At 46.7% G+C, this 230559-nt stretch overlaps 1 protein-coding gene and 1 long non-coding RNA gene across 5 annotated transcripts; both read left to right on the plus strand.

Moving 5' to 3' along the window:
- Window positions 1-1228: 1228 nt before the first annotated feature.
- KCNK10 (potassium two pore domain channel subfamily K member 10) lies at window positions 1229-119167 on the plus strand. 4 transcript variants are annotated; one of them, XM_060181238.1, is made up of 8 exons: window positions 40264-40394; window positions 42682-42797; window positions 43998-44332; window positions 70417-70534; window positions 84677-84837; window positions 111577-111763; window positions 115461-115603; window positions 118208-119167. In XM_060181238.1, exons 3-8 carry the CDS (start codon window positions 44108-44110, stop codon window positions 118808-118810), a joined length of 1437 nt encoding a protein of 478 aa, XP_060037221.1. In that variant the 5' UTR covers window positions 40264-40394; window positions 42682-42797; window positions 43998-44107; the 3' UTR covers window positions 118811-119167. The 4 variants fall into 4 exon arrangements, with proteins under 4 accessions (XP_007526880.1, XP_060037222.1, XP_060037221.1 ...); XM_007526818.3 differs by lacking the exons at window positions 40264-40394; window positions 42682-42797 and adding an exon at window positions 1229-1399; XM_060181239.1 differs by lacking the exon at window positions 42682-42797 and having other exon boundaries at window positions 40228-40291.
- A 52034-nt stretch (window positions 119168-171201) lies between these two features.
- LOC132535397 (uncharacterized) lies at window positions 171202-182274 on the plus strand. Its single transcript, XR_009547174.1, has 3 exons — window positions 171202-171293; window positions 171583-171733; window positions 181923-182274. It is a non-coding gene; the product is annotated as an uncharacterized LOC132535397 (long non-coding RNA).
- The last annotated feature ends 48285 nt before the right edge of the window (window positions 182275-230559 follow it).

Here is a 230559-nt window from a genome sequence, read left to right on the forward strand (position 1 = left end):
CCTTCCCCACGGTGCCCCTCGCAGCTCTGCCCTCACCCTCCACCTCCCGCCCCATGAGGATTTTCGTGAGCAGCTACTATGCTCAGGGCTGGGTTGCTGGGAACCGCATCATTCGTGATGGTACTTGGAGAGCATTTAAGTACCACCCCAGACACACAGGGTCGATGGCAGCCGGGGGTGGGGGATGGAGGGGGGCCGCCAGGCTGAGCCTCTTCCAGGAGCAAGTCTGGGGTCCCGTTGCACCTGCTACCTCCTCACCCCCACCCTCACCCCGTCAGGTCTTGGCTGTGCCCTGGCCTGGACGGCGTGTCCCGCAGGAACCAGGAGCCCGGCGGAGACCGGTTTGCGCCTGGGGAGCTCGCTGGGGCGGGCGGGCGGGCGGGCGGGGAGCTCGCAGGGGAGCGCGGCCCCAGAACAAAAGGCTCATGGCAGGCCCTGGCCTCCTCGGGGCGCGCCAGGGACGCGGGTTCGGGGCTCGGGAGGGGACTTGGGTGCAGCCATGAAGTGAGCAGTGCGGGCAGGGGGCGCGCCCAGCCCTCAGCCCCAGGCCCGGCCTCTTCCGGGCGGCTACAGGACCAGTAAGTAGCGGGGCTGAGGCTGCGGGGCTGGGGCTGCGGGTGTGCAGGGTGCGGGACTGGGCTGGGAGCTCCGGGTTTGCGGGTTGCGGGCCTGCAGGGCGCGAGGCTGCGGGCTGCCTTTCTGCGGGGCTGGGGGCTGCGGTTGCGGGGCGCGGGATTTCGGGCGGCGTCTGATGCGGGGAGGGTCTGCGGGGCCGCGCCACCCCTGCGGCCAATGGCTTTCTGGGGGTGGGCGCGGGGGGCGTCGCCGGAGCAGGGCGGGGGCTGCGAGCCGGCTAGAGTGCAGGGGGCGCCCGCGGGGCTGGAGCTGGGGCGCTGCAGAGGCTCCGCAGCCTCCCCGCCACCCTCCCGCGCCTCGACTCCTCCCTGCACCCCGGGCCGCGGCCGACCCCCCACCACACCACTGCCATCACCCAGCCGCCTCCAGTTCCCCCCTCCACCTCTCTCTCTGTTTCTCTCTCTCTCTGTCTTTATCTCTCCCCTCCCTCTGTCTTTCTCTCCTCTCCCTCTCTTCCCTTAGTCTCTTCTCTCTCTCTCTCTCTCTCTCTCTCTCTCTCTCTCTCTCTCTCCTCTCTCTCCTTCCTCTCTTCTGTCTTCTCTCTCTCTGGGCTCCCCCATCAGCCGCTTCCAGGCTTTCCCCATTCTTTTTTTTTTTTTCTGGGAAAATTTGTTCCCGTTGGACCGCGAGGCGTGAGAAGCTCCCAGACTTTTTTTCCCCCCTCTTTCTTTCCAATCTTTCTGTCTCCTTCCCTTCTTGGGCAACGGAGCAATGAAATTTCCAATCGAGACTCCCAGGAAACAGGTGAACTGGGACCCAAAAGGTGGGTATCCCTACTCTCCCAGGCCCTGGGTGGGCTCCCCCCAGCCCTGGGGCTGGGAGCAGGGAGCTGGAGCTGGGAGGAGGCGAGGAGGGCGGAGGAGGGCGGCCTCCAGAGCCGCTCGGTGTCTGTGGCGAGCGCAGAATCGCTTGTCCCCCCTCCCGGATGATTTCAAAAATCTATTTCAGGCGACAACAGGCTAGTCAACTGTCTGGCTTGAAATCGCACCAAGTGTCGGTATCTGCTTTTGACTGTGTGTGTGTGTGTGTGTGTGTGTGTGTGTGTCCTTTGTTTCTGGTGATCTTTGTCTCTCTGGCAGACGGGTGGGGTGCCTCCCCCTGGACCCAGAGCTCTGCCACCTGCCTCTGGGTGTCCCTCAGGAGGAAGGTTTCCTGGCAGCCAGGGGCCGTGGGTGCTGGCAGCAAAGGGCCCCTGGAGGTGGCCTGTGGAATAATGGAACCCATGGGGCTTCTAGGATCTTCACTCAGTCTTGTTACCACATCAGCCGGCTAGTTTGGTTCAGATGGAGTGGAAGGGGTTTGGGGAGGTGGGGACTGGCAGGGACCCGGAAGGGGCCATGCTGTGTGCCTGCCTGGCACTGGTGTCCTTTGCAAGCTCTCAGGCATGCAGGGCCCTGTCCCCTCATGGCAGAAGGGAGTGATTAGGGCAGATTTGTGTGTGCTGCCACCAGCCGTAGGGTCTGCGGTTAGCACATGGCTGTCAGCCTTCTGTTGATCGATCAGTGTGAGAGAAGAAAAGTGGAAACCAGGCATCCTGTTTTGCCCCTACATGAGCAAGCAGACAAATACATAAAACTGCCCCTCAGCCTTTCTCTTGGCTCACCTGGGGATTGGAGAGTGGCTGTGAGAAGCCTCTATGGACTGGGGTTGAACTGTGTTTATTTCCCGTGTCTGTGTGTGGTTGGTGTCCTTTCTGAATGCATTTCTTCTTTTCTCCAGCCCGGCAAAGAGATGCTGAATTTGCTGTGTGAAGGTCTTAGGGGCTGACTGGCTTTGAGCTGAGTGCAGAAGTAGTGTTTGTTTTCAGTGCTTCAAACCTACTTTGCCTCCAGATCTCTGGAAAATGTGCCTTGACTTAAAAAAATTTAAAAAAAAAAAAAATCTCTGTAAAACGTTTCATTGACTGTCTACTACACAGCAGACGCTGTCCTGGGCACTGGAGATATAATCAGAACAGCCCAGAACATGACTACCCTGCCTCCTCAAGTTCATTGTGAGGGAGGCAGGCATGGAGTAACCATTGCACGGACAGTGAGTAATTCTAAGTGTCCACGTGTTTGATGGAGAACATCAGGGTTTTAAGAAAGTGCTAGAAAAGACCCTGAGACCGGGTGGTGGTGCACCTGGTAGAGCACACCTGTCACAGTGCTCAAGGACCCCTCTTCAAGCCCACTGGTCCCCACCTGGAGGACAGTGAAACTATGTTGCAAGTATCTATCTCTCTTTCTCTCTGTCTTTCCCTTTTCTCTCAATTTCTCTGTGTCTTTTTCCAAGGATTTGTGGGCTGGTGGAGTAGGGAATTATTGCAGCATTGGGCACAGAAAAGCGTCAATGTCCCCAGGCAGTAGGACTAGGAAGAATCCAGATATGGAGTAGAAAGTGTGCAAGGGAGTTTATTAAGATGTGACCAGAGCCCCTGGAGGGGCAGACCCCGGCAACTTGCAGGGTGGGACCCTTGTCTCCATCTTAGGAAGGAGTTGAGGCCGAGCCTGGGCAAGTGGAGTCGGGAGCGGTGGGCAAGCCTTGGGCTTTGTGAGAATAAACAGTCGAGGTGGAGGAAGTACAGTGGCCGTGACGCCAGCGGGGGCTGATCCAGTCTTGAGGGGAAGCTCCTGAGTTCAGTCTAGGACTTGTTGAGTGGGAGTTGGCTGTGAGTCATCCAAGAAGTGGCGAGTGTGGGCCGGTGTCTCAGCATTCTCTGGGGATTCTCAGAGGGAGTGGGGTTGGCTGGGCTGATTTGGGGGAGCCTGCCCTATCTTTTGAAAGACTTTTCTGCGTGTTTATGTCACAGTGATAAGCATGTATAGAGGAGGTTGCAGCTGGCCTCAGCGACACATGCTTGCAGCGGTGCTCAGAAACAGACCCCACCCAAGCGAGACCTGAACACAAGTGACACCCTCAACAATCATTGCAGGTGTCGTGTGTGTGTGTGTGTGTGTGTGTGTCCTTATACATTTATGCTCACAGGAAAGAGCTATTTTACTTATTCATTTATTGGCTAGAAACAAAAATCAGAAAGGGCAAGGGGGAGGTAGAGAAATACCTGCAGCCTTGCTTTACCAATCACGATCACAAAGCTTCCCCTGTGGGAAGCCCTGTAACACGTGCACCACCACCTGACCCTGATTTTTTAAAATTTATTTTATGAGATGAGTGTTTTGATTCTGCTTGGCAATTGAGTGTTATCAGGGCACCACTGAGCTGCTCTCCAGTGAGGCGCTCTGACTTCAGGCATGATTCCTCCTGAAGGTGAGTGACAGCAGCCTTTCCTGGCTGGGGGTGGAGGATAGAAGAGAGAGGGAAGCAGGGTGCACTGCCAGCCACTGTTCAGGAGTGGTTTGCCTATGTTCAGTCACCATATTGAAAAATGGAGAAACAGAGGTTGAGAAGAGAGAGAGACAGAGACAGAGATAAAATATGAATTAGGGATGGAGCCCAGGGAGTTATAGATACATGTGTTTCACCAAATTCCTAATCAAAATATAAATTCTTAGAAATTTCGCTACTTTATCTCTTAAGTTAGTGGCATCTCTGGGATCTTGCCTTGTGTAGCTCTCAGAGCCCAGGCATTGGAGATGCTTTAAAAAAATTTTTTTTTAAAATATTTATTTATTTCCTTTTGTTGCCCTTGTTGTTTTATTGTTGTGTTCTTATTGTTGTTGATGTCATTGCTGGATAAAACAGAGAGAAACTGAGAGAGGAAGGGAAGACAGAGAGTGGGAGAGAAAGATAGACACCTGCAAACCTGCTTCACTGCCTGTGAAGCGACTCCCCTGCAGTTGGGGAGCTGGGGGCTCAAACCGGGATCCTTCACTGGTCCTTGTGCTTTGCGCCATGTGCGTTTAACCTGCTGCACTACTGCCTGACTTCTGATTGGAGATGCTTGTTGGGAGAAGGAAGCATGACCGGTGCAGGGGAGAGTGGAGAGGGAGAATGAGGGCAGGAGTCCAACTTTCCCATTGATCCTTGTCTTTGCTCAGACACCTGGTCAAGCACCTTATCCTCTTCCACATCTGGGGGGTCAGCCACTGGCCACAGGACAAACTTTGAGTGTGTTCACAGGAGGCTTGGGCTCAGCAGTAATTGACAGTCCACTTTTGATACACTGTAGGATTTGGCTATGAACAGACTTGAACTTTCAGGGTGGAGGGGGCTCCCCGGTTGTGGAAGGAGTTGTAATTATAATGTTTGACTTCCCAGCGCCATTACCTGACAGTTTAATAGCACAAAATGAAGGTGATTTGAGAACAGATTGGTTCTGATTGCACTTGGGTGAATTAAGCAAAGCGCTGTCAAGAGGCTGATGTGCCCAAATAAGATGGAAATGTAAGATGCTGATTCTCACCTCCGTTTGCAAAGCTAAGCCTTCATCCAGCAAACAGACTTGCTCTTTGTAGGGGACCAATGGCAGATATCGGTTGGCATGAGGCCTTGGCCTTCCTAGCAGAGCTTACGTCCTTTTAAAATCATTGGGGTCACTTGTTGATTTGTTTCTATTGACAATTGGATGTGGCTTGCTGTTTCCTCTGTATGGATTCAGGGCTTTTAAAAATCAGTAAATCTGGGGGGGTCAGGTGGTAGTGCAGCGGGTTAAGTGTACATGGTGCAAAGTACAAGGATCCGGGTTCGAGTCCCTGGATCCCCACCTGCAGGAGGGTTGCTTCACAAGCGGTGAAGCAGGTCTGCAGGTGTCTGTCATTCTCTCCTCCTCTCTGTCTTCCCCTCCTCTCTCCATTTCTCTCTGTCCTAGCCGGCAACAATGACATCAATAACAACAACAATAATAATAACCACAACAACGATAAAAACAAGGGCAACAAAAAGGAAAATAAATAAGTAAATAAATCAGTAGATTTGGTGTATTGCACCAAAGTCAAGGACTCTGGGGTAAGGGGCACGATTCAGGTCCCGGATCACGATGGCAGAGGAGGGCCTAGGTGGGGGTTAGAGTGTTATGTGGAAAACGGAGAAATGCTACACATGGACCAACCACTTCATTTTATTGTCAACTCTAAACCATTAATTCCCACAATTAAAAACAAAATCAACAGATCAATAGCACCAGGAGGTCAGGAGATACTTGATGTGGTAGAGCAGGTGTCTTGTCATGCACTGGGCCCTGGGTTCGATTCTCAGCACCGCATGGGGGCATCATGGATAGCAGCATAGGGGCTCAGTTCATACATGGTGGAGCAGTGCTGTGGTGTCTCTGCTCTCTGTCTGTCCCTCCTTCTCTGTCTCTCGTAGAAAGTGGGAAAATTGACCTGGGGTAGCTGCTTGGCTTGGTATAATTCAGTCTTGAGACCCTGGATTCATTTCTTGGTGGCCAATATAGCCACCAAGATCAGCTATCAGTGGCTCCTTTGTTTGAGGGAACCAGATCAATGTGGCTATTCTTCTTCTAGCGTTTGCCCTTCTTCCGTAGCCAGTCAGCAGCGTCAGGTTGAGCCTGATGTCAAGTTTCGAGACCTCCTTTGAATCTGGAGAGGTGGCAGTCGTTGACTATGTGGGTCATAGTCTGTCTGGAGCCGCAGGGGCAGTTCGGGTCGTCTCTGGCTCCCCAGCGATGGGTCACTGGCCATGGCCTGTTCGATAGCGATTGAGGAGGGCCCAATCATAACGTGCTAGGTCAAAGCCGGGTTGACGCTCGCAGGGGTGTGTGATGAGGTGTTTGTTCTTGACCTCAGCTGACTGCCAACTCTGTTTCCAAGAGTCTGGAACAGAGAAGTTCAGTGTAGGCGTAGGGGACCAGATTGGGTGACGAGACGTCAAGCGTTGGACAGGGTGGGTGAAGATATCCGCGTATATTGGCAGGTCCGGCCGAGCGTAGACGTGGGAAATGAACTTAGATGATGCCGCATCTAAAAATCTCTGAATTTGGGGCCAGCCAGTGACACACCTAGTTGAGGTCACACATTACCATGTACAAGGACCTGGATTCAAGCCCTCAGTCCCCATCTGCAGAGAGGAAGCTTCCTGAGTGGTGAAGGTATCTCTCTCTCCTGTCTCTCTACCTCTCCTTTCAGTTTTTCTCAGTCCTATCAAGTAAGATAATCAGATCTTTAAGCAGAGCCTTGCATTTGAGAGTGAACTGCGGCAGCAGTTAACTGTGTGACTTTGGGCCACTCATTTGGCCTCTCTGTGATCCCATGTAGGAAAAGGCCGTTTCATGTCACGGTCTCTTTGACCATAATCTCTTCAGCCACCCTTTGGTCTGACCTTTTCGTTGGTTGGCTTCCTCTGGTTCCTGCAGTACATCTCAGTCTTGTCTCGGGGCCTTTGCACCTGCTCTCTCCAGGGCCTGTACAGCACATCTGCACGGCTGACTCCTTTTTGTCGCTCGGACCTTCCTTGCTCACAAGGCCTCCTTGGCCTCCCCCGAAGACCTCACCTCTCTTGTCTAAGCCCTGCCACTTCCTTTCATGTCACCTGTGGCTCCTCAGAGTTTGAAATCATCACTCAGCTATTCTGTTGGCTGCCAGCCGCCTTCCCTCTCAGGCAAGTGAGCAGCTCAAGCGATGGTCCCTCTTGTCTGTCCTCTGTCCACCCTTAGTGCCCCAGGAAGTGCCTGGCATGTGCACCGAATTAATGAATGAATGAATGAATGAATGAATGAATGAGTGAATGGCTGGAAGGCAAAATGGCTCAGAGACTATCTTTCTTTTTTATTTTATTTTATTTAATTAAGAAAGGAGACATTAACAAAACCATCGGATAGGAGGGGTACAACGCCACACAATTTTCACCACCTGATCTCCATATCCTATCCCCTCCCCTGATAGCTTTCCCATTCTCTATCCCTCTGGGAGCATGGACCCAGGGTCATTGTGGGTTGCAGAAGGTGGAAGGTCTGGCTTCTGTAATTGCTTCCCTGCTGAACATGTGCGTTGACTGGTCGGTCCATACTCCCAGTCTGCCTCTCTCTTTCCCTAGTAGGGTGAGTCTCTGGGGAAGCGGAGCTCCAGGACACATTGGTGGGGTCTTCAGTCCAGCAGTCCAGGGGAGTCTGGTCGGCAACATGCTGGCATCTGGAACCTGGTGGCTGAAAAGAGAGTTAACATACAAAGCCAGACAAATTGTTGAACAATCAAGGACCTAAAGGCTGGAATAGTGCAGATGAAGTGTTGGGGGGGGTACTCTGTAGACTCCTGTGTACTTCTGCTTTCAGGTATATATTTTTCCCTGGCTTATGGACACGTGTGAACATAAGTTCTATCTCTAGGGACCTGGTCTATATCTAGGTTTGGGGACTTTATTGGGGAGTGGACCACCTGGGATGGAATTAGAGAATACTATGAAAGGAAAGGTCTCACCCGAGTGATGAAGCTGAAGGGTTGTCATTCCACACCTGAAGTCTCTGGACACAGTCTGAAGTGAAGCGTGCTGGGGTGGCACTTGTTGAATTGATTAGGTTGCGATCGGTGGATGCAGTATTATTTGATATGAATTGAGAGAAGCATGCAGGAAAGTGGGCCCCACCTTAAGGTTCCAGGACTGGGGGAAATATAGGCTCTATAGTGGAAATGTGAGGTTCCTGCTGTCTTAGGGTTCAAGAAGACAATGGATAGTTATTGTTACCATCACATTATTTGGTAATTGGGTTAACTTTGAAAAGTCCCTTTGTTAGGGTTTGCTGTGTAATACCAAGAGACTATCTTTCAAGCTTCATGCATGATGAAAATTGTAGGATTTCTCTAAGCTATCAGTGATGGAATAGTAATAAAAAAAAGAATATTCCTACATTATTCTCACTTCCTCGCAGGCTCCTGGCTCATTATTTGGCAGCAGACTGTTTCCTTCTGTTCTTCCTTCAGCCAGGAGCAGAAAGGCTGAATGGGGTTTTGGGGGGAGGGAGGGGAATGGGCTGGTAGAGCCTGACTGAGTGGAGGCTCAAGTCTGGTGGATAACCTGGCTGACCGTTTGTGTGTTTGAATTCACTTGAGAAGGCAGCCCAGCTGCAGGCACGGAAGCTGGGGTTTTAAAAGGCTGTGAATTCAGCGCACCACCCTGTCACAGCAGTTCCTAAAGAGACTAAACCTTGAAAGGTAGCACCTTTCAGTTTACAGAACACTTTTTCTCTTTCCCCAAATGATCTCAATTGCTCTCTAAACAGGGCTGTTTTTGTCAATACCGGAACCTTAGATTTACAAAGGGAATAGGGAGAGCATGAGGGTTGTTTTTTTTGGGGGGGGTCTAAGCTTGCCCAGGGGTAGTGTTTGTGTTGGGGAATCAGCCCACGCTTTTCGCTGCACATGTCTGGGAGATCTGCTCCTCGATCTCTGCTCTCTTCTTGGTCTCTGCCTATTTTATGTTCTCACATTCTCTTTTATTGTTTTAAATATTTAATTCTTACTTACCTGGATAGAGACAGGAAAGTTGAGAGGGAGACACACACACACACATGCACACACATGCACAAACACGCACACACACGCACACACACGCATACTTGCAGCACTGCTTCACTGCTCTTCCCCTGAAGGTGGGGACTGGAGGCTTGAACTCAGGTTCTTGCTCCCCTCCCCCTCCAACAACTCTCCTTTCTCTTCTTGTGTCTAAAAAAAAAAAAGAAGCGCCGTCAGTGCCTCGTGAATCTGAACGGGACTCTGTTATGGTGCCTAAGTACTGTCTTCATTAATGTGTCTCCAAACAGTCATTTGTCTAGCTGAGGTTTTCTGGAAAGAAAATCCTCTATTTTTGATTTAATATCCAAATTTCAGGAGATTCCCTATCCAAATGCAAAGAACAGCATGCCCGAATCACCACAATTATCCTAGAAAGGGAAGAGTAGAGATGTTCCAGCGATTGTCTGGGCCAAGATTTGCTTCTGCCTTTTTTCTAAGGGAGCTCCACGCCCTTCTTCCCAACCCCAGTGATCACTGGGTAGAACGAAGATGGGGCAGGCTGACTGGGCTGTCCCACCCCATCTGCCGCCACAACATCTGCGCTTTGCTTCTGTATAGAAACAGAGAAGTGAAATAACTTGCCTAAGGTCACACAGCCTGCCTGGTGGTGGGTTTGGACTAGACTATGTATTTTTTCCCATGCATGTGTGTGTGTGTGTGTGTGTGTGTGTGTGTGTGTGTGTGTGTGTGTGTGTGTATGGTATGGTATGTGTGAAACCACACTGAGGGCTAAAGGCTCAATATGTAGCTGGGTCTTATTTTCTTTCTTTCTTTTTTTTTTTTCAAATTAGTGATTTAATATTGGTTTAAAAAATTACAAGCTAACAGGGGTACAATTCCACACCATTCCTATCACCAGAGCTCTGTGTCACCTCATTCCCTCCACTGGAAATGGCAGTGACCTTCTCCCAAGGTCACAGATATGGGTTGACTACTATTTCTTTCTTTTTTTTTATTTTAAATATTTATGTATTCTCTTTTTTTGCCCTTGTTGTTTTCTTGTTGTTCTTATTGATATCGTTGTTGTTGGACAGGACAGAGAGAAATGGAGAGAGGAGGGGAAGACAGAGAGGAGGAGAGAAAGATAGATACCTGCAGACCTGCTTCTCCACCTGTGAAGCGATTCCCCTGCAGGAGGGGAGCCGGGGCTTGAACCAGGGTCCTTACGCCGGTCCTTGTGCTTTGCGCCACCTGTGCTTAACTGTCTGAATTAGGTTTCAGAGCCCTATAGTGATCTTCTGTCATTTCTCCCCCTCTGGGAGTATGGACCAAAATTCTTTATGGGGTGCAGAAGGTGGGAGTTCTGGCTTCTGTAATTGCTTCTCCACTGGACATGGGTATTGGCAGGTCAATCCACACCCCTGGCCTGTTTCTTTCTTCCTCTAGTGGGTAAGGGCTCTGGAGAGGTGAGGTTCCAGGACACATTGGTGAAGTCATCAGCCCAGGACGGAATTATAGTAGCATCTGCAACTTGGTGGCTGAAAGGTGGTAAGATATAAAGCAGGACACATTGTTAAATAAACAGGAACCAAAAAGTAGGAATAGAGCAGGCGAGAATAGGTGGAAAGAAGCTGGGAAGTCTATTTTAGGTCTGTTCCTAGACGTCCGTGACTTAAATAATTTTTGCCTGAGCTTGATAGTTAACATGGAGGTGGACTAAAAATATTGTCTGGGAAGATGGTGTCAGAGTTGAGAATAGAACTAGAAAGCTGGACTAGGGCAGAGAGTAGCTCCCAAACTTGGACAGGACATATAAATACAATTAGCTGTTTACCACATCAATCTGACCCAGGGCCCATGTATATTCCTATCTAGCACAGGAGCTGTGTGACCCTTGAGTCCCTGCCAGTCTGAGCTTGTAGTCTGGGTACTAAGTTGGATCTTTTATGTGTATTATCTGAAGTTAAGTTTGTTTGTTATTTATTTGCCACCATGGTTATCACTGGGTCTCAGTGCCTACACAACAAATCCACTGCTCTTAGCAGCCATTTTTTCCTTTTCTTAGTGACAGAGACAAAGAGAAATCAGAATAGAGAAGGAGAGAGGAAGAGAGATACTTGCACCACTGCACCACTGCTCGTGAAGCTTCCCTCCTGCAGGTGGGGAGCAGGGGCTTGGACTTGGGTCCTTGCATGTGCTAATCTCTGTGCTTCACCAGCTGTGCCACTTCCCAGTCCTCAAAGTCAGGTTCATTTAAAGAACTGTCATCTCCCTCTGGTCCTGAATTGGGACACGTCACCTGTAGTTGAGATGAGATGTGAGATGTGTCTGTCTACCTGGGGCACAGGACTCTCAGACCCCACTCACTGGTGAAGATTGGGTTTTTGTTTATTTTACATAAAGAGAAATTGAGGGGGGGGAAGGGAGACAGAGAGGGAGAAATAGACCTGCAGACCTGCTTCACACTTTGTAGAGATGGGGGCCAGGGACTTGAACCTGGGCCCTTGAGCATTGTAACTTGAGCTCACACTTGTGGGCCTTAAGAAAGCGTCTGTGAATCAATGGATTCTTTTGATTCTTGGTCCTTGGGGAACAGGTGGATTCAGTGGTGTAGCTTCATGAAGCCGTTTTGCTGGTCCCTGGGCTGGACAGAAACATGTCTGCTCCACTGCCCTCAGTGTCCCCCACTCTTCCTGGGTGGTGCCAGACAGAGTACAAACTGCTTGGGGGTAGTGGGGGTGTCCCGGCCCAGCTGCACCTGTACTATGTTGACTCTGTCCACTTGATACACTTCTTACACGGTCCCATGGACCATCCACTTTTTGAGGTTCTGGCCCTAGTGGTACTCTGAGTGAAGAATTTGCCTTTTACCAGGACCTAGTGGCAAAAACCAAATGCTATACTATACTTACTTCCCCCCAATTTTTATTGTGGCTTATAGACAGAGTTTGAACCCCCCCTTCCTTACAAGTGTCTGGAACTGATTATTCCAGATTGAAGATGCAGTGTGGGGACTGGCCCGTGGTGCACTGCGCCCCCCTTTTGCCTCCAGTTGCTGGGGTTGGTGCTGGCACTGCTCCTGGTGACCTGTTTCACCTTCATTCTATTTATTTATTTATTTTCCCTTTTGTTGCCCTTGTCTTATTGTTGTAGTTATTATTGTTGTTGGTGTCGTCGTTGTTGGATAGGACAGAGAGAAATGGAGAGAAGAGGGGAAGACAGAGAGGGGGAGAGACAGACAGACACCTGCAGACCTGCTTCACCACCTGTGAAGCGACTCCCCTGCAGGTGGGGAGCCAGGGGCTTGAACCAGGATCCTTATGCCGGTTCTTGCGCTTTGCGTCACCTGTGCTTAACCCGCTGCATTGCCGCCTGACTCCCTGTTTCCCCTTCATTTTACTGGATAAGACAGAGAGAAATTGAGAGAGGAGGGGGTGACAGGGAGAAAGAGAGACACCTGCAGACCTGCTTCATTGCCTGTGAAGCATCGCCCGTGCAGGCGGGGACTGGGGGCTTGAATGCAGGTCCTTGGGCGTTATAACCAGGTTCAGCAGCTGGAACCCGGATCTTTGCTCTTCATACTATGTGTGCTTAACCAGGTGTGCCACTGCCCACCCCCTCTCTCTCTTACTTCCATCTCCATTTCTCTCTCTCTATAAAAATAAATTAATTAGAAAACAAGAGAGATAATGTTACTGTGGCCCAGAGGATGGCCGGTCATTAAATGGATGCCTGGTCATTCTTAATTGGTCTGTGTGGAGAAGGTAACTTGAAAAGCACCTGAGGGGGAGTCGGGCGGTAGCGCAGCAGGTTGAGCACAGGTGGCGCAAAGCACAAGGACCGGCATAAGGATCCCGGTTTGAGCCCCCGGCTCCCCATCTGCAGGGGAGTCATTTCACAGGCGGTGAAGCAGGTCTGCAGGTGTCTGTCTTTCTCTCCCCCTCTCTGTCTTCCCCTCCTCTCTCCATTTCTCTCTGTCCTATCTAACAACGATGATGTCAATAACAACAATAATAATAACTACAACAACAATAAAAAACAAGGTCAACAAAAGGGAAAATAAATAAAATAATAAAAAAAGAATTTTCTAAAAAGAAAAGAGAAAAGCACCTGAGGATGGGGGGAGGGTTGCCTGTTGCTAATGGAACCAACCTGACTAGCAGGTGGGACTTTCAGTCCTGTCCTGTCTTTGGCAGTGGAGTTAATGGCCTATATGGTGAAGCCTCAAACCCCTCCCCCCCAAAAAAAGGAGGGGCTACAGACAGCTTGGGGGGGGAAATCAGAGCCCTTCCAGGCACCATCTTGCGGGACCTGCCCCAAGCTTCAGGAGGCTAGACCTGTCTTCACCAGGCTTTTGATCCTCTAGCCTCCCTTGGAGTTTGTTGCTGACCCAGTGAGTTAACAGGCTTGCTGCATCCTGAGAGCCTTTCTAGCAAACTGATTGCACCTGGGTGTTCTGGGAGCTGCCAGTCTGTGATTGGGTGACTAGAAGCACTCGCCTGGGCTGGAGAGACAGCACAATGGTTCTGCAAAAGACTTTCCTGTCTGAGGCTCTGAGATCCCAGGTTCAGTCCCCAGCACCACCATTAGCCAGAGCTGAGCAGTGCTCTGGCCTCTCTCTCTCTGTCTCTCCATGAAAATAACTAAAATGTATGTTAAACCTTTTAATTATTACTTATTATTATATTTATTGCCATCAGGGTTATAGCTGGGGCTCGGTGCTGCCTCTGTAAAGCCACCACTCCCTGTGGCTATTTTTTCCCCCTTTTATCCCTTTTTTTTCTTCTATTTTTATTTGACAGAACAGAGAGAGGGGAGAAGATGGTAGAAAGGGAGAGAAGACACAGAAACATCTGCAGATCTGCTTCACAGCTCATGAAGTGTTCACCCTGCAGGTGGGGAGCAGGAGGCTAGAGCCTTGGTCCTGCATGTGTGCTCAACTGCCTGGCCTATAAATAAAATATATAAAAAATACAGGCTTGTAGCTGGTGTTTTGAGTGGAGACTGGTTTGGGGAGACTGCACTCCTCATCTGTGGAGTCTGAGCCTCTCTCTGCGTTCCTAGTGGTGTAAATGAGTTGATATCTTGGAGCCCCAGAATTGTTTGTTGGTCTGGGGAAGCTGCTACCCACATTCCTTGAAACTGTGTCCCGGGAACCTAGAGGAACAGAGGTCAGGCTCCTTTGCAGGGTGACATGTGCTCATGGAGAGCTCTCTCTCACATCGGCAGGCGGTTTTTGTTGGCTAAGACTGTGTACCATACATCAGACCTGGCTGTGGCTTCAGGCAAGGGGACACCTGTTTATTGTCTTACTATAGGGGGGGGAGAGGGAGAGGGGGAGAAGGAGAGGGGAGTTGGAAAGAGAGGGAGAAGGGAGAGGGAGAAGGGAGGGGGAGAGGGGAGAGGGAGAGGGAAGAGGGAAAGAGAGGGGGGAGAGGGAGAGGAGAGAAAGGGGAGAGGGAGAGGGGAGAAGGGAGAGGGGAGAGGGAAACAGGGGGGAGAGGGAGAGGGGAGAAAGGGGAGAGGGAGAGGGGAGAGGGAAAGAGAGAGGGGAGAGGGGAGAGGGAAAGAGAGAGAGAGGGGAGAGGGAGAGGGGACAGGGAAAGAGAGAGAGAGGGGAGAGGGAGAAGCAGAGCATCACTCTGGCATGTGTGATGCCAGGGCTCAAACTCTCATGCTTGAGAGTCTAGTGCTCCCTCCCAGGCCTCCTGCACCTTCTTAGAGAGAAATTGATTTCCAGGGAGCTTGTCTCTGCATCCTGGTCCACCATATTCATTCCTGAGACAGTTTTTCTTTTTTTTTTTTTTTTGTTTCCTTTTTTTTTTTAATTTAAGAAAGGATTAATTAACAAAACCATAGGGTAGGAGGGGTACAACTCCACACAATTTCCACCACCCAATCTCCATATCCCACACCCTCCCCTGATAGCTTTCCCATTCTCTATCCCTCTGGGAGCATGGACCCAGGGTCATTGTGGGTTGCAGAAGGTAGAAGGTCTGGCTTCTGTAATTGCTTGCCCGCTGAACATGGGCGTTGACTGGTCGGTCCATACTCCCAGTCTGCCCCTGAGACAGTTTTTCTACTTGGACAAACAAGATGGGTCTCCTGTGTCCTGGGCAGGGGAGGGGGAAAGCAGATTCTTTTGAGTGTCACCGGGGCTTTGCTGATTGTAATTTCTTATGCACAAAATGACACAGAGGGGGCCCCCTCGACAGGGCAAGGTGCCCGTGGCCCCAGCCCAGTGCCAATTTCCTGGCATCGGTCACCATAGTAACCACAGCAGAAACATTTTCAGGATGCCAGCGAGTCCTTGCATTTGTCATCTGGTTCTGCTGGTCCCCATTCAGCTCTTTCATGCAGGACCCCCCCCCCCACTCTGCACACATGGCTGATGAATCTCAGGGCAATGATTTATGTATTTTTATTGACACCAGTGTTATTGCTGGGGCTCGGTGCCTGCACAACGACTCCATCACTACTGCTGACCGGTCCCCCTTCTTTCTCTTCTCTTCTTTTTATTGATTTATTTTTATCTTCACCAGGGTTATCCATAGGGCTCAGTGTCCACATCATGGAATCCGCCTCTCCTGGTGACACTTTTTTTTTCCTTTTAGTTATTTATTTCTTCATTCTTATCTGTATTTGATAGGACAGAGGGAAATTGAGAGGGAGAGAGGAGATAGAGAGGGAGAGAGAAAGACACATGCAGAAAGACACGTTTCATTATTCGTGAAGTATCCCCTCCTGCAGGTAGGAAGTGGGGACACAAACCTGAAGCCATTCAAATGTGCTTGGCTGGGTGCACCAAGTCCATCTCCCCTTCCCTTCCCTTCCCTTCCCTTCCCTTCCCTTCCCTTCCCTTCCCTTCCCTTCCCTTCCCTCCCCTCCCCTCCCCTCCCTTCCCTTCCCCTCCCTTCCCTTCCCTTCCCTTCCCTTCCCTTCCCTTCCCTTTTTTATTTGACATGACAGAGAGACATTCAGAGGACAGGGGGAGACAGAAAGAGAGAGATAGACACTTGTAGACCTGCTTCACCATGCATGAAGCTTTTCCTCGAAGGTGGGGAGTGGGGGCTTGAACCTGGCTCCTTAAGCTTTATAACATATGTGTTATGTACCCACTCCACCAGTATTTGGATGCTAGGATGGCAGCTTGTGTCATTCAAACAATACTCTTGTTCTCAGAGTCTTGGATTCTAGCTCAGCTCATAAAAAGTTCTGCTTTTTCTTTTCTTTTATTATCATTATTTTTTTTTTACCAGGGCACTGCTCATCTCTGGCCTATGGTGGTACAGGGGCTTGAACCTGGGACCTTGGAGCCTCAGGCTCCAAGTCTTTTCCTTAACCATTATGCTATCTCTCCTACGCAAGATCTGTGAATTTTTAATGGGAGGGAGGGAGGGAGAGAGAGAGAAAGAGAGAGAGAGTGGACTGGAGCATCACTGTAACATATGCAGGACTCAGGAGTTAAATTTGGGAAAATTTGGGACCTCACACTAGGGGACACTATCTCTTCTTTGTGGGAATTAGAGGAATTAAAGAAATCCAGGCAGGAAGAAGAACTTTTTCTCAGCAGTCTTGGCTCAGATCAGCCGATTCCAAATTGGCAATTGCATTTAGCAAGTGCCCCTGACAGCTTTGGCCACTGCAATTTCAGTTTCTGTTCATTAAAAGAATCTTTCCCTTGCTTTCCTCACGTGACCTTTGAGCCTGTGACAATTTACATAACAGGAGTCAACACACCATCAGGCCCCAACATGAAACACTGAGTTTTTGAATTTCAAAGGCCCTTTGCAAGCATTTGGCCAACCCACTGACAGGATGGGCCTCATACAGGTCATCTCACCCACTGTCACTTTGTTTCTGGAGAGGGAGGGGACACTGGGGTATTTCTCCTTCGATTATAATGGAACCCCCCTCCTGCCAGTTGAGTCCTCGTGACCTCAGCTCTGAATTAATGAGAGCTGATGAGGGCTTGGTGCCTGTCTGTGGCAGCTTCTATAGAAGCGTGAATGCCTGCTGTCAGGCTATAATCCTGTGTATTCATTCACTTCTAAAGATGGGTGGGGCCAGTTGGGGGCTGAAGGAGGGGTCTGAGAAGGCCCTGTCTGAAGTCTCTGCCATGTTCTATTCATGGGCAGACATGTGTTCAGGCCTGTTGTTAAAATTTGGCGGCTCTTGCCGGCCGGGCTAGCTTCATGGCGGGTAACAGAGACGCGGAGACAACGGCTGGGCAGGGAAGCTGTATTTCTTTATTCAGGAACAACGATTCATAAACTAAGACAAACTAATCACCAAACAGAACTCTGCTGTCTCTTTGCGGCGGCGCAAGCACTCTCTCTTACTATCGAACTCAGGAACTCAGAAACTCTTCAACTCTGGAACTCTGAAACTCTTCAACTCTGGAACTCTGAAACTCTTCAACTGTGGAACTCTCTCTTACTCTGCAACTCTCGAACTCTCCAACTCTAACTCTGGAACTCTGGCGGGGTCCCTAGGGGCGGGGCCAAGTGGGCCCGCGAAATTAGCTGAACTGATCTAATTCTCTTGGCGGGGGAGAACTAGAACCCAATGTAAAGCATACAACACAGGCCTGTGGTTGTGCCACTCATATTTATGGGGCGAGTGCCATTGGGCCTGGGAAGAGCAGGCTCCCTACCCCGCAGGCGGCTGTCTGGACAGGGATGTGAGGAAGGCCTGGAGGGAGATGTGGGTTTAGATGCCATCATGTGAAGATGCACGAATGGTTCCTCTGGATGGCGCCTGACCCCTCTGGGGTAGCCCAGCTCATCCGTGTCTGTGAGGGCTTGGGGCTCAGAGGGTTCTCAGGGCCCTCCTGCCTCTCCTTTCCCCACTGGACACACCAGCACCTCTCAGAACTAGGTCCTCCTCTGCCCCAGCCCTCAGAGTCATTCTCTGGCTCCAGATTCCACACTCTTAAACAGTGTCTCCTTTACAATGGGGCCATGAGAGGCAGGCTGGGAGTGTGGATAGAGCTGTCAACGTCCATGTTCAGCAGGGAAGCAATTACAGAAGCCAGACCTTTCACCTTCTGCATCCCACAATGACCCTGGGTCCATACTCCCAGAGGGGTAAAGAATAGGAAAACTATCAGGGGAGGGGATGGTATACAGAGGTCTGGTGGTAGGAATTGTGCGAAGCTGTACCCCTCTTATCCTATGGTTTTGTCAGTTTCCTTTTTCTAAATAAAAAAATTAAAAAAAATAACAATAGGGCTCTGAGCCTGACACTGCGTGTTTGAAATCTCTGACTGGACGTAGGTCTCCGTTTTACTGAAGAGACAAGTCGTCCAGAGTGAAGTGTGTCTTTCAGGTGAACTTAAGTGGAGATTTTGGTGAGATGAAACTGAACTTCAGTTTTCAGCATGACTCTCTATAAGGTGGCTTTTGGAAATGTGTTCATTTGTGTATGTCTTTACTTAACATATATTTACCTACTGTCTGTTGGGCTCTTTAGAATTAAAATAAGAAGAATAATGCTTTGTACATTTAGGCATTTTCCTAAGAAATGTTCGGTGGTGCTGAGTTAATTCTGAGTTGCGTTATTATTTAGTGTTTATATTGGGGGATTGATGGTTTACAGTCATCAGTAAGTGCAGTAGTTGGTACATGTGGAACAGTTCTCAGTTTTCTGCAAGGCACTGTAGCCCCCACCTAGGCCCTCCTCCAGCGTCATGCTCAGAACCTGAACCCCCCTCTTCAGAGTCCTTGACTTTGGTGCACATTATTATTTTTTAAAAAGATTTTTAATATTTATTTATTCCCTTTTCTGTTGCCCTTGTTTTTTTTTATTCTTGTAGTTATTGTTGTTATTAATGTTGTCATTGTTGGATAGGACAGAGAAATGGAGAGAGGAGGGGAAGACAGAGGGGGAGAGAAAGACAGACACCTGCAGACCTGCTTCACCACCTGTGAAGCGACCCCCCTGCAGGTGGGGAGCTGAGGGCTCGAACCGGGATCCTTAGGTTGGTCCTTGTGCTTTGTGCCATGTGCACTTAACCTGCTGTGCTACCGCCCGACTCCCTATTGTTATATTTTTCAATGGCTTATCTGAAATCAGAATGTCTGACTACCAATGATATGTGATCATTTACTTGACTACATTGTTTTTTTAGATACATGTACGATAATGATGCATGTTTTCCTTGAGGATGGACTTGGTTTCACAGGCGTTATCTGCACACTCTGGTTTGGTCACTATTATGATCCTATTTGGAGTTCAGTCTTTCTCTTCATTCATAATTATTATTGCTATTTTAAAAATATTTGAAGTGAAAAAGAGGTACAGGGTTAGAGATAGAAATAGATAGAGAAGGTGAGAGAACCAGAACACCGCTCATCTCTGGCTTATGTTCCTGCTGGGAATTAACCGGAGACCTTAGAGCCTCAGGGACAGAAGTCTTTTGCATAACCATTACACTGTCTCCCAGCCCTCTCTACCTTCATTGTTTTGTTTGTTTGTTTGTTTGTTTTTTGCCTCTAGGGTTATCACTGGGGCTTGCACTACGAACCCACTGCTTCAGGTGGCCATTTTATTCCATTGCTGTTGTTGGACAGGACAGAGAGAAATGGAGAGCAGAGGGGAAGACAGAGAGGGGGAGAGAAAGAGAGACACCTGCAGACCTGCTTCACAGGTGAGGAGCCAGGAGCTCGAACCGAGATCCTTATGCCGGTCCTTGTGCTTTGGTTCGTACTATGTACACTTAACCCAGTGTGTTACCACCCGGCTCCCTAAGAAATTCTTCTTTTTATGGATGTGTATCACATTTAAAAATATTTATTGGGTAGTCAGAGAGAAATCAAGAGGGTAGGGGGAGATAGACTCCCTTAGGGAGAAAGAAAGAGAAACACCCGGTCCTGCTTCCCCTTGCAGATGGGGACTGGGATTTGATCCCAGGTCATTGCGCATTTTTACATGGACATGCAGCTGGGTCTGCCACTGCCCCACATGTCACACACTCTGGATCCATTGTTGGACACTTAGGAGGTTTCCCGGTCTTTGCTGTCATGAGCAATGCTGGAGCGAACATGGAGATGGAGGGGAGTTAATCTTTTCAAGACAGTGATTTCATTTCCTTTGAATGTATACCCAGAAGCGAGAGTGCCATGTTATAGGCTATTTCTATGTTCAGTGCTTTGAAAACAACCTGATACTGCTTCCTCTGATGACTTTACCAGTGTACATCCCCACCAACTGTATACAACAGTCCCCTCTTCTGCACCCCGCAATACTGGTTCCTCGGTGTCTTTCTGAGAAATGTATTTGTTTTATTATCTAGATCATGTGAAAGAGAAGCCCGAGCATCCTTCTGGCAGCGTGGTATTAGGGCTTAAAGTTGGAGCTTTGGGTGTGTAATTCCTGTGCTCTCGACTGAGCTATTTTCCCACTACATTTCCTGTCTTTTTGATGATAATATTTGTGTTTTAATATTTTTGTTTTGCTAGTTAACGAGCATGTAGGCGCTCACTAGTTGCACCATCTCCCAGCACGAGTTCTAACAGTGTGAGGTGTTTTTCATTGTGGGTTTAAATCCAACTGAGAGCTATTTTTCAGATAACAATCCAGCAAGGCACCATTATTATCATTGTTGCTTGTGGAACTGGGGCTGAGAGAGGAGAGGTGACGTACCGGCAATCTGCAGTCGGAGTGGTGGTCCTAGGAGCTAGCATTTGCAGTACAGAGCATCTAAGTGCACTCTCTTCCCTGTGTGCCACCCCAAAGTCTGTGCACAGACAGCAAGCAAGACAAGTCTCTCTGGCAGGTGCGTGAAGACTTGTGGTGAGTAGTATGTGGATTCATATTTAGGGCTACTGAGCAGGGTTCTCCCCCGTCTTCAAAAGCTCCCCTCTTGGCAGTAGCCCAGCAGCAGGGATGGAGCCAGATGTCCAGCAGATGCAGGGTAGGCTAGAGAGGTAAGTGCTGAGTTTCAAGAATTTGTCACTTGGCTCTAATCAGATCCCCAAAGATCAGAAGTGCTGTTATAGCTAAGATTCTAGAAGTCCATGACGGGCATTTTAACATTCCCCTGATCGCTTATGAAGCTTACTATAAGGATGAACCTAGTCCACAGATGATAATTTTTAACTATGTTCCTAATATTTCTGCCATCAAAGATTCCTTTTAGATTTGTAAGGTTTATTATTTAATGAGAAAGCGAATGACCAGAGCACTACTCTGGCATCAAACTCAGGGTTTCCCATGAGCAAACAAGGCACTTAACCGGCTAACTCGCTTCCCCAGACACTAGATTTAGACTGCATGTAGATCTCAGGAAAATTAAAAGTGTTTAGGTTATTTAAACTTATTGTTGTTTTGCCTAGAGCTGTCGAATAGCCTAGAGGAATTTAGCAAATCTTGAGGAGTTCGCCAAGCTTTCAGATGCCAAGAGTAGCCATCCAAATCTGGGAACCAAGAGAAATTCTAAGCTCTTCACTTGACGGAGCGAGGTGTCACAGCCCAGCATGGCTGGCCAAGTCCCATGGGGTGACACAAGAGAGTGGAGGAGGTCTGGGGGCTGACTTGTTTCCAAGAAACAAGACTAGTTCCCAGTTCTTGCTCTGGGCATGATTGTTAGCAGGGAATTTAGCAGGACTAGTTCCACATCCATCCATCCATCCTTCCTTCCTCCCTTCCTTCCTTCCTTCCTTCCTTCCTTCCTTCCTTCCTTTCTTTCTTTCTTTTTTTTTTTTTTTTTGCCTCCAGGGTCATTGCTGGGGCTCGGTGTCTATACTATGAATCCACTGCTTCTGGCAGCCATCTTTTTTCCCCATTGTTCTTGTTGCTGTTGGATAGGACAGAGAGAAATTAAAAGAGGAGGGAAGACAGAGAAAGGGAGAGAAAGAGAGACCTGCAGACCTGCTTCACCTCTTTTGAATTGACGATCCCCCCCCCACCTTGCGGGTGGGGATCCGGAGGCTTGAACTGGAATCCTTGTGTTGGTCCTTCACTTCGCACTATGTAGGCTTAACCCAGTGCGCTACGATCTGGTGCCTAGTTCCACATTCTTGTCTTGTGTTGTATGGCTGTTAGTAAACCTTAAATGGGGGTGGGAGAGACCTGAGGTACCCTTTGATAGAAAAGACTACAGCTGTTGATTCTCACAATCCAAATGGCAGAGCTGCAGTGGGATTTGGCCTCTGAAGACTGACCGGAACCTCCATGGGTCTTTGTCCAGATGTTGGTAGGAGACCATTGTTAGGGTTACTCTTGATTAGTGGAGGCCCAAGCTTACTCCTCTTGCAGAGGGTAAGAGGACCCAGCCATGAAGGTCCCCTGCAGAAAGGGACTCCTGACTTCTGCAACTGAGGAGCCAGGCTCCTCAGTCCAGGGCTCTGATGGTGTATCCAGGACTGGCATAGCTTGGTTTATTTATTTATTTTTTACATTTTTAATTTATTAAAGTTATGTTACAGGGTTTTAAGGTTACAGTGTCTCGCACCACACCACACCCACCACCAAAGCTTTGTATCCCCAGCCTCCCACTTCCCAAAGATAACCGCCATAGTTCTCACAAGTATTACAGTTTGCTTGCTTCTGTTTCTTCCCCCTCCCCCTTCAGGTCCAATCTTCACATCTGAGTGAAGCCATCTGGTGATTGTCTTTCATCTCTACTAATTTCACTAAGCACCATCATCTTCACTTTCATCCATTTTTGTCCCAAAGGACATAGTATCATCTTTTTGACGGCAGAGTAGTACTCCATGGAATGAATATACCATAATTTCTTTAGTCATCTCTTGATGGGCGTTTAGGCTTTCCCACTCTTTGGCTATGGTGAAGAATGCCAGCTGTGGCTTTGGATTCATCTGTTCTGCATTTATTTGTTCTTAGGCAAATTCCTTGCTGTGGATTCTGTATAGCGCCCTGTGTCTCCAGGAGACACAGTGCAGCAGCTGGGGCCTGGAGCCTCAGCCTTGAGGTCCGGAGTTTGGTTCCAGCATCACATATGCCAGGGTGATGCTGTCAGTGTCTCTTTTCCTCTTGTCAATCAATCAATCAACCAACCAATCAGTCTTCCCTCTCCCTCTCCTCCTTCTCCTTCACCTCTTTCTTCTTCTCCTAGTTCTCTAAGGCCCAAACTAAAGTCTTTGCTTTTTTTTTTTTTTTTTTGTTCCTCCAGGGTTATTGCTGGGCTCGGTGCCTGCACCATGAATCCACCGCTCCTGGAGGCCATTTTTTTCCCCTTTTTGTTGCCCTAGTTGTTGCAGCCTCGTTGCGGTTATATTGCCATTGTTGACGTTGCTTTGTTGTTGGATAGGACAGAGAGAAATGGAGAGAGGAGGGGGAGACAGAGAGAGAGGGGGAGAGAAATATAGACACCTGCAGACCTGCTTCACCGCCCGTAAAGCGACTCCCCTGCAGGTGGGGGGCCGGGGGCTCGAACCGGGATCCTTACGCCGGTCCCTGCGCTTTGCGCCACGTGCGCTTAACCCACTGCGCCACCGCCCGACCCCCTGCTTTTTTTTTTTTTAATTTATCATTTTCTTTCTTTTAAATTTTCTTATTGGGGGATTAATGGTGTACAGTAAAATACAATAGTTTGTATATGCATAATATTTCCCAGTTTTTCACATAACAATTCAACCCCCATTAGGTCCTCTTCTGCCATCATGTTCCAGGACCTGAGCCCTCCTCCCCACCCCAGAGTCTATTTATTTATTTATTTATTTATTTATTTATTTATTTAATTTTTTACCAGAGCACTGCTCAGCTCGGGTTTATGGTGGTATGGGGGATTGAATCTGGGACTTTGGAGCCTCAGGCATGAGAGTCTCCTTGCATGACCATTATGTTATCTACCCCCACCTCCAAAGTCTTTTACTTTGGTGCAATACACTACCAAGCTAAAATCTTACAATGGACTTCTCTTTGTCCTGTTTGGCCTGGGGTAGCTAGGGTCAGATGATTGATTGTCTTCCGAGCAGTGGTGAGGGGTATTAGTCAGTGTGCTCACTGGCTGAGCTGGGGTCACTTGTTTCTCTCTTGGAGCCAGGACTAAAGTCGAGGGATGCCAGGACAGTGCTAGAAATGCTCGAATTGTCAAGATGGAAAGACACGCATGCGTGATCTGCAGTCATCAGGCAGACTTTTTACTTCTGCAGAAAGGTGTCTGACCCACCAGAAAATTCAGCAGGCCAGCACACTGGGTGGCAACCCACCAACCCCCAGTTTTTATCCCTGACGCAGCCTCAGAGCTGTACTTCATGGCCCTAGTGGATTGGAGGCAAGGTTTCACGATCTTAACTCTGTTGACTAAAGTTTCATGGGGGGGTGGTACAAGGGGAAAAAGTGGAAGAGTGTGGGGGTCAGACCAAATGCAGACGCACACAGACACAGACACACACACACACACACACACGGTTGTTACAACATATATATATATATTTTTGCATAGAAAAACATAGGAAAATATATCATGACTTTCCCAAACAACCCAAAATGTTCCTCAAAGACAAGCACCAAGAGTTGGGCTAAAAGGGTTTCCCAAACTCAATTCGTGTTACCGTACCCCAGTGTGACTGGTCCTGGATGTGGAGAGATGGATAAAGTGGGGAGACGGGGAGAGTGGGGCTAGAAGCAGTGATGCTAATTTGGAAGCTACTGGATTCCAGGCAAGGGGTCCACGTGGCAAGGAAAGCGACAGGTGAGTGGTAGTCAGAACATCTGGCTGTGCCAGTGGTGTGGGGCTGCAGTCAGTCCCCAGTTGGCCCCTTTAGGCTGCAGAGGGCTGGCCATTAGGCCACCAGGGAGGGATCCACAGGGCATGGTGCTACCAGGCCAGCACCTGCCTCCCTGCTCTCCAGCACTGGCCTAGAAAACTTTTGCATGATCTGTTTATTTACTGTTTTTTTTTTTTTTTCGTGACTGCAAATACCTGCCCTGGCTCTAAGATCTAAGACAGCAGCTGCACAGCCTGCAGAAATGACAGTGTCATTATCTCGTAGCCACGGAGCTCTGGGCTTTTTCTGCTTCTGGTAGGAAGATCAGCATGGGGTTTTCTTTATTTTTTAAATTAGATTTTAAAAAATATTTATTTATTTATTATTGGCTAGAGACAGAAATTGAGAGGGGAAGGGGTGATAGAGAAGGAAAGAGACAGAGATACACCTGCAGCCCTGCTTCACAACTTGTGAAGCTTCCCCTCTGCAGGTGGGGACCAGGGGCTTGAACCTGGGTCCTTGCCCACTGTAATAGGTGTGCTTAACCAGTACCTTTGGTCCTTCTTAATTTTTTTAAAGAGTATAATCATACTACTATTGTTATTTTTTATGTTTTGATTTAATTTAATTTGAACAATTACAGAAATGAGAAGGAAAGGGAGAGAAAGAGACAGGGAGGGGGAGAGAGAGAAAGAGAGAGGGAGGAGAAGAAGGAGGAGGTGGAGGAGGAAGAAGAGGAGAAAGGGAGAAAAAAACAGACACCATTCTGGTACATGTGCTGCTGGGGATTGAACTCAGGACTTCATGCAGTGCTTTATCCTCTGTGCTACCTCCTGGACCACAGATGCTGAACCTTAAGTACTTGCCCAGAAAGACAAATGTAAGCCCTGCTCTGCAGGCTCTGTCCTCCTGTAATGAATCGATGCATTGCGTTCTGATTCTGGGAGGAAGGGCCAGAGTCCCTCTGCTCTCTTGCTAAGTGTGTATGTGAGTGAAGTTTGGCAGGAATCTGGAGAGTAGGGCTTACGTGTGGCTGTGACTTGAGTCCAGGGAGCAGATCCATTCTTGCTGTGTTCCACAGCTGCAAGTTCAAGGCCGTGTGACGTCAGGGAATCTTAATAATGTGGGATAATAACCCTGCTGAGCTGGCCCAGGTTCAAGGCATTTATCATTTTGCTGGTGGGGGCCTGCTTCAACCTGCTGGGTCATGTGGGCAGAAGTGAGTTTCTCGTTTTACTCTTTGTATAGAAACCGCATGGAGGGGCCAGGCGGTGGTGCATCTAGTTAAGTGCACACACTACAGTGAGCAAGGACTAGGGTTCAAGCCCCTGGTCCCCACCTGCTTCAAGCCCCTGGTCCCCACTGTGCTTCAAGCCCCTGGTCCCCACTGTGCTTCATGAGTGGTGAAGTAGAGCTGTAGGTGTCTGTCTGTCTTTCTATCTCCCATTCTTTCTGTCTAGCCAATAATAAATCAATAAAATTAAATATATATATATATATTCCAAAAGGCAAAAGGGCTGGAGAAATAGCTTAGCTTGCCATGTAGACAGCTCACCTTGTAATGAAAGAGGCCCAGGCTCAAGCCCGGTCTCTCTCTGTCTCTCTCTGTCTCTCTCTCAGTGACAGTTGGCCCCAGAGTGTGTGGTCCACTGGACACACATGAGGTCCAGGCTTCGCAAAAGATGGAAAAGTAAAAGAAGGCACATCCAGGTGAGTCTGTGGAGAAAGGCAGCAATTGAGTCCCAAGGGACACATCATTCTCCATCATTGCTAGAATGTCTTCTACAGGAATGACAGTTTTACAAGACGGGCAGAGGGGTCCACTGCCCGGGCGTGCCATTAGATGTTTGTAGGACAGGAAGTGGGACGGGGTCACAGAGCCTCTCTCTGTTCACAGCCCGAGCTGGATGGGGGCTGGCATGCAGGACTGAAAGCAGAAAGCTCTCCCACTCTGCTGTCATTAGAGACGACTCTCTCCTGTGAACATTTCCCGTGTTCTTTCCTGCTGGTGGATGAGGCTGTTGGGGTATGGTTGGGGGTCCTTCTCTCCCCTTCCTCCTCTTTTTTTTTTTTTAATCCCTACTAAGGTTACTGCTGGAGCTTAGTGCTGGACACTACAAATCCACCACTTCTCGTGGCCATTTTTTTTTCTTACTATTTTTTTAATTGGATAGAACAGAGAGCAGTTGAGAGGGGAGATGGAGATAGATATAGAAACAGAGAGACACCTGCAACCCTCCTTCACCACTTGTGAAGTGTCTGCTGTGCAGGTGTGGAGTCTGGGTCCTTTTGCTTGGTAACGTGAGCAAAACTGACCAGATCTTATGGCTGAGATGGGAAGTTAGATCCTAACGGGAAAGACACCCAGAAACAAGCGAATCCAAAGTGCAGTTGCTGTTTGTGATGCAATTTACTCTGTGAAGAAAACATAGCTGGGTGCTGGGTGCAGCGAGGCTGAGGAGGGCATGGACAAGAGGCGAGGCAGCCTGGGGGGGGGGCTGTCTCTCTCTGAGAGACAGAAGGTTACTACAAGGTTTCGAGTCTCTCTCTTTTTGCCTCTGGGGTTATTGCTGAGGTTCAGTGCTTGCACTATGAATCCACTGCTCCTGGAGGCGATTTTTTCTCCTTTTGTTGCCCTTATTATTGTTGTTGTTACTATTATTGTTGTTATTGCTTTTATTGTTGTTGGATAGGACAGAGAGAAATGGAGAGAGGAGGGGAAGACAGAGAGGGGAGAGAAAGATAGATACCTGCAGACCTGCCTCTCTACTCATGAAGCAACCACCCCTGTGGGGAGCCGGGGGCTGGAACCAGGATCCTTACGCTGCTCCTTGCACTTTGCACCACGTGTACTTAACTTGCTGTGCTACCCCCCTTTACATATTTTATTTACTTATTATTGGATAGAGACAGAGAGAAATTGAAAGGGGGAAGAGGAGATAGAGAGGAAGACAGAGACACCTGTAGTCCTGCTTCACCACTCGTGAAGCCTTCCCTCTGCAGGTGGGGACCAGGGGCTTGACCCTGGATCCTTGCTCACTGTATTGTGGTGTGAGCGCTTAACCAGGTGTGCCACCGGCTGGCCCCTGGTCTCGAGTCTCTTATCCTCAGTTGCGTGAAACTCCAAAGGCAGATTCATTAGCACTGGAAAACACTCATTCACTTAGAAAACATTGATGGAACCCTAGTTCCCTGCTAGACCCCACGCTGATTACTGCCGGGACAAATCACTACCAGAAACCAACAAGCCAATAGGTGAAGACAAGTGCAGTTGATTTTCGATTAACTCGTCTCTAGAGAGGCAGGGGGAAGGAAGGCCAGAGCCAGTCCCTAGTGATGGAATAAAACTGGCCCCAAACAAGACCCCAGTGGAAGTTTAAGGCAGGCTAATTCCGGTAGCACTGTACACAGTGTTCAGAAGCGGTTTTCCACTCCGAAGACCTCATGTGTTATGCGATTATTATTACCACTAGCAATTACCTGCTCAGTTCCCTGTGAGCAGGGTAGCGTCTCCTTTCGATTGTGCCCGTTGAGGCAGATGGCTGCATGGCGTCTCTTCTCCAGATGAGGGAGTGAGGATCAGAGAGGTGGAGTGACACAGACAGGTATTTGTTGTTAATATTCGTAAGGCTCTAGCTGGCCGGGCTAGCTTCATGGGCGGGTAACAGAGACGACCAGAGACATATGGCTGGGCAGAGAAGCTGTATTTCTTTATTCAGGAACAACGATTCATATACTAAACCAAACTAATCACCAAACAGAACTCTGCTGCCTCTTTGCCATTCTCTTACTCTCGAACTCACGAACTCTGGAACTCTCTGGAACTCTGGCCTCTCTCCGGGTTCCTTGGGGCGGGGCCAAGCGGGCCCGCGAAACTAACTGGACTGATCCAATTCTCTTGTCGGGGGAGAACTAGAACCACCCAATGTAAAGCATACAACAGGTGTTTGTACCCAGGACTTCAACTGCCTCTAGGCACATTGAACGCGACAGGGCTCATGGGGGCCAAGCTGGCATGAGAGCCCAAGTTCAGGGTTTTTTCCCTTACTGTTCTGTTTATTAATTCACAGGATAAAGATAGAGAGAAATTGAGAGGGCAGGTTGAAGACAGAGAGACACCTGCAGCACTGTTTCACCATTTGGGAAGCTTCCCTCCCTGCTGGTGGGGACTAGGGGCTCGAATCTGGGTTGTTGTGCATGGTAGAACATATACATTACAGCTCAGTGTGCAAGCATCAGGGTTCAAGCCTCTCGCCCCCATCTGAGTCCAGGAGAGGAGAAGTTTCACAAGCAGTAAAACAGTGTTGCAGGTTGTAGGTCTTTCTCTCTGTCTCTGCAAAATAAACAAAATATGAAGAGAGAATCAGAGAAAGACACCAGAGCCTGGAAGATGTTGTTGTTGCTATTGTTACTGTTATTCCCCCTCCCCTCCCGGGACTGTCTCAGTGAAGCCAGTGGCACTTTTGGTGGCAGGTGCTTGAGGACCCAAGTCCTCACTCAGACCTGCTCTCTAGCCCTTGGCCGTGGAGCAAGTGCTTTGCTGAGTTCGGCAGCTTGGATGCGCCGACTTCCAAGGGAGCATGAAGCATCTACAAATGGCAGGGAGCTCTTAGAAATGCCTGCAGATCCCAAGACTGCTGGGCTGAGTCATCTGCTATCTTAATCGGCTTCCTTTCCGTGAGGTGGAGAAGGCCCGTCCAGAACGTTACATCACAAATAACCTCTTCTGAGGCAACTCTGAGGCAGCTGTGCAGGTCCGTATGAGGAATTAAGTATCAGCTGCATAAATCTTTTCCCCTCCCCCCTTTCATTTATTTGATAGGACAGAGAAAAATTGATGGGGTGGGGGAGAAAGACCGGGTGAGAGAAAGAGAGACACCAGTAGACCCGCTTCATTGCTCATGAAGCTTCAGCCCTGCAGGTGGGAGCTGGGGGCTCCAGCCCGGGTCTGTGTGTATAGTGACATGAGTGGTCAACTGAATATAGCACCGCCTAGCCCTCAAGCCACATAATTCTATTTAGACTTTGTTCCTTGGCAAAAATAATCCAAGAACTCAAAGGTTAGATGGCAGCATCCGTCAATGACAGGCTGTGTTCTCTGTGGTCTCCCCCCATAAGCTTTGCGATCTATGGGGTCTTGATCTGTAATCAGTGTTCACCGCGTACTGGCCAGGTTGGATGCAGCCCACTCTGTGCCATTTTCCTGAGTCCTACTAGGTGTCAGAACAGTGGGAGGTTTTTGAGTAGTGTTGTGAGAAGCTCGGTAGCTTCTCTAAAGGAAATAGGATGACTTATTTATCTATTTATTTATTGTTGGATAAAGATAGAGGAATTTGAAGAGGAGAGGGAGACAGAGAGGGAGAGAGACAGAGAGACACCTGCAGCCCTGCTTCACCACTCATGAAGCTTTCCCCCTGCCGGTGGGGACCAGGGTCTTAAACCTGGGTCCTTGCACACTGTAATGTGTGCACTTAACCAGGCGTGTCACCGCCCAGCCCCCACAACCTGCCTTTTGAGTGAGCAAATTGGGCAGTACTCCAGCTGGGCAGATTTCCAGGTGATTCATGCAAGATCTGTTGACTCTCTTGAGTTTTAGGGTACCTTGGAGACCCCAGAGTGCTGGTCCTTTTCTGTACATATGAGGGTGGAAGCAAAGGTACCCATCCCAACTCCAACTCACTCACCCTTTCACTCAGCTCCTGGACAGCAGGGTTCTGCTCCATTCCCATAAGCCCCCCCTTAATTCTGGAAGCACAAAAGATACGTGACAAACATTTGCTGACTCGATCCTGTAAGCATGAACAGAGCTCTTGTTGTATGCTATGCACTGGGAATTGGGACTATGGTGAAGGTAGACTTGAAAGGGTCCAAGTTCAGGTGCGTTCAGAGGCATTTGCCCTGTAGCTGGAGGAATCTGAATGAGAAAGGACTAGGAGTATTTTGGGGGCGGATGCCAGGTGTTGGAATGCATGCCCAAGTCTGGCCACTGGCGGTGGAGACCGCCCCGGCCCCCGGGGGTCCTAGGAGGGCTTTGGTGATGAGGGTGATGTGTGCGGAGAGAAAGGAAGGAAACTCACGGCCAGTCTGCTCCAGGAGAAGCCTCTTAGGATAACTCATTTACCGGAGGGCTACAAGCGGGCAGATATACCCAAAGTTCAGAGAGAAGGTAGAGGAAATCATTAAGTCATACACACAATGCAGGCTTAAATCTTGATCTGTCAGGTGTTTGATCTTAGCTGGGAAGTTACCGTATAGGATCCAGTCATGAGCTTACAATGTATAGGTAGGCCTTTTTCTCTAAGGGTGGATTACAAGCACCTCCGGGCAGAGGGCGGAAGGGGGTGGTTTGAGCAAAGCCAGGATATTTGCAATGGGTCGGCCATACACAGTAATTTATGGCCTTGTTCAAAAGGGTTGGGGGTCATGTACAGGAATGTTCCCAGTCTGAAAAAGACCATCCATCATAAGTTCACGAGGTCAGGAGGGACCAGCCTTCCGTCCCCCCTAGAGGGGGGGGAACTCGGGGTCAACTCACTCAGACTGACTCTCGTGGAAATAATGGTTTCGACTTCCCAGACAGTGGGCTTTTTCCCCACACAAGTCCAGATACTATTTGGTATGGAAAATGGCCCTGAGGAGCTGGTACGCAGCTGAATTATTGAATATCTCCCTGCCCTTGTAGATCTGTTCTGTCTGGTGTTTTTATTATTATTATTATTTTCTTCTTCAGTAAATCTGTTGATTCCTTGAGGACCTCATTAGGGTTATTAGTAACATTTCAAAATATTTCTCAGCCTTCAATGAAATGGATGAGAGGAGAGAGAGAGAGAGAGAGAGAGAGAGAGAATTTGTATGTCACACTGCTGTCTCCCCAGCCTCTGGAGGCAGAATGTGGATATTCCTTTGCTGCTGGCTTCCTCCTCCGCTCCCTGCTGATAGTGGCCTTGGCAGTTAATCTCAGCAGCGTTGGTTGCAGATGTCAGCAACACTGAGTCTGCATTAGAGGAGTCCCTCCAGAGGGAATTATCCAGAGAAGGAGGCTGCAGTGCAAAGCCACGGAATGGGCCAGTTTTAGAAACACCCCCCCCCCCATACACCTCTTTTAGCAGAGTTCACTCTTTTTTTTTTTTTTTTTTTTTAATTTTGCAACTTGGAAAATACAGGGGAGGGAAGAACCACTCTAATTTTTCTTTTCCTAGCTAATTTTTATTCCGTAGGTATTTTTGCTGACTGGAGATGGTGCCAGGAGCACTGAGCTGCAGATGATACAGGTTGAGGCTGTTTGCAGAGCTGAGTGCACCGGGCATTGAGTGCATCTCCCGGACCCCAGAGAAGGGTAAAGGGAAGGTCTGCCTCACTGTACACAATCCACTTGCCAGGTCAAAAATCAGTCTTCAAAATATATACCCACTAGGGGTCAGGCTGTGGTGCACCTGGCTGAAAACAAACATTACCTTGTGCAGGAACCTGGGATTGAGTCCCTGCTCCCCACCTGCAGGGCAGTGAAGCAGGTGTCTCTCTTTCTCTGTCCCTCTCTGTTTCTTACCTAATAAAAAAGAAAGAAAAAGAAAGAAAGAAAGAAAGAAAGAAAGAAAGAAAGAAAGAAAGAAAGAAACGGGAAAAATTGCTGCTGGGAGTGGTGGATTTATAGGGCAGACACCGAGTCCCAGTGATAAACCTGATGGTGAAAATAAATATAGATGTATATGTTAGGTATATACATATATATCTACACCTAACACTATTTTTTAAAATTCTTCCATGATACATTGATTCAGAAGATCATAAGATAATAGGGATATAGTTCTGCACCACTCCTGACACCAAAGCTCTGTGTCTCCAACCCTCAGTGATGATCACCAGGGTTCTCTCACACTCTTAGATATATGCATTGCCTGTTTTTCTCAAGTTCACGTGTTCAGTTCTCTATATTCCACATAGCAGTGGTGTAGTTGTCCTTCACCTCCTTGCTTCCTTCACTAAAGCATAACCTCCAGTTTCATCCATTGCTCCTGGAGGCCATTTTTCCCATTTTGTTGCCTTTGTTGTAATTGTTATTGTTGTCATAGCTGTTGTTGGACAGGACAAAGAGAAATCGAGAGGAGGGGAAGATGGGGGTGGGGGAAGAAAGATAGATACCTGCAGACCTGCTTCACTGCCCATGAAGCGACTCACCTGCAGGTGGGCAACTGGGGGCTCGAACCAGGATCCCTGCGCTTTGTACCACCTGTGCTTAACACTCTGCGTTACCTCCCAGCTCCATCTTTTTTTTTTTTAATTGCTGAGTGGTACTCCACTGAGTATGTGTCCCATAACTTCTTTATCCAGTCCTCTCTCCAAGGACATTTGAGTTGCTTTCATATTTTGGCTATTTTGAACAACCCAGCAATGAACATGGCAGTGTGTACACACTTCAAATGAGTGTTTCCATATCTTTTGGATAAATGCCTAGGAGTGGAATTTCTGGGTCACAAGGTATTTATTTTCATGTTTATTTGCTTAAGGACTCTCTATACGGTTTCTTGATAATGGCTACACCAGTTGGCCTTCCCACCAGCAGTGTAGTGGAGTTCCTCTCTCTCTCTACGTCCTCTCCAGCGCTTGTCCTCTCCTGCTGAAGCCCGTTTTAGATGCTCGCTGAGCTCGCTGCTTCAAAGCTGTTCTGCAAAACAAAGTGGTTCTTTTGTAAAGTCAGTATCTATCTCACAGAGGTGCAGGGGTGCCATTTCAGGTCTTTTTTTTTAATAGGAAAACACACCTTAATATCCTCACCATCTTCTTCCTAACTGCCCCCTCTGAGCAGGGAATAGGACTGGCTTTCTGGAGGCATAGTGGTGGGTGACTGAGGGAAGCTGGGACTGCTCAGTGGTAGCTGTGCCTGAAGCCCTATCCTGGGTGTCACTTCTGAGTAGGAGGAGAGTCATCTAGACAAACAGGGGTCAAGGCCATTGGCTGCAAGTACTGGAGAACGTAGACTTCCAGGCTGGCTGAGGAAGAAAGAAAATAAGCGAGGACAGGAGAGTCCCAGTAGTATGTGCTGTGGGAGTAATTAAAGAAGAGAGAGAGGGGGCTGGAGAAATAGCTCACTGGGTAGGGTGTGGCCCAGGCTCAAGCGCTGGTACCATATGGGGAATGTTTCAGTGTGTGTAGGGCGGGGGCAGGGGGTGACATGTGACATCTGACTGCTAGAGTCACATAAAAAAAAAAAAAAAGGAGAGACCAAACTTGGAAACAGCGTAGGTGTCCAACAACAGATGAGTGGTTGCGAAAGTTGTGGTCTATATTCACAACGGAATACTACTCGGCTATTAAGAATGATGACTTCACTTTCTTCACCTCATCTTGGAGGAGCTTGAAGGAATCCTGTCAAGTGAGATGGGCCAGAAAGAGAAGGATGAATATGGGATGATGATCTTGCTCAGGGATAGAACAGAAGAGAAAACACAAGTAGAACTTGGACTGGGTTTGGTGCATTGCACCAAAGTAAAAGTGGAAGTGTGTGTGTGTGTGTGTGTGTGTGTGTGTGTGTGTGTGTGTGTGTGTGTGTGTGTCTTGGGGGTGGGGAGGGTCTTTCAGGTCCTGGTGCACGATGGTGGAGGAGGGTCTAGGCTGGGAGTGAGTGTTTCTCAGATGCCTATCATGGTGAAATGAGAAATTTTACCTGTGTTAATGACTGTATTTACTGTAAACCATTAATCGAAAAATGAAAAGGAGAGAGAGAGAGGCTGGAAAGACAGGAAGTGGGATTTCTTAATGGAATGCTTCTGTGGTGGGGTTCAGGGTATGAAGACGGGGGAGAGAGAGCCAAAGTGGATGCCTTCAATGCTCCACTGGCCCCTCGTCCCTGCCAGATGTTTGGGTGGTCCTCACACACCCTGCCTCCAGTTCCCACCAGTCCCCTTCCCCCTTGGATGTGTGCTCAGAGTGATTTCCAGAGAGCTTTTCTTGGCCTCTTTGAGCTTCTTTCCAGGATTCTCCTGGGTGTTCACTTCCTCGAGGGGTTTCTGTAACCAGGAACAGACTGGTTTCTGGGGGACCATTAAAAAAATGTCTTTAAGTGGCGGGATTGGGCAAGCTCTCATGTCCCAAGGCAGCTGGGCTGAGCCAGCCTTCTTGATGTGGGGCAGAGAGGGTGGGGCCACAAGCCTGTTTTCAGAAGACCTGCCTTGTCAGAGACCATTTCAAAGCCACTAAGTACAGATCACATCAAGGGACATGGCGGATTAAATGCCAGCCAAGATATGTCCATGAGAATCTGTTCCTTTGGGGGCCAGGCTGTGGTTAAGCACATGTAGTACTAAGCACAGATGTGTGTAAGGATCCAGATTCAAGCCCCCAAGCCCCAGCTCCCTACCTACAAAGCAGATCTGCGGGTGTCTCTTTTTCTCTCTCCATCTCTGTGTATTTTATGATCTGACAAAGGTGGAATGTATTCAAGTGCCTCTAGTTGTTTCTGTTATCACTGAGTGGGGTGCTGCAGACACATTTTCTATTGTTATGGAATTAGGGCTGGTGGGATAGCACAGTGGTCTACACAACCGATGTTTTGTGTTTGAGGCTTAGAGGGCCCAGGTTCAATCCCCAGCAGCACCATAAGCCAGAACTGAGAAGTGCTTGGGAATTAGGATGTAGTGCCAGCTATGAAGATAAGTCTTAAGATCCTTCTTCTGGGCGAACACATTTTTTAAAAAATTTTTTATATTTATTTTATTTATTCCCCTTTGTTGCCCTTGTTGTTTTATTGTTGTAGTTATTATTGTTGTTGTTGTTGTTGGATAGGACAGAAAGAAATGGAGAGAGGAGGGGAAGAGAGAGGAGGAGAGAAAGACAGACACCTGCAGACCTGCTTCACCGCCTGTGAAGCGACTCCCCTGCAGGTGGGGAGCCGGGGTTCGAACCGGGAACCAGGATCCTTATGCCGGTCCTTGTGCTTTGCGCCACCTGCGCTTAACCCGCTGCGCTACAGCCCGACTCCCGCGAACACGTTTTTTTTTTTCCAGTTTTTCTCTTTTGATTGTGGCTTCATCACTCTAGTCTGACTTTTTCAGGTAGAATAGGAAGAAGAGAGAGAGAGGAATATAAAGAGAGGGGGAGAAAGAGGGGAGGGAGAAAGGGAGAAAAATAGAGAGAGGAAAGAGAGAGAGGGAGAGAGAGAGAGAGAGAGGACACACAAGTGCAAAAGAAAGACACCAGGGCACCACGCTTCTTGCAGGTGTGCATGGCAGTGCAGGTGTGCCTTATAGGTGAGCTCTCTTGCCAGCCTGTGTTTCTCCAGATTTGCTTCCTGCTGTGCAAACAGCATCGGCCTGGTCGGTGTCCCTGCTTAGCATCTATGTCCTGGGGGAGCTGGGCTGAAGGGGGCTGATTAGACTGCAGGTCAGTGTGTGGACGGGGCAGTTGGGCTGGAGCAGGGAGAAGGGACAGCGGAGGCTGTTTAAGGTGTCACGGGCCTCATGATGGGGCCTTACGTGGAAGAACAAATAGATCTTTGTTGTTAAAATTTCGTGGGCTCTTGCCGGGCTGGCTAGCTTCATGGGCGGGTAACAGAGACGCGGAGACAATGGCTGAGCAGGGAAGCTGTATTTCTTTATTTAGGAACAACGATTCATAAACTAAGACAAACTAATCACCAAACAGAACTCTGCTGTCTCTTTGCGGCGGCACAAGCACTCTCTCTCTTACTCTGGAACTCAGGAACCCAGGAACTCTGTCTCTCTGGCACTCTCTCTTACTCTCGAACTCAGACACTCTCGAACTCATGAACTCAGGAACCCTCCCTCAGGGTTCCTTGGGGCGGGGCCAAGCAGGCCCGCGAAATTAATTGGACTGATCCAATTCTCTTGGTTTGGGGAGGGCTAGAACAAACCAATGTAACGCATACGACAGATCTTGAAAATGTTTTATTGATTTATTATTTATTGGATAGAAGCAGAGAGAAAGCAATAGGGAAGGGAGAAATAGAGAGGATGAGAGACACCTGCAGCCCTGCTATATTACTCGTGAAGCTCCCCCTGCAGGGGGGGTCAGGTCCTTGCGCTGTAACATGTGCCCTCAGCCATGTGTGCCTCTGCCTGGCGCCAGCACAATTGGGGCTTTAGATGGCACACCTGCAGCCAGGCGGGGAGGGTCCTCTTCATGGGGAGGTAGCAACTGTGTTTGACAGACACCTGGGAAAGGCAGATCTGCCCTGAGAGAAGCAGGATCTGACAATAGCTTGCAAACACTCGGCCTCGGGGAAAGGAGATATTTTGGGAACCACAGCTGCTTATATTATTTTTAAATCCCATAGGGAGGGAAAAGAGAAACCTTTCCTTGAAGAAGTGGCTCTAGTTCATTTCAGTTTTGGAGGAAAGAAAAAAAGAAGAAATTGGTATTGGGAGACAACATCTCACAAAAAGCAGTTTGAGTGAGACCATAGTACCCTGGGGCTGAGCGCCTGTAGCCCTGGACCAGTGAGTCCGTCTTGCTAACGCAGCAGGACCTGGGGACTTTTGGGAGAACCACAGGGCAGGCAGCTGGGGTCCCCAGAGCTGGGAGACCCAGTGGGGAACACCAGCTTGTGACCAGCTTCCAGCATACCCAGGAATAGCCGTGGTCTGGGTGCTCCTTGTACCTGGAGGGTGGGTTGAGGGTTTATTTTGTCACTGTGACAAGGACATCCCACCTGCTGGGAGGGCAGAGTGGCCAGGAGTTTTGGAAAGGGGACTGGACTGAAAGGAGAGAACAAAGTCCATGAGAAGACCACTGGGGGGCCGGTGATGGCACACCCCTTTAAACACACTCAGTACTGAGTACAAGGACCCTCACCAGGACCCACACAAGGATCCACCTGCTGGGGGGAGGGCAGATCTCTTATATCCTCACTTGGCAGGATCTGGTAGAGAACCCCCCGCTTCATAAGCAATGAGGCAGATCTGCAGGTGTCTCTTTCTTTTTATTTTATTTTTATTATTTTTAAATTTTATTTATTTTCCCTTTTGTTGCCCTTGTTGCTTGTTGTTGTAGTTATTAATGTCATCATTGTTGGATAGGACAGAGAGAAATGGAGAGAGCAGGGGAAGACAGGGGATAGAGAAAGACAGACACCTGCAGACCTGCTTCACCGCCTGTGAAGCGACTCCCCTGCAGGTGGGGAGCCGAGGGCTCGAACCAGGATCCTTATAGCGGTGCTTGCGCTTTGCGCCATGTGTGCTGAATGCTTATAGCGGTGCTTGCGCTTTGCACCATGTGCGCTTAATGTGCTTAACTCTATCTATCGCCCGACTCCCAGGTGTCTCTCTTTCTCCCTCTCTATATCCCCCACCCCTCTCAATGTCTCTGTCCTATCCATTAAAATGGAAACAATGGCCTCCAGGAGCAGTGGAGCAATAACCCAGCAATAACCCAGGAGCAAGCCCCAGTGGAGCCCCCAGTGGAGCAAGCCCCGGCAATAACCCAGGAGGCAAAAAAAAAAAACAAAAACCAAACCCAAAAACAAAAACCAGAGTTGCAGATTAATGCTGTCTGACAGTGACTCATGCAAACACATAAGACCTTGCAGATCAGCTCCTGTGATGACGCTGGAGACACAGGAAGAGGCTCCACCGTCTTGGCTGTCCCAGAAGCCACCTGCCGGCTCCTCTGTGCTTTTGGCCTCCCGCTATCTGCAGTTGCTCCCTTGAGCACCGTCTTTCTCTTCTCTGGTGCTGAATCTCTCTCTGGACCATTTCACCCTGTCCTGTGGCTCCAGCACCACTTCCTGCAGAAGGCTCCAGCTAGATTTAGCTGCTGAGTCCCCTCCCTTCTGTGTGACATCTTCTGGATAGTTCCCACCTGGGAAATGAAGTCTTTCTTTCAAGAACACCTTGCTCTTATAAGACTGATGTGTGGGTGGCACCCCAGGCCCCTCCCCTCTTTGCTCTCAATCAGTAGGACCTGAGTGTTTATTTTATCTCATCTCATCTCATCTCATCTCATCTCATCTCATCTCATCTCATCTAATGCTGGCTTTGAAAGTGACTGGGATCCATGTGGATTCAGTCGGCTAGGAAGGATCGTCAATTTCCCCAATGAATGGGTACTCACGGGATGCACCACGAGAAGGTCGATCCAATGCATCTCAACGCTTGACATCTCGTCACCCAATCTGGTCCCCTATGTCTACACTGAACTTCTTTGTTCCAGTCTCTTGGAAACAGAGTTGGCAGTCAGCTGAGGTCAAGAACAAACACCTCATCACAGACCCCTGCGAGCGTCAACCCGGCTTTGACCTGGCACGTTATGATCGGGCCCTCCTCAATCGCTATCGAACAGGCCATGGCCGGTGCGCTGCTATGTTCCATCGCTGGGGTGCCAGAGACGACCCGAACTGCCCCTGCGGCTCCAGACAGACTATGACCCACATAGTCAACGACTGCCACCTCTCCAGATTCAAAGGAGGTCTTGAAACTTGACATCAGGCTCAACCTGACGCTGTTGACTGGCTACGGAAGAAGGGCAAACACTAGAAGAAGAATCTCATCTAATCTTTACCATAGTACTGCTCAGCTTTGGCTTATGGTGGTGCAAGGAATTGAACCTGGGACTTTGGAATGTCAGGCTTGAGAGTCTCATTGCATCATCATTATGCTATCTCCCCTGCCCCAGACCTAAGGATTTCATCCCACTAAAGCCCCTTGTCTCTGACCCCCTCATCTCATCTGTATTGATTCTGCTGCTGCTGTTAAAACCCTCTGACCCTCACCACATCTTGGTTTATACCTACACCCAGAAGTTCTGGGGACAATTGGGAGAAGCCCCCAGCGTGCCCTGTCATGTCTCACCCCCCCTGCAGACTTTCCCCCAGGCTGGGAGTGCACCCACTGGGGCAGGGCAGGAAGCACCCTGAGATCCTTCGGATCCTGAGACAGAAATTCACGTTATTTAGGCTGAGTCACGGGGACCCCAGGAGGCAGGCTGGAGAGGACTCTGCCCGCCTGGACCAGGGCAGTGACTCACTCAGGGTGACTCATGCCATTCTGTGGGCTGCTTTTAACCTCAGCAAGACTGAAAGCCATCCACAGGTTTACAAGGAACCCACCAGCCCGTGCACGGAGAGAAAGAACAGGGAGGGTCTTGAAATTGACGTGGACTGTTTTCTTTCTGAGAAACACTGACGCTGGGTGCTTCTGTGTGGGAAGAAGCACAGCAGGAGCAGGGCAGCTAGACGCTTCCAGATCCAGTCAGCTTGGCACTCAATTTCTTTTGGGCAGGTGTGTGAACTTGGTGTCACGAGGCACGCCAATGCAAGGGAGAATGAATGAACTGAGGAAGGGAGCAGGTTGTCCTCAGGAGCCGAGCCTCCACTTTGAGACACAGAGGATGCGGAGAACATGGAGAGGAAGGGTCTGTGCTTATACCGGGCAGTGGGAAGTCAGGGAGGGCTGCTTGCCGGCACCTGCAGTGAGCTTTGCGTTGGGAAGAGAAACCAATCTGGGACTGCAGACCCATGTCACTGGGCTCAGGTGAGGGCCCCCCGGGGCGCTGCTGGCTTTGGCTGGGGCGAAGGTTGAGTGTGGGGGCGTGGCAGCGTCGAGGCTGGAGAGACAGGCAGACGCCTGGTCTGGGGAGGGAGCCTCAGAGCCTCAGAGGGAGCCTGCTCAGCATGAAGCGGATGTGAGTAGATCCACAGCCCAGGCCGTCCCTGGCTGCTGTGATGTGGAGCATGGGCTCTGGGGAGGCAGGAGCGCGAGCTGTCATATCGATCCAGGTGATCCAGGTGTGAACCCCGGTGGGGGGGGCAGCTTGTGCTCAGCTGCCTTCTCCACCCTTTCATCTCCTCACACTCTACCTCTCAGGATGTCCCCAAACCTCAGGGTTCCTGAGGCTTTTCTTCCTGGGGACAAGCCTGAAGTTTGAAAGGGCAGTGCTTAGCCTCAGAGACCTCTTGCTTAGTGTGGAGACTCAGAGATCGGGTGGCATTTCCTCTCTCCCCCAACCCAGGACCCACCTGCCTACCTTTAAAGAGCAGGTGACACGGGGACAGGAAAAGCCCACTTTGTGTGCTGGGTACTGGGATGGGAGGACCACTCACAATCTCTGTTGGGGTGGAAGCCAGCTGCGGTGTCACTGGAATTGCTTCTTACCACCCCTTCCCACTCCCCCAGCACCGGCTCTGTGCCAGCCTGTCCAAGTCCGGGAAGCCTTCTGGGGATCCCAGGAGAAGATCTGACCTGGGCAGGGTGGGGCGGCGGGTTCCGGTGGCCCTGGCTAGCTTCCAGACCCCAGGGGGAGGGGATGGGGGCCAGGCGTCTGTTGCCTTCCAGCCACCCACGTGTTACAGTCACGATTGCACTCTGCCTGGGTTGATAGAGCCGGTTGCTGTGTGACCGTGGAGCCGAGATGGCTGTTGTCACGTTTCCACAGGAGCCTGGATCCTGGGGTTGTCTTTTGTGGGTGTGGGGGCAGGAGGCACAGGGGTGGGAGGCATCTGAATACAGATCCAAGGCCCCCCTGCTTACTAGCTTGTGATGGCCCAGTCAGTTTCCTCCAGCCCCTTCTGGGTGGGGGGCAGGTGGACAAGGGCCACTGCCCTCCATCCACAGAAGGTTTTGTGAGGATGTTAAGCACTGCACCTGGCAGACTCTGCATACCCCATGCTTGTTGAATGACTGACTGACTGAATGAATGATGCAGCAAAGTGTCCTCAGTAACAGGAACTCATAAGGTCTTACCTGACTAGGAAGACACACTTTCTCCTTTTCGATGGTGGAGGGCCAGTGAGGAAATGTCTTATTTATTTATTTATTTATTTATTTTTGCTTCCAGGGTTGTTGCTGGGGCTTGGTGCCTTAACTACAAACCCACTGCTCCTGGAGGCCATTTTTCCCTTTCTGTTGCCCTTGTTGTTGTTATTAATATTGTTGTTATTGCTGTCAATGTTGTTGGATAGGACAGAGAGAAATCAAGAGAGGACAGGAAGATAAGAGGGGGGAGAGAAAAGCAGACACCTGCAGACCTGCTTCACTGCTTGTGAAGCGACCCCCCTGTAGGTGGGGAACCGGGGGCTCGAACTGGGATCCTTATGCTGGTCCTTGCGCTTTGCCCCAGTGCACTTAACCCGCTGAGTTACTGCCTGGCCCCTGAAATGTGTTTTTTTTTTTTTATGGGACACTGCCTGAAGGGTGACCCCAGAATTCTGTACCTGTCCCTTCTTGGGCATTTTTTCATTCTCCTCTCTCTCTCTCCCCTACCCCCCCCCCCACTTCTCCACCAGAGCACTGCTCAGCTCTGGCTTCTGGTGATGCAAGGTATTGAACTTGAGACCCTGGACCCATAAACATGAAAGTCCTTTGCATAATAACCATGCAGGTGCTCCCAAGTGGTGGCCGGGGGCTCGAACCTGAGTCCTTCAGCATGGTAAAGCGTGTTCTCTACCGGGTGAGCTATCTCCTGGCCCCTGATTCTAATTCTCAAGGCTTTCAACCAGAGATTCCAGAGAATCTCATGTCCACGGGAGTCAGGGAAATGGAACACTCAGACCTTATTTTCTTTGACAGTAACACACGCTGAAAGACTGGCGTTCAGCTTGACTGCTAAAGAGAAAGCTGAGTTTGAGGTTCAGGGGTGTTTCAGGAGCTCTCTGGCCAGGTGTTTCCAGGCTCCTAGTGTTTTGAAAATGGAATAACATTCAAGCGCTTTAAAAAAAAATTTAACATTTATTTATTCTGGATAGAGACAAATAGGAGTTGAGAGGGAAGGAGGAAGTGGAGAGACACCTGACACCTGCAGCTCTGTTTCACAACTCATGAAAGTTCCCCCGCCCTGCAGGTGGGATGGGGGGGTTTGAACCCTGGTCCTTATGCACTGTAATGTGCGCACTTTACCAGCTGCGCCCCCACCCGCCCCCGCCCTCGCCCCCACCCCAATGTTCCTGTGGTTTTATTTGGCCTCCCATTTCCCGAGGCAGAGATTAAAGAGTCTGGGCTCAGGTGAAGGGGATTGTTGTCTCCTGTCAGGAAATATAGATCCTGGTCTCCTAAGATCCTATTGTATTTACACAACAGCGGGCAGCACCAGGACACAGCCCATAATAAGAATCGGAATCACAAAGGGACTGTTCTGAGGTGCCTGAGTCTCCTGCTTCAGTGGAAATCCCCAGCTTCAAATGTTCGCTTCTCAGGTAATGAAGCGAGCCCAGCCTCTAAGGCTGCGTCCTTAAAAGCCTGTGAAGTTTCCGTCCCAGCGGCTTCTTGTTAGAAGGAAGAGACAGAGAAAGGACGATTGTGTCTGAAGTCACCTCATTTTCTACTAAGAAACACACACCATCCTTGTTTTGGGCCAGAGACTGAAATTGGGACGCCCCTCATCACCGGCTCTTTGCCCTCTGGCTGCACCTTCTCCCTAGCCTGAGAAATACACTTGGGGTTCACTTCGTTCTTCTTCATTCATCGCTTTCATTTTTTCAGGAACGCAGACTAGTTGGCCTAAGCTCTCACTTGGTGCTTTCTTCCTTAAGCCCACCCTGCCTTGGTTCCCCTCTTAGTCATCCCCAGAAACCTCTCTTTCCCCCGTAGTGTCTGACTTTGATGTCTCCCTGACACCGTGCTCATTCTTGTTTTGTTTCTTGTCTTCAGTCCTGGTTAGAAGGGATCAGAGAGAGCTGGGCCATGGTGCACCTGGTTGAGTACACAAGGACCTGGGTTCAAGTCCCAGTCTCCACGGAAGTGAAACAGGGCTGCAGGAATCTCTTTCTCCCTCTCCTTATCCCCTTTTCTCTGTCTCTCTCTCCCTTTCCTTATCCCTTTTCCCCCCTCTTTCTCTCCCCCTTCCATCTCAATTTCTTTTGGTCTCTATCCAAAAAAGTAAATAAAATAAGAAGAGGTTAGAGAAGTTGCTGGATGCTGTTCAACTGTGCTCTGCTCTTGGTGTCACTTAACCCTCGGTACTTGGACTCAGTTGCTGAAAAACCTCTATTCATCCTTTTCCAAATCGAACAACACACTAGCTTTTCACAAGTGGCGGTTGGCCCAGGATCTTACATGTTACTTGAACAAAAAGCCGAGGGTGGGTGGGGTTGGGGGAGATGGAACCCCAAATAATGGAGACGCAGCTTCTGGATCTGGACCCTGGCAGAACCGCACCCCTGTTTTAAACCCTAGTAATGAATCTTCTTGGATGTGAGCCTCCAGGTGCTGATTTTTACAGAGTACAAAGCAAGCACCTAGCAACTGATCCGACTCCCCACTGGTGGCAGGCTGGTGGTACCGATGTCTAATCCCGGTGTGTGCCAGCCGCTGGAGCAAGACACCTGTGCTTTGTTTCCGACAAGTTTTGTGTGTTTGATATACCAACAAACTCTTTCTCTCTCTCTCTTCCCCAGTGGCTGTGCCAGCAGCTGCGCCCCCGGCGGGCCAGCCCAAGGGCAGCACTAACGGGCACTGCCCGACGCCACGCCTGTCCATCTCTTCCCGGGCCACGGTGGTTGCGAGGATGGAGGGTGCCTCCCAGGGGGGCCTGCAGACAGTCATGAAGTGGAAGACGGTGGTGGCCATCTTCGTGGTGGTGGTGGTCTACCTGGTCACGGGCGGCCTGGTCTTCCGGGCATTGGAACAACCCTTCGAGAGCAGTCAGAAGAACACCATCGCCCTGGAGAAGGCGGAGTTCCTGCGTGACCATGTCTGCGTGAGCCCGCAGGAGCTGGAGACCTTGATCCAGGTGAGCGGAGAGGCCCCAGCCCCAGGCCACCACATGAGTGGTTGACCTTTCCTGCTCTTCACCTTTGGATGAGAGACCCTCGATGGCCAGAGAGTCTTTCAGTGGGGAGGGGACATTTGGGTTGAGACCTCAAAGAAGCCACAGGGTGAAGCCTTTGATAAGGGGGAGATGGAGCTGGTGTCACCAGCTTTTGGAAGTGGCAGTGGGCATGTGGCCTTGGATTTCCAAGTTCAAGCTCATCTGGGTAGGCTGGTTCTTCCGTCTGTGTGGGGTGCTGGGAGCAAGGGGCGCCCTAGAATGTCAAAGAATGAAAACACTTTAAGAGGAAAATAGTCATCTGCCTGAGGTTAACAAGGCCAGAGATGAGGAAAGGCCACCAGAGGTGGGACGGGGAGACTGCTGGGGGCTTGGGAGGGCTGTTTTGATGTATGTGTAGGATAATATGACAAGACCTGGTATTGATAATAGTCACCAAGGTCGATGCTTTGTAACAGGTTATGAGCCAGTCACTGTGCTCAGCAGATAAAATAAAAATGATTTATGGGGGTTGGAGGCGGCGAACTTGGACAGTGAGTCAGAGAATCGAAGTGAGGAAGGCGGGTTTGAGGTGAACTTGGCAGGCTGGACTGTGGCTGGTTAAGAAAGAGTTAAGATGGCGTGATGAGGAAACAAGACAGATGTCTGCAGCTTGAGATGTCTGCAGAAGGCAGAGTACAGAATCCTCGAGAAGGGAGGGGAGCCGGTTAGGAACCAGGTAGAGGGAGGGTTCTGCCTGGTGCTGAGAAGGGGTGTGGGGGCCGCTGAGGCTGGAGTTCCGTTCTCTGGCTTAGACACGCACGCTTTGAACCATGAAGAGTGGGTTCTGCTGAAGGTGGCGGTTTTCCTGGAAGCAATGGAAAGTGCCTTCTCTCTGGGAGTTCCAAAGTTTGGAGTGCAGAGGGATGAAAAGATGGCTTCCACAGCTCCTTCTGTGGCTGGGGTTTGTCATATTCACTTCTTTATTTTTAATTTTTTATTATCTTTGTTTATTTATAGGATAGAAATAGCCAGAAATTGAGAGGAAGGCGGAGATAGAGAGGTGGGAACCGGGCGCTTGAACCTGGGTCCTCAAGTATTGTAATGTGTGACCAACCTGGTGCACCACAACCTGGCCCCATCATAATAACTTCTAGTGGCAGTTGCAATCTCTGAGTCTGTAGGATTCATTACCCAGGCTGGCTGGCTGGCCCATCTGCCTGTCTGTCTATATATCTATCCCTGTCCGTCCGTCCGTCCATCCATCCATCCATTCATCCATCCATCCGTCCGTCCACATATCAATTATCTATCTCCATTCATCCTTCTATCTTGGTGTCTGTTTACTATCTGTCTGTCTATCTGTCATCCCTCTCAGACTGTGCGTCTGTTTACCAGTCAGTTCATCCATCTGCCTCAAAATACATTGACAGGGGCGGGGACTCCTGAGGCTACTTAAGATCTGAGGTCCTTCTACAAGAAATGTCTTCTTTCAAGTCACTTTTTAAAAAATTAGTGACTTAATGCTGATTTACAAAATTATAAGGTAACAGGTGTACAACTCTACACCTCTCCCACCGCCAGAGTTCTGTGTCCCCATTCCCTACATTGTAAGCTACAGCAGCTCTAAGGTTGCAGATGTGGGTCAACTATTATTTCTACCACTGTCTGTCTATATTTGTGTATATCTGCCCATTTTTTCCCCTCCAGGGTTATTGCTGGGGATTGGTGTTTGCACTATGAATCCACTGCTCCTGGAAGCCATTTTTCCCTTTTTGTTGTCCTTGTTGTTTATCATTATTGTTGTTATTAATATTGTTGTTATTGCTGTCATTGTTGTTGGTTAGGACAGAGAGAAATGGAGAGAGGAGGGGAAGAGAGAGGGGGAGAGAAAGACAGACACCTACAGACCTGCTTCACTGCCCGTGAAGTGCCCCCCTGCAGGTGGGGAGCCGGGGGCTCAAACTGGGATCCTTATGCCGGTCCTTTGCACTTCACGCCACCTGCACTTAACCCGCTGCGCCACTGCCCGACTCCCCTGCCCATTTTCTTAAGGTCCCATCTTCTCTTCCTTTCAAGTCACACATGCAACTATTTATTAATTTATTAATTTATTTATTTTACCAGAGCACTGATCAGCTTTCACTGATGGTAGTGAGGGGGATTGAACCTGGGATTTTAGAGCCTCAGGTAGGAGAGTCTCTTTGCATAACCATTATGCCCACACATGCACCTATTACTACATCCAAATGTTCCTCCCTTTTTCTTCCTGTCTCTCTGGTTGCTGATGGGGTTAGAGTTCAGAACCCTCTAGTCGTTTTCTCCCTATCATTTTTTCCCCAACTGAGAGTATGGATCAAAATTACTTTGGGGGGTGCAGAAAGTGGGAGTTCTGGCTTCTGTAATTGCTTCTCTGCTGGGCATGGTGTTGGCAGGTCGATCCACACCCCCAGCCTGTTTTTATTTTTCCCTAGTGGGGAAGGGCTCTGAAGTGGTGAGGTTCCAAGACACACTGGTGAGGTCATCTGCCCAGGGAGGTCAGGATGGAATGAATCATGATACCGCATGCAACTTGGTACTCAACCAGGTGCGCCACCACCTGGTCCCTCCTGGTGATGGATGCTCAGTTACTTGTAGCTAAATTGTGGGGGTAGTGGGGTGGGAGAGTGTAGGATAGAAAGCGCGAGAGAAAGACACCTGTAAAAGCGTTCCCACTGCAGGTGGGGAGCAGGTGGGGAACCTGCGTCCTTGCGTGGTCCTTCAGCATAGTACTATGTGCACTTAACCAGGAACAACACCACTGGGCCTTCACTTGTGCCTATTACTGTTGTCACCACTGTTTGTTACTCAGGGAGAGAGGGAGAAGCCAGAAAGCCCCGGGGTTCTGCTCTTGGAAAAGGGAGGAAAGTTTCTGAAATGCCCTGTGGTGCTTCCAGTCCTAACATGTATAACTGTTATCTTCTCTGTCTGCTTCTACTGTGCAAAGTCCCTTCAGAGTTGGCTCTGGAGTCTTTGAGGCTTGAGCCCAGAGAAACAACTCAGCTGTTTTTAATTCCACTTTGATAACTCTCCCAGGTCACCTCTGTGACCGTCTTTATCCAGAGCATGACTGGGTCGATCTGCCTCCTATTTATCAAGTAGACTCTGTGGCAGCCCCAGTGGAGAACAGTGGAGTCACCTGTGATTTCACAGTGAGACCAGGGTGGGCCTGTGTCACCCCAGTGCATGCTGGTCCCTCCCACACTAAGGTCTTTTGCCCTGGGTTGAGCTGCTTAGCCAGGCTGGGTCCAGCTGTTCTGCCCATAGAGGACACGGTAGATCCATCCATCTTGGGATTCTTACCCCTGAGACTGTGTGTGGATGACGGTAATGGGGAGATTCCCTTCGAAGCTGTTGTTCAGGATAACAAACAGCTACTGTTCATTGTTTACGTTCCTCTAGGCACCATTCTGAAGGCTTTAATTCTTCAGCTCTGTTAACCCCTGCTAAACATGACCCGTGGCTTCTCACGCGTTATCACATCTCATAGACGAGCGAGCGTTCTGAGGACCTCCAGCCACAGCCCCAAGCCGAGCAGTGATGGAGAGTGAGGCTGGGGCCAGACTCCAGAGCTCCGTGCGCTGCACTGCTTTTTTCTAAGTTTTTGTTTTTCATATGGTGCTGAGGCATGAATAAGTAGCCTTGTGTGTGTGTGAGCAGCATACCAGCCCAGTGTTGTTGCTTTATACTTTCAGAGAGCAGAGATGCCAAAGCATTGCCTGCCATCTATAGAATCCTTGGTGCTCCCACATGGTGCTGGGACTCGAACCCAGGGCCTCATGTGTGGAGGTGTGTGCTTCATGCATTAAGCTTTCTGGGCCTTTCCTCTCCTCTCCTCCTTTCCTCCCCCCTCCTCTTTCCTCCCTTCTTCTTGCTGCTTCCTCCTCCCCCCATCTCCACATCCACCTTCTTTCTACCAGAGTTATCAGCTCTGGCTGATGGTGATGCTGGGGAGTGAACCTGGTACCTCAGAACCTCAGGCAACAAAGTCTTTTGAAGTACCATTATGCTGTCTCCCCAGCCCACCTGGGCTTCCTCTTGAAGCTGTTGCCACAAGAAAAAGACTGGAAGGGGTAGTAAAAATGATTTGGGAAGCCCTGAGTGTCCAGCATGGTATTATTGTACCTCCCAAATGGATGTTTATATTTCCATTTATTTATTTATTTTGAGTGAGAAAGATAATTAGAAAGGAGGGGGGGGGGGTCAGGTGGTGGCGCAGTGGGTTAAGCGCAGATGGCGCAAAGCACAAGGACCGGCGTAAGGATCCCGGTTCGAGCCCCCGGCTCCCCACCTGCAGGGGAGTCGCTTCCCAAAGGTGAAGCAGGTCTGCAGGTGTCTGTCTTTCTCTCCCCCTCTCTGTCTTCCCCTCCTCTCTCCATTTCTCTCTGTCCTATCCAACAAGGGCAATAATAATAACCACAACGAAGCTACAACAAGGGCAACAAAAGGGAAAAAAATGGCCTCCAGGAGCGGTGGATTCATGGTGCAGGCACTGAGCCCAGCAATAACCCTGGAGGAGGAAAGAAAAAAAAAATTAGAAAGGAGGGGGAAAGAGACTGGAACATTGCTCAGCTCTGGTAGAAGGTGGTGCCAGGGACTGAACCTGGGACCTTTGGGATCTCAGGCACATGAGTCTTGCTCTCTTCTTCACTGAGCTGTCTCCCTGGCCCTAGACTATTGTTCTTTCCAAATAGATTACAGCCTCTAAATCTAAACCAACTTCCTCCTCCTGCAGGTGGGGGTGCAGGGCATCATTTGGAGAACTGGGAGGAGTGAATGAGCACTCGTACGCTGGGTACTGAGTGAGCAGAGTGCCTGGCATGTGGGTGGCTTGTGGGTGGCATTTAGGAAGCAGTGTCTCTTCTCCCTTGTTCCCTCTTTGCCCTCTGAAGTGAGGTGCAGGGCCCAGGATGCAACAGCACAGCCGGGGTGTCTGCACACCTTTCTCAGTGCAGGAAAGTAAATCGAATGCACCTTGAAGTCACTGCTTCCATGGACTTTCACTTCACCCCAGTGTCTTCTTTCTGTCCCCCTCTCATGCACCACCATCGCTCATTTTCCCATCTCAGGAACTGTTGAGTCGTCTGGGAGAAAGTGTTCAAGTCTGTCGTCTGTTATCCTCAGAACACCGTCATGGGGGGCGGCTTCAGCAAGTCCCACATTGGCAACAGGTGCTTGGGCCTAGAGCTGGCAGCGCTGGGGTCCTGACTGGGTGGCTGTGAATATTTTCAGGCTGTCTGTTCTGTAGCTTGTGGGGGCCCGTGGCTTCGGCTTCTCTTGGTAGCAGCCACCTTGAAGGGAGCAGTGTTTCAGGGAGTGGGCTTCGTGTTGGACAGGATGCCCACCACGGGCCAGAGGGTAGGGGCGGGGAGGTGACTTGCCAGAGTAAAAGACTGGTCAGAAATGGTTGCTTGCTCTGGGGAGGTCAGACCATGCTGCCCCAGAAAGAGTTTCTACTGAGGAGGCTACTTCCATGTACTCACCCGCTGTCTGTGGAGTTCAGGTGCAGAGCATTCTCCCTCCCTGCCCTCCAAATCCTCCCTTCTTCCCAGCGAGCTGTGCACAGAGACCTTGAGCAGGGGGTGACCTTGGTGGGTGATGTAGGTTTGGGTCCTTTGTGCCCAAGGACGCAGCTCTGAGGACTTAAAGCAAGTCCTATGGCCTTGAAGTGATAGAGGCACTGTCCTTCTCCAACCAAGTGACACAGAGGAGACCTACTGCCCCCCCCCCCCCGGGCCATAGACATGGACTGGGGACTTGAACCTGGGTCCTTGTGCATGATCACATGTGTGCTCAACTGTGGGACTTTGCGAAAGCTTGGTAGAGCTTAGGGGAACTCCCCCCATCTATGGATGGAGGTCTGGAAAAGACACTCCCTTGTTAACCTCTGAGCAAAGGGGAAAAAAGTCTCCCAGACTCAGTTTCCCCTTATTAGACTCTCAAGCCCACAGAGATCTCACAGTTTCTCCCTGCTAGCAGCAGGCCACCTGGCTGCTTGCTTTAAGGTTCATTCAAAGTTCTCATAGTCACCCAGAGTTCACACATTCACCTCCCTTTTGATCACAAAGGAGAACATACTCTATCAAACACCTCCTCGACACCAGACAGTAACCTCAAAATGTATTTCTTTATGTTCTTTGATATCTATGATTTACATTAATCTTTGTTTATCTTCTCTCTCTCTCACCCTGCTGGTTTAATCCCTGTGCTTCTCTCAAATGCCTTTAGATAATTAACCTGTTTGCATCATGGAGAATAATTGTCTTGACCTTTATGTATCACATCAGTTCTTGTCATACCAGCCCCCTACCATAGGAGCAAGCTGACCTTTAAGAAACCTGTAATTTCTGATGTATTTGAAAAATGTTCTTTGTTTGAATCCCTATAAAAACCCAAGCTCACCTTCCAATAAATGAGAGTGTTCGAATTCTCCCTGGTGTCTCCTGTCCATATCGCTGAGCCCTCGAGCTAGCAAGGGAGAACTGGTATCTTACCTTCCTGGCTGAGAGTCACCCCACGTGAGTACCAGAACTCAACCAAGTGCACCAATGCCCAGCCCCACCAGACACTGCTGTCAGTGCTTCCAGTGTATGGGGTCATTTAGTCATTACAGCAAGCCCGTGAGCCAAGGACAAGCACCTGAGAAACAGAGAAATTCAATAACCTACTCATAGTTCTGTGCAAGGGAGAACTGGATCCCTGCACTCTGAGTCTAGAATCCAGGGCTTTTAACCACAGTCTCCAGAGACCAGCGTGGCTTGAACAGTTGGAGTGATGGATGCTAGAAGATAAAGGACTCAGACCTTTTTTTATGAGCACAACCTGTCTCTGACTCAGTCCTCTGTTCGTGGAACCTCTCACGCCCCAAGGAAACTTCATTCCCCTGTGAGAAGATTGGAGAGAATAATCATCACCTGTTGGGTGTGTCTAGAGTGAGGTGACCTTGTGTCTTCATGGAATCAAGAGGCTGAATCAGTGGGCACTATTTCAAACCAGTAGCCACAAGTTACCATGCAGACAATGCTAGTTCACGAGTCTCTACTGAGAAAGCACATCTCTGTCTCCTCAGCGGGTATGGATGGAAGGGAGGCGGAGCTTGCTAACACAGGCTAACTTCATCAACAGGGGAGTTTTCACCATTAGTTCTCTGAAAACACGGATCCCTGCCTCTCTAAGCTCTCTAGCTACAGGTGAAAAAGGTGACCGCAGATGAATTTCTGAGAAATGTTTTCAGGCTGCAAGAGAGAGAGAGAGAAATCTGTGGGAGATAAGAGGAGCTGACTTGAGGGGCGGGGAGATAGCTCATCTGGTAGAGCACACACTTTGCTCCTGTTTGAGCCCTAGGCCACCACAGAAGGGCCAGGAAAAGGGGGTGCTTCATGAGCAGTCAAGTGCTGTGTTCTTGGTCTCTCTCTGTCTCTTTCTCTCTCTTTCTGTCTCTATAAAATAAGTGTGCTGGAGTTAGAGGAGTTGTGCTCACATGAAGCTCTGTGAAGCCCTGGTAGCAAAGGAAAAAACGAATAAAAGTGGACGTTTTTTTAAAAAAATTATTTATTCTCTTTTGTTGCCCTTGTTTTATTGTTGTAGTGCTTACTGTTGTTGGATAACACAGAGAGAAATGGAGAGAGATGGGAAAGACAGAGAGGGGGAGAGAAAGACAGACACCTGCAGACTGTTTCACCGCTTGTGAAGCGACTCCCCTGCAGGTGGGGAGCTGGGGGCTTGAACCGGGATCCTTACGCTGGTCCTTGTGCTTTGCGCCACGTGTACTTAACCTGCTGCACTACCGTCAGACTCCCAAGAGTGGACTTTTAAGCAGGCCAGGATCTACCACTTATGAGTGAACATGGGCATGATACTTCTGTTTTCTGATTTATAAAATAATGATAGCATTTACTTACTCATTTACTTACTGCAGCACCAGGGTTATTGCTAAGGCTGCATGACTGTACCATACCCAGTGGCTCTTTTTGTCTTTTAATAGAGGACCAGATACAGAGGGATGAGACAGGGCTGAGCAAGGACTGGGATCTAACCTCTGGCGCCTCACCCCACCTGCAGGGGAGACACTTCACAAGAGGCAAAGCAGGTCTGCAGGTGTCTTTATCTTTCTCCCTCTCTATCTCCCCCTCCCCTCTCAATTTCTCTCCATCTTATCCGATAAAATGGAAAAAAAATGGCTGCCAGGAGCAGTGGATTCATAGTGTTGGCACTGAGCCCCAGCAATAACCCTGGAGGCAAAAGAGAAAAAGAAAAGAGGAGACACAGAAAGCTGCAGCACTGCTCCGCTGCTCATGAAACTTACCCCCTGCAGCTTGGGACTAGGATCTCGCACCTGGGCTGTTGCCCATGGTAACAGGTGTGCTCCATTGGCTAAGCCACCACCCAGTCCAGTGACAGGGCTTATCATTTCAGGGTTTTGGAGAGACCTGAATAAATTAAGGAGGCCGCATTTGGTGCGTCATTGTAAATGCTGACTGCTAAGATTCTTCTGTTGGTTAGCTCAGGATTCTCTTCCCTTTGTGGAATTGTCTCCACTTTCTTGCCTTTTGTTCATCCAACCGTGTTCAGCAGAAAGAGGTGCAGATAGTAGGTATGGATACAGTCTCTAAGGGAACACCAGAAATGAAACATTCATCTTTACTTTAACTCACTCTGTAGCAAGTCAGAATCCTTGCAGCTGCTCCTGTAGCCCTCATAAAAATCTTCCTTCCCAGAAACCAGACAGACTGATATTTGACAGGCGGGATCCCCAGCACAGAAAGAGCAAGGCACTCATCAGACATTCTCCTCAAGACCAGGAAGATTTTTTTTTTCTTTCCAGCATCACTCGGCAAATTTATTATTTAATCTGGAGAGGCTGAGTCCAGACGGGGACGAAAGGGGCACAGTTGGCTAGTCTGAATGTTTATCGATCATCTCTGAGTGATCGTGGGAGAAGGCACATGCTTTGCAGTGGGCATGCTGCTTTCCTCATTGTTTATCCAATATCTTATTTCAGTTTTTCTATGTGATCAGAGGAAGAGAGAAAACTGATTCTATCTGGAAGACCTGATTTGGAAGGTAGTACAAATGTCTCCCAATCATGGTTTGGTTCCACTTGACAGCATCTAGATAGATTAGTCAGTCATTCGTGTAGACCTAGATGTTAATGAGCTTAATTCTAGAATCTTCCCTCCTTCCTCCACCCAAGTATTAACCAGCTGTGGCTGCAAAAGCTCTTGTCTAAGACCGTGAGCTCTGAATGTGTGGCCCCACTCATCTTGGGCTTGTCTGGCTTTTTACAAACCCATTCTGCATGTGTCCTGTCCATTCTGCTGGTGGCCTTCACCTTCGATTTATAACCAGGCTGCAAAGTTCAGCTGTGAGCCTGCTGCCTGGCTCCTGGGGGGACCTGGGAAAGGTTAATATTTGCACATAGCTGGAGAACTGACAGCGGGAGAATAAACACCTTCAGAGTGTTACTTATGGTGCCTCTCTGCCTTCTCAGAGGTGCCTTCGCAAAGCACTGAGCTCTTTGGCCTCCTGTGCTCTGACCTGGTGCCCAGGTGCGTGTGTGCAACAGATTCGGAGGTGGAGTGGCTTCTGGATGACCAGTCCACTCTGGCTGGCATAGGCCTGGCTGCCTTGCTGACCACCTGCCTCAGAAGCTGAGTGCTCGTGTACTGTTTGTCCACCTGGAATCCTGAGGCATCCCAGCCCGGGTGGGAGTCGGCCAGCATTCTCCAGAGGAGGGGAGCTGGGCTGAGAGGCGCAGAGCCAGGGAAAAAGAGCCTGTGGGTGGGAACACACGGCTTCCCAGATTCAGTTCAGTGACCTTCCTGTTGACTTTAAAATAAATGCTATTAATTTATTTTTACTGGATAGAGGCAGAGAAATTGAGAGAGAGGAGGAGGGAGAGACAGAGAGAGAGAACTATAGCCCGGCTTCACCACTTGTGAAGCTTCTTTCCCCCTGCAGGTGAGGACTGGGGGCTTAAACCCAGGTCCTTGCACATTGTTGCATGTGTGCTCAGCCAGGTGTGCTACTGTCTTGCCCCATGATTTATTTCTTTCTTTCTTTATTTGACAGAGTGAGAGAGCAAGAGAGTGAGTGAGAACCAGAGCATCCTTCTGGCACATGTGATGCTGGGGATCAAACCCAGGACCTCATGCCTTGCTCACTGTGTCACCTGCTGGGCTATGAACCACTTGTCTTTTTAGTCTAGAATTTTCTCTGTCACAAGAGTGACATTTGAAGGCTTTGTGCTGTCCATCTCTCCACGCTGAAATAGACTTACTGGGATCAGAGAGGTGCCTTTCTGGGGGTGGGGACCCCAAATTTCCTCCTCTGCAGTGTAATGAAACCGGGGGGGCTCAGCCACTCACCTGCCAGTCCCAGCATGGTTACTTCTGCAGCCCTGGAAAACCTAAGTGTGACACACTTCTTAAGAGGGAGCAATAAAAAGCAACTGCGGCCAACAAGCTAACATCAGCCCTCCACTCACCTGAGGTCCCTCAGCCACAAGTGTACAAGGAAATGGGGGCACACCCACCCCACTGTCAGGGTTTGGGGTATTAGAGCTGCTTTCTTAATCCCTGATTGCCTTTCTCTGCCTCACAGGGCTTGTGGCTTGTGGCTGCTAGTGACCAAGTCGAGAGCTTGCTTTGAATACCTTAGGAAGCCTTTCCCACACTGCCCTCTCGCCCTGCCTAAGTGTGGAACTCACTGATCCCTCTGCTGACCGACCCCTCCAGAAACCCCAACACAGAGCCCCCTCTCCACCATCAGATGAAGGTCCCTGTTTTTGTCCCTCATGGTACAAGCATTTGGGAGGGTGCTTGTCTGTCAGTCTGTCTGTCCTGGATGATGCCTGCTCTGTGGTTCCAGGGTGGTGATTTCATTATAGTTTAGAGTTTTCTCTGGGGCTTTATAATAGTGTGATTCCACTGCTCCTGGTGGACCCTATTTTTTAAAATTAGTGATTTTTTTTTCAATTTGTTTTAAAGATCTTCATTGGGGGCAGGGTGGTGGTGGCACACCTGCTTGAGTGCACAAGAACCAAGGTTCAAGCCTCTGTTTGCCACCTGCAGGAGGGCAGCTTCATGAGTGGTGAAGTGGTACTGCAGGTGTCTGTCTCTCTCCTACTCTGTTTCCCCTCTCCTCTCAATTTCTCTCTGTCCTGTCAAATGAAAGAGCGAAAAAAAAATATGGCCATTGGAAGCTGTGGATTTGCTGTGCAGACATTGAGTCCCAGTAGTAATCCTGGTAGCAATTAAAAGAAACCTTCATATTTTTTTAATGAAAGAGAGTGAGCACTGTTCAACTCTGGCTTATAGTGGAGGCAGGGACTGAACCTGGGACTTTAGAGCAATAGGCACAGAAGTCGTTATTATTTTTTGCCTGCAGGGTTATCACTGGGTGCCTGCACCATGAATCCACTGCTCCTGGAGGCTACCTTTTCCCTTTTGTTGCACTTGTTGCCTATTGTTCTTGTGATTGTCATTGTTGTCATCACTGTCCCCGTTATTGTATAGGACAGACAGAAATGGAGAGAGGAGGGGAAGGCAGAGGAGGAGAGAAAGAGAGATGCCTACAGATCTGCTTCACCACTTTTGAAGCAACCCCCCTATGGGTGGGGAGCCGGGGGGCTCGAACTGGGATCTTTAAGCCGGTCCCTGTGCTTTCCGCCATGTGCGCTCAACCTGCTGCGCTACCCCCTCCCCCGCCCCCAGTACAAAAGACTTATTTATATAACACTGTCTTCTCAGCCTTTTTTTTTTTCTTTTTTAAATAGAGGGTCAGACAGAGGAGAGAAGACAGTAGAGAAGGAGAGACACTATAGCACTGCTCCACCACTCATGGAATTTCCTGAGACAGCTGTGCCCTTGTGGCGGTTGGGAACTCAAACCAACTCACACACAGCCAAGTTTTACCCTACTAGATTAGCTATCTCCCAACCCCAAGTGTGGTTAAAAAAAATTAGGGAGTCAGGCAGTAGTACAGCGGGTTAAGTGCATGTGGCACAAAACACAAGAACTGGCGTAAGGATCCCGGTTCAAGTCCCTGGCTCCCCACCTGCAGGGGAGTCGCTTCACAGGCGGTGAAGCAGGTCTGCAGGTGTCTATCTTTCTGTCCTCCTCTCTGTCTTCCCCTCCTCTCTCCATTTCTCTCTGTCTTATCTAACAACGATGACATCAATAACAGCAACAATAATAACTACAACAACAATAAAATAAAACAAGGCAACAAAAGGGAAAATAAATAAATCAAGTTTTTAAAAAAGGGGCCCTGGGCAGTGGTGCACCTGGTCAAGCACACATAGTACTAAGTGCAAAGATCCATGCAAGGGTTCAGGTTCCAGGGTCCAGGGGCCTCCAGCTCCCCACCTGCAGGGGGACACTTAACAAGGCGTGAAGCAGGTCTGCAGGTGTCTGTCTCTCTCTCTATCTTCTCCTCCCCTCTCAATTTCTCTGTTCTGTCCAATAAAATGAAAAAATGGCCACCAGGAGCCTCGGATTCGTTGTGCCAGCAGTGAGCCTCAGCAATAACCCAGGAGGCAAAATAAAAATAAAAATAAGTAAGACAAGAGTGAGAGGGCTCAAGAGGAGCAGAGAGACCAGAGCTCTCTTGTGGCCTCCGATTGTGGTACTGGAGATTAGAACTCAGGACCTCGGGAGTCGGGCTGTAGTGCAGTGGGTTAAGCGCAGGTGGCGCAAAGCACAAGGACCGGCATAAGGATCCCCGTTCGAACCCCGGCTCCCCACCTGCAGGGGAGTCGCTTCACAGGCGGTGAAGCAGGTCTGTAGGTGTCTATCTTTCTGTCCTCCTCTCTGTCTTCCCTTCCTCTCTCCATTTCTCTCTGTCCTATCCAACAACGACAACAACAATAATAACTACAACAATAAAACAACAAGGGCAACAAAAGGGAATAAATAATAAAATAAATATTAAAAAAAAAAGGAAAAAAAAAAGAACTCAGGACCTCATACCTTTGAATCCTGCCCTCTGCCAGTGTGGCTATCACTGGCTTCTTTTTGCTCTGTGTTGGAGGATAAATCACTCTGCTGCTTAGCTGTTAGCATCGGGGATGTGGCTGTAAGGAGGGGGCAGTCAGGCTGAGTGATTGCTGCTCCACCATTGTTGGCCTTTCTTTTTGGTGTCATCGAAGGAGACCGAGAAACAGATGACCTCACCGAGGATACAGATCATGGGAGAAAAGCCACAGACAGCTAGTGTTCCCCTGAGAGCCATCATTAACAGCTCGAGTGCTCATGATGGGTCATGCCTTCTGGGGAGCGATTTATATTGCCTGGCCATGCCCTGCGGGGTTCCAGCAGGGGAGGGGGATATGCTGGGGGGAGTGATGGGCTCTGAGGGCTCCTTACTACCGCCCTTCTCTCTTCCTTCAGGTCAACTTCAGATGCCTTCACTTTGTGAGAGGCTGCAGCTTCTCTGTTGAAATTTTCTTCTCTCTCTCTCTCTGTTTTAAGTAGACACAGGGAAGTTGAGAGTGGAGGGGGACATATAGAGGAAGAGAGACAGGCACCTGCAGACCTGTTTCACCATCTGTGAATCTTCCTCCCTGCAGGTGGAGAATATAACATATAAGATTTATAAAATATCCATTATATATATTATCCATGACTTTAACTCTGTGCCCCTTTTAAGATGGTATCACATCCTGATTTGATATTACAATAATAGCAACTGAAGCAAGGATTGATGCAGTTCACCCAATACTAGTTAGCTAAACAACACCTTCAGTCCAAGAAAAATAGCAACCAAAACCGAAAGAAAGAGAAAGAGAAAGGAAAAAAGAGAAAGCAAGAATAGATAATTATGCAAATCTACTGTCCACTATAAATTCTAGGGATAGTAAGAGGAGAAAGGGAAGTAGAAAGACACACACACACACACACACACACACACACACTCCACTCCGAGTCAGATTTCTTCCCTAAAATAATTCACAAACGAGTATCAGTGAATTCAGAAAGCAAAAGAAGGAAGAAAAACAAAGCAGTGAAAGAAGAGAGATTTTTTTTTTAATTAGCTAGGAGGAGGGAAAAAGGAGAGTGGAGGGAAGAGAGAGAGAGAAGCAAGTTCCTCTCACAATGGACAGGACACCCAGTCACCTATCAATGGAAAAAATAGTAACAGTTAATTTTGGTCAACCTGAAGAAGGAGGAGGGAAAAGGGACACGAGTATATAACAATAGTAATAATAAAAATAAAAAAGAATAAAAACCCTAACAGTCAGTCTGCTGTTTGGACCACTCTGGATTGGCTGCAGGCAGCCAGAGCAAATGACAGCCAGTCGTAAGAAGTATCCAAAAAAACAAAACAAAACAAAAAAGCCAAAAACAAAAACCCAAAACCCTCCAGGTAGTCTTTCCCAGGTAGGTCTGAGGCTCTGATTGGTCAGGTATTTTGTCACTCAAATAGAGCTCCAGCCACCTAAAAAAAAAAAAAAAAAAAAAGGAAAACAAAAAGAAAAAGGGTTGGAATGACACCCTTGGTGAGCCAGGAATCTTGGGAAAGAAAATAGCTCAGTGGGAAGCAGCCCCTGGGGGCTGGTTCTGGGGTAGGGGGAAGGGTGAGTTCAGAAATAATCAAACTAGAGATTTTCCTTTCTTTGTCCCCCTGGCCTCCATTTGCCAGCCCAAGAGTGGGTCAGAGGACTCCTTCTTGGTGTCACCCTGACCACCGGGCATTCACCCTCCCACTGCTGGCCTAGCAGCCACCCTGTCCAGAGAAGCCCAGGTTGCAGCTGCTGCTTTTTGGAGCTCATGCCAGTTTCTGCCTCCATGTTGCCATCTTGGCCCTGCCCCCTGATTTGATACACTTACATACTGAAACATAATTATCATCTGACTGTATCACTTCAAATTAGAACTAAACTTTTAAAAAAATATTTATTTATTATAAAAGGACAGAAATCAAGTGAAAGGGGAGGTAGAGGGGGAGAGAGAGATGCCTGCAGCCCTGCTTCCCTACTTATGAAGCTTCCCCTCGCCAGTATGTATGTGGGGCTAGAACCTGGGTCCCTGTGCACTGTAACATGTGCTTAGCTGGATGTGCCACCAACTGACCCTAAATGTGTGGCTTCACACAACTGTTTCATTTAAAAAAATTTTTAAAAACTTTTTTTATAATCTTTATTTATTGGATAGAGACAGCCAGAAATCAAGAGGGAAGGGGGAGATAGAGAGGGAGAGAGACAGAGACACCTGCAGCCCTGCTTCACCATTTGTGAAGTTTTCCCCCCTGCATGTGGGGACCAGGGGCTTGAACCTGGTTCCTTGCCCACTGACATGTGTGCTCAACCAGGTGCACCACTGCCTGGCCTCTAGACAACTGTTTCTTAATGCCAAGAACTATTGAGATCTATTGTCTTTACAAATTCCAAGTATATAATACACTATTATCATCTCTAAATATCACGCTGCCCCTGACCCTCCCTAGAACTTCCTGTGGGCTATCTTGAGAGCTCCATTTCTTGAACAGTGTCTCCCCACTTCTATACCCCCCCCTCAAAGCAGGAGTCTAAGTGTCTTTCTAGGAAACAGATTCATTCAAATCCTGCTCTCCCTCAGTCCCATCCACCGGCTTCCTTTCTTTGAATAAGAAATTCACTGCATTTCTCTCTGTCGGGTTCCTTTCTTGATGCTTCCATCTAGTCTGAATGACAGTCTAGCAGGATACTGTAGTCTTGGCTGAAAGCCTTTCTCATTGAGCACTCGACAGATATCTTGCCATTCTCTTCTGGCCTGTAGTGTTTGTATGGAGAAGTCTGCTGCTAATCTTATGGGTTTTCCTTTGTAGGTGACTCTTTGTTTTTCTCTTGCAGCCTTGAGGATCCTTTCTTGATCCTTATTCCTTTCCATTCTAAGTATGACATGTCTTGGTGTCTTTAGGTCTGGGTTAATTCTGTTTGGGACCCTCTGGGCTTCTTGAATCTTTATGTCTTTGGTGTTGTCTAGACTAGGGAAGTTTTCAGCTATTATGGCCGGGTTCCTTTCTTATGTTTGACTTTACAGACCAGTGAGTTTTCCTTTCACAGCTCTGGGAGGATCCTGTGCCTCCATGCATCAATTTCATTGTTTTCATTCATTCATTACTGATTTTGAGCAATTTGCTCATGAATTGTTCAGCTGGGGGGTGGTGGTGCTGGACATTCCAACTTAGAAGCTAGGAAGGAAGCTCAAGAAGGGATGGAATAAAAACAATGCCCTTTTTATTGATAGTACCCCTTCTCTAAGACTTATCATTCTTCCCTGGTTGAACATGTGAGTGGACACATACACGAAGTGCATGGCATCTAGTTTGTGGCCTTAAATAATTCTTCTTCTAGCGTTTGCCCTTCTTCTGTAGCCAGTCAACAGCGTCAGGTTGAGCCTGATGTAAAGTTTCGAGACTTCCTTTGAATCTGGAGAGGTGGCAGTCGTTGACTATGTGGGTCATAGTCTGTCTGTAGCCGCAGGGGCAGTTCGGGTCGTCTCTGGCTCCCCAGCGATGGAACATAGCGGCGCACCTGCCATGGCCTGTTCCATAGCGATTGAGGAGGGCCCAATCATAACGTGCTAGGTCAAAGCTGGGTTGACGCTTGCAGGGGTCTGTGATGAGGTGTTTGTTCTTTACCTCAGTTGACTGCCAACTCTGTTTCCAAGAGACTGGAACAGAGAAGTTCAGTGTAGGCGTAGGGGACCAGATTGGGTGACGAGACGTCAAGCGTTGGACAGGGTGGGCAAAGATATCCGCGTAGATTGGCAGGTCCGGTCGAGCGTAGACGTGGGAAATGAACTTAGATGATGCCGCTGATGGTGAATCGAGCAGCTTCATCGACTGCTATATGTGTTTCTTGTAGGCAGATAACATCTGCCTGATGCTGTATTGCCAATTGACCAATAAGAACGCGTTTGGCAAAGGACAGCCCCTCAACATTAAGTTGGAGGACTCGAAGAGCAGAACCAACAGCTTGAAAGCTGTCAGGAGCTGCTTGTTGCTGGCTTTGAAAGTGACTGGGATCCATGTGGATTCAGTCGGCTAGGAAGGATTGTCAGTTTCCCCAATGAATGGGTACTCACGGGATGCACCACGGGAAGGTCGATCCAATGCATCCCAAACGCCTTAAATAATAATATCTGCCAATTCATGGCCCTTCAACTGATTTTTCCTTTACAATTTGATTCCAGGGTCTCAGACATGCACGTTACCTCTGCTAAGCAGTTACTCTGGGCCAACTTCTTCATTCTCTCTCTCTGAGTGGGAGGAAAAGAGAGGAGAGACACCTGGTGTTGTCCATGGTGAAACCAGAGTCTCCTGCATGATCAGGTGGACACTGTACCTGGTGAGCTATCGCTTATTCTTGGCTCTTATAGCTCATCTATGAAGCCAACTTAAAAAAAATTATTAGTGATTCAATATTAATTTACAAAATTCCAAAATAACGGGTACAACTCTGCACCATTCTTACCACCAGAGTTCTGAGTCCCCACTTCCTCCATTGTAAGCTACAGCAGCTCTAAGGTTGCAGATGTGCGTCCACTATTATTTCTACAACTATCTGTCTACATTTGCCCATGTTTTTCCTATGGTCTCATCTTTTCTTCCTTTCCAAGTCACGCCTACACTTATTACTACATCCAAATGTCTCTCCCTGTATCCTTTTTTTTTTTTATTTAAGAAAGGATTAATTAACAAAACCATAGGGTAGGAGGGGTACAACTCCACACAATTCCCACCGCCCAATCTCCATATCCCACCCCCTTCCCCAATAGCTTTCCCATTCTCTATCCCTCTGGGAGCATGGACCCAGGGTCATTGTGGGTTGCAGAAGGTGGAAGGTCTGGCTTCCGTAATTGCTTCCCCGCTGAACATGGGCGTTGACTGGTTGGTCCATACTCCCATTCTGCCTCTCTCTTTCCCTAGTAGGGTGGGTCTCTGGGGAAACTGAGCTCCAGGGCATATTGGTGGGGTCTTCAATCCAGGGAAGTCTGGCCGGCATCCTGATGACACCTGGAACCTGGTGACTGAAAAGAGAGTTAACATACAAAGCCAAACAAATTGTTGAGCAGTCATGAACCCAAAGCTTGGAAAAGTGGAGAGGAAGTATTAGGGAGGTACTCACTGCAAACTCTAGTGTACTTCTGCTTTCTTACTTTGGTGCCATACTCCAAACTCAGTCAATTTCTGCTTTGCGTTTCTACTTTTTTTTACATGCATAACATTCCCCAGATTCCCATTTAACAATACAGGTACTGACGGAGTTGGAGTTCAGTGACTCAGTGACTCCTGGTCATCTTCCCCCTATCATTTTTCCCCCTCTGAGAGTATGGACCAAAATTCTTTTTGGGGTACAGAAAGTGGGAGTTCTGGTGAAGCCAAACTCTTTATGATTCAGTTGGGTCATTGTTTTATCTGTGTACTCAGACCGTTCCCCCTTCCTTCCTTCCTTGCTTCCATTCTTTCCTTCCTTCCTTCCTTCAAAATATGTATTTTAAATTTATTTTCGACAAGAATAGAGAAACTGAGGTGAGAGAGATAGGGTGCGAGAGAGAGCCCTGCAGCATTGTTCCACCTCTCCTGAGTTGTCTCCCCTTCAGGTAAGGGTTGAGCCCAGGTCCGTATACACTGTGATGCCTGCACTCAGCCAGATGCGCCACTGCCCAGCTTCCTGCTCAGATGTTTCTAATGGACTGGCTTAGCTTCATGTTGATAACATGAAAGCAGGAGAAAAAACAAACTTGAAAGCAAATGCATTTAATTTTAAACGGTCTCACTTGAGTATAACAATCAAGATCATTAAGAAATGCTTTAGAAAATAAAGTGAAAACTATGGACTCAATCAGAAATACTGAGCTCATGTGAGGTGATTAATCATGTAAAGTGATTAGCCCATTTACACCGGGTAGTTCTTGGAATGCACAAAGCCTGAATCTGGTGATTTCTTTTGATTCTGATGCATTGAAAGGGTGCTTGTGACCTTTGCCATCTCGCTAGAATTGAACATCATTCCTGGCATGGGTGCTGTCTAATTCCTTACTAGGAATTTGATGATGCTGGAGAACTGATTTTTATCATTTATGTTTCTAAGATCTCTTTTTGATCTCTCTCATGTTTAATTTTCACAAAACCATGCTCCCTGAGGCGTTTGCAGCATTTGAGGGGTTGGAAGAGAGATAAAGTCACATGGACACTGGGTCAACTTGATCTACACAAGTCGCAGGGCATGAGTTACTGACCTTGAACTTCTCACCTGTCAACTGGCCTGTCTGCTTCCTTCCCACACTCCCCCCACTTCTTTCCTTCCTTCCATTTCTCTCTTTGAGGATCTTTCTTTTCTCTCTGCTCTTCTCTCTTAAACTCAGCTCTGACTTGCGGTGGTGCTGGGGATCAAAACTTTGGAGCCTCAGGCCTAGAAGTCTCTTTGCTATTCCCCTATCCCTTTTTATGTTATTATTATTATTATTATTATTAAAATATAGATATTTTGTTTTATTTGAATGAGAGAAATCAGAGAGAAAGATACAGAAGGGGCCCGGTGGCGGTGCACCTGGCTTAGTGTTCATAGTACAGTACGCAAGGACCCAGGTTCAAGTTCCAGGTCCCCACCTGTAGGAAGAAAGCTTCACAAGTGGTGAAACAGGGTTGCGTGTGTCTAGCTTTCTCCCTCTCAATTCCTTCTCCCCTCTCAATTTCTCCCTGTTTATATCCAATAATAAATACAAATGTTTAAGAGAGAGAGAGGGAAAGAGAGGGAGAGGGAGAGAGAGAGAGAGAGAGAGAGGGAAAGATACAGATAGACCAGAGCACTGCTCAGCTCTGGGTAACTGTGGTGCAGAAGACTGCACCTGGGACTTTGTTTTTCACCTTCTGCTTTTATTTATTTATTTTTCATGGATACTTTTTAAAGCAGAACAATTAAGCTCTCTTAGCTGCCAAGGCCGAGTGATGTTGGATGCCTCTATTGAAGGCCACAGTCTAATTAGAAATGATCCCTCTTGGGAGTCGGGCAGTAGCGCAGCAGGTTAAGTGTACATGGTGCAAAGCACAAGGACCAGCACAAGGATCCTAGTTCGAGCCCCCGGCTCCCCACCTACAGGGGAGTCGCTTCACAGGCAGTGAAGCAGGTCTGCAGGTGTCTATCTTTCTCTCCCCCTCTCTGTCTTTCCCATCTCTCTCCATTTCTCTCTGTCCTATCCAACAACAACCACAACAATAAAACAACAAGGGCAACAAAAGGGAATAAATAAATAAATAAACATATATATATATATATATATATATATATATATATATATATATATATATATATACAGGAAATGATCCCCTTGAAGGGCCCTCTGCCTGGGAGAATGACGGCCAGACCCTCAGTTCTCCCTGGAGGTGAGCTTGGAGGAGGGGAGGAGTCTGTTCTTGGTGCTGTGTGGAGAGAAAAGGGGCAAAACATTTCACAGCTGACTTCTGGCTTCACTGCTTCCCAGCAGTGTATCCCACGACAAATCACCGAACGTCCCTGAGCCAGTGTCTCTCAACATGGGGGTTCTGTGGCTGTCTTGCAAAAGGACGCAAAAGGGCACAGTGGGAGAGCACAGAAACACTTGTCACAGCACAGGCCCAGGGCACAGTCTCCCTGCTTTTCCTTTCAACTCGCACACACTTCCCTCGAGGGCTCCATCTATGGGCATGAACTTCTTATACATTCATAGCATTCAAACAAGAAGAAACGGGAAAAGGCGTCTTGCGATATTTGGAGGGATGAAGCCTGTACTCATGCTGCTTGTCTGCGCTGCACACCTGGACTGTTATCTGCAGCGATGGCGCTGAGCTTAACCCCCCACTGCAGTGTCACAGAAGCTGTAACTGGTGGATGTAGAGGGTGGGGATTTTGGACCATCCGAGTGACCCCTCCTCAGATGGTCTTGGCAGGGATGGAGTAGGGGTATTATTTCCATATGGCTGCAGCAGAGCTGAGGATTTGGGGAAGCTAGAAACTTGACCTGAGACCTTTGATCCAGGGGCATCACTCAACACTGTGATGGGGGGGGTTGGGCCAGGGGGGTGTTATCAGCAGAACGGAACCGCCATCTTTCCTGTCTTCAAAGCAGAGCGGAGCAGAGCCTCCAGGTTATCTAAGCCACCGGCAGAGTCTGGGGGTGATGCAGTGGAGAAAGCGTTGAACTCTCAAGCATGAGGTCCAGAGTTCAGTTCCTGGCATTGCATGTAACGAGTCGATGCTTTGTAAGAAGACCGGTGGCTTAGATAACCTGGAGGAAAACCAGTGGTCCTGGCCTAATAAATCCATCTTCTTAGAGAACAGAAATACTAAAGTCCTCAAGAGTTGTTTCTTTTCTCTTGACCCATTGAAGGTTCCCAAATCCAGCCCACAGCCTGTCTGAAGATTTAAAAAAAAAAATCTATTTGGAAGATTGTTCAAGTCCACACCAGAGACCATTCGTGGCCCACAAAACCTAAAATATTTACTGTCTGACCCTTTATGGAGAAAGATTGGTAATCCCTAGTTTAGGCACTTTGAAATTGCTCAGATGAATGAAGGCAAAATGTAATGATGATTCACCTTTTCAGTTGTAATCTGATTTGTGGCAGTACGTCCAATAAACACAATTGGCCAATTAAAGCTCTGTGGACATTATTCAGGATAAATGTAATCAAGTTTCAATGTTTAATCTTATCTTGCTTTCCTCATAGGGTCTTAGTCCAACTTTGTCCTGGGAACAGGCTTCTAATTATTATTCTAGGAGAAGGTCTATTTTTCTTTTGGCCTCCAGGGTTATAACTGGGGCTTCATGTCTGCACAGGAATCCACTGCTCCTGGAGGCCATTTCCCTCCATTTTTGCCACCCTTCTTGTTATTATTGTTATTGTTGTTGTTGGATAGAACAGGGAAATGGAGAGAGGAGGCGAGACAGGGAGAGAAAGACAGACACCTGCAGATTTTTTTTTTACCACTTGTGGAGGTGGGGAGCCTGGAGCTCGAACTGGGATTCTTACACTTAGTGCCATGTGTGCTTAACTAGCTGTGCTACTGCCTGGCCCCTGAGAAGTTATATTTTTAAAAAAATTAAATTCATTTAAGAGAGAGAGAGAGAGGAGCTCAGCTCAGCTCTGTCACATGGTGGAGCCAGGGATTGAACTGGTGACCTCTGGGGCTTCAGATGGCCAACTCTAGTGTACTGCCACTTCACATCCCCCTGACTTAGAAGAAGCTCATGTCTGTCACTGTCTCCGAGGCCAGCTACCCGTAGCACACCTGAGTGAGCCACAGACTAGCGGCTGTGACAGCTGCTGTCTGCTCCTTTGGGGTGAGAAGCCAGGTTCTGGAAGGGCTGCGGGAGGCCTGGCACCTTATTCTTTTTTTTTTAAATTTATTTCTTTATTGGGGAATTAATGTTTTACATTCAACAGTAAATACAATAGTTTGTACATGCATAACATTCCCCAGTTTCCCATTTAACAATACAACCCCCCTGGCACCTTATTCTGCAGGCATCTCCTATGGCAGGTGGACCCGGGGACGTGGGGCACGAGCATGTTTGGGCGGGGTGGGGGGCACAGGCACATCTGTCCTGCCGGGGAATGGAGGCTTCATTATAGTAGCTCGAGGGGGACAGAGGTCATCACTGGGGCGTGTTTCTTGGGAATTTTCTGGTGTACAGAATTCAAAATAAGGAGCCAGTGAGGAGGCACTGCTCATCTCTGGCTTGTGGTGGTGCAGGGGGATTGAACCTGGGACTTTGGAACCTCAGGCAAGGGAGTCTCTTTGTAGAACCATTGTCATTTTTGTTTGTTGGTTTATTTTCTCAAGTGGGACTTGAGCTTGCGCAATTCTACTACTCCCTGCAGAAATGGTTTTCCTTTTATTTATTGTTGTTAAAAATTCGTAAGCTCTAGCCGGGCGGGTCTAGCTTCACGGGCGGGTAACAGAGACGACCAGACACACGGCTGGGCAGGGAAGCTGTATTTCTTTATTCAGGAACAACTAAGACAAACTAATCACCAAACAGAACTCTGCTGTCTCTTTGCGGCGGCACAAGCACTCTCTCGAACTCTCGAACTCAGGAACCCCCCGAACTCTCTCTCTTACTCTCGAACTCTGCCACTCTCTCACTCTCGAACTCTGAAACTCAGGAACTCTGGAACTCTCCCCAACTCTGAAACTCTGGCGGAGGCCCCTTGGGGCGGGGCCAAGCAGGCCCGCGAAATTAACTGGACTGATCTAATTCTCTTGGCGGGGGAGAACTAGAACCCAATGTAAAGCATACAACAATTTATCTTGTTTATTTTTTTCCCAAAGCCCTGCTTAGCTCTGGCTTATGCCCTCAGAGTCTTTTGCAGAACCATTATGCGGTCTCCCCAGCTCTCTTTGACTCTTAGTTGTGTTGGGGGAAGGAGAGAGAGAGAAAGAGACAGAGAGCGACTGAGAGAGACCAGCCACAGTACTGCTTCACCATCTGTAAAGTTCCTCCAGGTCCTTCTGTCTCATGCCAGGGGCTTGAACCTGGGTCCTCATGTTTTAACACATGAGCTATTTCCCAGCCTCTGGTGGTATTCATTGCAGAAGGAGCTGTGGGGCTGGGAGACAGCTCGGTGAGTAGTGTGAAGGCCTTGCCATGCACGAGCCTGGGTCCTTGGCCACATCTTGGCAGCTCACCAGAACACTGTGGAAAGCTCCTAAGGGAACTCCAGCAGAGAGAAAAAGTGCTTGGTATCTCCCCTATCTCTGTTTTCTCTCTCTAAATGGAATCAAATAAAAAGAGGAGGTGTGTGTGTGTGTGTATGTTAAAATGACAGCCATGGGGGTCACGTGGTGGTGTACCTGGTTAAGCGCACACAAAGACCCAGGTTCAAGCCCCTGATCCCCACCTGCAGGGGGAAAGCTTCACAAGTGATGAAGCAGGGCTGTAGGTGTCTCTCTGTCTCTCTCCCACTCTTTCTCCCCCTGCACTTCTCAATATCTCTGTCTCTATCCAATAAATAAAATTTAAAAAATATTTTTAAAAAAAGACAGCCATGGACCTTTTTTAGCCTGAACCTTGCTGCTGGGCATTCCATGGATGCTCTGTGGAAGTTAACATCATCTCCAGTTTGCAAATAAGGACACTGAGTCCCAAAGACACTGAAATAACACGCCCAAGGTTCTGAAGTTGATCTTGGGCAGAGTGAGGACAGTCTGGCCTGGTAGCCGAGCTCCTAAGTCGCAGGCTCCAGGAACCAGCTCTGTGTGAAGCGGCACACCAGCCACAGGAAGGGGGAGAAGCCGCCACTGCCGCCAGGCAGGTGCCTCAGTCGCAGGATGTGCGCTTGCGTGTGACGCCCGGGGCTTGATCCCTGCATCGCACTCCTTGCATGAGCAGTGCTCTCTTAACAAAAGCAAAAAACAAACAAACAAAAAAAAAAACAGCTGAAGCCTTGCTAAATTGCTGAAGCTAATTTTCTAATTTTAACAATGTCTTAAAGGATAGAAAACTTACTCAGTTTTTAAGATCCACTTTTTGATAATTTTCTTTCTCTTTTTACAGTTATCTTTATTTATTGGGTAGAGGCAGCCAGAAATCAAAAGGGAAAGAGGTGATAGAGAGGAAGGGAGACAGAGAGACACCTGCAATACCGCTTTTCCACTTGCAAAGCTTTCCCCCTGCAGATGGGGACCAGGGGTTTGAACTCAGGTCCTTGTGCTCTGTAAGATGTGCATTTAACAAGGTGCACACCACCCAGCCCTAATAATTTTCTTAATTTATACACACACACACACACACACACACACATATATATTTGTTGGACAGAGACAGCCAGAAATTGAGAGGAAGGGGGAGATAGGGAGAGAGACAGAGAAACACCTGCAATGCTATTGACTACTTGTGAGGTTGTCCCCCTGCAGGTGGGGACTGGGGGCTTGAACCTGGGTCCTTGCACATGGTACCATGTGTGTTCAACCAGATGCTCCACCACCTGTCCCCTAGAAAGCTTATTCTGTTTGATTATAATGAGAAAAGCTAACCTTTAACACACAAGTAGAAAGGTCCCCTTGATATCAGAAGGAAGTCACACAAAGATTTTAAGATATACCAATAGGGGGCTGGGCGGAGGGCTCCTGATCGAGGACGCACGTTCTTGTAATGTAGGAACCTGGATTCAAAACTCTGGCTCCCCACCTGCAAGGGGTGTGTGTGTGTGTGTGTGTGAAGCTTCACGAGCAGTGAAGCAGGTCTGCAGATGTCTCTGTTTCTCTGTTGCCCTCTATCCTCTTCGTTTCTGTTCTAGCAAGTAAAACAGAAAACAAAAGTAAATAAAGGGGGAAAAACTGCCAATTGAGAGAAGTGGATTTGTCATGCAGGCACCAAGTCCCAGAGATAACTCTGGTGGTAATAATAATAATTTAAAAAATGACATACAGCTAAACCAAAAATCTCCTGCAGTAAGGGGCCCGGTGGTGGCGCACCTGGTTGAGCACACAGTGTTCTAGGACTCAGGTTCGAGCCCCTGGTCCCACCTGCAGAGGGAAAGCTCTGTGAGTGGAAAGTAGTGTTGCATATGTCTCTCTGTCTCTCCCTCCTACCTCCCACCCCTCTTCTCTCTTGATTTCTGGCAGTCTCTATCCAATAAATAAATAAAGAATTAAAAAAAATGACTGCAGGAAAGAATCAGTCAAAGTCCCCGTTGAATCAGTGACGAAGAGTTTCTACCTGTGCAAGATACTCGAAATGGTTGTTTGGGTCTATCTGAGCTTTGTGAGGGAGACAAGAGCTGGGAAAGAACTGGGAGAACTACTCCCTCAGCTTCTGCAACAGGAAGTCCAGAAACCAGTCCCTCCCTGCTGAAAATTAGAAAATTACAACACAGGAGTGATGTCTAAAGACATGGTCTCAAAATAGTCACACAGAAATGTTTTGTTTACCCAGCAGGTTAAAAATTACCAGTCCCCTGAGCATCGCAGCAGGCAGACTCCTGAGCAGGGAGGTCATTTCAGAGCTTTTCTGACTCCTGGGTCTGTGCCCGTGTCTCACACCTTCTCACTTTTTCTGCAGCATGCCCTGGACGCCGACAACGCGGGAGTGAGTCCAGTGGGGAACACTTCCAACAACAGCAGTCACTGGGACCTTGGAAGTGCCTTTTTCTTTGCTGGGACTGTCATCACCACTATAGGTAGCCATTCATCTGCTACTGTCTTCTCCCTGCAGCCGCCTCCTGAGGAAATTGCACTTGGTCAGCATTTCTTGTCCTTCTAGATACAAGGCAGCCTGAGGGTCAAGGAGGAGTAGGAGATGCCTGCAATCCTTTTCAAATTTATTATTATTATTACTGTTGCCTCCGGGTTATTGCTGGGGCTCGGTGCCTACACTGCAAATCCACTGCTCCTGGAGGCCATTTTCCCCATTGTTGTTGTTGCTGCTGCTGTTGTTGAATAGGACAGAGGGAAATTGAGAGAGGAGGGGAAGATAGAGAAGGAGAGAGAAAGATAGACACCTGAAGATCTGCTTCACTGCTTGTGAAGTGACCCCCTGCAGGTGGGGAGCCGGAGACTTGAACTGGGATCCTTGTGCTTCACACTTAGTGCGCTTAACCTGGTGTGCTACCATCCAGCCCAATATTATTTTTATTTACTGGATAGAGACAGCCAGAAATAAAAAGATAGAGAGGGAGGGAATCAGAGAGATACTTGCAGTCCTGCTTAACCCTTTGCAACCCTTTCGCCCTGCAGGTGGAGACCAGGGTTTTGAACCTGGGTCCTTGAGCATTATGACATGTGAGCTCAACCAGGTACGCCACCACCCTGCCCCGGAGACACCTGCAAATTATTGCAGTGATGGTGGCAGCTGTCACAGGGGAGTTTAGTTTGAAAGGACCTTATGGACAGGCAGGAGAGTAAATGCATAGTTGAGATTGAATTTTTTTTTTTTGATCATTTTATGGGGCAGGGTTAGTGGCTTACAGCTCAGGTTTTGACACAGGGGGACAATTTCTTTCTGTTTTAAAATTTTTTTAATATTTATTTATTTTACCTTTTGTTGCCTTTTTTGTTGTTGTTGTAATTACTATTGTTGTTATTGATGTTGTTGTTGTTAGAACAGAGAGAAATGGAGAGAGATAGGAAAGACAGAGAGGGGGAGAGAAAGACAGACACCTGCAGACCTGCTTTACTGCCTGGGAAGCGACTCCCCTGCAGGTGGGGAGCCGGGGGCTCGAACCAGGTTCCTAACTCTGGTCCTTGCGCTTCATGTCGTGTGCACTTAACCCACTGCACTACCACCAGACTCCTGGGGACAATTTCTTATGCCCATGATAGGTGTCTGCAAAACACTCTCATCCCAATTTGGGTCCTTTTCCATCACTGTGTACCATTGTGTACCAGGACTGCAAAGATTCTCCCAGAACCCCCAACCCCTTCCCAGAGATTTTTTGATTTAGTGCATTCCACCAATTATTAATATATTTTAAAACCAGAATAGTGCTCATATCTGCTTTCTGGTGGTGCTAGGGATTGAAACTGGGACATTGGAGCCTCAGGCGTGGAAGTCTTTTTGCAGAGCCATTATGCTATATCACTAGTCTGAACTCCTTTTTGAAAACTGTACTTTGGATTAAACTTATTTAGGAAGAAGCAAAATATTCTTATGAAGTTCGTCCATAAGACAGCAGTCTGTCTTACCTCTCTGCTGCTCCTTCCTCTTCTCCCAGCCCTCCCAACATTCCACACTGTGCACACAGGGATCTGCCTTTTGAAATTCAAGTTCAGACCCTCATCTTCATAACTAGAGTTTTGCTGACTCGTATTTACCTATTGGGTCATTCTTCTCTGGGCATCTTTTCTTTGTTGCACTTGGTTTCTGCCAAATCACAGTTTTTAGATGTATTTATTTTACTTTAATGAGAGAGAGAGAGAGAGAGAGAAAGGGAGAGCTAGATAGCTAGAGACCAGAACACTGCTCATTTCTGCCTTATGGTGGTATTTCCCCCCCCCCCCCGGTCCCTACTTTGTTTGGATAGAAGAAATTGAGAGGGGAGGGGAGAGAGAAAGACACCTGTAGCCCTGCTTCACCACTTGTGAAGCATCTCCCTTACAAGTGGGCAGGGCAGCAGGGGCTTGAACCTGAGTCCTTGCACATGGTAATGTGCACACTTAACCAGGTGCACCACCTCCTGGGCCCCCTATCCCATAGCTTCTCTGATCAGTCATCTGTTGATGGACATTTAGGCTGCTTCCACTCTGGCAGCTTTGAACACTGGGTGCGTACGACCCTTTGAATTAGTGTTTCACTGTCAGATGGATAAATGCTTAGGAGTGGCATTGCTGGATTATAAGCTACTTCTACTTTTATTTGTTGAAGAACAGTCTTCCAAAGGGGCTGCACCAGTTTTGCACTCTCTCCAATGGAACAGAGTTCCTTTCTCTCTACAGCCTCTCTAACACCTCTCACTTCCTGTTTTGCTGATGGAAGCCATTCTCTCAGGAGTGAGGTCTTACCTCAGTCTAGTTTTAATTTGCATTTCTCTAATGCTAAATGCAGTGGAACATTTCTTCAGGTGTCTGTAAACTCTGTGTATCTCTTCTTTAGAAAGTTATGTGTTTAGTTATTTGGCCTACTTTCCCCCCTTTTTTCTTTTTTAAAATATTTATTTATTTATTCCCTTTTGTTGCCCTTGTTGTTTTATTGCTGTAGTTATTATTGTTGTTGTTATTGATGTCATTGTTGTTGGCTAGGACAGAGAGAAATGGAGAGCAGAGGGGAAGACAGAGAGGAAGAGAGAAAGATAGATATCTGCTTCACCGCATGTGAAGCGACTCCCTTGCAAGTGGGGAGCCAGGGGCTTGAACTGGGATCTCTTATGCCTGTCCTTGTGCTTTGCGCCACCTGTGCTTAACCCACTGTGCTACCACCCAACTCCCTGGCCTACTTTTTTATTGGGTTATTTTTGCTTCGCTAAAGGTGCAATCAAGAAAGCTATGTGCAAAGAGAGAATTTGGGGGTGAAAGAGAATTCCTGAGTCCTAGAAGCCTTTTCAGATACTCCAGGGAAGCGGAGGTCATACTGGTCTAAAGTCACACAGAAAATGCAGTGTGATTTCACACCACTATTTGGTGTCAAGGCAAAAAGTTCAATAAACCTTCCCAGAGCATCACTGCAGTAGATCAGAGAAGACAAGGTCAGGCTCAGTTGTGTTCACAGTTCACTTGACAAGATGAAGAAACATGTTACACACTTGAAGATGATTTCTAGTGAAATCATTAAGAAATTCTGAGCCACTTTAAGAGGCACATTTGGGAAAATATAGTTCTCCTTCTCCTCCTCCTCCTCCATCTCCTTCTCCTTCTTCTCTTTCTTCTCCTTCTTCTCCTCCTTCTCCTCCTTCTTCTCCTTCTCCTCCTCCTTCTTCTTCTTTTTTTTTGAACACCAGGTTTATCACTGGGGCTTGCTGCTGGCACTACAAATCCACTGCTCCTGGCAGCCACTTCCCTCCTTTTCTCCCACTTTCTATTTTTATTTGATAAGATAGAGGGAAATTGAGAAAGGAGGGGGATAGAGACATGCTTCACCTGAAGCAGGTGGGGATTTGAACCTGGTCCTTGAACATAGTATTATGTGTTGTAATTTTAACTTAAAGGGGGTTTTGGGTAGCTGTGACACATAAAAGGATTCAGAGCGGGGAGCTGAGAACAGGTTTAAACAATAGAAAGTTGAAACGGGTAAAAGGCAAAATAAGCAATTATCATCAGGGGTTAATAATACGCTAGGTCCATAAAGTCTGAGTATAGTTATCAAAAGTTTAGTCCCATAAGATAAACAATTATCTGAGGTAGAGGTTGCTCATGGCTGTAGAGGGGTTTGCAAGTTTCCCAGCTAGCAGAGTCACATGTGTTCGGTTCCCAGGAGAAGTAGCCATGGCGGATACCTAGAGCACCTCTGTTGAGATGCTTCTGACCAGAAGAAGCAGCAGCCAAAGACAGCGACCTGCTCCTAGTCCCATGCTTTTATGCATTCCCTTCTCTGTGTGTCCCAGCTCAGACAGACGCCATTCACATGCTCATAGTCCCAAACTCCTGTTGGGGTCACAACAGTATGTGTGCTCAACTCGGTGTGTCCAGAGCTGCCTGGCTCTGGAAAAGACATTTTGTACTCAGTATTGGATCCTTAGTACCTCCTTAGCGCATATTAAAGAAGACAGAAAGGATGGGAGGAGATTTTGTAACGGTTTTGCAAAGGGATTCTCTTGCCTGAGGCCCCAAAGTTTCAGGTTCTATCCCCCACACCACCATACGCAAGAGCTGAACAGTGCTCTTAAAAAAAAAAAAATCAAAGAATACAGAGAGATAGAAATTCTAATTCTCTTGCTTTATGAAATGACTAAATCAGTGTTCTCTACAGTGAATTCAAACATGCTCTAGTTACATTGATATGCAGACTGAAGGTATTTATTTTGTCAACTTATTAGTATCCCAAGGGTTGGTTCATTGAACAACTGTATGATTGAAATGTGATTGAAGAATAATGATTTAATTTGCATAATGAGGGAGATTTAATTTACAGTATTTTTTTCTACACGCTCCTACCTGCCTGGGAAATGAACCCTGGGCCATGGGTACCTGTGATACTACTCCCATGACTCAGTTTATTCTCTTTTTAAAAATGTATTGGGGGGGGGGTAGTGGTTGACAGTATAGTCTCTCTGGTTTTTTTTTTGCCTCCAGAGTTATCGCTGGGGCCTGGGGCCTGCACTATGAATTCACTGCTCCTGGAGGCCATTATTATTCTATTGTTGTTGTTGTTGCTGTTGTTGTTGTATTGGACAGAGAGAAATGGGGAGAGAAGGGGAAGACAGAGAGCGGGAGAGAAAGATAGACACCTGCAGACCTGCTTCACCGCTTGTGAAGAGACTCCTCTGTTGGTGGGGAGCCGGGGGCTCGAACCAGGATCCTTGCACTTTGCACTGTGTTCTCTTGGCCTTGTGTGCTACCACCTGGCCCCCTTCAGCGTAATCTTTAACACAGCGGCATATCCTTTCGTCCCCCTTTGATTGGTGTCTAGGAGACACACCAGGATCCCAGTGTCCCTTCATCCTATTCCTGTTCCTTTCCTTCCTTCTCCAGAGTCCATTGCTTTGGTGCAATATACCACATCCAGTCCAGAGTTGTTTTTTTTTTTTTTCTTTTTTAAACCAGGGTTATTGCTGGGGTATGGTGCCAGCTCTATTAGTCTACAGCTCCTGGCAACCATTTTTTAAATTTCTTTCTGTTTATTTGATAAGACAGAAAAAAATTGAGAGAGAGAGAGAGAGAGAGAGAGAGAGAGAGGGAAGGCGGAGATAGAGATAGGCAGACAGACAGATAGACAGGCACCTGCAGCACTCATGAAGCTTTGCTCCTGCAGGTGGGGACCAGAGGTCCTCTCTCTCTCTCTCTCAACTGAAATAGAAGGCCATGCAAGTCAGACCCCATGGAACAGGCTAAATCTTAACTCCCCAGTGCAAAGTCTTTCTAAAGACACAGAGAGAGAGAGAGCCTTAAAGAAAAGCGTTGTACAATACTAGTAAGAATGAGGTGTTATTTTTCTTTTCCCCTCCCAGGTATTTTGTGGTGTATTCCCTCATCACACGTGGGATCAAGGCTTAAAAGAAAATTCACTGTCTCTCAGTTCTTCTGCTCCTTCTGAGACAATCTTCCACTGCTTAGGAGTCAAGCAGTGGAGCAGTGAGAACTGAGGATTTTTTTTTTTTATTTGTAAAGTACATGAACATTGGTCTGCTTGCTTGACTTCATATCATTTATGACATGATGTTATTAACTTTTTTTTCCCATATGAATGAAGTTCTTTGAAAAATACAGTCCTTAACAGGTTTCCACTGGATCTACTAATCATACCTAATCCTGTTGTGGTGGGAGGGTTTCAGCTGCTTCTTCCTTTGTGCTAGTGCAGCTCCTGAGTCAGGCATGTGAAGGGGTCTTCATCCCCACTCATCTTAGGAAGACCTTCAGGTATCATTGTGTTAAAGGGCACAGGCTTTTTAGTATTTAGTTACTACCGCTGTGACTACTACTACTACTACTATACTACTATTACTACTACCACTACTATTACTACTACTACTATACTACTATTACTACTACTACTATACTATTACTACTACTATACTACTATTACTACTACTACTATACTACTATTACTACTACCACTACTATTACTACTACTATACTACTATTACTACTACTATACTACTATTACTACTACCACTACTACCACTACTACTACTATACTACTATTACTACTACTATACTACTATTACTACTACCACTACTACTACTACTATACTACTATTACTACTACTATACTACTATTACTACCACTACTACTGCTACTATACTACTATTACTACTACTACTACTATACTACTATTACTACTACTATACTACTATTACTACCACTACTACTGCTACTATACTACTATTACTACTACTATACTACTATTACTACTACCACTACTACTACTACTATACTACTATTACTACTACTACTACACTACTATCACTACTACCACTACTACTATTACTACTACTATACTACTATTACTGCTACTATACTACTATTACTACTACCACTACTACTACTACTATACTACTATTACTACTACTACTACACTACTATCACTACTACCACTACTACTATTACTACTACTATACTACTATTACTGCTACTATACTACTATTACTACTACCACTACTACTACTACTATACTACTATTACTACTACTACTACACTACTATCACTACTACCACTACTACTATTACTACTACTATACTACTATTACTACTACCACCACTACTACTATACTACTATTACTACTACCACTACTAATACTACTACTACTATACTACTATTACTACTACCACTACCACTATACTATTACTACTACCACTACCACTACTACTACTATACTACTATTACTACTACCACTACTACTACTATACTACTATTACTACTACCACTACTACTATACTACTATTACTACTACCACTACTACTATACTACTATTACTACTACCATTACTACTAGTACTATACTACTATTACTACTACTACACTACTATCACTACTACCACTACTACTATTACTACTACTATACTACTATTACTACTACCACTTCTACTATTACTACTACTTCTCCTCCTCCTTTTGTTGTCACTGGGGTTCAGTGCTTGCACCCCGTGAAAGGCACTCCTGTATACACACAGGCCTCCTGATTCTGCACTACTGTTTTTTTTAATATTCATGATCTAATAGTGATTTACAGGAAGATAATAGGGGTGTGATTCCACACCACTCCCACCACCAGAGGCTTGTACCCTCCCCCCAACAATAACCACCAGAGTTCTCCTAAGCTTTTAGATAGAGGCTGACTGGTTTTTTTTTTTTTCTTCAAGCTCATGTGTTTCAGTTCTCGAGATTCCACCTCCATTGAAACCAACCATCCAGCAGTTGTCCTTCACTTCCTCACTTCACTAAGCAGCATCACCTCCAGTTCCACCCATTTTGTCCCAAAGGACACAATTTCATCTCTTTTAATTTCTGAGTAGCACTCCATTGAGTATATGTCTCTTAACTCCTTCATCCAGACATCTGTTGATGGGCATCTAGGTTGTTTCCATATTTTAGCTAGAATGAATAATGCAACTATGAACATAGGGGCGCACACGTCCCTTAGAATTGGTGATTTCAGGTGTTCTGGATAAAGGCCTTGTGGTATTGCTGGGTCATAGGGTATTCCCATTTGCATTTATTTATTTATTTATTTATTTATTTATTTATTTATTTACTTTGCCAGAGTACTGCTCAATCCCAGGGAATGAACCTGGGACCTCAGAGCCTCAAGCTTGAAAATTTGCATAACCATTATGCAGTCTCCCCAGTCTTCCATGTGTATTTATTTAAAGACTCTCTCTCTCTCTTTTTATTTTTATACCAGTGCATTACTCAGCTCTGGCTTATGGTGGTATGGGGGATTGAAACTAGGACCTGGGAGCCTTCGGTATGAGAGTCTGTGTGCATAGCCATTAAGCTATCTCTGTCTCCCCCACCCTTGTTTGAAGACTTTCCACTCCTTAATGGCTGCAACAGCTGTAGTCCCACCAGCAGTGTTTCTTTCTCCACATCTTCTCCAGTACTTACTGCTTCCTGTTTTGTTGGTGGAGGCCATTCTCTCACAGGTGTCAGGTGGAATCTCAATATGTTTTGATGTACATTTCTCTAATGATGAGTGAAGTGGAACATTTCTGAGTGTGTCTTGGTCCATGTGCATCTCTTCTCTAGAGAGCTGTCTATTCATATCCTCTGCCCACTTTGCTGTTGGGTACAACACACTAACCAAGTACCAGAACTGAGAAGAGCACACGGTTTGGCAGAGACTTGATTTGGCACGTGCATAGCCAGTCCAGGTGTTGTGTGTGCTACTCTGGCACGAGTCCTCTTTGAACACTTTATACAGGTCTTCTAGTTGTTTCCTAGCCAGTAGAGAACAGGTCTAAACAGGTACATCTGTGGGCCCACAGTCCTCACTGGGCGGGCATGCTGCCAACTAGAAGCCACCGGAAGCCAGTTGCTTTATTTCAATGCCTTAGATTGAATGTTCAGGGCCAGCCCATACTGGCTGGTTGCTGCTTCCTCGGCTGCCTCTCAAACACATTTCAGCCCTGAGAGGCTGCACTGAGAGGTCCTCCTTCCAACCCCACACAGTCACTGAGCCAACTTAGTCCGGAAGATGCAGTCTCTCCCTTGTGCTGGCTCTGAGGGAAGAGGCGGGGCTTCTGAAGAAGAGGAATAGGAACTAGCCACCTACTTCCTCCTGGGGCTCAAATTGTGCATCATCCAGAACCAGCAGGGCAAGAGGGTACTTGCTCACATTTGCTAAGTACTTCTTGTGAGCATCATGCTGCCTGTGGAGTTAAATATTTTATTTGTTTATCTGTTGGATAGAGACAGAGAAATCAGCAGGGAAAAGGGAGATAGAGAGTGAGAGAGGAAGAGAGGCACCCACAACCCTGCTTCACGGCTTGAACCAGGGTCCTTGAGCATAGTAACTCATGTGCTCTACCAGGTGCACCAATGCCAAGCCATCCCCCCTTCATATTACTTCCCGTGGATTTAATCTTTATACCTAGTGCAGGCTTCACATAGAGCCCATTTCAGTTTTGATTGCTATGACGGGAAAAGAAGGGAAGGAGAATTAGCACACCGGACAAGACCCAAGAGTTGTTAAGTGGAAAAATCAGAACAGGACACTCTGTAGTCTAGTTCTAGCCTGCAGAGAAGCTTCCTCCTTACTTCATGGTCCTGCCAAGCATTCAAAAGGGATGTGCAGAGCCTGGCACAACCAGAGCCCCTGGCACAACCAGAGCGTGATCCTCCTGTTGTCTCACAACAAAGTCCCCAAACCTCAGTTCCGGAATTTTCCCAGAGTGATGATAGCTTTGTGAGTCAAACTGGAACAATTTATCTTATCAGACACCAGGAATCAACACACACACACACACACACACACGCGCGCGCGCATGCGCGCGCTTGTACACAGAATATAGTTACTCAAAAAAGGCAGTTTACTTTATACTCAGTATGAAGTGATGGCTTTCACTATGTCTGAAGACTTAATCTGAATGTCACTTTGCTAATGCTCTTACACCTATGAACACTCATAGTACAGGAGTGACCTATGTAATTGCAGAACTCTTAGGAATTCAGATGCTGGGACTCTCACAGTAATATATGTATATATATACTCATAGACCAGAGGTTTCTTGGGGGGGGCTGGTGGTAGCGCAGCAAATTAAGAGTATATGATGGGTTAAGCAAGCACACATGGCACGAAGCACAAGGACTGGCATAAGGATCCCGGTTCAAGACCCCAGCTCCCCATGTGCAGGGGAGTCGCTTCACAAGCGGTGAAGCAGGTCTGCAGATGTCTATCTTTCTCTCCCCCTTTCTGCCTTCCCCTCCTCTCTCAACTTCTCTCTGTCCTACCCACCATCGTCACCAACAGCAATGGCGACAGTAACAACAAAAACAGGGGCAACAAAATGGGAAGAATGGCCTCTAGGAGCAGTGGGTTCGTAGCGCAGGCACTGAGCCCCAGCAATAACCCTGGGGCGGGAAAAAAAAAAAAGATTTCTTTTGAATTTGGGTATCCATTTCATTGACAAACATTTATTTAGCACTCAATTAAGGTGAATTGAACACGAATGAGAGGAGAGGCAAGGTCATTGCTTTATTTATTATTTTCTTTTTTTCTATTTATTTTTTGATAGGATAAAGAGAAATTGAAGGAGGATGGGGAGATAGAGAAGTTGGAGAGAAAGACAGACACCTGCAGACCTGCTTCACCGCTCATGAAGCAGACCCCCTACAGGTGGGGAGCCAGGGTTGGAACCCAGGTCCTTCCACTTGGTAATCTGTGTGCTTGGCTGGGTGTGCTACCACTTGGTCCTCTGCTTTATTGATTGTTTAGTGTTCAAGTCTGTGAGACAAGCAGGGAGCCAGGGACAGGGTGATGGTGGTGGTGGTGGCGCTGGTAATAACGGTAATAAGGTAATAAGGGACGGTACCTTGCAGGGGTATAGTAGTTTGAAATTCACTGTTCCCTACGTTGTCCTGGAAGGTGTCCAGCACTAGGCTTTGGAGAGGTGAGATGAATCGAAGTGCAACCAGACAGAACCGGATCTGGGGCCTCTGTCTTCTCTGGTCTCTCCTCAGAGGTTGTGTGGGTCATTGGAGCACAGTACCTTACCTGGGAGTGGGATCAGCTCTTGTGAGGGCTGACTGCTAAGACGCCTGTGTCTGTTGTGGGTGCGCGCATAAATACACAATCCATCTGTCTGTCTGTCTATGCATCCATCATCCATTTTTTCCTTTTTTTTTTCCTTTCCCTCCTTTCTTTCTTTCTTTCTCTCTTTCCTTTTTTTTACTTTTTGTTTGTTTGTTTGTTTTTTGCCTCCAGGGTTATCTCTGGGGCTTGATGCCTGCACTATAAAGCCACTGCTCCTGCAGGCCATTGTTTTCCTTTTTTTTTTTTTTTTGCTCTGGTTGTTTTTGTTGCCACTGTTGTTGCGTAGGACAGAGAGAAATCAAGAGAGGAGGGGAAGACACAGAGGGGGAGAGAAAGACAGAAAGACAAGACACCTGCAGACCTGCTTCACCACTTATGAAGCGACCCCCCTGCAGGTGGGAAGCCGGGGGCTCGAACTGGGATCTTTGCGCTGGTCCTTGTGCTTTGCACCATGTGCACCTAGCCTGCTGCACTACCGTCTGGCCCCCTTAAAAAACTATTTTGAAAAAGCACTTACCAGAGCACTGCTCAGCTCTGGCTTATAGTGGTCTGGAGGACTGAACCTGGGACTTCTGAGCCTCAGGCATGAGAATCTCTTTGTATAACTATTATGCCATCTACTCACCCATCATCTATTTTTTTCTATCATCACCAGAAAGAACTTCACTGCCTCCAGCCAGTTTTAGTTATTAGTGATTTACCAAATTACAAAATAACAGGAGTACAAGTCCACACCGTTCCCACCACCAGAGTTCTGTGTCCCCGCTCCCGTCATTGGAAACTGCGGGATTCTCCCAAGGCCACCGATATGGGCTGACTTATTATTTCTATAATTATCTGTCTATTTCTATATTTTGGTTCATTTTTTCCCCTATGGTTCTGCCTTCTCTTCCTTTCTAAGTCACACCAACACTTATTACTACTTCCAAATGTCCCTCCCTTTTTTCCTCTTCTCTCTCCCGGTCCTGATGGAATTGGAGTTCAGAGACCTCTGGTCATCTTCCCCTAACATTTCTCCCCCTCTAGGAGTATGGAACAGAATTCTTTTTTGGGTGCAGAATCTGGGAGTTCTGGTTTCTGTAATTGCTTCTTCACTGGACATGGGTACCAGACACCTTTTTTTTTTTTTTTTTTCAGATAGAAAGAGAAAAGAGAGAATCAGAGAGAGGGAGAGATGCCACAGCACTAAGTCTTCCCTCCATGCCATAACATTCCCCTGTGATGTAATCTAGCAGGGGCTTGAACCTGGATCATACCCTTGGCAAAGCAGTACCTCCTCCCCCCACCCCCCACCCACTAGTTATCGTCCCAACTCCTGCAGACTGTTTCTGTCTGAGATGTCAGGCAAAAAAGAAAACCTTGTACTTCCTGACAGGAATCAGCCAATTCTGAGACTGTCAAGCCGGGGGCATGAGTGTTTCCACGAGTTAATAAAATTAACTCAAGCAGGGGGCTGGGCCGTAGCGCAGCAGGTTAAACACACATGGTGCAAAGCGCAAGGACCAGCGTAAGGATCCCAGTTCAAGCCCCTTCTCCCCACCTGCAGTGAAGCAGGTCCTCTTTCGATTTCTCCCTGTCCTATCCAGTAACAACAGCAACAACAGCAGTAACAGCAGCTATAACAACAACAAGGGCAACAAAATGGGAAAAATGGCCTCTGGGAGCAGTGGATTTGTAGTGCAGGCACTGAGCCCCAGCGCTAACCCTGGAGGCAAGAAAAAAAATAATGTTCCAAGCAATACCGCAAATCTCCGTGAAATGAAACTGAATGAGAACACACCACACACACACACATGCACACACATACACACACACGCGTGCACACACACACACACACACACACACACACACCCTTTTCGATATGAACTATGTGATAGTGAATTGGAAATGCTTAGAAAAAAAATGTGCCTGAAAAAAGTTCCAAGGGGATTTTCTTTTTTGCACAATTTAAAAAAAAAAAAAAAAGACATGCAAGATTACAGAGGCCTGCCTGGGTGCTCATTGTGGAAATGGAAACTGTGATTCCAGTGATGTGTGATAAGAGGTTTGAATGAGTCTGCCTAGAAAATTGAAAGGAAAAATAACCAGGTGACTCATCAGCCAAAACTAAGAAATTATAGCTAGTCCTCCAGGTCCCAAGGAGGAGGAATGGCGGCTGCTTTCAGTGGGCCAGACACTCACATTGTGAGAAGAGAGGAGGAGAGGGGAGGGGAGGGGAAGGGAGGGGAGAGGAGAGAGAGAGAGAAAGAGAGAGAGAGAGAGAGAGAGGAGCAGAGCAGAGCACTACTCCACTACTGATCCACTGGTGAAGCGGTCCCCCTGCAGGTGGGGACTGGGGACTTGAACCTTTGTCATCTCACATGATAACATGGGTGATCTACTGGGTGTGGCACCACCCAGCTATCCCCTGTATGGAAGCTACTTAGGTAAATGCAGAAAGTCTCAAGAATGCAGATACTGGTATTTTCAGAGCACTAACTGAAATATACCAGGATAGGCCTGGTTGTGAAAGGATGTTTTAGGCTTCCAGCATCTGTTTCACCAATAAAAGTTTCTTTCTTTTTTTTTTCAAAAGTTTCTAGAGCTTCTGATCCGTTTTAGATGCATGGCCTGAGTAAGAGGAGGGGCCAAGTTGGGGATGATGAGGAGGAGTTAACCAGGAAAAAGAACAGACAGATGGACTTTAATATCACAGTCAGTGCTGGGCAGAGCTGCAGCATTCTCTTCTCTGGGTAGGACTGTCTTGAGTGTGGGCTGACCACACGGGCTAGACACTCTAAAGGCCACAGGCTCTCATGTATAGAAGATGCCCCTGCCATTGGATGGTGCAAGCAAGAGTTTTCAAATCTAAAAATGGCAAAACTATGAACCTCCACCAGATATTCAGGATTCCCAAGATCCAACATATCCATAATGTTTGTGGGTTTTGGAAATGGATGTCAAGAAGGAAGGGGGAGATTGAGAGGGAGAGAGTAAAAGAGAGACACCTGCAGTACTGTGTCTCTGCTTGTGAAGCTCCCTCCCCCCCACCTCCTGCAGGTGGAGACCGGGGTCTTGAACCCAGATCCTTGCGCATTGTAACATATGCACTCAGCCGGATGCACCACCACCCAGCCCCAAAGCCCGATATCAAATTATCTGGTCTATCATTACGATCCAGGAAATGCAGAGAGAAAACTGTTTACAAGTGAAGAGAAGAAAAAGAATGATGTTCTGAGTTGTGGGGGAGCTTTGAGACTTTGAAGCCATATACTTTAGTCGAATCATCTCCTCAGCCAATATAGGATCCTGGAAAAAGAAATTTTCCTTCCAGAAGCTCCTGAAGTGTGTGTGTGGGGGAGTGGGGTGAAGGCATCTTTTAGGAGGTGTATGGGCTCTGTGTTTCAGTGCTCTCAGTTTCTCTGCCACTTCACTACTCTCCCTCCCTCCCTCCCTCCCTCTCTCTGTCTCTCTCTCTCTCTCTTTAAATATTTCTCACCAGGCTATGGGAATATTGCTCCGAGCACAGAAGGAGGCAAGATCTTTTGCATTTTGTATGCCATCTTTGGAATTCCCCTCTTTGGTTTCTTACTGGCTGGAATTGGAGACCAACTTGGAACCATCTTTGGGAAAAGCATTGCAAGAGTGGAGAAGGTCTTTCGAGTGAGTACCACCTCTCTTTGAACCCTTGTCTCTGTGATTTGGTTGACATTAGCCTAACAGAAGCTATGAGGGGGGTGGCCATCATGGTCTTCGATGGACAAGTTCAGTGTTAAGATGTGATTTTCTGTTGGATCTAATGGTGGTCATGGGCTTAAGCCCCCTTCTGTTGAGCTGTTTCCTTCTGCAGAGTGGTGTTCTTGGAATTACAGCACAAGAGGGTTAAGCATGCCTTCATCAGCACAGTCTGGAGGGAGGCACACTTGACTTCTTAAAGACAGAAGATAAGTTAACTACTGCATTTGCAACACAGGAGAACAGTGGTAAATGTGCCCCCTTTGCCATTGCAATCTCTTGCTCCCATTTTATTTCCAAGCATGATGTCTTCAAATGAGTCCTGGCTTTTAATGCTTTTCCAGAAGTCTGCCTTTGGTCAGACCCTGGTTTTTACTCAGCACTTCTCTCCTGGGGGTCCCCTCCTTGGTCGCCCTCCACTGCGGAGGGTTCCCTCGGCAACAGGACACTGATGAGCTGCTAGATACGGAGGTGTCGGTGGTCCTCAGGCATCATCAGTACCATGCAGGCACGGCTGGTGTCATTAGGCTGCATTCCCAGTGTGCTTTACCCCAGGCCCATTTCTATGCTTCTCTAGGATTTGTCCTGCTTGCTTCAGAGTAAGACCGTTTCTCTTCTCTTTCTCATTCTGTACGTAATTCTCAAGTCTTTTAACCCCCCTTTAGACTTCCTTCCTTCTTTCCTTCCTTCCTTCTTTCCTTCTCTTTCTCCCTTTCTCTCATTCTTTCTCCTTTTCTCTCTCTTTTTCCCTTTCTTTCTTTCTCTCTCTTTCTTTCTTCCTCACCAGAATTATAGCTGGAGCTCAGTACTTGCACTGTTTCTAGTGGTCCCCCCTTTCATTTAGTAGATGAGAAACAGAGTGATAGAGAAGGGAAGAGAGTCAGAGAGAAGGAGAGACACCTGTGGCACGCCTCTGCTGCTCATGAAGCTTCCGCCTACAGGTGGAAGTCTGGAGCTTGAACTTGCGTCCCCTTGCATGATAACATGCAAGTCCTCTCTACCTGCTAAGCCACCACCCGGCTCTGAATTATTACCGTGGTTGAATAATTATTGGTTTTTATTCTGGGAGATCAAACCTTTCATGCCTGAGGCATGAAAGTCTCTTTGCATAACCATATATAATCTCCCCAACCCCCCTCCACACTAAATTTTATAATTTTGCCTCAAAATTACATATCTGTTTCAGTTTCTCAGTTAATACTTCTTTCTTTCTTTTTTTTTTTTTTACCAGAGGACTGCTCAGTTCTGACTTATAGTGGTGTGGGGGATTGAACTTGGGACTTTGGAGCCTCAGATATAAGAGTCTCTTTGCATAACCACTATGCTATCATACATGCAAAGCATATTCTTTCTCCCTGAGCTACATCTTCAGCCCCTGACTTAACTATCTTGAGACAATATGAAAAAAATTTTTTTTCAGAATCCAGCAATAATGGAGCAAGACAGGTCTGTGGCCTGTTTTAAAATGCTCTTGTCTTTCTCTCTGAGGTAAGAAATCATTTGTCTCTAGAAGGACCTCACAGTGGTGCATCTGGGTGAGTGCACATATTACCTTGCGTAAGCACCAGCTTCAAGCCCCCCAGACCCCACCTTCTGAGGGGAAGCTTCACAGACATTGACAGTACCTGTAGGTGTTTCTTCCTCTCCCCTATCTCCCCCTTCCCTCCCAATTTCTCTATCTCTAACAAAAACAAATAATTAAATAAAGCAACCCTGTGGAGAAGAATGTGAGAGAGTGAGCTCCCCAGCTGACCAGTCTCAGCAGTTTTACCAGAGTCCAGTTGGGAGACTCTGGGCGAGCTGCCTTTATTAATCAGCAAAGGGGAACAGAACCAGAATTGATTTCCCCAGGCTTCGGTGAGGATGAGTTAGAATAAAGCATGGGACAGATCCAGGGACAGAGCCAGCCAGGCTCAGGCTGTGCTGTTCTCTCTCTTTTTAATTTAACCAGAGCACTGCTCAGCTCTGGCTTATGGTGGTGCGGGGGGGGCTGAACCTGAGACTCCGGAGCCTCAGGCATGAGAGTCTGTCTGTATAACCACTATGCTATCTACCCTTCACCCTGGCTGTGTTTTTCTCCCACGCTGTGTTTTCCTGTCCCTGAGCAAGAAGTGTCTACATACCCATTCAGATAGCATCTGAGCAGCTGGACAGGCTGTGGTCTTTCTGGAATGTCTTCACCCTTTGACCCTGGGTGTCAGCTGGCCAGGGGCCTCATTAGAGCCCGCACCTGCTCTTCTCAGTGGTTGCCACGGAGACCACCCAGCTTGGCCCCTCCTCACACCTGTCAGGACTCCCTGCCCCCAGGGGCGATGTAGCCACTGCCTTGTGGCTCCCTTGAGTTCGAGAAAAATTAATCTGGCAGACTGAACACTCAGGATAGGGTCCAGGTGGAGGAGTGACTGATCTGGCATTTTTATTATTTTTTTAAAATACTTGATTTATTTTTAATGAGACAGATAGAGCCAAAGGTTGAAATTGAGATAGAAAGGAACACTGCTCAGCTCTGGTTTATGGTGGTATGAGGGATTGAACCGGGGACCTCAGAGCTTCAAGAGTGGAAGAGTTATTTTTTGTTTTGGCCACCAGGGCTATTGCCCTGGTGGGTGTCAGCACTACAAATCCACCTTTCCCAGTGGCCATTTTTTCTCCCATTTTTTTTTTTTTTTAATTTGACAGGACAGAGAGAAATTGAGAGGCGAGGGGAGATAGAAAGGGAGAGAAAAGGTAGACATCTGCAGACCTGCTTCAGCTTGTGAAGCGACTGGCCTGCAGGTGGGGAGCTGGGGGATAGAACCTGGATCCTTGTGCATGGTGAAATGTGTGCTTAGTCAGGTGTGTCACTGCCTGGCTCCCCATGGAAATTTTTTAAAAATAATTAATTTATTAGAAATCAATAGGGAAGGGGGAGATAGAGAGGGTGAGAGACAGACTGAGACCTGCAGCACTACTTCACCATTCATGAGACATCCCCACTGTAGGTGGGGACTGGGACGTTGAACCTGGCCCCTTGAACCTGGCCCCTTGAACACTGTCAGAGGTGTGCCACTGACTCTTTATTGCAGCTCCTTAGGCTGACTTGCCAATGTTTTGATTCTTTTTATTTCAGATAGAAACACATAAACACAAACACACAGAGACACACACAGAGAAACACACAGAGACACACACAGAGACAGACACACAGACACACAGACACACACACACACACACACACACACACACACACACACACACACGGCTCCACCATTCAGGGAGCACCTCCTGTGCAGGGGCCTCCTATATGGTGTCTGGGGTCCAGCCCAGGCTGTAAACTTGGTAAAGTGTGTGTCCTCCTGCTGAGATGTCACCTGGTCCCCGTTAGTTTAATTCATACCATGAAACCAGTGTGTAACACTGGCTTGTGGAGATGAGTTTTCAGTATCTGATGTAATGACGATAAGAATAATTCACCCTGGGTTTCTGGGGCTGGAGGTGGCTGGGGGAATCATCTGGGACTAGAAGGGCTGAGCTGGGGCTCCAAATTGGGCCTTGGAAAATGGAAACCCTTCCCTCAGTGCTGTGGGCTGGGGCTGGTGCTCTCACAAGGACAGTCACTTACTCCCAGACTGTAGGGAAACTGGTCTGGTTTCCCATGAGCTCTGAGTAGGTTTTCTTTCTTTCTTTTTTTTTCAGTATGCATCTTCTTTTTTTTTTTTTTTTTAATAATTTATTTCTTTATTGGGGAATTAATGTTTTACATTCAACAGTAAATACAATAGTCTGTACATGCATAACATTCCCCAGATTCCCATTTAACAATACAACCCCCACTATGTCATTCATCATCTTTCATGGACCTGTATTCTCCCCACCCCAGAGTCTCTTACTTGGGTGTAATACTCCAGTTCCATTTCAGGTTCGACTTGTGTTTTCTTTTCTGATCTTGTTTTTCAACTTCTGAGTAGGTTTTCTGAGGAGGACACTCTCTTTCTTCTTTTCTTTATCTTTCTTTCCTTTTTTTTTTTTTCTTTCCCTCCAGGGTTATTGCTGGGGCTCGGTGCCTGCACCAGGAATCTACTGCTCCTGGAGGCTATTTTTTTTCCCCTTTTGTTGCCTTTGTTTATCCTTGTTGTTGTTATTGCTGTCATTGGATAGGACAGAGAGAAATGGAGAGAGGAGGGGAAGACAGAGAGGGGGAGAGAAAGATAGACACCTGCAGACCTGCTTCACTGCCTGTGAAGCAACGCCCCTGTAGGTGGGGAGCTGGGGGCTCAAACTGGCATCCTTACACTGGTCCTTGCACTTTGCACCATGTGTGCTTAACCCGCTGCGCTACCGCCTGACCCCGACGGTTTTTATTTCTCTACTTTGGCCTCCTTCCTGCCTCCAGGGAACTGTAGAATAAAATATCAGCACGTTACCTGCGGCTTATCGGTGCTGTGATTACTTGGGGGACTTTGGAACCTGCCACATGACTAAGACACAGACAGGACAGCCTCAGCCTGCTAAGGCTGTTCATGTAGAGGGCTGACCAATCTCTCTGGACAGCAGGAGGGCCTGGCAGGGGCAGCCAAGGACTCGCAAGATCTTCTGTTGTCTGGCTTGAGTCATAGAAAGTCCTTCAGAACAACTTTTGCAGGAGTTTACTCACCAGACCTCTTGGAGTCTGTTCTCCCTCCAACAATGGGGCGAACTTAAAATTTAACCACTCCCAATAAAGCTAGCCCATTACCATGCACAGGGATCCAGGTTCAAGCCCCCAGTCCCTATCTGCAAGGAGACAAAAGTTTCGCTAGTGGTAAAGTAGTACTATAGGACTCTCTCTTTCTCTCTCTCTCCCCCTATTTTCCCCTTCTCTCTCAATTTCTCTGTCTCTATACAAATATATATATATTTATCTAGTCTTTATTTATTAGAGACAGTCAGAAATTGAGAGTGGAGGAGGAGATAGAGAAGGAGAGAGACTGAGAGAGTCACCTGCAGACCTGCTTCACCACTTGCGAAGCCTTCCCCCTGCAGGTGGGGGACCAGGGGATTGAACCTGGGTCCTTGTGCATTGTAATGTATGTGCCTAATCAGGTGTGCCACCACCTGGCCCCCCGACAAATAAATATATTTTTAAGAAGGAAAAATGACTGTATTGGCACTGGCAAAATAGCTCACCTGTTTAGCCATGAGTGCAACCCAGGTTCGAGCCTGGCACCTTCCACATCAGAGGACACTTTGACTCCGTGGTCTCTTTTTTCTTATTCTGTCGCTTTCTATCTCTGTCTCACTGAACACGTTGACCTAGGCTGGTGAAGCCTGACACATAGATGATGATAGGTGTGAGGTGGGAGTGTGTAGATTGTGCTGTGGCCAGTCCAAGGCCACCTGGACCATAAGTGACAGAGCAAGGACCTCAGACCAGGTTCCTGTATCCCAACGTGCATGTAGAGACCTAGTAATCTCATATCTTTCATTCTTTAGTCTTGTCAGGCAGGAGAGGTGGCATTTGATAATTCAGGAGAGTCTGCTTGTGAGGTTACTGAAGACCTGGGGACAGATAAAGACACCCAGTGGAGAGAACAGTCTTTAGAGGTTCATTCCCTATTTGTGCTCACAGGTCTCTAATTCTCTAACTTGATATCATCTCTTCCTACTTTGGATTGGACCACAGTCTGACAGTTTTCTCTGCGCCCCATCTAGCTCCTTATTAATGGTCCAGTAGCAAATAATTCTTCCCTGATGTTCTCTTTCCTTGGAGGTTTGTCTGGGATTTAAAAGTTCCCTTTGTCATATCTGCCACATGACTAAGGTGGACCTGCGAAAAAGGACCTTGCACTACCCCAGTGACTCAGGAATTGCAGCAGGTGATGATCCTCTGTTCTTCCACCTCCACTTTGTACAGTCCACTAAATATCGACAAGGGCCAAGGTTTCCTGGGGCAGCTGAGAGGCCAGTGTTCTTCTTATTTTATTGCTTTCAATTTTATTTGAAACTTTAAAAAATTGATTTAATAATGATTGACAAGATTGTAGAATAAGAGGAGTTCAATTCCACAAAATTTCCGCCACCAGAGTTCCATATCCCATCCCCTCCATTGGAAACTCTCCTATTCTTTATCCCTCTGGGAGTGTGGTCCAAAGATCTGTATGGGGTGCAGAAGGTGGAAGTTCTGGCTTCTGTAATTCTTCTCTGCTGGACATGGGCATGGCAGGTTGACTCATACCTCAGCCTGTTTCTATCTTTCCCTGGTGGGGTCTGGAGCTATCAGCACCAAGATATGTTGAAAGCAAGATGGTGAATCCAGAAAAGGGCAAATGCTTTCTGAAGGCAAACACCTACCTGAGGGGATGGGGGTGGATTTGATTTTATTCGTGAGATGGCACAAGAACCCTGGTGGTTTGGTAAGAGGGTGTGTGTGTGTGTGTGTGTGTGTGTGTGTGTGTGTGTGTGTGTGTGTGTAAAACTATACTCCTAAAATCTAACATTGTAAACTAATGTTAAATCATCATAAACCCTGTGGTCCAGGAAGTGGTGCAGTGGATAAAACATTAGTCTCTCAGGCATGAGGTCCTGAGTTCAATCCTTGGCAGCACATGTACCAGAGTGATGTCTGGTTTTCTCTCTCTCTCTCTCTCTCTCTCTCTCCCTCCCTCCTATCCCTCTCATTAATAAATAAATAAAATATTTAAAAAATCATCATAAACTCTCCTGTGGGCCTCTCCAGGACCTTGTCCTCAGTGTAGAACAACAGTGGTAGAAACTCCCCCACTCTCCGAAGGGAGACTGGGTCAACATATTCTGCCACTCAAGGAAAACGGGTCCTGAAATGAGTGCAGCCTAGAATGTTCCCAGCTGTGAGCATGGACTGTGAGCTCAGACCTACAGGGATGCAGAGGTTACACAGGCTCCTGTGCTGAGTAGGAATACACATGGGCCCCAGGTCAGATGGATGGGGTTTATAGTTATCCAAAGTTATCCCAGGATCTAAAACCATACTGCCATCCTCTACCAACCAAGGCTCACCAGATTGTCATCCAAGAAAGGGAATTCTGGAATATTTTTATTATCTGCTGGCTCTCACTCATTGATGATCACTTTCTGGAATCCCACAGCTTCTGTTCATGATGATGTTTTAGATTTTTGTACTTGGAGAGTCCTGTAAGTCCAGCAACACTTTAAATCTACCACAGAGTGATCCTTTTTTTTTTAATTTATTTTTTATTTAAGAAAGGATAAATTAACAAAACCATAGGGTAGGAGGGGTACAACTCCACACAATTCCCACCACCCAATCTCTGTATCCCATTCCCTCCCCTGATAGCTTTCCCATTCTCTGTTCCTCTGGGAGCATGGACCCAGGGTCATTGTGGGTTGCAGAAGGTGGAAGGTCTGGCTTCTGTAATTGCTTCCACGCTGAACATGGATGTTGACTGGTCGGTCCGTACTCCCAGTCTGTCTCTCTCTTTCTCTAGCAGGGTGGGTCTCTGGGGAAGTGGAGCTCCAGGACACATTGCTGGGGTCTTCAGTCCAGGGAAACCTGGCTGGAATCCTGATGGCATCTGGAACCTGGTGGCTGAAAAGAGAGTTAACATACAAAGCCAAACAAATTGTTGAGCAATCATGGACCCAAAGGTTGGAATAGTGGAAAGGAAGTGTTAGGGGGGTACTCACTGCAAACTGTAGTATACTTTTGCTTTCAGGTATATATTTTCCACTGAGCTACATCCCCTAATTGTTCAGGTATATATTTTCCACTAGTTTATGGATATGTGTGAACATATGCTCTCTCTCACAGAACCTGGTCTATATCTAGGTTTTGGGACTTTGTTAGAAAGTGAACCACCTGGGATGGAATTAGAGTATACTGTGAAAGGAAAGGTCTCACCCGAGTAATGAAGCTGAAGGGTTGTCATTCCACACGTGAAGTCTCTGGACACAGTCTGAGCTGAAGCATGTTGAGGTGGCAATCGTTGTGTTGATTAGGTTGCGATCGGCAGATGCAATATTATTTGATATGAATTGGGAGAGGCATATGGGAAAGTGGGCCCTATCCTAAGGTTCCAGGACTGGGGGAAATATAGGCTTTATAGTGGAGATGTGAGGTTCCTGCTGTCTTAGGGTTCAAAAAGACAATGGATAGTTAATGTTATCATCACATTATTTGGTAATTGGGTTAACTTTGAAAAGTCCTTTTGTTAGGGTTTGCTGTACAGTACCCAGTATCTTGTATGTAGCTGTGCCATTGGTTGCTTCTGATCTACTTGGTCTAGGCTTTTGAGAGAGTCCGCATATCAAATACACAGCCTATATATTAAAAAGACTCAGTCTGTGTTTTAAAAACTTCGAGACATACAATTAATTTTCCCCCTCTCATATTAATTAACTAGTGATTTATATGACTACACTGTACTCGGAGTGTACATAAACACCATTCCCACCACCAAAAGACTGTGACCCATCCCACCCCCCCACCCCCACCCCCACCCCCACCCCCCCACCAGCCCAGGAAGCCGCATGTCCACCCTTCCCCTCACCACAGGGTTTTTACTTTGGTGCCCTAGGTGATCTGTTTTTAAACCATGAGTTCTGAATTTCATGCAAGGATGTCAGCTGCTGTTTTAGAAGTAGCTTATAAAGAGTCTAGTGGGATGTCTTAGATTCCCTTTCTCTCTCTCTTCCTCTCTTTCTTTCTCTCTCTCTCACTCTCTCTCTCTCTCTTCCCCCCCTTTTTCCTTTCTCTCTCTCTTTCTCTCTGCCTCCAGAGTTAGCACTGGGGCTTGGTGCAGGTACTATAAATCCACTGCTCCTAGCGGCCATTCCCCCCATTTTTATTAGATAGGACAGAGAGAAATTGAGAGAGGAGAGGGAGATAGAGAGGGAGAAAGAAAGACAGACACCTGCAGACTGGATTCACCACTTGTCAAGTATCTCCCCTGCAGGTGGGGAGTGGTAGAGGTGGGGGGGGGTGTGCTTCAAACCTGGATTTTTGTGTGGGTCCCTGGGCTTAGTACTATGTGTACTTAACCGCCGGCCCCTCTCAAGTTGTCTTTCCACCCATTCTCACAGGCTAGTTTGGTTCCTCTGGAAGACACTGACCTAACACAACAGCCACTCGGTGTCCCTTTACAGATGTTTTTGCTTTAAACGAATCCGTTTCTTAATGGGAAAAGCCTCCACAACTCTTCTGTTACTTTCACATTTCACCCCTCATGCTGCTTCTGAGACAAGCAAGTGTAAGTATTTCCAGTGTGACTTCTGACAAATTTGGTTCCTGGAAATGGAGAGACACCCTTGTAGAGAGGAGTCCAGCCAACCGGGACTAGGTATATGACTTGTGTATTTACACAGATACCTGGCAGTCTCTTAGCGTGATTCCTAATGCACTAGGATGACTCACAGTCAGAGCCATTGCTGCATCTATCTATTTATTTATAACAAGGAGAACACTTACAAAACCATAGGGTAAGAGGAGTACAGCTCCACACAGTTCCCACCAGAACTCCATATCCCCTCCTCTCCCTGATAGCTTTCCTATTCTTTAACCCTCTGGGAGTATGGACCCAGGGTCATTATGGGATGCAGAAGGTGGAAGGTCTGGCTTCTGTAAATGCTTCCTCGCTGAACATGAGCGTTGACTGGTCAATACATACTCCCAGCCTGCCTCTCTCTTTCCCTAGTGGGGCAGGGTTCTGGGGAATCGGAGCTCCAGGACACATTGGTGGGGTTGTCTGTCCAGGGAAGTCTGGTTGGCATCATGCTAGCATCTGGAACCTGGGGGCTGAAAAGAGAGTTAACATATAAAGCCAAACAAATTGTTGACTAATCATGAACCTAAAGGCTGGAATAGTGCAGATGAAGAATTGGGGGGGGGTATTCATTTTGTAGATAGCTAGTAGACATATTTTAGTTCTATTCCAAAGGGCTTGTGACTATACTAGTTTTTTTTTTTTCCCCCTGAGCCTGAAATCTGATATGCAGGTGGATCCTAGTTATTGTCTGGGGAGATGATGGAAATAGGACCAGAAAGCTGGATCAGGGAAGAGAGTAGCTCCCAGATATGGGAAAGGTGTATAAATATTGTTGACTGTAAACCCCATCAATTTGATCTGATCTGGGGCCCATATTCAGCTTAAGAGCCTATGTGACCTCTGCATCCCTGAAGATCCGAGCTCACATTCTGTGGGTCATGAGTAAGAACATTCCAAGCTGTCCCAATATCGACTCATCTTCCTCATCCTTATCCTCGGAGGATGGAACATTCTCTACCGTTGTTGATCCAAGTTGAGGGCAAGGTCCTATGGGAGACGACAAAGGGGTCTATTGTGTTGTTCCTGATAGAGGTGACCAGTAACAATGGAGAGAGGGATTAACTCGAGGTCTAGGCCCATCATGTCTGTTTGGGAGTCTCAGGACTCACCGATTAGGGCCCCAGCTGATGAGGTGGCCTGATAGTGACTAAAGAGTCATCCTTAAAGTCTGCCAGTCTCTTGCCCTTATTCAGCTTTTGCAGTCCTTGCTTTGATAAGAATAGCTTGGGAGTGAGTGAGGGAAATATAATAGGAAATAGGTGAGGAGGGTACCTAAGTCTAAGTAGACATTATTTCATGATGAACTTCATACTGACTCACTGCAGACTATCGCGTACTTTTGCTTTCAGGTATACATTTTGCTCTAATTTATGGGTACAGGGGCAGGGCAGTGGCACACCTGGTTAAGCATACACAGTACTAATTTATGGGTACATGTGAACATATGCCCTATCTCATGGGACCAGGTCTATATTCCAGGTTTTGGGACTTTGTTAGGAAGTGAACCACCTGGAATGGATTTAGAGAATCCTATGAAAGGAAAGGTCTCACCCGAGTAATGAAGCTGAAGGGTTGACATTCCATGCCTGACATCTCTGGACACAGCCTGAAGTGAAGCATGCTTAGGTGGTACTCGTTGCATTGATTAAGTTCGGATCAGCATATGTGATATCATTTGGCATGAATTGAGAGAAGCATGCAGGAAAGTGAGCCCCACTGTAGAGGTTCCAGGACTGGAGGAATATAGGCTCTATAGAGGAAGTGGGAGGTTCCTGCTGTCTTAGTGTTTAAGAAGGCAATAGATAGTTATTGCTATAATCACATTATTTGACAATTGAGTTAACTTTGAAAAATACCTTTGTTAGGATTTTCTGTATCATACACATTATCACCATAATTTATGCCCTTTGACATTATTTGTATATAGCTGTACCACCGCATGGCTGCATTTCTAACAGCTCCAGAACCTTTGGGCTTCTCTTAGGAACATTGATCAGATCATCTTAACGTCGAGAGTGAGAGAACATGCCTGTCGGAGACCCCTTCATTTTTTGATAGACCCTCAACTATAGTGCCTGTTATTTTGCTGTTGAACTATTTCCTTAATTGCTACAGCTATGTATTAGAACCAGACCTGTCAGAAGTTCTGTGCTTTCTCTGTGGTTCCTGTGTCCACAGCCTCCAGGGATATTTGGTTATATCAGGGTAAACATAGATAATGGAGTCAAAACAGGCTAACAGAAGCTGTATCTGATACCCCTGAAGTATGCCTGCATCCTTGGGCTAAGTTCAGGAGTTACAAGTAAACATAGAATCTGATATAATCACCAGAGTTGTAGATAACAATTCTACATGCTAGAAGAGAGACCATTCAGTAATGCTTGCCCTTGGGATGTTTACGTAGACTCTGAGGATGCTTATACTTGACATAGCTGTGTTCACACATACCCAGTAAAGAAAGGAAAAGAGTGGCTCGTGCACGTTCAGCAGAACCTGTTGAGAGATGTACACCGTGTGTCCACCAACCTCTTCCCCTCTTTTCTCTCACTGCTAACAGTGCAATGAACTTTATTTCTCAGTCCTGAGATGCAAGAGCCCCGTGCAGTTAGTCTACATGTGTCAGTGTTCTGAAACTCCATGCCAAGGAGACCACTCCCTTGGGAGGTGACAGCAAGATTCACCAAAGGACAGCCCCACTGCTGAGCAGGCTCTGCTGGCTTTGTGTCAGGAAGGGCTGCCCACACTCAGTCCAGAAACAGTCAAGAGACTCTTGGAAATGGGTGTCCCTGGGAGAGGGAGTGCATTTTGTGTTCTAGGGAAGAGTGATTCCCAGGGTCCACATTGTGCACTGTCACCAGCTTCGCTTGGCATCCGGGAAGTTTACAGCTGAGTGTCTGTCTCTAGTGGTGTAGGACTAGCACCCTTGGTTGTGGGTCCTCGGGGGGCCTGCTGTGCTATATTAAAGGATCCAGGAACCCTTTTGTGCTGGTAAACAATCTGTCTCCTTCACATACTCACTCCTTTTTTGCATGTATATCTAAATGGGGGTGGTTGTTAATACTGCTTAATACTGTTAATACTGTTCAAGTTCATTCTTAAAGATGATGTCTGATGTCCTGCCATCTTGTTTTTTCTGTGTTTACAGTGACTACCTAAGGTTTTATTGTTGTGGGGATTGAGGGATTTGCTTTTATTTTTTTTAAACATCCAAGAATAATCCCCATACTCTGAAGAGCTCACTAAGTGATGTGAACAGTATGTAGACATATACTATGAGAGGATGGCAAATTATACCTTTGTGATGACAACTGTCTTGGAAATAATTACTTCCTCAATACAACAATAATTATTTTTAAAAATTTACTTATAAAAAGGAAACACTTGGGAGCCGGGCGATAGCTCAGCGGGTTAAGCGCAGGTGGAGCAAAGCACAAGGACCAGCATAAAGATCCCGGTTCGAGCCCCTGGCTCCCCGCTTGCAGGTCGCTTCGCAAGCGGTGAAGCAGGTCTGCAGGTGTCTATCCTTCTGTCCCCCTCTCTGTCTTCCCCTCCTCTCTCCATTTCTCTCTGTCCTATCTAACAACATCATCAACAACAATAACAACAACAACAACAACACAAAAACAAGGGCAACAAAAGGGAGAAAATAAATAAATAAATATTTTTTAAAAAGGAAACACTGACAAATATATAGGATAAGAGGGTTACAACTCCACACAGTTCCCATCACAAAAACTTTGTATCCCATCTCCTCCCCTGATAGCTTTCCTATTCTTACTTATTTATTTATTTATTTATTTTTTAAATATTTTATTTATCCCCTTTTGTTGCCCTTGTTGTTTTATTGTTGTAGTTATTATTGTTGTTGTCGTCGTTGTTGGATAGGACAGAGAGAAATGGAGAGAGGAGGGGAAGACAGAGAAGAGGAGAGAAAGACAGACACCTGCAGACCTGCTTCACCGCCTGTGAAGCGACTCCCCTGCAGGTGGGGAGCCGGGGTTCGAACCGGGATCCTTATGCCGGTCCTTGTGCTTTGCGCCACCTACGCTTAACCCGCTGCGCTACAGCCCGACTCCCTCTGTTCTTATTTATTTATGTATGTATGTATTTATTTCATTTTTGAGAGAGATGGACACAAAGACAAACACCAGAGCACTGACCAGCTCTGGCTTATGGTGGTGCAGGGGACTGAACCTGGGACTTTGGAGCCTCAGGCATGACAGTCTCTTTGCATAACCATTATGCTATCTACCCCCTCCCATAGCTTCCCTATTCTTTAGCCCTTTTAAATCTAGGCTTTCTCTTTTAAAAATTTTTGCTCAGTTTCCTCTGTGATAGCATGCTTCATTGAGAGACAGACAGAGACCAGAGCACTGCTCAGTTCTGGCATATGTGGTGTCAGGAATTGAACTTGGGGCCTCGAGCATGAATGTTCTGTGCTCTGCTGCTCAACTATCTCCCCAGGGCTGCAGGTGTCTCTCTTTCTCACTCCCTCTGTATCCCCCTTTCCTTACTTCCTGAGGTTGAGTGATAATCCCACTGTCTGGACTGCACTTCTGATTTCGCCAAACCTCTGTCATTTGAGGTGCTGGTGGCATGGTGCTCAGTGAATGTAGCTGCTTCCTAGACCTTCTGGGTTCTTGTGCATAGTAATGTGTGTGCTCAACCAGGTGCACCACTGGCTAAGTCCCCTTATTATTTATTTTACCAGAAACTTCTCAGCTCTGTTTGTTGCTTGTACTGGGGATTGAACCTGGGATCTTGGAGCCTCAGGCAAGAGAGTCATTGGCACATTTGGAACCCAGAACTTCTTTGATATATGTATTTTGCCTCCAAGGTTATTGCTGGGGCTCAGTGCCTGCACTATGAAATCACTGCTTCTGGAGACTATTTTTTCATTTGTTAGCCTTGTTGTTTATCATTATTGTTGTTATTGTTGTCATTGTTGGATAGGACAGAGAGAAATGGAGAGAGGAGGGGAAAACGGGGAGAGAAAGATAGACACCTGAAGACCTGCTTCACTGCTGGTGAAGCAACCCCCCTGCAGGTGAGGAGCTGGTGGCTCGAGCCGGGATCCTTAGGCTGGTCCTTGCACTTTGCATCGTGTGTGCTTAGCCCACAGCACTACCACCCAACCCCCTTCTTTGAGATATTTGTAAACTCTTAAGTAAGGCAGTAGGAGAGCAGTGCATGAGGATGTCAAAGCAGGCCCCTCCGATGAATTTGCCGAGATACAATGAATGAAAACACCCAGGTCCGAGTTTCATTGGCAAGTCCCGGCAAGGCTGTTTCTCTCCAGAGCCCTTCTTGTGTCTTGGGTAATTTAGGACAAAGACTCCTCCTGCAATGAAGGAGTTTGAGGTCTGGGCAATATATATGAGAGTGTGACAGTTAGTTAACCCCCCACCCAATATTTCTTTATTTGGGATTGAGACAAGGAAATTGAGAGGGAAGGGAGACACCTGCGGCACTGTTTCATTGTTTGTGAAGCTTACCCCCGCAGGCAGGGACCAGGATCTTGAACCTGTGCACTATAATGTGTGCACTCTACCAAGTGCACCACTGCCCAACCCCAACATTTGGTTACTTCTACAACGTCATCAGACCCCTGCTAGACTCTCACTTGCTGGCTTCATCTCTCCTCATAGGCCTGCCCGCAAGCTGTGGTGATGTATTTGACTGTGTGACTGTTTAGTATTTGGTCCCCACTACTGTGAAGTGAATGGAAGAAGAGAGAAATTAGGGGATTCAGCTTAATTCCAACAACTTGGAGAAAAATTTGCTGAAGAAAATTGATCAGTTCTAGATGTATCTGTGAAATTTCCTCCATGCAGGGCTCCCTAGCTCAGAATTTATTTAGTGAAGGCTTTTATGCTCTCCATCTAGAAGGTCCACATACCTCTTTCTCTTTTCTCTGTTTCTCTCTTAAATGATTAGGTACAGGCCCAGAAGAGTTTAGAGCACTCAAGCCATGGATCCGTCTCTGTGAAATTTCTTTTTTTTTTTTTTTTTTTTTTTTTTTTGTCCCTCCAGGGTTATTGCTGGGCTCGGTGCCTGCACCATGAATCCACCGCTCCTGGAGGCCATTTTTCCCCTTTTGTTGCCCTAGTTGTTGCAGCCTCGTTGCGGTTATTATTGCCATTGTTGACGTTGCTTTGTTGTTGGATAGGACAGAGAGAAATGGAGAGAGGAGGGGAAGACAGAGAGAGAGGGGAGAGAAAGATAGACACCTGCAGACCCGCTTCACCGCCTGTGAAGCGACTCCCCTGCAGGTGGGGAGCCGGGGGCTCGAACCAGGATCCTTACGCCGGTCCCTGTGCTTTGCGCCACGTGTGCATAACCCGCTGCGCCACCGCCCGACCCCCCTCTGTGAAATTTCTCTACCTTCATATCCTTTTTCTCTTCTTATTGCTTGTCTCCTTTTTTCTTGTTTCTTATATATTTTTCTCCTTTCTAAGGCTATATTATCTTTTCTTCAATACAATTCTTGATGTTTACTTAGATTTTTCTTTATAGTTTCAAATGGACATGCACCCCCCTGGACTTTCATTAAAACACATTTATCTAAAGAGAAGGAGAGAAGGGTGGGAGAGAACTGCAGTAGCAACACACAGGTGGTGGGTATAAGAGATTTTATCCCTCACAATGCTGAGAGCCAGCCCCGTGCCATACTCTGGGAAAAACAAACAAACAAACAAGGAAAGGAAGGAAAGAGCGAAAGGATTTACACATTGGAGAGAGCCTGCATACTACCTCTGCAGTGGAGTCTAGGAATTTTTGTAGATATTAACTAACTAATACTCAGGTCTCTTTGTGCATGAAAAGCCAGAGAGGAACAGTAAAATTACACACACACCCATACACACGAGGCCGTGGCTCTGCAGGTGGAGAGAGAGAAAGAGAGAAGGGAGAGAAAGAAAGAAAGAAAGAAAGAAAGAAAGAAAGAAAGAAAGAAAGAAAGAAAGAAAGAAAGGAGGAGAGGAGGGAGAGAGAGAAGGAGAAGGAGGAGGAGGAGGAGGGGAAGAGAAGGAGAAGGAAGATGAAGAAGAAAGGAATAAGAGGAGAAGAAGAGGGACAAAGAAGAAAAGGGAGGGGTAGAGGAAAAAGAGAAGGAAGAGAAAGAGGAGAAGGAGGGTGAGGAGGAAGAAGAAGGTGACAAGAGAGTTATAGCAGGTGGAGCTGTCTGCACAAAGAGCGTGAAGAGAGAGGTGTCAGGATGCAAAGGACAGTTATCCTGTTGGGATGCCCTCATCTGTGTGGTAGGCTTTGCCAATGGGCTATGACCTTGACTTCTGTTTAGCCAGGGTGGGGAGCAGAGAGAGAGAGAGTCCCCTCTCAAATGTCTATGACTGTGGCATTGGTACTGTTCTAGCCTGCTTGTGTGAATGGTGGTGGAAAGGCATTTTGGGGTAGAGATGGCCTTCATTGTGCTGCTAAGGCCTGGGTGAGTTAAATTTAGACTTTGGAACACGCCGGGCAGGTTTGCGTAGAGATAGTCCATTGATGTGACTCCTCAGGAAGTGCGCTCACTCTTCCCTCCTTTCCACCAGCCCCTCTCACAGCAACAGAAGAGAAGGACCTTTCCCAGCCAAGGTCACACCTGAGTGTTTCTTATCTTGCTGTGGGAGCTGGGACGTGGCCTCTGAATGCTTAGCAAACAAAGACCTCCAGACTGCCCATTGTGCTTGGCACACTTTTGTACTCTGCGTGCCAGAACTGCAGGAAGATTCCTTTTTTTCTATTCTGGGTGATACTTTTAGTTGCTGGGATGCCATTAAGCACTAAAACTACAGTTGGATCCGGGTTGGGTACCATGGACAGCGCCAAGAAGGTTGTTTTCAGCCTAAGACTGATGATGTTTCCACCACACTTTGCTCCCCCAGACTGTGTCCTTGTGAAAGGAATTGTCCAACTCCTCCTCCTCCTCCTTCTCTTCATTGCCTCATGGGGCACTGGTGCCTTCACCATTCTATGGCTCCAAGTGACCATTCTCCCTCCCCCTTTCTTTTAAGAGAAGGCGAGAGACAGAGAAGGGTAGAGGGAGAGAAACAGAGAGAAAAGCAGACACCTACAGCACTGCTCCCCCCTCGTGATGCTTCCTTCTCTAAAAATAGAGACCAGAATCTTGAACCCAGATCCTTCACATGGTAATGTGTACCCTCTCTTGGGCGTGCCAATTCCCAGCCTTTCGGTAGGAATCTTTCCTTAAAAAAAATGAAGTAAAGGCCCAGACAGTGGTGTAAACCAGTTGTATGCACATGCCACCGTGCACAGGGACCTGGGTTCAAGTCCCTAGTCCCTACCTTTCGGGGTGGGGGTGGGGGTGGGGCTCATAAGCTATGAAGCAGTGTTGCAGGCAGGTATCTCTCTCTCTCGCTCGCTCCTCCATCCCAGATGCACTTATATGTTGGCATCTCACTGATGAAAACTTGTTCATTGTCTCTACCAGCAATTTCTTTTCTTTTCTTTTTTTTGGGGGGGAAATTTTGCAAGGTGAAGTTGCAAAATGCTGGACAGGCCAGTAGCCTGTCTGATTTTGCATTGTGTGGCAACTCAGAGTCAGATCCTGGATACAGCCTTTACAGATATCTATTTGTGTCAAAAGCTGTTGAGTTGGGCATTTCCAGTGGCTTCCATTTGCTGCATGGTTTGAACTACCCCCTGTCTGCAGCATCTCTGCTGTGGAGAGAGTGCCGTGAAGTTTGCAAAAAACTGCTGATGCTCTCAGGATGTCTGTTGTAATGGTGAAGCAGTCGGGGCCAGTTGGTGGTGCACTAGTTGAATGCACATATCAGCATGCATAAAGACCCGGGTTTAAGCACCTGCCCTCCACAGGGTGGGGGTGGGGGGAGAGTTTACACGTGGTGAAGCAGGGTTGCAAGTGCATCTCTCTTTGTCTCTCACCCCTCAAGTTTTCCCTGTCTCTATCAAAAATAAATTAAAGAAATAAGCCACTATTATTAAAAAAAAGAAGAACTGGACGCCCTGTGGAGAACATTATAATCTCAGACAATACAGTCCGTTCTCCTGTTGCTGTTATCTTCTGATGTTGAAACATTCTTTCCCTCTCAATTACATTACGATGGTGAGGACTTTATATTTTGAAGAAACCAAAATCAAAGTTTTGTGTGCCTAGCTTTAGGATTTTTCTCCCTTTGCCGCAGTACCTTTATTACTGAGTGAAAGCGCCAATGTTATCACTTAAAAATCACAACAAAGAAGCCGTTTCTCAGCTAGACACAACAGCCTGGATCTTGAGTCCCGGGATTCTAAGAAATCACGCCAGAGTGGAAAAGCACAGGCATTTGAGAAATGATAAATTCGGATAGATAAAACAAACAAACAAACAAACAAAAACAACCTCACAAACCAATAGAAATAAACTTGCCTCTTTAAGACTGTGGAATTGAAAACTAGCAAGACTCTGTGCTCAATGGAGATTGGATGTGTGACTGAGTCCTCTGAGGTCTGAAGTGAGTAAACACATCCAGAATTGTCAGCACACAGAGTTCTCTCTCTCGAAGGACTGGGCCTCTCTCCCCCGCCCTGAAGCTTACTTGGCACTTTGGAGTAACTAACTGCACATGTCATTCTGACACTAGATGAACTCTCCAGGATGTGGGCCTCTTGAAGACTCCCTGCAGTCAGTGTTGGTGGGAGGGTGGTGTTTGCATAAGGGGGAGGGAAGGAACACAGCAGCTATTCTGATAAAGCATGAGCAGAGGATTGGACAGGTCTCCACAGCTCTTCTGTCACTGCTGCTTGTTTTCATTCTGCTGCCTCTTCCGGGCTAACTAACAGTGGCTGCTGGTTCCAGGACACCTCAGTGCAGTCAGGTCTCACAAGGCCCTTTGCTGCTTGGTTTACATGGTGAGAGTCTGCCTAGCAACCCCTCTGTGGAAACAGTGCAGTGCTCTAAGGGTTGGAGGGTGGGGGCCAGGGATGCAGAGTCCTGCCTCAGGGGCTCCCCCTGCAGCTGGCTCCCGACGCTGCAGGCACAACCTATCATGCTGAGCCACGTCAGGATGGTGGAGGCTCTTCTTCTAGCGTTTGCCCTTCTTCCGTAGCCAGTCAACAGCGTCAGGTTGAGCCTGATGTCAAGTTCCGAGACCTCCTTTGAATCTGGAGAGGTGGCAGTCGTTGACTATGTGGGTCATAGTCTGTCTGGAGCCGCAGGGGCAGTTCGGGTCGTCTCTGGCCCCCCAGCGATGGAACATAGCGGCGCACCGGCCATGGCCTGTTCGATAGCGATTGAGGAGGGCCCAATCATAACGTGCCAGGTCAAAGCCGGGTTGACGCTTGCAGGGGTCTGTGATGAGGTGTTTGTTCTTGACCTCAGCTGACTGCCAGCTCTGTTTCCAAGAGACTGGAACAGAGAAGTTCAGTGTAGGCGTAGGGGACCAGATTGGGTGACGAGACGTCAAGCGTTGGACAGGGTGGGCGAAGATATCCGCGTATATTGGCAGGTCCGGTCGAGCGTAGACGTGGGAAATGAACTTAGATGATGCCGCATCCCGACGAATATCTGGTGGGGCGATGTTGCTAAGAACTGGCAGCCATGGAACCGGGGTGGAACGGATGGTTCCAGAAATGATCCTCATGGAGGAATATAATTTGGAATCGACCAAGTGGACATGGGGGCTACGGAACCATCCTGGGGCACAGTATTCTGCAGTGGAATAGCATAATGCCAGAGATGATGATCATAGTGTGGAAGCGCTCGCGCCCCATGAGGAGCTGGCCAGTCTTGCAATGATGTGATTCCTCGCGCCCACCTTTGCTGCAGTTTTTATGAGATGTTTGTGAAATGACAGAGTGCGATCGAGAGTAACGCCAAGATAGACTGACTGGGCTTCATGCCGGATTCTCGTATCGCCAAGCTGCACGTTAAGCTCACGTGAGGCCGAGGCATGGTGTAGATGGAAAACAGATGATACCGTTTTTGCAGTGCTAGGGATTAGTCGCCATTTTTTACAGTAATCAGATATCAGAGACATGTCTTTCGTGAGTGTTTCCTCGAGGATGTCGAACTTGGATGCCTGAGTTGCACAGCAGATGTCATCGGCGTAGATGAACTTCCTTGAAGAAGTTTCTGGGAGGTCATTGATGTAAATATTAAATAGCGTAGGAGCCAGAACAGAGCCCTGGGGGAGGCCACTTGAGACAAGTGGAGGCTCTGAGGGAAACGAATTAGAAACCACAGAACACAGCTCCCCAGTCTGTGGGCTGAGAAGTTGTGAGAGTTCAGTCTGGTGTCCGCATGGCAAAAGCGAGGGAGGGTGGGGACTGCGTTCTCTAGGAAGGGGAAGCCAACAGTGCCGACTCCTGAAGTTTAGCAAGGGCCATCTTTTTTTTTTTTAGGATTTTTTTTTTTAACATTTATTTGTTCCTTTTTGTTGCCCTTGTTTTATTGTTGTAGTTATTGTCATCGTCGTTGTTGGATAGGACAGAGAGAAATGGGGAGAGGAGGGGAAGACAGAGAGGGGGAGAGAAAGACAGACACCTGCAGACCTGCTTCACCGCCTGTGAAGCGACCCCCCTGCAAGTGGGGCTCTGGGGGCTCAAACCAGGATCCTGATGTTGGTCCTTGCACTTTATGCCACGTGCGCTTAACCTGCTGCTACCGCCTGACTCCCAGCAAAGGCCATTTTAAGCCATTTTAAGCAAGGGGACATTCCTCAGAAAGCCACAGTGATGACCAAAAGAGAAAAATACATGTTCAATTAAGGCAACTCCACCCACTGTTTTATTAGGGAGATAATGATTTTTTAAAAATTTGTTTTATTTTTTAGTATATTTATTTATTATTGAGAAATTGAGAGTGGAGGGGGATCTAGAGAGGGAGGGAGACAGAGACACTTGTAGTCCTGCTTCATCACTCGTGAAGCTTTCCCCCTGAAGGTGGGGACCAGGGGCTTGAACCTGGGCCCTTGCACACTGTAATGTGAGCGCTTTAACCAGTCACACCACCACCTGGCCCTGGGAAATAATGATTTATACGACAGTTATGACATGGGTACAGTTCCTTATCTCCCTGTGGTAGGTGTCCGTCCACTACTCCCACCACCCACTGAAGTCCTCCTCCGCCTTTGTGCTTACTGCTCTCAGGGCCAGCGCCTAACCTCCTCCTCCCACCCTCCCCTCCTCCCAGGGTGCTTTGCTTTGCTGCAACAGAGCACACCTGGTGCAAGTTTCACTCTGTGTTTTCCCTTCTTCCTTGCATCTTAAGTGAGACCACCTGGTACTCATCCTGCTCCTTCTTGTTTATCTCACTTAACGCAATTGCTTCAAGGTCTTTCCAAGATGCGGCAAAAGGGGACAGTTCGTTTCTTACAGCCAAGTAACATTCTGTTGCCTACAGACACCGCAACTTTCTTAGCCACTCAACTGTTGGACATAATTTTTCCCCCGGTTTAGGCTATTATTAATCGAAGGCAACCTTTTCCTCCTTTTTCTCCTTCTCCCCTTCCTCCTCCTCCTTCTCTTTTGTGTCTAGAGGACAGCAAAAATGTGAAGATCAATAACATACATCACTGGAAACTTCTGCTCACACTTTTTTTTTTCTAGTGAAGTCTGTGCACACACATTTTCACACACCTACACACACACACACACACACACACACACAGGGGACATGTGATTTCTTAAGGCCTTAACATATCCCATTAGGGCTTAGGGAGACAGCATAACGGTTCTGCAAAAGAATTTCAAGCCTGAGACACCAAAGATCCCAGGTTCAGTCCCCAGCACCACAATAAGCTAGAGCTGAACAGGATTCTGGTCTCTTTGTATCTTTCTCATTAAAATAAGTATGTCTAGAAATACTCCAGTAGGCTCCTTATAAACAGTTCTTTGAGAGAGAAAGGTAAAAACAAAGGAGAGGGGACAACACAAAAACATGGCTCTACCACTCATTGACCCTTCCCACCTCCCACCCACCCACCCCCCACCCCCCAGTCAACTTGCTGTACCAGGGACTGAATCCAGGTCCTCAGGCATAGTATGGTGTGTGCTTGATCCGCTGAGGCATCTCCCACCCCCCCTACCCATTGTTGTTAAATTCTGCAAGCATTCTGTAAGCATTACCTTAGGCTATCTGGAAGCAACATGGTAGACACGGCCTTGTGGAGAAAACAACGTGTTTTAAGGATAAGCTCTCTAGCAGACAATGCAGTGAAGACACCAGGAACTAGCCTTGCCCATACACGTCCTTCTCTGCCACAGAACAAACCCTGAGCCATGCCATCTTTTCTGCTCACTCCCTTCCTGGAGCCCAGGAGTCTTTCCAGCTTCCTATATCCTCACAGGTTCTCCTTTGCCAACCTCTGCCTCCTCTGGATTACAGTTGTAACCACATCCTAATTTATACCTTCACAAGAGTCTCACAAAGAATTCATTTTAATGTCCTGTGTGGCCAGGGAGGTGGCATAGTGAATAAACTGTTGGATTCTCAACTGTGAGGTACTGAGTTCAATCACCATCAGCACATGTACCAGAGCGATGTCTGATTTTCTCTGTCTTGTCTGGTTCATTAATAAATAAAACTTTTTAAAAAATGCCATTGTGCAGGACCGGCATAAGGATCCCGGTTCGAACCCCGGCTCCCTACCTGCAGGGGAGTCGCTTCACAGGTGGTGAAACAGGTCTGCAGGTGTCTATCTTTCTCTCCTCCTCTCTGTCTTCCCCTCCTCTCTCCATTTCTCTCTGTCCTATCCAACAATGACAACAACAATAATAACTACAACAATAAAACAACAAGGGCAACAAAAGGGAATAAATAAATAAAATAAATATTAAAAAAAAATTTTTTTTAATGCCATTGTGCATTTGCGGGGAAGGATGATGTAGAGAGGGGGTGAATGATGTCCTCATCACCAGCAACTGAATTAACTTAATGATCTATGTGACGGTCTCCTTTGGGGCCCCGAGTCTTTATATGTGTCCACAAGGGGAAAGTGAGCTGGCCAGATATATGTCTGGATTCTCAAAGGGGCTTGGCTGCTCCCACAAAGCAGTCCTGTGACCCCATATATAAATGCATGAAGTGGGCAGAACATCCTCTGTGAGTCTCGGGTAATTTGTCTTAGTCAAGGTTCTTTTACTGTGAACAAAAGTAGCTTTTCAAGTACAGTTTCAACAATATCAATAAATTAGCTTCTTTTTTTTTTGTTATTAGATGGCTTTTCTGAGGCTCTGGGGAGGGGAGGATATCACTGCATGAATCCAGTGATTATTTCCTGTCCCCACTCCTTATACTAAGTGTCCTCTTGGGAGCTGGAGTACTCAGCATTTACAAAGCTGGCTCGTATTCCTTTAGCTTTTTTTCCTGGTAAATTTATGTTCAGGGAATGTACTACTCTAGAATTGGAATATAGATAGTGATGATTAGGATTTGGGCAGGAAAAATAGTCTCCACTCTATTCCTTTAACTTCCTGTTTCATTTTTGCCTTATTGAACATGTGAGAGGCCATGGGTCCCAGTGGGTCTGGACTGAAAGGTTTGGAATTGTGGTTATGAAGAACTCACAAGAGCCTTTTCCTTTTATTTAAATTAAAAAATTTTTGTTGTTGTTGAATAGAAATAGAAATGAAGAGGGATAGTGGAAGATAGTGAGGGAGAGAGAGACACCTGCAGCACTGCTTCACCACTTGAGAAGTTTTCCCCTGCAGGTGGGGGCCAGGGACTTGAACCTTGGTCTTTGAATACTGTAACATGTGCTCTGACCCAGGTAGACCACTGCCTGGCCCCCTTATTATTTTAGTTCTCATGTCTCTGGGAGACTGACGATTCTCCTAGAAGGAAAGAAAGGGGTGGGAGGAAGAGCAACAGAACTATCATAACCTACTCCTCTGAGACCTACCCACTCATCTTTATTTGTGATTAGCAATATCAGAAGTGAGCTGAGTGACTGGTCTATCTTTTGTCCTCGGGAATATAACTGAGCTATGAGTGAGGCTGGCTGATCAGAGACAGGATTTTATTCACAGTCTCTTCTCAGAAGAAGGGATCAAATGATTCAATCATGAGGGTCTTTCTGGCTGCCCTTGTTCAGACAGGATTCACAACTTATCCCAGCTGGTGAACTGTTGAGTCTCTTCAGTAGTTGGTTTGATCAGTACACTGTGGACTGAGAGTTGAAATGATCCCAGAGTCCAAGTGTGGGCTCTGCCCTTACTTGGCATCATTTTATTCAAATCCCTGAACCCCACTTGGCTTCTGTTTCTGCCCCTGTAGAATGCGATGTATGAATGCAGAGATCCTTCCGTGCACCTTGCTCTCTGCCTTCTAATTCACCGGAAGGCAATGACTAGAAAACTGAGCCCATCGGGAAGGATGTCTTGTATTGATGGGCCCAGACCTGATATTTACAGAAAGTTAACTTGGACAACACAGAACCTGCTGCTGTTAACTGTCTGCATAGGGTAGTGCATGGTGTTGGTGGGTCCCTCGGAGTGTTGAGAAGACCTTAAGGGTTTTGTCTTGAGTGTACTCAAGGTGGAGACCAAAGATGCTTCTCACCCACCGCTGGTCTCTGCCGACATGATCCCTTTGCGGCTTTAGATTCCCACTCGAAATGCACTTCACTCCTTCAGGTCTTCAGAAGCTGATGTGAGCTGAGGCTGCTATTACCCATTGTGGATGGCGACACTGCCCCTCATTTTTAGTCTTCTGTCCTTGCTGTTAATTTAGCCCCACAACATGACAGTGGCAGCACTGGCTCAAACAAACGTTTGAGAAGGATGATGTAAGAACATCAGTACAGGGAGGAAGGTGAAGAAGGGCTCCAACGCACATGGGGGTGGCCATCTTGTCCTTTATGTCCAAACATTCTGACTTGCCTTAGGTCAGCTACTTTTATCAGCAACACATTCCCTTTGATTCAAAGGAAACTGAGTGCCAGGCTCTTCACTGCTGTTGTGGAAAGAGATCAGGAAGTGTGCTCCCCCAACCAATCAGTCATCTCCCATCAACAATGGCTGCAAGGCCCAGGAAGGGGTGCAGTGGACAAAGCATTGGATTCTTAGGCTTGAGGTCCCAAGCTGGATGCCCAGTATAATATCAGAGGGATGCTCTGGTTCTCTGTTCTTCTCTAGCCCTCTAAGTAAGTTAAAAAGTGGCAGTAGATTCTTCTCGAGAGAGAATTGTGTTTGTACCAGTGAAGTCAGAATCAACACTTGGGGGTTGGCTGGCATACAGCCTTCAAAAAACATTCAAGGTAGAGTTTCTTGATCTATGGTCCATGAACCAATTTTGGGGTGGGGGGCGGTGAAGCGCTACCTAGACTAACTACCTGACAATATTTTAAAGAAAGATTGATTTGTAGGGGCCGGGCAGTGACACACCCAGTTAAGTGCTCACATTACAGTCTGCAAGGACCCAGTTTAAAGCCCCTGGTCCCCACCTGCATGGGGCAAGATTCACAAGCCGTGAAGCAGGGCTGCAAGTCTCTCTCTCTCCCACTCTATCTCCTCCTCCCCTCTCAATTTCTGTCTCTATTTCAATAATAAATAAAATATTTTTAAAAAGAAAGATTGAGCACACATGACGAGAAACACAAGGGCCAGTGTGAGGATCCCAGTTCGAGCCCCCAGCTCCCCACCTGCAGGAGGGGGCACTTTACAGGTGGTAAACCAGGTCTGCAGGTGTCTGTCTCTCTCTCCCCCTCTCTGTCTCCCTTCCTCTCTTGATTTCTCTCTGCAGTGGATTTGTAGGACAGGCACCAAGCCCCAGCAATAACCCTGGAGGCAAAAAAAAAATTGATTCATTAATGATAGAAAGGAGGGGGCGGGGATGAGAACCAGGGCATCACTCTGACACATGCAATGTCAGGGATTGAACTCGGGACGTCATGCTTACAAGTCCAGTGTTCTATCCACTACACAGTCTCCCAGGATACTGTCTTTACTTTTTAAACATTATTTTTATTGCCTCCAGGGTTATTGCTGGGGCTTGGTGCCTGTCCTACAAATCCACTGTTCCTGGTGGCCATTTCTTCTTTTTTTTTTTTTTCTTTCTACTTTTTTTATAAGACAGAAATTGAGAGAGGAGGAGAGACAGAGAGAAGGAGAGAAAGATAGACATCTGCAGTGACCTGCTTGTGATGCAAACCCCCGGCAGGTGGGGAGAGGGGGCTCGAACCCAGGTCCTTGTGTTTGGTAATATGTGCACTCAATTGGGTGCACCACCACTCAGTCCCCTCCATCTGCAAATTTCTGTATGAGGAAGCCAGTTCCCTCACCACATTCTCACAGTCTCCCCCCACCTTACCCCCAGTGACCGAGAAAGGTTAAAAGCCCCCTGACACGATTCATTCTTTTTTCCTGCCCCGTTATCTGAATCCAGTGTGATACAACCGACTTGCCCATTGCTCTCCTCTGCTGTTTCTAGAAAAAGCAAGTGAGCCAGACCAAGATCCGGGTCATCTCAACCATTCTCTTCATCCTGGCTGGCTGTATCGTGTTTGTCACCATCCCTGCAGTGATTTTCAAATACATCGAGGGGTGGACGGCCTTGGAGTCTATTTACTTCGTGGTGATTACACTCACCACTGTGGGCTTCGGCGATTTTGTGGCAGGTAAGCATCCTGGATAGCCCTGTCGCTGGGATCCTGGGGGTGGGGATGGGCGGAAGGAAGCACACCTGGCAGGAGACATGCTTGGCCAGGGTGTGAGCCCCAACACCACATGGGAGTGCCGTAGCACTGGGGCCAGCTCAAGGCCCGTGGTGTTGATCCTTCTCTTCCATTCTCACTCTCTGAAAGGTATGATAGGCCAGTGCTGGGGGAAGAAAAAAAAAAAATCAGTGTTCGTCACCTACTGACAGAGAACTTGCAAATGATGTGCTCTGACTTTGTTCCTCCTCTTGATGCCACCGGGCCTTGTCCATGTGTGATTTCATTGCATTGGGGCCATTTCAGAGGAGAAAGAGAAACAGACACACGCACAGAGATGTGTGCACACTCCAACATGGAACTTGCCCAAACGGTACCATGGTCTAGTCCCATGTGACATAGTCGGGGCTTGAGCCTGGGCTGCACACACGATGAGGCAGGGGCCCTCCTAGGTGAGCTGTCTTGCAGGCCTGTCTCTGACTTCTCTGTGTGTGACTTTCCCAGCATGCAGTGGGGAGGCAGGAAGAGAAGAGGATGGTGGAAGGGGACCAGCTTGCTCTAGTCCTGTGGGTGTGGAGCTTCCTTTGAGAGAGAGAGAGATGAATGAGATGAATACTGACGGTCTCACAGGTGAAGCTTGAGAAACCAGGACCGACCGAGAGGGAAAGCACAGAGTCACACTTGAGATGGGCGTGGTGAATCGCGCCAGAGCTAAGGACTTCGGGGAAGGAGGGGAGACGAGGGGGTGGAGGGTGCTCGGGGACATAGTGCATGCGGTATGTAAGAGAGACTGAACTTGGGGGAGAGTGTTTAGTAGACACCTGTCATGGGGAGATGACAAACTGTGTGCCCTTCTGTACTGTAAACACCCCCCAAAAGGTGATTGGGGGGAGGGGAGGGAGGACGAGGACGAAAGAAGGAAGTAAATTAACATGAGCTGATGGCTGCTTTGACTGCCTGTGGCTCTTCTGGAAGCAGAGCACCAGCCTTCACCAGACGGGATGCAGTGCTGGTTTAGTCGCTGACGCCCTTTGGGGATAGCCCTGTGCATCCGCAGAGCAGGGCCCCATGTGGGTGCTGACAGAAGCAGCTCCCCTTCCCACAGCGGGGCCTGGGTCGCACTGCTCACTAGCGCCTCCTAGTGACAGCCTGGGTTGGGCGGTGGCGACTGGCGGGTAAATATTGACTCCCGTGGATGCAAACCCGCAGGGAGCAGCTCCGGCATAAAGGAACAGGAACCTGCAGACCTGCTTAGCGCTGCAGGAACTTCACAGCAGCTAGAGGAGAGAGTTATCCAAAGAGCAAACACAGAAGCAGCCACGGAGGCTTGCCGCAGAACCCGTGAGCAGTGCTTGCAATTCAATTTTTAAGCAACAGCAGTGTCCTTGGGGACCTCTGGGTGGCATTGCAAAGTGGCCTCTGTTCCATCAGCCACAGGGCCTGTCCAGCTGCCTTTGGAAGAGGCACTCCTGATACCATAAGAGCTGGGTGTGGGGGTCAGTGTTGAGGAAGATGACCAGAGGGCTCTCGGCTCCATTTCCACCAGGGCCCAGAGAGAGAAGAGGGAACAAACAAAAAAAAACCCAAAAACCAAAAAGAGAATGACACCCAGTAGTCGTAGTGTGACTTAGAAAGGAGGAGAAGGGAGGTCGGGTGGTAGTGCAGCGGGTTAAGTGTACATGGTGTGAAGTGCAAGGACAGGAGCAAGGATCCCGGTTCGAGCCCCGCCCCCCTGCAGGGGAGTCGCTTCACAAGCGGTGAAGCAGGTCTGCAGGTGTCTGTCTTTCTCTCCCCTTCTCTGTCTTCCCCTCCTCTCTCCATTTCTATCTGTCCAACAACAACAAACAATAATAACCACAACAATGATACAACAACAAGGGCAACAAAAGGGGAAAAAAATGGCCTCCAGGAGCAGTGGATTCATGGTACAGGCACTGAGCCCCAGCAGTAACCCCCCTGGAGGCAAAAAAAGAGAAGGCAGGGACATAGAAAAAATGGGCATATATATATATTATATATATATATATATATATATATATATATATATATATACAGTTATAGAAATAATAGTCAACCCATATCTGTGATCGTGGGAGAACTCCTGGAGGGAATTGGGGACACAGAACTCTGGTGGTGTGAAAGATGTGAATTTATAATTTCGTAAATCAATATTAAATCAATAATAATAATGGGTCTGGATTCAGTGGAGCGAGAGAGTTTACAACCAGCACTCTTTGGGACAGCCCAGGAATCATGACGCAATACCGTAATTACTTATGCCATACCGTAATTACTGGTAAAGTGAGCATGTCGGTTGCCTTAGGAATGGCCTCCTGCCTGCCTTATCCGGCAAGTCTCTCGCAAAATGAGAATGAGGTTGACTGATACTGATTTCCTGCTCTAGCTTCCTCCCTACTCGAGGAGCGTGGGATGCACCTGAGACCTATTCATCTTAATGGCTCACGCTGGCGGTGCCTGCAGAAGACCTGGAATAAATAAGCTTATTATTGGGGGGAGGGGGGAGTAGCCACTCCTTTCAATGAAACAGCCAATCAGAGCCATCAATCAATTTGACGGGTTTTTTACTGTGATTCCTCTTTATAAAAGAAAAGCATTGTGTGAGCTGCCCTGGGATGTTCTTTATTATTTTGCTATGGTAAGCCTAATTCCCCTGCCTAGTCGACTCTTTGGATTACAGTCGTGTAAATACACAGGCTTCAGCTAGTCCTAACTCACCACTGTTCAAACCACCATCCCTTTCAGAGTGCCACTAAGTCCCGTTTTACTCCCACACATCTCATTGCATGGTAAATATGTGCTTTCGAGAGAGAGTGGTTCCAAGAGCTGCACATCATTTAGGATTATTTGATGCTGTTTTATTATTTCTTAAATCAGATTTCCTCTGGCTCAGCCACTCAGCTAGTCACTGTTTATTTTCATCTTCTTTTCCCTCTTCCTTTCCTCCTCCTTTTTGTTTGCTTTCAGGGTTATTGCTAGGGCACTATGAATTTACGTACCACCGTTCCTGATGACCATTTCTTTCTTTTTTCTCTTTTTCTTCTATTTTCTTCAATAGGCCAGAGAGAAATTAAGAGGGGAGGGGGAGATAAAGAGGGAGAGAGAAAGATAGACACCTGCAGCCCTGCTTCACCTCTCATGGGTGTCCCGCTGTAGGGAGCCAGGTCACTAACCGGGTCCTTGCTACGTGCGCTTCGCTGGGTGTGCCACCACCCAGCCCCATTTTACTTTATTTTTATTTTTATTTTTTGCTCCAGAGCGCTGCTCAGCTCTGGTTTATGGAGAAGCTGGGATTGAACCTGGGACCTCGAGTGCCTCGGGCACGGAAGTCTTGTTGCATAACCGTTATGCTGTCTCTTCAGCTCAGGCATTCACTGTTCAGCTCAGGTTGAGAAGAGGAAGACCCAACAGTCACGGTCACCTTGGCAATGGCGGGAATTACAGTTAGTGATTGAGACTCAAACATCTTTTGAGTCAGTCCCTTTTAGGGAAAAAGGCCACATCTTTCCCTTGTTCTCCTCTCCCATTCTGCCTTCTGCACAGCAGCTCCAGGGGAAGATCATGGGACGCCGCCTCCCCTGTGTGGATGGAAACAGGGACCCGATGCTCCATCCTGGCTCAAGTAACATCTGGTTGTTTTCAGGCGGAAACGCTGGCATCAACTACCGAGAGTGGTATAAGCCACTGGTGTGGTTCTGGATCCTTGTCGGCCTTGCCTACTTTGCCGCTGTCCTCAGTATGATTGGAGACTGGCTGCGGGTTCTGTCCAAAAAGACAAAAGAAGAGGTAGGACTCCCTTTCTGGAGTTGGGGACACTCTGAAGGTCAGATCAGCCAGGCTGTGGAATGGCCAGGGCATCGGGGACGGGCAGAGGGCTCCCGAGGCTGCCCACACACCAGTCCTTGCCTGCACACCAGATGGAGATGGGACGCAGCCATTTCTGGGCCCTTATTTTTGGCAGGCCAGAGAACCTGGTGACTCACTTCCCCATCCACAGCCCTTAAGAATAGTAAAACATCAGCGGATTGTAAAACGTGGGATGCCAAGGGAGAGGGAGAAGGCAGAGGCTAGAAGACAGGAGTAGACTATGGTGGGAGGGTCTGGCTTCTCGTCCTTCCTGCCAATGTGTGTGTGTGTGTGTGTGTGTGTGTGTGTGTGTGTGTGTGTGTGTGTGTGTGTGTGTGTGTGTATGTGTGAGGGTGGGGAGCTGGCAACGGTCACAAGCCCAGGAAGGCTGCTCTGCCCTTCAGGTGTGGAGATGTGAGCCCAGGGCTCCCCCTCTTTACCCTGTGTCCCTGTCCTGGGTCTCAGATCCATGACCAAAGTACACAGCCTCTCCTCCTCCTTGGAATGTATGTGGGGACCCTCACAAAAGCGTTGGGGGGACCTAGGGAACAGGGGGAAAGTAACAAAGGAGGAAGGAGGTCAAGAGAAAGAAGGGACGAGCTACAGAAGGAAGGAGGGTGGTGGTGCACCTGGTAATGTGCATATGTTACTATGCTCAAGGACCTGGGTTCAAGCCTCCGGTTCCCATCTGTGGGTGGGGGGCTTCACAAGTGGTGAATCAGTGTTGCAGGTATTTCTCTCTCTCTCTTGATTTCTGACTTTATCCAAACAAACATTTAAAAAAGGAGAGATACCTTTGCTTCTGCTCCACCTCCTCCAGGGAGCTCCCCCCCCCGCCCCCCCCCCCTCGCCCGCCTGCTCCACCTCCTCCAGGGAGCCCCCCCTCCCCCTCCCCCTCTGCTCCACCTCCTCCAGGGAGCCCCCCATCCCCCCCTGCTCCATCTCCTCCAGGGAGCCCCCATCACCCTCCCCCTCTGCTCCACCTCCTCCAGGGAGCCCCCTCTACTCCACCTCCTCTAGGGAGCCCCCCATCCCCCCCTGCTCCACCTCCTCCAGGGAGCCCCCCATCACCCTCCCCCTCTGCTCCACCTCCTCCAGGGAGCCCCCATCCCCCCTCTGCTCCATTTCCTCCAGGGAGCCCCGCATCACCCTCCCCCTGTTCCACCTCCTCCAGGGAGCCCCCCATCACCCTCCCCCTCTGCTCCACCTTCTCCAGGGAGTCCCCCATCACCCTCCCCCTCTGCACCACCTCCTCCAGGGAGCACGCATCACCCTCCCCCTCTGTTCCACCTTCTCCAGGGAGCCCTCCATCACCCTCCCCCTCTGCTCCACCTCCTCCAGGGAGCCCCCCATCACCCTCCCCCTCTGCTCCACCTCCTCCAGGGAGCCCACATTCCCCCTCTGCTCCACTTCCTCCAGGGAGCCCCGCATCACCCTCCCCCTCTGTTCCACCTTCTCCAGGGAGCCCCCCCATCACCCTCCCCCTCTGCTCCACCTCCTCCAGGGAGCCCCCCCATGCCCCCCTTTACTCCACCTCCTCTAGGGAGCCCCGCATCACCCCCCCTTCCACCTCCTCCAGGGAGCCCCGCATCACCCTCCCCCTCTGCTCCACCTTCTCCAGGGAGCCCCCCATCACCCTCCCCCTCTGCTCCACCTTCTCCAGGGAGTCCCCCATCACCCTCCCCCTCTGCACCACCTCCTCCAGGGAGCACGCATCACCCTCCCCCTCTGTTCCACCTTCTCCAGGGAGCCCCCCATCACCCTCCCCCTCTGCTCCACCTCCTCCAGGGAGCCCCCCATCACCCTCCCCCTCTGCTCCACCTCCTCCAGGGAGCCCCCTTATACCCCCCCTCTACTCCACCTCCTCTAGGGAGCCCCGCATCACCCTCCCCCTGTTCCACCTCCTCCAGGGAGCCCCCCATCACCCTCCCCCTCTGCTCCACCTCCTCCAGGGAGCCCCCCCATACCCCCCTCTACTCCACCTCCTCCAGGGAGCCCCGCATCACCCTCCCCCTCTGTTCCACCTTCTCCAGGGAGCCCTCCATCACCCTCCCCCTCTGCTCCACCTTCTCCAGGGAGCCCCCCATCACCCTCCCCCTCTGCTCCACCTTCTCCAGGGAGTCCCCCATCACCCTCCCCCTCTGCACCACCTCCTCCAGGGAGCACGCATCACCCTCCCCCTCTGCTCCACCTTCTCCAGGGAGCCCCCCATCACCCTCCCCCTCTGCTCCACCTCCTCCAGGGAGCCCCCCATCACCCTCCCCCTCTGCTCCACCTCCTCCAGGGAGCCCACATTCCCCCTCTGCTCCACTTCCTCCAGGGAGCCCCGCATCACCCTCCCCCTGTTCCACCTCCTCGGGGGAGCCCCCCATCACCCTCCTTCCCTCTGCCTCTCCCAGGCTTCCTTCCCATGGGGATGTCAAGGCCCTGCTCAGGGGGCGCTGGGGCGCAGGGGCACGGGGGGGGGGGGTGTGGGGGGTGCGGAGGGCGTGTGCACCCAGGGGGCCTCCCCGGAGGAGGAGGTTCTCAGCGGCCCTCCCCCAGGTGGGCGAGATCAAGGCTCACGCGGCCGAGTGGAGGGCCAACGTGACGGCCGAGTTCCGGGAGACGCGGCGGCGGCTGAGCGTGGAGATCCACGACAAGCTGCAGCGCGCCGCCACGCTGCGCAGCCTGGAGCGGCGGCGCCTGGGCCTGGAGCAGCGCGCGCACTCGCTCGACATGCTGTCCCCGGAGAAGCGCTGCGTGTTCGCCGCCCTGGACGCCAAGGCCTCGTCGCAGGACGGCATCGACAGCCGGCCCAACAACCTGCGCCTGCGGGCCGAGCAGCTCAGCCAGCGCGGCCAGGGCGCCTCGGAGGACAACATCATCAACAAGCTGGGCTCGGGCGCCCGGCCCGGCAAGCGCAGGAACCGCGATGCGCGCAGGGCGCCGCCCGACGACGCGCACCGGGCCTACCGGGCCTTCCGCAACTGCTCCCTGGACGAGGACGGGCGGGAGCGCGCCCACGGGGCCTGCGACTCGGACCACTCGAGCACCGCCATGCTCACGGCCTGCGGCCAGCCGCCCGCCGGGGCCCACGACGGCGGGGTCCCCAGGGACCCGCAGCCGGAGCCCGAGAGCGACTCGCTGCTTGGGGACCGGAGCTAAGTGGCCCCCCCGGATGGCTCCTCGGTTCTTGATTTTGCTTTCATTTAATCTTTTTGGTATCAATAGTCAACCCGAGACACGTGCCTTAAACAGACTCCTTACCTGTGTCCGAGATCACAGAGCGTCCAAGGCTCCCTCTCACTGTGCCATAAGCACCCGGGGAGGCCGGGCCCGGGAGGTCGAGGCTCCAGAGGTCGAGGGTGGGGTCCCCCTCTGTGTTTAGGGGTGCCCCCTGGCGTGGCACATGGAACAGGGCAGCTTTTTCCTTTAGACCAGCCTTCTGCAAGGATGGCGGTGTCTTCCCTGCACCTGCCTGTAGCAAGGAGAGAGCACAGCCAGAAAGGGACAGTGGGGCAGTGTTGGCGGGGGGGGGGGGGGGGGGGGGGAGCAGCAGGCTCGGGGCCCGGCCCGGGGCCGGTCTTGACTCCAGACCCACAGTGCGAACCTCCTCTTTCTAAGCACCCAGGGGGAGGGGGCGCGACAGATCAGAGCACAGGCAGTCACAAGGTGCAATCGCTTTTCCTCATTACAGAAGGGGAAGAAACCCACCAATATTCACAAACACATCACACTGTGGATAGCACCTCAAACCAATGACACCGGCCTCCTGCGCACTGTTGAGGCTCCTGCGGGGCCAGGGGGTCCCCAGGAACTTGGAGCACTGGTGAAAACTCCACCTCAAGTCGCCGCCACCCCCCTGTGGCCACGGGCACAAGTCCTGCATTTTCCACAGTGGTTGGTGACAATAAACTGGTTTTCAAATGTTCATGTTCACTTTTTAATTTTTCTTCTTCTCAGTGGGACTTGGGTTATCACTTGCTTTCCTGAGAGGGGGAGAATACCAAAACTATTGCCTTGCATGATGCCAGTGGCTTGCTGTTCTGCCTAGCTCACTCTCCGCTGTAAGAATAGACATCCTGAGGCATGTCTGCTGAGACATCCCAAGGACCACCGCGGCATCGTTCCATCTCAGGGCTTTCTGTCCCTTTGGGAATCTTATGTAGACCTAGACACGAGATTCGAGCTTGCTATTCTCCAAAACACAGGGGAAGTGAGATCTCTCAACCAACCTCTTTGTATGAGAATACTGAATTGTTTTAGTCGCTTACAGCTTAAGTGCCATTAATGCCATTTGAAAAAAAAAAAAAGGAATACTTAAAAATAACAGAGTTCACTTTTCTGTTTGAGTGTTTTTTTTTAATTTTGAAAAGCCTCACAGCTCCTCCTCGACTGTCTCCTGCTTCTGGGATGCTTGGTGTGATCCATTCAGGGCAACCGCTAGACAGACCACCTTGAATTTTCTTATTCCACAAGGTTAGATTGCTCCAGGCGGGAAGCTTGGTGGGCTGTGAGGAGAGGAAGGCCCTACCCCCCTGTGTAAGCTCATCCTTTGGCTCTGGGGCTGATGCAGACTTAGCTACTTGGTTCACAGGAAGAGGCTTACATACTTCCCGGGCTCGGTCTTGGGAGGTTGCCTGTCATGTGACCTAAAGGTCATAGGGCAAGCAAAGGCTTTTAGGATCACTACGTCCATGAGCATTGGCGTCACAGCAGCCTTTTCCTGTCCATGCCCCAAGACCTGGCCCTCTCATGCAGCGTGGCCGTGGGGAGTTGAGCAGTTATTTACCAATGGCACAGGGCAGGAGTTGGGAAGCTGGGCTCAGCGGCCCCTGACCACAGTCTGCTTTCCATGCTGCTGCTGCATTGGAGTCTTGCACCCTTGTGACTCTGCGTGTGTGTGTGTGTGTGTGTGTGTGTACACGTGCCCTGTGTCTTTCTGTTTCTTGGTCCTGGCCAACAGTGGGGAAATCTCCAGTGTATCCTGCTTCCTAAGTAGACGTGGGGCCAGGACTCTGATGGAAAAACTCAAAGCAGACCTTCCTGTGGAGGCCGACACTAGTGATAACCCACTCTCCACAGGAGCAGTGAGGGAGTGGGAGCTCAGCATCCTCTTCTGTTGTTGGGACCATTATTGCTCCAAGGCCTCCTTTTTAACACGGGGTCACACAGTGTGTAGCTTAGACTTGGGGGAGGCAGAGAGCCAGCACAGCACAGCCCTTCCAGTCTGAGTTCTCCACCCCACCCCACCCCGCCACCAGCTGGGAGTGAGCACATTTACATTTCACACAAGAACATACCAGTTGCACCTCCAGTGGGAAGTGGCTTTGGCTTTATCGGGGCACCTCAGTCACCTTTCCTACACCCGTTACCTCATCAGCAGGGAGCTGAACGCAGGTCAAGGTCAAGGCCCCTTGGACTTCTGCAGACATTGGAGCCAGCTGGTCCACCAGTGAATTTGATGAATTGAGAACACTGGCCAGCTTTGTGAATGCTGACCAGTGGACCCCCTCGGTCTAGGCTGAAGGGAGCGTTTGCCCCCCTGGCCCTTGGGGAAGTCTTTTCTCAATGACTGGTGTACCCAGATGGATTCAGGTGCTCAGTGTCCAAACTGGACTCGCTCTGTTCTCTGAAGACAGTACACGGTCCCCCACAGGGCTCAGGAGGTGAAGAATTTTTTTTGCATGATGCTAAGAATTAAAAAAAAAACTTTACTTATTTGATAACAGAGAAGAATTGAGAGAGGAAGGGAGAGACAGAGAGACATCTGCAACACTGCTTCACCACTCATGAAGTTTCTTTCCTATAGGTGGGGACCGGGGGCTTGAACCTGGGTCTTTGCACATGGTAACGTGTGTGCTCCACCACGTGTTCCACCACCCAGCCTCAAGGATTTTAGATGTTGCTATTTGCAATCCATTAGAGGAAATGTTCCTTTTGGTGGTCACTTCATAAATCTATCAGCTACTGTGCGCACATGTGCGCACATGTGCGCACGCACTCACACACATACACACACACACACAGAGTACTGTTTTGGGTCCCGTGGGGACTGGTCATTGCTGCAAGTCCTCCTTACTCCAGACATAACTAACCCACTCCCTTGCCTTTCTCTGAGATGACATCATTTCCGGCCCTGTCTGTTCTGCTCATCTATCTGTGTGCTTGGGCTTGGGGGTAGGCAGGGTGTAGGTAGAGGTGGCAGTTGCTCACTGGACTGAGTTAAGAATGCAGCCCATTGGATGTGTAGGAAACTATGGGAAAGGCATGCACAGGAAACCAACCAAATGAGAGAGAGAGAGAGAGAGAGAGAGAGAGAGCGAGCTAGAACGGGGGGGGGGGGGTGCTTGCACACCAGCGTTGTGTATTTTTCCGTGTCTTTACTTTCCTCATTCCTTGTTTGCAGTGTAGGGGTGAGGCAGACTCACAGTTATGGTGCCCTTATGTGCAAGCACCGTGGCTGCCTGAGCTTTTGAGGACGAAGTAAATGGCCTTAATAAAACACGCCTCCCCCTTCCAAGTGAAGGTGACTTTCACCGGGTCTTATGGATGCTATTAATCTTGCCCGTGCGAACAGTGACGAACCACACCTGGACCAGCTCCTGCTTTGGCTCTGCCAGCCTGCCCTACACATCATCTGTGGACATCCCAGTCCTCCGGGGGCCGTCCCCAACTCACATGAGCTCAGCATCAGAGCACTGATGAGAAATTAAGCTGTGTCCTTGACTTTACTGAAAGTGATGGTTGTTTTCTGTTGTATATATGGCTGTTGGAAAAGTCATGACATGTTTTTGCATATATATGCAGAAAGAGAAATTGAGAGGAAAGGGAGAGGGGGAGAGGGAGAAAGAGAGGGAAGGAGGGAGAGACAGAGAGAGAGAGAGAGAGGGAGAGAGGGAGAGAGAGAGAGGGAGAGAGGGAGAGAGAGAGAGGGGGAGAGAGAGAGAGAGAGAGAGAGAGAGACCTGCAGCATTGCTTCATCACTTGTGAACCTTAACTCCCCATACACAGGGACTAGTGGCTTGAACCCGGGTCCCTTGCATATTGTATAACCTGTGAGCTCTACTTGGTGTGTCAATGTTTGTTCCCGTGATAGTCATTTTCTCAGGTGCCTAAGAGACTTGAGGCCTACTACTCTGTGTACTTGATTGTTAAGTGAACAAACTTGAATAGTTCCCCGTGCATTAACAGAAGGGAATCCTTGACATGATTCTGGCTCCATGGACACAGCAGGACTGTGAGCAGAGACGCACAGCAGACTCTCTCATTTGCCACCAGGCCAAGGAACTCAATGGAGAAGGTGGAGTGGTGTAAATGAATGAAATGCAAACCAAACCCCAAGATGGCCGCTGGCCCCTTCCAGTCCTCTTCCGGTCCCTTTCTCATTTGTTGCAGAGTCACAGGCAAGGAACACCATGATGAAGTCGTTAAACCCCTGTGTGGAGAGGTGTTTTAGTTTCTCTTGATAGGATTTCCTGGTGCTTTAAAATAACAATAATAAAAAGTGTTTTACAGAAAATAATGCAGAATGGGGGTGGGAGGGAAGGGACTTTCGTAATATTCTTAGGAAAAGTACAAAAGCAAATTTTGCTTGTCACATTTTAATGAGCTGTGCTGCTATTGTCTTTTATTCAATGTTGTATTTTTCCCCCCAACAATGGAGAAAGTGGCAACAAAGACCTTCTGGAAGATCCAACCCGGTGTCTCTCCTGTTTTCCTGGGACTGATGCTCTACTCTGGAATGCAGGGCTTCTGGAGACTATCCCCTATTCTGGCTGGCCACCAGCCTGGACCAATCCCTGTGGGGGAGTTCATGGTCGGAAGCTGAACTAGACCACACCAGCCGAACAATAGGACTCACAGCAATTCAGAGCTGCGCTGCAGGTCGTTTTCATGTCCCTGTTTTTATCTGACCCCATCCAAGAGCAGAAGTCACTTTTTCTCCCTAGGAGGAAGCACTAAATTTGGACCCTGTGGTGAGTCCCCCAATATAAAAGGAGCAATATTTCAACCTGCACTGTTTTAGCCTTGTTTTGCCTCCACCAGGCGTTCCATGTGGTAATGATGTAATGTTCACTGCTTTTGAGTCTCTATGTTTCTGAGTAGATAACACTGCTCAGCAGTTTGAAAAAAAAAATGCCACTTGCTTCCAAACCAAACAAGTCACGGGGTTGTTATTTTGTGGGTGGAGATGTGTAGGTTCAGAGGGACGTCCCCAAGTCTGTCAGTTCCAAACCCAAGTTCCATCTATGAGTTCACACATGTCTCGAGCATTTCCCTGTAAGGGCACTTGATTCTTTTCTCACCTACCCTGCCTCTCCCTTCCTGTATGTGACTGACACCTGCTGTGATGTCAGAGGGGAATTCTTGCTTTGGAGGTGAGCAAGGTCAAGTATGGTCTGTGGAATGGTCGAAGCCAAGAACTTCACTCACTTGGCCTCTGGTTCTGGGCTGGGCAGGGACATCTGTGATCACTTCCCTGGACCTGACATAGTACATTACCAGTAGGAGCTGCTTTTTCGAAGATGCCACTCACACTGTGGCTCTCCTTGACCTCCAAGATAAGCACAGTAGTCTCTCTCAAGGTTCCACCTCTGCCACTAGAGACTGCACCCCCCCCTCCACCACCATTTTGAACGACTTAAACCAACTCCCAGACAGCCTCCCCCTCCCTTAATGCCGCGTCTTTGCATGTGAATGTGGTCCCTTTGCAAGTCCCTCTTCTTTGTGAGCTACCTCTTCTCTGTCACTCTCATCTGATTTGTCCAAGGACTTCTGTACTGAACCAGTCTGGCTAATCTTACCCCCTTCCTTCCCCCCCCCCCAACCCCCCCTACCCCCCCCCCCCCCCCCGGCTCTCCCAGGACGAACTAGCCCCTTTTCCCTCTAGCACATGCTAGGCTGGTCTAAGCTGCTGGTTGCCTTGCCTTTTGGGTGCAGGCCAGAATCTCCTCAGGGAGGGACTGATAGATCTTTTAGCTTCTAGTCCCAGCACCGAGCACTATACTGAGTGCAGTGAAATCACTGGTATCATTCCAGTGCCTTGACGGAACACAGATTTGCATTCTTCAAGGTCATTCCTTGAACTCCCTGAGGAGAAAGATCTTGTTTTTCTTTCTCACAAGGTAACATTAAAATATTTTTCCAGTGTAGAGCTCTTATGTCATCTGTACATTGCAAACACCAGGCATCCTTTTGAATGGTTTGCAAATGCCTGAACCACTGCAAGCTCTAAATTCATTTTGAGATGAAGGACCTTGGAGAATTCTTTGGTTTCATCTTTATATGTGATTAAAAAATTATTAGAAATAATGATTTACAAGACAGTTGTCACATGGATACAATTTCTTATCTTCCCATGATAGGGGTCTGCATAATACTTCCCCAAACCCACTCAAGCCCTCCTCCCCCATCATGCAACAGCCACACAGCTGCTCTCTCCACTTCACCCACCCTCCCAGAGTCCTTGGTGACTTTGCAGCAACAAGAACACACCTAGTCCACGTTTTCACCTGTGTCTGCCCTTTCTCATTTTTCAAGTTCTACCTACAGGTGAGACCAAATCCTGGAGAACTCTTAGTAAGTGGGAGAAGGAGAAATACACATAATGCCAGCATGATTCACACTGGTGCATTTGAGCATTCTATGTGGGACACTGATCCACGTCTTCAAGAACACTCTATTCTTTGGTTGTCTGATCCATAGAAAGGGGGAGAAATGAAGCATTTCAGTATTCCCATGAATGACTATGAATTGGAAACAAGTTTCTCTGCTGAATTGTCCTTGCAGGGAGGGGCCCAGGGAGAAATAATTAGGTACCGGTGGTGATGACTGGTTTGGACTTAAGGTCCATCCACCCATTCATTCGTTGAACAGGTACTTAAGGTGCTCCATGTGCTGCAAGCGTGAGAGGCTGAGTCTTCTCTGTCATGGTACAGTTAGGCAGCATATGCCGTGCGTGGTTGGAGGAAGAACCTTCAAAAAGTAGGAAGAATGACTGCACGAATGCTAAGGTACAAGAACCAGCATGCACCATGGCAGGCAGTCAAAGCGGGTTTCCGGAAAGAGAGGGCATCTCAAAGCAGGTCTGGGACTGTTTATGGAGCCGGGGAACCTAGATGGTTCCACAGCACAGCTGTGAAAAAAGTAAGACTTACGATCAACCACCCACTTTAAGGCAGACTTAAAACAATGCTCAGGAAAAGGGGGGCAGATGGTCCACAGGAATTGTAACTCCTTCTGAAAGCAAGCGTGCCTGAGAAGCACACAGCGGTGCCTTGCTTTCCTCTCAGATGAAGCAGATCCAAGGTCACAAGCTTCCTTTTCCTCAGGGCACAGTAAGGTGATCAGAAAAGCCTCCTGCTTTCAAAGCCAGACCTGGGGTTGGGGATGGGGGTGGGGGCTGGGATGGGGCTGAGGGTAGGGGTGGGGGTGGGTATAGTTCCCACTGGCCGGGAAGGCAGTGACTTGGGAGAGCTGGGATGGGAAAGAGGCTTCCCCAGTTACAAGAGACTCCCCCCAGGCTTGAAACTGAGTAAGAGATCTAGGGTCCTCCATGTTGGAAAGGCACTTCAGTTGCAGAGCCTTGGGGCAGCCCCACTGGAATGGGCTGATCCCCCCACCCCACCCCCATGCTGGCCCTAAGCAATGATGACCCAAAACCATCTCTCCCACCTAGGGACTTCAAACCACGTTGACTTTGAGAAAATAAACAGCGTTGCTGTTTTCTCACACACCTGAACATTTTCCTTCTGTCTGGAAAGGCTTTCTGTCTTATTTTTGCACGTATAGGCATGTATGCATGTTTTTATTTTACTGGAGCACTGCTCAACTCTGGTTAATGGTGGTGCCGAGGATTGAACCTGGCACCTCTGGCTTGCAAGGCCTCTGCACAACTGCATTGCTATCTCTCCCCAGCCCCTACCTAATGTGTTCTTTATTTAGCATTGTGTTGCTGATTTCTGCAAGATTGACTTGCTGGAAACATGGCTTTCTGTTACAGGCCTTTTGAGAAAGGCATAAAGAAGACTGTTTCTTGCAGCGAGAGACATCCTCATTTGAGCTCTTGGGGGTTTTTTTGTTCTGCCCCTTTTCTGTCTTGAGACGGGTGGGGAGGGGTGAAGAGTATTTGCCCTCACACAAAAAAAGGGGCTGGGCTGGGGTACTGGTGGGGGTACTGGAGGAGGATTCATCCCATTTCACACCCACACCATGTCACCTGACTGCATTCCAGACTCACCAGGCCTGGCCACCCTGTCTGGGTGGCGATATCTACATCAGACGCCCCGGGGAAATTCCCCTGTGTTAGCTGAGGAGCTCCCAGAAGTCACTTTCTCACACACATTTGCCTTCATGTCCTGAGTGAACCTGGATGATTACTGTGCTACACAGACATTTCCCGCTCTCTCACTCAGCCCCCCCCCCATTTTTTTTCGTTTCCTCAGTGGGCTCTCTGCACAGCTCCTCTCCTACCCACTCCCCTCTTCCCAGACCCTGACACCTTCCTGTTCAATCCATGAAAAGATGTGGAAAGCAGAGCTATGTCAGCATTTTCTTGGCTTTGAATTTTTCTTAAAAGTCTAAGTCCTTGAAGGATTCCCATGGTGAGGGGATGAAATAAAATAAAATAATGAAACAAAATAAATCAAAAAGGTAAAAAAGGAAAGCAATTGGATACGCAGGCCAAAACCAAAACTAAATAAAACACAAAAACAAACAACAACAAGAACCAAAAAAGCAAACTCCAGGAGTGAGTGTATTTATTCTGTAAGGAAAAAAACAAAACAACAACAACAACAAAAAAACCCCACCTCTTCTCAGACTAAGGGGTGATGCAGCAGTTGGTGGTGGGTTCAGTAACTGCCAGCTGGCACTCACAGAACTGTCCTCCCTGCTTCTCAGTGTGTGCGCTTGGGGTGGGGTCACAGATGTCCCCAGGAAGAAGGACAAGGACAGTTCTCCAGTGTGCTGTGTTGGGGGCTAGAGGTGGAGAGAAGGGAGAAAGGGATCCTCACAGGGTGACCCCCTCTAGAGACCCTTTAGGAAGCTAAGGGCAGCCTTGGGCCTGGTCAAGGGCCCTGGCTCCAGCCTGAGAGGCATTTCAGAAAGAAAACTTCAGAGACCATTTCAAGAGACAAGGGACGGTCTCTCTGGCATTGAGGTGATGGACTTAAGGTGTGTGTGTGTGTGCGTGTACGCATGTATAGGGTCCTGTCTGTCACCTCTGGGAGACTGTTTCCCTCCTCCCAAGATGTGTGAGGCTGGCTGCCCCACGCTGAGCTCCACAGAGAGGAGGAAGAGATTGCAGACAGAGGGCTGGGATTCATCTCCCTACTCTGAAAAAACATGTCAAGAGACCCTTGGGGTGTGGGCTCCTGAAGCTTGGGGAGCCAGATACTAAAGGTCCCGGGTTCGACTCGAGAGAGCTCCAGCCAGAGTGAAGGTGCAGGGAGGTGGTGGGCAGGAGTGGAGAGCCGGGCCCTGCAGTGTGGCCGCTGCCACACCTCTGCACAGACAGGTCCCTGTCTGCTTAAGGGGGGGGGGTGCCAGGTTGTCTGCGACAATGGACCGTGGAAGAGGTGGGAAGGGACTTGATGACCCCCTTTGAGAAGCTGCCCTGGACACTCCCAGGCACCTCCTGTGGAGGACAGAGGCCTGGCAAGCAGAAACAGTGCTGAGTCCTGCTTCAAGAAAAACAATGCTCCCTCTCCACTGGGCAGAGGGGCGGTTGGGGATCAGGGATGTTCTCCCCATCTCAGCTTCTGAGCCTTTTCCCACAAGACACTCCTCTTAGAGCAAAGCAAGAGGCAGACTCTAAACAAAGATTAAGAAAAGAAAGAGACCCCGGATCTTTCCAGTCTAGACGGCCCCAGAGACCCATTGTCTCTGAAACCCTTAGCTATAGATTGAACACAGACACACACACACACACACACACACACACACACACACACACACACACACACACACACGCACGGACGCGCGTGCGACCAGTGGGAACATACATGCTGAGCATTTGGTACCATTCATGGCAATAATCTCAGACAGTATCTAACAACCCAGTCTCTCCACTCCATTACCGCTTTGCTCCACAGTGTTCTTTAGCTGAAAGAAGAGCCCATCCAGTGAGGGGGGCTGTGCACCTCAGCTTTTGAGCCCCGTCAACAAGTCTCTTCCAGCAGGTGGCTATGTTCCCCCCCTTGTCCCGCCCCCGTTCCTTTCTGTTTTATAGCCTAAGGGAAACTGCAGAGCCTTTTGACAGTCGCTGGCTTCTCAACTCCATTGGAAGTTCAAGTGTGACATTGAAGTAAGTGCCCTTCTCCAGGCTCATGAGAAATGCAAAGCTGGCTGTGTGCGCGGGTGGTGGGTGCTCTCTGGGTGCTATACGCCTCTAGTGACTGGCCCTCAGGGTCACACTCAGCACTGGAGTGTGGCAGGACCCCACCTCCAGTTCCTGCTACTCCCCCCACCAACTGTTTCAGTGGGGTGAGTTTCTTCAGACCAGGACACTGACCTTCCAGAAAGCCTGGGGGCTGCTCCTCCCAGCTTCCCACCTCCATGAGAAGATGAGCTGACAGACCCGATGGGCCAGGAACCACAGGCACGTAAGACCCTCCACACCCCTGCCCCCTGGAAGAATGAGGCTCCAGCCCTAGTGGACCCTTGAAATGTTGACTTGCAAGTCCACAGCTGCCCTGTGTGGCCCCCATAGTCAGCACCCCCCTCCCCATCAGAAGCCCTGCCCCTGCCATCCTTTCATCTGTTACCACTCCACTTGGGGTGGGAGGAGGGAGTTAAGTTCAGGTTCAGGGTTGGCTGGAATGCCCACCCCCAATACCACCCTGCCCAGATCAAAAGCAGGCGGGCTAGCCCAGAGATCTACCAGTGTACCTGCAAAGACAAAGTAGTGTCTTCACCTTCCTCTTTTTCTGTCTCCCTCTCCTGGCCTCTGAACCTCCTTTTCCCCTTTTCAAAGCAGGTAATGACAATGGTCTACTGGGGATAAGGAGGGGTGCAGGACCCCTGAGAATCCTCCCACTCTGCCCCAACACAACTCTGCCTACTGTGGTTTCCCCCTACACAGGTCTCTGGCAGCTCCTACCAGCCTCCATGACCCTCTGTGTGTGCTGGAAGGGCTTCAACAAAAGACCCTTTTTGAAGAAAGAAGGTTTCTTGGTCACCCAGTGGGTGCGGGGCTCCGACCACATCCAGCTGGCCGAGGCTCCCTGAAAAGTGTGCTGACACTTGCCAGCATCACAGGCAGAGTGTCACCTGAGCTCGGGACCCCCCTCACTGGCCCTTTGAACATTTCCGGCAGGAGTAGGGAGCCCTGGGGGTGGGGTGGGCCCCGCGCTTGCAGGCGGTTTAAGCAGTCTGGGGCCATTGCCTCCAAGGTACATTAAGTCCCTCCAGCAGGCTCCCACCTAGTGCTCCCTGCACCCTCTTCTGCATCTCTGGGAATGGATCCTTCCTCCCATCCCTTGTCAGAGGGTCAGGAGCAGCCTGCCTCCAGGGGCTTGGCGGGGGGTCGCCATGCCATTAAAGTGACAAAGGGGAATTAGAGAGAAAATAAGACGAGGGTGGGTGCCAGGTGGCCAGGACACAGAATAGGGAGCGAGTGGGCGGGGTCTCAGGCCTTCCTCCCTTCACCTGGTGCCAGGCGTGGGTATCCTGTGGTGAGAGGGGAGCTCTTGTTCCTGTCCAAAGGCTGGCACTGTCAGGGGGCATGCAAACAACCCTTGGCATGGCAGATGCAATGAAAGAGCAGGTGGGATGCCGGGAGTCGGCAGTTGAGGTCACCACAGGCTTCAGAAAGAGGCCCAAGCTGGGAGCATGTGTGGACCAGAGGGTTTTGGACAGAGCAGAACCATGAGCAAAAGCACAGAGCCCCCTGGGTGTGTACCAGCCGCCTCCCGCAGTAACGACAATGAACCGGGGCTGGTAGCTTGGGGTGGGGGTGGCGGTGGTGGTGGGGAATGTGGACTCCCCATGGCCTCAGATCCCACGGCCACTGACTTGGACTTTATCCTCCAGGCAGTGAGGTGCAGCCCAGGCTTGAGAGCAAAGGGGGCACTGTGATAGTTTCCTTCAGGAATGTGACCCTGAGCCCATGTAAAGGCAGAGGGAGTGGGGGATTTGTACTAGACCTTTCCGGCCAATTAGGGGGTCAGGCTCAAGGCCTCCTATCCACAGCCTGAAGGCAGCTACCATGACGCCCAGCCCAGTTATGTCAAATTTTGATTCAGTGTCTTCTCCTTTTTCAAACTAGCCCGACAAAACTTTTCTTTCTTTTTTTTTTTTTCCTTTCCCCTATGGACAAAAGGCAGAGTTGGGGTGTATCCCAGTCCGTCTCACCGGTATCTGTGTGCCCACTCTTCCTCCTTTCTCCACCTTCCTGCTTTTTTTCCCTCCCTCCCTGCTCTCCCCTTTTCTATTAGTGGACGCCCGATTCTTAAGTCCAGGGTGAAATCTCATTAAAACACCCCCCCCACCCTGGGGACACCCCCCACACCCTGGGAACCCCAGGCCTGCTCACCTTTTAGGTAAGGCACAGAGTAAATTCCCTGAATTACTATTATGTTTTTAAGCGCCTTCCTCAGAGAGAAGGTCAGAGACCAGGGTGAAGAATGGGGAGCCCTCTGCCTGAAGCAGGGCTGTCCCTAGGATGAGGTTACAGAGCCCCCCTCCCTGTGTGTGTGCATGAGAATGTGTGGATGTCTGGCCATCACACAGGACATTCAGAATGGGGGGCTCTGTCCTTAAAAGTCAGAGTGGGCTTGGGGGCAGTCTGCTGTTCAAAGCTTAACATTTTGTTGCTTCTTCTCATGGTCTCATGTGCCATTTGAAACATCTCTGTTTTGCCAGGCCCACTTCAGGGGAGGGGGGTGGGGAGACAGTTTGCCTATTCTGGGAGATCCTAACATGACAGAGGCAGAACTGAAGATGGGCCTTCACACTGTGCCCCATACTCAATAGTTAGTTCTTTGAACCTCAGGGGAACAGAGAATCTGGGTCCACTGCTGCCCACTTTCATCCTCCAGAGTTGTGGTGTGTGTGTGTGTGTGTGTGTGTGTGTGTGTGTGTGTGTGTGTGTGTGTGTGTGTGTGTGTGTGTTGCTTGGACCATCTGAGATAAAAGGTTTTGGAAGTCATCTCCACTGAGCTGAGTTGCAGGAGTTTTCAGAAACACTGCCCCATTTTCTGGGGCTTCCAGTGAGCTATGTGACTCGGGAAATACTGTTTGCTCTAGTTCTGGTTTCATCTGTCTGTATAGAGAGGAGGTTTCAGCTGCCTTTTCCTTCCTTCCTTCCTTCCTTCCTTCCTTCCTTCCTTCCTCCCTCCCTTCTTCCCTCCTTCCCTCCCTCCCTCTCCCCTCCCTCTCTTTCTCCCTTTTTCTTTCCCCTCCATTCTTCCTTTCTCTCCCCCCTCCCCATTTGCTGCCTATGTCAGCCTTGAGAGGTAAGTTAAGTGGCTTAAAACCACGTGGGAGATAAACAAGAAGGAACTGTGGAGTTCATGCAGTCATCTGGAGAGCAGGGTCTGAAGCTCCCCAACTGACCCTCAGTCTCCCTCAACTGACCCTCTGTCTCCCCCAGTCCTCTGGTCTAAGGACTGTGTGGTATCTTGTCCTTAAGATTCCATTCAGTTAAACTGACTGCAGGTCAGCTGCTCTCAGATTCTCACACCCAGTCAGAGCGAGCGAGCGAGCGAGTGAGCACTGGTATCTCCCCCACTCTCTCTTTATCTCTGAAAATCAGTGGATACCTTGGACTTCAAGGTTAATTCTACAGCTTTCATTATTTTTTTCTATGTGGAATTTTTTTTGGGGGGGGGATCTGCTTCCTTCCACAGTATGAATAGTTTGGGGCCAAAGCTTTCTCTGGTTGGGGGGACAGCTGGCCTGCTATTGAATGCAAGTTCAGGGGGGAACATTGGGAACTGACACATGTGTGAATTCTTCTTGGCAGCTCGTGGAGGGCTATGAGGACCACGGTGTGTGACCTACATCTTGGAGGTGTTTATTTAAATATTTCCAGCTACTCTTACGGCCTCCAGAGGTGTTGATTACATAGTTCCCATTGCTATTGGCAAGTTGGTTTCAAGCAACTGGACTAAATTGTGACTTTGACAGCCCCAGTCAAAGTCACTTCCCCCTTTCTCACGGTATTTAAGAGAAACCATCTGGCTTTCTAATTTATTTTTTCACTCTTCGGAATGGGGTGGTTCCCTGGCAAGAGAGGTGGTTTTCAGTGGTGATCCCTTCACAAATGGCCTCAAGCCCATCTGTATCACATGCACCCACCAATCTAATCTCCTCAGAGCCACTCAGCAGGAAGAGTACTTGCTGAATCTCAGAACTGGTTTCTAAAGAGGGACCATTCTCTTGCCTGGTAGCAAATTATAGTAAGAGGGCAATGTCAGTCAATAAACAACCCCATGGAGTTTCTGCTCTGCTCTGTCTCTCCCCTTACAACCAACCAACGCGCATGTGCACACACACACACACACACACACACACTTCATTCTTTCACAAGAATATAACCAAACTGAAAATCCCTTGCTTTTTACTTTTTTTTTTTTTAAACAAACGAGATTAAACCTTAAGAAAACAGAACCGAGCTCTCTGGGCATGTCTTGTTCAGAGTGCTGAATGTCTGAAGGGGTGGTAATTAAGCCTAAAATGTTGGGGTGTACAAAAATCCCTGACGACTTTTAGTTGTGATGCTAAACCTAGGGGCTGGTCAACCTCAGGGTGACAGGAATAGGAAAGTGGGGCTTCAAAAGTGGAAGCGCTATCAAAAGCGCAGGTGGTGTGGGAACTTACACATACCCAGTGTAGGCTGGAAGTTCTCCCCTGACATAGTTTTATAAGACAGATCACAAGCAGAGGCACCGAGTCGAGTCTCCACTGAAAACACAACATGATGAAGCTCACAGATGAGCTTGAAGATAGTTGTCTCTTTTCCACAAGACACCATCTGGAAGGGAAATCCGATTGAGCCTGTTCATGGCTGTTGGATTTTATGGGCAGGGAGGGACACTGGGAGGTGTGGGGAGCCCGTTGCCCTAAGATTTGGGGTTCATTCCTTGTGTGACATTCCCTTTGGCTCCCACTTCATTCTCATAGTCATGAGCCTGCCGCTTTTTTTCGGTTTCCCTTCTCATCACCTTTGCCATTTCCCCTCTTTCTGGAGCTCTCAAGTTTCTCTCATGAAATTTGGCTTCCGGAGCATGCGCAGCTTGGGTTTGAGTCCTGACTTGGGCACTTACTAGCTTTGTGACCTTGGACAGAAGAACTGACCGAGCCTGAGCGTGTTTCTTCTTTGGCCACACAGGAAGGAGCTTCCCTGTCTCTAAACTTGAGTCCTTAAACACCAAGCACTGGGCTTGGGCTGAGCTCTGCGAGTCCCCTGAGGAGCGGTAGCCTTCCTCCTCCCCAAAGAACAAGCACATCTTCCAGAGCTAAGTCCCCTTCCCTCCTTACCCTTCTCCCCTTGGTTTTGCGGAGATGTTTATGCTGTCTCCTGTACCTTCAACCTTTTTAACTTGCTCCTTGAGACCTTGTGCTCTGAGGAGGCACTTCAGCCTTAGTGAGTCCCCCTCTGTGACTTGGGAGATAGAGCAATGGAAGACTTAGCCAGAACTTGGACTAGGAGATACTTGAAGAAAGGACTTGGTCCCTTTGCCTGGGGGATGCGAGGCTGGATGGTAGATGTGGGTGATTCCCAAGCCTAAGCCTCTCTCAGCTGCCATCTTGAGGGACATTTTTTTCTCTTTGGTGAAGTGGGAGGCAAGGCTGCACCCCTCCCCCAAGTGCAGGGGCGGTACTGGGGATTTGCTCACTGTGGGGAAGGTGCTTGGGATAAGCAGACAGGAAATGTGGGAGGAGGACTCTGGTGTAGGCGGTTGACAATCCCAGAAGAGGTGGCTGGGGGCTTACACACTTGTGGCGCAGGGTTAGGGAGAAGCAAAAGGGTGTGTGTGTGCGCGTGTGTGTGTGCATGCTTGAACGTTAGCTGGCTCACACCGGGACAGGGGGAGCTGGACGAGAAGGGGACGCTGAGGATATTGGGGGTGGGGGGCGATTCACTGTGAATCTCATGAGGTTTTCAAGGGAAGCCATCAAGGAGGAGACTGAGAGACTAGGCTGGAGGAGAGGAGAGGAGCACAGGCTCCATGAGGCTGAAGAGCTGGTCTAAGGCCAGGTGAATGTTAAGAGTTTGGAGGCAAATAAACGTTGCCGAGCTGTGGCTATTTTCAGGGCTGGCAAGGTCCACCTCCCTCCCTCCACCCCCACCTTCCCAAGGTCGGTCTGTTGGAGGGCAAGTGGAGCAAACTTCACTGGCCAAGTCAAAACCATAATCACCTTTCTCTGCATCTCAATTGCCAAGTAATCTTTGGTGTTGGCCTGGGCCCATACCAAAGACCTTTCCTGAGTGTGACTGACTCTTTGTCTTTCTCCTCTTCCTTTTATGCCACTGAAAGACTTTTTTGTTTTTTTAAGGGGCAGGGGGAGAGGTTTCTGTTGTGACAATCACAGGAATTCTCAGACTCTGCACTTCATCCTGTCCCCCCTCTTATACCTTAAGATTTGGGTTCTTGCTTACCTGGGCACGGTCTGCTCTGGTTATGGCAACTGGGCTCAAAGCAAAGCAGAGTCAGAGCAGGTTTCATACAGATACTCAGCTCCTGACCCACCTGGGAGCTTGTTATCTGTCTTTGGTTTGCCCTCGCAACCCCCCCCCCCAGCCCCCATCCACGCACCTGCCCCTCTTTCCTGCCGGTAGCTCCTAGCTGGCCTCTCAATTTCTGCTCTTTCAGGGAATCTACTGTCTGTATAAGCAGCCACTTGAGGGACAGAAGACACGTCTTTACTACAAGTTTCTCTTTGTTGCTTTTCTTTCTTTATTTTGGTTCTTGTCCTGAAGCTCACCTGTTGGGGGTTAGTGGGGAGGGGTGGGGGAAGCCAACAGGGGATTATAAATGAGTTCTGGCTTTGGGCCAAACTGAGTCCATGTGCTTGGGCCACAGCCTTGGCGGTGGGGGTGGGGTGGGGTGGGGGGATGCTGTGATTCTGGGGGTGGAGTGGGGGTGGGGTTGGCTACCTGAGCGGGTGGGCGCGCCTGTAGCTGCTTTGTGTGAATGGGGAATCACAGAAGCACAAGCATCTGTGATAAGGCAGTGGGAAAGAAGCGCCCACCCCACCGAGGCTCACCGTGACCAGAGACATGGGGCATCGGGCATTGCAGGGGCCTCGTGATCACAAGCTTGGGGCTGCAGCCATCTGCCCTGTAGTTTATTGGATTCTGCCAGGATGTTGCTAGCAGTAGATGGAGAGCCTAGTTCCTTGTGCCCCAGGCCTTGGGCTGGCACAGCTGGTCACTTACAGTGAGACTTGAGTGTAGTGTGGAGGTGTGTGTGTGTGTGTGTGTGTGTGTGTGTGTGTGTGTGTGTGGTGAGGGGCAACAGCCTGTAAATCATCCTCTCCTCCCCCACCAAGGCCTGAGATTCCAAGACAAAGCAGTTCAGAAAATCAATAGCTCTGTTGCAGTTTTGTTCTGGTTCTGTTTCTGGAGTTGTTTGGGAAGAGAGAGGGCAGCAGCTATGAGGGAGCTGTGTTTTTTTTTTAATTTTTAATTTTCATTTTCAAGAAAGAATGTGCTGTGTCTTCTTTCTCTCCAGCCACTTGACCTGCTGGAGAGACCCTGGTCATCTTCTGCTCGAGGCTGCTGGGTTCTCCTCGCAGCCTCCCGCTCCCTCCCCCCAGCGCCCAGATAGTTCTGCATTGGGGGCTCCTTCCTGCTGTCCTGAAAATCAGGAATTCGGAGGTCCAGCCAGGACCTCAGGCTCCTAGGACCCGGGATGATGCCTGGACTCTCTGAACAGCTGACAAGCTCCTGCTGAGATGGGTGGTTAGAAGACGCCCCCCCTGTTGACCTTGTTTTCTCCTTCACCCTGACTTCTCACTGCCAGGGCTGGGCGGCAGGCAGCATGTCTCCTGTTTTCCAAAGCTGGCTGGGTCCCAGGGCTGCCGAGGGATTCAGGGACGCTCCCATTGAGAGGGATTGTGGGCACTAGACGGGCACCTTCCTCGTTTGCCTGGTCCGTCCTGCTGTCAGTTTCTTGTGTACTTACATGGCATTAGCACCTCTGAGAGAGACAGCTCTGTGGATGGAAAACGCGTGGTCTTGCCTGCTCCCATCCCAAGACTTGCAGATGCAAAGTGCAGTCCAGCCATGGTGATTCCCAGTGGGTTTTCAGCGCACATTAAAAGAAGCAGAAACCTGTCATGATAACTCCTGTGACTTCGGAGCAGTTTTACTTGGGGGTGGGGTGGGGGGGCAGTGGTAATTATGGGAGCCACTAAGAGAGGTTCTCTTAGTGTGTTTCGGAGTTTTCTGGATGCTGACAGGGTGTGGTTTCCCATCAAGGGCCTGGCTGGTGAATAGCCTTGCCTCCCCCCACCCCACAGTTCTCTGCCTTGCACTGCAGTGTGGCGAAAGGCATCCACTGCCACTACCTATGATTTGGGCAGCAAGGAAGGATGCATGCCCCTTTGGTCGCCATGAACTTTTTTTAGGTGGCCCTTGTTGGTGACTTAAGTGTCGGGAGGGCGGTGGCAGGTGTGTGTGTGTGGGGGGGAAGGCCTTTGACATATCTATAAATTTGCTAAAAAAATAATTTAAAAAAATTTCGTGTTCATTTCACGAGTACCCATCCCATGTCCCACTCTAGCTAGATGAGTTCAGTCACTTGTGGAAGTGTCTAGATTCTCGATCTCTCAAAGACACCCTAAAAAAATGCCTGAAGTGGTGGTAGGGGAGGGCTATCCCCAAGTTTAAAAACAACTTTATTTTTGGTTGTTGTTGTTACTTTTTGGGTCAAATTTCTTAGAGAAAGACAAAGGACTCACAAGCCTCTTCTAATCAAAATTTGAATTCTCGAGTCTTGTCTTATCCCAGATTCTCAGGCAATCAAAAGAGCTAACAGCTCTGTGCTTAATATTTTAAAAACTACTCTGAATTTTTAAGAAAACATTAGACTTGTGTAGTATGGAGAGGCAAGGAGAAAAGTGGTGGAAAATCACCAATGATAATCTCCATGCAATAATAATAATAATAAGGAATAGCAAGAATTTCCTGCTCTCCTGCCTCTCGGTAGTTGGTGGAGGCCTAGTGCAGAGTGTAGCAGGGACTTGGAGCAGGGGGAGAAGCCATTCAAGGAGAAAAACAATTGTTCCCCCCTGCTCTCTGGAGAAACTAGTTGAGTTTTCTTTTCTGGATTTTATAGTCCCTGTGGCAGTCTGAACGTTGGGGACTGTGTGACTGTTAAGACATACCAGAGAACCTTCTAGAAGCACTGTCACTATCTGGAGTCTTCCCTGCTCAACCCATGAATGTGACTATTTGCTTCTCAGCCCAAAAACTCTGGTGCAGGGCCTGGTCCCACGCATCATGGCTCTGCCCTATTCGGCCTTATTTCCGGTGCTATGCAGATGGGTTCTTTCAGGTCCCTCAGGGCACTCACCCCCTGGTTGGCCTCCTGCTTCCTGTGTCTCTCCTTCCCCTGTGCTTTCTCTTGTAAATTTCACCTTGTCTCAGCCAGAAGCAGCCCCTCCAGGCAGCCCTCAGACTTCCTGGCTTGTGATGCTTGCTGTCACAAGTAGGCTTCTCCCTGTCGGTGGTCCTCCTGTACCTGACTCACTTGAGTGTGTGTCCGCTCATGCGTACTTCCACACAATCCACAGACAGGTGACATGCCCATGTGGACAAGAACCTGCTCCCTTGAGAAACAACATGCTTTTTTTTTTTTTTCCCCACAGAAGCCAGCTTTCCCACAAGTTGATTTGTTTTTAAAGCTTTAGAGTGTATTATTATTTTGTTGTTTGTTTTCACTGTATAGCATTACCCCAAAGCTTGACTCTTTAGTTTTGACATTATGAAGCCGGGGATGAATCTGGATCCGTCATGCCCGGTCACAAAATGTGTTACAGCCTCTGTATTACATCCTCAAAAAAAAACCAAACAAAAAAAAAGCCCTTTGCCTGAGCAAAATGACAGTACAAGAACAGGGTGTGTGGGGCAGTGCTTGGGGCACACAGAAGACATCACAGCACAGAAGCAGCATGAGCCTGTGAAGGGGGGAGGGGAAGGTGTTACACCAACGTGGAACTGACAGACAGCAAGGCCCTCCCACTCCCCCCAACCCCCCATCTCCCACCACTGTCTCCTTGGCTCTCAACTTGGCAAGAGGGGGGCTTCACATCTACCAGAGCAATGCTTATTTCTGCACACGTCCTTGGCCCCTTGGGGAACAATTTGTGTAAGTGGACTATGGGTGCTGGGTAGCTGGATGGGCCATGTTGCGTCCACCCATGTGTCCCCAATACCATTTAGGGTGGAGCCTTTGTGCCTGGTAACTGCCCAGTGAAATGGACAAAACAGCGGGAACAACTGGCCATGAGAACCCTTGTTCTTAGTCAGCTGTTAGCAGGCTAGGAATTCTGATACATACCTATATTTCTTGCCAGTCTCAGCCCACACATCTCTATCAGGAATTTCTGTCAGGCAGGGAATCAATACACTAGCAACTTCTAGGAGCGGGAGCCCCTGTTAAGGCTGAGTCTTTGGGTGGTGCTTGCTGTGCTGTGGGTGGGACATGTGTGTTGGGGGGGCAGGAAGAGCCCCTGATAACATGCGCTGTCAAATATGGGTAGGTGGCTGGCACCTCCTTCCCCTGAGGACAGCAGGGGCACAGGGATAGGGGTTTAAGGGAGGAATTCACTCCAGAGAGCCCAGAGCAGCCCTTTGACTTTAGGGAAGGTGGTGTGTGGGGGAGGGGGGAGTGTTTTCTCTCGCCTGTGTGTTGGCTGCCTTGAACCCTCCTCCTCTAAAGATCATCAACAGCCCACTCGTAAGTGAAATGGAGGCATTCAAAGGAGCCTGTGTCCCACTTAGCCTGCCTGCCGCTCTGCTTCTCTCTCCTCTCCTCTCAGCTCTTAGCAGTCAGCACTTCCTCAGGAATTTTAATCATCCTCTTCCCCTACCTCTCTCCACACAGCTGCAGGTGGATAATAAGCTCTGGGAATAAAAGAGAAGCTTCCTGTTTCTCTGGTGGGCTGGTGTGAAATGAAAGAGGCTCATCTTACAGCATATCCGGGGGTGTGTCGGGGGGGGGGGCACTCCTTCCTGAACGCACAGCAGCCAGAACCACCTCAGTAGGGTTCTGCGGCCCCCCCGCTAGACTGAAGTAGAGGTGTGTATGTGTCTGGGGTGGGGGAGCTAAGATATTGACCCCTATGACCTGAGCTTCGGGTGAATCCCTCAGACATTCAAGATACAGGTTACTGGGAACCTCCTTCCAAGTGTCAAAGCTTTAGATTGAATTCAGAGAGGACATGTGTTATATAAAGCAGAGGAAACATGCTACCATGTTCCCTTAAAGCAACAAGAGGAGCTTCAAACTGCTGCTCTCCTCTCCTTGGGGATCCCCAGTCTCTGGTGCTCTCCTCTGCCCTGGCCCCCGGCAGAGCTCTGACAGAGCTGTGACACGACTGCACAGTGGTCTGACCTACTGCGGTGTTTGAATTCGCTCTCCGGACTTCTGCTGTTTGTCCAACTGGAGATTTTATGCTGACTTTCCTTTCCTTTCTGTCTGATTTTATGCTGACTTTTCCTTTCCTTTCTGAAATGAACCTGCCTAACTGCCGCCCCCCCCCCCCTAAAAAATAGAGAAATCTCTCTGTTTCTCCCCTTTTGTGGGTGAGCCCAGAATCATCTTCTGGGAGGCATTTCTAACTGTTGTCTGCTTCTTCACATATTTAGTTCTGTCCTGATGAGTCTTTGCTCACTTGTTTGTGCCTTTGAAGACCCTGGGAACTCCGAGGAGACAGGGCCCTTGTTTGATTCATTTTTATGTCCCCAGAGGCCCCTCCCCAGACAGCCAGGAGCTTGTCTAGGTTTGTTGTGCTAGGCCCTCCCTTGTAAGTCCTCGAAGAGTGGTTTCTTGCAGTTTGCCTGAGGAAACTGCAGCTAGGGCCTTCTCTTTCTCTTCCTCTTCCTTCTCATGTGATGACTGACTCCCACTGTTCATGACCTTGTCGATCTCCTCAAGTCTTCCAGAGCTGCAGGAAAGTCTAAAGCCAGGCCCTTGCCTCTGTTCACTGCAAGGCGCCTCTCCTGTCAGTGATGAGGCATGTGACATCCTGATTTGAGGCCAGCGAGGAACTCCCATGATGTTGGGACTCACTGGCCACTCAGGTGCCACAGCCAAGTCTTCCAGACAGACAGACAGACATCTGCCCACTTCTTTGCTGGAAGAGGAGCTCAAGTGTTGGCTGTCAGGCGCTAGGAGACCAAAGGCCAGCTCCTTACACTGGTATCCAAAGTCAGAATAGGAGATGCTTTACAGGCAAAAAGCCTAGCAGAGTCAGTACTCAGCCACTGTCTTTCCCAGATCAGGGAACGGCCCTCATGTCAAAGGATAAAGGGCAGCAGTCGGGTTAGCTGAGGAGGCCCACCTTTGTGCGCCGGCACCTGACGCGCATCAGACAATTCAATTTTTCCCAGGACTTTGCTAGAATCAACCACCTCCATTTTACAGATGCAGAAACTGATGCCGAGGGAAGCCAGGTGGCCTTGCCCCAGGTGAACACAGCTAGTAAGTGCTGAGTTCCAGTCCACCTGACAAGAGAAGAATATGCTTCCGCTAAAAATATATTCACTTACACTTTGTTTCTGTACACTCGCGTGTTGTTTCCATGTCCTGGCAAAGTTTCCGTGTCCTGGCGAGAGAAGAGAAGCTAGCATGCCCGGCTGTGGGCTTGGGGAGCAGGAGGGCATTTAAGAGAAAGAATGTGTGTGTGTGTGTGTGTGTGTGTGTTTATCAACACTAGACTTTCAGTTTTTCCCCTGACATTTCCTGCTTGTCCCTCTCCCCTGCTGTCCCTCTGCCACCTCCCTTTTTAAGTTTCTCCCCTGTTTTTAATTCAGTGAGGGCTTCTTCTCCCTGGGGAGATCAGAATATGTAGAAATGATGGTCTTTGGGAATGAATTAATTCAGAACCTAGTCTGGGTGGGCTGGCGGAAAGATTTTGTATCCAGATTTCTAAATAAAAGCAGTATGGACTGTCTGTGAAAAGAAATGATAGGGAGGAGTCACACACACACACACACACACACACACACACACACACACCCCACCCTCTGTCAAATGCAAGTCTGGGTCCTGTCGCCCTGCACACTGGCACGGGAGAAAGCCACACCACATCTCTTAGGACTGACGCTCTTTTATGTTTTCACCATTGGACGAGTCTGGAGGGAGCTGGAGTAGTCATGCCAATGCAAGATTTTGTATTTTGAGTTGCGTTGGACAAGAAGGCCTTTCAGAGGAATGGGGGACTGTGTCCCATTGCTCTGGGGCTGGTGAGTAGTGAGTGGAATGAAAGGAAAGAGGGACAAAGAGGAGGAAGAGGAGGAGTAAAAAGAAGGGGGAGGGGAAGAATTCTCCCAGAGAAATAGGAGGCTAAGCATGGAGCCTTGAACGGGCTGTGTCAGAGGTGGGTATGCCGGAATGTCTGGATCCAGGACAAGTGCTAGGGACGTCTAGGCTGACAAAAGTCCCCTGCCAGGCAGGACTGAGGAGGGCCAGGGAGAAAGAAACAATGCAGAGGTGACTGACATGGCTCAGCTCCTGGGTCCTCCTGCCTTTCCAGGCCAGGACACTCTGGACAAGCAAACACATGCCCGGGCTTCAGTCCCTGGGGGTTCCCCTGTGCCCCATACTTCCTTCCAGAGCTCTAGAGCTCTCTCAAGAGAGAGATCCTGGGAGCCCTGAATTTCCTCTTGTTCTTTCCTCTCTTCAGTTTCTTGATCCTCCAGGAAGTCCCCGTTTCTAAGGAGCTCTGGCTAAACTCTTGACTTTGATGCACCCCCATCCCTGCCCCCAATCAGAATAGAAAAGCAGACTTGTCTGTGTAGCTGAAGGCTCTGGCCTCTCCAAGGACCCCTTAGTGCCCAGCCACCAAGTAGAGTTAGGAAAGGCCATTTGGCAGCTCCCTGCCCATTGGGCCAGTAGGGAGTGTCCCTGCCCCAGCTGCCTCCCCATTTCTCCCAGCCCCCCCCCCCCCCCCGGGTCTTGGTGGCAGCCTCAGATAAGCTTCCAGACCTGGCCTGCTCCACTGAGCAGAACACCTAAAACACCTTAGCTATCTGCGGGCGGCGGGGGTGGGGAGCATGCTGCATCTGCAGCCCCCCATCACATCCCCCAAGACACCCCTGAGGCTGTGACAGGTCCCCAGGAAAGCCAACCCCAGGGCCCCCTAGAAGGCATAAGCGGTGGCAACCAGTGCCTGTTTGAGGTAGGAGATGCCTCACCTCCTGCCTGGTGGAGGATCTACCATGACCTGGTGACGATGACACAGGTGACACAGGATGCCTGTTGCCAGGGCACTTGAGAGGTCTACCACCTCTGCTCTGGGGGTGGGAGGGGGGCTGGCACCCCACCACGTAGGGACCATCTAGAGACTGGACTGGGTGGCGTGGGGATGACATGGAATAGATGACCTAGAGCAAGCCCTTGGCGAGTCAGGAAGAGACCCCAGGGCCTGGGGAGGGGTGTGTGTGTGTGTGTGTGTGCCCGTCGCCTTCGGCCTCAGTCTGTGCCGCTCCTTACAGCCCAGCGTGGGGCTGAAATGTCTTCTCACATGGGGTGTGTGCCTGGTACCCAAGGGCCGGCAGGAGAGGACATGGAGAGCCGCCCTGAGGATTTGGCTTTGCTTTTCTTCTTTGTGGCCTCGTCTGTCCTCATCCTTGTCCTCGTCCTCATTTGTGTGGCTGGTCTAGACACCCCAGCCCCCTTTTCTAGGGGGTGGCTGGGTTTGCTCCCCAGACAGAAATCTGATGGCCCTTGCTCAACATCCAGATCAGCAGGGCTCACAGCTGACCTGCAAAGGTGCACTGTCCTTTCAAGGCCCTTTTGAGAAGGAACAGGCCTGCTGGGTGGCCGGGTGGCAATGGCAGAAAGTCACACCCAGGGGCCGAGTGGGGAGAGACTGTTTTCAGCTCACTGGACAGGACACCTGTGTCCTGGGTGCCGGGTGGAGGGGGAGTGTGGTGGCTGTCTTGAGCTGCTGGTGACACTCATGGGGCAGGAGACTCAGTGTGGGGGACATGCGGCAAGGGGCAGACGGGGAAGGGCCTAGCAATTCACTTTTGGATTCTCTTGGATCTTTGAACTTCAACATGTGTTTCATGAAGCCTGGTGCTGTAGCACTTTGGGGGACCCAGCCCTGGGAAGTTGGGGAGCCGGTGCTGTGGGCAGTCTCTGCCCCCATGGGGCACAAGTCAAAACTGGGGACCCAGGGTTCAGGGACTGAGTTGACACAGCCAGACAACCCCCTCACCTCAGGGCCCAACCTCAGGGCCTGTGCTGTTGAGAAGGTTGTTTCTCTCATTCTTTCCACCTCTCCCCCAAACAGCAAGGCCGCCTATGCCCCTCTCCTCTGTGGGGGTGAGCAACAGAGACCCTCCCCCCATCACCGCCTTCACCCTCATCAGCCCCATCAGCCCTGTCGCCCTTCTTGGCCACGTGGCTCTCTGCCTCGTTGGTGCTGTCAGGCTCCAGAGAGGGCTCAGCGTTTCTGTAGTGGGATAAAGAGAACATGTGAGCTCCCAGCCTGCCGCTCGCTATTTCTTCTTTTTCTTTGCCCACATCTACCTGGGTCTGTGAGCCATGAGGCGGGGGAGAGTCAGGGGGGAGAGAGATAGAGAGAGAGAAAGAGAGAGAAGGAGGGAGAGAGAGAGAGAGAGAGAGAGAGAAAGAGAGAGAGCGCATGCAAGAGGAGTATTGAGGCAAAAGTATTAGAAAGAAGAGGAGGAGGTGGAGAGCAGGGTGTGGTGGGGCTCAAGAGGAGCCAGAGAGTTGGGAGGGGGAGGTGCAGACAGACACTTGCCCCCCACCCCCCAACCTGATTCCATGTCTGCCTCCCTGGGACGCAGCTCAGTTAGGGCCTGGCCTCATGCTTCCACAGAGATGAGGGGACATGGAGTCTGCAGCAGAGAGAGGGTTGAAAGGCAACTAGTATACAGGATCTGTCCCCACTCCCACTCAGGGTATCCACGCTGAACCAGGTGGCTCTGGCTGTGAGTGGCTGCCAAGAAAACTGAGCCATGGGTCAGGGTGCTGGGGAAGGCCTGAGCTCTCCGAGAGGAGGGAGCGGTGTGGCAGGGCCAGGAGGAATCTCGAAAAGGAGCCTACAAGACCTTCTAAGAAAGGAGCCACAGTTCAGAAGAGGCTGCTCACTCTGGGGAGAGTAGGAACAGAGGCTGGGCTCCTGGGCCTTCGCCCCAACCCTGCTGCCAGAGGAGGAGCCCACATCTGCCTCCAGACCTCTCAGGCCTGCTCTTGGCTCTTGGCACAGGGAGGAACCAACAGAGCTTGAGCGCGGTGCCCAGCTTCCCTGCCTTTAAGAGCTTCAGACAGTGCAATGTGGACGGACACACTGCCTGGTCCATGTCTTGAAACGACCTGCCACCCCCCACCGCACAGTTGTGTGAACACTTGAACCCTGAACAAATAAGGGTACCCCCCCCCCCACGAACCTCCTAGGCACATCTAAGTAGTCAGGAGATTCCAGCTAAGGACACCTGGCTTGATATATGTGTGTGTGTGTGTGGTTTGGTGTCTGGTGTGGGGGAGTAGGCTGCTCTGTGGCCTGAGAGAGAACATTCTATCCAGCTCTCAGGGTAGAGCCCAGTTGCAAAACAAAAGCTGAGTACGTCAGAGAAGGTAACACGTGTGCCAATGGGACTCTGGGTGGTGGCTGTCAGGGGGGACACTCTGGGCTGAGGGCTGTGACTCAGGTGTGAAGTACCCATTCTTGGAAGGGTTAGGTGAGGTGACCCTCTCTTCTGCCACACAGTAACCACTCAAGTGCCACTGCACCCTATGGATGTCAGGGGGGGAGAGGGGTAGCTCTGTGGTGGCGAGTGGGGTGGTGGGGTGTGATAGTGGGATGCAGTGTGACCTCTCTAGGGTGAAGTCAGACACACTGAGTAGAGGGCATTTCGAATTCTACCTGTCCCCCACAGCTGCTGCATGATTTAGGGAAGTCCTCCTCTCCCCCCAGCACACACACACACACACACACACACACACACACACACACACTCCAGAGAAGTGCCTTCCAAAGACAAAGCTGACTCTTCAGGCCCTCTGGTTCGTGCATAGGGAAGACAGATTATGCTAACACAGAGGAAGCTGAGCTTAAGGCCTTTGATGAGTGGTTAAAAATGGGAGAGCCAGTGGGGGTGGGGAGAGCCCCTGTCCCTTCCTCTCAGTTCCCTTGAGGGTCCTGGGTGTCTAATTCCAAAAGTGGACCCAACTCAGAAACTGTAGGTAAGTCCCACTGGGCAGTTCACCACTCCCCATGTTGAAATACTTTGCTGTTTTTCGATGGCCCTGGAAGGCGGCCACATGTGAGTTGTCAGTGATTATAGTTTTCCTGTATCCAGTGTTTCTGCCCCCTGAGATAAGGCTTGTCCCACGGCATCTATCTGCCTGCCTTCTGTGGGCTTGGGGTGCTCTTTTGAGCTTTCTGATTTTCTAATTGAATAACTCTCTCTAATCCTGCCAGAGGCTGAGGGTGGTTGACAGTCTTCCCCCCCCCCCCCCGCCCCAGGATGTCTCAGAAAAAAAAAACACAAAAAACTCAAGAAGCTCCTTTTCTGTTTAGTGGAGCACTTCACAGAGCCCAGGGTCAAAGACTTAACCTCCTAGGACTTGCCAGTAGGCATTGCTCATGACTCAGGACAGGTGGAGTCTTGTGTGTGAGAGAGATGGGCCAGGATATGCCCTCTCAGATGACAACAGTGTCGAATACTGTCTGTACAACAGGACCAAATATTTGAAATCAGGACTTTTTTTGAAAGTTCAGCAGGTTGGGTGGGTAGTTGGGTGAGGCCCCCAGCTCTGACATCTGGTGCCCTTCCAAATCTCCATCCAGTGGAATGGTCTTCTCCTGAGTAGCACCTCCTTTCCAAACCACCCCCCCCCACTATTTGTTTACTCTCATGAGGGACTAAGAGAAGCAACATATAAGAAAATCTTGGCGAATGCTAGTTCTCTGCAGGTGGCTGGTGTTCAATGACTCAAGAATTTTAAAAGGTTGTTTGGCTTTCTTTTATCAAAAGAACTTTAAAACAGCTTACAGTAAAATTGCCCTTTGAATAGACTGTCAGCCACCCTCTGCTAGCTCTTGTGAAGCCTAACTCATAACTCTTGGAATGTTGAGACACCTGCCTGCACCTTTCTATAACTTCTCCCAGCTTTTGCCATCACCAACTGACTGGAAAGGGAGGAGCTTGTTAGTGTGAGCAGACAGTGGACCCTGTGGGAGAACTGGTCTAAGCTTCACTGAGCAGGGGAGCAGTCTAAGGACTGAGGCAGCACCAGACAACTTAGCTCCACCCACCATGAGGGTGGCATCCATACCAGAAGTTCTCTGGCATCAGATCCTGACAAGTGAGGTTCAGATTCTCAGGTTTCCTGGAGGGGAAAAGCTCTCATCATGCAGCTGGGTGTTAGTCATGAAGTTCAGGAGTTACTGAGATGCTAAGCCACTATAGACAAGAAAGTTCATTTTCCCATACATCCTACCATCAATCCATCCAAAATGCTTTGTCAATGTATGCTTTGTCCTGTTTTTGTGCTAGGTATCATGTTTGCGCTCAGGCTGCTTAAGAGTGGTCTAAAAAGCCAGGCCTGTGTTCACCGAGCTCACAGCCTGCTATACATACTCAGGCTGCTTGAGAGTGCTCTAAAAAGCCAGTTTCAAGTTCACCTAACTAGCAGCCTGCTATACACACTCAGGCTTCTTGAGAGTGGTTGAAAAAGCCAGTCCCGTGTTCACCGAGTTCACAGCCTGCTATACACACTCAGGCTGCTTGAGAGTGGGCTTAAAAGCCAGTCCCATGTTCACCGAGCTCGCAGCCTGCTATACACACTCAGGCTGCTTGAAAGTGCTCTAAAAATCCAGGAACATGTTCACTGAGCTCGCAGCCTGCTATACACACTCAGGCTGCTTGAGAGTGCTCTAAAAATCCAGGAACATGTTCACTGAGCTCGCAGCCTGCTATACACACTCAGGCTGCTTGAGATTGGTGTAAAGAGCCACCCCTGTGTTCACCGAGCTAACAGCCTCCTATACACACTCAGGCTGCTTGAGAGTGCTCTAAAAAGCCAGTCCAGTGTTCACTGAGTTCACAGCCTGCTATACACACTCAGGCTGCTTGAGAGTGGTCTAAAAAGCCAGTCCGGTGTTCACCGAGCTCACAGCCTGCTATACATACTCAGACTGCTTGAGAGTGGTCTAAAATGCCAGTCCTGTGTTCACCGACCTCACAGCATGCTATACATACTCAGGCTGCTTGAGAGTGGTGTAAAAAGCCAGTCTGTGTTCACCGAGTTCACAGCCTGCTATACACACTCAGGCTGCTTGAAAGTGCTCTAAAAATCCAGGACCATGTTCACTGAGCTCGCAGCCTGCTATACACACTCCGGCTGCTTGAGAGTGCTGTAAAAGCAAGTCCCATGATGACCGAGCTCACAGACTGCTATACACACTGAGAGCTGCTTGAGGGTGGTCTAGAAAGCCAGTCCCACGGTCACTGAGCTAACAGCCTGCTATACACACTCAGGCTGCTTGAGAGTGCACTAAAAAGCCAGTTCCATGTTCACCGAGTTCACAGCCTGCTATACACACTCAGGCTGCTTGAGAGTGGTCTAAAAAGCCAGTCCCATGTTCACCAAGCTCACAGCCTGCTATACATACTCAGACTGCTTGAGAGTGGTCTAAAATGCCAGTCCTGTGTCCACTGACCTCACAACCTGCTCTACACACTCAGACTGCTTAAGAGTGGTCTAAAATGCCAGTCCTGTGTTCACTGACCTCACAGCCTGCTATACACACTCAGGCTGCTTGAGAGTGGTCTTAAAAGCCAGTCCCATGTTCAACAAGCTCACAGCCTGCTATACACACTCAGGCTGCTTGAGAGTGGTCTAAAGGGCCAGTCCCAAGTTCACCTAACTCGCAGTATGCTATATACACTCAGGCTGCATGAGAGTGGTTTAAAAAGCCAGCCCTGTGTTCACCGAGCTAACAGCCTGCTATACACACTCTGGCTGCTTGAGAGTGCTTTCAAAAGCCAGTCCCGTGTTCACCGATTCACAGCCTGCTATACACTCTCGGGCTGCTTGAGAGTGGTCTTAAAAGTCAGTCCCGTGTTCACTGAGCTCACAGCCTGCTATACACAATCAGGTTGCTTGAGAGTGATCTAAAATGCCAGTCATGTGTTCACTGACTTCACAACCTGCTCTACACACTCAGGCTGCTTGAGAGTGGTCTAAAAAGCCAGTCCTGTGTTCACTGACCTCACAGCTTGCTATACACACTCAGGATGCTTGAGAGTGGTCTAAAGGGCCAGTCCCAAGTTCACCTAACTCGCAGTCTGCTATATACACTCAGGCTGCTTGAGAGTGGTTTAAAAAGCCAGTCTTGTGTTCACTGAGTTCACAGCCTGCTATACACACCCAGGCTGCTTGAGAGTGGTCTAAAAAGCCAGTCCTGTGTTCACCGAGCTAACAGCCTGCTATACACACTCAGGCTGCTTGAGAGTGGTCTAAAAAGCCAGCCCCGTGTTCACTGAGCTAACAGCCTGCTATACACACTCAGGCTGCTTGAGAGTGGTCTAAAGAGCCAGTCCCGTGTTCACCGAGTTCACAGCCTGCTATACACACTCAGGCTGCTAGAGAGTGGTCTATAAAGCCAGTCCTGTGTTCACTGGCCTCACAGTCTGCTATACACACTCAGGCTGCTTGAGAGTGGTCTAAAGGGCCAGTTCCAAGTTCACCTAACTCGCAGTCTGCTATATACACTCCAGCTGCTTGAGAGTGGTCTAAAAGCCAGCCCCATGTTCACCGAGCTCTCAGCCTGTTATAAACACTCAGGCTGCTTGAGAGTGGTGTAAAAAGCCAGTCCTGTGTTCACTGACCTCACAACCTGCTATACACACTCAGGCTGCTTGAGAATGGTCTAAAATGCCAGTCCTGTGTTCACTAACCTCACAACCTGCTATACACACTCAGGCTGCTTAAGAGTGCTCTAAAAAGCCAGTCCTGTGTTTACCGAGCTCACAGCATCCTATACACACTCAGACTGCTTGAGAGTGGTCTAAAAAGCCAGGACCATGTTCACCGAGCTCTCAGCCTGCTATAAACACTCAGGCTGCTTGAGAGTGGTGTAAAAAGCCAGTCCTGTGTTTACCGAGCTCACAGCCTCCTATACACACCCAGGCTGCTTGAGAGTGCTCTAAAAAGCCAGTCCTGTGTTTACCGAGCTCACAGCCTCCTATACACACCCAGGCTGCTTGAGAGTGCTCTAAAAAGCCAGTCCTGTGTTTACCGAGCTCACAGCCTCCTATACACACTCAGACTGCTTGAGAGTGGTCTAAAAAGCCAGTTCTGTGTTCACCGACCTCACAGCTTACTATACACACTTAGGCTGCTTGAGAGTGGTCTTAAAAGCCAGTCCCGTGTTCACCAAGCTCACAGCCTCCTATACACTCTCAGGCTGCTTGAGAGTGGTCTTAAAAGCCAGTCCTGTGTTCACCGACCTCACAGCCTGCTATACACACTCAGGATGTTTGAGAGTGGTCTGAAGGGCCAGTCCCAAGTTCACCTAACTCACAGTCTGTTATATACACTCAGGCTGCTTGAGAGTGGTGTAAAATGCCAGTCCCGTGTTCACTGAGCTCACAGCCTGCTATACATACTCAGGCTGCTTGAGAGTGGTCTAAAATGCCAGTCCCGTGTTCACTGAGCTCACAGCCTGCTATACACTGTCAGGCTGCTTGAGAGTGGTCTAAAAAGCCAGTCCTGTGTTCACTGAGCTCACAGCCTGCTATACACACTCAGGCTGCTTGAGAGTGCTCTAAAAAGCCAGTCCTGTGTTTACCGAGCTCACAGTCTGCTATATACACTCAGGCTGCTTGAGAGTGCTCTAAAAAGCCAGTCCTGTGTTCACGGAGCTCACAGCCTGCTATATACTCTCAGGCTGCTTGAGAGCGCTCTGAAAAGCCAGTCCTGTGTTCACTGACCTCACAACCTGCTATACACACTCAGGCTGCTTGAGAGTGCTCTAAAAAGCTAGTCCTGTGTTTACCGAGATAACAGCCTCCTATACACACTCAGACTGCTTGAGAGTGGTCTAAAAAGCCAGTCCTGTGTTCACTGACCTCACAGCCTGCTATACACACTCAGGCTGCTTGAGAGTGGTCTAAAGGGCCAGTCCCAAGTTCACCTAACTCGCAGTCTGCTATATACACTCAGGCTGCTTGAGAGTGGTGTAAAATGCCAGTCCCGCGTTCACTGAGCTCACAGCCTGCTATACATAGTCAGGCTGCTTGAGAGTGCTCTAAAAAGCCAGTCCCAAGTTCACCGAGCTCACAACCTTCTATACACACTCAGACTGCTTGAGAGTGATCTAAAATGCCAGTCCCACATTCACCGAGCTTGCAGCCTGCTATAAACTCTCAGGCTGCTTGAGAGTGTTCTAAAAAGTCAGTCCCGTGTTCACCGAGCTCATAGCCTGGTATACACACTCAGGCTGCTTGAGAGTGGTGTAAAAGCCAATGCTGTGTTCACTGGGCTTGCAGCCTGCTATACACTCTCAGGCTGCTTGAGAGTGGTCTTAAAAGCCATTCCTGTGTGCACCGAGCTCACAGCCTGCTATACATACTCAGGCTGCTTGAGAGTCTTAAAAGCCAGTCCTGTGTTTACCGAGCTCACAGCCTGCTATACAGTTTCAGGCTGCTTGAGAGTGGTCTATAAAGCCAGCCCGTGTTCACCGAGCAAAAAGCCCGCTATATATAGAGGCCGGGCTGAAGCAGGAGCTTCTCAGGTACAGCAGAAGGCCACTTTAGAGAAAGGCAATGCAGTGCCTGGCTGCACGGGATCGCTCTGCTCTGATGGGTGTAGAAAATGGCAGGCGTGTGCGTGTGCGTGAATGAGGGTTGTCTGGTCTATATCTGGGGCTGGTCAAGGGGGTGGGGAGTGTTGGAAGCAGGGCCTTGGAACAGGGTGAGAAGCCAAGCTGGGTGTTGGTAGTGCAGCAGGACAGTCTGAATGTGCAGCCAGATGGAGGCTGGACTCCTGGAATTACCAGGGAGCTCAAGTATCAGCCTTGGGACTCATATGTGGAAGGTGGCTCCCAGGCTGTGAAAGAGCCTAGCTGCCCTGGGTGGGCAGTCAGTCACCAGGGCAGAGGCCAGAGCTAAGCCCTGCAAGGTGGGCAGGGGTGTCCCAAAAAGACAAAGAGAGGGAGACAGAGCCACTTAGCCACAGGCCCCCGTGGCCCTCGAGTTATTTGGAAGTAGGTGAGGGTAGGAAGCTGGCTGGGCGTGGCTGTGGGGGATGGAGTCAGAGTGAGTCGGAAGGGGTGGACAAATTCATTAAGGCCAAGAGATTTTTTTTTTTCTGATTGAGAGTGGGAGATGTTATATACACATCCCCCCTTGCCACCTTTAAAATTTTTAAATGGCTGCTTGATGTGTGTGTGGAGTTTGGTGGTAAGGTTCAGCTGCAAGAACGAAAGGCAGGCTTTTTAGGGTTTTGCTCAGACAAGCATGGGGCAGTGGCTGACTCCCCGTTTCTCTCTGGTCCTCGATCTCTGTCTCAGCTCTGGACACTTCATTTGGAACCTTGGAAACTAGCCCCTTTGGTCCCTATATCTCTGTCCAGCCTTCCCCAACCAGGGGACAAGAGGGGCATTTATTTTTAATTTTTTAAATTTTTTAAATATTTATTTTATTTATTTATTCCCTTTTGTTGCCCTTGTTGTTTTATTGTTGTAGCTATTATTGTTGTTGTCATTGTTGGATAGGACAGAGAGAAATGGAGAGAGGAGGGGAAGACAGAGAGGAGGAGAGAAAGATAGACACCTGCAGACCTGCTTCACCGCCTGTGAAGCGACTCCCCTGCAGGTGGGGAGCTGGGGGCTCGAACCGGGATCCTTACGCCGGTCCTTGTGCTTTGCGCCACCTGCGCTTAACCCGCTGCGCTACAGCCCGACTCCCAAGAGGGGCATTTTGTGGAATGAAAGTATCTTGTGATCTTGTCTGAGACCTGAATCCAAAGTCTTGGATTAAAAGAATGAAGCTTTTGAATGGACTGCTCTGTATTCCTGGATCCCAGCCTGGCCCATCCTGTCACCAATCCAAATTGTCCCCTTGGTTGATATGGCTATTTAAGCCTCTTCGAGAGAGAGAGAGAGAGAGAGAGAGAGAGAATGTAAATATTGCGAGGTCTTTAAAGTGACCAGACTTCTTCAATATGAATGTATACATATATAGATGTATATATTCAGTCCAGACTTTGAAAAGCAGTACAAAAGCACTCCCCCCACCACCAAAAAAAAAAAAAAATCTAGAAACGTTTGTAACTAGAACCTGCAAACTCATGTCAGTGCCATAATTTCAAAATGTGTGTCTGTTCCAATTCATCTGGAAAATACAGGTCTGGTAATTCAGGGAGCCTCTTTATGGACAAGAAGAAAATTTCGTGTTTTCTTTTCCTTTCTTTCTTTTTTTTGGGGTTGTTGATCTTTTTAATTATGTGGGTCCCAGACCAGTTCAGCCTGTGTTACCTGTATGTTCAGGAGGTACCCTAGCGCACCTGCCCCCCTTCTTGTTGGGAACTCGGTGATACCAAGTGCCAGTGCAAGAGGGTGGATAATAGTTCTTTCTCAGGCCGGCAGCCCCAGGGAATGTGGGCAGTCGCTAGCACATCTATATTTCAAAGGTATTTCAGGTCTATTTCGCCCATAGAAGAGACACTTGAGGAAGAGCTTTTCCTTGGAGAATAATTACCAGCTAGGGTTGGTGATCCCAAAATATATCCAGATGGGTCCAGGGAATGGTGGGTGTCTTGATAGTGACTGCTGACACGGCCCCTCTAGAATAGAATCTCTCTTTAATGTGGCCTCGGATGATGTTCGCTCTGTCTTATGTGCAGGGGACTGAAATAGCTGGCACTTTCCTGTTGGGGAGGACAGTTCATGAGAGCTTTTGGCGTTCTTCTGGGCCTTCTGGGCATGGTGGAGGTGCCTGGATTCAGACTGACGAGTGTCCTCGAAACCTTCAAGTAGTTCTTGGCATCACGACAATGTGGAAAGGACCTTAGTCTTTTAGCTGGGATGTTGTTTATGAAAAAAATGCAGATGTTTATTCAACACCACTCCTCCCAAATCAACAGAAATCACAGACATAGCGTGTTTTGGTTCCACACAGACTTGTCCTGCTGGCCCTTTATTACAGACTGCTGTGGGGGACAGAGTCATTCCTTGAGAGAATGTCAGGGTTAGGAAGACAAGACAAGATGAGGAGACCCCGCCCTAGGCCCAGGCCCAAGTCTCTTCTCCCTTAGAGGTTCACATTTGCTAGGTGCTTGGCTGCCTGTGGTCCTGCTTGTCCACTGTTGGAGTCCTCTGATTGCTTGGTGCTCCTCAGTACCACCTGACTTTGACTAGAATCTGGAAAGGATCCACATTTTCAATGATGAGTGTGGGTGGCAGGCTCACCTTAGAGCCCCAGATGGGGCCAGTGCAGCCTCCTCAGCACTTGAAGGGAGGAAGATGGGGCGGTGAGGGCAGAAATTGGCTTGAGCCTTTGAAATCCTTTCTTGACAAAGTCCAAAACGTGGAGGACACTTAGACGTTTGAAGCGCAGGGATCCAGGAGGATGTGCTGGAAAGGAGGGAGATGAGGCTGTGGGGTGAGGGGAGGGGTTGTGTGTGCCTGATTGGGCACTGTGAGTGGGCCTGGGAAGTGAGTGGCTTGTCTGAACCAGGGAGCTGGTCCTTGGCAGCAGTCCTGATGGCCTGCCCTCTCCACTGCTTCTCCTCCTCTTACTCTTGAGCTTGACCGGAACATGTACCCTGGCTAAAATACAATTTCTCTTCTCTCCTCATCATTTCCTTCTCACGGTCCATGGGAGTGCTCAGAATGGACCCCCTCCTCCAGTTGGTAATTCAGATGTGTTGTTATTTTCTAAGTGCTGGCTCTCAGAGAAAAGACTAGATCACACTGACCTGATAGTGTGACCATGACATGCCACCATCACCTCAATGTTCAATGTGATGGGAAAGGAAGCCGAGCCCAGGAGCACTTTTGTTGCTTTTCCTCACCATATTCCCTATGTCACCAGCAGGCAGTTCATTGTCAAGATTTTTCTGGGAAAAAAAAAAAATCTAGGTAACTTTAGGATGCACACGGTGGCTTTTTCCTTGAGCAGATTAACCATCTACTTATCTCTGAGGGAGACCTCAAAGAATTTCATCTTTGGGTTAGATGAAATTCCTCGATGTCACACCCAATCTGAGAGGCAGGTAAGCCCAGGCATGGGCCGAGCCTGAATCGGATACATGAACTTCCTCTCAGCACAATCGCGAGAGGGTGAGTGAGTGAGGCAGCTCCTCATGAAGGCTGCTTTTCTGGAGGTCGGCTCTCTGACCTGCAGACTCATTGGTTTTGGTGGTCGGACATGTCCTGCTGGCTAAGGATGTTCACTGGTTCTTCTGTGCCGCGTGGAAGAACCATAGCATTCAGGTGTCTTGAGCATTGGTTGGCGTTTCACTGGGAGAGAGAAATGTTACCTCACCTCCTGAAGAGGCATCAGAGCACATGGGGCTAGAACTAGGCCCGTGAATGTGAACAGAGGGATAAAGCTGAGGGAGGCCCCAACCACCCCATGGCTGCGGCCAAAGTCGAGCTCAGCTGAGACTGAAAGATGACTGTAAGGTGGACATCTCAACTCTTGTCTCCTCACCTGGTGATTTTTTCATGTTCAGTCCTGGCAGGAGAGATAGACCTCATTCACATAAAGACAGAATCTGTGTAATGGCTTATGCTGAGCGGCTTCTTCTTCCTGGACTGGATTATCAGCCAAAGCCTGAAAAAATAAAGGGGGGGGGTGGAAGCGGGGATATGGACCTTAAATAAATAAATAGCTCCACATTTATTCATTCAGCACTTAGCAAAGAGGAGCCAGACTAATCGTTTGGACACTGGAGCCTCAATCTAAGTTCAGTCTTACAACTGAAAGGCTGGGGACTTACCAGGGAAATGATCTTGAAGGGAGTCTGTAAGCAAAAGACAGCCTTACTCACTTTGACTCTCCCCCAAGCTATGGTCCCCACCCTCCCTGAGGGAGGGAGAAAAAAGAGGGGAAAGGTTTCATTAGTCTCGCCCTTCATATGAAAAACAACAAACAAACAAACAAACAAACAAAAAACCCACAAACCAAAACGAAACAAAAACAACAACAACAATCTTCCCAGCAAAGCCACAGAAAGTTCTTGGAGACTTTGGCATTGTCTGCTGAGAGTGATGACCATGCCTTGTCCCCTGGCTAAGTGTCAGCTGGATCTGAGAAACTAATTAGCTTACTTGTGTTGTGCACAGAACTTTCTAGACATGTCACCAGCCACCCCCACCCCTGGAGAAGCCTATAGATGTGTGTGTGGTGGGAAGGGGGTGACCTGGGGAACAGTTGACATTAGTAGGGCAAGAAGAACAAGTTAAGGGGTCGAGTGAGTTGCATTTGTACTATTCTGAAGGCTAAGAAGTTACCTACCTCAAAGCCCTCCAGCAAATGTCTACAAGGACAAGTGTGAACTGTTCAAAAATGACTGGGGGTCCTTTCTTGCCAGGAAACAGCTAGGATGGGAGCTGATGAGTAGAAGTGCTAAGAAGGAAGCCACAGGCTTCAGCCCACCATAACTGCTGCCCGAGAAATCAAGGCAGTGTTGATAAGACAGCAGCACTTCAAGAACCAAGACAGGGTGCTAGCACCACCAATGAGCTGAAACCACCTTTGATCGCTTTCCTGGAGAAGCCAACATGGTGCCTGGGGGAGGGAGATGGGTGGGTGAGGGCATGAGAGGGGAGGTAGAGAAAAGAGGAGAGGCCAGATGTTGACCCCCTCTTAGAGCACCAGTTTACCAATACACACACACACACACACACACACACACTGAGCCTGAAGTGAGTGGAGAAAGAGCTTTTCATTGGATTCAAAGTCACAGTTTTGATGCAGACTAGAGTTTGGATTCCTGGAGATGGTGGGGCTTTTTGTCAGGGCTTGAAATGAACTTGAAAGTGATGGAACCTGCCCTGCAGCAGCTCTGAGGAGGGTAGGCAGGCAGAGTCGTTTTTCTGATCATATTGTACCTGGTTAAACCCCTATTCCAGTCTGCTTTCCAAACGTCTCCATGCAAGTCTTGTATTCAGCTGGGCTACAGTGGTGGTGTTATTTATTTAGTTATTTTTTTGAAGACTTGTCAGAAGGCTGTAGTTTCAGGCGTGGAATCCCTTTCCTTCTCCACTCTGGAGTTTTTAAGGGGAGCAGAGAGGGCAGCAAAAGCATAGTGCTGTCCAAAGCAAGTGTCATAGGGAAGAATATTATAGACTTTCCTGGCCTCTCCAAGGCCAGAAGATGACTCTTTGGGGTCTGGCTGGCTGGGCTGGCTGGCGTTTTGTTCCAAGATAGTTTTGTTCCTGCTCCAAGGACCTGTGTCCTCTCCTTCTCACCCTCCTCAGCTGGGATGAATGATTCAATGCTTGCGGAGCCTGTTTTCTTCATGGGACTCACTCTGAAGTGTCAGAAGGCTCAAACCCAAGTCCTGTGGACAGTCATAAGTCATCAGTGCCTTTGGGAACTTTTCCGACACCTTTTATTTAATCTCCCTCCCTGTCAGGGAAGTATCCAGAGACTTCTCTTTCATTATTTGGATTCATACTAAGCACCAGGAGCCAAAGTTTTTGTCTCTTTTGGCCCTAAGCATTTTCTTTCTTCTCAGAGCACCATTTTGGTAGCCTTGTAAAAAAGTACAAAGAAGAAATGAGGAAGCCTCCTTAGCTTCCTTCTCCAATAACGGAGAAGGCATTTCTACCAATGGTCCTGGCTGGCTCTCATTCTTCACCAGAAATTGACCTCCCTTGTCCATGTCTCAGCCAGAAGACCATTTTCTTTGGTTGTATGCTGGCAACATAGAGTTGCCCTGTTAAAGTCTCAAGAGAATATTCTCTCACACATATTAAGGCACTGCTAGATCCCCCAAGGACTTCTGGGCATTTTTTTTTCTTATGTGGTTTTTTCAGTAGGCGGACAAAGCTGGAAGAACAGAGAGAGAAAGAAGGATGTCAGAAGTGGCAGCTCCCTTTCCAGGAGTGCCATGAACTCAACAAAACCCAAGTTTGAAGACAACATCTGTTGTTGACAACATAGAGTTAGGGGCAGCTACGCTTATGCTGCCTTTTATTTTTGGAAGAAGTCACCTTCTAATACCCACCTTTCTGGTGTAGAAGGGGCTTTTCTTTAATTTCACCTCCTACAAGCTGGCTTTTTGCTCATTTCACCCCTCTTCCCTGGAACTGTTCTGGTGCTCAATCAACTGAAAATAAAAATTGCTTGTATATTCAGTTGAACATTTTTTGTTTGTTTGTTTTGTTCTTTTGATGGCAAGAAAGATGTGATCTTAGCTCTCAGAGGAGAAAAAGTTAACAATTTGTGCAACCCCAGGATGGAGTGCTGTGAGGAGACTGGATTGTGGGGCATCTTGGTGGGAAGCTACAGTTCTGCAGGAAGCATGGAAAGATATTTGTCAAACCTTAACCTTTCCTTTTTTTTTCCTTTGTAGCTGGAATTTCTTACTGAGGAGTCAGTTGTTTTTCTTTGTGTAGGCAGATATGGCTTCAGTTCATACAGAGCATTCTTATGCAAATATCTCTTATTTGAGCCCAAACAATGAATCTCTTCTTTAAAATACAGGGTGTTGGGACTGTTATTTTCAGTAATGGGGTGGGGCTGGGGTGAGTTGGGATGGATCAAGACACATGACATTGATGAGGTCTTTTGAATAGAGAATTCTCAAAAACCCCAGAAACTAGGGCAGTGGCCGTTGAAGACATAAATCTACCTGGAAGCTTGAGGGGTTCCCCACAGTTTTGTGCTGGGATCACCACACTTGCCTTGATCCTGAAGGCAAGTTGCCTCACTGACTGACAATTGTCTTAGTTATTCTAATTCTTCTGGAGTGGGGGGTCAGATGTTATTTGGCATGTCCTCAAATGCTCACTAGGTCAGTCCATGTCACACAACAGACTACTCAGATTCTGGACCCCAACTGTCATGCGCCCTGGGAACTTCTTCCCATGACTGAGTCCAAGATCTGACAGCTTTGCCTGCGGGGTACTGGCTGAAATCTTTCCTGGACTTGTCCTGCTCTTCCGGGGAATTGTGTGCTAGTTGTCGGCTGCAGCTTCTCTTCTCCTTTTGAGGTGTCTCTTGGTCCCCATTCCTTCTTTGGCCCCCTTCTGCCCCTCACCCTGGCCCAGCCCATGGCTGAGGTAGACAACATGCCTTGATGTCACTTTCATCAGAGTCGTGACATGTAAGAAACATGCTCCTGAGGAAAATATTTTGAGGAGAGAAATGTCTAAAGAATTTCAGGGATTTTTCTGCTAGGTGGTCTTCATTGCCAGGAATCACCATGACTCCTCACAGTGACAGAACTTGAGTCCTTTCAACTATGTGCTTGTGAGATTACCCCCGTCACAGTTCTGAAACTACACCTTTGAAACGAACATATGTAGTACTTTCTAAATAGTACAGTTATAACTACAGCCCGTCAACAAAGAGGTGAAATGCAGTGGCATCTCAAAATTATGTCCCTTGGCTTAGATTGTAAGAGTTTATAACTCAGTGCCACACAGTTGAACAATTGCTCTTTAGGTCTCGGCAACAAAGGAGAAATTATGTTAAACATTGTATGGAACCTGAAGAAAAATGGAACTGTACTGGAAGATACAGTGAAAAGAAATGAGGTGACCTCAGAAACTTCACAGGAAATCGAATTGGCCTGAGAGGGAAAAAAAACTATGGCTAAGAGGAAAGACTGCAGTACTGTGCGACAGCACAACGATCAATATCCCTCGTGAGCGCCATCTTTGGTCATGCTTCAGAGAAGAGCAGTGATGCTGTGACAAAAGAGATCACCAAAGAGACCTCCAAGGGCCTCCCACAGCAGATGTCAGACTATCAGGCACCGTGAAATGTCCTCAGACAAGAAGCAGTCTTCCACTTCAGGTTAAGTAGTGCATAATGTAAGCCCACCTTTGGTTTTGCTCTCTCCCAACAAACCTCTAGAAACTGAGAAGTGGGATAATCATTATGGGTCACCAGAAGGCACCCCGCTCCCCACCATTAAGCAGTAGGAGGAAGGGCCATGGCCTCATGAGTTGAAATATTTCACTGTTAAACTAGCGAGCTCATCCTACAGCCTTGGCCCCTCTGCCCACACCATGACAAAGCAGATAGAAGTGTGTCTACTCGCATCAGTGGGGACCCAGTCCCTTCAGAGTGTGACACTTCAGGATTTGCTTCTGTAGAAGTCAGGGCTCATTCTGGGGAACTGAGTGCACACACATGAGTGCCCAGCCTTTGCAAAGTCTTTCTCGTTCGTCATCTGGGCCCAGGGCACATGCAATGGGGAGACAGACTGCTGGCTGGTTGCAGGTAGAAGCTCTGGCAGGCCTTGGCACGACCTGGGGACTACTTGGAAAGGGAATCTGGGAATTCCATCTATCCCAAGTGAGTGTGGTCCCAAAGAGGATAGTGAAGGTTGTGGACGGGCATACTTCTCGCTTCAAAAATTCCTTGTCCCCTTGGGATGGGAGTGGAGCCAACTCCAGTGAGAACCTCTCTGGAGTCTTGACAGTGAAATACATGAACAGGTTGTGACTTAGCAGATCTGAGAAGGTCCAGTTCTCCACCCACAGAGGGGGAAGGGAAGAACGGAGCATTTGCTAAACATTGTATGGAACCAGAAGAAAAATGGAATGAAATAAGAAGTGAATGATATAAGAAAACCTCAAAAGCTTTGAAATAAGAAACCTCCAAAGAATAAGTTGGATTGATATGAGAAGGAAAAAAACCTATATGTACACACAAGTGGAAAATCTACACTTGGCATGCTTCCGCACAAGGATATTATTTACAAATCTTCTTTCTTCACAAAAGTCCTCAAAAGGACTGATCTTGGAGTCCTCAAAAAGCCCTGAAATTTAGAGGGGGTTGGAGGTGGAGCTGATATCTGAGGACAGTCAGAATGGAATTTCCTGCAAGAAAGGTTGGAAGCTGCCCAAAAAGGGGTGAGAGAGACTTTTGATTCCCTCTCCTACCATACTTGTGAAGGAGCCATGCCTCTCTCATCCAGGAATAGAAAGACTCCTTAGAAGGGAAGAAGTTTCATGAGCCAGGGACAGACAGGAGTAATTGAAGGCAGGGTACCAAACTGAGATTAGGGAGACTCCACTCCCCAACTCCCACCATCAAGCATCTCCCTCTACTCCCTCTAAGAATACTGGCATCCACAGCAAGATGCTGACCAGACTTCCCTGGACAGACGACCCCATCAATGTGTACTGGAGCTCTGCTTTCCCAGAGCCCCACCCTACTAGGGAAAGAGAGAGACTGGGAGTATGGATCGACCTGTCAACACCCATGTTAAGCGGAGAAGCAATTACAGAAGCCAGACCTTCCACCTTCTGCATCCCACAACGACCCTGGATCCATACTCCCAGAGAGACAGAGAATGGGAAGGCTATCAGGGGAAGGGATGGGATATGGAGATCAGGTTGTGGGAATTGTGCAGAACTGTATCCCTCTTATTCTATGGTTTTGTTAATGTCTCCTTTCTTAAAAAACAATGTCAGCATCATAACTGACAACTGACAGAGTGATCCTCTGAAGCCAGTTGCACCTACCAAAAAAAAAAAAAGAATACTGGCATCCAGGAAGAAACCTGGAACCAGATTTCTCTGGAAAGTCTGATTTTATCACCATAGACAAGACAATAAATGACCCCCTACACACATGCACATACACATACACACCCCGAATTAAGTCAGAGTTTCCAGTGAGCTCTTTAGTTCTCCATGGAACAAGCAACTGGTGACTAGCCGAAATCTGAAGAAGACTTGTAATCATACAGACAATAATTATTAATAAAAATATCCAAGAAGAACCCAGAATGTGCATGGAAAATGTCAAATAATATCCTCAAAGTGGGTTTGTATTTTTTCTTTTTAAAAAACCAGTGTGATGTTGGGGAGTAAATGTGCTTGCTGTGGTGCTGAATGGCCTCATAGCTCCAATTCCCCCCCCCACAGTTTTTACTTGAGAAAGAGAACAGACACCTCATCACTGTGCTCCGTCACCCAGGGGGCTCCCCTGTGCTGTCCGAGGCATATCCACATGATACTAAGGGCTGAACCCAGGACCTTACAGTATAGGGTAAATTAGCTTACAGAAAAGATATGGTGCCCTTGAGCAAGGAACAGGTTGCCATGGGATTTTGTTCTATGAGTATAAAAAAACCTCTTGGAAATAAAAACTCAGTGGTGGAAAAGAAAATCTAACAAGGAACACCTAGATGGTAACATTGAGGAAACTCTTCCAAAAAGACCAGGATGTCAAAAACAACAACAACAACAAAAAAAAAAATGGCAACCAAACTGTCTTCTCAGATTACAAGAGAAAAGTAGCAGTTCCCAGGGGCTGGGGCCAAGGACTTTGGTGGAGAGGGCAGTGACTAACTCACATATACTACACGTGAGTGTGAAATTATACCACTGAGGGTGGCACACCCAGTAAGAGCACACAGGTTACCATGAATAAGGAACTGGGTTCAAGCCCCCGACTCCCACCTGCTGGGGCAGCGGGGGGTTCACAAAACAGTGAAGCCATGCTGCAGATGTCTCTGTCTGTCTCCCTTTCTGTCTCTGCTTTCTCGATTTCAGTCTCTATTAAAGATAATATACAAAAGAAATTATACCTTTAACATCTTATAATTTTGTAAAACACTTAACATTTTAATAAAAATGAACATAAAAATAGGAGAAGAACAAACCTAGGAGACAGCCAGCCCAAGGAACTCGGGCGGAGGTAGGGTAATAATGAAAAATGAGCAAATGTGAAGACATTCAAGAAAAACTCCCCAAGTGGAAAGACTTGAGTCTCCAGGTTGAAAAGTGCGTGAGGGCCCAGACCAAAAATGAATAGAAGCAGTTGAGCTTCTATTTCCCATATGAAACTCATTTCAACCCTCCAGGGGATCAGAGAGCTCTAGAAACTTCCAGGGGAAGGAGAGTGAGAGAATGAAAGCAAGATAGTGAAAGAGAGGGGGGGGGGTGGGATACTAACCAAGTCCTCAAGATGCAAAGCAAGCAGATGCTGCAAACATAAGAGGCTCCAGCAACAACACTGGAAACCAAAGGAGAATGGAACCATGGCCACACTATAAGAGAAAATCAGACTTTCCAGAAACATATTCAGACAAGCTTTTAGTGACAGCGAGACTAGGCCTTGCCAATTTTACCACCATTTAACTCATTGTGAGAAGCTAACTAGAGGGTGATTTTTGTTCCACCAGAGAATTAGAGAATTAAGAAGTAGAATGACTTGATGTGTCAGAAGCAACATAATGTGTTATTTTCCCTTCCCACTTACAGAAAGGCACATCCCAGAATCCCTTGAAGTAGAATGGCAGACGTATCACCAAATCCTAGGCAATAGAAAGTGGGAAGAAGTAATACTACCTGTGTGAGGTAACATCACTTAAAATATCCTTAAAATATCCAAAAATAACTTTCTGGACTTCTCTCCTTTCTGTGGCCACTCTGAGGCCTCATGTTTCAGATGCCTTTCTTGACTTGCACTTGGACTGGGACACGAGAGAGAAATGAACATTAAATTGAACCACAGAGATGTGATGTTCGTCTGGGAGTGTATCAACTAGTATTGTCTTCTCACACAGAAAATGGGTCATGTCACAATGGGACAGAAACCATGTGCCTAGTGGCTCAGGGGTGGGCCAGCAAAGGAAGTCACGCCAGAAATGAAGATGGTGGAGACCCCAAGATTTGAACAGGCGCACATTTGATCACACATGTGAGAGCCAGAACAACACAAGGAGAGTTGGTCACACAGCATCTGTGTATTGATGTGCTCTGGAATTCACTGGACTGGGAGGCAGGGTGGGTATAGCTGATTTGTAAGGAGACATAAAAGGGGACAAAGAGGATACAGAAATTTGGGCCCAGATAAACATCTTTCTGTAAAAGATACAAGATGCAAAACGAAGAAGGAAATGTCCCAAGTTGGTATGTTACTTGCAGGTGACAGTCCCATTCTGTCCTCATAATAACCTTGTGTGACTGTCACTAAACTGGGAGACAGGTCTGGGAGCAATCAGGAGCTAGGAAGCAGAGCTACTTCCAGCAGAGAACATGGTTGTTGACTTCCAGAGAGACTATAGTTGTTGCCCAAACCAGAGAAACCACAAATTTGATCAAAAAGCCTCCATTGGAGGGCCCAAACAACTCATGCAATCAATCCAACCCCATAGCCCGAAAAAGCCTTCAAAGGCTCCCTAAAGTCTCTTCCCAAAGTGACAGACTTGACTGAGACCCCAGATAAAGACATAGCAGTGACAGCATGCTATTCAAAGATAGCTGCGTTTTTCAACTGGCAAAGGAGGAGGAGGAGGGGGAATTCTAGACAAAATGATTCTTAGTGGATATGATATTTGCATTCATAGGACAGATCACTCCATGGCTGCTATTTTCCAGCTGAGTTTTAAGAGAAAGAAATCTGATGGTGGTAAGAGGTATGAAAACAAACAAACAAAAATAAACCAAACTAACCAACAAAGCAAACAAAAACCTGACACTCAAGATGACAGACTCTTTCACTGTCTCCTATGACCTCTGACCTTCACAGGTGGCTCCTCAAACAATGGCCTTATCAATGTATACATATATTCTTTTCCCTTATAAACCATAACAGTTTATCTTTGTCTTCAGATGCTACCGCCAACTTAAGACGGTGTACCAGCCCAAAGAAAGGAGCATCTCTCTAGGGGCCAGGTGGTGACACACCTGATTATGCACATACATTACAGTGTGCAAATACACAGGTCCCCATCTGCAGGCTGAAAGCTTCATGAGTGATGAAGCAGGGCTGCAGGTGTCTCTCTGTCTCTCTCCCACTTTATCTTCCCCTCTGCCAATTTCTCTCTGTCTCTAGCCAATAATAAATAGACAAGCACATTAAAAAAAGAAAAAAAAGGAAAGAAAGCAAGGAGCAACTCTGTGGAGAATGAGCTCCCTCATTTTCTTTCTCTTAAATCGGAAGGAGAGGGTCTCAAGAAGTTTTAATTCCTGGGTCAAAGCTCACGCCTCAACTTCTTCCATGGCCTCTGAACTGAGGATGGAGTCACAATCTAACTGTTCTCACTCCCTAGAGATAAAGTGTGAAAGTGGTAACTGGACCAGAATCAGAATTTTGAATAAAAGAGAAGTACGAAATTTAGTCTAAACCTAAATATTTATATATGACAAGTGCTACTCAGTAAGCTTCTCAAAAATGACAGCTTTGACCAGGTTCCAGGTGTCATCAGGATGCCGGCCAGATTTCCCTGGATTGAAGACCCCACCAATATGTCCTGGAGCTCAGCTTCCCCAGAGACCCACCCTACTAGGGAAAGAGAGAGGCAGACTGGGAGTATGGACCGACCAGTCAACGCCCATGTTCAGCGGGGAAGCAATTACAGAAGCCAGACCTTCTACCTTCTGCAACCCTCAATGACCCTGGGTCCATGCTCCCAGAGGGATAGAGAATGGGAAAGCCATCGGGGGAGGGGGTGGGATATGGAAAAAAAAAAATGACAGCTTTGCTTACTATTTATCTCCAGCATCTAGCACAGTGCCTACCACAGTGAAGTGGTTTAATTACCACCAGCTTCTGATCCCTAGCAGGTCCTTGGCATATACCTGCACATCTGAGTGAATAGTGGATACATGGGTGGAGAGAGTCCTTTCTAGCCCCTATTCCCTGTGGAGAATGGTTGGAGCTAGAGTAGAGGGAGTGGTCCTTGAACTTAGAAGCTCTGAGAATGTCACGAGATGTTGGTGTCACTTGGTGTTGGTCGTGTCGATAAACAATGATCAGAGGCTCTTGAACTTGGGGCTCTGAGAATGGTTCCATGATAGTGAGATGGGCAGAGCCCTCAGACCAGGGTAACCAGGCTCTGGAGTGCCCTGTCTTGGCTGTGGAAATTTGTCAACACGTTCCTCTTTCTACTGCCTGTTCTCCACTTTGTTCAAGAAAGGTTAAAAACTTGGCCTTTCCTAACTCTTTTTAAAATTTATTTTAAAAAGGAGATATTAACAAGGCCTTTCCTAATTCTTACAGTGGCCCATTGCCCTGCCCGGGGTCCTGAACTCCCCAAACCGCACCCTCCTACCTACAACCCCTCTTGAACATAGTCGATTTGAAATACTCATTTTCAGCAAGTCTGTCAGTTGGTAAAGTGAAGGGCCTTGTCTTTTGGAGGGGGAGGATATTCTGACTCCTGTCGGTGTGTTCTGAAATCAGAAATATCTTCACTGTAGGCAGTGGATCCAGTTTTCATTCGGTGGCCGGCTGTCTGGTCCTCTCACTGTCACCAAGAAGTGTGTAGTCTTTACTCATGCGACAAAGCTAAAGCAGAGAGTGTTCATGTCAAGAAGGAGCAGGAGAACTCACCAGGGTGTTCCATCTAGGTGTGGCCCTGTATCCACACATTCACATAACTGGCCCTTTGGGGCAGGTCTCAGTGTTTCTCTCTAGGGGAAGTTATTGACTAGAAGGAAAATCAGCCTTGAGTCTTAAAGTGAATAAATAACCTTTATGACTCAAGTATCTGAATTTGGTTGGTACATGTTTTTATTTGCCAATCACTGAACGCATTTATTTGGATAAGAAAGGAGCATAGGAATTCTTTTCCCTCATCAGTTTGTTAAGCAGGATTGGCTTTGCTAAACAGGTTATGTGGGTAGATAACTATATTTCCAGAACCGAGATTTTGACTATGTACAAAAATGTATTCAACATGTATTCACATGTACATAACAGGGAAGTATATTGAAATTACATTCATAGCATTTCCAGGAATGTTGGATTAAATGAAATAAGTGGGGAAAAAAATCCCAGAAAGCACCTCCTGCCTTGGTCTAGTCTGTCTCTTTTGACTTGTATTCAACATGTATTCACATGTACATAACAGGGAAGTATATTGAAATTACATTCATAGCATTTCCAGGAATGTTGGATTAAATGAAATAAGTGGGGAAAAAAATCCCACAAAGCACCTCCTGCCTTGGTCTAGTCTGTCTCTTTTGACTTGTATTCAACATGTATTCACATGTACATAACAGGGAAGTATATTGAAATTACATTCATAGCATTTCCAGGAATGTTGGATTAAATGAAATAAGTGGGGAAAAAAATCCCACAAAGCACCTCCTGCCTTGGTCTAGTCTGTCTCTTTTGACTTGACTCTGACCTGGCTTCAGTGTCCTCTGTGATGGACAGAATGGCCTCAGAGAGGTCCACCCCTCACTCCCTGGAAGATGTGAATATGTTACATTACATGATCAAAGGGACTTTCCAGCTTTAATAAAAGTTATGGACCATTAAGGGGGGAGATTATTCTGGGTTACTCAAGTGGACCTGATTGAATTAATCAAAGCTTTAAAAGACAAACTTTTCTCCACCTGGAGACAGAGTATGACAGAGAGATAATACATCTTGAGAAGCATTTTCCTCCTGGTTATTGACTTTGATGATGAAGGCTCCAACTATGTGTCTAGAAGGTAGGAACAAGATGACAACTATAAAGGAAACAGAGACCTCAGGCTTCTAACCCCAAGGAGTTGAACTCTGCCCACAATCTGAATGTTCCTGGAAGCACACTTTTTTAAAAAAATTTATTTATAAAAAATGGACACTGATTCCCACCACCAGAACAATTCCCGCACAATTCCCACCACCAGAACTCCGTATCCCATCCCCTCCCTTCTTAGTTTTCTTTCCTTAAAGCTCTTCACAGAGGAGCTGAGGCCTACTGTCATCGTGACTTCTGGACCTGGAGATCTTGGAGAAGACAAACAAGGCCAGCTGTCTTACCTACTGAACTATGACAAAAAGAAATGTGTGTTTCTCAAGGTCATAAAATTGGCTGTCACATATCCTGGCAACAATAAGAAAGCAAGAACATGGCTTCCTAGCTTGTAAACAAGTCCCATGCCTGAAGTTGACTTCTTGATTTTCAGTTTTATTTCTTCTAGGGAAGTTCTTAGAGGAAAAAAGAAGCAATGTCAACTTATTAGTTACACTTATATCACAGTGTTGACTCTAGTAGCATTTATTTGAAATAAAAACCTGTTTAAAGAGGTTGGTTTTTTTAAAATAAGACATTATCGTGGTTATCATTGACTGGGAGGGTGGGGCCACAAAAAATTGGTGGTGGGTGCAGTATGGAGCTATACCCTGCAGTCTTATAAACCGAGTTATCCCTTTTCTCTCATCGCTTATTATCTGCCTATCCATGTCTCCATTCACCTATATATCTCCATCTCTATCTGCCTGCCTACCTAGATTTTCTTCATATCTAGCTATCATCATCTATCTTAGTAGGTGACTTAGTGAAGGAGAGGATTCCTACTTGGTTTTGTGGCTATGACAACACTGACCCATAAAACATTTTATTCAACATAAAACTGTGTGTGTGTGTGTGTATAAATGAGAAAAACACAAGATTATACATAAAACAAACTCCAGAATATTCAACAATTTCTGGTCCATTGTGGGAAAAGTACTTTTTGAATAGTTTCTGTTCTCACTCACATTTTCATTATTTTTTTCAGCATATTTGGGAAGACCATTCCTGACCATAGGTTCCTGCTTTGCTATCTGATACATCTACTTCATCTTTAGGATCCAGGATCTAACCTTAGCATCCTGAGATTCTTCTAAGCCTTTGGCTAGTTATTCAGTCCTACCCAATTCTCCTCTGGAAGAGAAAGAAGTGGTGACTGGTGCATGGGAAGAAGAGGTGAATTCTTGAAATCCTTTGGGTAGAATTGTGAAGCAATAAGCCCAGGGATATTGCAAACACAAACTTCCTCTTTTCATAATCCCAATGATCTATGTGCTAAATAAAGAATCGTTTTTTGAGTCCCCAGCCATTTTGAAGCTGAACTGCTGAAAGTTAATATTGCTATAGCTCTTGTTACATGTCATGACTCAAGATAAGAACTGAGAAACAAAAAGCAGAGCTGTAAGAGGTTAATGGAACTCGAAGAGAGACAGTCACTGCATGGGGAGATACAGGGCAACAAGTATCCTGACGTATTTCCTTCTCTGTCTGCTGTTCTGCCACCACCACCACTCACTACACTTGGCTAGAAGCTAGCAGGGAAGGTGACTTTTCATATACGTCACCCAGGTCAACTCTGTAAGGGACAGGAGTTGAGTCTGAAGATGAAAACAGTATGTCCAGTATCTTGGAGTAGCCTGGGATCAGAGACAGCCACGCCCCACCTGGCTCACTGCATCAGATGCTATCAGAATAGGGGTGCGTGCATTGATAGAGCAAAGGCGTAAGCGTGGGTATGTTCAAAGGAATCTAAAGTCCTTACTGCAGAGTGCCATTCAGAGGCTGACTAATGACACACAAGAGAGGGCCCTTGCCCCGCAGGAAATCCTGGTGACTCTTGTGACTGTAGAAGGTAGACCTAGGGTACTGTCTACAGACTATGAACTCAGGACTGTGCTGCTTGGCTCCTTCTAAACTCTGTGTGTGTGTGTGTGTGTGTGTGTGTGTGTGTGTGTGTGTTCATGTGTGCATGTGTAGATAGACACAGGATGCTGGGAAGTGCAGGTATGGAATACAGTGCCAGATACTTTTCCCTAAGTGTAAGATTGCCTCATTCACAAATATTTGCTTTTCTCTGGTAATAGTTTTTTTCTTATTTAAGAAAGGATAAATTAACAAAACCATAGGGTAGGAGGGGTACAACTCCACACAATTCCTACCACCCAATCTCCATATATCCCACCCCCTCCCCTGATAGCTTTCCCACTCTCTATCCCTCTGGGAGCATGGACCCAGGGTCATTGTGGGTTGCAGAAGGTGGAAGGTCTGGCTTCTGTAATTGCTTCCCCGCTTCTTCTTCTAGCGTTTGCCCTTCTTCCGTAGCCAGTCAACAGCGTCAGGTTGAGCCTGATGTCTGCTTGTTCCTGGCTTTGAAAGTGACTGGGATCCATGTGGATTCAGTCGGCTAGGAAGGATCGTCAGTTTCCCCAATAAATGGGTCTTCCCCACTGAACATGGGTAATAGTTTTTAATATACTAGAGTTGGATTCTCAGTGACCACATATGTACTAGGTAACACAGCCCTCCCCACCCCTTTGGCTGAGTGGTTAAGGAATTTGGCAATGAATTCCAATGTATGAATCCCTAATACATATAACATAGATGTGTATACTTAGCATATATCTACATATATAGGTATATGCATATATATATATATATACATATATATGATTGCCAGCCTGGAGGAGGAGAAGCTCTTACAGAATAGAATATTTAGCAATGGTTGGGTATCCTACTTCCTGCTGGGTGGAAGAAGCCATCAGCTTTGAGAGGAAGTGAAGCCCATCTGTGAGAAGTAAATCTATAAAGACACAAAGTCCAAGACTAGCTCAGTGTCCATTGCTGTTGAATTCAGGCTGCACCTTTGACCTTGCCATTTGATTAAGTCCTTTACTGATGTCATTTAACCCACTATTCTTTCAATAAATATCTCCCTCCCCGTTTTTTTTTTTGGGGGGGGATTAGAACTTGACAGAGTTTGATTTTCTTACAAAGTCCTTATTTTCCAGAAAGTGGTATCCACACTCAACCTAGTGTGTATGACCCAGAACTTAGTCAGTATCATATGATAAGAAGTCAGAACGCCAGAGACACCATGATGCATGGAAAAGGAAGATGAATAGTTGGATGAAAGTTTTGCTGTCGGATGGAGCAAATTCTGTGGTTACAGAATATTTCGGGCAAGTAGACTAGCACTTGCCAAAGGTAAGTTTATGAAACAAACAGCTGGCGTCTAATTGCATGTTGGGGGGAGGGGGGAGGTCAGAGCCACAGAGCCCCACAGCTGAGGACATTAAATTGCTGTAAGGCCATTAGGGAACCATGACAGTATTTGAACATGGCAGTGATATTATGAAGGCTGTGTCTCTACCTGGCATTATGCAGGTAAATTGAAGGATGTTGGTATGCTTCTACTAATTCTGCTTCTCAAACCCCTTCTGTTTCATTGGTTTAATCCCCCCTGTTTAACACTGTATTCTATTTACATAACCACTGTTAACAAAGCACTACCCTGCCTGCAGGGCATTGGTTTAATCCCGTAGTACACCCTGATTTGCACCAGTCACTTTTCGCTCCACCCTCTTACATCACATCCGGTTTACGCTCTACTTGGCAAGTATATATATAAAGACAGGATTGTGATTAGAGGTTAGTTTAGTTTAGTTTAGCTTGGCTTAGATTGTGCAGCGTTCCACATGAATAAAGAGATACTGTGTACAGCTCAGCTATGGTCGTCTGTCTCCCGTCAGTGAAGCTCAGCCTGGCAGAAGGAGGTAAGAAATAATATGAGTTACGTGATTCGGAGGGCTTGCGAGTGCAGTAGGGGTTTAGAAATGTAGAAGTGGAAAGCGAGGGAGATGTATCTTACTCCTCTCTGTATCCTCCACGCTTCTTAGCAAGTAACTCAGCACCTTTCTCATTAAAGTCTTGTTTATAGCCACATGCTGTAACAGTTAGCATTGAAGAATCATTGTAGTATAACATTATGTAGGTGTTTATCACTGAACATCAGATGTTACACTCTTATTTACTTTGTAAGTTTTTTTTCCCTTTTGGTCTCAGGATCATGGCTCCAGGATTCTATCACTCCCTGCAAGCCTAGAAGTTTCCTTTTCAGTGTCAGAGAAAGAGAAGTTGGGGATAGAGAAGGAGAGACACCGAAGCAGCACTCCACTGCTTGTGAAGCTTCTCGCTGGCATGATGTTCTCATGTGGTGAGTAGGGGTTTCCAGCACAGGTCCTTGTGCATGATGAAGCGTGTACTCTGCTGTAAATTATCTGATGGTCCACACACTTTTTTTTCCTTTTAGTCTTTTGTATTTTTATTTATTGTAGAGACAGGAAGTGTGAGGGAAGCGGGAGATAGTGAGAGAGAGAGAGAGAGAGGGAGAGAGAGAGACATCTGCAGGACCATTTCACTGTTCTTAAAGTTTCCTCTCTGCAGGTGGGGACCAGGGAGGGGCTTGAATCCACATCCTTGCACACACTAATGTATGTGCTCAGCCAGGTGCACTGCCACCCAGCATCCTGGCCCACACATGTTTATGTATTTATCTTCATAGCTTTATATAAAAGAGAGAAAAGAGCACCATTATCTGTGGGAAATGATGATTCCAGACATTGAACTTGGTGTCTCAGGGGCTCCAGGCCTGGACATCTTAGACTTTAAATGCTGAGCTGTCTCTTCAGACCAAATATCACACTTTTAAAATAAATGGTATTATTGAGTAAGGGAAGTCATTTGGACTGAATATTTTAATTAAAATCATGTTTTAATATATCTTCAAAAGACAAAACTGAAATGTGTTTTAGGTTCATAAATTGATGTTTCAAATACAGGACTTCAAATGCCCTGATCATGAGTAGGTCACAGGTACACAATATGACAACAGAAATATTTGCTTCATAGATAGAGTTGTACCCTTGAAAAAAACACATCTTCAGGTCAATTAGAGAAAAAGATACAATTTATTAGTATAAATTAGTAATTCTCTTTAGACTCCAGTAAGGAGTAAGTTGCTGCAAGGCTTGATTGAGGGCTATTAGACTTTCCACATCTCCAGCCACTTAAAATGTGAATTGGTATCCTGCTAACCAAGCATTTATCCTCCCATATAGCCTCAGAGAAAAATGTCCAGAGTAAAGATTACTATGAATCATTCAGGAAAGTAGAGCATTAGAATTCCTTGTAATGCACTGATTTCATGTCTTAAGTGTTAAGCTTTTGAAACTTTATTAGTCTATATAGGAACCAGCCTTCCACATTGCACAGTATTCTGAATTTGTAGAATAATAAATGTGCCAAAGACACAGTTTACAGGCTAGTGGGCTGTATAATGCCAATTAGGCTGACCAAGAGGGAAACAGTGAATATAATGGCATTACAGTTTGCACAAATGGACTATACAGAATCTGAAAACAAACACTAATAAGTGAAATAAGTATATTGTAAAGCCTAGGCAACCACCAAATGGAAGCCTAGTGGTGGCAAACCTGTTTGAGTGCACACATTGCAGTGCACAAGGATACAAGTTCAAGTCCCTGGTCCCCAGCTGCAGAGGGGAAGCTTCACGAGTGGTGAAGCAGTGCTGCAGGCGTCTATCTCCCTCTCCCCTCTCAATTTCTATCTCCCCATGAAATAGAATAAACAATTTAAACAGTAGGTCAAGGAGATAGAGCTGGGGTAGCACTTAAGACCTCCATCCAGGAGAGGAGGCCCTAGGCTCACACCCCAGCACCGCGTAACACAATGCCAGGACTGGAAGGCGCACTGTTCTGTTTCTTGTGGGAGTTGCTTCTGATGTCCAAATAATGACTGGGAAAGTTGATTTGGCTGGCACGGAGAGAGCAGGCTCTGCATGTGTGAAGCCGCAGTTTGATCCCTGACACTTTCCCCCTTAAAATTTCAATCTTAAATTGGAGCCCCTGTACAAAGACTGAAGTCCTCGGCTGGGAAATAGTTCACTTGCATAGTGTGCTGTTTCCCTATGAGCATAACCCAGGCTCAAGCCTGGCCCCCACAGCATTGAAAGCAGCTTTGGTGCTGTGATATCTCTCTGTCTCTAAAGACAAAAAAGAAAAGACTGAAACCCTGAGTGACAGTTGTTTCAAATACCCAGATCTGCCTTGTCCATAAAAGTGCCAAGATAATACCTTCTTCTTCTTCTAGCGTTCGCCCTTCTTCCGTAGCCAGTCAACAGCGTCAGATAATACCCGAGACTCTTGAGTTCCCAGGTTGAATCCCTGGTACCACCATAAGCCAGAGATGAGCAGGGGCTCCGGTTAAGAAGATAAGTAACTAAAAATAACAACAACAACAAAAAAGCTAAAGTCGTCTTTCCTTTAAAATTATTTTCTTGCAGGGAGTTGGGCTGTAGCGCGCAGCTGGTTAAGCACAGGTGGTGCAAAGCGCAAGGGCCAGATTAAGGATCCCGGTTGGAGTGCCTGGCTCCCCACCTGCAGGGGAGTCGCTTCACAGGTGGTGAAGTAGGTCTGCAGGTGTCTGTCTTTCTCTCCCCCACTCTGTCTTTTCCTCCTCTCTCCATTTCTGTCTGTCCTATCCAACAATGATGACATCAATACAACAATAACTACAACAATAAAACAACAAGGGCAAGAAAAGGGAATAAATATTAAAATTTTTTCTTGCAGCCAAAACACAAAGCATCTCCACATTATGACTTGTAGTGGTTTTTCATTAATCATGGGGAAGCAGAGGCCCTGACTCTGAAGGAGGCCACAGAAAGAGCCTCACTGCACATGGATTCTGCTCCATTTGGGGCCCCATGAATCTGACTGACGGGAGAAGGGCCTGCTGTTGTCTGGGTCCCTGCCCCTGAAACCTCATCTTCCCTTCCAGATGCCCAACTGTTGTCCTGCGCTCACAGCGAAGGACCCACATAGTCAACGACTGCCATCTCTCCAGATTCAAAGGAGGTCTCGAAACTTTACATCAGGCTCAACCTGACGCTGTTGACTGGCTATGAAAGAAGGGCAAATGCTAGAAGAAGCGAAGTTCCCCCATGAATTTCTATTTCTTACCCAGAATAATCAGATTTGGAGAATGTGCTAAAGGAAAGAGCTTGTCACGTTGCATTAGGTGAGCACTGTGGCTTTGAAGTTGTCAGGTAACTTGATTGCTGGGGGCCCAAGCATTCACAGGCATGACTGAGTTCACTTAAGAGGAGGATTTTTAAAATGTCCTGCCTGGGGTTGTTGAAGGCAAATGAGAAACGGTGTGCAGCCAACAGCTCCCAGGTGCTGTAGGAGTTATTTCTCAGAACAGACACCCCAAGACTGGGAGGATGCTTGTGAGGCATTTAGTTACACAATACTAACACACTAAAGGAGGCTTTGTAGTTCTGTTTTTGTTTTTGAATTATCCGCATTTATTTAATAGATAGAGTCAAACTGAGAAGGAAGGAGGAGAGAGAGAGAGGGAGAGAGATGGAAAGACACTTGCAATACTACTTCACCACCTGCAAAGCTTTCCCCCTGCAGGTGGGGACCAGAAGCTCGAACCCAGGTTCTTGCGCACTGTAACAGGTGTGCTCAGCCGGGTGCGCCACCGACCAGCTGCTTGCTTTGTGCTTTTTTACAAAGCACTCTCACAAGTCTCAGTTCATAGGACACTTTTGTAAGGTAAATGCTATTTTTAAACTTTATTTCTAAGACAGCAAGACGAGAACTGTGCTCAGTTCTGTTGTGTGGTGTGCCAGGCATGCAAAGACTCTGAGCTCTAATACTGAAATATCTCCCTGCTTCTATTATTATTTTGTCTCCATTTAAAAATGAAGATACGAAGGGTCAGAGGCAATGCCTCCCTCTAGAATATTTTTATTTTTGTCTTTAATTTAATTTTATCTTTTTACCTCCAGGGTTAGAGCTCTGTGTCAGCAGCTTTGAATCCACTGCTCCTAGCGGCCATTTTTGTCCATTTTATTGGATAGGACAGAGAGAAACGGAGAGGGGAGGGGAAGACAGAGAGGGGGAGAGAAAGACAGACACCTGCAGACCTGCTTCACCGCCTGTGAAGCGACTCCCCTGCAGGTGGGGAGCCGGGGGCTCGAACAGGGATCCTGACGCCGGTCCTTAAGCTTTGCGCCATAGGCATTTAACCCACTGTGCCACCGCCTGACTCCCTTTCTTTCTTTCTTTCTTTCTTTCTTTCTTTCTTTCTTTCTTTCTTTCTTTGTAGGATTTCTAATAACAAATACCAGGAAGTCTGGATCAGAAGCGTCTTCAACACAACCCTAATCCTTTTGGGCTGTCCCTTTATTCTGGGTCTCCTGGGGCCCCTTGGGTGTGTGTGTGTGTGTGTGTGTGTGTGTGTGTGTGTGTGTCAAGTCCTTGTGGCTGATATCACAACACTCTTCCTACTGATGCCTACATCTGAGCAGACCTTTGGAAAGCAAGAAGGTTTATATGAGAGATGGTTAGGGCTTCTCTTTAAAAGAACAGGAATAGAACAACCATTTAGTACAAAAATGCTCTTTATAAATTGTTTTCTCTGACCACCTGTGGCCAGGAGTTCTGTATTCTTTAGGTCAGCTCCTTGAAGTGCTTGCTAGTCCTCCAGCAGAGACCCTCAGACTCTCTTCCTCCTCTCCTTACTTAGGCAACAGGGAGACAGTGAGCTCTGAAGCCCAGCCCAGGGGTAGAGGAGACAGTTCTGTGTCAGGTATAACAGATGAGAGAAGGCTGAGGGGGGTGCGTTGCTGCCTGGCGGCCACTGTTGATAACACACTCTTTTGTAAAAGAATATATGCCTTGCTTCAACTCCTTATTTTTTGCCTTGATAAGTAATTTTAATTGGATGTCATTTACAACAGTTAGATCTGCCAAGAAGGCAGACTGGAACGTCAGCAAAGGGAATTCATGTTCTGTGGTTGCTGTTAGGACTTCAGAGCCAGGGGGTATGTGCTGAGTCATCCCGCCTCCTGACATCTATCTCTCCCTCACTGCTGGACTCCACAAGGACTTGACACACACACATACACACACACACCCAAGGGGCCCCCAGGAGACCCAGAATAAAGGGACAGCCCAAATGGATTAGGGTTGTGTTGAAGACGCTTCTGATCCAGACTTCCTGGTATTTGTTATTAGAAATCCTACAAAGAAAGAAAGAAAGAAAGAGAAGGAAAGGAAGAAAGGAAGAAAAAGTAGCCTAACGAACTGCCAGTAAATGAAACCAACACTTTCCCTCCGTCTGACTTTGCTGAGAAATTCCTCCCTGTGTGGGCAGAAGCAATCTCTAAGGGGAACAAAGCCTTTGAGGGGTGAACACTACCCCAATGGCCATTAAAGACACTTAGAATAAAGAAACGTATTTATCTTCCTTCCTGTGTATTTTATGTCTGTGAAACCTATTTTAGGATGCACTTGGGGCCGCACTAGCATTTGTGGATGTTAACGCAGATGTTAAGTGACTCCCCTGATTTATGAATCTACTTTGAATTTTTAATCAGTACAAGGAAAGCTGTTACACTCAGGAAGCCTGGGGTGGCATGTGGGGTGATTATTGAAGAGGCTAAATAAATAGTGCAAAAAGAAATCCTTTTCTGGAATTCTGTAATGATTACACAGGACGGTGTTTAAAAATGTTTACACATATATACTTTGTCCTGACAGTTCAAGTTAAAATGGATTTGCCCAGGACATTGTTTCTGAGATCACAGCACAACTAACTGAGGGTCTGTCTTCACTGGAGGTGCTCTCTCTCAAACCATCTTGACTCCAAACAAGTGGACCTTTATAAAATCTTAAAATTAAAAGTGGAGTTTTGGACTTCTAGGAGGCGTAGCCATGAGGTAACAGGGAACAGAACCGTTCTCTCCTCGACAACAAATATTTACAATCACTGAACTCAACAAAACTCACCAACTACAGCTGACACATTTCTAGCCTCAGTCACCAAGTAGCAGACACTATTTTGATTCCATCCTGACTTCCCTGGGCAGATGACCTCACCAAAGTGTCCTGGAACCTCACCTCTCCAGAGCCCTTCCCCACTAGGGAAAGACAGAAACAGGCTGGGGGTGTGGATCCATCTGTCAACAGTCATGTCCAATGGAGAAACAATTATAGAAGCCAGACCTTCCACCTTCTGCACCTCCACAATAATTTTGATCCATATTCCTAGAGGGGGAGAAATGATAGGGGAAGATGACCAGACGGCTCTGAACTCCAACTCCACCAGGAACTGGAGAGACAGGAAAAAGGGAAGGGGACATTTGGATGTAGTAACAGGTGTTTGTGTGACTTGGAATGGAAGAGAAGATAGGACCATAAAAGGGGGCATATATAGACAGATAGTTGTAGAAAATATCTGCAACCTTAAGAGAATTGCTATTGCTTACAATGGGGGAACTGGGAATTCAGAACTCTGGTGGTGGAAACGGTACAGACTTATACCCCTGTTATCTCTTAATTTTGTAAATCAATATTAAGTCACTAATAAAATAAACATGGGTCCCATAAATGGCTGTGTTCTGGGTTGGCTGCATGTGCAAACCTGAAAGCCACGAGGCCAGGTGACTGACGCTCGTCTGTTAATAGCTCAGCCACAGAGGCTCCAATATATCTGAGTACAGTCGAGCGAGTTCTCCTTTTTCTATTCCCTTTACAGCTGGGGCCTGTCTGCAGAGAGCAAGATGGCAAACCATCTAGGACCTCAGCCAGAGATTGACCTTCATGTCTCATGCCTGCTCTCAGCTGCCGAGTCACCTCTTGGGTCTAGTTCCTATTTATCCACTTAGTCTCCATGAGAAAGTGAGATAGGGAGAGCCAGAGACAGAGAGAAGACATGCAGAAGCACCCCCCATCCACACACACACCATACACGGACTCCTATTTACTGCTCTCATGTGGTGTGAGGGGTTGAATCCAGGGTTTCACATACGCGAGGCTGTTGAATCACCTACCTGGTCCTGAGTTGTCCACTTGTAAACAAACAAAGAAACAAATAACTCTGTTCCTAATATAAATCCTTTGCTCGCTAAAATGTGTTTTTTTTTGATATTTCATTTTTGTTTTATTCAATACAGACAGAAAGAAATTAGGAAGGAAAGGGGAGATAGCTAGGAAAAGAGAAAGAGACACCTGTAGCACCACTTCACTGCTTGTGAAGCTTCCTCCCTCTAGGTGAGGACTGGGGGCTTGAACCTGTGTCCTTGTTCATGGTAACATGTGTACTCAATCAGGTGTGCCATTGATTAGCCCCTCAGGAAAGTGTTTTTCAATGAATGAACAGATACATTGAAAACTGAGATCCTTCCGGCAAACATCCATGTCCTTCAAGATGTTTGTCAGTAATTTAATTCCTCCTATATTTTCTTGTCTGCTTTGATGGCTTCACCATCTATCTTTTTTTTTTTTTTTTTTTGCCTCCAGGATCATCATGGGGGCTTGGTGCCTGCACTATGAATCCACTGTTCCTGGTGGCTTTTCCCCACTGTTGTTGGTATTGTTACTGTTATTATTGTTGTTATCAGATATAACAGAGAGAAATTGAGAGAGGAGGATAAGACAAAGTGGGGGAAAGAAAGATAGATAGCTGCAGATCTGCTTCACCGCCTGTGAAGCGACTCCCTTGCAGGTGGGGAGCCAGGGGCTCGAACTGGGATCCTTGTGCCTATGCTCACGCTTTGCGCTATGTGCGCTTAACTCAGTGTGCCTGGTCCCTTCACCATCTATCTAGTCTTTAAACAGAGGCACACAGAAGGCACAAATGATATCATCTCCTGCTTGTCTTGTACATCCTCAAACTCAGCTCAGTCCAATAGCTTCTTTCAAATCTGGCATCGCTGCTCCATTCCCTCTGCCGCGACCTCTGACCATCTCCTTTCATCCAAGTGCTAGAAGCTCCTGGGGGTCTGTCCTCCTTGCCCCTAGTTATCTAACACTGAACTCTTGCTAATTTTACCTGAATAATATGGTGATTCCTGTCTCAGGGCATTTGCACATGTTTTTTTTTCCTTTTTTTAAAAAAATATTTATTTATTCCCTTTCGTTGCCTTTTTTTTTTGCATAGGACAGAGAGAAATGGAGCCAGGGGCTTGAATCTGGATCCTTACTCCGGTCCTTGTGCTTTGCGCCACGTGCACTTAACCCGCTGTGCTACTGCCGGATTCCTGCCCTTGTATTTTCTTATTGTTGTAGTTATTGTTGTTGTTATTGATGTCATTGTTGGATTGGACAGAGAGAAATGGAGAGAGGAGGGTGTTGCTGAGGAGTTATTCTGATGCAGTTTCCGCCCCCAGGTTTTTCTATGCCCCGCTAAATCCTAGAGTGCCCCCTTTCAACCAATCCTGGCCCTACACGGCACCCCTGGTTGTCGCCCAGTAAAAAGCCCCCTCACCCCTCCCCTCTCTCTCTCTGGGCTCTGGGCTCTCCCTCCCTGAGGTCTCGCTCCCTGCTCTCCCCCCGTGGTCGGCCATTGCTGGCTGGCTCCACGTGGTCTGAACCAAACCTCCCCCCCCATCCTATAATAAAGATCTGTGTACCCCTTTGCTCTGGACATCTGCTCTCTTCTCTGCGGTGCAGCCCGACACCAGACCACCGCAACAACAGGAGGGGATGACAGAGACGGGAAGAGAAAGACACCTGCAGACCTGCTTCACCGCCTGTGAAGCGACTTCCCTGCAGGTGGGGAGCTACGGGCTTCTGCCGGTCCTTGCTCTTTGTGCCATGTGCACTTAACCCTCTGCACTACCACCCAACTCCCATTTTTCTTCTTTATTTAATTTTTGTTTTAATTTATAAGAAGGAAACACTGACAAAACCATAGGATAAGAAGGGTACAACTTAATACAATTCCCACCACCACGTCTCCGTATCCCATCCACTCCCCTGATAGCTTTCTTATTCTTTATCCCTCTGGGAGCATGGACCCAAGGTCATTGTGGGATGTGGAAGGTGGAAGGTCTGGCTTCTGTAATTGCTTCCCCACTGAACATGGGCGTTGACTGGTCGATCCATACTCCCAGCCTGTCTCTCTCTTTCTCTAGTAGGGTGGGGCTCTGGGGAAGCAGAGCTCCAGGACACATTGGTGGGGTTGTCTATCCAGGGAAGTCTGGTTGGCATCATGCTAGCTAGCATCTGGAACCTGGTGGCTGAAAAGAGAGTTAACATACTAAGCCAAACAAATTGTTGAACAATCATAAACCTAAAGGCTAGAATAGTGCAGATGAAGACTTGGGGGGGGGGGTCCTCCATTTTGTAGCTAGCTAGCTAGTAGGCATATTTTAGTTATATTCCAAAGGCCCTGTGGCTATAATAGTTTTTTTTTTTTCTCTGAGCCTGAAATCTGATATGCAGGTGGATCCTAGTTATTGTCTGGGGAAGAGAGTAGCTCCCTAATATAGGAAAGGGGATTCTCTTCTTTTTAAGGGTATTTTTCCACCCAATAAATTTCTAGTTGATTTTGAAAACCAAGACTGGGGGTCACCCCTGTCAGTTAGTAGCCTTGCCTAAATCACCCTTAACCAAGAGAACCAACTGGTTCATCACACCTCATGGCTACTTGCCTGTTGCATTTTTGCACTTTCTATGACATTGTCAGTAATATTTTATTTCACACCATAAGAAACATCAAATTCACCTTTATCTCTTCAATGCAAGACTCGCCATAGAACAACTCTGTAAGAGCTCATTTTTTTTTTTAAATTTCTGTATTAGGTAAATGTTTTAGCTCTTCTATTCATGACAGAATGAATGAACAAGAGACAGAATTACGACACTCAATCAGGTTTTGATTACCAGTTTTAATCATCTATGTAGAGTTTTCGTTCAGCAAGGATTATGGGTGAGCTATGACTCTGAGACGCAGATTACTAACAGCATTGTCTAATTCAACCTTCACCAATTGCTCTGCAAATTTATTTTTATTTTAAATAAACTCACTATGTATTTATCTTTCTTTCATTTGATAGAAGTGAAAGAAATTGAGATGGGTGGAGGAGATAGAGTGCAAGAGATGAAGAGACACCCATAGTGCTGCTCCACCAGGGATGAAGCTTCCTCCCTGCAAGTGGGGACCAGGGGCTTGAATCTGGTTTCCTGTGCTCAGTAAATGTGTGCACTCAACCAGGTGTGCCACCACCCAGCCCCCGAGGTAGACATCTCATTTTACCAGTGAGAAAGTAAGGCATAAATAAGTGGCCCACTTCATTTCTTTCTTACTTTTATTGACTGCAGGGAACATGGAGTATAGAGTGGAGAAAGAAGAGTTTTGTTAATGGACATTTAGGTTGCCTCCATTTTTTGGCTATAGCGAACAGTGAAACTATGAACTAGGGGTGCATATGTCCCTCTGAATTAGTGGTTTGGTATCCTTTGGATAAAGGCTAAGAGTGGTACTGCTGGATTTTTATAAGGTAATTCCATTTTTATTTGTTTAAGGACTCTCTACATAGTCTTCCAATAGGGCTATATACCAGTTTACATTCCCACCAGCAGTAGAATAGGCCACTTCTCCACAATCTTTCCAACAGATGATTTGCTAAAGAAGTTATGGGATATATATTCCATGGAATACTACACTGCAATCACAAAAGATGATCCTGTGTACTTTGGGACAAAACAGATGGAACAGGAGATGATTATGCTAAGCGACATAAGTAAAGAGATGAAAGACAACTACCAGATGGTTTCACTCATATGTGGAATCTAGAGAACTGATACACATAAACTTGAAAAAGAAACCAAACAGAAGCAAGCAGTTTCTGAGACTTGTGAGAACTCTGGTATTTATCTTTAGGAGGTGGGAGGGTGGGGATACAGAACTCTGGTGGTGGGTGTGGTGTGCAACTCTACATTATAAATATTACAATCTTATAACCTACTATTAATCATAAATATTACAAATAAAAAAGAAATCATATGCTCTAAAAAAAGGAGGAAGAGGAGGAGAAGGAGGAGGAGAGGGTGAAGAAGGAGTTTTACATGGTATGGAATGCTGAGAAGTGCATTGGACTGGCAGTTAGTGTATTCTTACCCAATTCTATCAATGACTCGCTGGCTTGGGGCTTTGAATCTGTAGGAGGAGGGGTTGGCTCCATGATCTCTAAGTTTCCTTCCAGCTCTGAAAGTCAGTGATTTCCTTAGTTTTCGAATGAAGCAAAATGAAATGCAACCCTCCTCCGCACCAATATGCTATATTCACACAGCTGTGATTTTGCTAAAAATGGACATTTTAAATGTTAAAACAGTACATGATAGAAAATAGCGTGGAAGCAAAATAAATTTGCTGAAGGATTAATAATACTTTAAAGGCCTGGATCCCACTCAGTATAAAAATCTTCCCAGAACGGAGGATGCGAGATGACATTAATTTTACTACAGGTTTTTTCTTTTTTTAAAGATCATGTTTTGATATATTTAGTCATCAAATAAATTCTGAATCTGGCTGTATTTCCATTGAAATGTAGGCTCCAGTACACTCTGAATTCACTCTGTGACTTGAGGTCACAATGAGGTAAATTCCACAAAACTTCTGTGTGTGTGTGTGTGTGTGTGTGTGTGTGTGTGTGTGTTGACAAAAATAGTGGAGGTCACTTCTTCACTGAGAAAAGAAAATATACCTTGGACAGATACGGTGAAGAGCTCCTGATATCATCCCTCTTGGGCAAGGGAAATAGCTTAATGACCATTCAAAGAGACTCTCATGCCTGGGGCTCCAAAGTCTTAGGTTCAATCCCCACATTAAGCCAGAGCTGTACAGTGCTCTGGTCTAAAAATAAAAAACTAATAAGAAAATAACAATAACACAAATTAACAAATAAAAAATACAAGACTTCTGGAGGTAGGGCTATGGATCAGCAGCAGCTATGTTTCTCTCCTTTCCTCTCCTCTCTGGGTCAACTAGGAATACCAAAGGAAATCACCTGGGACCACAACAAGATGGGACTAGAACGACTTTAGGAATCCAACAAATCACTGGTGAGTGCAAACACCTGTGGCTCCTGGCCAGAGTAGAGCCTGAGACTTTGAGCGGCTGGTAACAGTTCGACAGTTTACCAGTTGAGGCATCACCTCCAGTCTGTTTTACCAACAGAAAGACTGCTGTAGGGAGGATAGGACTCCCCTAAGACTCACCAAATGCAACTGTGAGACTCTATTGCTACTGTCCTCAGATGCTGGGCACCAAGGGAGTGGCCCTGTGTTGACATCTGGGAACAGAGAACTGACCAGGGAACTCAGGAAAAGAGCTACACCTCAGTGGCCTAGCAGAAGGCTGTATAGTAGGAACCTTTCCACATTGTTCTCCTGATGAGAACATGGTGAATAATTGCCTCAGAACCTACAGACTATAAACGGGACTTGTTTAGAAACTCACAGAGCCCAGCAGTGCTGCCTGGCTTGGCAGAGAAGCTGAATTGAGCCTGGAGCTTTGGAACCTTTGGGTGTGACAGTCTCTGTGCTATCTCTCCCCCCACCTTGCTTTATCTCTTGGTCAGAAGTGAGGTAATAAGAATCCTACTTATAGTTTAAAAGCCCTCAGTCTCCCATAGCCTATAGGGAAGAAAAAGAACAAAAGAGGCTTTAACAGCCACTGTGCTCCAACTCAGGAACTGAAATAATATTGAAGCAAACATTAATTTCCACAACTTTGAACTCTTTAGGTACCTTACTTAGACACAAATCAATCCAGGCAAGAGTGATCAGTGATTTGAAAACTACTGAGAGAGGGACCTCATAACATACTACATAGAATGATTAAACCAACAAGAAGAAATATTTGGAGAAATGAACCAAGATAAGAGCCCAGCTAAAAGCCCCCAAAGGTTGAAGCACAGAATAATGAGGTCAACATCCAAACACTAGTTAAGGAAATAGTCACAGGAGTGAGTGAGAGTTTGAAAGAATTGTCATCAGAAATGCAGAGACAACAAGTGAGACTCTGGAATAAAATACTAATTAGCTCAAGGTCATTAGAGATCTTAAAGCTGAAATACCTGAGCTAAGAATGCTACTAGCTGAACAAGCTAAAACAGTTATCAGAACAGGGTAACAAAATGGAGGAACTCCAGAAAACAGTAGAGAGGAAAGAGAATAGAATCAATGAGGCTGAAGACAGAATTAGCAAGATCGAAGATAAATAAGAGAGACTGAAACAACAACAGAGTCCTATGGGATGACTTCAAAAGAAACAATATACGCATTATTGGCTCACCAGAGGAAGAGAGAGAAGGAGAGGAAGAAAGCGTTCTCCAAGCCATAATAGCTGAAAACTTCCCTAGTCTAGACAACATCAAAGACATAAAGATTCAATAAGCCCAGAGGGTCCCAAACAGAATTAACCCAGACCTAAAGAAACCAAGACATATCATACTTAGAATGGAAAGGAATAAGGATAAAGAAAGGATCCTGAAGGCTGCAAGAGAAAAACAAAGAGTCACCAACAAAGGAAAACCCATAAGATTAGCAGCAGACTTCTCCACACAAACACTACAGGCCAGAAGAGTATGGCAAGATATCTATTGAGTGCTCAATGAGGAAGGCTTTCAAACAAGACTACTGTATCTTGCTAGACTGTCATTCAGATTAGATGGAGGCATAAAAACCTCAGACAAGAAACTGTTGAAAGAATCAACTATCACCAAGCCTGCTCTGAAAGCAGTTCTGAAAGGTCTCCTATAAACAGTGGGACCACCATATATCAGAACACTCTAAAACTCTACAAGAATGGTGTTAAAATATCTTCAACCTTTGATATCAAAAAATGTCAATGGCCTGAATTCACCTATTAAAAGGCACAGAGTAGGAAGATGGATCAGAAAACACAACCCAACAATATGCTGTCTACAGTAAATCCACCTATCTCAACCAGACAAACACAGAATCAAAGTGAAAGGATGGAGAACTATCATACAAGCCAATGGCCCACAAAAAAGGGCAGGAACAGCTATTCTCATATCTGACATGACAGACTTCAAAATCAATAAAAGTTAAAAAAGATAGTGATGGACATTACTTAATGCTCAGAGGATCAGTCAATCAAGAGGACTTAACAATTATTAACATCTATGCACCCAATGAGAAGCCATCTAAACACATCAAACATCTACTGAAAGAGTTACAGCAATATATTAATAGCAACACAGTCATAGAGGGGACTTCAACACTCCACTCTCTCAACTTGACAGATCATCCTCAATAAAGACATGAGGGAGCTAAATGAGGAGATGGATAAACTAGAACTATTGGACATTTTTAGAGTCATTCACCACAGGAAACTGAAATATACATTTCACTCAAGTCCACATGGTTCATTCTCAAGGATAGACTGTGGGATTATGTGAAAGCATGGTAGAGCTTATAGGAACTCTCTCATCCTTGAGATGGAAGTCTGGAAAGACACCCTACTTTACAGTATCTCCCTTTCAGGGATAGAGCTAGGAGGGAAATGCTTTCCTGACTCAGTTTCCTATTGTTTGTCTCCCAGCTTCACAAAGGCCTGCAACCTCTCACAAATAACTCATTCCCCTGCTGCAGACAAAATGGCTTCCTAATGAAAGTTCACTTAGAGTTCACCATGTTCACTATAAGCTCAACACCCTTTGATCATACACATAAGCATACTCCATCACAGCCTTGCCAGTACCCTAGCAGTGAGACCTTATTTTCTTGTCCTTTGATATCTATGATTTTCATTAAGCTCTGCCCTTCTCTGCTTCATCTTATTCTACTGGTTTAACCACTATGTTTTTCTTAATACCTTTAGATAATTAACATGTCTTACATCATGGAAACTAATTGCTTTGACCTTTTGGTATCTCATCAATTCTCGTCATTCCTACCCCTCCCCACCACAGGGGTACCTGACCTTTAGAAACCTGTCATTACTGACATATGTGAAAAATGTTCTTTGTTCTACTTGCCATATAACCTTGTCCTTCTCCAAATAAAGTTGGAAGTTCATACCTGAATTTCTTCTGTCATTTCTTTGCATCAAACAACCACTAGAATTGGTGACAGCAAAGCCAGCAGCTACCTTGGTTGTGAGGCCACCCACATGAGCGCCAGCAATAGACCATATGTTAGGCCACAAAGACAGCATCTGCAAATTTAAGAGCATTGAAATCATCCCAAGCATCTTTTCAGACCACAGTGGAATTAAACTAAAACTTAACAATCAACAAAAGATTAGTAAGAGTCTCAAAATGTGGAAGCTCAAATTAACAACTACTGGGTCAAAAAGGAAATAAAGGAAGAAATCAAAATGTTTTGAGAGTTCAATGAAAATGAAGACACAAGCAAACCAATTATTTGGGACACAGCTAAGGCAATACTGAGAGGGAAGTTCATAGCCATACATGCACACATTAGAAAACATGAAAAAGCACAAATAAACAGCCTGACTGCACATCTTAAAAACCTAGAAGAAGAACAAAGGAACCCTAAAGCAACCAGAAGGACAGAAATAACTGAAGTTCAGGCAGAAATAAATAACATTGAAAATAAGAAAACCATACAAAAGATCAACGAAAGCGAATGTTGGTTCTTCAAAAAAGTGAACAAAAAAGGGAGAAGTCACAAATCGGATCATAAATGAGAGCTATCACAACAGACACTGCAGAAATTCAACATATCATGTGAGGCTTCTATGAACAACTGTATGCCACCAAGCTAGAGAACCTGGAAGAAATGGATGGTTTCCTAGATAGCTGCAAACTTCCAAAATTAAATAAAGAGGAACTAGATAACATGAACAGGACCATCACAACTAATGAAATTGAAATGGTTATCAAGAACCTTCCCATGAATAAAATTCCTGGACCAGATGGCTTTACAAATGAACTCTACAAATCCTTCAAGTCTTCCAGAAGATTGAAAACACAAGAATACTCTATGGCATTCCTCTATGCAAACACTAAGTTAGAAGAAGATGAAATCCAGAAATCAATTCCTTCTACTATTGCAACAAAAACAATAAAATATTTAGCAATAAACCTAACCAAAGAAGTGAAAGACTTGTATACTGAAAATTATGAATCACTACTTAAGGAAATAGAAAATGACACAAAGAAGTGTGTTGGAAGAATTAACATCATTAAAATGGATATACTACCCAGAGCCATCTACAAATTTAATGCTAACCCCATCAAGATCCCAAGCACATTTTTCAGGAGAATAGAACAAATGCTACAAATGTTTATCTGGAACCAGAAAAGACCTAGAATTGCCCAGACAATCTTGAGAAGAAAGATCAGAACTGGAGGCATCACACTTCTAGACCTCAAATTGCATTATAGGGCCATTGTCATCAAAACTGCTTGGTACTGGAACATGAATAGACACATGGACCAGTGGAATCGAATTGAGAGCCCAGAAGTAAGCCCCCACACCTATGGACATTTAATAGTCTGGACAAAGGTGCCCAGACTATTAAATGGGGACAGGGGATTCTCTCAACAAATGGTGTTGGGAAAAAAAAATGTGTTGAAACATGCAGAAGAATGAAACTGAACCACTATATTTCAGTAAACACAAAAGTAAACACAAAAGTAAATTGATCAAGGACTTGAATGTTAGACCAGAAACTATCAGATACTTAGAAGAAAATATTGCCAGAACTCTTTTCCGCATAAAGTTTAAAGACATCTTCAATGAAACAAATCCAATTACAAAGAAGACTAAGGCAAGCATAAACCTATGGGACTATATCAAATTAAAAAGCTTTTGCACAGCAAAGGAAACCACTACCTAAACCAAGAGACCCCTCAGCAATGTGCTTTGCTTCCGCAATTTCTTTTTTCTTTTTCTTTTAAATATTTATTTATTTATTCCCTTTTGTTGCCCTTGTTGTTTTATTGTTGTAGTTGTTGTTGATCTCGTTGTTGTTGGATAGGACAGAGAGAAATGGAGAGAGGAGGGGAAGACAAAGAAGGGGAGAGAAAGATAGACACCTGCAGTCCTGTTTCACCACTTGTGAAGCGATTCCCCTGCAGGTGGGGAGCCGGGGGCTCGAACCGGGATCCTTACACTGGTCCTTGTGCTTAGCGCCACCTGCGCTTAACCCGCTGTGCTACCGCCCGACTCCCTCGCTTCTGCAATTTCACAGATCCATCACTGTCATTTTTGTTGATGCAAAAAAATTTTTTCAATGTTCTTTCCAAATGCCTTCCTCATTGACTAAAAGCAAGTGAGAATTTAAAATCATTTTAGGCCATCTGGTAAATGATGTTAGAGATCAGTAATTTTCAATACGTAGAGAGGATGTCCCCCAATTAGAATTTCATGTGAAGTTTGAAGGGAAGGCACTAAAGCACCTGCCAATGCCATTGTCTGACAGCCAAGACACCCACTCCTGTTTCTCCAGGAGACTCCAGTCTCTTTAGAAACTCCAGTTTTCTTAAGAATGTGTCTTTGGTTTCTGTTTTGGGCAGAAGACCTACTTTATTTAACCTGAATACACATCCATTCCCTCAGACTGAGCTTGTCCTATAAGCCTAGCTACCAAAGAAGGTGAAGGGGCCAGATGATAGTGCACCTAGTTGAGTGCACAGGTTACAGTGTGCAAGAACTCGGGTTCAAGCCCCCAGTCCTCACTTGTAGGGGGAAAGCTTCAACAATGGTGAAGCAGGGTTGCAGGTGTCTCTCTCTCTCCCTCTCTATCTCCCCATAACCTCTCGATTTCTGGGTATCTCTATCCAATAAATTAATACATATATTTGCCTCCAGGGTTAATACATATAAATTAATTAATACACATATTAAATAAATAAATCAATACATATATAAATTATATTAATTAATATATATTAATATATACATACATTGTTAATATATTAATATATAATATAATTAATATATAACATATTAATTATAATACAATATATCATATAATTAATATATAACATATTAATATATAACTATATAATATTAATATATGATTAATTATATATTAATACATATATAAATACATGATAAATTAATACATATATTTGCCTCCATGGTTAATACATATAAATTAATTAATACACATATTTAATAAATCAATTAATACATATATTAATTATATTAATTAATATATTAATATACACATAATCAATACATTAATATGTAGTATATTAATATATAATATAATTAATATAGAATATATTAATTATAATATAATATATTGTATATAATTAATATATACTATATTAATATATAAATATATTCTTCTTCTTCTAGCGTTTGCCCTTCTTCCGTAGCCAGTCAACAGCGTCAGGTTGAAAGCTGTCAGGAGCTGCTTGTTGCTGGCTTTGAAAGTGACTGGGATCCATGTGGATTCAGTCAGCTAGGAAGGATCGTCAGTTTCCCCAATGAATGGGTACTCACGGGATGCACCACGAGAAGGTCGATCCAGTGCATCCCAAATATAAATATATAATATTAATATATAATTAAATATATATTAATACACATATAAATACATAATAAATAAATGAATACATATATTTGCCTCCAGCTCAGTGCCTACACTACAAATCCTGTGCTGGAGGCCATTTTTTCCCCCATTTTTGTTGCCCTAATTGTTGTCATTGCTGCCATTGCTGTTGGAGAGAACAGAGAGAAATTGAGAGGGGAGGGGAAGACAGAGAGGGGAAGATAAAATAAACATGTGCAGACCTGCTTCACCGCCAGTGAAGTAACTCCCCTGCAGGTGGGGATCCAGGGGCTGGAACTGAGATCTTTCTGCACTTCATTCCATGTGCACATAACCCCCTACACTACTGCCCAGCCCCCTAAAGATAATAAAGAAAGTTCAAAAGGAAAGTGAGTGCCAGAGCATTTGCTAACTCCCAGTGTACGCCAGCCTTGGTGTCAGACCCTTCACACTAAAGGGAAGATGTCTGTAAATTTACATCCAGAGAGGAAGCAATTAAGCACTGTGAGAGGAAGAAAACAGGACTCACCACCAGCTGCAGGAAATTAGATAGACTTGATAAGAAAAAAACTCTTCTAAGGAGAGGTTTAGGGCAGTCTGCTGTGTGTGAGATCCGTCCTCTCCTTTGCCAATCAAGAAAAGCACTGTAAGGCTTTTCTTGATTGAAAGAGTACTGTTTGGGGTGTTGGCGTCACAAAATGGGGTGCCCTTGGTCCCAGGTTTAAGCCCCAGTTCCTATCTAAAGGGGTGGAAGCAGTGCTGGTGTGTGTGTGTCCAATTCCCTCTCAATTTCTCTGTCTCCAGAGAAAATAAATCATAAGTAAAAAGATATATAGATATATATTAGCAGAACACAGATCAGCTCTGGCTTATGGTGGTGCAGGGGATTGAACCTGGGACTTTTCAGCCATGAGAGTCTCTTTACATAAACATTATGCTATCTACCCTCACCCTAAAAGATATATTTCTGAAAAGCAAAGTGTTAAAGCAAATGGGCCAGTAAAGATACCTCACCTGGAAGGTATGCCTGCTTTGCTATGTATATGACTGGGGTTCAAGCCCAGCCCCCACCACATCAAGTGCTATGTTGTTGTTTTTTCCCTCTCTCTGTCTTTGTCTCTGTCTTTCTATGTAAACAAGTCAGCCTGGAGCCATGAAACCAGAACAGTGACCAAAAATGAGGAGAAGGAGGGGGTTGGGAATCTTGTCTCTTTAGCCTTTATAGGAAATGCTCACCAAGTAAAAACCCAGGTAGAATACACTGTGAGCACCAGTGCACCAGTGAATGGAACAGTCATTGCCAAGATAGAGCGTCACCAAGGCTAATGTCAGGGTCAGCTGCTTGAGATGTCAGGTTGACCAGGGTCAAATGGCACCTGGAGTGGAGACACATGAAGATAACCTACCAGCCTGTTTCTGAGCAGTCCCGCCCTGAGGGTTTTGCCAATCAGTCAGCAAACACGAGGAGCCTCTGTGTCAGACACTCCGACAGGTGCTGCAGGTTACAAAATGAAGGAGGAGGTGGGTCCACATGCAGAACAGCCTTCAGGCAAAGGGGAAGTTATAGCACACCTTCACCCACCTGATATATGGCATTCACTGCAAACAGATTGCAATATCAATAACTATGGTATAATGAACTCTCTTGTGGTTCCACTTTCCTGGACAACTTTGCAGTTTTTCTACTAAGCCATGAATCACATTTATTTGAAGACCAGTTTCTCCCCTCCTAAAGAGGCCAATTACTCCATCCAGAACCAGCTGCAGCTTTGGAGCTTGTTGACTCTGAACTGGTGCTAGAGAATCTGTGAATGTTTATCGTTCGAATGCATCAGATTAAACGGTGTGTGTGTGTGTGTGTGTGTGTGTGTGTGTGTGTGTGTGTGTGTGTGTGTGTGTGTGTGTGTGTGTGTGTGAATGATATCCTGGAGTGAAGTCTCCCGCACTTCAATCAGAGAGCTTTTTTTCCTTTTGCCAGTGAACCCTCAGATCACTGTGGTTCATCTTCCCAGAACCCCATACATGATGATGAGGTTCCATTTGCATGCAGAGAAAATGGTGGCTGCTTTTTTTTCCCCCAGGGTTATGGCTTCCAAGGATTTGATTCCACTAGGTGCTAGAGAGCTTTGCCCGGTTTATCTCTTGCAACAGTTACAGAACCTAACACTCAATTTAGTAGCTGAACACACATTGCTAAGAGAACATTAATTAGTCTGTGTACGCTCATACTAGTAGCAGGTGTAGACAGACAACTCCCAGCTCAGTTTCTGTACCCAAGATCCCAGACCCCGCCCCCCCCACACACAACATCCCTCTACAGAAAACTATTCTGAGGGAGTCAGGCCATAGTGCAGCGAGTTAAGCGTATATGACACAAAGCACAAGAACAGCAAAGGAGCTGGGCTCAAGCCCCCAGCTCCCCACCTGCAGGGGAGTTGCTTCACAGGTGGTGAAGTAGATCTGCAGGTGTCTATCTTACTCTCCCGCCTCTCTGTCTTCCCCTCCTCTCTCCATTTCTCTCTGTCCTATCCAACAATGACATCAACAATAAGAACTACAATCATAAAACAATAAGGGCAACAAAAGGAAATAGAGAAAAAAAAAAAAAACTATTCTGAGAAATGAATCCAGAAGTGGGAAGAAAAGTTCATACATCTCTACAAAGTGGGCCATCCGTGCCTAGACCCACTTGTGGATATATTGTACTCTGCCTGCTTGGGAGAGCTTCCTAGGAAGATCCTTGCAAGTGTGAGTGAGGCAAGCCAGAAAGAGAAAGACAAGTAGAAAATGATCTCACTGATTAGCAGGACTTAATAAAGTAGGGAAAAGGAGGGAAGGCACCAAGTGAAACATGAACTGGATGTGGTGTATTGCACCAAAGCAAAGGACACTGGAGAGGATTGAGGAAAGAGAGAGAAAACTTTGGTGGCTTGGTACACAATGAAATTGAAATTGTATGCATTTGTCAATGACTGTACTGTAAAGCATTAACCCCTTTAGTAAAAAAATAAAATAAAATAAAGAAGGAAAGAAAAGGAAAAGAAAATAATAAATAGGATCAGGGATATTAATTCTTGAAGATTTTTATTCTAGTATGTACTGAGACATTGAAAGTGATCAAAATCTCCTATTATGACGAATGTGATCACCTCTACCATATACAGAACATCTCCATAGTGTTACACAGGATTGAGATTATGTGTAGCTCTCTGTCCTGCTGCATTTGTGAGTTTTAAAAAAAAAGTGAATGGTAGAGTTACTGTGCATCATTTGGCCCCACAATCCACAATCCGTTCCTTGACTTTCCACATTTCTTCCCACCAGTCCTTCAGCTCCCACCCGCCCCACACCACACACCCATAAGAAGTCTATCCTGACTGAGCCTGGCTAAGAAGGAAAAAGACATCTTAGGGCAAACTGCTCACGCTGTGGCTTCCATCCATGGGCCTGCCATGGGGACTTAGAATAACTTCCATTCATCTTTTCGTGACAGCTCATTTCTATTTGCAGGCATATCTCCTATTCCCAGGTGAGCCATCTAAGTCTCCCTTGTCTGATTCACATTCACAGACGACGTTCATTATTCTAGTCACTCACCTCCATTTTGGTGGCTGCTCCTTATGCTGCGGAGGGGCCGTCTCAGTGGCTTCTAGACTGGTTAACCCATCCTGTGTAAATATTAGACTCCTATAGTCCAAAGACACTTTGCTCAGAAGTCAGAATTTTTCTTAATTTCTTTATTGGGGAATTAATGGTTTATAGTTGACAGTAAAATACAATAGTTTGTACACAGAATATTTCTTTGTGCCTCTGTTCTAAGTGTGAAATGATTCCAGAGTTTTTATGGGACAAATAAACCCTGTGCAATCTTACCATCTTGATTATATACATATATAATATTACAATTTTGTTTATACACTGTTGTTAAAATTCGGAGGCTCCAGCTGGCCAGGCTAGCTTCACGGGTGGGTAACAGAGATGACCAGAGACATACGGCTGGGCAGGGAAGCTGTATTTCTTTATTCAGGAACAACGATTCATAAACTAACCCAAACTAATCACCAAACAGAACTCTGTTGCCTCTTTCCCCCGCGGCGGCGCCAAGCACTCTCTAACTCTGGAACCCTGTCGGGGTTCCTTGGGGCGGGGACAAGTGGGCCCGTGAAACTAGCAGGACTGAACCAATTTTCTTGGCAGGGGGAGAGCTAGAACAACCCAATGTAAAGCATACAACAATTCCCCCTTTTCTTTTTAACTAAATGACCACAGTATCAGGGGTGTGGGGTGAACAGAAACCTATATCATACAGGCATTTCTAAAAAAGAAACTCGCACAAACATGGAGAAACATGTAAGCAAATAACAAGAACCAGTGTGCTGCCAAGGGAAGGCCTGAGGGGGCCATTTTTTGCCTCTGTGGGCAAAACTTTATCAGCTTAAAAAACATTTCTTGCCTCTGGGGGGCGTACTTGCCTCGACAGGCATTTGCATGGGGGTGGGGAACGGCCTAGAGTCCCAAAGGCAGCTGGCTGCAATTTACTTACTATGAAACAAAACTTGTTATTAGCATAACCACAGCACAATCTAACGTTTCTAACAGAGAAGGAATTTGAGACTTTTACATATCAACAACATCTTTTAACCTTTTGTTACACCCATTCAAGATGGAGACACACCCTAGGTGTGCGCCGGAAAGAAAACCTCAGGCATGAGAATAATTAGCATAGCCATTGTGCAATCTACCGTTTCTAATAGAGAAGGTAATCGAGAGTTTTACATATCAACAAGTCTATTTAACCTTTTGTTATACCCATTCAAGATGGAGACACACCCTAGGTGTGCGCAGGTCTTTAGACCAACTTAGTTAAAATACATTGATTGTTAACTAATTTTTACCTCAGACTTTAAATGTAAGTTAATTTTATCTTTATGAGAATTACATTGAAAACCTTTTTTATTTAACTTTGACTAGTAAGAATTTAGCCTTAAAGTTACTGTTTACCAAACTTTAAACACACACATAAACATGGTCATTAATACACAAGGAGAGAAACCTTTGTTATGAAGACATGTCATTTTAAACACGAATTTAAATCTGTACTGTCTTAGTTGTTGGGGGGGGGGTCACCATCTGGAGATGGCCTCCCGTGCAGCTCCACTTCAAGGAATTGCAGGTTGCGATCTCTGCACGAATCTCTGCGTATTCCAGCTTGTCTGTCTTCAGACCAGAGCTGAGGATCTCGGCCAGTGTGCCCAGTTTCGGCAGGGATCCCGGGAGGTTTGGGACCTGTCCAGAATTCATAGCACAAGGGCGGGCGGGCCAGCCTTGTAGAAGGCGTGGGCCAAGGTGCCCAGGGGTGGCGGCCATGATAGGCCACCACGGCCCTGCCCCATGGCCCTGCCATGTCTGCTGCCCTGTTCCATGGCCCTGTCATATCTGCTGCCCTGCTTGCAGTGGCCGAGCAGCGTGGAGGGATCCCGCGTCCAGTGCCCTGCGCCACGTGGTGGAGAGCCAGCTCCTGTGGGCTGGCCTGCGTGCTGGCATTGGGCTCTTGTGTGCTGGCATCGGGCTCCTGTGTGTTGGCATCAGGCTCCAGCGTGTTGGCATCGGGCTCTTGCGTGTTGGCGTCGGGCTCCTGTGTGGTGGTGTCGGCCTCCTGCAGACTGCAGGGCTGCGGGGCTGCGGGCACGGTGCGTGGGGTTGTCTGGGCGCAGCCAGCTGGCTGGCTGTTTAACCAGGTGGGAAACAGCAGCTCTGCGCCTCGCCTCTTGCCCGCTGGCTCTTCCTGACTCCGCTGGCTGTTTTGAGTTCGCCCGAGCGAGTGGAAACCACAGAGTGGTCCAGAGATGTTCCAGAAACAGCAAAACAGTCTCGTGAAGAAAGGGCAGAGGCCTTTGGAGATCTCTTCATAAGCAGAAGAGAAGGCCATAGTACATAGGTAGCCAAATTGTCTTCACTTATCTGAGAGATGCGCAGGTCAGGTCCACGTGGGTGCCATTTGTTGTTAAAATTCAGAGGCTCCAGCTGGCCGGGCTAGCTTCACGGGCGGGTAACAGAGACGACCAGAGACATATGGCTGGGCAGGAAAGCTGTATTTCTTTATTCAGGAACAATGATTCATAAACTAACCCAAACTAATCACCAAACGGAACTCTGTTGCCTCTTTCCCCCGTGGCGGCACCAAGCACTCTCTAACTCTGGAACCCTGTCGGGGTTCCTTGGGGCAGGGACAAGTGGGCCCGCGAAACTAGCAAGACTGAACCAATTTTCTTGGCAGGGGGAGAGCTAGAACAACCCAATGTAAAGCATACAACAATACACAGATAAGGGCATAAAGATAAAGACAGAAACTTGCAGCACTGCTTCATGGCTCATGAAGCTTCCTCCCTCCAGGCAGGAACCAGGGCTTGAACCAAGGCCCACATCCACTGTAATGTGTGCACTCAACACTACCCTGCCCCCAATTTTATAATCTTGTAACCGACTATTAATAAAAAATTTTAAGAATGAAGGTGGGCAGGGAAGATAACATAATGGTTCTGCAAAGAGTGTCTCGTGCCTGAGGCCCCAGATTCCCAGGTTTAATCTCTTCTACCACCAAAAGCCAGAGCTGAGCAGTAATCAAGTAAAAAAAAGACAAAAAATGACATGGAAAAAAACCCCTGTATTAGAAACTCACTCTCTGGTTCTTAAAGTGTGATGGGCAGCTGACCTGAGGTCAGCTCAGCCTTAGCACAGCAGGGCAGTTTCCTAGCTGCTCTGTGTCTGGAGTCACTGAGAAAAATCCTTGTGCTTGAGTGTGTCCACTGCAGGTTCAAGGGGAAGACTGATTTGTGCGTTCAGAAATGCAAGATGGTCCTAAAGGGAAAATATTTCACTTCTGGTTCTGACTTAAAATTTTTTTTATATACACTTCTCAACATATTTCACTCTGACTTCAGTTCTTCTGAGATTAACTTGGATTTTTTGGTTATTTTTTTAAAATTTTTATTTAGAAAATGGAAATATTGACAAGACTATAGGGTAAGAGGGTACATTTCCACACGTTGCCCACTCCCAGAGCTCCATATACCATCTCCTCCCCTGATAGCTTTCCCATTCTTTATCCCTCTGGGAGTATGGACCCAGGGTCATTATGGGGTGCAGAAGGTGGGAGGTTTGGCTTCCATAATTGCTTCCCCACTGAACATGGGCATTGGCAGGTTGATCCATACTCCCAGCCTGTCTCTCTCTTTCCCTAGTGGGGTAGGAATCTGGGGAATTGGAGTTCCAGGACACATTGGTGGGGTCGTCTACCCAGGGAAGTCAGGTTGGCATCATGGTAGCATCTGGAACCTGGTGGCTGAAAAAGAATTAGGATATAATGAGTGCAGAACAAATTGTTGACTAATCATGAACCTAAAGACAAGAATATTGCAGATGAAGATTTGTCCTCTTGTCCATTCTGCTCCCTGGTCTAGAGTGGTGTCTACTTGGTACTTGGTTTTAAAGCATCATAAATAAAGAAAGTATACCCTGACTCCCCTCTACAAACATCTCTGAATAAACCCCTGAAACCAGCTGGGAAGATCAAACATGTTCCATTAACCACCCAACCCTCCTTTCATCCTACCACAACACAACTCTGCTTATTTTACCCTACCTGAAGGCTGCACTGCTCTCTTGGATTTGTTAAGTTTACTGTTGCAAATCTGCATTCAATTGAAAAGCATAGGAATAAGCAATCACAAATGACAGTGCACGCTACTGGTAGCAAAGGCATCCTGGGGGGAGCGGTGTTTTTGACAGAGAGCAAAAAAATGAAAAGTAATCAGTGAGTAGGGAATTTCTGCCATTATCTCCAGACCTGCTACAAGGGAGCACTAGAATCAACCATTTCCTGCCCCCAGGGTCAAGCCTTCCCTCCTTCCGCATTGGAGACGACTGGTGTAGAATGTCTCTGACAAGACCTCACCCTGACCTTTCACCTGAGACCCTGTTTCAGTTAACTGCAGACTTCATTCCTTCTTGGAAGCCTGGCACTTAGGCGGACAAAGATGGTGGCTCTCTTCCTCTCTGTGGTCAATGCTGCTGTTAGTTTCCTCTTTTGCTTCTCAGGATCCAGTACTTGCTGAAAGAGAATCGCTTTCTCTTACTCTTACTGTTCTTCAGATGAGAAGGAGGTGGCAAAGAGGCAGTAGAGAGAGGAGAATGGGAGCCATGCTTTGAAAAAGATGAGATTGTTTTTGTTTGCATATCTTGCGTTAATATTCCTGTTTAGTATAATTAGCTACCTTCCCCAGCTTGCACACAGCCTGCGCTGTTTACACCTGCATTTGATAGCTCACCCATCAGCAAGCAGTCGGTCTCCTTGAAGGCTGAACACAGGTGGTTCTCAGCGCAGCAGGGTACCAGTTGCTCAGCAAAGCAGGACCAGGATACTTTAATTGCTGCTAAAAAATACATTCTGCTCTCAGAATCATACTCCTTTTGTCAGTCTGGAGTGGATAAAAGCAGCTGGGTCAGAGTAATCTTAAGAAAGGCCCTGAAGAACAAAGGCAAAAGTGAACACATGAAATTATTAATAGGGAGAAGATGACTTAACAATAGGACATTCTATTCACATAATTGGCAGTCCATTGTACTCAGACAATGAATGACTCAAGCCTCGGAATGGGATTTTAGGCTCCACAGAGCAGAGACATCTAAGTGCCTTCAAGTCTTGTCAAGCTTCAGACAGCCTGGAATAAGTAATTTGACATTCTTGATAGAAGCACAGGCCATTCAAGCCAGAAGAGTGCCGAGACCAAATTTCGCTTTGTCTGATGTAGTGTGACTGTGGGGTCTGCATGTATTACTCATATTACATTATTACCTGTGTGTTTGAGTGGCCTGGATTAATAGTTTCCACTAGTGCTGATTCACAACACAAGAAAGATCTACCCTTGATGGAAATAATGATCCGTTTTGATGTGCTAGAGCCAAACTGACAATGATGTACACACATACAGGGTGTGTGAAAGTGATTTTCCTCAATCTGATGAGCAGAATATTGTCCTAACATTCAGCAGGACTTAGTGCTGAGAAGGGTGTGCAAGGCACATTCTAACTTAAATTAATACTTAGTATTGTGTGGTACATAGCAAGTAGCATGTAATTATTTGCAGGATGGATGCATTTATCATAAAGGGAACTCTTCTTTCCTGTTTCCTCATGCTCCCTTCCTGGCTAGAGGGACAAGATGGGCTGAAAACGGTGAAGTCACTCTTTTTAATAGCTGAGTAGCATTCCATTGTGTATATAATGGAACTTGCTCAGCCACTCATCTCTTGTTGGACATTTGGGTTGCTTCCAGGTTTTGGCTATTACAAATTGTGCTGCTAAGAACATAGTTATACACAAATCTTTTTTTGGGTGGGTGTTTTGTGTTCCTTAGGATATAGCCCCAGAAGAGGAATTGAAGGATCATAGAGTAGGTCTATTTCTAGCCTTCTGAGAGTTCTCCAGACTGCTCTCCACAGAGGTTGGACCCATTGACATTCCCACCAGCAGTAAAAGAGGGTTCCTTTGACCCCACAACCTCTCCAGTGTTTGCTGCTGCTACCTTTTCTGATGTATGACATTCTCACAGGAGTGAAGTGGTATCTCACCGTTGTCTTTATTTGCATTTCTCTGACAAAGACTTGGAGCATTTTTTTCATGTAATTCTCAGCCGTTTGGATCTCTTCTATGCATGTCCTCTCTCCATTTTTGGATGGGGTCATTTGTTTGAGAATGGGCCCACTGTCCTGGAAAGTCCAGGCCATTGTTCAGGTCGAGAGAAGGGCTGGTTCATCCGGTCCTCGGAGTTTATGACAGCTGGACTCTCGGACATGGACGCTTTTCTACACATGCCACCTCCCCCCTTTCCTTCTTTAATTAAAAAACATGGGTTACTGTGTTAACTTTACAACTCAGCAAAAATTGCTCAGCTTTGCCCCTCTCTCTTACTGCTCTAAAGTGCCTGCAGTTTACCTCCAGAAAAATGTACATTGTAAAGCTGATGATCAAACAGTCTGTCAGTAAAAATGTAACTATGGATTATCTTGCTCTGTGCTTGGGTTAATGGATACCCCAAACCTTCCCCCCAAGTCATGGCCTATATATATCTGCTTTTCCTTTCAATAAACGAATTGCCCTCCGAAGCTTTTCCCAGGGCTGACGGCTTGTCTCCCTGTGCACGTCGCCCTCAACATGCTGAGCTGCCCCGGTACCCCTGGGGGGCCGCTCTGACCCTCCGTCACCCAATGGCTGGTGAGGTGGGGAACCCTGAGCGAGCTGTCCCAAAGTCATTTGTTTTCTTGTTGTTGAGTTTGGTAAGCTCTTTATATACTTTGGTTATTAAACTCTTGTCCCATTTTCTCCCATTCTGTCTCTTTATCTTATAAAATGATTTTAAATTCTCACTTGCTTTTAGTCGATGAGCTCATTTGGAAGGAACATTATTATATATATTTTTTTGAGTCAACAAAAATGACAGTGATGGAACTTTCTGGGAAATTGCAGAAGCATAGCACATGACTGAATGAAGCTAAAGACTTCCTTTGGGATGCCCTTTCCACAGGCGGAATGTGGGAGAAGCTCAGGATGACAGATCTTGATGTCTTTAGATCATAACAGAGAGTCTCTATCCCTCTAGTCCATCCATGTGTGCCATCTTTTTAAAATTTTTATTTATTTTTTAATTTTATTTAATTTTTATTTATTTTTATTGACAAGGCTATAGGATAGGAGAGGTACAATTCCACACAATTCCCACTCCCAGAACTCTGTATCCCATCCCCTCCCCTGATAGGTTTCCTAGTCTTTATCCCTCTTGAGAGCATGGACTCAGGGTTATTATGGGATGCAGAAGGTGGGAGGTCTGGCTTCTGTAAGTGCTTCCCTGCTGAACACGGGTGTTGACAGTTTGATCCATACTCCCAGCCTGTCTCTCTCTTTCCCTGGTGGGGCAGGGATCTGGAGAAGTGGGGCTCCAGGACACATGGTGGGGTCGTCTGCCCAGGGAAGTTGGCATCATCTGAAACCTGGTGGCTGAAAAAGAGTTAAGATACAAAGCAGAACAAATTGTTGACTAATCATGAACCTAAAGGCAAAAATATTGAGGATGAAGATTTGGGGTCTCCGTTCCAACATGCCAGAGGTTGTTCACCTTGGAGACCTACTGCAGATATGGGTAAAGGGGTCTCCATTTTGGAAAAAGCTAGTAGGTCTATTTTAGGTATATTCCAAGGAGCCCATGACTTTACTAGTTTTTGCCTGAGTCTCACAGATAACAAGCAGGTGGACCCAGGTTATTGTCTGGGGAGATGGTGTCAGGGTTGGAAAAAGGACTAGAAAGCTGAATCAGGAAAGAGAGTAGCTCCCAAATATGGGAAAGGTATATAAATATTGTTGACTGTAAACCCCATCAATTTGCTCTGGTGTCCATATTCAGCACAGGAGCCTGTGTAACCTCTGCATCCCTGTAGGTCAGAGCTTGCATTCTGTGGTCACGGCTAGGAACATTCCAGGCTTCACCAATTTCAGGACCCATTTTCCTTGGGTGGTACATAGAGTATGTTATCCAACCTCCCTTCAGAGAATGGAACAGTCCCTGCCATTGTTGATCCACATTGATGGCAGGGTCCTATAGGGGCCCACAGAGGGGTCCATTAAGTTGTTCCTGATGGAGATGACCAGTGACAGTGGCAAGAGGGGTCTGTTAGAGGTCTAGGCCCATCAAGTCTGTGTGGGAATCCCAGGAATCCCTGACTAGGGCCCCAGGTGATGGAGTATGTGGACCATATTTGAATGCAGGGGCATTTCTGTGGGGTTGGAGGGGGGGGCCCAAATATTGAGAGCAGCTGTTGGCTCAAGGCCAATTGTTCCTTGTTCCGTGTGGATGTTTCCACCTGTGCTCACTCTGTGATAACTATAAAAAGGTGGGACGAGAAGTGATTGAGGTCGTAGACTCTCCCTTTGCTTGGAAGGGTGTCAGCGGCCCAAGCTTAAGCTTGATAATAAAGGCTCTTGCTATAGCATGTGATTCTGGTCTTCTTTGTGTGAGATTGGGACTTGAACTTCTGGGCACAGCAATTTCATTCACCAGTGAACTTATGTATGGCTTCACCAAGATATTTCTAGTCAGTTCTCATGTCTCCATCTCTATCTCCTGGTGGTGTGTATAATCTTTGTACTCAGCTCTTCACACCTGGTGCTGTGTATAATCTTCCCTGCACTGGGCTCTTCACACCTGGTGCTGTGTATAATCTTCCCTGCACTGGGCTCTTCACACCTGGTGCTGTGTATAATCTTCCCTGCACTGGGTTCTTCACACCTGGTGCTGTGTATAATCTTTGTACTCAGTTCTTCACACCTGGTGGTGCGTATGATCTTCTGGGCAAGCCAGCATGCAGCCCTGGCACTCTCTCATTTCACAGGCAAGGAAACCTGGGCAAAGATAGTTTCACAAAATTTGGGAAGTAAAGTTTATTAGCACTTGGACACAAAACGGTGATTTTTTTTTCCCCCAAGGACAGTGATCTCGATATTCTCTTTCCATGAGGGATGTTTGTTGCTGATGATTAAATCTGAATGAAAGTGTGACTTGGTTCAAAGAAAAACAAATAAACAACAGTAACAGAGAGGCCACATATGGCACCGACTGGGAATTCTGAGCTATTGAACTTTGGGAAATACTAGGATAGTAGAGATCTCTGATAGACCCTATGTATTGGATAGATATTACTAGCTAGATACAGAAGCTAAAGGAAGACACTGTTTATGAGGAGAGACATGTGGAGTCCTTACAACTGCTTACCAACTGAATGCCATGGACCAACCTCTACAACACCCACTGTGGACACCCATCTTCTCATTAGGAAAATTAAAGAGTTGATTTGGTTTATTCTGATAATTTTTTTTTTCTTAAGATTTTGTGACTAGTCAGTGTACTGCAACCAAAATATAAGTCTCTGGGGTGGGGAGGGGAAGGTTCATGACAGCAGAGGAGGACCTAGTGTATTGTTATGTGGAAAACTGGGAAATGTTATGCATGTACAATCTATTGTATTTTACTGTCAACTGTAAGCCATTAATCTCCCAATAAAGAAATTAAAAAAATATTTTATGGCTATTCTTCCAACACACTGTTTAATTGATTCAAAAATGGAAAAGCGTATTGGTAAAATGGAAAAGTGTATTGGTTTTATATGTGTCTGAAGCTGTTTAACTCAGTGCCTTCTCCCAGGAAAAATGACACTTAGAAAGGAAGTGGCATTTGGGGGCTTCATTTTTTCTCCACTGACTTTCAAATACTCTTTTTTTTCCCCAGCACCATTAATTCCTTGCTGGGAAATTGTGCAGATGCAGTCACATCTGCCATGTTGTCCCCTCAGGCAATTGCTAGTTCCTGAGAGAGTTGGGACATTCTCAGAGTGCCTGTTCAGCCATGTTGTGCCCTCAGGGCATTGTCAATTCTGGAGTGCTTTGGTTACTCCTCCCCCTTCCCATTCTCACGAGAGCTATTCCCATAAAAGCCTTTCTTCTTCCGCCCCTCCCTCTCTTGCCCGCTTTTTCACCTTAGTGATGGAAGCACAGCCATTTTGGCTAGCTCCACTTGGCCCCAACTGCTGTGCTTCCGCACAAATATAGGATTGTGTTCCCTTTCTGCTCCAAACCTCCTTTTTCTGCGTCCTGCCGCCGCCACCGCAGCAAGCCACAATTCCTCATCATAATTGCATCTTCAGCAAGCGTCATCAACTGTGAGTACTATTAATAACTATCACCAACTTTTATTTAAGTGTATCATCACAGACAGTCCCATGCCTCCATAATTACACTGCCAGTAATATGCTTGTGTATATCAGATTGGGAAACATACATGAAAAGACATGAAAGATCACATATCCTGTGTGTATCATATTCAGAAAAGACTCTGAAAGAAAGATCTCAAACATAATATGTGCCAATGCCTACCCCTTTCTTTTGCTTCTTCAAAGCAGTCAGTCCATGAAGGATATACTCAAATAAATACGACTGCTAACCAACCGACAAGGAGTCTCCCCCAAGTCATCAGGTGTCTACAGATGTAGTCAACCCCTTACTCTGTGGAAGTTTGCCAAACCCTTGAAGTCTGTACTGCCCTCAGACATTCAAAAACCAGTGCTCTATTCTGTGCAGGAGGACTGACCAGCTCCAACCTCCCTCGCTGCAATGAGTAATAAGTTAGGCTTTTTCTTCGCTGGCTTCATGTGGGTTCCATGAAGAGTTTTGGAATTCTGTTTTTATTTATAGTGTCCTTGAGTGAAATATCTTCATGCAGCTTTCTAGTGGCTATGCTCAATGCTGCATTTATGATTTGTAAAAGTCTGCTGGTGTCAGTCTTTTAGCACTTAATGTTCAGCTCAGAAATCTTACTTCTCATATCCTTTAACCTCACCCTGTAATGATGGGCAAATTTATTTCTATTTCCTGTTCATCAATTTTATTTTAAAACCATATGAAGATTTTTTTAAATAGCTACCACACTTGAGTGTGTTCAAATGTTTGCTTCGACAATCAAGTACAGTTTGCAGAACTCACAAGGGGGAGGTAAGTTCTGCCTTATTTATTATCCTTTCCCTCTTAGTTTGCTCTTACTGCCCTCTGGTCTACAAGCCATCATTATAATTTGCTTTATGTTTACAGAACTTCCTTTAGAATTTTTTTTTCAGAGTAGGATTGTTAGAGCCAAATTCTCTCGTGTTATCTGTTGATTGTCTTTTCTCATTTTGCAACCTTCCTAAGCTCTTCCCTGAAGTGATTCGATGTTGCAAGTTCAGAGTTTGGGGTGGTTTGTTCTAAGAATCAAATTCTTCTTTATTCTTGTGTTCTTGATGGTTTCCATGGTTCTGCTGTCTCAGGAGGGACTAGGAGTTGGAATCCTACGTTCTTTTCTGCTGACCACAAGGTGGGGATGATCTTTGTTACTTGGTTTCAATAGAAGTGACATTGAGGAAATTTCGAGGCTGGGCCACACTGACCACCCAGCTTCTATCAGTCTCTGTTGGCTTCTGTACCAGGAGCCATTGGCCACCATGTTAAAAGCTTGGATGGCCCCTATGGAGAGATGCCAAGAGTGCTAGCCCTATTCTCAAGTCTGACACCATCTCCCCAGGCAATACTTTTAGTCCACCTGCATGTTATCAGGCTCAGGGAAAAAATAGTCAAGACATGGGCCCTTTAGAATATATCTAAAATAGACTTCCTAGCTTCTCACACGAAGACCCCTAATTTCATCTGCTCTCTTTCTATCTTTGGGTTCCTGTTTATTAAACAATTTGTTCTGCTTTATATCTTACCACCTTTCAGCCACTAAGTTTCAGATGCAACTATGATGCCATCCTGACTTCCCTGGACAGACAACCTCACCAATGTGTCCTGGAACCCCACCTCTCCAAAGCACTACCCCACTAGGGAAAAATAAAAATAGGTTGGGGTATGGATCAACCTGCCAATGCCCATGTCTATCAGAAAGGCAATTACAGAAGCCAAAGACCTTCCACCTTCTGTACCCCATAAAGTATTTTGGTCCATACTCCAAGAGGGATACAGAAGCCTCTCTTCTCTTCCCTCCTCAGGCAAAGATTTGTTCATCCTGCAGGTCTTAAATTACGCATTATCTGCTTAAGGAATGATTTCTTGATTTCTCAAGTCTTTTGTGCTTGCAAAGTATCTCCAAACATAATGGACTTAATGTTCATTTCTTATGATTTCCTGATCAACAAGAGGGGCTGGAATCTTGTCTGTTTAGATGATCAATAATCGGGCACATTTTTGAAGCACTGTGGATACTTGGCAACAAACTAACAAATAGGTAAACAAAGAACAGAGTCAATGGCCTCAGAATGATGTAAAGTGAAGGAGTGACGATTGTCCATGGGTAGAGGTCACAGGTAACCTCAGCAGAGGCCATTTCAGGGCAGAAGTGGCAGCTGCCATCAGGTCCCACAAGGTGAGGAGGCAGTAGACACAGGAAGCCCACTGGGTATCACACCCTTCCTTCTTCATTCCATTACTGGACACGATGCTCTGAAGGGGTCAGTGAGCTGGACAGACCATGGGAGCAGGAAGCCCTAGAAGCCTGAAATCATTGTGTGAAGAAGATGGTGTCTAAATAAGGACCAACATCCTAAAGCACCAATTTTATTAGCATTATTATCAGTAATTTTACTTTTTCATTTCCTTTTGCCACCAGGATTATCGCTGGGCCTCATCCCTGCCCAATGAATCCACTGCTCCCCATGGATATTTATTTTCTATCTGTTTTTATTTGACAGGACAGAGAGAAATTGAGTGGTGTGGTGGAAATAGATAGCAAGAGAAAGATAGACAACTGAAGACCTTCTTCACCACTCCTGAAGGGTCTCTCTTGCAGGTGGGGAGCAGGGGCTTGAACCTGGGTCCTTATACATGGTAATATGCAGGCTTAACCAAGTGTGCCACCACTTAGACCCCCTGCACTCATTTCCTGTTGGACACTTGGATTATTCCTGAATCCTGGCTGTGGGCAGTGACGCTGCAGTGATCACAGGTATGCACAGATCTGTGGAGATTTTAAGAGCACGACCACATGCAAAAGCTGAGCTGAGCAGTGCTCTGGTCTCATTCTCTCTCATTCATAAAGATAAAGTGAAATGAAATGAAGCACCAGCTTTAGACTGATATCTCTGTTGAACACAGGGAGAAGAGTACCTGAGGCCCTAAGCATCTGGTTAAGAATAATCATGGTAAGGGAGGTGGGGCTACGAAACAGCAGCAGCTGTGTTTCGCTCCTCTCTGCTCCTGGATCAACTAGGAATCATCTGGGACCACAACAAGACAGGACTAGAATGACTTCAGGAACCCGCCAAATCACTGGTGAGTGCAAGTATGTGTGGCTCAAGGACAGATAGGAGCCTAAAGAGAGATTAAGTGGCTGGCAATAGTCCAGCAGTTTACCAGTTGAGACACCACCCCCACTCTGTTTCACCAACAAAAAGATGGCTGAAGGGAGGAGAGGACTCCCCTAAGACTCACCAAATGCAACTGTGAGTATCCATTGATACTGCCCTCAGAGGCAGGAGCAGTAGGGGGAGGCCCAAGTGCTGACACCAGGGGACAGAGAACTAACCAGGAAAATCAGGAGAAGATCTAAACCTTGGTGGCCTAGCACTGGGGCTATGAGAGTCTCTTTGCATAACCAGTGGATTATCTCTGCCCCACCCTGCTTTATCTCTTGATCAGGAGTCAGTGATTAAGCTAAGAAGCCTACTTATAGTTTAAAAGCTCTCCAGCTCCCATATCCTACAGGGAAGAAAAAGAACAAAAGAGGCTTTTAAACCACTGTGCTCCAACTCTGGGATTGTAATAATATTGAAACACCTGTCAATTTCCATAGCTGTAAACTCTTCAAGTACCTTACTTAGACACAAGTCAATCCAGGCAAGAGTGATTAGTAATTTGAAAAGTTCTGAAAGAGAGACCTCATAACATACTATATAGAATGATTAAACCAACAAGAAGAAATATTGGAGAAATGAACCAGAACAAGAGTCCAGCTGAAAAAACCCCAAAGGTTGAAGCACAAAATAATGAGGTCAACATCCAAACACTAGTTAAGAAAATAATAACAGGAGTGAGTAAGGAGTTTGAAAGAATTGTCATCAGAAATGCAGAAACAACAAATGAGACTCTGGAAGAAAACACTAATTATCTCAGGGTCATTAGAGAGCTGAAAGCTGAAATAGCTGAGCTAAGAATGCAACTAGATGAACAAACTAAAACTATCAGAACTAACAAAATAGATGAACTCCAGAAAACAGTAGAGGGGAGAGAGAATAGAATCAATGAGGCTGAAGACAGAATTAGCAAGATCGAGGATGAATTAGGGACAACTAAAAAAGAAGTAAGATATCTCAAAAAGAGATTAAGAGAGACTGAAAACAACAACAGAGACCTATGGGATGACTTCAAAAGAAATAATACCCATTATTGAATTACCAGAGAAAGAAAGAAAGAGGGAGGAGAAGAAAGCCTTTTTTTTTTTCAGGCCATAATAGTTGAGAACTTCTCTAGTCTAGACAACATCAAAGACATAATGGTTCAAGAAGCCCAGAGGGTCCCAAACAGAATTAACCCAGTTTAAAGAAACCAAGACACATCATACTTAGAATGGAAATGAATGAAGGATAAAGAAAGGATATTGAAGGCTGCAAGAGAAAAACAAAGAGTCACCTACAGAGGAAAACCCATAAGATTAGTAGCAGATTTCTCCACACAAACACTGTAGGCCAGAAAAGAATGGGAAGATATCTATTGAGTGCTCAATGAGGAAGGCTTTCAAACAAGACTACTGTATCTTGCTAGACTGTCATTCAGATTAGATGGAGGCATAAAAACCTCAGACAAGAAACTGTTGAAAGAATCAACTACCACCAAGCCTGCTCTGAAAGGAGTTCTGAAAGGTCTCCTATAAACAGTGGGACCACCATATATCAGAACACTCTAAAACTCTACAAGAATGGTGTTAAAATATCTTCAACCTTTGATATCAAAAAATGTCAATGGCCTGAATACACCTATTAAAAGGCACAGAGTAGGAAGATGGATCAGAAAACACAACCCAACAATATGCTGTCTACAGGAAACCCACCTAACTCAACAAGACAAACACGGACTCAAAGTGAAAGGATGGAGAACTATCATACAAGCCAATGGCCCACAAAAAAGGTCAGGAACAGCTATTCTCATATCTGATACAATAGACTTTAAAATCAATAAAAATTTAAAAAGATAGGGATGGACATTATTTAATGCTCAGAGGATAAGTCAATCAAGAGGACTTAACAATTATTAACATCTATGCACCCAGTGAAAAGCCATCTAAATACATCAAACATCTACTGAAAGAGTTACAGCAATATATTAACAAAAACACAGTCATAGTAGGGGATGTTAACACCCCACTCACTCAAATTGACAGATCATACAGGCAGAAAATCAATAGACATGAGGGAGCTAAATGAGGAGATGGATAAACTAGAACTATTGGTCATTTTCAGAGTCATTCACCCCAAGAAACTGAAATACACATTTTACTCAAGTCCACATGGTTCATTCTCAAGGACAGACCATATGTTAGGCCACAAAGACAGCATCAGCAAATTCAAGAGGATTGAAATCATCCCAAGCATCTTCTCAGATCACAGTGGAATTAAAGTAAAACTTAACAATCAACAAAAGATTAGTAATAGTCCCAAAATGTGGAAGCTCAAATTAACAACTACTGGGTCAAAGAGGAAATCAAGGAAGAAATCAAAATGTTTCGAGACTTCAATGAAAATGAAGACACAAGCTATCAAATTATTTGTGACACAGCTAAGGCAGTACTGAGAGGGAAGTTAATAGCCATACAAGCACACATTAGAAAACAAGAAAAATCACAGTTAAACAGCCTGACTGCACATCTTAAAGACCTACAAGAAAAGGAACAAAGAAACCTTAGGACAACCAGAAGGACAGAAATAACTGAAGTTCAGGCAGAAATAAATAACATTGGAAATAAGAAAGCCATACAAAAGATCAACGAAAGTCAATGTTGGTTCTTTGAAAGAGTGAACAAAATTGACAAACCTTTAGCCAAACTCACAAAACAAAAAAGGGAGAAGTCACAAATAAATTGGATCATAAATGAAAGAGGAGATATCACAGCAGACACCACAGAAATTCAACATATCATGCGAAGATTCTATGAGCAACTATATGCCACCAAGCTAGAGAACCTGGAAGAAATGGACAACTTCCTAGATAGCTACAAACTTCCAAAATTAAATAAAGAGGAACTAGATAACATGAACAGGCCTATCACAGCTAATTAAATTGAAACAGTTATCAAGAACCTTCCCAAGAATAAAAGTCCTGGACCAGATGGTTTTACACATGAATTCTACAAAACCTTCAAAGAAGAAAAAATACTTCTACTTTTAAAAATATTCCAGAAGATTGAAGACACTGGAATACTCCCTTCCAGTTAGTATGAAGACAACATCACTTTGATACCAAAAGCAGACAGGGTCACAACTAAAGAAGAAAACTATAGACCAATATCTCTGATGAACATAGATGCTAAAATATTGAATAAAATTCTAGCTAACAAGATACAGCAGTCTATTCAAAAGATTTATGATGACCAAGTGGGGTTTGTCCCAGGGATGCAAGGTTGATTTAATATATGTAAATCAATTAACGTGATCTACCCCATCAATAAAAGCAAGACCAAACGCCTTTGACAAAATACGATATCCCATTATGATCAAAACACTGAAAAAATGGAAATAGATGGAAAGTTCCTGAAGATAGTGCAATCTATATATAGCAAATCTACAGCCAACATCATACTCAATGGTGAAAATCTGGAAGCATTCCTATTCAGATCAGCTACTAGACAGGGCTACCCACTATCACTATCACTATCATTATTCAACATAGTGTTGGAAGTTCTTGCCATGGCAATCAGGCAGGAGCAAGGAATTAAAGAGATACAGACTGGACGAGAAGAAGTCAAACTCTTCCTATTTGCAGATGACATGATAGTTTACATGGGAAAGCCTAAGGAATACAGCAATAAGCTTTAGGAAATCATCAGGCAATACAGTAAGGTGTCAGGCTACAAGCTTAACATTTAAAAGTCAGCAGCATTCCTCTATGAAGACACTAAGTTAGAAGAAGATGAAATCCAGAAATCAATTCCTTTTACTATAGCAACAAAAACAATAAAATATCTAAGAATAAACCTAGCCAAAGAAGTGAAAGACTTGTATACTGAAAATTATGAGTCACTAGTCAAGGAAACTGAAGAAGACATAAATAAGTGAAAAGATATTCCTTGTTCAAGGGTTGTAAAAATTAATATCATCACAATTAATATACTACTGAGAGCCATATGCAAATTTAATGCTATCCCCATCAAGATCCCAAACACATTTTTTAGGAGAATAGAACAAATGCTACAAATGTTTATCTGGAACCAGGAAAGACCTGTAAGTGCCCAAACAATGTTGAGAAGAAAGAACAGAACTGGAGGCATCACCCTTCCAGATATCAATTTGTATTATAGGGCCATTATAATAAAAATAATCATGGTAAATTTTTATTAATAATATTATAAGAACAAAAAGAATTATAATCATGATACATCTCTGGTTTTGAATCTAGTCTGGGTTCAATTTATTCCTATGTTAACATAGTCACAACATATATTTTTATTAGTGGTGTGTGTGCATACTATGCAATTCTGCTGGGCTAGCGTGCGGGTGCCTCTTCCCGGGCGTGTACTCTCTGGGTTGGAGAGAACGCTACCGGAGCCAGCCTGGGATGCCACTCACTCAGCAACGCAAAGGAAATGACTCATGAACATAGCTCATGGCAGCGAGGCAATTCAATTCTTTATTGATCAGAGAGCCCAGGCTTTTAAAAGTCAGACCCAGAAGTGGCAAGTCGGAAACGGAAATGACTTGACATTGTTTGGAAAGGGGTGGAGAAAGGCAAAAGGGGTCTGGGAAAGGTAACTTCCTTAGCAACTGTTGCGAGGGTTTTAGCTGGCAGGATAAATAATAATATGCTGCAGGCAGGGAGGGTCTTGAGGGTAGAAAGAAGATAGATCAAAGGAATAGAATGGGTGGGGATCTTTCAGTCAAAACTATGATTATGTAGATTATGTAAGGGTGCAGGCTATAGTATCAGGAATGCAGGGTGCTTTGTGAGGCAGGGAGTCTGATAAGATGGGACAAGCATTTGGGGTTACTCCTGTCCCTCCTTGCTTAACCTCTTGGTAGAGAGAGAGAGACTGATAGGATAGACACACTCCACATCCTCACAATTTCCTGACACAATTCCACTCCTTCTTGTAGATTTCTTTTTTTTTTAATTTCACGTAGAAGAGAGAAGAAGAGGGGAAAGGCAGTTAAGTGCACACAATACAGTGCACATGGACCCAGTTTCAAGCCCCTGGTCCCGTATGCAGTGGGGATGCTTCATGACTGGTAAAGCAGGTTTATAGGTGTCTCTCTGTCTCTCTTCCTTTCTCTCTCTCTCTCCTTTTCCCTTCTCAATTTCTCTCTATCTTTATCCAATAATAAAAACATTAAAAAGCATAAAAGAAAGAGAAGAAGAGAGAACAAGAGATGTCACAGCACCAACCCACCTTACATGGACCGACCACCTCTTGGTGCCATGTTTGGTCTTCCCATAGCATGTCAGGGGCTAAATCTGGACTGTTACACATGTATGCACTCTACTGGGTGAGCTATCTTTCAGCTTTCGGTATTGTTTCATGGAGGACAGGGGCCCGGAAAGTGTAGGTGTCCAAAACTTGTGGATAACTTATTACGACACTGAGCAAATTTTCTCTCAAGTAGTCCTTTTTCTGAGATTAATTTGTAATGATTGAAGTCATCCCCTTTCTTCACTGAGTCTCTGGCTCCCACCCTGTCTTTCCTACACTTCTTGGACTTTCCTGAAACTGCTGAGAGAGAGATAAGATCCAGCCAAATTCTACCACCATATCTGACAGAAGTGCTGGCTTCATTTGGGGAAGCAATTAGCAATGCTTGTAGATGAACAGATGGGCCAAGTAAGTAGGAACGTGGAAGAAGACTATGGACAATGACCATTTCTCTCCCACAGAAACTAAGAGAAGCAGAGAATGCTTATCAAAAAACATTTTTACTTGCTCTCTCATTCTCAATATACTGTGAATGGAGGTCTAATTTCCTCTGCATAACGCCATGCCTCAAACAGGGAAATCTCTTATCTACGCACAAATCTCAAAATTTTAGAGCAGTTAATATTTCTCTGAAGCCCTCTATAAGTCAAAGAGGTGACAGAGATCAAAACAAGAACTTCTGACTCTGGAGGTCTTCTTTTGTTTGGAAACCAGTTATAGCCAACATAAAAGGACCCAGTTTGCAAGAAATGGAACAAGAAGCATGCATGGTCCACTCTTCCTTCTTCTGCGGCTGTAGGGCAAATGTTTATCCTGGCCAGAGATTGTGATTATCATAGTGAGTCATTGTTCCACTCATCCTCATAAGTGCCTTTGAGTTCCAGATGGGTTATGCATCAGCTGTTTTTTTTTTTCTCTCTCTCTCTCTCCTTTCCTCCCACCCCATATGATGGCAGTCTCCATGGGCATCAGAACTTGGCTGTTTTGTTCACTGCTGTGAACCTGGTACCTAGAACAGAATTGCTAGATAAATGTCTATCTGTGGCATTGCTATGCTCAATGAATGGATGACATTTACTTTGCAATAATTACTAATCCTGAGAAAACTGTTCTTTTACGTTTTTATTGGTAATTTAATAGTGATTTACAGAAGTGTATGATAGTAGGAGTATAATTCCGCATCACTCCTACCACCAAAGTTCTGTGTCCCCCTCTTCAGCAGAAAATGCAATAGTTCTCCCAAGGTCATATATGTGGGTTAACTATCTACCTATCTATATTTTTTACCATTTTTATTTGAAAAACTTTTTTAAAAGATTCTATTTATTTATTAGACAGCTAGAAAAAGAGAGAAAAGGAACCATATATCACTCTGGGATGTGCAATTCTGGGGTCTCATGCTTGAGAATCCAACATTTTATCCACTGTACGACCTCCCAGACTGCTATGAAAAGGGAAGGTCCACATACTTCATTCAAATCAATGTTTATTACCATTTTCCTGGAATCTGTTTCCAAAAGCATTTATAAAGATGCCAAAATCACCACGGAAAGTGCTTTTCTTTAATAAAAAAAAAAAACCTCAATGAAATATGTAACAGGGCACTATGAAAATCTGTATAAACCTCTTATAAATGCACTACTTCAGGAAATGTCAACTTCTCTTGTATTAGCAATTGTTTGCGATTTGGTCTTCAGTGACTATAAATACAGCGTTTACCAGTTCAATAATGGATTTCACCTTTTTCATGATTTAAAATCAAGCTGTTGGAAAAGCTGTGATATATTTTCTGTTTTTCTGTGCAAAAGTGTGTCAAGACTTTTCCCACAATTCAATAGTAGCTCCTTGGCATAAGGCTAGATTTTTTTTTTTCCCTAAGAAAAAAATTAATTTGCTTGCAGTAATCTCTGCACATGTTCAAAGCCTGGTTGGCCTGTATTGGCATTTAGAAAAGAGAACAGACTTTGGTTCTGAACCAAATCAAACAGCTCTCCAGGAATGAGCCATCAGGCTTGGTCAAAGAATCTGGTCCCTGGAGGTTAGTCTTAAGAGCAGCAGGCGTAGAGAGTGATGAGTAAAAGGGCTTGAGTTTTACTATCAAGCAGGCATCCATTTGGATCTCAAAAAGGTTCTTAATCTTTAAAATTTTCTCCTCTAAATGGGGAGAGAGATCTATAGTTCTTTGAGCCATTATCTGCTAACCATTTGCCACAAGGCCATGGATAAAGTAAGAGTTTGAGAAACAAGGGAATGTATACCAACAGGAAATTGTTGGGAACATGGGAACTAGAGAAGTTAGGGCCACCCAGTTTGTAGTCAGAAGCAATGTTGGACGTTTTAATTAGAGGTGTGACCATCTCCCAGACTGCTGAATAAACTATTTTATTTGGGGTGGTGGGGGAGAGGTTTGATGGTACGAGAAAGAAGTTTGCATAGCAAATTATATAAAATAAACATCACCTATATATACATAATGGAATACTACTCAGCTATTAAAAATGGATAAGCTGAAAGGAATCATGTTAAGTGAGATAAGTCAGAAACAGAAGGATGAGTATGGGATGATCTCACTCATAGGCAGAAGTTGAAAAACAAGATCAGAAGGGAAAACACTAAGCAGAACTTGGACTGGAGTTGCTGTATTGCACTGAAATAAAAGATTCTGGGGTGGGGGAGAAGGTTCAGGTCCTGGAACATGATGGCAGAGGACCTAGTGGGGGTTGCATTGTAATGTGGAAAACTGGGAAATGTTATATATGTACAAATTATTGTATTTTACTATTGACTATAAACCATTAATCCCCCAATGAAGAAATTTAAAAAACACACCACGTCTATTGTTCATCCTAGCAGGTGGGGGTGGGGTAGGGACACAGGTCTGATGGAAACTGTTCAGGAGGTACAATTTCTCTAAGGGGCACCTTGGAACCACTCCTGAAACATGCCCATCATTGCTGTGATGTTTAGCTCTGTCAGAGTAACTGTATCCTTTTAAAGGATTAATTTCTCCTTTCTTTCTTTCTTTCTTTCTTTCTCTCCTTCTTTTCTTTTCTTTTTATTTTTTAAAGATTTTATTAATGAGAAAGATAGGAAGAGAGAAAGAACTAGAGATCACTCTGGTACATGTGCTGCCAGGGATTGAACTCAGGACCTCATGCTTGAGAGTCCAATGTTTATTTACTGAGCCACCTCCCTGACCTAGACCATGTAGCTGTACTTTCTAAAGAAGCTAGAAATTCCATTTTCATGGGACCTGTCCCGGTGGGTTAGAATTAGGGGCCAGAAAAGACCTTTTTTGATATCATGAAGATGGAAAAGGCTAGATGTAAGGAACTATGCAAGGAATCCCCACATTTAGAAGTTAGCATGATGGAGAATGATGAGCGAGGAAGCAAAGAACCAAGCGAAAGGGCTCTCTGGAATTTAAGAGGATAAAATATTTCAGAAAAGAATGATAGACTATCACATAGTGCTGACAACTGAATAAGATGAAGATTGGAATTAACCATTGGGTTTGTCAGTATGAAAGTCATGGTGACTTTGAATTAGAGTCCTTTCAGTGTAATAGTTCCAGTCTCTGTTCCGGTCTCTTGGAAACAGAGTTGGCAGTCAGCTGAGGTCAAGAACAAACACCTCATCACAGACCCCTGCGAGCGTCAACCCGGCTTTGACCTAGCACATTATGACTGGGCCCTCCTCAATCGCTATCGAACAGGCCATGGCCGGTGCGCCGCTATGTTCCATCGCTGGGGAGCCAGAGACGACCCGAACTGCCCCTGCGGCTCCAGACAGACTATGACCCACATAGTCAACGACTGCCACCTCTCCAGATTCAAAGGAGGTCTCGAAACTTGACATCAGGCTCAACCTGACGCTGTTGACTGGCTACAGAAGAAGGGCAAATGCTAGAAGAAGAAGTGTAATAGTGAGGGGGAAAACCTACTTGGAGTGGATTCAAGGAAAAGAAATATGAGAAAGGAAGAGGGAATATAAATAGTCTTTTTGTTCCTCACCGGAATATATATTTGCATATATACGTACATATGCCAATAAGTGAGGTCATCGTTGAAAAGGGGGGGGGTGGAGTCAAGATTTTTTATTTTTTAAAATGAGATATATTGTAGCATTTTCTGTGTGTTTATAAGAAAGTGCAGTGTAGAAAGAAAATCTGATGATATGGGAGAGGAAGGGGAGTTGTTGGAATAAGATTCTGGAATAGATGAGGGGAATTGGTGCCCAGTGCACATATGGTGGGTTTAGCTTTAGACAGGACCACAGACAATTCATCCAGGATGGGGGCCAAAATTTCAAGGAACAGATGCAGGTAGGCAGCAGAGTCTGTAGTGGGAACTAATGGAAATTCTCTCTCCCATTTGCTTCAGTTTTCTTATAGAAATAGAATCCAGACCTATCAGCTATTGGGGAAACTGACGATCCTTCCTAGCCGACTGAATCCACATGGATCCCAGTCACTTTCAAAGCCAGCAACAAGCAAGCATCAGGCTCAACCTGACGCTGTTGACTGGCTACGGAAGAAGGGCAAACGCTAGAAGAAGAAGCTAAGAGCACAGAGGAAAGAGAAGGAAGTGGAGATTTGTGGGAAGAAAAGAAAACATGAAACAGCTCTGGATGGGATTAAAGGAGTGACTCAACTCTGGAAATGGAGCAGAATTGCTGAAACTACTGATATTTTGTGAAGCTATATTACATCAGCAGTCATGAATTTAAAGTAGGGGACTAGTTAGATAGCTGTCAGAAGTAGATTTGCTGGCGATGCTGTGTGTGTGTGTGTGTGTGTGTGTGTGTGTGTGTGTGTGTGTGTATGTGTGTGTGTGTGTGAGAGAGAGAGAGAGAGAGAGAGAGAGAAGGGAGTCATGAGAAATAAAAGACCACATGGTCTAAATTGGTCAGAAAGAAGTAGCATAGTGTCTAGGCACAGTGGGAAGATCTTGCATTGAACATATTGACTATAATCTTTCTTGGAAAAGTTGGCAAGTTGTGCAAAAATCAACACTGATCCATTTTTATTATGATGGTTAGACTTGCTAAGCTACAGTTAAAAGAAAACCTACCTTTCAATGGGGTGAAAGCAGGAAGTCATTGTTATTGGGTTGAGATGATGTCCAGTTCTCTATATACTGAGATCTGGGTTAATTAATTAGTGGTTCTTTCACCTTCAGCCCGTAATGTCTGAGGATGAGCTAAATAAAGCCTTGCCATGTTGGCCAGTGATGGGGAAAGAGCAGAGAACCCTACTATGCCATATACTGCATTGAGCTGTAAGCATTCACACGATACACCATGCCTCTGACAGCTAAGACTTGTTTGCAGAAATAGCTATTTGAAAAGGAAAACAACTTACATTTGATTGAGGGGAAAAAGAAATTTAAAATATAGTACTGTATGTCATATCTGTTTCTTTACACAGATACAGTCATTCTTTGCAAAGCCTTCCATTGGCATCTGTCATCCATGCTCGGACCTGTGACAGTATCTTAGAGAGTGGGGTCTGTGATGTTTCATGAGAGTACTCAGGGCACCTAGTCAACCCTCTTGGAGTGTTGCCATGCTCTCACGGTGTATTAAAAGCTCAAGAAAACCTTTCACTGAGCCTATTTCCCAGGCTTGTTTGACTGTGGAATCCTTGTTAATTTCTTTTGCTCTTTAGAACTCAAGTTCTATAGAACACTTCTTTGAGAATTGTTGGTTCAAGGGGTCGGGCAGTAAGTTAAGCATGAGTTAAGCGCACATGGTGCAAAGCACAAGGACCAGCGTAAGAATCCTGGTTCAAGTCCCAGCTCCCCACCTTCAGGGGGGTAGCTTCACAAGCGGTGAAGCAGGTCTGCAGATATCTATCTTTCTCCCTCTCTGTCTTCCCCTCCTCTCTCCATTTCTCTCTGTCCTATCAAACAACAATGACATCATAATAACAGTAATAATAATAACCACAACAATGATAAAACAACAAGGGAACAAAAAGGGGGAAAAATGGCCTCCAGGAGCAGTGAATTCATAGTGCAGGCACCGAACCCCAGCAATAACCCTATAGGCAAAAAAAAAAGTGTTGGTTCATGGGATATGCACTGGAACATCAGCCTCGGGAAGGCCTTTTTGGGTCAGGATGGCTGTCTTGCACAAGATGGATGTAGCCCCAGTGGTGACCTTGTCAGTAAGGTCAGATCCTTGATACCTGCAGACTCCTGTCATGATAGAACAGTACTTTTCAGCCTTTTCTTTCCTTTTGAAAAAAATATTTGTGATTACTTATTTATTGGATAGAGACAGAGAAATTGAGGTGGAAAGGGGAAACAGAGAGGGAGAGAAAAAAAGAGACACCTTCAGCTCTGCTTCACCTCTTGTGAAACTTTCTTCCTATAGGTGGGGCCCAGGGGCTTGAACCTGTGCCCTTTCCCATTGTAACACATGTGCTCCACTGTATGTTTCATCACCCAACCTTTAACTCCTTCCTCCCTTCCTTCCTTTCTCTCTCTCTCTCTCTCTCTCTCTCTCTCTCTTTCTCTCTCTCTCTCTCTCTTTCTTCTTCTTAAGATTGCATTATTTGGGAAATCTACTAAACTTGATTTATGAGACTTGTTTGTTTGTTTGTTTGTTGTTTCTTTGTTTTTCACCAGAGCACTACTCAGCTCTGGTCCATGGCAGTGTGGGGGATTGAACCTGGGACTTTTTTAAAAAAATTGTTTATAAAAAGGAAACACTGACAAAAAATATAGGACAACAGGGTTACAACACATATTTTCCACTATTAGAACTCCGTATCCTATCCCCTCCCCTGATAGCTTTCCTAGTCTTTATCCCTCTGGGGGTATGGACCCAGGGAGAACCTGGGAATTTGAAGCCTCAGGCATGAGAGTCTCTTTGCATAGCTGTTATGCTATCTACCCCAACCCATGAGACCATTCTTGTCACAGGGGTACAATTTCAGATCTCTTAAAAGGTGTCAAAACACCACACCCTCCACCAGCGTGTCATCTTCCACTACCACAAGACACGGGGTCACCCACCACCCTCTATTGCCTCACACTTCCTCTCCTTTATCTCCTGCCACTTCCTCCCTTGCAACCAGCTTCAATAATACTGCAAAACTTCCATTTCCTTAAGATGGAGCTGAGCCTTCGTGTCTTCTGCCCTCTGTCTCAAGCACCCTGCCCCCATGATTGCAAGCCTACTTGGCTTTCAGATCCTAAAGGACACTGCAGGTGTTCTGGATCCCACAAGATGTAGCTGTGAGAGGTTAAACTCTCTCCCTCTTTTTTACTGAACTCTTACTGTAGCACTCTCTGTGCTGTTTGCTTTGTCTCTGGGGCTCCAACTGGACCAGAAGCCTCCCACCACTCCTAGCATCTAGTAAAAAACTGGGCTATTGACAACCATTCATTGAATGGTTTCATGAATGAAGCAAGTATTTTCCTTTCTAGTAAATTGTTCAGTAGTCCTTATAATAGTTTTTAAAGAAATATTAAGTATACTTTCTCTCCTGTACTGCTTGAATGCACTTCAGAAGCAAAATCGGGGGCTAGGCGGGGGTGCAGTAGGTTGAGCACACACATTACCAAGTACAAGGACCTGGGTCTTGTTGGTCTGCTTCTAATTCTGCTTCTAAGACCCCCTTCTGTTTTGATCATCAAGTTAGGTTCGCTTGCATTGCTTAACGCTGTGGTCTATTTACATAATCATTGTTTTGTTTGAGACCCGCATTGGTTTAATCCCCATTGGTTCGCACACTTTTTCCTTCTCCCCACCGCCTATCCTATGTACTTCCTCTTCCTGACACTTCCGCCTTAGGAGATATAAAGGACAGGATTTTCTAATGAAGAGAGATTAGATAGATTGCACTGCATTCCTGCTTATCAATAAAGACTGAACTGCGTTCCCAGCTCCGCCATGAGTCCTTGGTCATCTGTCTCCTGCCAGAGAAGCTAGCCCAGCAGGGTTTGAGTCCCCAGTCCCCACCTGCTGGCGCAAAGGTTGAAGAGCAGTGCTGCAGGTGTCTCTTTCTCCGTCTCTATCTCTTCTTCCCTTTCACTTTCCGTCTGTCCTTTCAAATTAAAAAACTGTAAGTAAATATTTGAAAAACCAGCACAGCATCAGGGCTGGAGAGATAGTGCAGAGGTAACACACTAGACTTTCAGGCCTGATGCCCCATAGAGCCCAGGTTCAATGCTCAGCCCTGCCTATGGGCAGGGCTGAGCAGTGCTCTAGTTTCTATCTCACATACACAGATATACTCAAAACAATCTTTAAAAACAAAATTAAATGGATTATGAACAGTCTTAAGTTGAGTAGAACCTGAACCAAAGATAATGCATATATAATAGGACTTAAGTTCTAACAATCAGGGGCCAGGCAGTGGTGCACCTGGTTAAGTGCACATATTCCCAAGCGCAAGGACCCAGGTTCAAACCCCCGTTCCTCAGTTGCAGAAGGGCCACTTCACTAGTAGTAAAGCAGGTCTGCAGGAATTTATCCTCCTCACCACTCTCTTCTTTCTCTCCTATTTAATAAAACAATTAGGAAAAAGCACAAACAAAAAACTCCTAACAGTCATTTAGAAAAATTAGATTAGATTCCGTAATATAGATTCTGAATCATTTAGGTTTTCCCTGTATATTTTCAATATTAAAAAAAAAAAATCTGAGGGAGGGACCAAGCAGTGGTGCATCTGATTGAGCCCATGTGTTAGAGCATATGGACCTAAACAACAAGGGCAACAAAAGGGAATAAATAAATAAGTTTTTTTTTTTTTAAAAAAAAAAGAACATATGGACCTGGGTTCAAGCCCACAGTCCCCATCTGTAGGGGGTAAACTTCACAAGTGATGAAGCAGGGTTGCAGGTGTCTCTCTTTTTTTGTCTGCTTCATAAGATTGTTGTGAAGGGCTGGGGAGACAACATATTGGTTTTGCGAAAGACTTTCAGACCTGAGGCTCTGAGATTCCAGGTTCAGTCCCCACCACCGCTATCAGCCAGAGCTCATTAGTGCTTTGGTGTCTTTCTCTCTCTCTCTCTCTCTTTCTTTCACTAAAAGAATAAATCAATGAAGTAAAAAGTTTGCTGTGGAAATAAGATTGGATGTAGCACTGTCAAAATAGAGCATGTTTCTTATTTTTAGTTGACTGTTTTGTTTGATAGGGCTGTGAGGAGGAAGAGGAGCAGAGGGAGACAAAGAAAGAGAACCAAGTGCAACTCTGTTTCTCTACTCGTGAAACTATCCCTTCAGGTGGACAAGGGGGCTTAAACCCAGGTCCTTGAATTTGGCGATGTGTGCACTCAGCTGGGAATCCCACCATCCTGCCCCAGAATATAGTGAGCTTTCAGTGTGCTGATGACAGCAACTCTCACTGCGAAGTCTCTGAGAAAGGGGGACACAAGTGAATCAAGACCATAAGAGTCTCAGGAACCAGAATACTGAGAGAGGGGTGGACATGTGGTATAAGTAAGAGGGAATGGGAGGAGTGAGATGTTTTCTCTTAAGGGGTTTCTGTTAAATCACAGTGTCCAATCTGGATTTGGAACTCCAGGCCAGCACTCTGGAGAGTCAGCAGAAGGGAAAGATGACAAGGCCAGTGACCTTGTGGACAACATCCAGAGGGAATGTGGAGGGAGGCAGCAGGAGGACTCAGGGCCAACACATGGCTCACAAAGAGCCTCCATAAACCACAAGCACACACAGATGCTGAGTGCATCTGTCTGTCGGCTCATCAACAGATAATGAGCACACTGACTTGCTTGTCAGGCAGAAAAACTTGATTACCTTTTGTTTATTTGTTTGTTTTTTAACAGCAAGCATAACTATCATATATCATTTCCTAAGTGCACTTCCAGAGTGCAGCTGTGGTTAATTCATCATTGATTCGTTTTGGCTTCTACATGGTGAAAAGTGCCACCTTCAGATGAGCTAAGGGGCCACAAAAATTATATCATTTCCCCTTCTCTTGTGGAACTCTGAAGGCTGTAAAAACAGTCAAGGCTGTGTTTTTTCTTTCTTTTTAAATTTTTTTTATTAGTGGCTTAATATTGATCCACAAAACTATAAGATAACAGGGGCACATTCTATGTCCTCACTCCCTCCATTGGAAGCTACAGTGGTTCTCCTGATGTTGATTATTATTTCTATAGCTATCTATCTTTATATACCAGCCCCTCCTTTTTTTCCCCATGGTCTCATCTTCTGTTTCTTTCCACACCTACACCTATTACTACTTCTGAATGTCCTTCCTTTTTTTCCTCTCCTCTGTCTGGATCCTGATGGAGTTGGAGTTCAGAGCGTTCTTTTCATCTTCCCCTAATATTTCTCCCCTGCTGGGGGTATGGACCAAAATTCTTTATGGAGCGGAGAAGATGGGAATTCTGGCTTTTGTAATTGCTTCTCTGCTGGTTGACGCATACCTCCAGCCTGTTTCTATCTTTCCCTAGTGGGGTAGGGCTCTGGAGATAGGAGGTTTCAGGACACATTGGTGAGGCTGCCTGCCCAGGGAAGTCAGGATGACATCATAGTAGCATCTGATGGTAGGTGGCTAAAAGGCAGTAAGATATAAAACAGACAAAATAATTAATGTAGGGATAGAGCAGGTAAGAAGAGGGGCCTTAGGGTGAAAAGAAGACTAGTTTTTTTTTCTAGCAGTTTCTAATATGAGCAGCTGTGTAGCCATTTTCTGAGTTCCAAGATCTAGCAGGTATAGCAAGTATACTCTGGAGAGAAAACTTCTCTCCATCCCGCTGGATTTTTTTCCTGATATATATATATATATTACTTAGAACACAACAGAGCTGACATTCACCATGTGACTCCTTGTAATGATCCACAGATTCAGTGTTCTGGCATTAATCTCTACAAAAGGATTGTTTAATTCATTATGCCAATTCTTTGATTTTATCCATTTAACTATTAAAGGAAATCAAGGCTTGTATGAAAAAAACAACAACAACATCTGACTGAATGGGAGGAACACATTTGCACATGATACACCTAGCAAGGAGTCAGTGTTCAAAATATACAAAAAACTTAGAAAACTGAAGAGTGAAAACCATGGACCAGCGAAATAGTTCATGCAGATAGTATGCCTGTTTGGTTATGTAAACGACCCATGTTTGAATCCAACCTTAGCTTGTTAGAAGAAACATAATAAGTTTCAGTGCTGTAGTGCCTTTCCCTCTCTCTGTATCTCTATCTGAAAAAGTCAGCTTGGAGTAGTGAAACCCAGACGACAAAAAAAAAAAAAGGCTAGAAGTCAGGGATCTAAGACCCAAAGGTGGAACAGGATGATGGTTTTGTGCAGTGTGAGATACACAGACACTTGTTTGGAGAAGAATGTGGAGATACATCCCCCTGCCAATGATAACCCTGTAAATCAACATTTCCTCAACACCATGACACTGAAATTGACAGAAAAGAGAATAAAAATAAATTTTCCAAATGAAAAGATGGGTACAAGATATGACTAGACATTCCCTAAAGTAGACATACAGATGAGTGACAGGTGGGTGAGTACAGATGAAGCATGGGTACAAGGAAGGACAAGCATCAGTCACACACGTAAGAAGGATCACTGAAAGACTGAGAACTGAAGTCAACATTTTTTCTTTTACTTTTTTAATTTGTGATTAATAGTCTGTTACAAGACTGCAAGATGGCAGTGTATAGTTCCACACCACAACCACCACCAGAGTTCTGTGTCCCCATCCTTCAGTCTTACAGAGTTAACCACCAGAGTTCTCACAAGTCTTAGAAACAGACTGCTTGCTTCTGATATTATTGATTATTGCCAGGCTAGCGTGGGGGTGCCTCTTCCCGGGCATGTCTCTATGGGCTGGAGAGAACTTGACCGGAGCCAGCCTGGGCTGCTACTCATTCAGTGACATTAGGGAGATGACTCATGAACCAAGCTCATGGTGGCAGTGAGGCAATGCAATATCTTTATTAATCAGAGAGCCAAGGCTTTTAAAGGGCAGACCCGGAAGTGGCAAGTCAGAACATAAATGGCTAGGAAAGGGGCGGAGAAAGGCAAAAGGGGCTGGGAAGGTAGAAACTTCCTTAGCAACTGTTGAGAGGGTTTTAACTGGTAGGATTAATATTACCCTGCAGGCAGGGAGAATCTTGAGGGTAGAAAGAAGATAGATGAAAGGAATGGAATGGGTGGGGATCTTTCAGGCAAAATAATGATTATGTAGATAGGCATGCAGGGTGCTTTGTGAGCCTTGCTGAGCTCAACCACATCCTCACAATATCCCGACAAATTATTTTTTGGCAAGTTCATGTAAGTCAAATCTCTGGATTCCACCTATGAGTGAAACCATCTGGTTTCATCTCTTTACTTATTTTGTTAAGCATAATCACCTCTAGTTCCACTCACTTTGTCCCAAAGGACACAATATCATATTTTTGATAGCAGAGTATGTATTCCTTGGAGTATATATCCCATATTTTCTTAGCCAGTCATCTGTTGATGGGCATTTAGGCTGCTTCCACTCTTTGGCTATTGAGAAGAATGCAGCTATGAACATAGGGGTGAAGTTAATATTTTTTCATAGCATAGGTGAGTCAAGACACTGCCGTACAATATTTCTTGTTTTGATTTGAGATTAATTGAGCACACAATTTTTATTATATTTGTTATCTATAAAAAAGAAACATTGACAAAAACCATAGGATAAGAGGGGTACAACTCCACACAATTCCTACCACCAGAACTCCGCATCTCACCTCCTCCCCTGATAGCTTTTCTATTCTTTAACCCTCTGGGAGTACGGACTCAGAGTCACTATGGGGTGCAGAATGTGGAAGGTCTGGCTTCTGTAATTGCTTCACCGCTGAACATGGGAGTTGACAGGTCAATCCACACTCCCAGCCTGTCTCTCTCTTTCCCTAGTGGGGTGGGAATCTGTGGAAGCAGAGCTCCAGGACACATTGGTGGGGTTTTCTGTCCAGGGAAGTCTGGTCAGCATCATGGTAGCATCTGGAACCTGGTGGCTAAAAAGAGATTTAACATATAAAGCCAAACAAGTTGTTGACTAATTATGAACCTAAAGGCTGGAATAGTGCAGATGAAGAGTTGGGGGGGGGGGGTCTCCGTTTTGTAGATAGCTAATAGACCTATTTTAGTTCTATTCCAAAGGGCCTGTGACTATACTATTTTTTTCCCTGAGCCTGAAATCAGATAATAATAATAATTTGCTGGATCCAAATTATTGTCTGGGGAGATGATGTCATGGCTGGAAAAAGGACCAGAAAGCTGAATCAGGGAAGAGAGTGGCTCCTTCATATGGGAAAGGGATATAAAAATATTGTTGACTGTAAACCCCATTGATTTGATCTGATCTGGGGCCCATATTCAGCTTAAGAGCCCAAGTGACCTCTGCATCCCTATAGATCTGAGCTCACATTCTGTGGTCATGAGTAGGAACATTCCAAGCTGCCCCATATCAGGACCCATCTTCCTCGGATGGAGCATACAAATGTTGTCCATCCTCCATTCAGAGGATGGAAATTCTCTACCGTTGCTGATCCAAGCTGAGGGCAAAGTCCCATGGGGGTCCACAAAGGGGTCTATTCTGTTGTTCCTGATAGAGATAACTGGTAATATTAGGGAGAGGAATTTATTTGAGGTCTAGGCCCATCATGTCTGTTTGGGAATCTCAGGACTCCCCAAATAGGGCCCCAGCTGATGGGGTGGCCTGATAGTGACTCAAGATTCATCCTTCAAGTATGCCAGTCTCTTGCTCTTATTCAGCTTTTGCAGTTCTTGCTTTGATAAGGTTAGCTTTGGAGTGATTGAAGGACGTGTAATAGGAAGTAGGTGAGGAGGGTATCTAAGTCTAAGTAGACGCTATTTCTTTTTTTTTTTTACAACCCCCACTATGTCATTCATCATCTTTCATGGACCTGTATTCTCCCCACCCACCCACCCACCCCAGAGTCTTTTACTTTGGTGTAATACTCCAATTTCATTTCAGGTTCGACTTGTGTTTTCTTTTCTAATCTTGTTTTTCAACTTCGGGCTGAGAGTGAGATCATCCCATATTCATCCTTCTGTTTCTGACTTATTTCACTCAACATGATTTTTTCAAGGTCCATCCAAGATTGGCTGAAAACGGTGAAGTCACCATTTTTTACAGCTGAGTAGTATTCCATTGTGTATATAGACCACAACTTGCTCAGCCACTCATCTGTTGTTGGACACCTGGGTTGCTTCCAGGTGTTGGCTCTTACAAATTGTGCTGCTAAGAACATATGTGTACACAGACCTTTTTGGATGGATGTGTTGGGTTCCTTAGGATCTATCCCCAGGAGAGGAATTGCAGGGTCATAGGGTAGGTCCATTTCTAGCCTTCTGAGAGTTCTCCAGACTGTTCTCCACAGAGGTTGGACCAATTGACATTCCCACCAGCAGTGCAGGAGGGTTCCTTTGACCCCACAACCTCTGCAGCATTTGCTGCTGTTACCTTTTCTGATGTATGACATTCTCACAGGAGTGAAGTGATATCTCATTGTTGTCTTTATTTGCATTTCTCTGACAATCAGAGACTTGGAGCATTTTTTCATGTGTTTCTCGGCCTTTTGGATCTCTTCTGTGGTGAATATTCTGTCCAAGTCCTCCCCCCATTTTTGGATGGGGTTATTTGTTGTCTTGTTGTTGAGTGTGGCAAGCTCTTTATATATGTTGGTTATTAAACTCTTATCTGATGTATGGCATGTAAAGATCTTCTCCCATTCTGTGAGGGGTCTCTTGCTTTGGGTAGTGGTTTCTTTTGCTGTGAAGAAGCTTTTTAATTTGATGTAGTCCCATAGGTTTATACTTGCCTTAGTCTTCCTTGTAATTGGATTCGTTTCATTGAAAATGTCTTTAAAATTTATGCAGAAAAGAGTTCTGCCAATATTTTCCTTGAAGTATTTGATAGTTTCTGGTCTAACATCCAAGTCCTTGATCCACTTGGAATTTACTTTTGTATTTGGTGAAATACAGTGATTCAGTTTCATTCTTCTGCATATTTCAACCCATTGTTTCCAACACCATTTGTTGAAGAGACTCTGCTTTCCCCATGTAATAGTCTAGGCCCCTTTGTCAAAGATTAGATGTCCATAGGTGTGGGGCCTCATTTCTGGGCTCTCAATTCTATTCCACTGGTCAGTGTGTCTGTTCATGTTTCAGTACCAAGCAGTTTTGATGACAATGGCCCTATAATACAGTTTGAAATCTGGGAGTGTGATGCCTCCGGTTCTGTTCTTTTTTTTCTCAAGATTGTTTTGGCAATTCTAGGTCTTTTCTGGTTCCAGATAAACATTTGTAGCATTTTTTCTATTCTCCTAAAAAATGTGCTTGGGATCTTGATGGGGATAGCATTAAATTTGTAGATGGCTCTGGGTAATATATTCATTTTGATGATGTTAATTCTACCAACCCATGAACATGGAATATCTTTCCACTTCTTTGTGTCTTTTTCAATTTCTTTGAGTAGTGACTCATAATTTTCAGTATACAAGTCTTTCACTTCTTTGGTTAGGTTTACTCCTAGATATTTTATAGTTTTTGTTGCTATAGAAAAAGGAACTGATTTCTGGATTTCAATTTCTTCTAACTTAGTGTTTGCATAGAGGAATGCCACTGACTTTTGAATGTTAATTTTATAGCCTGACACATTACTGTATTGCCTGATGATTTCCAAAAGCTTCTTGCTGGATTCCTTAGGTTTTTCCATGTATACTATCATGTCATCTGCAAATAAGGAGAGTTTGACTTCTTCTCTTCCAATCTGTATGCCTTTAATTCCTTGCTCCTGCCTGATTGCTATGGCAAGAACTTCCAACACTATGTTGAATAGTAATGGTGATAGTGGGCAGCCCTGTCTAGTACCTGATCTGAGGGGAAATGCTTCCAGTTTTTCACCATTGAGTATGATGTTGGCTGTAGGTTTGCTATATATAGACTCCACTATCTTCAGGAATTTTCCATCTATTCCCATTTTTTGTAGTGTTTTGATCATAAAGGGATGTTGTATTTTGTCAAAGGCTTTCTCTGCATCTATTGATATGACCATGTGGTTTTTGAACTTGCTTTTGTTGATGTGGTGGATCACATTGATTGACTTACATATATTAAACCAACCTTGCATGCCTGGGATAAACCCCACTTGGTCATGATGAACAATCTTTTTGATATACTGCTGTATCCGGTTGGCTAGAATTTTGTTCAATATTTTCGCATCTATGTTCATCAGAGATATTGGTCTGTAGTTTTCTTTTTTGGTTGTGTCCCTGTCTGCTTTTGGTATCAGGGTGGTGTTGGCTTCATAGAAGCTGGCAGGGAGTATTCCAGTGTCTTCAATCTTCTGGAAGACTTTTAAAAGTAGAGGTATTAGTTCTTCTTTGAAAGTTTTGTAGAATTCATTTGTAAAACCATCTGGTCCAGGACTTTTATTTTGGGGAAGAATTTTGATAACTGTTTCAATTTCATTAGCTGTGATGGGCCTGTTCATGTTATCCACTTCCTCTTTACTTAGTTTTGGAAGTTGATAGGTATCTAGGAAATCATTCATTTCTTCCAGGTTCTCTAGCTTGGTGGCATATAGTTGTTCATAGAAGCCTCACATGATATGTTGAATTTCTGCAATGTCTGCTGTGATATCTCCTCTTTCATTTACTATCCGATTTATTTGGGTCTTCTCCCTTTTTTGATTTGTGAGTCTGGCTAAAGGTTTGTCGATTTCGTTCACTCTTTCGAAGAACCAACATTTACTTTCATTGATCTTTTGTATGGTTTTCCTATTCTCAATGTTATTTATTTCTGCCCTAACTTTAGTAATTTCTGTCCTTCTGGTTGCTTTAGGATTCCTTTGTTGTTCTTCTTCTAGGTCTTTAAGATGTGCAATCAGGCTGTTTATTTGTGCCTTTTCTTGTTTCCTAATGTGTGCTTGTATAGCTATGAACTTCCCTCTTAGGACTACTTTAGCTGTGTCCCAAATATTTTGATAGCTTGTGTCTTCATTTTCATTGAACTCTCGAAACATTTTGATTTCTTCCTTGATTTCCTCTTTGACCCAGAAGTTGTTAAGAAGTGTACTGTTGAGCTTCCACATTTTAGGACTGTTATTAACCTTTTGTTGATTGTTAAGTGTTAGTTTAATTCCACTGTGGTCTGAGAAGATGCTTGGGATGATTTCAGTGCTCTTGAATTTGCTGATGCTGTCTTTGTGGCCTAACATATGGTCTATCCTTGAGAATGATCCATGTGGATTTGAATAAAATGTGTATTCCAGTTTCTTGGGATGAATGACTCTGAAAATGTCCAATAGTTCTAGTTTATCTATCTCTTCATTTAGCTCCCTTATGTCTTTACTGATTTTCTCCCTGGATGATCTGTCAAGTTGAGATAGTGGGGTGTTGAAGTCCCCTACTATGATTGTGTTACTGTCAATATATAGCTGTAGCTCTTTCAGTAGAAGTTTGATGTATTTAGATGGCTTCTCATTGGGTGCATAGATGTTAATAATTGTTAAGTCCTCTTGATTGACTGATCCTCTGAGCATTAAGTAGTGTCCATTCCTATCTTTTTAACTCTTATCTATTTTAAAGTCTATCATGTCAGATATGAGAATAGCTGTTCCTGCCCTTTTTTGTGGGCCATTGGCTTGTATGATAGTTCTCCATCCTTTCACTTTAAGTTTGTGTTTGTCTTGTTGAATTAGGTGAGTTTCCTGTAGACAACATATTGTTGGGTTGTGTTTTCTGATCCATCTTCCTACTCTGTGTCTTTTAATAGGTGAATTCAGGCCATTGACATTTATTGATATCAAAGATTGAAGATATTTTAACGCCATTCTTGAAGAGTTTTAGAGTGTTTTGATATATGTCCTATTTGGGGTGGTCTGGTTGTTTATAGGAGACCTTTCAGAACTTCTTTCAGGGCAGGCTTGGTGATGGTTGCTTCCTTCAACTGTTGCTTGTCTGAGAAGGTTTTGATGCTTCCATCTAGTCTGAATGACAGCCTAGCAGGATATAGTATTCTTGGCTGAAAGCCTTTCTCATTGAGCACTCGATAGATATCTTGCCATTCTCTTCTGGCCTGTAGTGTTTGTATGGAGAAGTCTGCTGCTAATCTTATGGGTTTTCCTTTGTAGGTGACTCTTTGTTTTTCTCTTGCAGCCTTGAGGATCCTTTCTTTATCCTTATTCCTTTCCATTCTAAGTATGACATGTCTTCATGTCTTTAGGTCTGGGTTAATTCTGTTTGGGACCCTCTGGGCTTCTTGAATCTTTATGTCTTTGGTGTTGTCTAGACTAGAGAAATTTTCAGCTATTATGGCCTGGAGAATGCTTTCTTCCTCTCCTTCTCTTTCTTCCTCTGGTAAGCCAATAATGCGTATATTGTTTCTTTTGAAGTCATCCCATAGGACTCTGTTGTTGTTT

Source organism: Erinaceus europaeus, chromosome 22, assembly GCF_950295315.1.
Source record: "Erinaceus europaeus chromosome 22, mEriEur2.1, whole genome shotgun sequence".
Lineage (NCBI taxonomy): Eukaryota > Metazoa > Chordata > Mammalia > Eulipotyphla > Erinaceidae > Erinaceus > Erinaceus europaeus.

Excerpts from the sequence above, each read along its gene's own strand:
- KCNK10 (XM_007526818.3), top strand. The coding sequence starts at position 1,348 with ATGAAATTTCCAATCGAGACTCCCAGGAAACAGGTGAACTGGGACCCA. Across the intron at positions 44,333-70,416 it reads AGCTGGAGACCTTGATCCAG|CATGCCCTGGACGCCGACAA; the intron begins GTGAGCGGAGAG and ends CTTTTTCTGCAG. Across the intron at positions 115,604-118,207 it reads CCAAAAAGACAAAAGAAGAG|GTGGGCGAGATCAAGGCTCA; the intron begins GTAGGACTCCCT and ends GCCCTCCCCCAG.